This window comes from Osmia lignaria, chromosome 4, assembly GCF_051020975.1.
Source record: "Osmia lignaria lignaria isolate PbOS001 chromosome 4, iyOsmLign1, whole genome shotgun sequence".
Classification (NCBI taxonomy): Eukaryota; Metazoa; Arthropoda; class Insecta; order Hymenoptera; family Megachilidae; genus Osmia; species Osmia lignaria.
The window spans coordinates 11,353,732-11,642,089 of NC_135035.1; the positions used below are offsets into that span (position 1 = coordinate 11,353,732).

At 45.6% G+C, this 288,358-nt stretch overlaps 10 protein-coding genes across 29 annotated transcripts in view; 3 read left to right on the plus strand and 7 right to left on the minus strand.

Annotated features, from left to right (window-relative positions):
• Positions 1-445: 445 nt before the first annotated feature.
• Sp1 (transcription factor Sp8) lies at positions 446-27,480 on the minus strand. Of its 2 annotated transcripts, none has more exons than XM_034322766.2 (3): positions 24,722-27,480; positions 3,864-4,902; positions 446-3,795 (listed from the first exon to the last, which is right to left on the minus strand). In XM_034322766.2, the coding sequence occupies exons 1-3, from the start codon at positions 24,830-24,832 to the stop codon at positions 2,858-2,860; spliced, it is 2,088 nt and encodes a 695-aa protein (XP_034178657.1). In that variant the 5' UTR covers positions 24,833-27,480; the 3' UTR covers positions 446-2,857. The 2 variants fall into 2 exon arrangements, with proteins under 2 accessions (XP_034178657.1, XP_034178658.1); XM_034322767.2 differs by lacking the exon at positions 24,722-27,480 and adding an exon at positions 19,648-20,292 and having other exon boundaries at positions 447-3,795.
• A 41,055-nt stretch (positions 27,481-68,535) lies between these two features.
• On the minus strand, positions 68,536-70,437 carry LOC117603526 (uncharacterized). Its single transcript, XM_034322774.2, has 2 exons — positions 70,112-70,437; positions 68,536-69,895 (listed from the first exon to the last, which is right to left on the minus strand). The coding sequence occupies exons 1-2, from the start codon at positions 70,136-70,138 to the stop codon at positions 68,999-69,001; spliced, it is 924 nt and encodes a 307-aa protein (XP_034178665.2). The 5' UTR covers positions 70,139-70,437; the 3' UTR covers positions 68,536-68,998.
• Positions 70,438-77,584: 7,147 nt separating this feature from the next.
• On the plus strand, positions 77,585-81,940 carry ERp44 (Endoplasmic reticulum protein 44). The gene is made up of 6 exons (XM_034322258.2): positions 77,585-77,744; positions 78,302-78,383; positions 78,464-78,619; positions 78,725-79,025; positions 79,335-79,630; positions 79,702-81,940. Exons 1-6 carry the CDS (start codon positions 77,688-77,690, stop codon positions 80,046-80,048), a joined length of 1,239 nt encoding a protein of 412 aa, XP_034178149.1. The 5' UTR covers positions 77,585-77,687; the 3' UTR covers positions 80,049-81,940.
• LOC117603195 (calmodulin-alpha) lies at positions 81,910-140,409 on the minus strand. 6 transcript variants are annotated; one of them, XR_013062117.1, is made up of 10 exons: positions 120,464-120,497; positions 109,290-110,227; positions 105,868-105,909; positions 95,462-95,704; positions 91,713-91,746; positions 89,838-89,939; positions 89,015-89,150; positions 88,794-88,942; positions 82,154-88,573; positions 81,910-82,036 (listed from the first exon to the last, which is right to left on the minus strand). XR_013062117.1 is itself a non-coding variant. In XM_034322088.2 (9 exons), exons 2-9 carry the CDS (start codon positions 109,374-109,376, stop codon positions 88,542-88,544), a joined length of 825 nt encoding a protein of 274 aa, XP_034177979.1. In that variant the 5' UTR covers positions 109,377-110,227; positions 120,464-120,497; the 3' UTR covers positions 81,910-88,541. The 6 variants fall into 6 exon arrangements, 5 of the variants coding, with proteins under 5 accessions (XP_034177979.1, XP_034177982.1, XP_034177981.1 ...); XM_034322088.2 differs by having other exon boundaries at positions 81,910-88,573; XM_034322091.2 differs by lacking the exons at positions 105,868-105,909; positions 109,290-110,227; positions 120,464-120,497 and adding exons at positions 125,739-125,765; positions 139,800-140,409 and having other exon boundaries at positions 81,910-88,573.
• On the plus strand, positions 98,782-102,102 carry TpnCIIb (troponin C type IIb). Of its 2 annotated transcripts, XM_034322095.1 has the most exons (5): positions 98,782-98,922; positions 99,247-99,265; positions 99,910-100,053; positions 100,961-101,209; positions 101,783-102,102. In XM_034322095.1, exons 1-5 carry the CDS (start codon positions 98,920-98,922, stop codon positions 101,809-101,811), a joined length of 444 nt encoding a protein of 147 aa, XP_034177986.1. In that variant the 5' UTR covers positions 98,782-98,919; the 3' UTR covers positions 101,812-102,102. The 2 variants fall into 2 exon arrangements, with proteins under 2 accessions (XP_034177986.1, XP_034177987.1); XM_034322096.1 differs by lacking the exon at positions 98,782-98,922 and having other exon boundaries at positions 99,247-99,374.
• A 6,936-nt stretch (positions 140,410-147,345) lies between the features above and the next one.
• Positions 147,346-154,313, minus strand: LOC143305252 (madf and zinc finger protein 1-like). The gene is made up of 2 exons (XM_076688046.1): positions 154,176-154,313; positions 147,346-151,916 (listed from the first exon to the last, which is right to left on the minus strand). Exon 2 carries the CDS (start codon positions 151,900-151,902, stop codon positions 151,561-151,563), a length of 342 nt encoding a protein of 113 aa, XP_076544161.1. The 5' UTR covers positions 151,903-151,916; positions 154,176-154,313; the 3' UTR covers positions 147,346-151,560.
• A 9,059-nt stretch (positions 154,314-163,372) lies between these two features.
• LOC117603369 (uncharacterized) lies at positions 163,373-197,839 on the minus strand. 13 transcript variants are annotated; one of them, XM_034322446.2, is made up of 6 exons: positions 195,828-197,830; positions 180,207-180,408; positions 179,778-179,969; positions 178,752-179,337; positions 178,368-178,415; positions 163,373-167,911 (listed from the first exon to the last, which is right to left on the minus strand). In XM_034322446.2, the coding sequence occupies exons 2-6, from the start codon at positions 180,390-180,392 to the stop codon at positions 167,529-167,531; spliced, it is 1,395 nt and encodes a 464-aa protein (XP_034178337.2). In that variant the 5' UTR covers positions 180,393-180,408; positions 195,828-197,830; the 3' UTR covers positions 163,373-167,528. The 13 variants fall into 13 exon arrangements, with proteins under 13 accessions (XP_034178337.2, XP_034178336.2, XP_034178335.2 ...); XM_034322445.2 differs by having other exon boundaries at positions 178,368-178,427; positions 195,828-197,829; XM_034322444.2 differs by lacking the exon at positions 163,373-167,911 and adding an exon at positions 168,674-170,848 and having other exon boundaries at positions 195,828-197,839.
• A 29,824-nt stretch (positions 197,840-227,663) lies between these two features.
• Positions 227,664-272,516, minus strand: LOC117603192 (uncharacterized). Its single transcript, XM_034322086.2, has 7 exons — positions 272,273-272,516; positions 268,870-268,969; positions 266,814-266,976; positions 236,984-237,172; positions 232,295-232,487; positions 231,922-232,214; positions 227,664-231,839 (listed from the first exon to the last, which is right to left on the minus strand). Exons 1-7 carry the CDS (start codon positions 272,514-272,516, stop codon positions 231,294-231,296), a joined length of 1,728 nt encoding a protein of 575 aa, XP_034177977.2. The 3' UTR covers positions 227,664-231,293.
• Positions 268,963-272,274, plus strand: LOC117603193 (uncharacterized). Its single transcript, XM_076688032.1, has 5 exons — positions 268,963-269,437; positions 269,498-270,002; positions 270,488-270,784; positions 270,854-271,075; positions 271,148-272,274. The coding sequence occupies exons 2-4, from the start codon at positions 269,625-269,627 to the stop codon at positions 271,055-271,057; spliced, it is 879 nt and encodes a 292-aa protein (XP_076544147.1). The 5' UTR covers positions 268,963-269,437; positions 269,498-269,624; the 3' UTR covers positions 271,058-271,075; positions 271,148-272,274.
• A 14,474-nt stretch (positions 272,517-286,990) lies between the features above and the next one.
• Positions 286,991-288,358, minus strand: part of LOC117603191 (uncharacterized) — a 13,697-nt gene continuing 12,329 nt past the window's right edge. The window contains exons 13-15 of the mRNA XM_034322083.2: positions 288,090-288,241; positions 287,764-288,023; positions 286,991-287,268 (exon numbers count right to left, since the gene is read on the minus strand). Of these exons, the coding sequence (XP_034177974.2) occupies positions 286,991-287,268; positions 287,764-288,023; positions 288,090-288,241 (690 nt within the window). The remainder of the gene's footprint in view (positions 287,269-287,763; positions 288,024-288,089; positions 288,242-288,358) is intronic.

The window sequence follows — 288,358 nt, forward strand, 5'->3', positions numbered from 1 at the left end:
AACACCTTAGGGAATACGTTGCTTTCCTGCTTCGCTTACAAAAGGAATAGGAAAGGAAGAGAAAGCCGGGTTAGCTTTTGTAAATCCGACACCATGGCGGTTTCGAAGCAGGTCGAGTCGTTAGTTTCATGAGGTTTGTTAACGGGCCTCCAAGGGCCGACAAAGATACTTACCGCGCGGCTTTTGAGCTTTTGTCCAGATTTTGTGTTAGTTGTCGCCGTCGATGGGAATGGTGTGGGATTTCAAAGTGTTCCAAAGTACTTCGTTCTCTCTTCTATGTACCTCTTCTGCGCTCCTCCGATAACGCGTGTCTAAAGGACGGGGTTTTCGGTTAAAAATGGGAAAAAAGATAATGGATATTTTTGGATCATTATAAAATACACTCTTTTATTAGTATTTTCATCTATTTTATTAGTCTGTTTAATATTTGTTTCAGCATATTAAGCAGATGCGTGGCCACTGTGCAGCGAACCGTTCGATGTTTCCTATGACAGAAAAAAGAAATTTACTTTTGAAGAGTGCATCGATGAAATATTGCCGAGAAGAGGACCATCGTTACTATTGTAAATTGAAAGAATTGAAATAAAATCCCTAACCTACCTCTTTCCCATACCCTCGAAGCCTCCAAGATACTTTGCGCAGCTTGGAAATTGATGATGCCTGTAAGCTGTGTTAACGTAGCAAAGGAATGCCTAATGTAGTGGCACGGATAAACAACGTGCTTGGATATGAAAGAAACAGATAAAAGCATGAAAGACAGAAAAAGGATGACAAATAAATGGCAATCGGATCTGAACGAAGGAGGAGAAGAAATAGCTGTCCAAGTTGGAAGCGTACGATGACGATCGTAAAGGCCCGATGATCTGTGGGTAGAGAGGGAGAAAGCAGTGGCTGGTACCAAGGGGATCGCAAATTGAATAACAAACGTTCACCCTCGTTGGTTAAATCACCGAAAAAGCCATCCCCTGGGCTTGTACGGTGCTCGACATTAACCGCACCCCCCACGGATCGTTGCGTTGCGATGCTTCAGACCCTCCGCCGGCTGCTTTGCATAACGATCTTATTTCGTAATCTCTGCCATATTGATCCGATTTAGAGAACGTACTGCTCGCGAGTAGAGATCGTTTATGGCTTGGTTACGGTCTGTCGTTGTCAGATCGCTCAATTTTCTTCTTCACGTCGACCGCTCTCGGCGTAATTGTCGAGCTTGAAATGGAAGAAGAGCAGACGGAATTGTTCGATTCACCGGACATGCATCCTTCTTTAACGACACGCGATTAAAAGGAAATTACGCGGACGTTGTGGAACCAAAGGTAATTAAATTTATCGGAGCTTATAAAGCTGCGTGTCGCGCGTATACGTCATTATTTAGGCATTAGCGAAGGAAGTTTGAGACTCAAGGTGTCCGAATAAGCCGAGTCATCCTCGGTAATAACGTCGAGTGCTCGGATACATCGCGAGCGCTCTCGAGACACCGACAGAAATAGGCCAACAGGAGTGTATCGTCGAGCGAATAAAAAAAACGCATTTCGAGTTAATCGAGCTAAGAAGATGGTTGAGAACCTTGTACATGATTTCGTTCACGAACCGACACAGCAAGAAGAAAAGGTGACGTTAACACAAATCGCGCCTGTTACCTGCTGTGGTGTACAACTGCACAAGGAATTAGAAGTGTGTGTGAATATTAGTGATAAGTGATTTTGAGTGAATTGCGTTAGGATGAGGAGTGGATACGCCTGAAAGACAACTTACTTTTGCGCCAAACATGGTTGATTTGTGTTGGGCGAAGATCCTTTCGGTGTTGTCAGGACGTAAGAGTAAGAGCAAAGTCTGGAGCTGAAACGGCTTCCAGGGATGATGCACGTGGACCTCCGGATTAGCAGCAGCAGGAGCAAGGGCAGAGAGCTAGGAGAGATGAGACGATAGATATTTAGTGGAGAACACGTTCACGAGAAGAGAGAATCATCCAAGCACATTCTGTTACTCACAAAAAGCATCGTTTATTTTCTTTTTATCTCTTTTAAAATGAATTTATAATAATCTTTATAATAATACATCAATAATAATTATTAATAATAATTAATTAATTAATAATAATAATAATAATAATAATAATAATAATAATAATAATTAATCCATAATATTGTGATGTAAAGATCGAAGAGAGTCGTCATCGATCGACACGGAATCATCTTGTCCGAGATTCAAGTTCCAAACGCAATTACACACCAAGGGAAATAATTGAAACGCGACAATGAAAATTCGTTGTTGCGTTCGCTTCGTCCGACGGATTTGTTGCACGACCAACAACGTTTGGAACCTGATCGGAGAGATGTATCTTCCCTGAATCGAAGATCGTACATGCTGCCCGGATTCTCCGTTGCATCCCTCGAGAATAGTGGGAAGCAAGAAGACGAACGCGAGAACGACACGGTATCGTGGACATCTCCTTTCTCATGCATTTGTTGGCTGTGTTGAGTGTTTACGTATATGTGTATGTTTCTACGTAAGTGTCAGTGTATGGTACAGCGCGACAGTGCATTTATATAGAATTTTTACACCACTTAACATTACACCGCATAATATATAATAATATAATATATCTTTCTCACGCGCGCTATTTATAGTATTTACAAGTAACAAAGTCAGTTTGTATGGGGTAGTAAGTGAGTGCCACGAGAGGCCCGAACTGCCGATAAAGAGATGGGAGTGACAGAGGAAAGAGTCGACGGTCAACGACAAGTATACTGAGATTCGATCGAAATGATCGAGAAAGTGAAGAACTTCGTCGGTACCGCCGACAGGAATCAGGAGGAAAAATAGGTACGACGCTAAAAGTGGCAAAAGAAGTGTTAACCTAGAGACTATGTACAGGCGCAGGGGACGAGGGTGAGGGAGTCTGCGCGGTCCCCGGCGTGCCAGGATTTTGTTGCACGGAGTAGGAATTGGTCTGACGCGAGTGCTGTTGCTGCTGATGGTGATGGTGTTGGTGATGGTGATGATGGTGGTGATGGTGATTTTGATGCTGATGATGGGACGTGGTGTTTACAGGATTGGATGTGGCATGATGGTGACCAATGGTTGCGTGATTTTGCACGAGGTTCAGGTTGAGGGGGTAGGATAAGGGGGAGCCCAGGGCCGTTGCGGCAGAGGAACTGCAGGCACCGGCTCCGGGCCCCACCGGGCTCAGTGCATGCTCATCCCCGCGTGCGGATGATGGTGGGCCGCCGCCGCCGCCGGGACGGATGTTGCGTGATGATGCGGATGGTGCATTAGAGGAGGGAGATGGGGGTGGTGGGGATGGTGTGGTGTCAGAGGCGGCGGGGTCATCTGCATTGGGGTCATGGGTGTTGTCGGCTGATGGCCGAGACTGGTGGTGGTGGTGGTCTGGGATGTGGTGTTGTTGGTGTCCTGGCCCGCCGCCACCGCCGCTGCCGCTGCCGCCGCCGCCGCCGCCGCTACCAGCGCCTGCTGTTGCTGTTGCTGCTGCTGGGCCTGACCCGGTTGCGCCGGCTGTTGAGGTGGCTGCTGCTGCTGCTGCTGCGGCGGCGGCGGCGGCTGCGGCTGCGGCGGCACCGAGCTGGAAGTGGGACTCTGCTGACTCCCGTTGTCCTCGCTGTCGGAGCAGGACTCGGCTGACGAGCTCCCCGCTCCCCCCTTGCCCTTGCTGCCGCTGCTGCTGCTGCTGCTGCTGTGGGTCTTGACGTGCTTCGCGAGATGGTCGCTGCGCATGAACCGCTTGTTGCAGACCGGGCAGGCGAATCTCTTTTCGCCGGTGTGGGTTCGAAGGTGCCGCTGCAACTCATCCGAACGTGTGAACCGCTTGCCACAGAAAAGCCAGTTGCAAACAAACGGTCGCTCACCAGTGTGCCACCGTAAGTGGGCCTTCAGATGCGACGTTTTCCCGTAGACCTTACCGCATCCGGGTATGTGACAGCTGTGGATGTTCTTCTTCCTGAGATGTACGCCGGCCGGACCGAGCCTCTCAGCTTCTTGACAATTCGGACAGTCGCAGGTAGCACGGCCGGTATAGCGTCTCTGCGAACGCGGCGAAGGGGCCTGACCGACGCCGCCGGCCCCGACGCCGACGCCACCGCCGCTTCCCTGAGGGCTGCCAGCACCGGCGCCCGAACTCGCCGACGCGGCCGCGTGATGGTGAAGCCCGAAACCCGGCGGGCCACCCGGCAACATCGATTTGTACGTGTCTTGAAGAAGATTATGACCGGCGGTGGTCGCAGTGGTCAACAGATGATTACCCGCGAGTGCTAGGCTGGTGGAGTAATCGGCCGAGTAGTTGGCCATTTGGGCTGCGTGAACACCGACGCCAACCGTACTACCGACATCCAGCCAACCGCCGGCAGTCGCGGCTCCGTGCACGTCCCACCAACCGTCGCTCGCTTTGATTCCGCCGTGTGTCGCGCCAGGCATCGCGTTGAATGGCCACGATTCGTACGGATGCCGACCGTACACCGAGCCCAAGGTTGCACCCTCGACCTTTCCAAGGAGGCTGCTCTGATGATGATGCGGATCCCCGGCCGGTTGGGCACTAGCTGTTCCAGGGAAGTACAGATCACCACCGTACTGGGGCGCGGTTGACGCGCAAGAAGTGACCGGCGCTCTTGCGTAACCACCGGTCGTGCTGCCGGCACTGCTAGTCGCGGTTGGTCTTTGACTGACTCCTGTCGTCGTGCACCCACCTCCTCCTCCGCCTCCTCCTCCACCTCCTCCTCCGCTTCCAGCTGAATGTTGAGGTGAACTACCGCTGCTCTGTGGGCTCTTTTTCCACGGGTGGAAACCTTTGCCCACCGCCGCGTCAGCCAGCGGCGGCGGACTTTTACTACTCAGCTTGTTGCATTGAGCGGCAAGCATCGCCAACGGTGTACCCCGTAAGCCTGGGTGATCCTGAAACAAGAAAAAAGGAACGATCGGATTACAATTTCACTCGATCGAATTTTTCATTATTTCGATCGGTTGGCAGTTCGCGTTGTGTCCTAGCCAAGATTTTATGGTCGAAATACGTTCCCGAGCAGGTGTTACCTGAGAATTACGGCCCAGTCTTTCTATACGATTACACAAGTCGATAATAACGTTTCGATGGGGTTTGCAAATTAGGCGATCGCGTATATCGATTGGCGAAATAGGCCGAGCGATTGAGACGCTTTCTCAAGGTGATGCAGCTCGGAATATCGAAATCCAGCCAGACGCCGTCCATAATCGTCCTTAAATTGATCCAAAAAGGAAACTGTGCCTATTCTCGTCCTAGCGACCATCAAAACCGGATCTTCCCCCGAGGATGTATAATGACACAAAATTACCGGTCCTATCCTAGAAAAGATCAGCGATAGGTCCTAAGCATCAAAATTAGAACTGATTACACTGTTGTGCCCTAGAAAAAAACGAAGTTTATGAGCAGATGCTCGAGTAAACGATATTACACACGACATTCTGGAAGAATCGTGGAGATTTTCTTAAAGTCTGATGGGATTCAAGCGGCTCTCATGCAAATCACTGTAGGGACGAAAGACGAACGCACTAGGTCGGTGGCTACTGAAAGGCTGGAGGCTGAGAAAGGGACCGAAGCGGATTCGGACGTGGAAAGGTAAAGGCAAAGGGTCCGCGGAAGCGGCAGGAAATTAAAGTCTGGCGGGCCGCGCAGCCATTAGCAGCCGGCGCCATCGAGGCGACACGCCCCCACGCGGTTCAACCTTGCACCAACACCGACCAAAGACAACGGGTGCACGCACCCTTCGACGATAGAGGCAAACAGAGGGATAGAGAAAGGGAGCACCCTACCAATCCGCGATAACCCCGTGCTGTAACTTCGAGCAAGATTGCCAAGAGTAATAACCATGGTTGCGGTCATCAATGAACACATAGCACCTTGCTTGCCCCATTCTATGGTAACCCTTGAGGCCATTTTATTCTACTACTTTATCGCTTTGTCTCTGGGATGTGTCAATCGAAGACACGTAAAACAGTTCCCGAACGAGCAACGAACAAGCCGACGAATAGGAAGGTGACGGCGAATTTTGGCGCTTGCTCGCCGTGGCTTCCCTGTAAGGGGAGGAAGACAAAATCGCCTTTGCTAGCCGTCGTGGCTAGGGTGAGAGGTTGCAAAAAGGGGAGAGAAGCTGGAGGAGAGACAGAAAGTACGAAAGGGACAGAGGTGAACTGGTGAGGGAGAGAGAGGGAGAGACAGAGTATCTCTCGGCCGGTGGTGTTCGAGCCACGCCCTCTTTGAGCTTCGTGAGTGCAGGTTGTAGGCAGGCTACGTATTGATCCGCTAGAACGATATGACAGTGGCCCGGTGGAGACAACGACGTCTCTCAATTAGCCTGCTCTGCCTTCGTTTCGAGCCTATATCTTCGGTGGTCGAGCGTACAAACTCGTTCCATTTGATGTCGCGGTATAGGCCTCGAGAAACTAGCGACGTCTGCAAGAATTCAGCACTAGAATCAATACGTATTGTGATATCTAAAAAACACGTATCGCCCCAGTGATTCAAATGGTTGGTTAACGAGAAATCGTGGGGCGCGTTAATAGGGTTATCGATTAGAACGATGGTTCTGGCCGGCCGGTAATTACCTAGCGCGCAACGAAAAACAGTTGTTATTCTATGCTAGCGGAACATAAGCGCGGAGCGGCGCCTTCGAGTCGCCGATATACTTGACTCGACTTGCCTTTACACGTATTTCTGTCCTGTCGATTATCATGATTCTTCGTGGACTGAGCATGTTTTATGTATACTAGGCACGACAGTCTATGTGCCGACCCGCCAGGACGAGATTTCAGCGTGGTTAAACGAAAGGAACGAGCGAATCGAAAGCAGTACGCAAACGAAATCGGTCGTAGATTTCGCGGCCTCCTGTCGGCACGGTTGAAAGAGATCTGTTGTAGGATGGGCATGGTTAGGATCCTTTGTTTTAGCCGCGTGACGTCACGCCCATCCTAGCCAGCTAGGACTAATAACGCCTCTGGCTGTACCGCGCATAAATTAAAACCAAGTCTCCCTTTTTCTTTGCCTTTCGAACGAACTACCTTCCGAGAAAAGTGCGTAACAGCAGCCAAGTGTTCTAAGGGATGGCGTGTCGTCATAAACCTTCTCCAACGAGCGGTCAAATGCAAAGGGTCGTGCTCCTTGCAGAGTTGCCAAAGCGATTCCAAGCGTATCAATTGCGGTAAGATTTCCCGCGCGAATTCTACGTTCGAGCTGAGCGGGGATGCGTATCGAAGTAGGTCGATAGTGTGCCGAATGAGATTCATGACGTGTCCAAGGAGATCCATCTATCGCTAATGCTACCAGCAAAACGTGCACGTTCGTGAGAATAGAGTCATCCCGATGTTTAAAGCATTGCTGAGAAAATGATTTTCTTTTTCTGCTCGAGTTTCCATTACTCGTACACTGAATGAAAGCGACGATGAGCTGGTAAAATGGCACGGAAACTTGTGGGTGTTCGAGTGAGAGCAATAGCCACGCGACAGCTGAATGCGGGGGAGAGAGTTCGAACGGCAACCAGCCGACAGCGAGGGTGCGAACTCGGTAAAGCGGTAGGGTGTCGATTCGGCGCGGCATGCGGCAAACCGCATCCGACATCTACGCGTCAAGCTTCTTTCCCTCCCTATCAACTCAAACAAGACGTCCTCCAGCTTACAAATAGAGTTCTCGTTTCCGATGTGAATCGAAACGATGAAACAAAGGTAGAAACTCGTGTAAAAATCGAATTCCTAGTTAAACGATAGGATCAAGAGGATACCTACAACTCGAAAAGACAATTAAAGCGTGAATCGCGGCAAAAAGCCGAGGGAAGGCCGGGCCCTGTTTTGGCAGGTAATAGAGCTGGACGCGAAATTAGTCGGCGGTCTTTTCTGGTTTCCCTGTAAAAAGCGTTAGTCCTTCCCGAAAGCCATTGACCGCCGCTTCTCCGGCACCTGCCTTCACTCGTTTCTGATTGGATCCACCTGCGTGCCGACCGCGGGTTAGGCAACGAGAATTCGACCGCTCTGTTCGCTCGTTTTTCCAAATCGTGAGATTTCGGGAGTTCCATGGTAATCTAAAGTTATCTTTTCAGGCCGCTGGCTCGATATCCCTCGTAAACCGTGCAGTAAAGGCTTTTCGTTTCCTGTGCGCGCCCGGTATCCATGCTCGGCGTAATGCCTCTGAGAATGAGCTACGCGTAATCTTAATATCGAAAGGCTTCCTAATAAAAGCAACGCAGCACGGGCTGTAAAAATAAGCTCTTCCGTAACGCGACTTGCCGCCGTAATAAAAACGGTCGCAAAGGATTAAATTGCGAAAAAAGAGGAACGTGTAAGCGCAAGATTTTCAGATTTCCTGTTAATCGTTTTTCCTGGCCACCCAAGGGAAAAACAACTTTGCACGGGTACCGTTGTTGGCTCCGTGGCGACCGTGGCTCGCTTCTAATGCTAATTATTTGTTTATCAGTCTTCGCATGCAACTGCGCCAACACGCAGACTTGTCTCGATAAAACGGCGCGATCCCCTTCGAGTACCCTACTTGTCCAACTTATTATTCGTCCGAGATCACGATTACAAAAACATAGTCCTTTTCTTTGGATCAAAATTTTCATGATTATTTGTCTCCATCGACTAGGCAAATCGGAATTAAGGTCGACGCCGATGTTTCGTGGCTATTGGAAACCGAAAGATAGGGAAGTCGGGATAGACACGATAGGGAAGCTTTGGCTGGAGGACGGGATTAATAATTTTATTCATGAATAACCGAGGCTGCACCGCGACTGAGCCTCCGTTAGTTCCCACCAAACGGCAGCGCTACCCGTTATCCTCCCTTCTAAATTATGTTTTTTAATTAAATCCATCGTGAGAGACCGACTCGGCTATCTCTTTTTCGCCCTCTGTCCCCGTGTGGCTTCTCTCGTCTGTCCGGTGCGCGCGGCGCGTTACGAAAGGTCCGATCGTATATCCGAAAAAGTCTACCTCGCTGTAACCGTGGCCCGGGGCCAAAACAGGGAGCTACCCAAATTTATTCGGCTATCGAACGACTGAAGGGAACAGAGGTTTCTCTTCTTCTTCTACTTCTTTTCTACGTTCCCCTCTTTTTGTTCTTCCGCTGTACGCGGCACTGAGTTTTTTGGTCCTCGTAGACCCGATCCCTCGACAAATTTCAAATCGCTCTTGGACCTAATGATTTCCGGGTATAGAACAGGGCACCCACGTAATTGACTGTCTTGAAGCAACGTCCCAAAGGGGAAAACCGAACAACAACGTTTCGATTGTCACGATTCTGTGATTTATAACTAATTATTACGGTTCGATGCCTTAGCTCCGCGTATCACCTCCGGTGTTTTCCGACTCGCCTCGATGATCTAAGACTGTGTTATTTCTAAGAAGAAGATATTCAATATCGAGACGAGTGCATCGAGAATATAAACTCTGTGTGAATCTTCATGCTCGAACATCGTTTTCAGCCTTTCAAAGGCAGCAGCATTAACGAGGAGGTAGCTTGACTAGACGGTGTAGTTTTTGGCAAAAATCGCGACTCGTTTTTCAACCGTTACGTCTTCATTAGGATAATGAGACCGGCGTAAATCTTACGAGAGACCGTTCGGTCGTTTGAGTTGCGCGTGCTTCTGGAACATCAGCACAGCCGGTGAACGGAAGCTACCGCATTTGCATCAAGTAATTTAGTGGTACATAAAATTCTGCAGCCAATTAGCGGTCAAGTGTCCGATCTATCGCTCGGTTAGTCGTTTATATCCTCTCCAAAATACTTTCAGAAAGAAGACCCGGTTTCGATGTCCCTTGCAAGCTTTCTCTTCGAGCGTTCCGGTAATCTTACTCTTTTCCTGACAATTTTTTACGGTCAGAGCCGCCTATCGGCACGGCTATTCGAATCTTGCGTAAGCACCGCGTTTGAATGGTCGTTTCGACGAACAGACATGCAACCAGGCGAGCATAAAATCCAACATTTGCAGAAAAGGTAGCCCCGTTTTGGCAATGCAGTCGATTAAATTAACGTTACGAGGGCAGTAAAAGTCGTGCGCTTGATTGCATTTTTCCTTGTGATCTGGATTCAAGATACGTGTGTTGTGCTGTGCAGATTCCACGAAATTTCTTGGTTTAACAAGCAGAATACGTTCACTCGTTACGGTTCTCCAAATTTATATGCGATACTGCGAAATCAAAACCAAATATCCGTCCAATAAGAATGTGGATGATCGAAATGAGCCCGGTATCGCGACAGAGTAGCTCCGAGAGGAAAGAATAAAATTATAAGAGTTGGTGCTAATTTTTGCCGAACCTACGAAAGGAAGGACCTTTAGGTTAATCGACATCCCGTCTCGTAGACATTGAAACCGTCTATATTTCAAGCAGGGAACCCACTATAACGACAATATTTTCCGCGCCATTTGTCCTACAGGACTGTCGCGGTCGCGTCTCGAAGACGCGCCAGGGGGCGGAGTTGTAAGCGCATCTTTATCGTTCTCCAGGTAGACTAGCACATAGTCTATCGTTCGATATATTATTCGCCTCCTAGATCAACCTACCGTTCTCCAGCACCGTTCCCGTATATTTGACGTTTTATTGCCGGTGCTGCACGGTGGTCCTGGTCGGCGGCTTTCTTTCAATTACGAAAGTTTAAGTAAATAGCGTCGTCGCGAACCCGGGAAACGGAATTGTACGACGATAAATTAAACGGACATTTGCATTTAAATGATTCGACGGTTTACCAGAAATTCGATAAGATCCCCTTCCAGACACGACAGTTAGCGTAACCTGTGAAAAATCGAATCTAGCTAGGAAATATTTGTCGCGCAACATCTGGACTATGTCAATCTCTTCGACACCGATCTACCACTTTGATGGATGAACCTTTTCATGCGTCTATCGTGATTCTCTAAAAAACACACCATTTGTGTTGCCCGTCAACCCAAGCTTGCCCAACTAACCGTCTCGTGGCCCTCGAGCAGTACGAATTGAAGTTTGACAAAAAAATACGCTTTCTGCGTTTTACGACATTCTCCGAATGCAAATGGACATTCGCGAAACGGTCATTTAAAAAAGATAATTGCTAACGACGAATCACTGACCACACACTGGGCTCTCACCTGCGTGCGTTCGATATTATTTATTCGTGGCATTCACCAAACCAGGAAGATTCGTCGGTACGAAAAGAACGTACAGCTAGGGGTTGGGGTGTAATTTAGTCGTGGTAGCGTTTTACGAGACGCAAAAGGGCCGGTCAAGCGACCGGTACTCGACGAAATTCGCCAACAAGCCAACCTGCGAGCCGATAAATTTACACCAAGCGCGGCATACTTCCAACGAGCCAAGTGCTTCTTTTATGACGGAAGCTTACATTGAAACCGAGATACGGCCGATGCGTGTACGCGAGCTCGTTCTTCGTAATTGAGGCAGAAATCCGCCAAAGAGAGACCGAAACCGATTCCACGGTCTGCACCTGCGAATATTTACGTTCAATTAAAAACTCGTAAACACCTAACACCGGCTAAATCTAAATGAACTTCTGGTAGGGTAAAGGGGATCCGCTGGCTCGTTCGTTCACCCTCCAAGCCAGCTACAAGGAAACGCGTCCTCCTTGGAGCAAATGCCTGACCCACATACGAGTGAACGGAACGAGCGTTTTTATTTTTTCACGAAAGAAATAGAGACTGCGTTCCCGTCGTGATCATCGTCGCGTGTCGAGAGACGATACTCGCGGGCACCTGTCCCTTGGCTTTGGTAATTTTGTCCCTTCGCAGCAAAAAGTGTTGCAATTTTTGAAAACGTTTTAACGAGACCGATACTCGGATCAAAGCCAAATTGGTCATATTACAACGATTACATTTTTTGCCAGAGTTTCTCGAATCTCTTGTGAAACGATGTATCACGATTAACTCTTTTGAAACGAAGCTTTCCAAACGCAAACTGTTACGGGGAACAGCTTCAGAATCCATTCTCATCCATGAGTTGTAACGTGGTAAAAAGTCAATTCGATAAAGTAAATAATGGTGTGCGCATAGCCTTGCGTACAGAAAGAAGGCTTATTCATTAATTTTAAGAAAAGTTTCTTATTGAATAAGGATAAATCGAAAAAGCTACGTTCAAAAACATGCGGCAAATACATACAAGGATAACGTACGCTTTCTCCGACTATGAATTATAGGTATTACGTGCATGCGGCGAGCATAAACGAGCGTGGCTGGTTAGAAACCGCTAAAGAGGACCGCGGAGGCCGGTTAATTTCGCTACTTGTCCGTCGCGCGACACGCTCGGTAAGCATGTGCTATCGCATTTCTCTTATCGATCCAACTTATATGATGATTTTTATTTACTTTATCCAATTACCCAACTATTATTTCTGAGGGTTCGTACAGTAATTTACTAAAATTTCACTTCCCAAAAGGATGATAAGTTTCATCCCTTTCCACTACCGCCCTTGCGAAGTCGATCAGTGTCCGCGTTACAAGGTACAACGCTTCGTTTCATAATTACCAAAGCCCGTAGTCGGCGAAAATTGATACACGATGATTTTCTGTCGGGAGAATATCGTCCGGAACGGCGATTATCGACGAAACGATGCGCGTAGCCGGATCGTCTGGCAAATTGGTTCGCGTGTCTTCTGTGAGAGTTCGCGCGCGCGATTTATAGCTTCATCGTGCTTTCGTATCGTAAATTCACGATATACGCAAACGCGTGCGCGAGCACGCGGCCACAACTCGGAGCTTTTCCTTGCTGTATAAATATATGACCGTTACACGTCGTTCTGAGATTATGTAAATCGACGCTTGGTTAACCTGATCGTCAAAGATTATAATAATTTTTCAGCTGTCATGTTTCGTTTGTAATGATCACGATTTCCCGAGCGATAGCGTGCTTCTACGCTGTACGTGCTACACGAAGTTCCAATCCTTTCCAGTTTATAGGAACTTTGCTTTGTTAGCCACCGCGGAAGCACGCAGTCTGCTGCTTCTTGTTTAATCTTGCTCCGACGTCGATTTACTAAAAGCAGCTTATGCGGGATAAAAGAGGCACGAAGGCGTGACAAAACTCCGGAGATCACGTAATCGTTTCGCGATACGATCCGACTTTAAACTTGCCTCGCATATCTGTGTGGAAATATTTACCTCCTTAAACTGAGAACACGTTACAAGAAGACATGTTATCTAATGTCTTTCCTTACAGTATAATTGTAATAATTTAATATTAACCCCTCCGAGCCATTACGGGCAATAGAAACGATCCAGTCACACGCCCAAAATCCTTGAGGCATTGAGAATATTTTCGACCACGAGGGTGTCGATTAGCAGCGAATTGAAAAACGACGATCCGCTTAATTCGATCTACGAAGACGCGTGTACCGCGGGATCAGTTTATCGGATCGTTGCTATTGAATCAGTCCATTAGAAGCGTAGAAAGCTAACCCCTCGACGAGCGTAACCCTTAGAAATGGTTGGTTCGCGCGGATCCACCCTCGTTTACGACGACAACCTTTGCCGGAGAGAGCGCTGCAACAGACTGTGACATATTAGGCTACCCCCTGAGGACATCATCCCCGTATAAGAGGTCCATAAAGAGGGTGACTCCGCTCTCGGATTTATTGTTTCGCGATTTAGTGGCCAAGCAAGCCGTGGGAGCAACTGCGGTTGTTCTCGCTTCGACCCTGTCAGGATATTCACCCCCTGAACTCGTAAATAAATTATCGTCCGTACGATAAACGCAGTGAGATCAAAGAGGATACGCACGAAAGATGATAGTGCGATATAATATCCGAATCGTTAATCGTTGAACAAGAGTTTGCAACGATACAGCTTCAAGAAGAGAAAGATGTTACTTTTTTGCGAGGATGCTCTTTATTTCCATGAAACTCGCTAACCGCTACCCCTCCATAAAAATTCATGACCAAAGTAAAAGCCTCTTCCTGACTTGAGCATGCTCGAATGTCATTTTTTGAAGAGTTTCGTGGAGGAAAAAAGAAACACGAGGGATGTTCAAGGAACAAAACGAACACTTGTACGCTAAACGAGCGACTAGAACGTTGGAAGAAAACGTCAGTGGTACGCAGACCGGATTATTCTTAGGACATTTCTCATAAATTTACTAAGAGCTCTGTTCTTGTTCCGGCTAATGAAGCGTCCAATCTAACGGGACAAACGCGACCGGGTTCGTTATGCAATATGTCGAGAAGATAATTCGTCCCCGGAGGGAAGAAACGTGATAGCGATACGGACGTAAGCACCAAAATGCAAATTATCTGCTCGCTAGAGCAGTTGGAGTGGGCAAAATTTTAAAAATTGAGGTGCAATGGTGATCAAGCTGGACCATTCCGGTTTTAACTCGTTCTTGTGACTACCGCGTTTGGTCCTTGCGCAACCATGATCTGAGATAGGCGTTGCAAACTATGCGTTTGCTATTTATCGCCGAGGAATCGAATCTAAAATGGCCCACATCGATTCCAAGATAATTTCTTGTTCACGACGTACGTGCATATCGTCTGGTTGCAGCTAGATCTATTTATAAGCAGGCAATATGCGAAATCAAACAGTACAAATACATATTTTCGTTTCGATCGATAGAGACAACGATATTCTGACCATCTCGGGAGTAACGTTTCGGTATCGGCTGTATGGCATTCCTTCGCGAACGTCTTTGAAATGCAATTATCCCAGGCATCGTTGAAAACGCACCGGTTCCTCTTTCGCTCACGAGGAACACGCAACGATCGTGGTATCCCAGGGACGAAGAGGCGCGAGAGCGAGCCTCCAGTCGGCCATATGCATCCGCAAAAGGGAAAATCGTGGCTGCATCTTCTCTCGTGCAGAGTATACCGGAAGTTTTTATGAGCCTTGAAAAGGGTCGTTGCTCTGTACTCGTCGCGAGAGGTGATCTCGCTTTCGAAAAGCAAGCTCGTACTCGACGCATAGAACTGGAATTGAAGTTAATTACTCGCCGTGGCAAGTTGACGTGCGTCTCTAGATATAAAAATTAACATCAGCACGGCGGAGCATTTCTGCTGGCATACCAGTTTGCTGTCGGATTCTCGTGAATCGCGGGATTACCGACGTTTAGCGTTTTTCGTCTGCCTATATTTCGACCAGTAACTTTCTTCCACCGCGTGGACGTTATTTAACTTAACACCGTACCAAGCAAACAGGTCAATAATAAATAAGGCGATAATCGCTGGTCGCGCTGAAACAGGTTGCGGTTCTCCAAATGACAGCTAAAGCGTGGAAAATCTTAAGTCCAAGAGAGTGTAGTAAGAACAAGGAGCGAACGATCGTGGACTGTTGCACCGAGTGGAGAAAATTTGCGCTCGATGGGACGTATAATATGCAGTCGATAAATCATCTCGCGCTCTGGCGGACCGGTGAGCCAACGTTTGGTATTTTGGTTCCGACTCTGCGGGGGTTTGGCACCCCTGCGGGGAATCCCTGCTGTTGCCACGCTTCTTTCGACCGAGCGGGGAAGAGATCGACGCGATCCGATCGAGGCCTCGAGGTGTTTGCCACGCGAAATAGAAGCGCGCGGGTTCGCGATGACGCTTGTACGATAATGGACGATGATCGAGAGAGGAGAAAAAAAGGAACCGGGAGAATTCGTATAGAACAGCATCTCATCTCTCTCCCTCTCTCTGCGTATAGAAAGGGAGATCTATCTCTGGTAATGATGGTAAGCGCAGCAACCGATTCGAGCGTGTAATTTTCATTGGTGGAAAAATGTTGTATTGTGTTTAATGGAGAAAAGTAGTCGGGTTAATAGAATCGAGAGTCGTTAATAATCGTCTTCCACTTTGCTCGAGTGGCGCGCGTTAAGGCCTCGAGGTGTTGACCAGATCGAGTATTGTTCGCCTTTCCCATGATGGTCCGGTGAATGACGCTGCCTGCGATGATACGTCACGATAATGGCCGGTAATTCGACGTACCATCTCTTGAGGCTCGTGCGCGCGCTCTACGAGGAATATTGTTTACAACGACGATGCAACGCGCTGAGAAGTCTTGCCTTTTCAATTATCGAACCTTCCAGCGATACGATGATGGTCGCTGGAAGGCGTGCACACAAGTCGTTGCAAGCGGCTGGTAAACCCACACGCACGTCTCTATATCTTTACCAAATGCCAGTCTCAACCGGGCTCTATCGTTATATCGTAAGACTTGCATCGATCGTGAATTGTCCTTTCGTGTTTGAAATACTACCGTGCGAGTATTTTCGAAATTTTCACCTCGTTCTTCACGATCGTCCGCTAAGTTAACTCAAAGCTAGGTGAAAAGTTCAAATACGAAGGGAAATTCCACGTTGCTGTTCGATGAATAATTCCATCGACGATGGTTATACGGGGAAATAATGACCAATAATTCGAGGTACCGACTCTGGCGCGTGCAATAGGAACACGATCTACGCCGCGCTGTTGAAGTTAAGGGGCGGCTAGGGTTTTCAATTATCGAACCTTCCTCGATAACGATGCCAGTGAAACTGCGTACGTGTATTTTCCCTTTGCAAGTACACCCCTAACCGATTCTCGACGAAATTGCATCCTTGGCCGCTTTTAATGAAAATCGAGCGCACATCGTAATGGATATCTCTTACCCATCGTTTCTTTGCGATCCTTCTCAGTGCAGACTCTTAGCTTTATGAGAAGTTTGGCTCGCGAAGGTGGTAAAAAAGCATTTTGCCCAATTCAACGACAAAAGAGCGTTGCAGGGGCCAGCATCCGAGGGTCGCAAAATTGATCGATCATACGCAAAAACGGTTTTTCAAGACGCGCGCATCGAGCAGGCATATAGCGGCCATATTGTCACCCCGAACATCTGCCACTTTCGAACCCTGCGTTTCCAACCAGATACGCGGTACGAACGAGTTTTCGAAAGGGTGTTTACATGTCGGGACTTGCTGTGTACTCGACAAAAATAATTCGTTAAGCCCCTAAGCGCCGACTGTGGTGGGCGTGACAGCAATCGGAAGGGATTTTGTCATCGTACGGTAACGAAGAACGCAAGAGGAGTTTGTGAAACGCGCAAGGAACTCGTGGAAGGTTTTCTATCGAGGGGTGGAGCCTTCTAACGAACGCTTCATTTTTTCAGCGTTACAAACCAAACATTTCCGCTCGTCTATCCACGCACGATAATTTTCCTTCCGCCTGTCGACTCTGTTTCAACGCGTTAAAGTGAAATGAAAGAGTAGACAAACGATGTTGCGCGGGGTTGATTCATGAAAACGGAGCTTCTGATCTTCCAAAAATTTTTTCTCAGAGGGGATAAATTAGGATGACATCCTCGTTGCATCCGGTGCTTCAGGTAAATCCTCTTAGGTCATGTAAAAAGGCCACGTCGTGCTTTCATCCCCTCCAGCGTGACGAAGGTCGCATTTTTGCGACAAACGATGCACGCTGCCGGCCGTTCGCAGTCTATTGTAGTGCTTGAAAATGTCAACGGGGCGTCGCTTAAAAGGACACTTTTACCCTACGAATCGGATTATCGGATTACCAGCATGGAGGTGAAGTGGAGCGAGATTTTCAGAATCTTCGAACGCGTCGATAGAAATTTTCTATTCCGTTTTGGTCAGGGTACCCATTGCTAATTGCACCGTCGCTTCCGCTTGCCTCGTTTTCCATTTGAACATTTCCATTTTTGTGGTAAACAGGCGATACAATGATGTCGCCGGGGAAGTAAAATAATACGAAACACGGTCACAGTCTATAATTGTATGTGCAAGGGTCATAAGCTCATAGTCAGCCAGAAAGGAACATTGCGTTCTCGGTAAAAAGCAACCGGGTGCTATAAATTTCAGCCTATGAATTAATCACGAGAACTCAAACGATATTCTGCGCGTATATGTGTGTGAGTACCTTCGCGATCAATGTAATAAGTGTTGAAATAAAGTGTATCGATCGATGATGTGAAATGAACAACTTAGTCACCGGCCGGATTGCTTATAGCTCAACGTACTTATGTACATACCGTTGTGATGATTAATTAATCAGTGAAACAATCCAAAGTGACTCGGCATTGGTTGGTAAAATCGTTCTAGAAAGGAATAAAAGTTTTCAATTATTCAACATTTACGCGTGAATAAGGCTACAGTTACTGACAGTGTTTGGACATGAAGATTCATAAGAATGAAGTGGGAATGTCTAAAAGAGCAAACGAGAGTACAATGACAAAAGCATGAAAAAGGAAAATTCTTGCATGTCCCCGTCACAAGGATCGAGTGACGAGAGGAAGTAGGTATCGTGTTACCATCCCACGCATCCTGTCAAGTGGATCCTCTTGGTGCACAAAGAGGAGCAGACAAATAATTGGCTGCTTGGGCGCACAGGTAGAGGCCAGTCCCTTTGATCCCTGAGAACCTTGCGTAAGGACTATTATGCCAGGGATACTCGATACATTGGGATCGGATGCTCCGAAGAGGTGAACGGGAGAAAAGAGACGAAGAAAAACAAACTGTTTGTAACATCCTCGACGATGACTGACGTTCGATCTACCAGAAGCACGAATTGAAATTAATTCGCGTGATACTATGGCAGTGCGTTTCGTAAGTCACGACGAACTTGCGAAAATCAACAACGGGGAACGACTAAAAAGCAAAACGAGCAAAAATCGACGCTGAGGTGGTACAGGAAGAGGCCGCCATGGTCGGGGCGCTCAGAGAAGACTTTCCACCGAGATTAATTTTCGGCACGACACACAGACAGAAAACTTTTCTGCTGACTTAATTAATACTCGTACAGCTCTCTTTTTCGACGCCAAGGATTTAATTACTTTTTTACGTCGACTCGTAAATCATCCAGTCGAGGCCACGGCAGCCACGGCGTCCTTCTTGCCGAGTCATAAAATAAAAAGTTCCAAACCCGTGTGCGAGGAGCGAACGAAACACGTGTTGCATAGGGAGAGAAGAAGGCACAAAAGCCGGTCATGATGCTCGGACGTTTCACCCAGCAAAACGATTCGTGGCCAGGGACACCGTCGTTTCTGTCAAAACAGAATAGATCATCCGGGATGATCTGCCTGGATTACGGCCAGCGCAAGCTGATAATGCGACACTCAGGTAGTCTCGAGGATCCTTGTACCTGAACAATGCATCAAGAATGCGGGACTACTCGAAACGATAATGCGGATACGGAAATGACTAGCACTGCCATCCCCTTCTACCGCGTTCCTAGCAAACATCCATTGCTCTGGTAAGTTGCTGTTGTTACTTTAGTATTATATTATATACTATTATCGATCGAGGAAGGGTCACAGCTTAATACGGTCCCGACGGCAATGTCTAAAGCGCTGTTAATTTGCTGGGACCACGGAGACCTTTGATTTTATCGTTGATGCTAGTCGAAAGTTCTCTAGTAAAAGGTGACAAGGCGAACAGTAGCACCTGATCTACGAGATCAGCGATTTCTAGTCTACCTGGCAGGATTAAGATCTCTATCTGGAAGGAGGCTGAGTAATTGACCTTGCCTCGGGGAGATCAGAGGTTGACAGCTACCCTTGCCTCGGAGGGCAGACTCGTACGCTTTAAAGCCCACGATCGCACAATAGACCTGAGCATTAGTTTGCTTCTTACCTGATCATTTTATTCTCAACGAGTGAGTAAATTTTAAAGTGGTCCCGCGGATGTTAGGTCATGAAGTAAAGTTAAGTAGCGCAAACTTGATGAAAGATGGTCGAGAGAACTCACCACATGTCCGTGTACCGGTGACTTAGCGATGGACTGTAACTGTGGATATAGTTGACCAGCCGCGGCCGGTGTCATGTCGGTCAACATCTCGTTGACGGCTCAAAGACTAGGCACGGTGAATCGCGGAATCCTGTCGACTGTTGTTCGGCGATTCTGGGACCAGTTGATTTTCTTGAAGCGACGAGCGGGTTCAAGCGATGTCAAAGTCTTGGTCCGATACACACTTCACTTGCGATCACCAGGAGAATTCGTAACTCGATTTGTGCGACGAAAGTACGAAAGAAAGGCTCGTAACTGCAAGTTGCAGTCGAGCCCGCAGCCGTCGGCTGGGTAAAAATGCGAATGGGTCGGAAACGTAGTAGTGCTTCGGGGAAACCGGTTAACGTGGTTCCCGTTCTTCGCCCCGTGACAGACTGCCGGCTATCCGATCGGCTTTGCCCCGACCAGACAGGGAATGGTAGTAGGGAAGTAACCAGGACTCGGCCCCCGGGCAAAAAAGGGGCAGATCCGATTGGGCGGTACCTAGGGAGAGCCAGTTGCCGCCCCTGACCGCCTCTGTGCCATGCATGCTTCCTCTTTACTTTATTTATCCCCACCAATCTTCTTCCCACTCTCATCTTGTCCCTCTTTTCTCCCCCGTTCTTCTCTCTTTCCTTCGCCAATCGTTCTCTCTTCCTCCTGCCGCCACCGCCGCCGCCTCCACCACCGTCGCCACCACCGCCGATATCTACAACCCTTCCCTTGATAATTTAACTGTGAAATGCGCGCGCACCGCGCCGACTCGAAGAGGAGGCACGCGTACGATACGGCAACTTTGGTGGTGCCCTCTCGACGTTTCAGCTTCGTCCAGAGACTTTCCACGTTTGTCTTCCTCCTCTTCCCTTTTCTCTCGTCTCCTTCTGCTGTTACAGGCCGAGGCTTACGTGACCCAAAGTTGTCGTATTAACTTCGGCCTCGTTGTTTGACGTAACGGTATGCACGCTGTTGGTATTTAAATACCTACACGCCACTATCCGATAGCGGCGAAACGAACAAAGTTCATCGACCGGACCCTGTGTAATTGATATACAAATCGAATCCACGCGTTGTGGATACCGTTCGCCTTGGGAAAGGATTTGGCGTGCGTTCGAAATTTCGTCACTGGCACGTCTGATCGGACACATTTTCTACTCTACTTGGAGATGGGATTGCTGAACCCGAGGAAAAGTAGGCAAGACTTGGTCACTCTTTTTGCTCCTCGTAAAATAGATTATCCTGCAATTTACAACGACATTTGCAACCTCTCGTTCGAGAGGATCCGTTGAATCAGGAGCATTATAATGTTGTTCGAGAGGTCTATGCGAAGGGAGCGCAAGAAGATCACGGGTATACCGTCTTACGAGCGTCTAATGTGATTTTAATCGAGGAGTTTGAATTTCAAATGCTATCGACTTGGCCTAACGTATGCCGAGTAAAATTTCAGCGAACGAGGAAGGGGTCCATTACGACCGTTAAGCTTACAATGGCGTAGTCGCTCGTCTGTTTTAGCAGAAACTTTGTTGGTTACGCAACGTAGATTAATAAAACTGCGAATGAAAATGTAACAGAGTCGAATAGCTACGCCAATGTGTGACGAAGAAACAGACGCGTTTGGGTCGCATTAAGCCCTAATTTTCCATAATGGAGAAGACAGAGGCGCCACTGTGGCGAGGCGACCGTCTAATCTCGGTCCATTCATAACTGCTCTGCTCGTCGAGAAGGCCATCTTCTAAGTCGCGCGATCGACATTTTCGCGGTCAATCTATGTGCGATATCTCACGCTAATATCAACGCTGACCACATCAATTTTGTAATTTTCTCTCGTGACGTCTTGTGTGCGATGGAATGTGTACACTGGCGAATGCGTGCAGTGTGTATACACATATGTACCTACGTCCGGTTGGAATCTTGATTTCTTTATAATGTCGCTCGCAAAAGGAAAACAGCGCAGTTTTTTGTTGTAAATCATTTGCCATTCTATGTAACTCGACGCGCAGGACGCTTGTGGAAATCGATAAAAAGTAGCGGAGCAACGAACACAAATATTTCGCGGAACGCGAGGCATTATCGGTGACCATCCCCCTCACGACTCGAGCAGACGATGATGCGTACATCGCGTGCGATCAGGCCACAAAAGGTGTGATCCACCCCAACTCCTGGAGGTCAGAGGATAACGGCCAGTGTTATGGGAAGCGAGAAAAGGGATGTTTTACAATGAACCGGAGCAGGACCGGGCGTTAACGTCCTTTGAAGGAGCAAACGGCATTGGATTGTACAAATGAGGGTGCGAGTATCTCACCAGGGGCTAGTTGCTTTTTGTCTCGTTGATCGATGCTGTCTTAGCCTCTCCCCGTCCAGCATGTTTTTTAGATTTTTTTGATAAAAATGAGCCATGTTATTTATTGGCACGAATTTGGTCACGCATAGCCGTCGAATACAAGACGAAGACAAGGGATAAACTCGTTGGTTTGACGTAGAGAAGATGGAAAGGAGAAATCGACGATCGGAGGGAAAAAGTTGATCAACGAGCGACGATTGATTTCCTCGGTAACGATCGAGCGATATCGAGGCAACGAAATGACGGATCGCTGATTGGCAGAGACGGGGCTGAACGGGGTTGAAAGGGAAATGGGGCCCACGGGCCTGACGGGGGCGGATAATGACAGGGCGGCCTCGCGAAGCTAAGATGGTCCGCGCTGGGACCAGCTCCGGCTTTTGCCTCTTATACGGCCATGTGGCCATCGGGAGATGCTGATGGACTAATAATTACCAAGGAACCAGCTTCGCATATAGCGGCTGGGACCGTCGAAAATGAAGATTCACCGGAGCAGACTGGAACCAGAGCCGCGTTCGGTATCATCGTAAGAGCTTACCGGTAGGCTGCCCGGGAACGGGAAGGTGTTCTTCCACTTTAATAACCACTATGACCACTATCTGTTTGGTCTATCGCTAATCGGGTTTGATGAAACGGGACGGCCATTATGCCGAGGCGAACGAGTTAAACTTTTGACGCCAATCAGTGTTCGCGATGCGTGCAAAATATGGCGATAGATACTAGATCATTTTTAACGCGCCTCTGAAAATAAGGTGACAAGCACGGATGGAAAAATAATGTGTTTTATCACTAGCGCACAATGTCAACTAACTCCAATACTCGTTTCATAAATCAAACACTCGCGTGAAGTACGTAATGGAAGAGCGTTGATAACGTGCAAACATTCTTTGAACCATATAGACGTACAAATGCTTCGTTTGCTGCACGCGATTGTTAACTCTTTTGTGTCTAACATTTCCACGATTGAAAAGATTTCATCGACGTGTCATTTGTCCGTTGTTACTTACTTATTCGTAATGCCAATATGGTTTTGTAGAGTTGCAAACGCTGAAATCGTTTTCTCAAGCGAGCTATTCTCAGCAGAGAGTACACGAGTCGTGCTGTTCTAATTGTCAAAAAGAATTATAGCGATATACCGACCGCGGTCAAATAAATATTGCTGTGGCTCGTTTTGACCGTTGTGTTGGCGATTCCTCTGCACAAACGGGTGGAAGGAGGCGCGTTGAAGCATCTCTTTGAGGCTTTTAAGATCGAGCATCACGTTTTGCCGTGGAAACAAGGCGAAGAGAAACTTGTCTAGGACTGATTTACGGACTCGTTGGCCGGGCTGAGGCTGGCGTACAACTCGCGGTTCCGTCTACATCGTGGTCCGGAATAGAGAAACGCTCACGGCCAGATTTATGGGGTGTTTCACGGGGAGGAGAGAAGCCGATCCTCCGTAATTCACGTGGCACACGGTTTTCTGTCGGCGCGTAATCCGCAAACTAGGAACTCACCGCCCTTTCTCGAGTAGAAAAACAAGAGGAATACGAAGTTGTATTATGTAATAGCGTATAAAAAACGATCGCGATAAACAGGATCGAAAAAATCAAAGGTGACACAAAAACTATAATTGAGACCATTAAAAATTACGTCTCAAGATAATAGTGCGAGTGGACGTCTGATTCCGCGTCAATGACAACAGATAATACGCGGCAATTAGTATAATTATTGATATCAATGATAATTACAGATCTGTCGTGGAAAACCATCGTAACGATAACGAAAAGTGCTACCACGCATCGCGTTGTCGAGGAGAAGCTGCAGTCGCGTTGTCGCGAATGAAAGCGAAATAATTCGTGGCGGAATAACAAGCGTTTAATACTCGAGGTGTTTGTATCGATAGTGATTTTCTTCCGGAACACGCGCTACTTCGAACAAAAGGAACGAAGAGAGCGTGAAGAATTAGCGCAAAAAGGGGGAAACAATTAGCCTGGCGCAGGACCGCCGACAAATTTGCGCGCATGTTCGCTGGAAGTTGAGATTGCAAAATGACGTGCAAACTGAGGGACGCCCTCGTCCGCCCCCTGGCAATACGGTAATCACTATAATTACGTATCGAGCCCTTATATTAATATCCCCCAGCTACGTCTCTCTTTCTCTCTTTCCTTCTCTTTTCATTTCGCGGCGATTCTTTGGTTCGCCTTAGCCACGCGAAAGGGCTGACTCTTTTCCGCAACCTTTCACGCGAGTTGCTCGACTCCGATTTATATTATTTCGCGGACGTCATTTGCTACGTTAACGAGCGCTTTAAAACGTATGAACATTTTTATTCGTCGACGAATGCACCGCGATTCAGAGACTCGACGATCATCGCAGTTTCTTTACGTTCGAACATGTTTTTCTTGGAGCTTGATCGTGGATCGAGAGACGAAGCTTTGTCAAATTGAATTGGAAGATACGATTGGCAATCGTGCAAATTGGATTCTGTAGCGAGAGCCGATGAATTGGCAACGCGTTAAGGAGAATAGGGGGTGTGTGAGGCCCCGCATTGGCCTCTCTCACTATCGGGAGATGAACAATTAACGAAGGGTGTTTCTGGACCGCCCAGGATGTCGTCGCAGAAGGGAGCAGATGCTGTCGATAGATTTTGTCAAATATTACTGGCAGTTTGACGAAAAGTTCCGACAGTCTCTCGTTCTCCCCTTTTTATCAAATAATCGTAATGACAAGCAAATTTACCTCTAAATACTCGGTATCCGTGGGATGATGAGGTTGTTGGGCAGCCGTGGTCGGTATGGTCATGACGTTCTGCGGATGAGCCGAATACGAATACTGGTACGCGCAATTCATCTTGCTGCACTTTTTAGTCTCAACGATTATGCGTTCGAACTTGACTTTAACGATATCACACAAAATCTGGTCTCTGAGAAGGTGAACGATATTTTCACGAAAGAGGATCAAACGATCGCAGGCACGAATAACGCGTCAGGTGGTTCGAAACGAGCGTCCCGTCGAGTGGAGATATCAATGGACATGTTTCCGTGCTGAATCGATGTCGAGCCGGTTCACGATCGTCTGTTGAAAGGAGGAGAAATCGCAGGCTCCCGTTATAGATCCTTGAAATATCGAGAGAATCCTTAGTGGATGGGTCGTTCGTGCGGCAGAGGCGCTGCTCCTCGGCATCGGTAGTCCGTTCGAAGGTTATTGCCACGTAGCCCCTCGTATATCCTGGTAATCACAGTAATTTCTCTGGCTGTTGGCCACAGAGGAAAGGCAAGAACACGGAGGAGGTCAGTCGACAAGGAGGTCGGTCGAGGACACAGGGCACAGGGCACAGGGCGCAGGATGCAGGACAATTCGCGTGGTCGATGCGTCGACGCGGAAGGAGATTACAATTAAACAGAGGGACAGAAGAGGTGCAGCTCGCGGCGTGCAACAATTATAACTGAGCTTTTTCGTGCCCCACGTAGAAGAGGAGAACACCTCTACGGAGGCGGGTCCTCCTCTCGTTCTCGTTCTCTTTCTCTTTCTCTCTTTTCTCACTCGGTCTCCCTTCTTCTCGGCTTCTCTACTACCACGGCTGGCCTTTTCAGCACGGATACATAGGTGTCCGGATACGCGAGTGCGTGCAGGGAGAGTTTGCGACGAGTGGCAGTGGCCAGGCACGTCCCGCAGAAACTCCACAAGTGTGTTTCCATCCTGGAAGGTGTTGCTGGTGGGGCAGAAGCAGCGCCCGCCCTCGCAACGGTCCTCCTCGTACAACCTCGCGATTGTCTAATCCTCGTGGCAACCCTAACGAACCCTCACCGTCTCCCCTTCTCTCTCTTTTTCGCTCCCTGTCTGTCTTATCCTCCCTCCATCCTACCGCGGACCACACTCCCGACCAATTAAAACGCGTTGCGATCACGTGGTTCACCGCCACGGCCTCTACTTCTTCTTCTTCTTCTTCCTCTTCTTCTTCTACTCTTCTACTTCTTCAGCTTCCTCTCGTACCTTCCATTCTCGTCTTTTTCTACTTTTTCTACTCCTTTCGCTTTTGCCGTTGTTTTTACTTCATGCCCTTCGTCTCCACCCTCGCTGCCTTTCTCCTTCACCATTCTCGAGTTCTTCTTCTTCCTCTGGCGTCGATATTCGTTCGGAGTCGGGCGCGTGGGAGGCAACTGGACAGATAACGACGACCAGGTCCGAGATATTAGTATGTCGTTACAGCAGAGAACAGGTTTTTCGATTTTACGGAGTCAGTATCAGCAGAAAGACGGGGCTGCACGTCTCTGTACCACTCATCTTCAACAGTTCTCATACGAGACGCGGTCGTGCGTTAATGGAATTCCTCGAATAAGTCGGTGGAAAGTAATCGTGGCAATCTCGTTAATGAGGTACAGTCCGTTTAAGGGTAGGAAGTACGCGTTAAGCGTATTCTCGTTTCACAATCAGTCACGGAACGAAAACCGGCAATTAAAATTCAATTATTGAATCGACTGGCCGTGTTCGTCGCCGTGTGTCCGGCGTGGTTAATTCAATTTACTACGTTTAGAAGATAGTTGGTTATCGGTGGTACAAGTTAAACAACTACCCCGATATTATATCTAGTCCTCGTTGAATTATAGCTTCGATTAAAAAGCAGGTGAGAAAGTTTCAGAAAAACCGCGAGCAGCACGTACGCGAGATTAATGCGATAAAGTAACTCGTAGCACGTAATAGCAGGATAGTGTATGCTATCTATCCGTAATGCTCGTAAGTTACGTTACCGCGTCGATGCGTGCCTCTTTTTAGTGTTCGATCCGCGGCACCGTAGCGATATAATGATCCTAGCCTCGGGATCGAGCCCATTATCCTGTGCACGCTAATAATATTGCATACTCTTGCCAACAATTTATCGTAGCACGAGCTCTGCGCTATGCACTCTAGTTTCGATCGTTTCTTCCTATCTTCGCGTAATGTCGCGACTACCTTTTTCATCGATTACTGATCGATCCTCCTATTGTTCCTATTGATCGTTACGCGTAATCGTTGGCAATGAACACAGACGAATTACTTCGAAAAAAAAAATTCAGAAATAACGATGGGGAAACGTCTGAGAATGATTGAACAGACAATTCACAAGCGGTGCACCGTTAAGTATTATAATGCGACATTTAACCTACGATCGTCGATGCCACTTTCTCTATTCGTAGGCACGGCTGGTTAGACGTTCGATTGAGCACGATTATCCCGCTCGATCAAGGATTCCTACGAACGGTTCGCTTCGAGAACGTACAAGGTTTTTTTTCTTCTCCTCCTACGATTCGCTGGAGCAGTTTCCCCCGTTTCAGTGTGAATTACTCGAGAGCTAGTTTAACAGTGGAGAAGAATGAATGAACGAAGGAACGAAGGAGACGGTGGGCAAGAACGCTTGGGTGAACGGATGATTGCCGGTGAATGGATTCGTATTCTCCCTCGGACGCATAATGCCAAAGTGCTTCTTGCTCTTTCTTCGTGCGCGTCTCCCTTAGCCTGTAACTCGATACAGTGGGAACCGCGTGTGATCTCCATTCAAGAGCGGCTAAAACGTTGAGGAAGGACCCAAAGGATTGCTTCGCTGACACCGAAGCTACCTCGCCGACAAAGTCTTCCGTCTCCCTGAGCGGATAGTTCAAGGGATTCGACGCTCTTTAAACGTAGCCCGTGGTCGATTGTCGGGGTTTTATTTTGCGCCTACCATACGCGCACGATACACCCACCCTCGTGTTCTCTTTCAAAGCCATCGGACGTCACGAAGCGTACCGACGCCCCTTCGTCGCAGGGTAACTTTATATTTCCGCGCCAACGTGAGAGAAACAGAGCAAGGGCAACGCTGGAATCGTTTCGGCAAACTTTCAATTGTTCCTCTGTCAGCGTGTTTAAGCTGTGAATTATGTCGAACTAATTAGGGGTGCGATTGATCGAGGTAGTTCGATGATTCCATACGGTGCGGTGGTCCCCTATCTGGTAAACCTTTCCGTTTACGGGGCAACTCGGGGTAAGCGCGTCGACGTTGGGCCAGGTGGCGCCAACGAGCTTTTCCGAGATAAAGTAAACGCCGATCGCATTAAGGGATGATGAATGACGGGCCCGGGGAGGGCACGACGTAGACGGAAAGAGGCGTATCGGTATACACCGCGACGCAGAAGGATGCACGATGAAAAATTGTGCCGCTGGAGACTCGTGCGTTCCCTCGGATATGAAACTGCCAGACGGATGGACGTACGGACGTACCGGACGGACGAAGGAAAGAACGGATGGTCGTTCTTTTCGAGTGCGAGCGGGCCAGCGCTCTGTTATTATATCTTTCTCCCTTTCTCGTTTCTCTTCTCTTTTCTTCGAGTCTTAGAGAAGCGAATCGCCGTTCGGGCCGCGCGTTTCCGACGAGAGAAAGAATAATAGCCTCCCCCTACGGTGGCCGCGGTCTACAATTAAAACTCTCGCGCGTTCCTAAGGGCGGGAAGGGCCCCGTCTCGACTAATCGACTCGTCGAATGTCCAACTCTTGAACCACGCTCTATTCTCTCCTTTTTCGTGATTTTATCCAGGATTCGGGAAGTCTAAGGAAAATTTACGCGACGACGCGGAGTTCTTCCGGAACCCGTCGAACCCTCTTTTTCGCCGACCGGAAAGGGAAACATTCGTTTTGCCGTGAACATCCAAAAAAGTTAGGGACATGACAGAACGAAGGGTGGTCTTGCGTCGTTGGTGAACGTAAAATACATCTTCGGTTCGCAACTGAGATTTCGCTCCAATTAATCGTAAATTAATTGGATACACTTCGACCCCTCTGAAAGAAGAGAAAGTAATCCATAGCTGCGTCAAAGTTGTGCGATGGTAAGAAAGGAAGGTGATCAGTTGCTGTCGGGTTAATAATATAAATTAGCGAGGGAATAGGTATCGTACGCAGTCGAATGGCAAGCATCAAGGGAAGAAAAAGAAATGTAGAAGGCGCATGGCAACGGTGGCAGTTGCTCCGGTGGTTTGGTCCGCATTACGGGTTACGCGGGCGGGGTAATCACGATGATTCCGAGTTCGGGGTCGGTCATCATCTCGTCACCGCGTCACCCGCGGCCACAAAACCGTGGCACGCACGTCCTTAACCCTGTGCACGTTCCCCGGGCATCAACAACTCCGCCACCATCGACAACACCGGACCAAGAGACCAGGACCAACGGAGAAACGGGATGCGCGGAATGCTTTATGGACTTATCAATCATTTGGTAGCTCCATGCAGAGAACTGACCGGTGCCTTAACTTTCTTGCCAATTTATAGCCTGTTATTAGGGAGGATTGAAAGATTCCGGGGTCAGGCGGAATCGGGCTCCATTCACATGAATTTACACCGGCCATCTCCGCGTGGGACGTATCAGCGATTGCTCTTTGTTTCGGTTGATTGCAAACGATCTCTTCGTTTCGATCTGAGCACCAAAATGGCGTAAAGTCGCGTAAAGCGTTACGTGGGTGTAAAGTAAAATGGTGACTAGACGTATCGGACCGTAAGCGATACACCAATTGTTCGTTACGGAAAGCAATACTTGTCGCAGCAGCGAAGCGAATTGGTCCCTCTTTTGTGGGTGGATTGGTCCGAGACGCATCTACGTGTGCTTGCGTATGAATGTACTCGCATTTTGACCGGGCGTATAGGGGGCCAGGGACGGCCGCGGCGGGGCCCGAAACCCGGTAATTAAATAGCTGAACCCTGCAATTAGGGCCACTAAATCGTGGCGGACCCTGGACCTGGCCAGCCAAGGGCCCGCCAGACACAAAAAACAACGTCGAAACGTTGCTTAAGCCAGCGCGAGCGAACCTCGCACACCGATGTACCGAGCGAGACCCGAACGAGACGTGGACGTCGCGGGGGTGGCTTGGTAATATGTGGGAACCTAATCGAGAAAAAAATGCTCTTTTGCCTAGACGCGCTCTGTGTGCATCCACCCTGGTATCCTACTTTGTTCGCACGCTCCCCTCTCTGCCAACTCCTCCATCCTTGTGCGAACAGGGTCAAATCATTACTCTTTTGAAACAAAGTAACATCTTCTTTCTACAACACGTTCAACTTTGTGAATCGTGTATTAGTTTGTCCATAATCGTAGCAGCATTATTCACAGAAACTATAAGCTACCGAGTTCCGAGTCTCATGAATTATAAGGTCGTTCAACACAAAGTTCATGCTCCCGGTGATTGCAGTTGCATCGATATTTGTCGAGAATTTCCTGCTACCATCGAGCAGTGCAATTACTTATATAGGCAGGAACGAAGATAATGGTAACAAACCGTCTTCCTTCCTGTTACAGAACTTCCACCCGCCCTTCACAGCGCACTTTAACGCGGGAGTGCATCGTGATTTCCGTGTATGCAAAATCGAGCATGCACACGCACTAACGGATCTCTCGACGTTAGATGGATGACCGAGCATCACGCTCCCCGTCGTATTAAAATATCAGAGAGTTACCCTGAACGGCGCGCGTCCCTCGCTTCGAGGTTACCCCATGTTCTCCCTTTGCCAGGTTCGCATTAAATCAACCACCCACCAGCCCTCGGGTTATCTTCCGAGCCTATCTGTGGACCGGCTAAGATATCGCCCTAAGAGTCTCCCCGCTTTCGAGCAAGTCTCTTTGCATTTGTAGTAAATCTACCGAGTTTTCTCTCTCCCTTTCTCTTTCGTTTCTTGCACGATAACGCGAAGAAGAGAGCACGGGGCAAAAAATTTCAAGGGATCCTTGCACGAAGATGAAGCTCTGTTCAAACGACAAGAAAGAGAGAACGGCCGTCGATGAAGGTCCGCGATGAAATATAGATTAGCAGGTGCAAGCATCCTTTTACGAAAGATACGGCGCCCGAACCGAGAGCAGACAATTTAATTTTCTAATTATCGTGACGCTCGGTCGATCGGAAAGGTACAGGATCGTTATCTCGATGTACCATCTACGTACGTACTGGTTTGGCCCTCTACGCGTGTATAAAAGCTAATGGATCCTTGGATCCGTGCCTCAATCTCGACTAATATCCGTGCTAGTTGCTGGTGTCAGTCTACACGGATACCCGCTCACAAAGTAAATCTCGAGGTGGAGGAGGAGGGTGAGTCGGTGTGGGATGCCTGCGTACTGCACTGCGGTAAATTAATTGATTACCGCACGTACCCACGTACAACCGTTCTTGCCGAGGAGGAGCAGCATGGCTGGTCGAGAGAACGAACGATTCGGAGGAGGGTGAATGGAGAAGAAGAAACAACGAGAAGTAGGGACGCTATGGAGTCAAAATTGTGTAACTTCTCAGTTATCAGTGCGAAGAGTAGTAAAAGAGGGATTGGTAAAATTGGCACAATTATTATACCGGATGTGCTCTGTATCTGCAGACATAATTGCAAACAAACCTGGGGGTGTCTGGGACCCCCAAAATCATGACCCATCGAGAACAAAGGTATGTCCAGTCTTGTTGGATCTGTAGTCACTGCCGAGACGAAAAGAACAAGCGATCGCCCGCTGGGAGAACACACGCTGCGAAAGATCGCTTCCCGGTCGAACACACCTTGGCGGGCATTGTTGGGCCGCGGGTGGCATCGATCTTTACAAATAGGTTGCTAATGTAACAGGATGTACGGTCATGTAGGCGCTAAGTGGAAAACGAGAAGTAAACTCGGCCGTCGATCGTTGATAGGACGATGTTGCTCGATCAACGCCGGTCAACTCGCACCCCCTGGAACGAAATCTCGATAATATCCGGATTACATTAACGCGCGAACGCGCGTGTAAAGTTCAGTGTGATAGTCGCCTCTGGCGAGAGATGTTCAGCTTCGTCGAGTTAAGCGATCTCTATGTTTTCTTTTTATTGTTCCGTGACGATCGAAAATTCGTAAAGAATGCAAGGGTGCGAGAAAGAGGATAGGTAAGCGATATCTCGTGCCACGGGTTGTTCGAGCGAGACGCGGACCGTGCAATTATCGAAGAAGCATGCAGTCGTTTAAAGTAGCATGGTAAGGTAAGTCGTTGCGACCGCAATCACGGGTTCTAAGTAGCGAAGGCAAAACAGGAATGGAATGGACGAAGCTTACCGAGAGCCCTTACGGTAGTTGCTCGTACGTGTTGGCTCGCGTCGAACCCGCGGGCGCACAGCGAGCGTGCACCGATCCTGCTGGCTCTGCCAGCGGTTAGACCGCGGTTACCGCGTGGTTATCAAGTTAACCTTTTACCTCGACGAGAGGTTTGCGGCCAGACCAGCAGAACGCCAGAACGGAAGGAGAGGAAAAGAACGAACGGGCAAGGTGTGAAACCGCTCCAAAGCAAAGAGGCAAGAAATTGCGCGCGATTATCCTCTGGTAAACGTGGCCAGTCCACGATCACTCGACAGCCCTTTGGTAGACCTTTCGATAACGATTCGACGAAACGTCCCTCCACCGTCGCTTTTCTTTTCCTTCCTCCTCCTCCTTCTTTATTTCTTTTCTGCTGTTTCTGTCCGTGCAGAAATTACGAGCACCGAGCAATCACGTATACATAATGGAAGCCAATAACCGGCAACAGGTACCGCTGAAACGGGCAACGAAAAAAAAAAAAAAAAATGAAGGAAGGGCCGAACGGGGGAAAAAAGCGTAAACGCGTATATGTATTTTATTCATTATCCGGTTTGTAATTCATAACGCGCCATTAGTCATATTATTATAGTATTTACTCGCGACCCAATAGCGGGTGTCCCAGGCGCAACTCGTTATTACACCGTAGCGAGTGCGGTAATTACCGAGTTCCATGTGGAAAGGGAAACTTGGAACTATGTAGGAGCACGTAGGTGCGAACTGTAAACGCCACGGGATACACACGTGTGCGCCTATTAACGTCATCGCTCGTGCCAACCACGAGTGTGACAGTGCTTCTATCCATTTTGTCAATTTCATTCTCACTTGAAAGTAAGAAATAACCTAGAAGAGGAAGAAAAAGAAGAGGATGACGCAGAATGTGTTAACTCGAGTCGAATGAACGGTACCGGGCCAATCATCAAGGGCCAGCGCAGCGTTTCAGTACGTAGACGTTGTTCGATGCACGGAGACGAGGAGTTATGGCCGCATTCGTCTCCATTATCCGGTGAATCATTGAGGGAACGACCTAACCTGGACGTTCGAGCTTGAACAGCGCCAATTCTTGTACGTGGATATCTTTTGCCGACGTACCTCTGCTCAGGTCAGTTATATACCAAGCTGCATTTATTGTTTGCATAAACGCGATCCGTAAATCTCCCCTCGTTCGCGTCGATTTGCAATCCCCATTCGTTCGCATGTACGACCCTTACATAAATGCGCGTACGACACACGCGCGGTGCACATATTTTAAAGCGATTTCTAGGAAACCACCTACTTTCCATCGTCTCGGGGATTATCGTCGCATGAACCTCCTTCTATACCACTCTTACAGAAGGAGTGCTTGCGCGAAGCTTTGAACTTTCAAAGTGGACATAGTTTGAATGCTACGATGCTCAGACGAGCAAACAAGCAGCGTTTTATCGACGAAGCGATTCTACTCGTTAACCCTTAATGCGTCCTGAACGACTCAACGAACGAACGTTTACCCGAGAAAAGGTTAGAGAGAAGCACGCCCGTTCTTGGCGAGTAACAACGCTCGCTCTGTTCGACGAACTCCGTAATAACTCTCATAATTCTTTGCTTCTCCCCTCGACTCGGTTTCCACTCGCTCTTTTACCTCGCCGCAAAACACTTTATCGATTTAACATTTTGTTACATTCCACCAGCGTGGTGGCGATGAATTATTGGTCGCGTATAAAATGCTTTATTTGTCATCTCGATAATAAGCAGGGGGTTGGCCTGATCGGTCAGGCAAGGCCGGTAACGCGATCCAAGATCGTACTACCTTGGCGTAAAGCCTCTGTCCGTGCCTGATGAATAGGCGAAAATAAGCGCAATCTACCTTTCTACCCTCTCCTCATAATCATGCGCATACTTTTAAATTCATCTACATTTCCGACCCGTGATTTATCGCCAACTTTTTTACTCTACTTTTAGACATCTAGCACGTGTCTTTTCTGCCACGAATTCTTTCTCAAAATATTGTAGCGAACAAATTGGCTGCAGCATTTTGTATCATTTTCCAGGCCACGCGTGGTCCTGTGATAAATCATCCGCTTTGGTGGCCAGGCTCGTCGGTGTATTGTCCGTTCAGATTGCACGCGTTCCTGCTCGATCACCGTTCGAGGGTCGTCAATAGATTCGCTGTCGGTAATTCGAGGATAAATTTCCCTCGTTATTTCGTGCCGCGAATTTCAACGTCATATTTTAATAACAAAGGCATGTCCAGTCTTTTTACATCTGTAATCACTGATGCATTTAAATCCATCTGGTGATTATTAACATCTGCACTCTTTCATCAAGAGAGCTCAAACGTTTCTTCCCGTAAATCGAGTTGGTTAGCATCGAGGAAAGTTTTATTGAAAGGGACGTGCGAGAGAAGACCACACAAGTCGTACGGTGCGACTAGTCTTTGCATAATTGCTAGACGATTATGTCTCCACGTTCGACAAATTTCATGGCGCAAGGCTATTCGTTACAGTGTCCCGTTGTATTAACGCGTAATTCTTCTTTTATTTTAACCGGTTAACGTAATTACTAGCCAAGAATCGTCGATACCGAGATCGTGCGAGATGCTAGGATACCCCAACCATGGTTCAACTTCGGTGAATCCGTTGACAAGCTATAATTGCTAATTTTCCATTAACGTCAGTGCATTTTAATTTATTAAAATTCATTTCATTCCTTGCACGCGCGTTGGGTGGTCGCGATAAGCGATCTGTAGGCGGCTCAAAAAACGCAACGCTGCACACAGCTTTCTCACTGCTTTTCCGACCGGATTGGCTTGGCTTCCTCGACGATCATCGACGAGCCATTTCAGAGAGAAAGAGAGTTCGACGTTCGTCTGTTAATCTCAATAATGCTCGCGCCAAGCGGATGCGCGGCCTCGTAAATCGGTACCCCATGCGCGCAACATCCATCCCCTTTCTTACAAAGGATTCGTTTCCCCCTCGATTCGCTTGGAACGTCTCTCGGTACGGTTCATCGTTCCACGACCACGAGAATACCACCGACGTCGACGACGACAAGGATGACGACGACCATCAGATACGATGGTATTCCCTCGGCACAAACCGGCGTAGGTCCAAGCTGCATACATAATTTATACAATTAGCCAAGGTGTCTGTTATGTCTGTTGGAATATGAAACTCGAATCGGCTGACATGACGACGAAAACGAGAATACCCGATGACAGAAGATTATTCTGACGTTGCAGAACGAAAGAAATGTCGACGTATAGAAAAAAACGCGTTTATCGTTGACTTTACTACTTGATAGATACCCGCAACGGATAAGTATTTTGCGAAACTCGTATGTAATAAGACCAACGCGAATTTCGCGATTCGTTTACGGCGCGAGGCGATGCAAAAAATCAACAGAATGATGCCGGTGTTAAAGATCCAGGCAAAGACAATGGAGAAAGGTCCGGAAGATCGGTGATCCCTCGCAACACCTTGCGCGTACACAGTTTGTATGCTGTCTTCCTGGTATGAAAGAAGGCGGTGTACAGCCTGAACGGATCTTGTAATTTCACCAGGGGAAAGAGAGAAAAAGACACGCATAGGTGGAGGAGAGAAAAGCGGATGTCCGCAATACGATCACGTGATCGGGATTTTATGGTCGATGAGTAACAGCGTAATTACGTACAATGGAATAAAATGAAAAAGTCGGTTATCGACGTATCTTGATCGTGTTCGTTTCAACATTTTGTGGGAAATTGAGTCGACTACTAGTGCGATGCATAAATGTATTCGGTACACTCTATTAACTATTAACTATTCTGTCAATCATCATAGGCGCGCAATGTTTAAAGGGTTGAGATCAGGTCTCAAGCAAATCGCAGGATCGTTATCTTTCGAACAACGGTTCCTACTATCAGACGGTTACGGATAAAGAGAAGTAAGTACACTACGCCCTAGGGCCAAGATGTATCGATACATAAACATCGATATCGAGACGCAAATGACGGTTTACGTGGGTGCTTTGGCGCAGTTTCGCGCAGATAGGTGTGTGTACGTAGGTGGATTGGATTCTATCTGGTACTCGCGACGCTTGGGTGCACCAATGTCGCTGAACGAGTCAACGAACGCACCGGACCGACCGACCAGGCTGCCCTGTAATTGCGATTCGCGCACTGCAATAATTATTGCCTTCGCTCTGTCATCAGCGGCGACATCTATATACAAGCAGTGACTACAGATCCAACAAGACTAGACATGCCTTTGTTTTCAAGGGGTTTTGGTGCCTTGAGAACGAACGCCATTTGCTCTATCCTAGTATAAAAATATGAAATACTTTGACAGTCTAACGCACGTTGATAGTAATAGCAGATTGCTTTGATCTCAAAGACTATTCCCCATTACTCATTGTCAGTAAGTGTCTGGGGTTCAATCTTACGATATTACAGCAACAAGAGGAGCAGCAAAGGGAGGGTAATCCAGCCTTTCTCTCAACACTAGATATGACGGCTTGACCACCAAAACCGGTGGGGCCGTCAGGGCCGCTGGCATCTGGAGTGGGGGCTCCAGGCGCCCTTGCACGCGGCCGGCACCGGGTGCTACCCCCGGTGTCGGTCACAGAGTAGTCAACAGGGGAAGGTCTTAGTTTAGACCTCCCCCGAGATGGGCACCTGTGTGCCAGTACTTGGACGGTTCCGGAGCCCTCTTATAGCGGCAGTATCGGGTCAGAAAGGAAAGTGGGTAAATTAAATAATAACTAACAATCAATTGCTTTTTTAAAATGATTAATTTGCCAAAGCGCATGAAGCAAATACAAGTTTGTCAAACAATTATCAAATAATTCCATGAGTTATATTTTGCCAGGCTCCTACTCGTGGTCGTGGATGGCAAGGAAAAGGGGGCCAACGGAAATAACTCACGCATCCGCGCAGCCACGTCGAATAAGGGTGTACGTGAAGCTGGCGCACACAGACGCGAGGGAAAAGTGGCTTCATCAGGGCCATATTGTGAGATGGTTTTATAATCAGCGCCGCTCTCGTTACGGGACTCGTTTCGAGGCGGTCGAACGGGTACGCTTCCCTTTTCAGCCGACACGGGTCAGAATCGAGGGAGCGGAAGGGAAGAATTGCGAGATCGTGGCAATTAAGTTGAGAAAGAAACTCACACGGTACGTGGGTCGGATCGTTTAGTTAGCCAATTTACAAAGTTGTCTATTGGCAGTCTATATTCAAAGATCTTTCTTTCGATCGACGAAATCACGATAGATTTTCATTAAAGTGCGCGTTTATGAGGTGCACTGGCGTAGAAACGAATACACGTGGAGGTTAAGCGGTCTGGAAAGAGACGAACCCTGTGGTATCATGGTCGATGATTTAGTCGACGCGTTAGCAGCTGGTAATATCTCCGTGCGTATCTTACCGTCATCTTTACATCTCGCGTATTTCCATACAAGAGTGGCGGCATTTGAATATCCCCGTGTAGTCCATCGCCTTTTCTCTCTCTCCTCCTCTTTTTATCCTGTTGCTTGAAACCAGACGGGCCTGCACGGCCGAGCGAATTACATAGCCGACATCGGAGCGTGGCGATCTGATATCTCTTCGACCGATGTAACGCTGCTGCGTGAGCCCCGATGACTGGCGAAAATACAACAATTTTGACAGCGCGTCTAATTAACGTGCCATCGAGCCTCCCACTGCACGCCACTCTCTATTGTTTCCTCGACGAATCTATTTATAAAACGTTCGAGACTTTTGCTGCTAATTCCTGTTTGTTTTTAACACCGACGACGTGTCTCGTCAGAGTCTTTTAAATCGAGCCTTTCCGATTGAATGAGCGCCTTTCTACGGGGGCGATCACATTACGGGATTATGAATAGCCGTGGTGGCGATCGTGGGTAAAAGCCCCTAAGCTATCGTACACGAATTCAATCGCGTTATTTCCAATAGAAACGTTTCGAGGCGCGAACATAATCGGTCATCATGAAAATCAGTTCACTGAAACGGCAATTCTCGTTTGCGAGCACGTTTTTCCTTTGAAATTTCGTGATCGCGCGATCTACGACAACGACGATTCACCATCGATTGCGTACGATTGCTCGTTAACGAGAATTTTTTCCTCTGCGATCTGCCCGTTCGATAAGAAGGACATTATCCTTGGTCAAACAATAGATTGCTCGTCGAGGAAACGCTCGGGAACCAAGTCCCTTCAAGACTGAGAAAAAAATCGGTAAAAAGCTGGTTGAACCGTTTTCATTATTTGCCTGGTCGTAGACTTCGTTTTAAGAGGGACGAGCCCGTTTCCTTCTCGCCCTGTTCGCTCCTTGACTAATTACCGGTCGCGGAAACGAGGAATGGTAGTTCATCGATCCTTTTATGTTTTTTATCGATTCCTTTTTTTCCCCTCCTGTCCCTTTGCTTTTAGATAGCATCCGTGTATTCGTAACTATCTATCAGAAGTCTAGATCCAATTTAAACGTCAGATTTTCTCCATTGTTTTGAAGACATAGAAGTTGTCCGAAAAATCGAGCACCATTCATTCTGCAATCGTGATCGTTTGTAATTACAATTGGTGATAATTGTCGCGAATTTCAGACACGATTTTCTTTTCGTCGCGATCGATTCCTGCATCCGAATTGTACCGGCGTTCTCTTTGTTTCTTTCGTTTCTCTTCCTTCTGTCGGAGCGAACCGGAGATGGACCGGTCGAGATAACGCCGCGAGGCCGGTAACTGCGGTAATTGTCGGTGATTAGAGGAGTCATAATTACCGGTCCACGTATAACGTTACCGAGTCCATTCATTCTCCGCTCGATTCCTCCGCTGTCTTTTCCCTCTTCTTCCTTCTCCTATACGCCGTTGAGATTCGTCGATCTTTCGCGAGATACAGCGTACGCTTCGAGATCGTTTGATCAGCGCGATCCTCTCAGCCTCCTGTTCGATCCTCGATCCAAACGAATAAATCTAATCGGGAGATTCGTTCTCGACGTTTCGTTTACGAACACAGCAGCACCAGCATCTCGAGAGATCGTCGAAGATGCATCGAAAGTCGTTTCTCCGAGCTTGAAAAATGTTGCAGCCAGCCTGGGCCGGTTCCCACGTGCAGAACGAGGGAACAATTAAAAGATACTTTAATAACACCTCGTCGAAGTTGCCTATTATGGTGCACGCGAGACGATCGCCCTGGCCCCGAGGGCCGAAAACTCTTCTGTTGGTCGGTCTCGGACGGTCGAGTCTAGCGCAAGATTTTTTAAGTGACGAGGGTGCTCAGTCATATATCTCCCCTCGTGGCTCTACCAGAGTTTCGACGTTTGAACAGCCCACGAAATTATACGTCGCACTCTGACGGTTCGACGTTAGAACGTGCACAAACAGAGCTTGGACTTTAACCACCTACAAATTCGCGAACGTGATGTAACAATCGATGTAGTTTGGACGACAATTGTTCTAAGAACAAGGTTGACGCATATCGAAGTGCGTGTCGGTAGAGAGATGCTCGTCAAGATACGTCGAAAGCCAACGTGTACCTTAATGCCCGGCACGTAATTAGCTCGGTAACAAGTTACGCTTCTTTCAGCGTGAAACGGTCCGAAGATCAAGTCAACACCTACCATGGAAAACCGCAATTACCGTGGTAAATCGTCGGAATATCGGAGACTGGCGCGTGTATCGTACGTGTCAACGATACTGCTCAATTTTCACGATAATTAGAGCGGATACGTGCAAGTGCACGCTAGTTACATACCCACCAGAGTCGACCCAATTAGGTATCGATCATCTCGATAGATATGCTTTCCCATTAACTTCTATAGCTCTTATAACCTTATAAGATGCGGCTCCTTGGATAAAGTGGTCGGCGCGGTGGTTCGAGACGCTTTAGCGTCTCAATTATCGATCTCACGAAGGCGGGTTATCAATCGTCCCAGGGTGTCATTGTGCGAAGAGTGTTTTTGCCTGGCTTGATCGCGAGTCGAGGCTTTCTCGATTACCTGGTAACACGGAATGGCGAGTAGTGGTAAAAGAAAAGGCAAGAGCCGAGGCGGATAGAGATATAATATCGGGAGGGGATCGAGGTAGAAACGGTCACCAGCCGGCTGTAATCGCGGCAAGGGTTAGCCGTACTGGCTGCGTCAGTGATATCGAGCAATTTTCTCGATAATTAGATACGATACAGAGGCAAGAGAGAGAACGTGCCGAGGCTGGCTGATGCAAGCGCCCTACGCGTACATACCTACGTGCATGTATATACATACACGAAGCACGGTCAAGCTCTCGGCTACGAGAACGAGTCGTAATATCGTGGCAAGAGCAATAAGAAGTTCTCTCGAGTTTCCGAGTCGTCTAGTCGGCGAATTACACGATCCACGCTGATGTTAGCAACCGCTGGACGAGATACACTGTCGGCTACGGGATACGGCTCGTTATCGCCGATGGTCAACCGATAATGAGACGGGATAACCCTAGCGGGATGCAGCTGTTTCGACCGATCAGAGTTCACCCTTAAACGCTATCGACCGCTACAGCTGCCGTTTGCAGTCCGCTGCTGCTTCATTCGATTCGTTTCTACGCACGGTAGAGTATTTTCGAGCCAGTAACTTGGCACTACACACGGTCGTTCAACAGGCCGTATTTAGAAACCGAATTTACCAGAGAAGGATAACCCTCAAGATAAAAGACTGTTCGAGTAATAGCGAATCGTTTAAGCGAATTCGCCTGGAGGTGGACGTCGATGGACAGCGGCGGCGAAAGAAGAGAAGACGGCAGGAAAGGCTTGTGACGTCACTGGTACATGCAAGATCGTCCGGTTTACGAGCCGGAGCGGATAGCACGGAAGACGAACAATACCGAGAGAAGAATGGAAAGGAGCGGAGAAAAGAAAAAGAGCAACGAGACGTTGAGCAGAGAAGAGGAGGAGGAGTTAAAAAGCGAAAGGCGCGAGAAGGGGAAACATTATCCTCCCACGCAGCTTGGGACGGACCTCGAAATTCCGCAGATAAAATCGGCGGTTTGTTCGAACGGCCAATATATTCACAATGGCCGCCCTCTCTATTTCCAGCCCGATCTGTGCTTTCGAATTTAAAAGCTGCAAGAAGCTTGAAAACAGTCTGCTGCGAAAAAATATTCGAAATCTACTTTATTTTACTCGAAGATTCGGCGTTTAATGGAGTTCCACGACTGGGATTGTTAACGAACGTGGAAATAAAAGGTAATTAAAGCTTCGCACGGCGCGTTTCCGCGTAGAAGGCGGATAGAAGCGTCGCGATCGAAACGACTGCTGCGCCGCAGCCGCGCGGAGACCTTTCGCAGCCGAAAGGAAAATGGGATCAGATAGCAGCGTGGCCGTTTAGTATGCAGCGATGCATTCATATCAATCGTGGCATGCATATGCAACACCCCGTCCACGTTTTGCCGGCGCGGACTTGACGCGTGTGCGACGTGGCGAAAGAACAAGAGAGAAAGAGAAAAACAGCGACGCATAAATTTCCGCAAGCGTAGGCATGCGTGACCGTGCCTTCGTTAATTGCCGTCGTTCGATTATCGAACGTCGCGAGATTTCCGTTCGCTTCTAGTTAGATTTCATAGAAAATTTGAAACGAATCGAAGAAGAATCGAAAGTTGGTCTGCTGGCAGTTCAGCCTGCCGACTAAAAGTCGAACCTGGCTCGACACGCAATCGCAAACTGCGACATCCTGCATCGCTCGCGGCCGCAATTACGTTCGTAAGTATTTCCGCGAAATGTTGCGTGCTCGACAATTTTCCAACGCGTATTCCTTTACACGATTCCTCGAGTCGACGCTAAGGAGACTGCATAAAACGCGTTGTTGAATATTTTACGCCGATAAATCAGCCGACCGGCTGAAAGACATCCAGGAGGTTCACGGAAACCCTTCTTGCCGGGAACGGAATAAAAACGAAGCATCGCGTTGGAAACGATCGGCAAGCGGATCTCATCTGCTTCTTCTCGATTTCTTTCGCCTCAGTCTTTGCGGATTCTTTCGTCTTTTTATCTGACACGAACAAACGTTCCCGGAAGAGCGGTGATTTTCGCGATAACGAAATTTTGCGAGGCCTCACGGTGGCGTTTATTCGACGAAGCGTGCTATATCATTCGTGCGGGGGCATGAATATTCACGGGCTGCCACGTACGTATAAATACGTGCCGACGTTTTGCATACTTGAATGTCAAATACCGCCACTTTCGTGCCTTGTTGCCCGGAAATCTGATCAACGACCAACGGATTAACTAATTCGCGCGATGAAAAAGTAATTTTCGTGAACAGTGACAGTGAATTTCAAACTTACGTTTAACTAGGCAGAAGTAGGAAGGAAATTGCACTCACCGGCTGAAACAGAAGAAAAAGTAACATAAGTATTGGGAAATGTGAAAGCCACTTGGATGCTGGGAAAAATGCGAAAGCGCTTAGCCGACAAATCAAGAAGCACCGATGATGGTTCGAGTAAGAGACCGTGTTGCGGTATTTTTCACCGCGATTCCTTTTGGAAAGTGTAGCGAAAGCTCGGTTCCCTGTTCGTCGAGGGGACTGGTGGATGGAAGGGCAGAATGTATCGGTGGCTGGACGCGGGGGAGTGAAGCGAAACCGAGGGAGGATGGCAAAGGCGAGTGTACGTGTACATGTACGTAGATGTAGGAGCGTAGGTGCGCGTAAAGTGTACACAGGCGCTGTACGATGCGGCTGGTAAGAGGAAGACGTGATCGATGCCCGTGGGATGCGAGGGCGTTCCTGGTGCGGGAGGCGCACGAGACAAATGGACGTCGCGCGTCTCCCGACCACGCCTTCCCGCGGGAGAAGAAACTCCGTTGCGTGTACCCTTGCCTTTGCCTCGATTCACGATGCCTTTCTCGACCTCGTCTTCGTCTCGTCTCGTTTCGTTTCTGGATGGAAGAGACCCGAATTGCACTAAGGGTAGACGTTGCGCGTTAGATTCTTTTTACAATCAAGGATTAGGTAAGGATTTTGAATGATCGTTAGGGGATGAAGAGGTCCCTTCGCTATCTCAGACGAGTGTCTGCCTGCTGAAGAGCTTTCAAGATGGAGGGTCGTCGAAGAGTTTTCAGGGTAAACGATTTTCGCAAGCTCTTCGAGAAGTACCCTAGAAAACAAGTGGTACGTTTACGCTGGTACGAATCGAAATCTGTCGACTCGTCGTCGTGATAAAAAATGTTCCTACATCAGAACGATTTTATCCCTGATAAGAATTGCGTGTCGAGGCAGATTAGGTATAAACGCTGTAGATGTACAACGCGTATCGCGATATACCATTCTAAATATAGTGAAACCGACGGCTTGTTATTCCTTCGCGAGGTTTTCGCGATTTTTCTTTTAACTTAGCAGCCAAAGCGACAAACGGTACACGCACGACGGGCCTATAAATAATACGAGCTGCAGTACGAGACGAGGGAAAATGGAGGAGAAGACGAAGGCATGAGCGACGCGAAAACCGGCCGATATTTAAATTCAACCGAGCCGCAACGAGCTACAAACAAGAAGAACATCGATAAATATTCAACGGAGCTCGGAAGTGGAGTGAACTCCGATGCTCTTCGTCCCCAGGGCTACGCATGCTCGATTTCGGAATCGAGCGCACCTGCGATGCCCGCACGCGTCAGTTCGCCAAAATCGAATCTCCTTCGAACAAGCTGCATCGATTCGGCAAATAAGGAGATAAGGTGTATCGAGCAGACAGGCCGCCGCAGTAGAAACACCCGTGCGTGGCGCGACACGCGATAATATGGATGGTTATTTAATGAAATTAAATTCATAACGCCGGTCATCGGTGCTAATAAAACGCCATGAACTTGCCAGCACAAAAACAACAAGAGTTTGCTGAATATTTCGCATGTGCGACCTCTCTGACGGTATCGTCGTGACGGTGCTTCCTACACACATGCATGTATAATAATTTGCAAGTATAATATTGTCCGTCTAACAAATTGTTTCTAGAGCAACGATATCGGTCGACCGATAACGCGCGGCATAATTAACACGGACTTGGATGTGAGGATCAATAAGATGAAGGTGTGCGTGCCGTCGTCATGGGGGACGCGACAAGGGAAGGAATTCAGAATCGTCGTTGATATCGATCGTCAATCCCGAGACAGAGGGGCGCTTCGACGGAGGCGAACACCGTTAATTACTTCCGTCCTCGCGAAAACGTGTCGCCATTAAAGCAAAGACCGTCAGCTTCTCCACGTTCTCCAAAGTTTTGGCAGGCTGCCGTAAATACGGGAGGACCTGCAGGCTCACCCTCACGTATTTCAGATAACAACGAATCGTCTTGGCTGAATTAGTTGTCTTCTCCTTTTAATCGAGCGAAGCGAAGCATCGTGAAGCGGAGACGGCGAGAGGTGAAAAAAAGAGAAGAAAGCCGGGCCTGGATTTCGGTTCGTTCGACGCGGGATGAGTCGCAGATCGGTCGACAGCATCGTTTACAATGGATCGCAGAGGAGAACGCGCGAGACCCGTTAAAATTGCGTCCCATCGCGGACAGAGGACCACCCAAAGCGTTGGTCCCGACTATCGAGCATCGACTATCGTCGAGGACGGCTAACGATAGCGAAAACCTGTCCTAACAGCGGGATCCGCGAGATAAGGAGGTGAATGCAGGTGTTTAGTGCACGGCCAGTCATCGCGTTGTCATTACTTACGACTGACACCGAACCCGAGGGAGTGGTACGTCACTGAACTCCGCGGGGGTCGAACACCCTTTCAAACCTAGACACATCGTTCAGGAACAGAACACGTTTACGACGGTAAAGACGTTTGTCCAGTCTCTTCCGTAACTATCGATACCGATTGATTGGTGCTGGAGAAAAAATACTAAGGACAGGACTGAGCAACTTCCGTACTTTCCGTCCTTTGATGCGACGATTTACGTGATTTACGATAGTCACTGCTTCTTTTTTCATGGCCCACGAGCATCTCCAGTTCAACGTGGGACGACAATTTTCCATAATTATTCCGCCAGCAGTGGGCCATGCACGTTAGGGAGTCGGTAACGAGCTCGGCTCACGGAACGAACGAATCGACACTATGCTCTCTTATACCGTTACTACGCAAATTGCTTTTCGTGTCAGTGGGACAATTACTGCAAATACATTCAGAGGCGATCGTCGCGACGATAAATGGGGGGAGAAACCGTGAAGAAGCGTCGTTATTAAGGAAACACACGTGGTGGTTGTCGACGTGTCGAGAAAATGTCCACCGGATCCAAAGGTCTCGTAAATCTCACGTTTTTACTTCTGAAGACGCGATCGGTAATGACGCTTTTTGCATCGACAATGATTGAATTTATTAAGTTGGTCACGCGTCGTCACCTGGACGGTAATTTTTATTAAAGCTTGCCAAGCTTGACTGTAAATCACCGGCCACCGAGTACGCAACGTAAGATGGTCCTGGGTTCGTTTCGTCCCTATATTGCAGCCGTTTGATTATGCAAATCGGCCGAAGGTTTTAGGAAGGAGTTCAACTTCCAAGGGTTCATCCAGGTCTTGGATAAAAGTTAAGGCATAAGATCGAGCAGAATGGAGGAACGTGAGTTGGACGCACGCGCCACGAACGTGTACATATATATATATAAAACCATGTCCCGTGTCCCGTGTCATGCTCGTGGCAGTGTTGGGTCGTGTATACGCGTGCGTGCGCGTGAATAGCGTGTGCTCGATGCGTCACGGTTCTCTGACTGCGGGCCACCACGCCCATCGCGACCGCACTCGCTCGTCCATGACGCGGAGCAAAGACGCCGGTGTCGGTCGTCTTGCATCCCAAACGCGTCCAAAAGGTGGATGCACCCAGCTGCCAAAAATACGCTGGGAGAAAAGTTGCAACGTCGTCGGGAAACATCGGCGGAATGTCGCGCTCCTTTGAACGCGTCTGCTACACCGATTAAGTTTCGTGTTTTTCATTTGGAGGTGGTAACTCGCGTACACGATGCTTTAACGGCTCGATTCCCGAGCTGGTTCTGCGGTTTCGAGTCGTTGAAGATTCTGAAAGCTCGTTAACTTTATTTCGCAATTATTAGAAGCGTTAGACCATGACGATGAACGAGAAGAACCAATCGACCAACAGACAGGTGAAACCGCAATGATTTACCATATGAGAGATCCTTTCCTTTTTTATTCCTTTCTTACATGGAAGATCACACGAAATTGTTGAAAAAACAAACGTTTACAGCTCATTCGATTCCGCTGTTTAAAGACAACTACTGTGAACGCTAAACAACGCTGAAAGCATACACTGTACACAGACATCTCGCGATCGCATCGTGGTTTATCTTCGCTTCATCGACTCGAGGCGGAAAACGAGTGGTACGTAAGATCAAATACCGGGAGCTCCTTCTTATCCGTACGCGCGTGCACGTTATACCGGGGCAGGAAACTCGGAATCAGAGATCCCGTCGGATGGCGATGGGAAATAATTGCGCGTTTGCGCTCGTTGCGGGAGGAGGATTCCACGGCCGCCCCCACGACTCCCGGTAGTAATTATCGAATCTCTCCTCCTCTTCCATCTTCTTCGTCTTCTTCTTCTTCATCACCCTCCTCTTTTGGCCTACCCGCTCGGTACGAATCGCGTTCGCCCCTTATTTCTGCTTCGCCTTGTGTATTATTATTCGGTGTGTGCACCTACCGGCTAGTCAAGCATCGCTGGACTCCAAGGGGTATCCAGCATCGGTACTCTTTGGCCATCGGCCTGGATCAGAAGCCAGTCTGACACGAAGATTACTGGAATTAAGCCTTTAGGTCCGAGATAACGCGACCCGCTCGAACAACCAATCGCTTCGAATTCTTTTTACCCCCGTGCCCTGGCTCCATCGTCTAAGCGAGAAACATTCGCGAAACGTTAGATCTCGATGATACCTTGTTCTAATCGTAGGAATCGGGCAAATTATAAGGCAGAAGCGACGTTCATGGTTTTCAAATTTCTATAAACGATTCACTAGCGTTTCTATGTATGTTATATTATATCGCAACGCCTTAGGTCGTGCATGAATCGCATTCGCCCCCGTAATGATTCCAACGGAGCTGAATATATGACAGTTTAATTGCTTAATTGGCAAGTTCGCACCGTGCTCCATCTTCCCTATCGATTTCACAGCACGAACGAGGAATGAAACTGTCCTCGTCGAGAGAGTACCGATTGAACGGCAGATCGAAATCATCGACAACATCTTAATTCGAAGAAGACCGACGATAATATCGACTTCTCATCCTGTCGCACTATTAAAATTTCTCCCGAAGGTGACAGGTAACATTTTCGTGTCGTCTCTGCTCATTTGTCGGAATTAAAATGCAAATTGAAGTTTCTCGAAGTAGTGGGACACAGCATTGCTCGGTCGACTGGTTTCAAGTGATCTTTCTTTCTGTAATCGAACTCGCGGCCGAAATCGTGATGCGTGGAAATTCACGTCATTCTTAAACTTGATCTACGAGCTCCTTCTAAGATTTAACTTGAAGGGATACTAGCAGGTGCAAGGATGAGCGAAGCGGCACCTTTTTATCTTGCGTCGACCAGGTCCGCACGCGATTTGGGCCTGAAAACCTGATGAGAGGGGCAAACCAGAGGTCCACGCGCCAAAATTTTTGTCTTTGGTCGGATCCCTGTACCGCCACCTCAACCTTTTGTAATTGTCTCGACAGAGATACCGATCTATCGCCCCGAAAAACTTGGAAAAATTTTTACCCCCAAACCACCGTCCAGACCACCGAGGTTGTTTCATGATTCAACTAGGAATCGAATGTTGCAAAATTACATTGACGGATAAATGATTTCATTTCACGATGACAGCGTGGCTTGTCGTGCTCACAACTCATCGCTTTTATTACACGTAAACGCGTGTTACACGGTGTTTCGAACGTCGAGGAAACGCGGTAACGTATGATCAGTGGAGTTGCGACTGATCGAGTAGCCGTCGACAGCCTGTAAATTCGTCACTTTTGTTGTAAATCGTACGGGGATCGAGTTGTAAGAATGGTTTTTAAACGTTCCCTGCAATTTCGCCAGCTCGAACAGCTACAATTTTTCAAAGTAAACTTCGTTCCCGAGCATATATAATATTGATGTCTCCCTGAGATACTTTTCACCAGTTTTTGCAACTGTTAACGGTAAGAACGGGGTGTCGTGCGTGGTTAGTCATTTCGTCTCGAGGACAAAGTGTCGCAACGTATCATCTGCGAAGTGCAATTGGCGATCGCGGCCGGAAGTCACACGCGACGCCATGAATACATTTTTATTTCTTACGCCAACCTGCGTGTATGTCTCGGTTGAACGGGGTATTACGTGGGCGTGTAGATAAAACTGATGACACGTGGGTCGCAAAACTTTTGTGGGTCGTGCTACGGAACCGATTCTATCGCTATTAATATCCCTCCATACTCGGTACTCGTAGCTTGCAACTTTCTTCTACTTTATCAAATTGCTCGTTTCGCTAACACCGTGTCTATCATTTAAATTGAAGGACCCTATCCAGTGGTTGCACCCTCCGCGAAGAAAACCTTCACCCCTGTTACAGATCGATCAATTAACGCGAGGTTTCCTCGATTCGGTAACCGCTGGCTGACAAACCATGACTTTGTTTCGCTCTGTGTGTCGGAAAAGCGACGTTTAACGGCCCCTGAGGGCACATTAGGGTTCCCCGGATCGGGTGCTTGGAAAAGCCATCCCTTGATCGTGATTCGAGTCGATATCGTCGCCGAAATCGGCCTCCATCGGCGCAAATAGAGCGTCTATAAATAACGAGGCCACCCTGTGTGTTGTGATTACATTACCTACGCTAGGGAATCAAACGAACGAAAAGAGAGACGGGGACGAAGCGAAGGATGGAGGAACGACAAGCGACGATGTCGCGACCTTTCTACCACGCCAGATCGTGGCAAACGGGAAGGGGGGATAACCCGGGGGAGTCTGTGTGCTAGATTAAATCTCCGCTGGTTAGCGTTTGATTAAACTTGGGAGTGAGAGCGATGTTAATGCTCAGCCCGTGCTCGATTGCGCGCCAACGAAATTGACAGCGCGAGAACGACACGCGTCGTAAAACAGCCTAGCCGCTGATTTCCCTTTTTTCCAACGAGATTCGATCTTCGCACCCTCTTCAAACTTCATCCACTTCGCGCGGTTTTATCAAGATCAAGCATCGCCTTTATCATCGATGCCGAACAAAGACGTAAACTTCTACTATGTACGTTTCGGTACCACAACGACTCGTTCGTAACGCCTTCGACAGATTTGTTTAATTACTTAATTGCTCGCTCGAGGCTAGCCGATACATTCTGCCGTTACCGCACTGGCAGATGTCGAAACCCTTCGGGTGAACGAAAGAACGAACGACCCATCTTATCTGACGTCCCCTTCGGAAATAAATTTACGCGACGAGTGTTCGTTCAACGATAAGAAAAAATAAAAGAAAGAGGAAGGCTCGAGCAGCCGTTGGACGATCTTCATCCATGACTTCGTGTTCACGAGGAAGAAGAAGAAGAAGAAGAAGAAGAAGAGTAGGACTCGTCTTCCTTTTCCCGATCTGAAATTGAATCGGTCGATATTAACCCCGTCGAGGAATCGCGAGTCGGCCGTGAAAAGAAGAAAAGAAAAAGAGAAGAGAAGAGAGGGAGTGGGAGCGAAGGGCCTCACAATTAGCGCATACATCACTGGCTGAGAGGCCGCGAGGGGCTAAGAGAGGGCCCTGTACTGGCAACCTGTTATTATATACGCGGTCCGAAATACGCATGTATCACTCACGCACACAAGTTCTCGTTGTTGGTGAACACGTACAGCCCGTCGCTGGATTAATTCGCACGCGGCCCGATCGCGAACGACGATGGGAGGTGCGCCACTTCTATCTGTGTACGTTTGTATGTGCGACGAAAGTCGATTTACGACCAGGAATCTTCGTCTTCTTTATCCTGGCGACCTTATCTCCTTCCTTATCGTCACGGGATTATCGATAGATGGGCGAAATACTTACGAAAATATTCCAATTTTAAAGCAACGTCCGCTTCGATGCAGCGTGTTTAATTAATATTTAAATGTATGACTACGAATCTGTGATTTATCGAAGCGGTAACGCGAGTTAATGTACGGCTGTAAAACGAGCCTAGATAAAAATCTGATTAGCGTAGGTTGTGCAAAATCGCGGGAGAAAGAGATATCGCGAAGAAGTATATCGAGTTAGCTAACGTTCGAACGAGGAAGGATCGTAGGATGACTAACGGCCGAATCGTTGGTCGATTAATGGCAGCATTTTCTAAGGATCCAAAGGTAATTGATAGCTTCGAATAATGAACGTTCGCGTGTGCGATAAGACTAAGAGATAGAGGCAAGAATTATTAATGCGACCCTTGTGACATTAATAATCGATGACGCAATTGGAATTTAAGTACGTTACAATGATCGTTTCTGCAAACTGACAATATTTCTTTTACCTATGCTCGATGCAAATTATTAAACGATCAGATTCGACTTGCTTCTTGATCTTTTACCACATAATAATATCTTAATAACTGTAATTTGCACAATCATAGATCTAACGGTGAATGGCCGAAGGAAATCGGAAGGCAAAAGGTCTTGAATGCAGCAGAGCGATCGAACTTTTGGCATGTTTGCGAGGTGGCAGAAATTTAAGAGACTAAAAGTGTCTTTCAATCACCGCAAAAAGCAATTTGACGACAATAAGGATCGTATCGTAAATAATTGATCGACGATCCCCGTATTAATAACAGCTACAGCATCCAAGTACCAGGACCGTGTCAAGGACCACCCGCGGCGAGTTGCCCCGACAATGCCGGGGACAGACGACACGACACAATCAGAGACTCCCTGTTCCGCTAGCAGGCTTGCTAATAAATTATTAAAGGGACACCCTCTGGAAGTGACGTCGGAATATTACGCCGGGAATGACTGTCCTGCTTCTCGATGCACGGTACATACACGCGTACCATCGTCTGTCTTCTCAAAAAAACTTGACTCATTTTGAGGCAACGCATCGTGTCTTTTTTCTCCTTTATTTCCATACTCGGAAAAATGTGCCAACCCTGACATTACGACCCGCGGTTGTCAGCCGGACACAGTGCTACATAAAGCGATCATAATTTTCGCGTTCTGACACGAGCAAGATTAATTGCGGTATTAATTTTGCCCGCGTATATTATTCATTCGAGGTACGCGCTCGTGACAGGTAATTAAACAGCGTTTAAACTCGGCCGAGCGAAAGTGAAAATCGGCAAATCCTGTTCACCACCTATCAATTCGTCGAGAGTGAAAAATTTCCTACGATAGGGAACCAGCTGTCTCCCTTCTAAACTATTAACAAGACAAAATTCGAGACGGTCGATCGGTCGAGACGACGCCCAAATTCGTTTCCTTTGTCTTACCGACCCTGCCAACGTCCCTCTGAAATCTCTCGTTTTCCTTTCCAAACGATTTCCAGCCTTTCGAAACTCAATCCATCCACCACGAGTAGCGTGAACTACGGTAATGAGAATCCAGAACGCGCAAAGACAATGAGGCACCGTCATGCTTCCTAACACCGACAGCAAAATTCTGCTAATTCTTCCTAACAGTGTCTGGGTCAGAAAAAAGGTGCTCTGTAATTCAAATGTTTCTTTGTCTTTACTTTCGAGTAGCACACGCCGTGACGAACCGTGTCTTTCGCAAGACAAATGAACCCTATTGAATTTTTGGCAGTGTAACACCGTACGAGCAGGGTTGTTTGAAAACGATAAATTCAATCGAAATATCCTGGCGACAATTACTGTATTACAGGGTAGCATCGCAACGAGTTGGTCGCGTTAGCTAACGAACGTTAATTACCTTTACGCGAACGGACTGCTAATTTCGCGATAGTGGCACGTGTCGTTATCTAATCCTACTCGAAAGCGTGCGCAATTTACGCGGCACTAATTCAGCAAAGCTTCATTAGGAGCGACCTCGAGGGCCGTACTTAGACGACGCGGGGGGTATAATCATAGTTTAAATTCGGCTCCCATCCATTGAAAATCAGTGGCTCTGACCCGCTTCGCAATCAGGATACCGGTTAGGGAGATAGTGGGTGGGGGCTATCATGGGGCATTTGATCCGCGGCGGGTCATCAATATTGCATGAGGGGACCACGGACGCGCGTACGATCATGCCAAATGCTGGGAATCAAAATAGTGACGGAGTTTATAGTTCGAGAGAGTGAACTGCTACGCGTCATCCCCCTCTGTACGCTATCAAGCACAACCCGGAGTCACGTTGCACACCGAGCATGTACATATCATGCACGTGGAGCATGCACCTTGCACCTTGCACGGAAAAATTTCGCGTTTCGATAAAATTGAATTGAAGCTACTGGTTCGCCTTTTCCAGTAGTTTGAACCGACGAAATTTCTTTTCTATCGAAGACTCGAATATCTTCCCTAATGGAAACGAATCTTGTTAATTCATAACGAAATCTGGATGTAAATACGACCATCGCTGGTCTCTCCTCGAAGGTACAAGATTTTACGAAGAGAAAATCAAAGATAAAAAAGAGAGGGACGGGTCTTGAGAACACGTTCGACTCGTACTTCATATTATCGTGCGCGATACATCTGTGTGTGCATCAGGTCGGCCACCAAGGTGGAAGGCTCGCAAAACGGACCCGTACCAGACGCACCAGAAGAAGGGGGTGAGTGACCACGCAAGAAGAAGCAGAGGAACTGGATTGCAGAGGGAAGAAAATTTGAAACGAGACTTAGAAAAAGTATAACTGTAGGTACTTGTCGTTTTCGCAACGATCTGTACCGAAATGGCACCGAATTTCAAGCTATATCGAACACATACACGTTGTCGAAAGGTATTTCGCAGCGTCGACGCCCACACCAAGAGAATCGACCTGCTTACCCTCCATCTTTTTCGTCGTTCTTCCCTTCCCTCGAGTTCGGTGCAATGGCGCGGCCTGCGTTAGTATCCGTTCCTTCTTAATGGCAAATAAAGCAGGTGGAGTGGATCGGAGAACCGCTCGTGATTGCCGGATTAATTGGCTGTAGCGTGGCTGTAGCAATAACGGAGGATGTACACAGCACGGACGGATTATTATCCGTCCGTTCGACGCAGAGTTATCCTAAACGTTTCTTCCGCGCCTTTTCTTCCTCTCTCCTTCTCTCTCCGTTTCATCGTTCCATCGATGGACGGATGGATCGCTGGAACGGGGCATGGAATGGAAAATCTGCCCTGTACAAGAACGCGAGAAGTTTGCGATCCTGACCAATTATGATTTTTTTTTTTAATAAAGCTGCATCAGACTTGCGCTTTTATCACAACCGACGAACGGAACTCGAAGATTTTCTGGGTAAATTACAGGAAGAACGAGCCTGCCGAGTTCACGGAGGAACGCCTAATTAAAGACCATAACCGAGAGCATAGGTGCGAATTGAAACTGGATTGCGCCAACACTCGGTGGAGATGTTTCCTCACCTTGTATCAATTTCCTGTTAAACTTGCTTCCCTTTTTTTTCCGAATTTCATTGTTAAGAGAAGTAATTCCGAAGAAACTACTCTCGAGGCTGAAACACACTTTGCGCTTCCGTGTCAGCCCCTCGGTACGGCATGAGTGGAGGTGGATAGAAAGAACGAGGGACGAAAACGACGTCGAAGTGCTGACGCGGTAACCATCTTGGTTTCCCTGAGTGGCACTGTCGGTAAATGCTGCGGGATTCGAGGGTGAATGCGGCAGAGGAAAGAGGAACGAGGAAAGAGGTAGAGGCAGCTGGTGGCGGAGGAGGGCTCGATTCGAAACGGGGTCGAGGGAAAACGGGAATGGCACAGAGAGAGAGAGAGAGATGAAACTGTGAGCGACGTGACCGCAAGAATCGATGCGGACATTCCGGAGAATCGCGCGGTGTGTCTGCTGACGCAGTGTTTCCGTAATTCGCAAGTCTTTCGCGCTCCGTTTTATATTATCGTCTTCACTATCGCTTCCGAATCGTTGAGTTCGTTCGAAATACGACTCGCAGAACCGTCCTCTTTCTGGTGCGTTTATTTCAAGGCCGTTCTGCATAGGTAAAAAGGGAAACAAGTGAGCGAAATAACGACTCACAGAAACGGGGAACGTCTTCTTGGTGGCAACTAGCGGGAAAAGATGGAAAACAGAGGGAGGTGTAGGGAAAGGAAGAGCCTGGAAACGGCGGCAATAAATGTCCCTTTTCTCAACGACCAGCGAACAGATTCATTCCGGAGGGGAGCACACGATCGCGACAAGCGAAAAAAAAAAATGAAAATGCACTTGAATCCTCAAGTGATATACGATGGGTCCGGCTTCCGCGCACACGTCTACTTTATCCCCATGAATTTCATTAACCGGGCATTTATCGAGCTCGTATTTTATTCCGAGCGCGTTCCATCGAACCGATCGCAGGCCAAGGAACCAGATAAAACCGGAGTTTTATGTAACTTTTTTGGAAACGTGGCTCCGACCAAGTGACGTAATCTCGCTCGAGAAATCTAGCGAGCGAACGAACGGCTTCCAAGTAAACCGCGAACTTTGCTCGAACAATTTATCATTGTAAATGAGAAGTGCTCGTTCGACCGGCGACTAGCGTGCTTTCGGAAAAACGGTAACGCGAGCAACAACGTTACCTGGGTGGTATCTTGAAATAATGATTTTATTCTCGATTGGAAGGGTAACCGGGTAAATTCTTTAATGATACAGAAACGAAAAGAAATCATTGAAACTGGTTGGAATAAAGTAATAACGAGGTGTTCACAGCGATATGTTACTGAATCGGCACGTATGCGTACGAAATAGAAATATGCCTAGATTCACGCACGATTAATCTGAACGCCTGTCAGCTGAATTTTTTCCCTTCAAGTTCAGGAAAGGTGATTTTAATCTCGTTCGACACGACCACGGATTTTTATGGAAAATCAAGTAAATTGCAGGAGTCTCGTTGAAAAACCGTATCGTTCTCGTCCTTCCATCGTTGTTTTTGCACACCGGTCTTGTGCGTAAGCCAACGGCAAAAAATAAGGCTATCGATAAGAAAAAAACCGGTGATCAGAGAACGGTAGATATTCAAAGGGCACAGGAAGAGGCTAGATGAAAAAAAAAAAAAAAACCGAAGGATCAGGGGATAAAGAGACGTTTCCGTCGTGCAGAGGCCACGTCGAACGTTCTTCAGGATGATCGGCGGGGGTAGGCCGTGACTCAAGGACGTGGCAGCGTGCTAAGAAATCCGTGGATCGCGTGCTAAGCACAAGTTTTCGTTGTTCGACGTGTACGCGAGGCCTTAAGACGCTTAATGACGATGTTTTCTGTCGGCTCCTCGCAAACGGTCACGATTCTATAACGACCGGTAGCTATGTTACGCGGAAGCCTGCCAGCTAAGTATTCCAAAAGGGATGCGACGTCTTCTGTTCCTCGTTTCAGCGTTCTTTCGCGATTACTGTGCTGTTTGAAGATGCTTGAGGCAAGCTTGTGATTGGCTACAGTGACATCGACAAGACACGTTTCCCTGTGACTCGTTCGATCGGTTCACTGCACCAACGTAAAGCACATTAATCAAGAACGAGGTAATCCAGTGCGTTTCGTTACGAGAATCGATTAATCGTGCGCATTCTTGTTTCCACGATGTTAGTTGATCGAAAAAATATTGATGTAAACCAGTTCCTGAACGGCGATGAAACTACGACTCGCTACAGAAATTCATAATTAACTTTTACGCGACTTATCGAAGCCATCCTCTTAACGAACGCTCCCAATTAACCGAGTTCATTTAATGGCAGATCGTCAAGAATTCTACTCACTTAGCGGGACGATTTCCTAATCCTTTCGTGTATTCCTTACCCCGATCCGTTTACGAGCTGCTGTTGCTGTTACCGCCACGAGACGGTTTCTTGCGCAATTGGTTCGCAATGCTTGGACGATCGCGTGACTAAAACGATCGCGTTTTCTTTTGTTTGATCGTACACGCTACGAGACACGTATCACCGTTCACAATAATGCAATGAGAACTGTGGCCGTTCTTGTACTCACTTTTCACTTAACATTCATCGATTCGTTAATAATTATCGAACAAAATTTTCATAATTTGTATTCGAAGCGTTTTAGAAACGTCACTGATAGAAGGTAACATTGTTGCGCTTTCCTTTATCGTCTCGAAGAATTATCGATTCTCCTTATCGTTTGAAAACACTTAAATTTACAAAGATAACTCAGCCAACAAAGTTGCAACAAATTATTCGACGACCGAAAGATATTTGTCGACGCGGACGAATTTGTAATCTTATTTACGAGTATATGTGTGAATTATTTTTTTTTTCTTTTACCTTCGTGCTCTAGTTCGTAAACCAGTTTTTCTCGGAAAAACAAGATGAAAAAGATCTCATTATCCTAATCACGCTGCCGTAAATGTCCCGCATAATTACTCTCGATTAAATTCGATACAGACGTAAGACGTTTCCAGCAAAATATATGAGGTCATCAATTATTTTTCAGCGATCACCCGGTGGTGGGACATCCTGTTGGATGTTCTACGATGATTGCTCGTGATTCGTAGTTTCGATTAGGCGAGCTTCCTTCAACGATTTTGATGCGAAAGGTGTCGGTGCATTTTGCATCGCGATTAAAATCGACAGGAATGAGCCGGGAGCTTGATCCACGACCGATCGATCTTAGAAACGTGAGGAGTATCGAGACGTCAAATCGGTCGAGAATCGCAACAGCTTGATTTACGTAATGACCACCACCAACAATACTTTTAATTTTCTTTTCTTTTTGCTATAATCAACTCGCGATATAGTTGAGACACTTTTTACGTGTTATTCTGGTAAATGAAAAGAACATGTTACGCGTTGCTGTCGTTATGCTACGCGAATCAGCAGCAATACTTTTACGAATATCGTTTTTTTTCGGAACAAGTAGCCCGAGTCAATCATACGCCGGTCAACGGATACTGTAAGGCTGGTTGGATATCTTGTAAACGCGTCGTGCTAGGTCGAACGAGCTAGAGAGGGTGCTCTAGCGTGTTGCACGCTCTGTTCATCATGTCTGTCCATGAAATAATCAGCGGGAGTACGGAAAATTATTTATCAAGAAATTTAGCGGAATAGGAAATAAAGATTTAAGGATGGAAATCGGTGGCCGCGATGCCGTGAAATTACACCGAGTCAGATTCATGGCGGAAGCGGGTACCTGCAACCGTATGCAACTGCCCCGTACAATCACCTCGTTTTCTAACACGTTGCGCGAGGTGAAGAACGTTTTCCAAGCGGATTGACGTTGCCACGAACCAACGGAGTAGCTAATACGCCAGCCTACAACTAACCTCTACGATCTATGCACGCGTGTACGAGCAGCACGCTGGGTATATTAAGTAGCGGTATTTACGAAGCCACAATTATCCCCGTTTTCATGCCGGCGATCTTTTGAACGGCGAACGTTCGGACTACGTGGGAACTTCTGCTTCTCGAAGCTGCCCTATGCGGACTTTGAACTATTACAATTTATGTTCAAACGTTCGCCTTTCGGAAATGCTTCGAATACCAATCGATTACCCTTTTAAGATTCTCTCGAAACCATTTTTCGAAGGTGCTTCCAAAGTCACGGCCTCAATAGGAAATCATTTCTGGATGATTTTCTAAGAAGCAAGCGTTGTTTCGTCATCGACGAAGCTTGGCTGAAAAGATGCTTAAAAGTTCCGTGATAGGTTGGCATAATCGGTGGGATAATTTTTGTATATTGGTAAGCTTCGTAGAAGAAAAAAGCGGATCGAGGAAGTCACACGAAAGGATTTAGAGACCTCTTAGTCGGGTTGATCTGAATTGTTTCAAGGTCGTCGCGCTAGATGAACACGCGATCAGCTAGAGTTTCTTCAGGTAGAACGACGATTCTCGTGCTGGCAAACATTTAAACGGTGCACGCGTTTACCGAATTTGTTGTCCAGGAGCTAAGTCGAACCAGACGAGAAAAATGAAGGTTTCTTCGGGGAAAAAAGAAAGCGATCGTGATCACGAACCTAGATCTTCGTTCGTCGACTCGTCCTAGATTTCTTCGCGAAGAAGGCGGTAAAAACACTTGTTGCCCTATCATCAAATCGTGTTTATGCGTACACTGATCAATCAGCCCTGGCTAATAAAGTTCAAAGAGACGAAGAAGCGATCATCTGGTTATCGCTTCTGTTATCACACCGCCGCAAGTCGTTTGGCTCGTATTTGCATTGGTTCGTGATTAAGAGAGAGGCGAACTGGAAAAGTGGCGAAGTTCTTTTTGCAAGCGGTCAACGCTCCTTCCTGTCTTCCTCTTCTTTCTCCACAGTTTCTCCCGCGTGCCTCGTCACCCCGGGCATCTTGATGTCATTCTACATTCTCCGCGATGCGGCGAGTAATTAAAACGTAGTCAGTGCTATTTCAGATCCCTCGGCGGTGATTAAGGTTTCCTAACTGATGCGCGTACGCTCTGGCTGACGTACTGTCCCGCGTCAGCGTGTTCTCCTTACACTCTACGTCCACCTCGAATAACCAAACTTCGAAGAGAATCCTTTCACGAGAGACTCGATCGCTACTTAACTCTTCCCGTAATTTCCCAAAGGATGGATAATCTCCGACAAGCTTGCAATTCCCTCATCAGTCATCTTGCCACGTTCCTCGAGAGGCGACTACTTCTTTTTTCCCACTCGGGCAGTATTTCCCGCAATTTCATCTGGACTCTTGTTAAAAAGCTTCTTCATACTCTTTGTTTTGCGTTCGCAAACGCGATTACGCGGAAGACACGCCGATCTTTCCCCTTTCGTCAAAAGGCGCCGTGCCACGTCACCGTTTTGTTCAATAAATTCATTGCGTTAAGCAATTAACTCGGAGCGACAACCTCTGAAATTCCAGAAATTCAAAGACTCGGACTCGTTCGTGGCAGGCTCGTCTTCCCGGAACGCATTCTCGTAACAAGACATCAAGCTAATAATAAACGACCGTTTCGGATCCGGGGAAAAGAAAGTAACCGAACTTCGTCCTCGATGCAAAGGTTTGTCACGAATCTTCACCTTGTTCGCTCCCTTTTTCGATCCACCTTCGATAAAGTTTCTTTCAGACAGTGAAATGTAATGTAAGAGCTTCACGTTGAAAGGGTTAATTACAGCTCGCATAAATTTCTTAACAGCGCGGTGGAAGGAAAGAGATAGCTAGGTATTTCGAACACGAGATACGAGGTTTCTTTGAAGCCACGGTTCCCGTACGGCCGATATTCGGCCAGCGTATTTAGAAAATGGCGGATAGCGTGCCTTGGGCCTGACGATTACTCAGGAATGAAGGGATACCGGTATCGCCACGCCAGAAACACGATCCAGCTGTAGCGAAAGAGCTGCTGGCGCCTTCCACACCCACGTTTTACGCGTGTGCGGTGCTCTCCGAACGATTACGGAAGTCGTGTCGCTCTAGCGTTTCGTATCGACAAATTGGATCGAATAGAAAGCGGCAAATTACCGTCGACACGCCAACCGGTCGCTATTTCGATTTTCAACCGTTCTGAATTTCATCAGGGCAAGAAAGAACGACAACAGTGGTGGTCGTCGTCGTCGTCGGCGTCGCGACATAACACGGACGCCTGTTTTCTTCGAAATACATAAATCTATTCCGCGTCGGTGCCGGGAACGAGGTTGCCCTAGGAGAACGCGAACAACTTCACCATTTTATATGCGTTACTGCACACGCAGATACTTTATGCACGTATTACGCGGAGCGTAATGCGAGTTTTATTGCGGTTACGCGTACCGCCACTTTTCTTACACTGCTCGAGGCACACCGCGGACATACACAGCCAAGGTACACCGTGGCACGACTCGAACGAAACGATGATATACTGTACCCCGAACGATATGAAAAATTGGTAAACGCTGATGTACTGCGTGGAAATTATTGTCTCGCGACGGAGCTCGCAAAACTCCTGCGACGATGAAAAATGCACCGTTGCTCGAAACGGACGTAATCGCGTCGAGGTTGACACGCGTTTCTCGCGGTTTACAATTATGCAATTTATTTCAAATTAACTAGCAGGCCCTTTTTACAAAAGAACATAGGTATGGTAAAAGAAAAACTGCGGTAACACGCAAGGTGCTGAGTCAAGACAAGCATAAGAAGAAATATAGCGTTAACACGGTGACTGCCATAGTGAAAATGACCACGTGTACTGCGGCAAATTATAATAATGGTTACTAAGGACCTGACCACGTAATTTTCAATTTGAGTTATCAATTTGCTACCCCCTATTATTGATGTAATATTAATGTCACTCAAAATTTTCTTTCGTTTTTCCTTTCTTTAATTATCCCGTTACGACAAAGATTATCCAGAGAAAAGTGGATCAAATGCTCTGCTGGTTAAAATGATTACTTTGTTAGAGTGTATTCAAGGAAACGGAAAATGGAGATAAACGTTCGAGGAACGAGAAGAGGAAGTCGCGAAAGAGGATGCTTGAAGAAGAGAAAGAAGAGAAAGAAATTCGCGGATCTCGTGTATATCGAGCTTACGTGCCGTTTCCGAGATTTCCGAGAATCCAGCCGGAAATGACAATAAAAATAATCACTTCAACAAACTGAATCCAGACTCTCTTACTCCAGGCCGTATACCCGTTACCGGGATGCGGTAATGACACCTAATTACTTTCCACCGGACTGCACAGAAATGCCACTCGATTTCGAACACTGCCGTCGCTAATTTGCAGCGTGGCGTTGCCTTAATTAATTCAAGGAGATGAGTGCGGATAAAACCAGCACTTGTGATCTCTAACCTTTAGCTTCTTTGATGGCTATTACTTTCAAGAGACACGCAGGCAACTATAACCTTATCAATGCTGGTTGCAATTTTGTTTCATTTTACTCTTTTAATCATTCTCATGAAAGGTGAGGCCAAGCGTTAACATTTTGTTGCAAGTCAGCGCTCAACCTGATCTACATTCCCCTATTCACGTGTCCGAGTACGATTCTATTGCCGGTGGTTGAATTCTACGCGAAACCGCACTAACGACAGGAAGAGGATAATCTTAACCCGTTCGAGCATATAGGTTTGTTGCTGGAAAACGATCGACGTGCTTTCCACTCTTGTCGGTTGAAGGAAGAGAACGATCGATAATTCGAGGAACATTGCGGTCCGATGACACGGATTGATACGAGCTGCGAAATCGTTCGTGCATCCCCAATGTTCCTCTTTACATCGAGGTCGATGATTTGGAGTCTGAGTGAAAATGACATTTATTTTAAGATTTTTCTACGAATTAACATTCGACCCGCTCGTGAAATCGTGCTATTTTTCAGCTAATGCCAAGTGGTGAATACAACTACCTGCAGTAATTCTCAAAGTGGTCGCGAATACTTTTATTTTAACATTTGAAGGTTTAACGTTTTACGAGCTCCATAAAAACTGCGATACCTCTCTCTGATAAGCTTCCTCGGCGTATGCTCAGGAATACGAAACTCGTTAAGCCTTGATTCGTAATGGAGTCGCTTCGTAATGAAATGTCTTTTTTAAATGTACAACCTTCGAATCGTGCAAGTATCCTTAAACAAGCCGAGCTTATTCGATGATCAATTTCACTCAACAGTAACAAGAAAACGACGCGCCAGGTATAATTATTATCAAACAGCCGTTGCTCTCGAGGGACTATAAATTATCAGATATCGTGTTTCACGAACGTTGCGCTATCCTGATATTCCTGTTTCCTTTAGCGGTTTTGATTGTGCGATGCGTCGCGTTCTACATTTATCTTTTCTGCTCGTGAGAGCCATAAGAATCAATAAAACACGAGTTCCATCTTACCTTAAAAATTATTTTTCGTCGAACACCGATCGGATTCTACAGCGAGACCGAGTAAGAAATACGAAACGTTCAACTTGCTACACGACACTGATAAAAAAGGTCGTTCCTTGCACTTTTGTGTTTCAATGACGCAACAATGACTAGGAGAAAGAAAATTAGCTAATAGGTAGAGTGGTATAAGTTGCAACCACGAAGTAGTAAATTCAGGTCTTTCAAGAATTACCTTGACTATCGTCGTGTGTTCGCGATAGAGTTAATCGTACGCATGTTACTTTGTTGAGCTGCTTGGCAACAAGTTAGGTAAAACAAGCCGATAGCGATAACAACGTACTGCATCTATTGCGATAATACAATACCCGGTTGCGTGGAATAATATATGTATACAGTGGTAATTGCATTCCTTTTTATCTTCTTTCAATTGTCGACGTAAGGTGTGTTTAAACTAATATCGCATTAACTCCTTGGAAAATATAAGACTCCCGCGTTACCCAATGATTGATAATGTGTCAACATCTGTGTTAAACTTCGTGTTAGAATTTCGCCCCAATCGCTTCCTGTCGCCTCCTGTCGTCGAGAATGCTGTTAAGCAGGAAAACAGGAACCTCCGGAAAGAAAATTCTCCGGTTCGCGTTCTCCCGGCTGAATACTGGTGCGAACTTTGCAGTCCTGGCAATTATCGCATACTATTGGCGTCCAGTAATTATAATCGGTCGTTTATCCGCATCTTCGTACAGATTATCGCGGTGTTGGCCATTTCACGAGCGGGTAGCAGCATCAACGAAGAAGACTGCCGTGTTTCTCTGGATATTCTCTCGTTTTCCCTTCCTTCTTGTCCATTCCTCTTTGTCCATCGTCTTGATCTTTCTCTTTCTCTTTCCTGGTCTTCTGAAAGGATCTTCGAAGGATCTCGGAAGGCCTCGTGGAGAGTCGGAAACTGTGCTGGCTGGCACACACGAAGTCGAAAGAGGCTTCGCAGGTAATTGCTAGGCCGACGGGTCGATAATGAGCCCTGGCTTCGGGGAACCGATTACACCCGGCCAAAAGCAAAGCCAGAGCGCCAAGGAGAAGCAAAGAAGAGGAGGACGAGGACGATCCAACGAAGGAAGAAAGTCGAGAAGAAGGGAAGGAATGAAAGAAGAAGACAGAAGGCTCGGGTTCCTACGTTCGAGACGTTTTTTGAATCTTCTTCTATAGGGCGCCACGGTTATGGATAATCCTCGAGACTTCGCGTAATCGGCTAACACGTTCCGTCGTAAAATTCGATGAAAAGAACAGCGCATCTTGAACGAGCGAGCGTTTCAAGATGCCGGAATAAAACTGATATACACGGTATGCGCTATCAAAAGGTATAAAGAAACGAACGAGAGTTAATAAATGCTGATAACGGGACGAGTATAACGGTCCAGAAACATGGATCAAGAATAAAGGCGTTACACGAGATGAAGAAGCCAGAACGAAGGAGATCTATTCGAGTGAAGAAACGAGAAGTAGGCGGGAAAAAAAATCGTAACTAATTGCTAAATTATCAACGACAAGCTGCCGATGAGAGGCGAATGACGAGGTGAAACAGGGGGACAAAGAAGAAGAAAGAAGAAGAAGTGACTCTTCCTGTATCGTGCGATGAAACCTGCCTAGATCTCTCGCTACCGGGATGAGGGGTAGGTGATCTAATTTCCCGCGCAGTCGTGCAGAAAATGATCCAGGCCGCGATTACGAAACGGCTTCCAGTCTTCGCCGGGGGCAGCTAAGGCGCCGTTTTTACCGCTCTCTTTTCGTTTCCATGCGCCGTGTGTAATAATCGCGCTGCAAACGTTATCCGTTCCCGTGGAACGCTCGACTCCGTTCCAAGTACGCGGAAAATTATCAGTCGGACCAATGATACGCTTTTCTACGATCGATCGAAGGGAAGCTATTTTTCACCTTTGAAATCGAACCAAGATTCTCGAGGTGTAACAGTGAAAAGAACGGCAATGCACGGCGAGTAGGAGGGTTTGATACGGAGGTGGTGCAACGGTGCCCTTTCGTGGCCTCGAGGGCCGCAGGTCCCACAATTAACATAATGAGGTAGAAAACGTAGATATTAGCGTGAGGTTAGTTAATAGTACACTTATCCGGGGAACGTAAATAGTTCGTGGTCGGTGGGGTTCGTGTACCGCGAGGAAATTTCCTCCTCCCGCGGTCTCCTCGTTCCTCTTCTGTCCTTCCGCTGTCGCTCCCGCATCCTTAACGGGTCGACCGTAAATCAAAAGTGACAGAATCGGACTCTCATCTGCATAATCCGCTTATTTTATTCCGCGCACGCGCTCTCGCCTCGCCGTAAATGTTCGGAGGCTCGTTTGCTCCGTACAAATTATTAATCGTCTACATAAAAGTTAGAAGAGAAGGGGAGGACACACGCTTAATTCACAGCGTTTCCTCCGATTCGTTTCTAATTAAGAATAATAGCTTAATAACACGAGGACCGGATCCGAGAACCTCACGAATCTAACCAGTCCCGTTGAGTATGCAAAATGCTAAAAAGTAAATCGAGCAAGTACGTGTCACCGTGTTTAGTTGCCGCTAGGGGCTCTTATTTTTCAATAACCAGCACCGGAACCACCCTTTTATCCTCACCGTTAAAGAAAAAGACACCGATGTCTTTATTCTCGTCAGAATTGCATAATCTACAACAGCTGCTTGTTCGCGAGTGAAATCGTCCGCATCTGGCGGCGGCCACTCCGATTTCTTAACCAATGAACAACTGGTGTCCTAAACGCGACAAAAGGGACGTCGACATGGAGGATACAGTTGTATGGTGGTCGAACCATGGTGTATCGCGGTAAAGGAAAACTGGGAGGTGGCAATTTGCAGGTGCAAAGTTCACGCGACGCTCGAGGTAAACCGCTAATGAGGGTTCGAGTGGTACGTGTTGTACGAACGCGTGTAGATTTTCTGAGGGGACAGGTTAATTACCTGTCGGTTGGCCGGTAAGGTATTATGGCGTGCTTTTTCGTGTCCGTTCCGTTCTATAATTCCCATCAACTTGACAATGTAACCAACAGTTATGTAGAGCGACGCGATTCTTCTCAAATGTTTCAAAGTCGCACAGAAATTCGTTCTCTTAATTAACGATACTTGCTCGTTGGTTTCGTTAATTTCTATGCGATATAAACGGGTAATTAGCTTCTATTTTTTTGTTTTCCTTTCAACGCCTCTAACGCCAGCCTGTTCGTTTTTCACGGTTGCTACAGTTTTAAACGTTTCCTAGCACGCGACGAGGCAAAAGAGAGAAAAAAAAATCGATGTGCTTTGTCGAAGAAGGTTCGAGAAGGGATTCTAAATCCTTTCCCTGCTCAGAATGTTAGAACCTTTGATTGTGCGAGTCGAAAAGCGAGAAGGTACCACGGTACCTTCTCCTTTGCTCGTTTCTTTTTCCTGTCCGACTTAGCATCCCTAGTGGCGCCTCTCTCAGGATATAAATTAATTAGATTTGTGTGGAGGTGTGTCAGCGAAGTGCCGGCACTGTGTTTCTTGCCTTACGACCGTCTGCTCTGCCGCGTTTCAACCAACGACCCAATGGCCTACTCTCTTCGCTACCTATAGACGGTTTCATAACTTTTCAAATATATTTGTTTCTTGGCTCTTAAAGCCTGTTCGGTTTCTTTTAAATTAGCCATGCTACACCCACGTGAATTTTACTACATGTCCCTAATGGTTCAAATTCGACCTGGCACCACGTCATGAATTACTGAAAAACTCGTGACAAATGCACTACTCGAAATGTATACTTTTGTAAGTACGCGAACAAAGTTGCGTGCAATTTTTGCATCGAGGATTTGTTCAGAACACATGCAACACCTTTGAAAGAGCGTGTACGTCGGCAGGTAGGTCTGCGTATAACGCATGATGTATGGTGGGCGTGAAACGGGCGTAGCAACATAGTAACGTTTACTATATCGGCCAGAACTGGCTAGCAGTTCTCTCGACGAATTCGTGTAACCAAATTACGGTTTCACGATTAACTTTTGCGACCTCGCAAATATCGGTCTTGGTCTTAACGAGTAAATTTTCGACGTTCTAACATAAAACGAAAAAGAACCTAGTGAATGCTTTGATACCTCCGAAATCAACCTACCCTGTTCAACATAATGGATAACATAATATTTAAAAAGCTTGTAGTTGCAATACCAAGTTATAAATAGAGTGAAAATCCCAACTTTTGGGAAGGGTCTTGTAGTAATTTTTGAAAGGGGTAAACGAGAGAAAAATGTAAAAGTGCGGTGTCGTTCTATTGCTCGTTTCACATTCGATAATCTCCTATCATCAAGTAGTAAAATGACCCCTTCATCACGGTAAATTATTAAAAAGTTCTTTCCGTTGACCGTGTAAGAAATACCCATTACATTTGTATTCGTCATAGGTCGCAAATTGACACGACACATCCGTTGGGGTAGCCATAACGAATTGCAATAAAACGAGAAATTCCATTTATTATGCGTAATTTCAGGTAACGAGCGTGATTACACTAAAAGCGGGGAAACGTGCAAGTGCCGTCGATAAACGGAAGATCAATTCACAACTCCGTACAAGTTGCTCACTTTGTAAAATACTTTTCCATTAACTAAACCAATTATTAACAATTTTCTGCCTACTTATAAGTTGCATATTAACTTACTAGGTTTACACAACAGTATATAACTATTAGAAAATAACGATGCAACCCCCTTAGGTGTGCAAATTATGTTGGTACATTTTAAATCATTTACGAAATAAAAAAGAAGGCTAAAAGGATTAATCACGCAACGTATACAAAGTAGGAAAATAAAAACCTACGTTTATGTTGCCAAGATGAGTTGGGGGGCTGATACCCCTGCGGCCTCCGCCGCCACCGACCTCCGCGTCCAGCTTGTCGGCTTACTTGGTCTCGCGAATCTCAAAAATATCGATGAAAAACGATATCTCGAACAGCCCTGTTCGATCCTCAGAACGGTCTGCTCGAATACCACTGTCTACACTGTATGACAGTAAACCACACTTTGACACAACTTTTGATCACTGTTCGATAAACGAGTTTCAAAAGCATTCTATCCTAGATTCGCACTGTATCGTACCACGGCTATAGTACAACTTTAACCGATAAAAGTAGTTTGTCGTGTTTAATTGAATAAACACAGTGAACAATGTATCGAATGTGCACACCGATCGATCATGATACCAAGATATCGATCACAGCCACGTTGCATTCGTTTCGAAGTGGTCACTGTTTGTTCCATGTTCACCGAGGTGTCGCGAACGGAGTAGTGAACGTAGGAAACCACTTGGTAGGGGATGATGAAACGGATAAAAGGGTTAACAATAGTGGCGGGCAACTCGCGTGATTGTAGTTCGTTAAAGAGACATAAGGATCGCGAACGAATCGGTTAAGAATCGAGATCGGTCTCGGGTTGATCGATGACATGCGCGCGCCTACGAACCTGTTAGTGCATTCTTCGCCCTATGGACAGTGTCAGCGCGTGCATTCGTTCGGTAGCGACGTTGAGAATCGAGGGTTCACGGATATTGACAACGAGGAGAACGACGGCGAGTCGGCGTGTTGCGTATCCGCCTTAAGGGCTGTCCGTCGCAGACGCATGCTCGCGGCACGTCGCAGCCTCTTGCACTGACCGCGTGTAACGCGTAAGAGAGAGCTGTGTACTGTGTACTCGACTCACTATCTCTATCTCCCTCTCTCTCCCTCTCTTTTTCCCCTAGAATCAAAGGCTGTCCTCCTTCGTCGCGCTCTCGACGATTCTCGTTCGACTCGCGGGCGCGTTTTTCTTTGGCGACCGGTGACCAGTGATCTCAGCTCGCGGTGGACCGGCGATCGAGAACCGGCAAACAGGAGACACGAGTCTCTCGTCACTCTGAACTCTCTTTGAATCTCTTGCGCACTAACTTCGCGGCTATCCGCGGTACTCCACGGGGAACGTTGAACGCGAGCCTGGAATTGCCGTGGCGCCACCCCTCCTCCCCTCCTACCTTTCCACCCATCCACCTGATCCTCTTCCTCCATGAGTGCCACACCACCGAGGCCTGTGCTGCCTCCTCCGCCTCGTCCCTCCCTATTTTTCCCTATAATTTGCTCCACGGCTGCCTCCTTTTTGTTTTATTCCATTTTCGTACCCCTTTTTCCACCCTTCTCCTCCCCTTAACCTACCACCTTCCACCTCTGTCTCGCTTTTACACCTTCTTCTCGTTTCTTCCACGCTCTCCCTTTCTCCTTTTACCTCCTAGCTTTCCCTCTCTTGCGCTTCTTCTACCTCTATCTCTGCGTCTGCCTCTTTACCTCTACCTCTACGTGCCAGCCATGAATCCTTGCCGGGGCAACGGGGCTATGGGGCTACGGCGCGCCGCCCCCTTAATAGGGCTACGCGGGCTTTTTCCATTCACCGTGCAGCCATCTCTTGGCCGGAATACGAATGAAACGACCCGTTACAGTGCCGTACGCGTTTCATCAATTTCCCCTCGAAAAACTCCTCTTTGAACTACTCCGGAGTTCCTTTAAAAACCTTGCCCTAGTTAGAAAGGGAAGACCGTGGAATCTTGTTCGTCTGTCTCGTGAACAGAAAGAGAAACATTTTTTTCCTCCTAATTTATTGGAAAAAAAAAGAGGAATACGGAGACGATCGGGATATTTAGGGTAGAGTTTCTATGAAATGATATTTTCTATTTATCGAGACACCTGCCAGGTAGGAAATCATCGAAAACTACGAAGAAGGGCTCGATTCTAAAGTATCCGCGTCGTATTGTGCTTCTTGGGCGGGTCTCGTGATGTATCGTATGACAGGAAGATGTCAGAGAGGAACCTGATATACGGCAAGGGGATGATTCGTTATTATGTGAATTTTCACGGTAAATCGAAGCTTTAGTCCGCATAAAATTTACGTTCGTTCTGATCACCCCTATTTCCTACGACAACGCTGCACTAGCATGTTAAAGGAGTATTTAATTTATCGGGTTGGATGGTCAAACATTATTATTAATCATTTTTATTTGTATCGTAACTTAATTAACGTCACCTAAACTTACATATAATTTACAAAAATATACAATTTTCTCTCCATATATGTACAATAATTACAAGAGAAACAAGGAACATTGGTCAACTATTTACAAGGACGGACACTGTGATCCATCAGTCGTGTCAGTTTAGCACAGCGTAAACTATTCTTTCTCGATTCTAATAATTTGGAGACTTTCTAATCCTAAATCATGGTGTACTGTCCGCCGGTCGGTGGATACGAATTCTGGATGGGCGCGGCGATCAACGAATTCTCTTTATTGGATTCCTTCTTAGCCGTGGAACTTTTTCTCTTCTGATTCTCGTGCGTTTTCACGTGTTTCGTTAAATGATCGCTCCTCATGAACCTTTTCCCGCACGTTGGACAAGCGAATCTCTTCTCGCCTGTATGTGTTCGAAGATGACGCTGCAATTCATCGCTCCTGGTGAATCGTTTGCCGCAGAACAACCAGTTGCAAACGAAAGGTCGTTCGCCGGTGTGCCATCTGAGATGCGCCTTCAAATGAGAGGTTTTACCGTACACTTTACCGCATCCAGGCACGTGACACACGTGTTGCCTCTTGCCGTCGATTCCCAACTGAGCTCCGCTATCCGTCTGACAGTTTGGACATCGACATCTCGTGCATTTTCTGCCGGCTTTACCAACCTCGTCCGTGCCAAGCAAATGATGTTCGGCTGGAGGTGTTAACGGCCACTGATACGGGGAAGCGTGATCCTGAGGGCTTGCTGGAAGTTCGGCGGGACTTGGAGGCAAAGAATAATGCTGAATCGCCGAGATCGTTGTTAACTGAGGCTGGCTGAGATGCGTTTGAGTGGACCACGAAGCGGTGCTGCTTGGTACGCTTGGCATCGTGTACGCTGCCGGCGTCAGCGGCTCGGTAATTTGACCGTGACTCGTGGATCCAGGGTACCAGTAGCTGGATTGGCTGGTCTGAAGATGATGACTGCCTAATGCAGGATTGTACGGCTGATAATGGATGCCCGGACTTCCGTAGTCCATAGCCGCGGGTTGATGCATCGGCATTGAGAGGCCAGACATTGGCGTCATGCCTGGCATCGGAGACATTGTCGGCATGCACATCTGCAACACAAATAAAGTTCAGATTATTTTAACATCGATCAACAGTTCTGGCGTTGGAAAATGTATCGTCGCGTGGTCACTATCTCTTTCCTTCTCAAAGCACGATAAATTGATAAAAGAAGTAAATGAAAAATCACTTCCAAACAAACGTATTTCACGAGCAATTACACAAAAATGATGTTCGTGTTGGACACTATTGCTGTATTTATTACAGACCTGTTGATACTGCATCACTTGTGCCATCACTTCACTTCCTGATTCCTCGTGATAGTTTCTTCCACAGATATAATTACTCCTTCGATGAACTCAATCCTTCGACACGTGTTCGCTAGACGGAACAGGAGACAAAGTAATCCCGCGATCTTAATCACTGGTACCGTGGGTAAGCGAAACGAAAACGAAAAGAAAAATGAAAAGAAAAGCGAAGAGAACTGTGCTCGGATCGGAGCGTGCGCGGCTCCGAGCGTTCGCCAGATAATTGCTGGTTGCCGACCGTGTCGCCTCGGTTTTAATAACCGAGTGGACAAGGAACCGACGAAGAAGGGAGGAGGCTGAATGCTCTGCCGGGTTCCTCTATGGAGGTGGGGATAGACCCCAGTGAATCCTGTGGCTTGGTGCGCATGCGCCCTCCCCTCCATCGACTCATAAATCAACCCTGCGTTCCGAGGATAGAGGATCGAGGATCGAGGCTACGCACCTTTTGTGGTCGTCCCTGGGGGCTGCCTCATGCCACCGAGGAAAGTCTTCGTGAATTCTATGCTATTCTCCGGAGAGCATCTATAGTTTTTACAAATCGCCATCTTTTACTAAAAGCACGTACAATTGTTTTTTTCTAATGGCAGAATCCGCTGAAAATCACGAGACGTTTTCTCTGTCTCATTCCATTTTTTGTTCGATGCTTAAGTCGATCAATACTCTCATTTCGTTTCGTCAAGAAGGTTCTTCGAACTCTTTCGTGCCTTTGCAATAATGTTTAAGCTTTCTCTCTTACTAAAATCATCTCTTTCTTGAAAAAATTGTGCAAAGGAGAAAAGATTTTCTGCATTTTCTGAAAGCTCGAGCAGCGTAAGATGCTGGCTGGTAGTTGAAAGGAGTCAAAGTAAAAATTTTCACGGTATTTAAAGGTTCCATGATGGTCGTCAATGGAGACGGACGAATCTTGCAAAGACGTATCAAAGCGTGCAAGAGGCCCGCGATGACCTGTCTATTGCACGGAAGCACGTGATAACGAACGCCAGTTTCCCAAAGGTTCTAGGTGTGCATTGTGGCGTACGTCGTACCATAAATCCATGAAAGATCCTGGTCGTGCTGAACGAGCGCATTCACAATACCTTGTACCAACTGGAACTGAACTGCACAGGCTGCACAAAGTGCCGGTTTATGGTGGCTGTAAAGCGATCATTGGCAGGACGAGGTGACGACACTTTCGCGCTACCGATCATCACCAGATAGGTACTATTACTGGATTCTGTTGAACGAACAATGCCAACAGTAGCCCAATGCAGGTAGTTTGGAAAAAATACTGAGGAGCAGAGAGAAAAATCCAGGACAAGTCGATAACTTTTTCTCTGACTTTCCTTGTCTTTCCTTCTTCTTGTTTATTCAGCTTCAAAGAAACAACTTGTTTCGATAGCATCTTGGCAGCTGACGAAGGCTGTCGTTATCTGTAAAACCAAGTTTGGCTTTGCGAACTAGCGAGAATTCAGCATTTCATCACCAGTCCATAGTTTCTTCGTTATTTTTATACATACTGATATGATCTCGATGAACACGTCACAATAAGTCAGTTCCACTGATACATAACGGCAGACCAACGCGACGAGTCAGCTGCATACCGGAAGAAGATTATCAATTTCCGGCGTGCAGGAAATATCATCCGACGTCACGTGTACGTACACGAAAAGACAGAGCGGACCATCGATCTTCTGGAATATTTGCCGGATGACCACAAGCAAACTCTCAGGGGACTCGTGGTTGTTTGTCAAATTCATCGAAAGCATCGTATTGGCAGAAGTGGGAAAAGCATGGAAATTGGACAGTGCTGGATGACACATGTCCGAACGAGTACCAGTAGCATTGCAAACTGCAGCATCGTCGTAAATCTTGCGACAATGTTGTAGCAGCAGAAGGGTGAAAGGTGGGGGCACGCCCAGAGCAACCCTTTACTTTCCTCTGCTCGAAGCTGGCCATTGTCCCCTAATAAGCCGCTTAACGTCTCCGCTAGGGGTAAATTGCTTCGCTGGTAAACACTACTCCCACGCAGTCGATCGATTCCCCTGGGAGGATGGGAATTTTTCAAAAATTTGTATTTCTTCGTTGCACTGTGTTCCTTTGATCACTTTGCGTAGATAACACTAGCACTTTTTCACCGTATCTTTCACTCTTGCACTTTTTCCACTTTTTTGTCAGATCCATCGATCCCCGAAAAAGTCGGGCATCTAGTGGATCTGTTTGAAAAAAAAAAATCGACTCTTTGACTGGTCATCGACTAAGTAAAAGAGAAACGATGATCCAGACTGCACTTTCGTGCGGTGTGTGTCCAATCGGTAAACGGAGGGAGCCGCGAGGGTGGAAAAGTACGCTTTGTTGTATTCGCCAGGACGTTCGATGTTCCTGCGAAAGCCGTGCATTTTTGGGAGACATTCAGAGGCGGTGGACCGATGCAAATCGAAAGGACGACGCAGGTCAGATCTCGGCTATCCGCAATAAGAAATTGACGGTCCTCGATTTCCAATATATTTCTTAGGCTTATGCGTCTACGTCTTTTATATGAAAAAAAAAGACTTCTACTTTTCGATACATTCGAGTGATCTATCGTACAGAGATTCAGAAATGCTGTACGAATTAACAGAATAGCTAGCGGCGTTACTTTATGGAAAAAGGACACGGGAAGTCTCGTAACATAATTCTTGTAGGCAGTAACAGTCTTTCGGCGCTCTTTTGTAAAGAACCCGTCCATTCCTGGCCGCATAAATATGAGCTATCGCTTACGAGAACTAATATTCTCGAAAAATGAACGCTTTCCTACGGTTTACCGTAACTCACAAACTTTTATAGTTTGCTGGAAATCGGTGTGGTCTTAGGTCTTTGGTTAGAAATTGTCTACTACCTCGAAGTCGAATGCCAATAATTTAACGCTTTCAAATTACATCAAATTGTAATTGCACTTATCTTTTCGATATTTTTTCTGATAAAAAAAAAAAAGAAAATAGAAATATTGAAAAATGGAAAAACATACAGTTTCGTCGAATTTCGAATGGCACCCTTGGATGATGACTCGAAGGCATTTCTCTGATGACGGTTCATTCGTTGAGACGTCATTAAGGGTCGAACCTTTTCATCCTTGCTACGGGTCAATTTTATACGCGATTTACCTGGTCGAAGGAGGCATCATCGGGATCAGCAGGTCACTAGTCTTGACGGGTTTCTTTTAACTTATGCTCGAATCTGGAAGAAAACGTAGAAGACAAGGCATGAGAAGTGTGGAGGAGGAAAAGGAGAAGAGAAAAAACGAGATAGATGATGGTGAAGAAGAAACGAGAGGAAGAAAGAGGCAGAGGCCCACGTTCCTCAACAATGGACCCGACAATGGGACTAGTCTTCGGAGCTAATGGAGCGAGACTTTGCAGTTTTCACACGATGATCGGCGTAACGTGGCCGCTCACGATTCCTCTGTAAGGGAAGAAAGCCTATTTGAAGCCGATCGGATCGCGTACCTTCCTATGGAACAAGATTAGTCAGATCTGCCCCACTAACAGCTACATAGTTGCTAATCGGGTTAGGATTACGAGGGTGTAAATAAGAGATTACAACGTTTACCGAAGATCACTGTTATCTTGTACGTAAACAGGCTAGTTACACCGAAACAGAACTCGAGTTTACTTTTACCTGACCAGTCAAATATTTGGGAAAGTTCCGTAGCTAATGTTAACAACCTAACTATAAGTACCGACCCTATTCTTCTCACCTGATGGGGTTGCTTTTAATTGTCCAACTAAGTACCGAATTCTCGGAAGGTTAATAATGTAATCAAACTTAACTGCTATCGAACCGATTCGAATAACGTTTCACCGTACGATTAGGGCCCTCGTTCTTTGCTCCGACCTGTTCAGCTGTAGACAAATGGACAGCAAACAGTGCTTCGTCATTAATCACTTGCCGAACAGAGAGAGAAAGAAAACGAGTCTTGGTAGCGTATAAGCAGGTTCTCCTAGTCGCGTTACGATATTCATTTATTACACATCGTTTACGGACAAAGACCGGTAGATCGCTAAGGTTGATAATCGATAAGATCGAATTGCGAAAGCCTTCTGTTAGTTCAACGTCATGCACGGAAGTCTTATTACGATGATCAAACTTCTTCGAGCTGTCACGTCTTTTTTTTCCACCAAACGAACTTGTTCTCGAATTATCAAACATGCCGAAGGTAGCCGATCGCGGTGAACGAATTAACGATCCGCAAAAGGTGCGAGAACAAGGGGAAAAGAGGCATGTACCTGCTGTAAAACGTCGGTCCCAAGTCCATAAATTTGTGCTCCGTCGTAACGACGCGATGCAAGGATCGAACCGAAGGGGTCCTCTCTCGCCGATCCCATTCGAAGGGAATGACACCCTCGTCACAATACGACCTGTTGCGTTCGAGATGAAGAAAGAGGAAATAAAGAAAGAAATGCTGGAATAAGAACCAGAATCGACGGGTATCCTCAGGATATCCATTCGAAGCCGTGAGAATATCTACCGTTCAAAGGAAGCCGTCACATTGTACGCGGATTCATTACGCAACTCGACGTTTGTGATCGTGCCGAATTAAAGGTAACAATTGTGCTACCTTTCAAAACTTGGTGTCGGCAAGTTTCCAAGCAATCGCTTTCTGTCGGAGCGTTTCCCGGTAAAACAGGACAATAAGACAGGCAGTAAAGGTTAACGAACACTCTAGGTATATCGCATTAACAAGCCTTTGCAAGGGCTGCTCTAAATATTATGACGCTATATACTGCTAATCCGCAGGTAATTCTCTTTCAAAGGTACCAAGGACGATATTAAATTTTAATCCCATTCGGCAATTGTCTCAAAGGCAATAGCACGGACGTTAACAGTTGGTTTACAATTTCTAAATGAATACCTTGATGAAAAGTAATGACTCTTTAAAAAGAAATGGATGAACGTATATCCTATGTGGGGCCATCATTCACCAATAGATTTTAATTAACAGGGAGCAGGTCATAGTTTCTTTCTATTGTCTCAATCGTGCCGGTTGACCGCTTCTGCGGCAAGAGCATGGGTTCGACGACGATAGTTAAAAGGTAGAACAAGAATTCTAGACCACGGCCGGCTGAATATGATTTGTGTGCCGTACCCCGAGAACGAATCACGAGAAACTGAAACGACCACGGATGGCCGGACTGATCAAACAGTCTAACATATCCGTGTGTATACCCCACGTCAAGTCAACGAGGAATTAAAATGGATAATTGCTTCCTTCCAGAACCATGCCTGGGACCCACGTTGTTCCAGGTAGGGTCGTAAAAGGGCTTTGATATAAAATTAACGACTTCGCGGATATCTCTTGGTTCGCTATACAACTTTTTCCTCTAACTTTATAAATGATGTACCGGAAAAAAAAGTTACCTGGATATTACAACCATTTCTTTTCTCTCATAATTTCAAAGAGAAAATAAGAACGAGAGAAGAACTGGTTACGATCCTGAACACGTATGTTGCTGATGCTTTCCATTGCGAATTTCTCGAGAGATACGATTTTCCTTTTTTGTAAAAGTCAACGCGTTTAGTCGTACAGTAGTAAAAGTCAATGCCGCCCTAGAAGTCGCATCAGAGTTTTTCCTGGAAAGGAAATATTGTAGGATGCAGAGTCCTGTGGCGCATTGTGTGGTTTTATCTTTCAACAGGCTCGTTTGTTCAACTAGTATCCAGCAGTGCACCCGATCCAGTGTCAAAGAATGCCGATGCCCGGGCAAACAAGTGTCACCATAATGCGTTAAAATTAATCATGACTGCTGAGTCAATCCGCGCGAATAAGGGTAGATCGTTCTGATTTAAATGCAGCCGTAAAGAACAGATCAGGAATATTGGATTATCGCGAAAAATCATTCAACACTTGTAATTCACGAACGACCTATCGCTTACGATGACATGCGGCTGGTCCATTCAGATGCAAGATTGACATCGGTACGTTCGAGCGTTCACCCCCTGCGGAGAGGGCTAAAAACGTCGGCAACGGAAAAGCATAAAGGTCCCTACGAACTCAAAGTCATTCCGACTGGCATCCTAACAGAACTATTGGCGGAAACTTATGTCAAGCGAACGCATTAAAAACTGTACAGATGACTGAAGTACCCCTACCGCATATTACGGATCTTGCGTGGAAATTAAAGTGACAGAAAAAAGATTTTTCTCGCGTCATACCACCAGAGTCAAATGTTGGATTTGGTGGTTACATGCTGCGAGGAAAGAAATATTTGAGAAATTCATGAGATTCACCAGACGGACGTAGAATTGGGAAAATTGGATTTTGTTGTAAATTACGGTTAAGCCATGGCTTACGCGACAACGCACCCCGTTCGAGCGTTTCGTTGCAGCCTCGTGTGGCCATAAATTATTGTTAGAGTTCGTGCCTGGAGTCCTCGTACTCGTTCAATAGGGATTATATCGTCGAGGGCCGAGGACTCACCCAGGTGTACCTGAACATTGAAATTTCGTAGGATAGGAAGAAGAGGTTTCTCGAAGTCATGCTTCTGAAGTGTGTCTATACTAGCGATGCTGAATGAACGTTATTGTTATCCTCTATGCAGTCAATAATTCGCTTTTACACGGAGATTACGGATGTATGATTGTTTTATTGCACTTTCCGCGACGCGACCTTTTACAGGTAAGTTTGTTGCGGTCAGAGGGAACGATTGTTCATCTTTCGGAGGTCTTTTGATGGTCAAGGAAGAGACTAAGATGTTAACGAGTGGTGGTTGTTAATAGAAAGATTCTAGCGGGTTTCCAAAGAAATTGTCTTTAAGATCCATGGTCTATTGAATGTTCTTCTGACTTGTAACAGAAAGTACCGATACCTTTCATCCTTTAACCAGCATTTGCCAATCTACCTGATGGTTATGTTTCGCACGAACAATCGCTAGAATTTTCACGGAGATTAAAAGGTGTAATTATTTTATGACACTTCCTGCAGTATGCTCTTTACAAGAATTCGACCTGCGGTTTGGAAAATACGAACCGTAACTTATTTTCTGCATTGAACGGTAAGCCGAACCGTCATAAACTTGGGGGAAACCTAGTTTTCTAGAAATTAGGTTTATTGTTTTATGCGTTTCCTAGAACGGCTTTGAAACGTAAAGTAAAACATAGAGGCAGAGAATACAGAACTCCCGCCTCGGATTCGAATAACCTAGGGAATATCGACCGTCCCGTCGTTATCCGTAAGCGAACGCCATTGGTTAGCTGTTGTGACAGTGTTTTACAGAGAGAAGCCCTAGAAATATAAGTAACTAACTAGCTAGGGAAAACAGAAACGGTAAAGCCAGGTAAGCATTGAAAGAAGACCCAAGAAGAGAGCGCATGAGTTGGACAAAGAAACCCGAGGCAGGTATAACATTGGCATAGAGAATTTATGTGTTACCTGTGCCGACACTGTCACATCTCGATGTCTCGAAAATATTTCTCTAGGTTTCGATTTACTGCAGATTCGTGGCATTTGACACAGAGGCAGCTGCTTACTGATGGTTATTCAAAAAAGTATTGCCTGATTAAATTTGTACTCTAAGATCATAATATGCTGGTCTTCTGTGATATTTTCGATTTCAAAATACTTATATTTGCCTGTTTCTTGGTGAGTACCATTTGAATAAGTGTATTTCATTGTTTTGTCAAAGAAAGCTATACAAAATTTTGAATACCGCCAGTAACATGAAAGTGACACGTATTTAAGAATGTACGAATTCTAGACGCTCCATTTCCCGTTATTATAGCCTATTAATCTTCCGCTCATTTTAATGGTATGGAAATGAATTTTAATACACAAATTAGCGGCATAACCTGTACACGTATACAAAAAAAATAACCTCAAAGACACATTAAACAAACAAAATGTGAGACTAATTTCACTAATTGAGTGTTTTCTGGGCCTAATCCTAATCAGAAGCCGATAGTGAAGAAAGAGATGAAGACAGAATACCTAAGCACTATACCAAAAAATAAAAATATGTTTTTAAATCCTATTTTTTTTTTTAATTTACCCTTCCTAAATAAATTACCTTGTCCATATGTCATGTGTTAAATACCTTGAAAATTGTATGCGTAAACGCTTTGAAACACATTTATAGCTATCTCGAAAATTAGTTATATAAATAATGAATAAGTGGACTGACGAAATATTTTATTTTTTAGGCATTTCTGCCAAACAATTTAGCGAATGATGCGAACGAAGGTGCGGTATCGCTCACTCAACAAAATATTGATATGACGCTCGGTAAGTTGCGATGGAATAAACGAAAGATAAATGACTGTAATCGATTAATAAATCGTTTACTTATTTGCATTTTGTTGTAGCATCAAACGAATTGGTATTTATAAATTTTTACGCACAGTGGTGTCGTTTTAGTAATTTATTAGCCCCTATTTTTGAGGAAGCTGCTACTAAAGTAAGGAATGCATTCCCTGAACCAGGGAAAGTGGTAATGGCAAAAGTAGACTGTGATAGAGAATGTGAGTAAATCACATTTGGACTAAATAAGCACACAAAACTAATGTTGATTTTATTCCAGTGGAGATAAATTGTTAAAAATATTAAATAGGAAAATTATCTTTTAGCCTCTATTGCTTCAAGGTTTCATATTACCAAATATCCAACACTGAAGGTCATAAGAAATGGCCAACCAACTAAAAGGGAATACAGGGGTCAAAGATCAGTAGAAGCTTTTGAAGAATTTATAAGGAAACAATTGGAAGATCCAATTAAAGAGTTCCATGATTTAAGAGAATTAACCAATCTAGATGATAAGAAACGAATGATTATTGGATATTTTGATAGAAAGGATGTTCCTGAATATGAAATGTTTAGAAGAGTTGCTACCAATCTCAAAGATGATTGTCAGTTTCATGTTGGTTTTGGGTAAGTGTTATTGTTCTTATTGGTGTTGCATGTGCTACTAATATGATATTGATATTTGCTAACAAATGAACTAACAATTCTGTAAAGTGTGTGTAACTGTTGTATTGTTTCCTCTAACAAGCACATGCTCAGCTCAAAACTGTGAAATTGGGGAGCATTTTCACTTGCTGTAAGTATGATGTTGTGCATGGTACAAGTGGCATTTATTGTACTTAATGGCATTTATTGCATTTATTGAATAGTTTTCTGATGTGCTAAAATCCTATTCCCTTGAATTTTTATATAAGGATTTATTAAATCTTTTTTTAGGAATGCAAGCTCTGCTATGCATCCCCCAGGACAACCTATTATTGTCTTCCGCTCTGATAAAGCACTTTCTAATGATGAAGATGAAACATACCATGGAAGTTTGAATAATTTTGATGAATTGAATGTTTGGGCACAAGAAAAATGTGTTCCTCTTGTGAGGGAAATCACATTTGAAAATGCAGAGGAATTCACAGAGGAAGGTTTACCCTTTCTTATCTTGTTTCATGCTCCAGATGATACAGAGAGCGTTAAAATATACAAAGATATAGTTACAAGAACATTAATTGATGAAAAACGTAAGTAAACCTCATTTTTCTGTAATTCTAATGTACTGTATAAATAAAAAAATAATATTTTTTTCTTTCAGAAAATGTGAATTTTTTGACAGCAGATGGCTTAAAATTTGCTCATCCTCTTCATCATTTAGGCAAAACTCCAGCAGATTTACCCTTAATTGCAATAGATAGTTTTAAACACATGTACCTGTTTCCAAACTTCAATGATATTCATGTAGAAGGGAAACTAAAGGGTTTCCTAAGAGATTTATATTCGGGAAAGCTACATAGGGAGTTTCATTATGGGCCAGAACCCAGTACTAATGAAGTACCACAAATAGTTGGACAAATCAAGGTGCCTACAACCCCACCAGAATCTACCTTTAAAAAACTTGCACCCAGCAAAAACAGGTACACATTACTCAGGGATGAACTATAATGATAAAGTTGTGTCAAGATATTGACATCTGTATAATTTTGGTTATGCAATTTGTTAGTTATTTACAGATATTTACAGTGATAAAATTCAAATCTATTGTATGATTAGACCGAATTCGATACGCGCGGTTAACATCTTATTTTATTATATTCTACAGTATTCTCGTAATAATTAAACGTTTATTTAACGTATTTTAAAGGGAATGGAATTTCCACGTTCAATTTCGTGTTAATAATTTAAGAGAAAGTATATAATTCCAGCGTAAAGTTTCAAGCCTCAACCAAATGTTACATACGTATGTCTAAACTCTAACCTGTAAAAAATTGATCCACACCGGGTATAGCCGAAACCTTTGTAGAGGTTTCACAACAGGAGATAGTAGATTTTATTCTATTTTTACATAATGTGTGCTTTTTATATTATCTTTCCTTTCATACTGAATATACAAACTAATTCTTAACGAAATTACGAACAGATGCCAGAGACCTTATCTCCCAGTGTCAAGATTCATGTAATAGATGTTATGTCACAACTTGTAATACGATTTATAGAAAAGAGTACTTGGTTGTAGGTAAAAAAACCACTTGTAATATATCGTTTTCTTATAATTAAAGTTTAAGTTTTACAATACCGAATGTGCTGCTGGTACGATGGCTGCGGTACCGGCCTTTGTCCCGCGTCGTTTCCATTCTTTGTAATTAAACGAGATTAATCTTCAAGTTAATCCTCACTTATAGGAGACAATGATAACTCAAAGTTATTCTCAAGAAGGTCACCTTTTGATACTTTTTAATTACTTGTCTCAAACGTTTTTTCTAGCACAACGTAAAATCGCGGTAGACACGCGGTCACTAGTGTGTTTGATGAGAACAATGTGCGGGAATTCGAGCGTCAAACTCGATCGCGTTCGATTTTTCGATAATCGTTTAGCGCGTGAGTGAGTGCGGATTTCAAATTGATTGTTTTTGTTTGAAAAAATACCGCTTCTTGGGTGAAGTATTTTAGACTCGATACATCGACGTATTTCGATATTTCAAATACCCAGTTAAGGATAACAATATTAATGCTTTGTACAATATAGTACTAAGATACTCCTAAGAAGCTAATTTGTATGGATGACGGTATTAATTTTTCTGTTAATAAACAGTTTCTAAGTCAGACATTTACGATCTCTGTTGTACTACTGTACACTCGGTATCCCTTTTTCTTCTTAATCTATTGTATGGTTATCAAGAAATAGATGATTCTTATAGAGAGGAGAATGTCCATTATAAAATGGCTGTATTTAGGGGTAACTTTGATACATGTATTACATTCCAGCAGTACATGCCATCACCATTTTATGATGTATTCTAATCTTACAGTACATAACATTACACGTAACATGGTTTCATACAGCTAACACCATACATACTGCACTCTCGCCTCTCACAATTTCCGATCACCATCGTTTATTTTCCATCTTTTACGATGAAACGTGAATAGAGCAAATCTGACAATGATTAAAATCCTTCAATCGCAGGTACCGTAGATAGAGAACATAATATTTTTCTCACATTACAAAGAAACGTTGTAACAAACAGTTTCTCGTCTTTCTTGTCTCAATCGTTTTCAAATGAGAGACCATAAAATGAAACCTGTTAGTTTTCTGTCATTGATAACTATCGCTCCGCAAGACATTTGAAGTAAAAAATTGCAGTGATATAAATGAAAATTGCAATGTTATTTAACCGTAAGTATTGATATGAAACATGAGTTTCATAAGCAGTAGCTATCAATTCTTTAATTAGTCGTACAACGTAACCACATGTTTTCTGAAACTTACAAAGAGAACTACCCAAGTGTTACTACCAATTATAAGAAAAAAAAAAAAAAAAAAAAAAAAACAATAACCCGGGATTTGAACCGGGGACCTTTAGATTGCGAGTCATGTGTATAACCACGGAGCGGATCCATGACTCGTAAACTAAAGGTCCTCGGTTCAAATCCTTGGTTCCCAAAAAAAATTTTTTTTTTTTTATGATAATTTTTATGTAATAGTTATTCAAAAAGAGACAAATAATCATTAAAAAAAAAAAAAAATGTTGGGAACCAAGGATTTGAACCTTGAATCTCTAGATTACGAGTTGTATGTGTGAGTTTGTCATACTTTTCAATGTAAGTAGTAACTAACTTTAATTATTAATATATTTTAAACAATTAGCTGTCTGCTCACAAAACGGGGTATAGGCGTGTTCAGCTCGACGAGCTCTACAAGCTGACAAAGTTTCATTAATAAGTGAGTGTGACACTTGGGTAGTTCTCCTTGTTAGGCATAAATAATACTTACAGCATAGTTAAATGGTAATGAACACCGCGAGAAACCATTGGTTGTATCGCACGCCCACATTCTTAGTGAACATTCGCCATAAAATTCAGAATATTTTAACAGCAATATCATACATTTATAACACACTATTTAAAAAGAAATTGTCAAAGTAATCGAAGCGAAATGCAAGAATTTAACAAAGACCAAAATGTACAGAGTGTTTGGGTAGGGGTGGTAGCTGGGGTGATTCTAAACAACTTTTCTCTTTATCAAAATGCCCGGTAAGGTATAGTTTTTGAATTATTAATGAAAAACTGAGGAAACAGAGAAACAGAGAAACGCGCAGGTGCGAACACGGGAGTGTCGGCTACGAACCGACGTACTGTAGTAGTTTACTCGCGACTGCGGTTGAGCATGCTTCTCGTAGCCGACACTTCCGTGGTCGAGCCCGCGCGCTGTGATTATTCAGTGTTTTTCATTAATATTTCAAAAACTAAGCCTTAAGGAGTATTTTGGCGAAGGAAGAAATTGTTCAGAATCACCTCAGCCAACCAAGGGATACACCCTCATGGATACCCACACCCCCTAGCCGAATACACAGCATGTACCACATTTACAATAGATCATCACACCTGTTTCTCATTTGAGAGCATATTTCGTCTTAACATAATGATAATTGTTTCGATATATATCTAGAAAAATAACATTATAAACATTCCTTATCGGGTGAGAATTAGATGTTACAAACGTTATTATAACTTTTTTCCTCAAGTAAAAATATAAATATTCTCATTCACAGTGCGATATCTCTGGTGTAACCTCGCTCGACTTAGTGTTTACGCTATTTTCTTAATACACCTCATAGATTATATTCACCCTCGTTATATTTTAACGTGCTTATCCTCGCTTTCATGCCGTATCCCTTAAAATTATTTTGCACCCCACGAAGAACCAAAGACCTATCGAACGGGTCTTCCTTTATCTTGCTCTATATATCGGATATTCACACACGTATAATCGTTTAACTAACACGACTTGTACTCGCGATCGTTTTAATAAAGTAATGAAAGACGTTTTCTTATTACAATAATTATTCGTGATCATTATCGTGTTTGGGTCGTATGTGTTTTAACGACACATTGTATTGCCAACTTGCAAATGCTATTACAATTAGACCGCTTCACTTTAGGCGAACTGAGAACAAAATTTGTGATAGCAATAGTCAGTGTACGAAGGAAGAAAGTACGGATTTTTTTTCCATTCACGAAATTTCTCGAATTTGGTATTCGTTTGAAACGTGAAATGAATGGTGGAAAATTAAAGGATTCGCGACGCGATGATCGAGTATCGTTCGGAAGTCTTTGAAACACCGTTTCCGTCAATTTGATTAATTTTACGTTTGCTCCTTCGCCTTGACCGATTTTAGTACGCAGTCTATTTGATGGCACGTGACGAACTTGGAACCTAGGAAAAGCATAACGCGACCATACTATTCCTTTTAAAAACCCTCTCTTTAATCAACGAATCATAGATCTTCCGGGCTTCAACGATGCAATCTGGTATCTGAACGCTTCCGGTTAGCTGATTGTTGCAAGCAATTCGCTCGTATATGAAATCATTTGTAACTTTCGACGCATTCATTGACCATTCTTAAATCACAATTGCGAAGCGCGGAGACACTTTAAACGTCAACCAACGGATACAAAACGTAGATATATTTGATTATTATTAACAAACAACCGATCCGAGGTCCCGTCTCGTTGCAACGAAAACTGAAATCCTTCGGGCCGGAGAGATCTTCAGTTTTACGAGACTGCCTCGTGATGTTTTCTCAATACAACATAGTTACACTTATTTAACGATTACAATTATGATATATCTATGTTAATCAGGTTTGACTTCCATATCTAGCGATGTATATAATATAATTATTTGATTACCTTTGCATCATTCAACTCGTTTTGATATCGACTAGTTTTCGTTTCCCCTGTTCTTTCGCGCGGTCCTTGATCATTCTTGATGCGAGCTCCGATTTGAGATCGTTCTTAAAAAATCACGAGCACGCGTTCCTCAAGCACAATTCAAAACATATAGAATATTTCTTGACTTCGAATGGATTGTGAACATATCAAACGTTTATGAAAATGTCATGGCTATTGATAGGCTTCGTAGTTTGTCTCTACTTCGGACAAGTAAGCAAAACTATTTATCTAAAACATGGACACAAGTTCGCAACGTACAAGCGTATCTATCTCGAACATCTCGCGTTGCCGCGTCATTCTAAAGCTCTATTAGTACCAGAGGATCGATACGAACGAAACAAGCGAAAACTAACTTTCTACAATTATCTATAAATTGATTTTAATTTTTCTGCAGAAATTCGTTCGAGTTTTCGCCCATTTTCCTGACACGTCGCGATTCTGATCTACAGATTCGCGAGACGATTAAGCGCATTAACGTTTCGATGCTTGGGTTATTAAAAAAATCAAACCCTCGACATATCGATTTGAGCAACAACACGTTTCCGAAACAATAATGCCTAAAACGAAGTGAAGATAAATTGTTTTCGAAGGACACAACGCGATCGCAGCAGGTATGTTGTCAAAATAAAACAGTCATTCTCAAACGTCGAACGGTGCAAATTGAAAGGAAGACTTGCGTACTCCTCACGAGTCTAGCGACGAATGTAAACATTATCAGCTCGTCGTCGTTTAGACACGTATTTACTAGAATGGATAATCTGCCAGCAGAGTAGGACGATACGATACGATATAAGATTTGTACACGCGCGTATACATTCACGTAAATTTAATATAATATATAGAATACAATATAACGCGATGTCGTATGTATCTCAATGTATCGTAGGATTCTGGCACGAAGAGTATTCTATAAAAATACTTTTCGGTTAAGATCGATTGACACTGTTTGCCGGGGGCTGTCTACATCCCGCGTGGAAGAAACATTTTTATCACGATTAAACTCATTTTCCAGATGCTTCAACGTTGAAAGAATGTACCGAGACAGCCCTGAGCGTCTGAGGTTCAATCACGGGGGTTGCATCGTAAGGAATCCGTAGAACGGAACGAATGCATCCTCTGGGAGGGAAAAACAGTAAGTCGTTATGAGGGATTCTATGGCGGGGGAGAGGAGTATATAATTGATTTAATGAAAGGTGCACGTGATCAGAGACCTCGTGGAACCGTATGATGATCTATATTTAGTAAAAGAGGTACCTATGATAAGCGCGCGTGACAAATGTGCGTTGAGTGTCGCGTTGCGAACTGAAAATGCATCCGATTGACGTTCGCTGTTGTTCGATGCAACGATTCCAAGATCTCTGATCAGGTAACGATTCCTTTCGGGATGGATATATACAGGTATTGACGATATCTTGTACTTCGGTGTTTTTTTGTTTTTGTTGCTTTTCTTATACCGAGATAAAGTTCTCGTATCAGACGGAAAGTCTATCTAACGAAAAACTCATGGGGTGCAGTGAAATTTTTCGTGCATGTTATGTGAATCCAAATGAATCGGCCCATCTGTTCGTCGCATCTTCCAAGAACATAGTAAGATTTGAAAAAGGTAGAACGAACGGGAAAGAAAAGTCTACGAGTAAGTGTAACGAAAAGTGCAGTAATTCAGGTGAAACGAAAGCAAATAGATAGACTGTAAAGCAAAATCTGACGATATCTAAAGCTAAACAGCACCTTGTTTTTCTCGTATTTCCTTCACCATATGACTTTTCGATTCTCCTATCTTTTCTCTCTCTCTGCATTCTCGCTCTTCCTTTCACTCTCTTTCTCTCTGACAATCTTTCTACAATCTATCTTGTCGGACACACGTGGCAAAACGTAGGCCTTCTCTCGAGGTAAATCTCGATTAATTCTTTCTTTAATAAAATCGTTAAAGATATTGTCTTCGGGACGTTATACATTACTATTTTGCATCGACGTATCGAGCTCTTTTTTATGTTTTAACTGTCGAAGCGTCTTGCTTTATGTTTGCATGTATATTTGCGCGTTTCTCGTGTATCCTTTTTTCTTCTTTAATCTTAATAGCAGCACAGACCGCGTCACGCCGATGTCAACCGGTCGTAAATCTCATCGATGACGAAAGAAATGACAAAAATCAAAAGCTGATTTAGAAAGTTGTCAATTTCAAGCTTCGGTATATATTTTTGCGACCGCGAGACAGGGGCGCGAAGCGGCTGAAAAGGACGATCGCACTGTAGGGTAGGTACGTCGATTTTGTCAAATTCACATTTGCTCTCATATCTTTTTCATGTATCAATCGTGTTTCGTTACTTTTCACGATCTCGTCGTACATTACCCAGCGATCGATTCGAAACAACGCAATGTAACTACACGCGTGTCACCTAACTAAAGAACAGAATTATTGTCTATCTCTCTATATGTGTGTGTTGTTGTGTACGTTTGCGAAAATCACCGCTTCGTGTGACCAACATTACCAACGATAACGATAGCAATATTCGCGTACCATCCGTCGACGCTCCTTTAGGACGAAACGAATCGTCTCTACACCTTTAAGAGCTCTTCTTATTGTTCTTTTATGTTTCTTTTCTTTTAATCCCGTTTCTCCTTTCCCTCACTGTTGAATGTTTGCTATGTACACGCGCTTTTCTTCCGCGCTTCGACCAACCAATTTCTCTTTTGCTCTCTTTCATTCAGTTTTCTCTCTCTTTCACTCATACATTCTCACACTTTCGCTCTTTGTTTCTTTTGCTCGCTTTCTTTCTCTCTCGCTTTCTGACACTAATACTTGTTCTTGTTCTTGTTGTATTTTTTTTTAAAACCATAAAAATATCAATGCCAGTATACCACCGACGTAGGTCGCTAACGTGTATATGTATATATAATATATATGCATTTATATATATATGAATATTCATAATAACGTTACTTCAAGTACCTTCGGTAGTAACACCATGTATAGGTATATATAATAGGTATGTGTATAATGCATCATTTATTACGTGTACGTATTTCCTTTCTATTGCACTAACTAGCTACCATCTATTCGCGAGCTACGGCTGTGGCTTGTCATCTTAAGGACCTAAGGGTGCAACGACGTAATTAGTACGGGTTGGATTCGTGAATGGGATCGAATGTCGAGGTTTTAGGTGGACGGTGTTCGATACAGAAGGGTTTCGGGACACTGGCGAGAATCCTAATCTCGCCTCGTGTTCGACAAGAACGGGATGGGCGATACGAGATTCTCTGCTACTTCGTACGATACGAATACAAAACGATCGATAACTAAGACCGTACGAACATCGCGTGGTCTGGAGTTGTACGTTGGAAAGGAAAGACCGCTACTGGTTGCTTTGATTCTTACTTTCCAGCAACTGTTCTGGCATGCAGCCACAACGTGCGTCTAAAAATTCTGCCACAAGTATATCGTCGTTAAAGCTAATCTACTTGCCAACGACATTCATCTAAATTTGAAGACAGATCTCGCACGCCAGAATGTTTATGACGGAAATTGGGAGGATTCGTGTTGTTTGCAAGGAAATTCAACAATGCTGAAGGAACAATACCGATCGAACAATGGGAGTGAAAGGGATGAAGAGAGATTGTTTGGTTCCTAACAATATCAATAACGATGTTGTATAGCATTTAATAGAGAGTATAGGTAATAGGTAGGTAAACGCTAAACGAAGCTCAGTTGATTGTTTCGGGAGCGAGCACCTCACTCGTTTTCACGTACAGTGTCGTTTCGCTAGCTTATACTTGTAAAATTATTCGAAGGAGCGAGGTGTGTATGCGTGTATGCGTGTGCAACTGCGAAAGTCCACCCTCCTTTCCCCTCACTCTTCCTTTTTTCCTGTTTCTTGGACATCCTGCTACCCCACCACTCGAGACACCATTTTCACAGTCTTCCGGTACCACTTACCCTCGCGCAAGGAAAATCTTGCACGCCATAAGCCGAATAAACGACGTTTCATCTTCGTTCAACCAAATTTTTCAAAGGTCCTGCGTTTCTATTCTCGTGTTCCGAATCCTATCCTATGGTTCGTTAGGGATATCTTGGATGGTGAGGTTCGCGAAGACGATCGTTTCGCTATGCTTTCGAGCGGAGAGGAACTTTGCGAGTTTGATTCTGTTCTTCGTCGAAGACTTCCGGCAGCTGGATAGCTTCTTGTCCGATCCAGAGCCGCCGAACTAATTCTTTGACGTCAGGATTGTCACGAATTCTAGGCAAACATCGTATCGTTTCAAGTATAAACGGAAATTATTAAATAAGGCAAGCTAAATTTTCACGCTCGAACTTTTACATTTAAGATCGTAATTAGTTTCATTGGTCACATTACGTTTTCTATGTCGAGAAACTTTCCACGGACGACAGAAACTTTTTAAAACACTCGAGAATTATGAGACCGATAATGAACCATTAAATTGAAAGAAACATATTACCTTCATAATTCACCATCCCGTCACCGTCGAGATCCGCTTCCTTGATCATGTCGTCGACTTCCTCTTCCGATAGTTTCTCCCCAAGGTTCGTCATTACGTGTCGTAGTTCCTTCGATGAGATCATTCCGTCGTTGTTCTTGTCGAATACTCTGAGAAAAGCATGAAAAGTGTTATTTTATTTAAAAGAGAGAACAATGACGATGAAGGTGACATGAAAGTACTTGAATGCTTCGCGCAGCTCTTTTTCACCGTCGGCACCCTTCATTTTCTTTGACATCATTTGGAGGAATTCGTTGAACTCGATGGTACCGTTTCCATCTTGATCCACTTCGTTCACCATATCTCGTAGCTCTGTTTCTAAAATCGGAAATTGGCCAGATATGAAGAATTGTTTGCGGACGGTAGAATTAAAAGTTGTCATTCAAACGACGCGACAACGCCTCGTTTCCTTCGTGTTCCCTTTCTGTTAGTTGACGTGCGCGTGTAATTCATGCGCGTACATTCATCGTCGTTTCATGGAAGACATTTAATTTCCCCCGGCAGATCCCTCGGGGCGGGAATAGAAGAACTCGACGCGTAGTTAATTAACCAAGGCCTGCACGTGCGCCTGGCTGTCATAGTTTCTAGCTTAGGACCGGTCGAAAGTTAATTTTCCCTAAGCTCTTGTCCCAGCCTAGTTTTCAGGAATTTACCGTTTTCGAAAGCCCTCGAAACTGTCGACCGAGATATTAATTTAATAAGAAGCGTTCTTGTAAAGTTGACGTTCCGTTTCAAACTTTTGACGATCGAATATCATTTATCAGTCGTGCTATCATTTATTTAGCGTTAGCTGACACATCGTTCTTGTTAAATTGCCGTATTAGTATCCAATAGACAATACGGCGGTTCAGCTAGCTAGTGGTTTAGATTACCGTTATATTTTTTGGTCGCACGTGGAGAGCTTTCGTCAGCTTGTGGCTTGGAGCCAGCTCGCGTCTACCTTGCTACACGTGGACTACACGCGGCCACTTCTTTTCCTATGAAATTACTCAAAGTACCACTTACCAGACGGCCTCTGTCCCAACGATCGCATGACCACCCCAAGTTCCGCCATCGTGATGGTTCCATCTTCGTCTTTGTCGAATAGCATGAACGCCTCCTTGAATTCTGAAACAATAAATTGTCTGCCGTTTCATGGCCGATCCGCTGATCTCTGACTTCCAATGTTTCATTGATCTTCTCGTTTAAAGAGCAACCGAGAATTCAAGCATCGAATTTCGTTTTAGCTAATCGAAACTGATTGAAACGACTCGCGACGCGTTTATACGAGGTACTATCGAGATTGAAACGCGAGAATAATTTCACCGTGATTTCTCTTTCTCTGCTTTCGTTGCAGCCACGGCGTCGTGGTTTCGTTGAAAATTCCAGAGATCGGCCAACCGAACCGTAAATAACAAAAGGGAAAAACTCTGGCGGAAATTTGGCAATAGAACGATATACAACAAACGGTTCTGCTCGGCGTCGCATTGTTGAGAACTCGCGAATTTAGATGTCTATTAATCATGAGCGATCCTGTGCGAGTGTATGCATGCGTGTGCAAATGTGTGGTCAGGCGTTACAAGTCGTGCTAAACTAGTTGAGATCGCGCGAGCGTCGGGCAAGTAGCCAGCCCCGACGGAATCATGAGAGATGCGTCGTTATAAATTCTCAGATCCTCCGACGAACAGGGTGTAGTAAAAATCCGTCCGCAATCGTTTGACAAAAGGAATAGAATTTGTAAATATCAATTCGCCTGGTAATAGTGGCACAAACAATTGCTCTGTTGGGAGAGTAATAAATCACGCGAGGTAACGAATCTGGTGGTAAAGATCCGGCAGATTATAGTATGAAATCACGAAACGCGTCGCGACGGACCTCGGAATACTAGTTTCTAGACATGGTCGTTCGATCTTTATCGTTCGCCTCGTAGATCGAGCTGCATTCACCTTGCGTTTATCATCGCGTAAACACCCGGCGATGCATTAACGTGCACAAACGAGAGGGCAATTTCTCATTCAGCGGTTTCCCGTAGGTACAATCAGCGATCTCTGGTCGCGTGCCATTGCAAAAACTTGCGACGGAACGCAACGTTTGAAAGCTCCACGATGCCGAATAACCGCGGACGCGAGTAAAGCCAATGTTCGCAGTCACGTGAGCTCGAAATAATGTTTTATGAAACATTATTTCACCAAGATATAACGCGATATACCCTTACGTAAAGGTACTCTGGTTAATTGAATGACCTTACACGCGGCTACTCGTTTCGGAAGCACGAATCGTTCATGCCACGATCTCTCGAGTTAATTAATCAAAGCATCAACGAGTAGAAACGAGCGAACGCGAAGCGAGACCAAAGTGCTTTTGTAACACGCTCTTTTCCGAAGGGAAGTAGCTTTAGCACGACGTTCAGTGCAATTAAAAAGAGTTCCCCGCGTATTGCGGCATTGCGGTGAAAATCGCGAACAACTTCTCCGACTGTAATTTGCGAAACGAGGTACATACCTCGAGTACCACTGCCGAGCTAACGTGTCATACGTATGTTCGCGTTCGCGTTCACGTTCGTTCATCGTTGAAAACGCCGAAAAAATTTCGTTCGACGTTCCACTCGTTAGCGTTTTGCCTGTAGACGCTTGAATTCTGGGTCAAAATCTTGACTCGTTACACTAACACGATGTTCGACGAAAGAAAGATGTTTGTTGCTCTCTTTTTCGCGCCGTCAAAGGCAACAGACCTCTTAAAACCGTTCCATCCCGTGCGACGGAAAAACGAGCTGTAATATCGTGAAAATGCGAATAATTGCGGCCGTTCGTAATTTTGCAAATCTGTCTTGGAAGCAGAGTTTTAGCAACGCTGGATGAAATTTCGTACGGACGATGAATGCGTTATTTAAAATCCACTTACCAGCCACCTGATCCTCCGTGAGCCCATATTCAGACTGAAAAAAAGGAAAAGAAAACAGGAAATGAGCCAAATTGGAAGATGCGAGAAACGGTGCAGGATTTAATTAAATCGTTAACGCGTCACGGTTGCATTTCGTCAAAGTTCAACATGCAGCGGAGTTGATGCAAGCTGTGGCAATTTGTTTGAATTTCCAGCGAAATCTCATTAATCCCATTAAATTAACGGTGAATAATTTTCTGTCCGGTAATTACCCTGCCGGTTGATTAACTTTTTTTCCTCGATTCATCGTATGCTTTCGTTCGATTCGGTGAAATAAAACGGTATCCGTTCCGTTAAGGTATTCGAGGAATGCAGCCTCCACTTTGGGGCAAGTTAATTAATGTAACACCGTTCCACCGTTTTCCAGCGAGTGTTTAATCACGTAGACGTATGCACGTACGGTCACGTAGAATTCGCACGATTAACGACCCTGTCCTAACTTGCAAATTGCTCGGGCCACGGTAATACCCGTGCCGGCTTATCCGCCTTCTACACGCGACTGTACTCGACATTGGTAAATCAGCATTAATAGACAGCGGATTAAGGAACATATGCCGGTAGCACGATTACAGCAGCACCGACTTATCAGCAATTCCATAGTCCGCTATTGGCATTTATGCGTACGCCATTGTGCAAATCGCTTTGCTGATACGAAGATCTTTGTGTACTTGGCATCTCTTGACAAGGTTTGCCGGTAGAAAATATTCCCTTTCATCAGCGATGACAAATTAATCTGCTTAACACAATTGGATGAGAAATCGACGACGAGACTCCTTAAGTTTAAGTAGTATGAGTGCGTTATTTACGCGTCAAACGGAGCGCTATGGCTCTGATTTAATTGCCTGGCAATTAAATTGTCTATACGAGTGAGTTTGCCACTCGGTCAATCTTTGGCGGATTGCCTGTTAAGCTCACCCGTGGCTCTGCTCGTTAATGGGAATACCGAGAAGAGTTCCAAGCGTGATTATTAATAATGAGATGTTGCAACTTCGCCGAGCCACTCGATACGGCGTAATCGGGGTCGCGCGTGGAAACAACGAAACTGAAAAAGGTCGTTAGATTATTTCGTTCGGAAATGGTGGGTGGCAAAGGATAATTTGGGACTTGATTGCCTCCTTGGAGAACGTAATCGCCTTAGGAAGTGCTCGAAGTAACCAATTTCCTGGCAGTGTCGTTAATACGAGCGTTTTAGAAATAGTTTCCTAGAAGCTCGCGCTAATGAAGCTCACCATAAGCTAAACGGATTGGTTAACTTTGCTTGTGAGTCAGCCATCGAGTGATCTATGGTTACAGGCGCATCTTGGATGTTGCAATTTATACCGAAATAAACTTGTTGAATTCCAAAATTTATAAATATGATATAGACAACGTCAAGCGTTTCTTCTTTGTCCTTTTCTCGAACGATCACTTTGACTCTTAGTCTGTCACATGGCATTGCATCAATTGCAAGTTAGCCTGTCACGGAAACTCGTTGGTTCGGTAATCCAGAAACATTCGGGGATGTCGCTTCGAAATGACTTTCACGGATTACGTCCATGGATATCCGTGAATGTAACCGTAAGCACTGTGAGAAAGTGACACAAGCCTGTCGGATCTGTCTTAGTCGAAAGCTCTTGGTTCGATGCTTCGAGGCTCTTTGGAGGTAGACAGAGTCGGCGTTCAACTAGGTCACGTCCTTTTCCAGCGTTTCTCAGAGGGACTCGCATAAATTCGCGAAAATTCAGCTCACCGTTTACGAGTATACGCGTCTGCTCCGCATTTATATGATCCCTTTGAATTTCTGTTGCAAACTCAAACACGCGGTCTCGATCGCGTCCATTCAAAGCGAATTAATATGTTCAAAGAATTTTTTAGTCGAATTACTCACGCTTATTTGTCGAATTTGTCCATCTATGGTGCTCGTTAGTCTTCGCAGCCTCCCATAGGCCGACGTATATTTCTTCTCGGCGTCCATCATGTCGAACAATAATGTCACACGCACTAATTTTATCGATTAACAATTTGACAGCGTTAAAGACACTTTCCAAATTCACATTTGATCTCAGCAGTCAGTTGCACCGTTTCATAGACCCTTCATCCTTCTGTTTAATTTCACTCGAATCAATTTCTTTTTTCTTTCAAGTTTATCTTAAAAAAAGTTTTGGGTCCTCCCACACGAAGAGCCTGCCACACGTTAATCGAACTAGCGCGGATACAGGACCGAACACAAATAATATTTATGGACTAGCGTGCGGTAACGTCACCGCTTGTTTGTGGCAGCGAATCGTCCGACTTGACTTCATTCTGATCCTCCCCTCTCGATTCATGCGTAAAACAGTGGTGACGATATTTCCCGGTCAAGACGTACCAGAGATTGTTATGCACGACGACTTTCTACGAACGCGTTATTCAAGCTAAGATGAAGCGAGCTTTCAAACCACCTTCGGCTGTTTTTAACTTGTCAACGCTCCTCGACGATTGGCCCACTATCTTCTTCTCTGTTTGCTTCTCGTTTTCTGTCTTCATCTATCTTTCATTCTGTTTCTGTTAATGGCAACTTGCTCGCACTAGATTTGCCAAACGATACGCGGTAAGCTGCGCGACGGATCCATCTTTCATCTGATTGCGACTGATCGAGTAGATATCTCCTTGAAAACGATTTTCAGTACGCGAGACGCCAACTCATCAGTTGGTCAGCCAAACTGAATCGAGCATGATTTAACCGGACAACGACTGCAATTACGAAGTCTGCCACAAATATTTCGGCCGTTCTAACTTTGGGCGATCTTATTATTGCATACCTTGCTTTCCGTGCGTCAGTCAAGATCGAGTTTCTTGAACTTACAATTGCTGTATGTATTATTCACATCGGAATCGAAAACGAAGAACATTGAAATTGGTCAATATTTTCCTTAGCGAGAGATTCGTTTCAGTAGGACGAAGGTAAAGTCGTCTGCAACTATTTCTGGAGCGTCGCGACGAAAAATCACGGACATGTTGACCCGCTTTGTCGTAGGTGTCGTCTTGTAAATTTCTTGAAATGCATTCCCGCTTGCTATTTTTACAAATATTTGATACCGAGTCAAACAACACTGTTGCCGTACCCTTGAATACAACTTGCATACACAGAGGCAATTTATACGATGGGAAACTCGTTTCGCGTTTTATTGGATCGTGGCTGTCGCGTCATCGGTGAATTGACCTTTGCTTACGACATACCCTAGGGTTAAGTATTGAATTGAATTCGTTTCAAATAAACGACAATTATCGAGATCACCAGTGACCAACCTCGGAACGTGATACAATTGAGTAGCCGAAAGAAAAAAGTAAAAAAGTTCAAGTAGCGTTAATGTTTTAAAATTCAAGGTAGCAAGAAGATTGTGTTTCAAATGATTATTCCTACTGCGACAGTTAACGCGTTAAACTTAGACGGTTTTCAAATTATTCTTGTTCGTGGACCCGTGCTACCATCTAATGGAGGAGGACGGTCTAGATCAGACGGGTCTGCTCACTGCTATCCGTTTCTACTGTGCTCAGTCTGGTCGGTATTAACGTGGATAAAGAACTTTGTATCTTTAGATATGGTCCATCGCTGTATTTCATCGAAAAGCTAGCTTACTCTTGCGCGGTAGTAGTAAAATCGACCGTGTCTGACCAATACCGACCGTTACTACTGCGGGGCGGCGCGGCGGACGAGTAAGCCGCGAAGAGAAAGAAACGATCTTACTCACCAGATTGATGGTGACGATAAGGTCGTACTGCTGCCTCTGTCCCTTCTTCTTGTTCTTGCCGGTCTTAACGGAAGCTGCCTTTGGCGTGACCTTAACCTGCCCTTTCTGAGCAGAGGGCTTCTGTGCCGGTTTCGCGGCACTTTTTGCACCAGGCGCCACCTTTTGCCCGGCTGCAGGTGCTTTTTGACCCGCGGATCCCTTCTGGTTGACATGACCCACTCCATCTGCTGGTTTGTTGCGAGCCTATCGTGCGGAAAATAAAAGAGCATCGTTAGATTCGTTGGCGATCGATAGCGGCCACCGGGCTACCTCTATCGGCGGACGTGTAATCGCGCTTTGCTTCCCACGTGACCGCGGATTAATGGAATTTCGAGGGTGAGTCGAAACCCAGCACCGTTCGAGCTGTTCCTTTTAATTGCAGCCTGATTAAACAAGCGGCAAATGGAACCACGAAATTCGTTTGCAAACTCTTCTTCTTCTTTTTCCCTTCGTCAGCAGCTTCGTTTCTGCAGTTGAACATAGTTTCGTCACCAGATCGTCGAATTTCTCCTTTGTTTCCCTGCTATAATGACTTTTCATCGACTTTCGTCTGAACTGCGGTAGACACGAGGCGACCAAGGTTCGCTTAAAATGAAAGGATCAGCTCATAGAAACGAGGGTACAGTTTAGGGGTTGAAATTGGAGGGACCTTTTAAAAGACGGTCGTTATCTATCGCGTTTTCCCAGGGGAACAGTTTGTATAAATTTGCAAGCTCAATCGAATGCAGACAAAGTGAGCATCAGGAATTGCAAAAATGACGTTGTTTACCGATCCTACGGTTCGCTGTGGCTAAAACGTAAACTAGGCCATCGTCGATTGCAAATTTCTTTTACTCTCGATCGCAAGGTTATCATTTATGTTTTGTATTTTTATAAAACGCTATCAATGCGTTTTGAGCAAGGTTCGAATCGAAGAAGAAAGCGTTAGCGAGAAAGAAATGGCGAAAAAACGAAGGGTTACGCAGCGAGAACAATCAGTGGAAACGAAAATTCGTTTCTCTCAGGGGATAAAAGAAATCTAAGGTCGTAGAACGAACAATACCCTCAATTACGAGTCGAGAATCCGAGCGAGCGTTGAGTTTACATTTCGAGGTCGGGGATGCATCGCGCTGCATTGTTCGCAGATTCATGCTAATGACACATCGTTGAATGATCCACGGTAATTTCTGAGACTTTAGCCATCGCCCGCCACCGAGCCTATTGTTTTATTTTCCTGTTAGCTTTTCCGTGGAAATGAATCGCCTGCCACGATAATCAACACGCTGATATAGCTAAGACCAACTGTTTAATTTGTACCAATTTAAACGGCTACGTGAAATAGCATTTCCAAGTCATAAATATAAAAGAAGCCTTTGATATTCGTTAAAGCGTATGATTCGTTGAATCTCGAAACGAGCAGAATCTATTTTCTGTCTGCGATTCTTGAATTAAACGATCCTCAATGAATCAGCTGCGCCATCGTCCACGTAGCAATCGAAGCGACCAGCAAAGGCCGAAACAGAGCTCTCGAAACGATCCATTCGACGGGGGAGTTCCAATTGACAATCTTTAAAGGCATAAAAGTCTTTAGATAGCTTTAGGTCGATCCTGTAAATCGAATATCCTCGTTATCGCGAAATAAACGGAAGCCTGCGTTCGCCTCTCCTGGCAAACAATCGTGCAGATACGAATCTCTGGAAACGAGTCGGATTCCGACGGCGTTGATGCACATCGGGTGGGAATAAATCGAGTCAGTTGATACAAACTTCCGGCCGATCTGGTATCTGCCGTGGAGGCCAAGAGGAAGAGATTCGATAACACAACGTGGAACGACGAAAACTGGACCGTATATAAAACAATACGATCGTTCGAACTTCGACTTTGAAAATCCAGCCAGCTCTGAAATAAAAGTAAAATTTCCACTATGAGTCATCGTTTTTCGAACTATTTATGCAATCGACGAGAAAAGAGGGTGAACCAAGAAGTTCGTCGACCGTTTGCCCAATTACACGGCAAGGTAGACCCTGATTTAAATATAGAATGACTCGGGTGAGGTACACAATTGGTATTGGACATTCTAAAAATACCATGGAGTTTATTCAAATAATAATTCCACGTAGAGATGGCACGCCTTGCGTGGGAGGAACTGACGAGATAATTATAGCGTTTGCCTTCTACCGCGTTCTTACGAAAAGCACTATATCATCCAACGCAGCCGGACGTAAAAAAAAACGCAGCTAGAGCTGCACTCTGCTGTCGTTTACCAGCTTCGCGACATAACAATAACATTTTTCGTCACGCTGCGATGCGTCAAGTTACGCCGTTATGCAACTATAATCGGCGAGACCCCGTTCCCTTCTGAGAGCTGCCATAAATAATACCAGCGCTCCGCGAAAGAAACAATGAATTTTAACCCTTTACCCTCGAACTCATTTTTAATTAACTTCAATTATCTGGCAATCAGGAATACCAAGATGTTTTTCATGTTTACGGGACTCGATTCAATCAGAATGGTTTAATCAGAATCTGGCAATGGTTCGTGTACAGAGTTTCGATCGATCTCATAAATCGGATATATATGTACTAGATAATTCTTCTACGGGCCAACTCTATTAATCCACGAGTGTCCGAGGATATTAAATTTCTTGGTAACAAATAAAAAGAATCGACAATATATTGCGCGAAGCGATGTGATGGTTGAATGGAAAGCAGTAGTATCATAGTCTGGAATGTTTTGAAATAGCATCGTCCCCACTTCTTTCCCCGTTCTGTTACCGTGTTCCTGTCCGCCTACTCCAAGAACAGTTTCTGCGGTGCAGGAAAATTTTACTGCTTTTCCCTAAAACTTTTTGGCAGGCGGTCCGATCCGTGTCGAAAACAACCACATAGCAGAGTATCTAAGTAATATTCTCTCCCTATAATGTATCGAGATGCTCGCTTTTTTAACGAGCAATCGTTTTGACGCGGCAATTTGTCGTTTCGATGTTGAAAACTCTTAAACCATTTAAGAACTCGATTACGCTGCACTCGAGGAACGTTCTAGTTTCAATTTTACGAGGAATATCCAGTTTCTTGGTAGTTAAGAGCACGGGGACGAACAAAGTTCCTCAAGATTTTCGACCATCAAACGCGCCCGAACATTCCAAGAGTGACAGGTTGACACGTGTCCTTGAGTTGGGCGCGTTTTCGGGACGCGTTAGTCACACGTTTAACACGAAGAACCGTAGCATTATAGCGGCGTGAACTGACGTCGCGACGCCTCACCCGCGCGGAAACCCGTGGATTTCGATAGTTCGCAGGAAGGGGTGAGAGAGAAACTCTTCTCCTCCCCTTCCATGCGTTCTAGCTGAGCTTATAAAAGATATCCAGTGCGGATAAACCATTAGTTCGAAACAACGAAGGGACAGAGCATCGAGTTAATCGCATACAACGCACAGAAGATGGTCAGTTCCATTACGATCGAGTGTCGAACGAGCTTCGGCTGTGTTACGGGTTGTTGCTGTTGTTGCACGCGAACGCATTAATTGGTGGATTCTGTGCGGAAACGATAGAGTACCGGCAGCATTGGCCTGGCGCCAGCAATCTTTCGATCGGATCAGCTTTTTCGTATGGGAAATAATCGACGGACGGTGAATTAAAACGCCGAGTCTCTATCGAAACTCGTTTCGCTTCCCTGCTTTCTCTCCCTCTGTCGTTTCCGCAGAAAAGTGCTGTTACACGTTTCAACAGTTTAATCGTACTGAAACTCGGTTTCTTCTTTGTTTCAGGATGAGGAACAAGTCAAAAGTAAGTACACCTTAACAATGGAACGAGTGGGAATGGGATTTCATTAAATTTAAAAGGTGTATTTCACGTGGGTAGAGGCGGGTCACGATTTTGAAGAAACGAATGAACCGTACGTTCTCTTACTCACGTTAGAATTTCTCTAGACTCGATTACTCTCTCCTAGTGATATCGATTTATCGCAATATTCAACGAATAACTCGATTCCATCACGCTATTTTGCGAACTTTCTCAGAAACGCTATACCTATGCTGCCGCGTCCACCTACGCGTTCCGTCGTTCCACCAGATACGGCACAGGGTAGAGAACGCGTTACGCTTTCGACGTGATTGCGCAATCCCAGCTTCCTATCGCAAAATAAACCGTCGATTGACTTGGCCGCGTTATTTTAATACGCACACACCACTGGCAGAGCGTGTAAATAAATAGGGGCCGGCGTGACGATGCGCCTCGAGTTCGCACAACCGCCTCTCGTCTCGCTCTAGAATTTTCAGAGGAATGCGAAGCGGCTTCTAATTCTGGCGGCTCGTTTCCGAGATACATACATTCGTCGATAAAACAACGAACATCGACGCCGGTTGTTAACCCCTTCCCGTCCTTCCCATTCGGGACACAGAGGAAAATGAAGGACTCGTTGTATTTTACAGTGCTCAAGAGAGCCTTCTCCATGTTCGATTCGACAAAGTCGGGTCGGATCGAGAAGGAAAAAGTAAGAACGATCCTGAACACCCTGGGGCACACTTTCGATGATCACGAGCTGGAAGTGCTATTGAAACAAGAGGATGACGAAGGTACGGATATTTCCGATTTCCTGCAATTCGCTCGTCCAAGAGTCGTAAACAAGCATTTCGTTGCATTCCCGCGAGTATTATAGCAATTTTTGGACCGACGCGACGCGACGCTGGGTGCGCCACCGACCGATGCCTTCGTTCGATCGAATCGGGCCAAATAATTCATGATATAATGGCTGAGACGCGGCAATGCACGTGTATAGAGGTAACGAAAGCTAAACGACGCGGACGCGAAAACTTTCCTACGTCTTTTCCAGCCGAAGGCTCGTTCGATTCGCGTTCAACGCAACGACCAACTTTTTCTAATCGATTGCCACACGCGCGACTATTCTAGTCACCGTTTTCTTGTCGTCGCTTTCAGCTAATTAAACGCGCCACTTCGCGACATTTTACCCTTTCGTTTTAATCGCGGCGTTCGACTCGACGTTCCATCGAGGACAAATTAACCGTGACCGTCGATCGGTGATACCAAGCCGGACAACAGGAATTAGCGTAAGCCCATTGAATTGCCTCGAAATCGAGACAATGCGGCTGGCTAACAACGCATTCCGTGCTTCAGCTTTATCAGCCAGCATTATTATGCAGATATCGTCCTACGTGTCGACCGAATATCCGAGATATTCTCCGATTATTCTCGTTTCGAATCTAATTTTCCGTCGAGACGTCCCTCGCTCGGATCCTCGACGCGGATGCGACCGTTCGACGGACATTATATATCGATGCTCGTTATAAATTTCACATTTATTCCTGGTTCCGCGTAAACGGAGTCGCTTGGAACGCTACCAAGTACATTATCTTGGATATTTTTCCATGGGCATGCTTGTTTACTGTGTCGCGACTACGTCAAACTAAAGATAGTGTGTACGAAGAAGAGAGGGTTTTAATCGACGATTGATCGGCCTTTCAGGCAGCGGCAAATTAAGTTTCGATTCGTTCTACCGGGTGGCCAGCCACTTCCAAGAGGAGGACGACGAGGCTCTGCAAAAGGAACTGAAAGAGGCTTTCAGGCTGTACGATAAGGAAGGCAACGGTTACATTCCCACGAGTTCTTTGCGAGAAATCCTTATGGCTCTGGACGATCAGATAACTCCAGATCAAATGGACGGCATGATCGCTGAAATTGATACCGACGGCTCTGGTACCGTCGACTTTGACGGTGAGTTTTCATTTTTTTAATGGACTAACTGTTTGCGTGTTGTAATTTTCCTCCCCCTTTAAAGAAACCTAGTCACCAGTGACCTCCATGGTAATTAACGTGTTGAGATACCGGTACCTTGTCGATATATCAGCTCGATTACGCATTACGATATTTTTGGCAAAGAAAAGTTTCTCGAACGAGAGAGCAGTTACGATACCGAGCACGCGAACTTTTTTGTTAGCCCGATATCTATAGAATTCGTTATAGTGGCTCGTGCGAGGGCTTGATTAAACCTCGAACGTCTTAATACACCGTTCTTTGAAAGCTTCTTTCAAAAAACTCGGGCCAGGCCTTATAATGGGGCAAGGATACGACCTAGTTACTTTCCAGGGGAAAGATTCGTCTTCTACGACGATCAAATGAAAAGAACTATATCGTAATAATCTCGAGGATTACGCAACGTTTCATCCGATAATAAAAGCTTTGCCATGGAGAATTCGTTGTAAAAGTGACGAGGCCTCTAATAAGGAAGTTTTTCTACGTCTTTGAATGAACGCGTTCGATTAACCTCGTTAATTTTTTCTCTTACAGAGTTCATGGAGATGATGACCGGCGATTAAACGACTCATCGCGAACTCACCGTTTCGCGTGAAAGGAACTCTTGCATTTTCTTTCTACGATACTCCCGTTAATCGTGGGCGAACGAGCGATCCTCTGTCTCTCTTTCTCTTTTTCGAAATTGAAATTCCACCGGAGAGAATAGAGCACGCGTTACTCGTTTGGGCCGAGCTTGGACACAAAGGATTGCAGAGACTTTACTGGATTCTATCTTGCTCGTACCATTTGTTCCCGCGTCATGTATCGGAATCGTTAATTGAACACTCGATTAAACGCTATCTTTCACGATCGCACATCGCTTGATTCTTTTGTTTGTCTGATGAATCGACAACAGTCATGAAGCAAGAGAGCAACCATATTCTTGCCGGAAATCGACCGGTTCCCTGAAATCGTCCCTTTTTCATGGTAAGGAATCAAGGTAACCGATAATCTCGAAAATCAGAAAGTTGTGTGGGATATTAATCACAGATCTTTGACGAATAAATCGGTGAGCGTGCAGGAGGCTCGCGTTCGAATTCCATGAAGGCCACTTATTCGATCAAGTCGGCCATCGACTCGCGACTAGGTTCGAGGTCTTCGTGCTTTATAGGTTCGCGGTGTGCATGTGCGGCCAGGTTATCGAGGTTATACACGATGATACCGCTTGGTTGGTCATTCGATAACAACGAGAATATCCGAGCACTCATCGGGACGTTTGCTTTTCGATTCAATTGCCAGCTCAATTTTGTCTGGATTGCACTTTTTGCCTTGACTCAACGGGTACAAGTTGCATCCTATGGCAAATGAAAACTGACAGTGATAATAAATGAATCTTGTCTTGCTTCATTAATTCGTAACGAGGGAAGTTATCGTGCTCCCTAATGGTTTTCCATTGGAGAGAACGAGGTTGCAAATTTCAACACTCGACAAGGGAGCAATTGCAGACGATCACTCTCGAATCCTGAGAACGATGAGCGCCTTTAAAAGATTCTTTTGGACGGAAAAGAAGGCGAGAAAGTCGGGATCCAGTGAAAACGCCCAGAAACACCCCTCGCCGCCCAACGTCTCCCATGTTCCGCTTTCGGCTTTCGCCCCTCGCTTCTTTCTCCCTCTATCATCCCTTCTCGCCTTCTCTCTTCTAGCTTCTCGCTTCGTCTCTTCAGCCAGGACCACGGCTGCTGGCCTGGCCCCGGCCGTTTCACCCACTCAAGTTTTGTCCGAGTGGTTGCGAGCGAGACCCGGAAGCCGCTTCCGAAGGATCAATAATTGGGGCCGACTGCAACCGCCCTTGAAAAGCTATACCCTCTGGGTGCACGGGTGGTGCTTCGTAAAAATGCATCGACGATTCAAAGGACCGTGTAAATGTGTCCAAGATGAACACACGAGGCTTTGATTACTCGAAATATCGTGATGGGTGTCAGATGAAAAGCTCGTAGATATTTTGGTAAAAAGTGTGTCTGTATACAAAAACGTTTCCACGGGATATCTCGAGTTAATGGTAGTTATTAAAACGCTATGAAACGCTGGTAAGACTTGTTACACGAGGGAAACAAAAGGTAAGGTATAGCCCTGAAGAGCAATTACAATAATTGCGACCTGGATTGTTCGTCTTTATACTCGTGACGTTGTAACGTCGTCGTTTTCTATGCGTTTAATACGAGTTCTCGTGCCGTTGTTCGTCGAGTGACGTAGCGATCTGCGTCGGGAGCCAGGAAACGTTCGCAGCTGAACGAACGCGTGGATAGAACCAGTAGTCGATTAAATCGTGTCGAGAGATCGACGTGACACGAATGACGGATATCCAATACACTCGTCGGAGTAGAAAAGCTCAGCACGGTTACAGCAGGTGCAAGCTTGTGCACGAAAAGATTCTATTCCACCGGTTTAACTTCCGTATCCTCGTTAGCAGCCTAGCTGTACACCCTATACAATTCTCCAGCAGAATCGTAGGGGAAAGTGGAGCAACGCTGGTACAGCACAAAGCGCATTACCGAAAATGCGACTAGAAATTCCGGATTATTCAATCGCACGTTGCCCCAATGCTCGACAACGTCACTCCTAATGATTCTAATAACGTCCGATGGAATTAACGCCATTGAAGATCGCTTGAATATGGTTCGTCAAAGACAACAGGCGGAGAACAAAGGTTTCTACGAGCAGCAGGGCGTGAAAGTGATCAAACAAACATGGAAAATCACGACCCTGGAACGTGTCAGTGCACCTACGACAGAATAGACAGAAACAAGTGAATAAGATTAATAATGAAAGTAATGGCTACGACAACACCAACGAGAAGGGTGCAGTCAGGCTATCGATCGTCGTTCTCAGCCCGAACCATCCTCAACCTGAACCTACTGCCTTCCCCACTACATTCAAAGGCTCTCGCCGTCCTCTCTTATTGCTTTTATATCCGACGACTACTTGTCAGAAGGGTGCTCTGAACGAGGGCCTAAGATGCCATTCACCCGGACTTTCTCCTCTCTTAATCTACGATAGAGGCCGTTTTCGGCCCGTTTGTTTCCGGAAGAGGCTCCTCGTCCCGAAAACGGATCGCCTCGCGCCTCTGTAGTTTGTCTGGCGCGGCAGGAATTCGTTACTCCCTTGCTGCATTCCGGAAGCGATAGATTTCAACGTTCACCAACGAAACAGGACGAGGGGTGAAATATCGATGGCATTTTTTACCCTCTCAAACGATCCACCGATATCCATCGTTATTCTGAACGGACTTACGAGCAATATCAATAATTTTTTGATTAAATTTTAATCATCGACTCGTGATTGATATGGAATTAATTAGCAACATCTTTGGAATTTGCTTAAATGTTGGAAAGAACTTATTACTCGATCAAATATTTTCTCGAACGAAGGCAATAAAGTGTCGGATAACTATTCGATTGAGGACGAAAAGCGCAGCCGTGGCACCACGCCCCGTCGCTCGCATTGCAGTCCAGTGGTTTCAAGATCAAACGGTTCTCGTCTAAATAGCCCACAGAGAGAGCACGATTCGCGGTCCCAGTAATTAATATGCAAAACCACAGAGAAACGCTGCTGGCGAAGGAAACTCGACTGTCGAAAGTCGAGGCAAGAATTAATTATCAGCCTGGGGTTTCTTTGCCTCAGCCTCGATCGAATCAGCATCGCATCATTCGAAAAAAAGCGCTGCTAATTATCGAATCGTGTTTAGATCGAGATCCAGGGTCGATTCGAGCGACTTTCACCGTGAAAAAATTACCGGAGTCCATTTTCGGGATTAGCAGTCCGCGTTATCGTAAATAACGACCTGTCGCGAATAACAAGGTCCGTGTCGCCGATTCGGTTCGTCTGATATCGAGCACGGCGACATTGAGTCTACGAACTTGTGTTACCCTTTTTCTTTTACACAAAATTCTACTCCTCTCACTTCCTATACTTACTTTGCTCCTCGCGCAAGAATCGCCGCGAACTGTGTCGAAGAGAAAAAGTACAGAAGAGAAGAAGAAGAAGAGAGAGGTGAGTGAGTAAGAAAGATTAAGTATGAAGGGATGCACGCGTAGAAGATAATGGACTAAGAGACAAGAGGGTAAAAGACATGCAAGATTCTATGGGTTGGAAGTTTCGTAGGGGGTGTGCGTACAGGTGGCATGCCTCATTCAGCATTCCTATTCTCTGCGTGTGAAAATAGAAAACCATCATCATGCATGTACTATATACACGAACGTGTACTACCATTGAATATTTCTGTCGTATAAAACAGAACTATGTAAACCATGGTCGTAGAGCCTACCATTCCGTATACCGTTTCGCGATAAGCGTTTCATTACGGTCGACTAATCGCGGTGACTTAGGGTCGGTCGTTCGTTGTCTCGTACTCGACGTTAATGGTGTGGCGATCATGAACGTAACAACGCGGTAGAACGTAACTGTGTTAGTTAATCTGCTCTCCGAGAAACAGGAAACGAGAGAAATTCGCGTCCTCTACGCAATCTACGCACGAGCAAATGTTAAATGTCTATACTCTAAGTGTCTAGCTATGTCCAGCTAAAGTAGCTAGTATCACTAATTTCTCAGCTATATGTGGATTATGTCATTTTGGTATGTACCTGGCTCAGGCTTCTAAAGCTACTTGTACTGGCGCTGCGGGCCTGCAAACACAAGTACAGTACAGGTCACCAATCACCACACAACACTGCAGTTGGAAAAGTACAAATACAGATATGGTATAGAATAGATAGATACATGGAATAGAGCTGGTTACAATTTAATACGAGCACGTGGTAGTATCGAGCAGATAGTCTGAGGGACGAGAGTGCATAGTAGTCTGTAAGTTCAAAGAGAGTACACGCATGTATTTAGAGAGAGATTAGATGCAAGGTTGTTAGAAGGAGGAAGAAAATATTGTTGCTAGAAAATTCATCGAGAGGGCCAGCAGGGAAAGTCCCTTATATCGAAAACTGTTCTAATTATTAACCCTTTTGTGCAAAATCATTTCGGCAAACATACGGTGATAGCATTCGAAGTATTCATTTACACAATGCTTGCATTGTTTCAGAGTACTCAAAGGGTTAAGGTCGTCAGAGAATAGTCTCTCCCTAAACTTCTTCAACCCCATCCCACCGAAGCTTACAGATGGTAGTAAGGATATTTTCCAAAGACAGACGTTCCCTGCTGGCGAGGAAAGTACATACACGAACTGATCTCAGGAAATTTGTCATTTTCGTAAACACGGTATGTACATCGTGGTAGTAGAGCGTATTAACAGCAGTGCACACCGAACATAGACGACAGCATAGCGTGAGTTCTCAGTGTTGAACAGTTCAGAGGCAAGTTTTCGTGTCTCTCAGAGTTACGTGTAGCTCATATTTCTGTACAACCAAAGCATTTAGGAGAAGCAAAGAGACAGTATCTCGTGACAAAGTGGAAAGAAAAGGTTCGTGTTGATTCTTCAGCGCGGTAACTTCCATTTTAAGGGTAGATTTTCACAAGAACCCGCGTTGTTCGCATGAATCTCGAAGCTCGTATAAACTGTCGTCGCGCTCGTTTTTTAATTGAGGTTTTCTCGAGGTTCGCGTGTTAATTAATTTCACTCGTGGCAGTTACACTCGTCCAGTAGTACGCCTCCGTATAATTTTCGATTAGTCTGCAACAGTGTTATGAGCGGTGGCAAGGTGTGCACCGTGAACGAATGCGTTTTCACGCTCAATTAACCGCTCGTTATGTTCAGTACGCTTCGCCTGGTTCGTTGCTTTCCGAAGTATTCTCTACGATTAATTCAATCGCGATAGCGTGTCCGACATCGAATTTGCAACGAAAGGCAGTCAAGAAGGAAACGTTAATCGGAAACTTGCAACAAATAGAATTAATTTCCATTGAACGAGGCGATAGAAAGTTCAGCTGGCTGAAAAAGCGTGGGCTACCAAGGGTCATAGATCATTAAAATTCCGGTCAACCGTAAATGTTCGCTAATTGGATGCTCGCCGTGGGAGTAGCGCAATGGACACGTCGAATATTTCTACGGTCGCACGGCCAGTCGAGTGAAAATTTGCGAAACAATTAAGCGACCTGGGAGCAATTTACGCTAGGATACGTGCCACGTTCGACGCGAGTTGTCGCGGATAAATGTATCGTAAATAGTAGAATCTTTGACCACGTACCGTTTTGTTTTCACGTGTTACCTGTCTGTTGAAAATAAACGTGTCAGGTGTTTCCAGCGGGAAAATGCATGTACGATGAGTCGTGTATAGAGTACCTAGTGGTCGATAACAGGAACGACAGTAACATACGGCTTGTGAAACGGCTTGGTTAACGCAAACGAGATGCGATAAAACTGGCTAGCGTCGAGATACACCAGTCTACTTTGCACCGTGTCGAAGGCTATGCTGGCTTATTATTTTCCAGAAATTACGACGCGATGCAGGGGAAACCGTATCGCGTAAATATGATGAGAGCACATACGGTGAAATCTAAAATAGATCTGAAACTGCTTGAACTTTGTCTGCTGAAATCGTTTTGCATGGCGAGGATTCGCCTTTCAAGCAAGTCGATAATTACTTGGCATGTTGCAGCTGCTCGTCGATAGCCTCTTAATTAGCCGCGAGAATGAGCAGCGGAAAAAGGCCGAGTGAGAGGACATTCGAACAATGAAATGGAAAAAATTCATCGTCCGGTAGAAGCGGATTTAATTTCCGCTCCGGTGGTAGGGCACAAGCTGGTAACGAACTTCCTTAATGTTCTTACGGTTGCCTCTTGCCAGTATTTCGTGGTTGTCGTTCTAAGGAAATTATTTGTCATAGTTCTCACAGATGATTCTACATTTTCGAATCGATGAAGATTTATTAAAATTAACCTTGACCCAAAAATTCAAGGTTCTTACACCCTGTTGTCTGAACGATTGACTGAAAACCAACATCTGGTCGGGCCCACGTCCGTGCCAAAGATTACGATGTTCGATAAGTTTTTTATCAATTTTCTTGTAACTTTTCGTTCAATCGAGAAACTGAAGTGTGTCAGATTTTTCTATCATTTATCTCAATCTTTTTCGCACGATTTAGACCGCGTATCGTTTTTAGAAGAAACGAAAAAGGTTGACTCTTTGTCCCAGAAAAGTAGGGGATAGATGGCTCATAGCAAAATAGCTAAGATTCTCTTAATAGAGAAAAAAGGAATCCCTTGGTATACATAAGAGAAGAGTGAGTATAAGGCCACCTGGCACCGTAAAAGCTCTCTAAAAGCTCCCATGAACGGCACAGATTTAACTCACGAAGAATCCTTTTCCGTCTGAGCGTGAAATACTCTTGAACGCTCCTTTTTGCAAAAAGCATAGGAGCATTTTAGTTAATCGCCAATATTTCAACGGAGAATTTAAGTGAAAAGTGTATTAACTAAAATAAAAAGTACACCTTTCCCGATTTTGTACGAGAAAGTAAGAAAGTCGAGGAAACGTTTCCTGACATTATCGTTCTAAACGATGCGCGTTTAGTGTCTTCATTAGTATGCACCCTGTACGTCCAATCCTCTTTCCCAGCCTTGTAGGTGTCTGCGCTACCATTCCGCACGTCGTGAATCGTTTTTACGTAATCTGTTCCACAACGAACGAGACTTGCGAGCAACGAGATTCATGCGAACGTTTATTCAAGTATTTATTTATCGTTGCTTCAGCTTTTCACGATCGTTGCTTTTTAAACTGCGACATTGCGTGGCGATTTTTCGATCGCAAGATTACGTAGAACTTGATATGCTTCTCTGGATATCACACACGAGGATAATAAAAAGTGGCACGTGTCAAGTCTCGATAATATCATTGAGAAGTGTTACAGAAAGATATCTACTGAAACGTGACAGCGGGAAAGAGAGGTGAAAGATGTTCCAGTTAATTCAACCTGATCTATGCAGAAAGAGTTTGTCGATCTTTCAAATCACGAAACAATCTGTGTCGTAGTATCAGCGTGATCAACGTCGTCGGACGCGAATGAGAAAACCGTGTTCGAGTTAGTCGGTTCTGCAAATAAGATCTCGTCGATGTTACCTTGCTCCTATTTCGGGGCGCGAAGTCCTCTTTGCTGGCCTTCCGTCGCTTATCCTTAAGGATCATTCTCGCCGCCGCGAACGCCATTCTGCCGGTGCACTTTCCTTTCTTTTCCCTTCGTTTCTCTTTTTCGCAGCTTCGTCGGGCTCGACGGGAACACACACAATGAACCACAGCCTAGCAGGAAATTGCCGGTGATTCCCGATTCAGGATTCACGAAATTAACTAAGGTAGACTATTATTGCTTCTCGATCACACGGATTATCGTTGAATTACGAACTCGCGATTCTACGATTTGATTGATTGAAATTGATGTAGATTGAAATTCGCGACGCTACTTTTGTACTACGAGATATCTACGATTCTTTCGTTTGCCCCTTTTCGTAATTATCACTTGACTAGAACTAATATTGACGTCGTCTCCTCTGGCCGCCGGCCTTATCGTTGACCTCTTCTACTTGCACCTGCCGTGTTTCACAAGCGCGACCAAAAAGACGAGATCTCTGAACACTATCGATTATGATTTTTTGGATATACACAGCCAATGGTTGCCTGCGGATTGACTAGACTCCGTTTCCTCGTTCCTCGAGTATTCTCTGGAAATTGACACCGTGGACGAGCGACGTTTCACGTCGCCGTTGGTATCTCTTTGTTCCTGTCGCTTCTGGTGTGTAGCTCGATGACGGGCTCTCGCGAAAGCTCGACGAGAACATTTGCCTGTCGCTATGTCACCGTTATTTCCGGTAGATTCTTCGTCCTCGACGTTTCTCGATAAATACAACGTCCCCTCTTATTCTCTCCTCTTTCCTTTTGTTGCGAGCTCGTCCGTTGTTATACGCTCCTTCAAACGACTACATTCCAAGCGATGCGAGCCGCGGCTGATGCTTCTTCATGGCTCGATCGATCGATCATTAGTTGTTGTAACAATGGCCATGAATCTAAAAAGAAAGGGGTTCGTTGATGGGCTGGATGGTCGAACACCTAAGATCGACCCTTCTCAATCAACAGTGGTTTCAGACGAAAAAAAACCGGGATTGTATCAATTATCTTTAAAAAGTAGAGGATCATCTTCTCTCCTTTGATTTGTTGCCAGTACGCGTTGCCTTTTACCTTTCCTTTAGCCGGAGGGTTAAAACTAAGCGAAGATTTTCGCACTTGCGGTGTTGTTCGCTTTTCATGGGAGGGGGGAAAAAACGTTTAAACTGTGATAGGAGGAAGGAAAACGCGAAAACTCGAGGTTTGAAGTGTGCTTTGAAGAGGAGTCGACGAGCCTTGTTGAGGAGGATGAGAAGGAAAGTAGAATGAGCAGCGTTTGCGTCTGGCCAGAACCGCGAAACTTTTTCTAATTAAATTCGCTCGCTCGACGCCTAGATAGATTTTCGCGAAGGAAAACAAATCGACGCGAGGCAAAAGCGAGCCGTTTCCGCCCTGCTACGGTTTAGCGTAGTTTCGCCTAGGAAACGTAATGTTCGAGTGAGAAACGAGCCTCTTGCGTTCCCCTGTTTGAAATAATTCACCGCGACGCCTGCACGGTTTCCGGGTTTCGCGCTTGAAACGTTATTTCGCAATTTACCCGTCCAACGAGTTACAAAATAATTCAATTTGCACGTTAATAGCTCCGCTGCTCTGTATCCTGTTTAATTTAACACCGACTCGAATTTGCCGGATACGAAATGTCATAGAAAAATTGTTCTCGTTCTTCTTTCGCTGTCGACATTTTTCCACGAACAATCAGTTTACACGGACTGAGTTTTTCTAGAAATATCGGGTCAGATGCGTTTTCCTGTAACGAGGCAAAAATCGCGCATTTCGAGCGGAACGTGTCACCTAAATGGAAGAAGTTTAAATCGATGCAGCGAACCGTGTTATTCGTACCTGAAACAGCAACCAACGAACAATAGGTACCGACGAGTAGTTTTCCCTTGAAAAGCGTCGCACTCGAAACTACCCCGTGAAACGACAACATGTCCGGGTGAAATTAAAGTTTTCCTACGCTAGTCTAGTTCAGAGGATATGGTATTGCATGCCCTGACATCGCGCGCTAATAAAGGCTTTAAAAACTGTGTACGATAATACGTCAACTAGCGACAGGGCAGTAAGATCGAATGGCGTTCGGATAACAAACCGGTGTAGCGTTTTACGTTTATAACGAACGATATAACGGGGCGAGAGAGAAGCGTAAAAGCTCCGTTAAAAATGCTATCTGACGGCCGTGTTGTTACAGGTTGCTTTTCGAGGCGTGGCCGCGCACGTACAGCTGGATCTACTTAATCGATTCCGCACAGGAAACCAACTGCGGGAGAAGCTATCAAATTGTTTAAACAGATACTCGAAACGAAATAACTCTAATTTTTTTTGTAGCTTCGCTATATGATTGCATACTCGATTGCTCGCTTAATTAATAGTCTTTCGATTTTCCGAGTTCTCGTGTAACGCTTAAATAAATTACACCCTCTATCGATCGAAATGTTGTAATCTAAAATCAGACACGCGCGAATGTATGTTTCCACGAATCGTATCTGACCTGACTTCTATCGCGGATGACACACCTAGGTGGATAGTATGTACAGTATTTTTTGTGTCGCGTAAAAATTCTAGTAACGTTTTCAATGAACCATTTTCAACTATTCCATGCTAAACTCTTTCCCGTCGTTTCCTTAGCTGAAGAAGAGATTCGATTTTCCTTGATCAGGATAACGATAGTTCGAACGACAGGAGTAATAACGTCGATAAGAGCAGCCCATTGAAACTCGAATGAGATTTCCCGAGAAGCAGTTTCATTGAAAAATTGCAATTTCTGCCCTGTCCAGGGCTAACAGCCTCTCCTCGAGCAAACGATTTAATCGGGCATGCGTGTATCGACCGTCCTGCAATCATTCTCCTCTCGAAATTAAAATATCGGATTTCATCCTCCTACGTTTCGGGGTAATATTTCCTTCCGATCCATTGCCGATTTTTCCTCCCTTTAAATCGTGTCACGAGCCCGCCCCGTTCCGTCGGATCACGTCCACGAAAACGCTACAGTCGAAGCCGGCGAACTCGACACGATAAATGCGGTCGACCAACCGCGAAATCGGATCGTCGATAACGAACTCCTGGAGGAGAAGGTCCTGCGGAAATTCAGGAGATTATGCGGATATCGAGAAGTCTCGTTTTCACCGATGAGAAGTTTGTCCGTGTAAAAGAACGACGCGTTCTAACAGGGAAGATTAATCTAAACTTTGCCCTACTTCGAGGGGAACAAAAGTACCCTGGTTCCTTAAAGGGAGACACCGTTTTAAGGCCAATCACGTGGAGCCTAGTAAACATGATCGACAGGAAGATTTTTCACGCCAAACCATTTGATTTACCGTTTAAAAAGTTTCGAAAATGGGGGATGCCAATGAGGACTTGAAGTTCGGTACGAGTATCGAACATAGGGTGACCGAATGGGATCCTAACGAAAATTTATTTGCGCGTTATCTCGTCACAACGAATTTACAATTACTTGCCACGCCAGTCACGATTCCCTCGTTTCATGCTCGTGTGTTACGTCGCGACGACCGTGGCGTCGGCCTCGCCCTCTGACGCAGCTTAAAATTCGATTAACCCTTTCGATAGTACCACTATACTGGCTTCCCACTAAACGATTATTCGGGACAAAACGCCGCTCTAGCGGCCTTGTATCCGCTGAAGCAGCAGACACTCTAGATGTTGTTCGTACAAATAAAAATCACTTTATGATCGCAACTTACGCATATAGAATAGAATAAAGGATTACAAGAGAATCGATGTAATCTCAGACAGACGAGAAGCCACGGAAGCCAGACTGATGCTTGTGGTTGTAGCATTTAGGAGTTGCTAGAATCTTGGTATTACGAATGATCCTTCTAGTAGCGCTACATTGTGAATGATGGTGGAAACAGTGTGGGTGGATAAACGCTTAACGCGTCAGGTTTGCACGGAAATTCGTCGATGTCCATTATTCAGCATAAAAAGAGAATGAAACGCGACGTTTTAATGGGTGGTGTTCGGTTCGTTACGCGGCCGTCGTTCATGTGTGTCACTCGGTTGCCGATGCAACCGATAAACGCGTATGCACGTTGCTGGTATGCAGAGGAACCGAGTCACTGGGCTATCGATGGTGCGGCCCGTTGTTTAGGTTAACAGCCCCCAGTCACGCATTAGCGAACGGATCCCGCTATATCGCCCACCCTCTGTCCTTTCCTTCGACTCACTCTATTATTCGCTTTCTGCGTGCCTTCTCCGTTACGCCGTGTCCCTGACTTCGATCCGCATTCTCTGCCTCGGGTGAATAAAATTAACAAACACTGTCCTGTTAGCTAGCGAAAATCACTTGGCCCGATAATCTTTCACTTCATCCTCCTTTGGGAGACAAACGAGACGGATTTGCCAGCTCGTTCCAATTCTTTAACGAACCCGATGCTTCAACCACGCGAGCATGTCACGGTTCTTTTAACGTTAGTGCGCTTTTCATTTTTATGTTCCCTTATATCTGATTACGTGACGTTCGTTTGTATAATTAACCCATAAATTCAATGCAAATTCTCTGTTCGGATAATGTAAGGAACGACATTCTTTCTCCGCAACGTCAAACTTTTAGATTTATTCCGCGAGTTTCGTGCAGTAGAGGTTTGCACAATTCAATACCCCATTGGGCAATTATTATTTTGTTACCCTAAACGATCGCAGCTAAACCACGTCTCAAAGAGTATTATCCACGTGAAGGAGCAATAATCACGCGTCGCAACGTAACAAATATTAAACGTCTTGAGTTGAAAAGTGCGAATTGAAACTCTCATCCTTTCTCAGCAACTTGTGCAATGGGACGTAAATGTGCCGAGACAAATTTCTGCCCGTTCGCACGAGCGAATTGCAATTTTCTAGGGAGATCGGGTCTCGTCTGTTCCGTTCGAAACTTCCCGGTAAGCTGGTGATTAATAATGAAAACGACAAATCAGAAACGTACTGCTCTCACTCGACATCGCTTAGCGTTCATATTTCATCGAATCCGCCTTCCGGTTTCTCGGGAATCTCGGATGTAGGCTGAGTTCTCGGTACCTTATCCATAGATACCTTCCATAAAGCTATCTCTGCTTTAGTTCCAAGAACCGAGGTTCCGTACCAAGTCCCATACCATGAATGTTAATTTCATCATTTCCCATTTACATCATCTTGCATTTGATAGCTGCGTAATTTCGTATCAGAGTATCCAAATGTAAAAGGTCATAAACGTCCATAATTTTCGTTCGGAAGGGGATGGCTTTTCGAGAGAAATCTTTCCGAAAATCGTGTCTTCCCCGCGTCCCGTTCCATCTTTGTTACTCCCGCGGGAACTTGGTGTGGAGGTAGTATTGATCACTCCCATGCTGCGCCCACCTCCACCCTCGACGTCCTCCGACCTCTGTTTTCCATCCTCCGTTCTGCATCCTCCGTCCTTTATCCTGCACCCTCTTCAATCCAACGTCCTCCGCTCTTCATCTTTTCAGCCGTATCTTGCAGCCTGCGCCGAGTGTCGTTCGCGATACTGTCAAGTAAGATCTTACGCGATTATCGGCTAACGGCAATCAGTTTTCATGCTAAATTGCCGTTTTGGCAACGAACATCCGTCAGGTCAAAATCGAAGGGAGGAAAATTAACGTGGCGGAAAGGGGTGACGTTAACGGATGCTCGTAAAGAACCGTCGCTCTGATGAAAAAATTTGGTAATCCCGAGCTGAATGGTAGACACCGCAGGCAGAAACCCGTTCGCTTTTCCACGACTCGCGTGCGTCAGGTTTTTGTAAGCCGTCCCTCAGCATTTCATAGCCGACGGCAAGCTCGCGTTAAATCCCTTTTTTTCAACGAAAATTTTTCACGAATTATGGGGCAGGCTTTGTTGCGACCGTAAAGCTAAGCAGTCCTCCATGAATACAAGAACAAGGATTAACGACTTGGAGCCGGCAAGGACTGTTCGCTGTGTAATCGATACACCGCCGGTGGATGATATCGTTCCGCAACCGAGACGCGAGATTTATGAGGCGGATTCGTGGCGAACAAATGCGGAAAGTGTACCGTTTTTCCCTTTAAACGCAGGTCCGCGGTGCTACATTATGCTACGTTGTTTCATCGAGTTGTTAGTTCGAGGACGTAGGAAAATACTCGTGGGGCGGTCGCGACGAACAGTTGATTTATGGAAACCGTCAGCGAGAAAGGATCCGAAGAAGCGTTTCGACGCCGACGATGCTGGAGCGTGGCCAACGATACGACGTAAAATTTCCGCGTTACGTATTACCGTGCTACGTAAACGAATCTTCCGTGTACGCTGGACAGAGATCGACGAGGTTTACGTCGTATGTTTCGTCGACAAATTTTTTGAAACAAGAAGTGTCTGACGTCACGAAGAATGGATGAAGCTTACGCGAGGTGCAACGAAAAAACCGATTCTGGTCGAAGACAGTGTGCACCTGTTGCCATTAACAATAAAATTTCTCGGGAGGCTTAAATTAAACGAAACGACTTCCTAAATGTCGTTCTATTAAAACTACGTTCAATGTACATTTAACAACCCTTTAAATCCATTCGACAGAAATGAATTAACTAACTGAGCAAGTCATTAACTAACTATTTTAATTGTTTGTTTAATAATTTCACCGATTCTGTGGTCCCTCGGGGGACTACCTCCAAACCGATTGCAATCTCTCTTCGAACTATTTACAGAAGGGATTTACGCCGAAAAAGACCCGGTGTACGCGTGTAAAGGTGTGCGTGCGCGTGCGTACCATCCAGGTTCACGTCCTACTTACGATATCGAACTGCAGGAGGGCAGGGCAACTCGTCGAAAACGTTCTGTCGTTCGCTATTTACCCGCGAACGCTCGAATGATCGTTCGTTTTCACGCTTTGACCGCTCGTCAAAGGAACGAGTTGGAAGCGGGGAAAAAAAAGTGCCAAGAACCGTTCGGGGATTCAAGTGGCGGAGAGCAACAGATTACCACGGTCTGAATGAGCGTATTCGAGATTAATTACGATAATGAGCAGGGATCTGCTCCGATCGACGGCCCCGTAGCTTTCATTGTAGGAAAAAAAAGTAATTTCGTAATGCCTCTGGTGGCGGAAAATTACGCTGGAATACGCGGTTCAAGAATAAGGGCCTCGAGAAGAAGTAATCGAAATAATTGCACCAATTAGCGGTAGGCTCATCCCAGTGGCGTAGGTAAAGCTTTTGCCTCGCAAGAATTTCTCATCGACAGAAGTAGAAGAAGTAGATGAAAAAGAAGAAAGGTAGTTGAACGATGGCCAAGTGGAACTGTATGGTCATTCAGGGTACAGAAAAGAACCCTGTAATCGTCTGGAACATAATGCTAAGGGTTGCAACGCAGGATAGCATAGTAACTCTGAAAGAAGCTGATTCCACGAACTCGTCCATTTACGAAATTGGAGCGCTTTCTTTAAGAATATCGTCTCTTTTAGTCATTGGTTCATTGCCGTCTGTTTTCCAATCGAATACCCGACGACGAGCAGCAATAATTTATGAATCGCGATCGTTACAGTCGCGTCACCGTATCGATTTCAATTGCAATGAAAATTCGAGTGTCTGCTCGCGTGACCAGGCGTTCGCAAGAGGTTTCGAGTGATGCGAAAGCGGAAGAATCGGGGGGAGAAACAGTGAGAGGTCCGAAGACAGTGCAGACAACGAACGGAAGGGCAGGCAGGAAGCAAAGAGAAAAACGGGAGGGAGATACATCGCGAGGAAGCACGATTGTCGTGGTTATCGCTTGAATAAATCGAGCCTATTTTGAACCAACTATACTTAATGCTTTTTTCGAAGCATACACGTTGAGAGAAGTTCTCGTTTGTCCTGGCAACCTTTGCATTATCCTCTAACAGCAGCGAAGAAAAAAAAATACCTCTCAAAGTGTACGTCGGGTCTCCTGGGAGTCTCGAAGTTCTTTTAAAAAGAACCTTGCCGCTCGTTTATTTCGCATGTTCCATCGGGCGCCATTAAATCTCGGAAAGCTCGGGTATTGGGAAGAGCGTAACTTTAGAAACGATGGAGGGAGAAATTATTGAAAAAGTCCATTTTGCCTGCATCGATCTCCTATCGAAGACTCTCCATCGCGTCATTTAATTCTTGCAAGGAAATTGTCGTTGAAAATTCAATCTCGTCTCTGCGAAACACTGTTCCTTTTTCCTCTTCCCTTAGAAAAAGCTACGAAGCTGTATCTCTCGATCCCTCAAGCCGAGAGCAAAGTGGAAGCACCCCAAGATCGTTCGGTGAAATATCATCGGGGTTTCTCAAGTAGCCCCTCCTGGTGTATCATTTCTGGCGATATTTCTACGGAAATCGCGTATCGTCAACGTGATAGTTTTACACAGGCATCGTTTGTCACTGTTCCTCTTTTCGTTACTAAACTTCACTCTTGAAATCGTTGACTAGGAATAAAAAGAGATTGAAGAAGAAACGAGAAATATTTTTCAATATCGTGCACGTTTGATGTATCTGAAAGACGTTCAGAAATAATTCCTTATCGTGACACGCGTGGGTAGTTAGACTTCCAAAAACGGACGAGCCGTTGGTAAAAAATTCATTCGTCGACTCACGCGACTGTCAATTTAGCTGGTATTTTCGCATGTTTTGCATTAGGGTCGAGCACCTTAAGGCGCGATCAATGGCCCTCGTATATTTCTCGTGCAGCTATGTTACGGTTTTCAGATACATATCTACCCCTCGGATCTTCACGCTGGATAATTAAAACATGCGGTTACAACGAGCTTCAGATTGCAAACGCGTGTAATCAACTCCCTTGCCCTGTTTTTTTCGATGGGTAAAATCCTTCCAAGGGTAACTAAGAATCCTTCGCGGTTCATTCGCGCTTCTGTTTTCGAAATAATAACTTTAGAAGAGTTATTTCAAGGCTTTGTGCTTTAACAACGCTCGACACGCAATACCCGTATTAATTGCTATAATTTATCGCACCGGCAACAGGTTTGATTAGTGACTGGTCGACATTCTAGACGATTTCCCCGAGATTGAAACGGTGCTCACGATTACGATCTTTGTGCGTGAAAATTTCGAGAATACCGGCAAGCAAATGCGACACGATAAGATCAGTTAATACCCATAGTCGTCTCATAACTTTACGGGCTTCCATAATCTTCTTATCGAATCGGCATGTGAAACGACAGTGTAATATGTGACAGCCAACGCGTTAATATCTTCACTTTGTTCTCAGAAACAAAGTAGCATCAAAGAGAAGATTACGGTAGTGAATCGATTCTCGTGGTATTCAAATCCCGGCCCACGAATTCATTATGCAAAATGTGGACAGAGCAGCGAAACGAAATGAAATTTTCGTACGCTCCGTTTTTCCAGCGCTTAAATGTCCCACTGGCTATTTCAAGTGCCAGGGCAACGAGTAGAAAGCTGAAAAGGTACCGTATCAATCTCGGGCACTCGCGGTTTATCGTGTCTCTGCAGGAACACGTTCGTGTTCTCTTGAATACCGAACGCATAATATCGCGATGCATCCTCCTATTAAATGGACCTCAGGCTTGTTTTAAACTGTCGGTTTCAGCGTCGATTGTCAAACAGCCTTGACGTACTGGCAACAAATCAGCATTAACAGAGAGAAGCTCTCGCCCTCTCGTTCAAACGCGTTTACGATTGAATGTATTTGGTCGAGAGGCAATTACCTGCGCTCTGTAAAACGATGAACGTGCAGAATGCTTAAACATTAAAGGGCTAAATAGACCGCACGAGACATTTAGTGCTTGTCTGGATGGAAATATTGTTAATAAATAGTTAAGTATTTTTCTAACACTTTGGACGGGAAAAGTGGGATAAAAGTTCAATTTCTTCAGTCTTATTTTTTTTCACTGATATTTCTGAACTAAAGGATTCGAGCACCTTCTTGGTTAATTTAAGATAGACGAATACTCGTATTTATCAGCGACTGCAACGCACGTGGTCATTTCCAGCAGCATCCTCGAAGGAGCAGCTTGACCTTACGTAACACTCCACGCGACGTGCAACATGAATATTCTACTGGTCGACGTACATAGCACTAGCGAAAGAACATCTGGGGAATTTCGAAGGTTATTTTCTTAGAAGAGTATTCCAGACATGTAGACACAGAGCAGCGGATTACGAGGTGAAAAATTTCAACCTCAAGGGAGGCTGCTCTAGCCATTACGTGATAGTCCCATAATTAAGGAGTAATTCTTCGCGAGTGAAGAAAGTTTTTTGCTGAATGTGATAAGACTTTTTCAAAGTTCAAGTCGTTACATGCGTATCACGTGTCACGTTTGTAGCAAGGGAAAACAAGAAGCGTAAAATTGTGAAACTCGAGAACTTGGCGAAAAAGTGAAAATTTTCTTGGTAATTATACGTTTCAGTGTGAAACTTTGTGCTTATAGCATGGTTTACGATCACTAGCAAGTATTCAATTATGTTCCATGAAGATTTGCTTAAAAAATCTCACAGAATCCCAATGAAACTCGTTAAGAGCGAAGGAGCAAGTAGTACGAGTCAACGATTCGGGCGACAAGCACAATACCGAACAAACGACACAATGTGGAGGAAAGTGTTCTCGACAGACGATAGGCACAGCATTTTTATCGAGGGTTTCAGTCAAGAAAAAGACGTTCAGTGGAGGAAATCCATTTCCTGTCGAGCGATAAGAGACAGAGAGGACACCTTGCTTCCGAAACGGTGTCTCACTCGCTTGCTAAGAAGGTGACGATTCGTTCCGACCAGAAACGATTCCACTTAAGAGAACTCCAAACACTTGCTTTCTATCCTTGGAAACATTCGGAAGCTGGTGATTTCACGGAATCGCACCACGGTACCCGCCATTTTCGACATAATCACTGAAACTACCGGCGGATGAATCGTTCCCCGTGTCAACCCCATCCCTTTCACACACCTCCTCAAGAATTCAATCCTCTCTTCGATGTACGTCGACCATGTATCAAAGAAAATTATTTAACGAAATCCAAGATCGAGAAATGGACGGCTTGTACCGATGGATGAGATAAGACTGAAGAGGGAACCTCGACAGATAAAGTTGGAAGAAAGCTCGAAAGAAACAGGAAGGTAGAGAGGTAAAAAAGAAGGTGTTAAGAAAAAGGGGGTAAAAGTGGTGAAAGTGGTTTCACAGAAGGGAAGGAAAAAAGTAACCGCTTACGGACTTACGTGTTCGATGGTGGGCAGATGGGCCGTGACTGACACCCCCGGTGCCGCCACGCGCCCCTCGCGCACCGAGTCTGCGATTTCTAGGGCAACGCGCAGGCTTGAAACCCCGCTAGACCGCCACTATCAGAGCTTCTCCGGAGCTTGTTCGGACCCCCGAGAGCATCATCCGTGTCGCTCCACCGAACCAACGACCAATGTGCTCCAACGTTCGTCTCCTACGTTCGCGTACGCCATAATTAGGGTGAATGCCTTTCCGTTAACTTTCCAAATCCACCGATACCAACCACCCCATCTGTTAACCAGCGTCTAGATTTTTATCAAGGGAAGCTTGACCGTTCGATCATTGTATTTTTCATATAATTTAAGTTCTCGAATCGATTAAGCTAAAATGAAACCATTTTCGAAATCAAAATATCAAAAGATTCGATGGGGGGCCATGCATCTGGGAAACAGATGAATGCCACATTCGAAATTCAATGAGATTAGAATTCAATCCCAGAGGTGGGATTTCTTGCGATGCAATCCAAAGACCTTCCTAAGATCCACGGAGGTAAAAACGCACACCGGTGTCTCTGTTCCACAGCCGATCGATCGTTCAAAACCACCGACTGCCATTGTGGTTTTGCCTGGCAATTGTGTTTCACGGGATCGTAGGGACGGTGTACTTGACCGAGCCCTCGTTCCCTGTTCGGTTTCCGCTCGAAATACTAATTTCCCGAAAATACGGCGCTGACAGCAACTTAGACTAGCGTATTACTCGAGGAGCACGCGAGTCACGGATCCTTTGGTATCGTTGAGTGTGCTTTTAAATCGATGAATCATAAATCGATCCATCGTATGAACTTGAAAGCAATTAAAAAGTTGCCAAGGGAATCAAAAGGATAATCCATGGGACTCGAGAACACGTAGCAAGAAGTTCGAAGCTTGGTAACACGAGCGAAAGCCACGGTATTTGTAGCTTTATAATTTCCCCTCGCGCCCTTGCCAAGTTTAATTACTGTTACTAATCAACGACTCGACCCGTCTCCGGGTCTAAATCTTCCACGCAACGGAGGAAGGGGGCGGTGTATGACTAAGTGATCCGACGCTGCAAGAGTTATGGCATCTTAAAATTTCGAGAACGGAGTTTGCGTATTTAACAGACCTTCGTTATAGCTGATAAGCCTACCTTTGCGTGTCTTGTTTTTGATAAAGTATTTAAACGTCCTCTCGTGAAATGCTTTGCTGTAACGTTCAAACGAATCCGTGGCAAGCATTTTTTCTCTCCCCTCTCCGTTTGCTCTCGACGTTCGTCCACAAAGGACACGGTTGGTAATAAAAAAAATGTGTAGGTACAGAATGGTAGAGAAAGGACTGGTTGCGTTAGCGGACACGAACGGTCCTTCTGGTCTGGCGAAGCTTTTGTGCAACTTCCTTTGGAAACTATTGACAGGTGCCACAAGCCCGTTTACTTGACGTGCATTACACAAACAACTTCGAAAAGCCGTGAAGCTTTCCAATGCCATTATTCCTCAACATAGAACGAAATATCTTTCGATATCCTTTTTTCTGCAACGACACGCAGAAGCAAGCCGCGTCACTCGACTTGCTTGAATTTCTAAAGCACACGTTTCCTTTGTTCGTCGAAACGAACGCCAAAGTTTGTAATCTCATTGGTTCACGGATAAAGCTAGAATTTTTCAGACAAAATTTAGCACCAGACCTGGTCACCAATGACCCCTGCAACGTTCAACTCGTTAATCCGCTGAAAACGAGTATCAGGTCGAGTTTTATTTGGAAAATTGAAGGGCAAGGGAGACGGTGAACGTTTCATTTCCTCTAAAACGGCTCGTGCAGCATCTCCTGACCTTGATTAAAGAGAAGTAAAGCAGACAGCTTGGAGAGCATTGCGCTCGGAGATAATCTGACCGGAGTGCTTACTCTCTCCTTTCGAAACGCTTCCCGGAGCGCATATCCAAACACTCGTCGTCTATTTCGTGAGAAACATCGAAGTCTCTTCGACCTTTCATCTCGACTATTAAAAGGGACATTTGCATAGAACGCCATGTTGAAGAAACCTATCGATTTTTCGAGCCAGTCAAATTCTATCTCCACCCTTTTCGAGCAACTTGTCATCGTTTGAATTCGCTAAACGACCGATACTATTCATGTAAATCGTGAGATTGTAATGAAACTTTTATTCGTCGCTTACGAACCGTTCGTCGAGGATGCGCTTATTATATTTTCATAAGGCGTGGCCACAGCTCAGTTAGAAGTTTTGACGACAATTCTCATAAATTAGTCCTGGAATGTCATTAAAAGTTAAGCGTTTACTCGGTTAGGAAAATGCCTTCTGAGAATATTTTTTCGTTCTATTCTTGGAATCCAGGGGGTTTAGGTCGAAATTCTGGCCAGGGGTGTTTTTACGATTTTTCAACAAGATTACCGCGATTCGTGAGAGGTATTAAAATGCCGCACGACAGCGATATCATGAACTCTTTCAATGGATTGAAAAATGGCTGCCGCCCAAAACGACCTCGTTATCGAAGAAAATGAAATTCCAGGCTCCTTCTTCCTACCGAACTTGAGGAAGTAATATAACTTTACCATTGCTGTTTTCGGTTAAAAAATAAAGGGAAAAGACAAACGCAATGTAATACAATATTTCCAACGGCATCTCCTTTGCTTGTAATCGATGCATTAATATTCACCATGGAGCAGCTCTACGAACCCCTCTGTAACTGTATGGGTTGAAAAATGGCCCGTGTCCTCGTTTTCGCCAAGTAGAGCCAAGGGTAATCGGTCCCTCAATCACCTGATGTCAGAACCACTAGCAACCTCCTGTTCGTTAAACGAACGCTCAAAGGTAGCGTCTTCTATAAAACATACCGTCGGATAGAATATAATCAACCCTCATTTACTGCACCATATTTTTCTCGTCCCCGAGACTAACATTTTAAATTACTATTTACACGACTTGTACCCGGCGGTTTGTTCAAAGAACTGGTGGTTAGGGGGTTGATAGCGTGATATATAGGGGAAGGTTCATGACTGATGAAATTCAGGTTATTAACCCAGTATTGACCGGTTTCTAGAGTCGTATAGGAAAGAATAAGCATGATAAAGAAATTTTGGAAACACGGTGTAGAATAGTCTGACAGGAATTCGGTGACTCCACTGCGATAATTCGAGGTGGAGTAAACGGTAGAGATTCCTGGTGAATTCTAATTGGCCGTTCGAACGACACCCTTGGAAATTCTGTGCATGTTGAACGCGCAGCTTTCCAATAACCCCGCTGCCAGCTGCGACGGAATAATAGCTCGTCGTGCTCCTAGGAATGTTCTTTCCGCTGCGGCGAACGACTCGTTGCAAGCCCGACGCTGGATGTAAGTTCGCGATAAGAAAGTAGGAAAAGGATCACCGTCCGTTGATTTATACCCCGGTGACTTTATCTAACGGGGCACGCGAGTCCGTGGCGTTTATCAAAAATTTTTTTTTCAACACCGTTCAAGTCCGTTTACCGACGACCTGACACACTTCGGCCCCCGGTTGCTCGCTTTTTACTTCCTTCCGACTGAATCGTTAACGTAACGTGTATATCTGTTGAATCGCCTACCGAGGCGAGAGACTATCGGTAGATTACGCTAGCAGTCGTCCTTGGCACGGAAACGCTATTTCCTGTACGCAGAAATGATTATTTTATGACGAGCATGAAACAACAGCGACGATAGTGGTATCGGTCCGCGATGGTCAGACGCGATCGGCGTCTGATCACGCACGGGACTAATCTACTTAATTCGCTGCGTCAGAAATTTTCTGCTGTTCCATTGTATCTCGATGAAAAATCTTTTCATTTAAATTGTGGATTCCGACTGAAATGTTTCAAGGTACAAATGAAACTGTGTATCGACTTTCCATGATCGATATGTGATAAAATATCTCTGATTCGCGTTGACAGCTTGATTGTCATTTATATAATGTACCTGTCGACAGCTTGGTGTGTCGAAACTACTAAATTATCCATAGAAAATTTCTGCGAAAGAGATAAATCGCATATCCACGAATTCAGCTTAACGTGACACGAGTGCAGATAAACGCGACGATCTACATCTTTCGTTTAACGATTCAGAGTATTATTCATGATTTTAGTTTAACTGCCTCGTTACCCTTTTCGTTTCCAGATCTGTGATGCTTTAATTCTTGATTTAGAACAGTTTATCATTCGTTTTAAGTGTTGTCAAATAATTTGTTGATGCATCATCGATTAGTATACGTAGAGAGTACTGAACTGAGTGAAACTGCACAAGACTTGTTTTCGAGGGATCATGAATTTGTCTTGAATTAGAAAATAAATTAGATAAGGTTAGCAGCCCCAACCTCGGCTGGGGGTGTCTGAGACCCCTAAAATCATGACCTTCGGAGAACAAAGGCGTGTACTGTCGTTTTGTAGTAGTTACTGACAGGCGATAAGCGCGACGCGGCGCGGCGCAAGTAGTATAGGTCGGGCATAGTACCGACAGTGGAGACGCCCGACCAGCCAGAGCTTTCGCACAGTTCTGCCCTATCGACTATCAGTTCATCGAGCTTTCACGTGACATTACGAAGCTTTTAAAATGAAACAAGCTGACTTACCGACCGGATATCTGCTTCGACGAGCTTGATAGTCACTTACCTACAAAAGAAAAGGGTAAAACGGTTAGATATTCTGGTTTAGCTTCCTTAAACGGATGTTGCATCGCACTAGAAGGGTTAATCGGAGAACTAAGGTGAAACGACAGATAGAAACGCATTGATACACAAAGAAAACATGCGGCCTAGCTGAAAATTTTCATGCTTTTTCAAAATTTTCATGCTGTACGCGAAGAGTTAAATTTGGAATCGATTCGAAGGCACATTGGCGAATCGGAGCAATGTATCGATACAAGAGTACTGATTTCAAAATTGAAACCTTCTAACTTTTTAGGAAACAAAGTTTCGCGTGTCTACTACTATGTAGGTATGTATAATAGTGAAACATTTGAATGAAAAATGTTATGCAACGCAAACGTTTTAGGCATTCAGTGATTTAGCTATCGCTAAGTGTCCGATTAAAGCGATCTATCGTCAAGTATTTTGCTCTAACAATCCCACTCTACTAAGAGCGTTCTGCGACCTACGTGACTAACAATAATTGCTACTGATCCCAATTTGGAATCGTATTCTAATTGGATAAAAAAAGAATAATCTAAACTAAAGACGCCTAAGGTGTCTTTTGTGCACTGAGAGATGTTGGAATTTTGCGTGAAGATTTTTGTACCTGCACGACTGCCGGCCCGCGATGCGCCTGTGCAATAGAAACACAAGAAAGAATGTTATACAGATAGGTAGAGGTAGAATTATAAAAAAAAGAATAGTATGTAAAAATGCGTGGTAGAAACAGGAAAAGACCATGAAACAGGTGAAACGATAGAAAGAAAAAGATAATAACGCCGATAGACCTCGCGTTGCATGCAATGAAATCAAGTTTATCGTTTCAACCCTTTCGCGAATGTAATCCATCATCGGTATCGGATAACTCCAACTCGCGAAGGGGTTCGGATCTCGTTTCAAATAGGGTGTCACTCGTAAACGACACGGTGCGTCCTTGTTCGATTTTCGTTGTTCGTAATTCGGTTGGCAAGCTCGCGAGGGAACATAAAACAAAGGCAATGCGATTTATCGAGCTTCCAGTGCCTCCTGTGCGTCTCGCATTCGCTGTGATCTGGTAAAGCACGATCTTCGTATTGAAAGTTATCGTTGATGGCACGAGTTTCCAGCAGATGTAACGTATACACGTGTTTCGCTCGAAATTAACTTGTACGAGCGATGCTGCATCGTTAGTTAGACGAAACCGCATGCACACGAATACAGTGTTGGCTGACCGCGTCGCGTGGATCATCATAGCGGAGAAAGTACAGGGACTTTAATCACGTGAAGCTCTCGAGAGCGTGTCGGGACGAACAGACAAGATTGCTTGGCTCTTTGTGAACGCGATCCTCTAACAGAAGCGTTATAAAACTTGGCAAATGAGCTGAGTCGTGCATCAAATAGGATCCCTGACAAACATCTTCGTATTCCTCGTTATTCCACTGAAATGGAGAAACTTTTCTGCTGTATGGATTAATTATAGGATCCGTATTGCTCCATCGGTGAATCATTATTTAGGCTCCCGCGCGATTGCCGATGAATGTAGCGATCAACAGGAAAGCCAATTTACTTTCAAAGCGCTCGTTTCGACCTTCGATCCCACCCTCTCCCTTTCAGTCGAGATTAAAATGTAAAATCGTGCTTTTATCTGTCGCGCATACTGTAAACGAGAACTGACTCGTCGATATACATCCACAGGGAAATGAAAAAAAAAGAAAAAGACAAGGTTAGTTGAAAAAAGCGACTTTATTGCTTCGAGAACAAAGGAACCTTGAAATACATAGACAAACGTGGTTAGACCCTGGCTCGATAAATATTCGACGATGGATCTTGATGTCATCGAAGTCGATCGGGAAGAAACTGCACAGTGATTTTGTCACGTGGATTTCGTTGTTCTTCATATCGTAATTACTTCCGCCCGACTACTTGTGTAGCTTGACTTCGTTCCATTGATTTTACGAGCCGCTTCATATCCGGGAATCACCATGGAAACCCGAGACTGAGAGAGACAGGGTGCTGTTTCAATGGAAAACCGAGGCAAGACACGCGAAACCGACGGGCGACCATGAAATTTTCCGCGTGTCGCCTCTCGCCACGAGAACAGGAAATCTCGTTCAACGGGTCAATAGGATGAGAGCTGTGAGAAAGAGAGATAAAATCATTTTTCCCACTTTCTAGCGCACCTTGAAGTCGGTTGCATTTTTAGTTAAAAATTATTTTATTTCACTTTTTAGTGAAACAAGCTAAAAAGTGTTATATAATTTATATTTCATTTATACTAATATTCAACAGCTGCTGATAAAACCTATTTAATGGTTAAATAGTATACTAAATACATTTCAACTTTTTCGGAGGTGGTGCAAAATAAAAAATTTACTGATCGAATTGAGTAACCTCCTTCTTGTCGAAGTCGGTTAAAAACGACACCATGCATTTCCAAGGTAGCTTGCTCTTCGAAAATCGAGTTTTCTTTTATTGAATGACGCTCAAAGGCGTGAAAGAAGCTCGAACGTTTACTCAGAAGGAGTGCTTTTGAATCAAAAGCTGTCAAAGAAAACCCAGTGAAGTTTATGGAAGCCGAGGATATGGGAAGCTCGCTCCCGTATTATCTAGGAGATTTTTGTGCTCGCGACACGTGTACGAAATCGATGGTAAATTGGTCTCGAAACGAGTTCCGCGTTATTACTTTCCGATTATCTTTCCAAGGGTTGCTATGCTCGTTCAGATGTAAAAAAGTGGAAGAACACAGGACGTAGTCGATGGAGAATGAAAATGAATCTGGGTTGGTGGCTGGTTTTGTTTACCGAGCTTCTGGTGTTTCTAGATAAACCGTTCAGGATTAAGCAGAAGCACACTGTTCCTGGTATCCTTCTTCTGCTGCGAGCTGCTTCACGAGGAAACTTCGATCGCTAGTGAGAGGTACTTATTCGTAGAAGCATAAACCGTCGAAGATCACGATCTTCCAGTTATACAACATAAACTTGTACAGTTTATGATAAACTAACGTAAATATAGTGTTAGTGCTTATGTAACTATTGTACAGGTATGATCGAACGCTTGGTAATCGAATTATTAGCATAGGATTGTTAGCAGTTCCGGCGAATCCGACGATCCCCATCGAGTATGGCGTTATATGCTCGTTATTGGATCGCACTATTGTTCAGTGGAAATTGCAAGAACGGAATCATGGGGATCTAGGTCATTAATGTAGGGCAGGTAATGTCAGGGGTCACATGCGAGTTTCAGCTCTTTCTCAGGAAAGATTTTCTATGCCTGTTTTCTCGTTTTCCTGAAGATGTTCGAGGAATTGCGACGGTTCACAGATCCGTGAGGTTTCGCGTGACATTTCTGAGCGTATTCACAATAGAAATATATAATACTTTTGCTTCGATGCATGGAGGAGGAAAGTGTATTCGCCTCGCTAGCGAGGAAATACGATCTCTGAAGATAGGAGAAACGTCGAAATAGAGAATTGGATGAATGCGTCGCATCGGGTACAATTCGAAACGATATCGAATCGATGAGTTCTACTGTTCCCTCAGTGGAAACAATATTCGTCAAGGGAATATAATTAGGATGCAGTTTCAAACTGAATGATTTTAAATAAGTGAAGAAGAAATTAGTGTAAGAAACAAAGTTCCGTTTCCTTTCTATACTTGTATCTTTGTACCTGCAACGATGCCCTTAGTCTATTGAAAAGTAGAACAGCCACTTTATCAATGTCAGGAGGAGCACATAACGTTGCAGCTAGATATTTATCTAGCTTCCAGCCGATAAATGGTCGAACGAGTGCGCCGTTAATATCGTCCACAACGTCCCACTCTTTCTTGCATTATATCGTTCCTCATAACATCACCGTTACTGTTTCCTGCGATAACTTCTCCAACCTGCCTTCACAGTAATGTATAGCCAAAACATGAATTAGAAATTTTACGAAACTGGGATAAAAACGAACTGGGTGTCCAGGCATAGATATCAAGAATCTGTCCGGAAGGTCGGCGACGCGTGGGATTTAGATTCTAGACTCTCTGTTTCCACTAATACGGAGAACTACCCAAGTGTTACATTGTTACAATTTTAGAATTATATAGAAGTTTAGTTATTTAAAAAGAGACAAATTATGATTAAAAAAAAAAAAAAAAAAAAATAGGAACCCAGGATTTGAACCGAGGACCTTTAGATTGCGAGTCATGTGTATAACCACGGAGCGGATCCATGACTCGTAAACTGAAGGTCCTCGGTTCAAATCCTTGGTTCCCAAAATTTTTTTTTTTTTTTTATGATAATTTTTATGTAATAGTTATTCAAAAAGAGACAAATTATCATTAAAAAAGACAAAAAAATGTTGGAAACCAAGGATTTGAACCGTGGATCTCTAGATTGCGAGTTGTACGTGTGAGCTTGTCATACTTTAGAATGTAAGGAGTAACTAACTGTAATTGTTAATATCTTTTAAACAATTAGCCGTCTGCCCGCAAAAGGGGGTATAGGCGGGTTCAGCTCGACGAGCTCTACAAGCTGGCAAAGTTTCATTAATAAGTGAGTGTAACACTTGGGTGTTCCTCTTGTAAGACTTAGATACCCTGCGAAGAATACGAGCGGTGAATGTGGTTATTCCTAGAACGCCTTGGTGCTTGTGCATACACGATTGCTTGGTGAGCTCTAATGCTTCTCAAAATATTCATAATTCAACGAATCCATTGCCTTAACCGCAGCTTCTTCCTTCCCTCTAAGTTTCCTGCATTAGAGAAGATGCCTACACGCCATGAAACATTCTGTGTTGTGTTGAATGCCGACAGGAAGTTTCTTAAGTCCGGTGGGAACGAAGCTCAAGGCAGAAGCCACGAATTTCTGAACCGATGAAAAGCCTGGTCGCGTGTGCATCGTACATTTAATTACACGACATGGGATTTAAGGGATTTTCGCGCCAATTCCCCGGTATTTCCACGTTATTTATGCGCTCACAGTAATACCCCTACCTACAAATTTCAACAGACGTTGATTATTCAGCATTCTACATTACGCAATTGTTCGCTCTTTCAAGCTATTGCAAAACGAATGAAAATAATAGCGTATTTAATGGTCTAGCAGCTAGAATTTTTCACGATGTTACGTGAGAAACGGCTATACGCGTGAGTACAAGGTATTTCATATAATCGAATACGATCACGTAGCTGACACGTGCGACTGGCTCACCCTAGCAACCGCCAGCATCCAGGGTTTCTCGCTATGGATGCTTGATAACTCACGGAAACTTCATTACAAATACGTCGGTAAATGAGATTTAGCTACGTTGCCTTTGCTCGACGGCATGGAAACTTAGAGGCTCACTCGTTGCTTCGTGCCTTTATCTTAATTCTTCTGAACCCTTTTTTACAAGGCATCTGGTAGTTACTAACTCGATAACGTAGTTTGAGTTTCGAGTTTTCTTTAGCAAAGAGACCGTACAATTGATTCAGGTGAAAGGGTTGCTGGAAAATAATTGGCAGCCGAAGATCGATCCTCGCTACTCGCAAATAAGTGGCTTCGTTTGCGATTAAAACTCGAAGCTGGAAGTAAGCATCGTCGTTCAATTAACGACAGTGCAATTAGTCCCTCTAATGATCTTTCCAAACTCTACTGCTTCTTCCAGCTACTTTCGCGAAGTTCCTGTGAAATTGCCTCTTAAACGAAGAAATCGACGAGATCGAAAGAGAATTTATGAGAATTCAAATCTTTCAAAAGTTGACGAACTGCGAGTAGGTATTTGCAATGGCAACGATACGGTCTTCTCGAAACTTGCCGGGAGTAATTTGTGGCGTTTAAAGCGGATTTGATCCCTCTTCGAGTTTTATTTTTCTTTTCGAAGAGACTGCGCTTCGGGCAAAGAAGAGGCTCAGGGGAGGAAAAGCGGAGAGCAAATATCGCGTCCAACTTCGCCAAAGGGGTTAGTATATACTTAATGAGGGTGCACAATACTAAATCTATCAATTTACAACCACTTGAGCGGCAAAACTTGCACAGCCTTGGAGAACATAAATATTTAATTTTCGCTTTACTCAACGATCTGCTAGAACACGACAAATGAACGCGATAATGCTTCCTGTTCCATTGTTCCAATTTTAGCATGAACTAACGGAGAAAAAAAGACGAAAGTAGTTCTAGAATCCTGTGACGCAAGGAAACCAGCACTGCGTGGGTTGAATTACATTTGTGGAAAATGGGATCGAACTGTCTTCTCGAGGTTGAATTAGCCTTTAAAGAAACGAGAGACCTATACCATCTGACAGAAAAAGAAAAGGACTCCTTCGCATTGACTCTAGAATAATAATACTTAAAGCCACTGATCGTATGCAATTTTATTTCAACGAATAAGAAAGCTGAAACCCTTGGCAGTTTTGAAATATCTACTTTTCAGCTGATCTATTCTTACACGTTTTCATTCAGTAATCCTTAGATCGCACTCATTAATCACCGCAGACTCGACAATATTACAACGGGGGATTAATTTTTCTTCGTGTCGCGAGCGTTTCATCGATAAAAGAGGACGACCGATGGATCCGGTAGGATACAAGGAGATCGTTTATCTGGATAATTCGATCGTTTGAGGTCGGAAATAAAGCACGGTGGCCGTTAGCCGTGAAACGCGAAGGATTCGAGTAGGTCGGTGAAAATGTGAGAGATTGGGCGATATAGGCCTAGCAACAGGTGGGCTGCACTTTAGGCCGCTCACACAAGTAACACACAGTCGCAGGATGTCGTGTGTGTCACAGTATTCTTACGGTCGACTGCCAGTGCCTGTTCGTCGTTTCACATTTTCCTGTGTGAGTGCCTGTGAATATTCTGCTCGTTTTTGCGGATGCTTGTAATATCAATGAAGCTTAATTACGAGATTAATTAAGAGATTGTCCTTTTCGCGCCATTGTCCACCTCTGGGAATACGCGATGCTTCTCAATTATCGCCACGAAACTGCATCAGCGGTGAAATTCCGGTTAATTCCCCGACGCGCGGTGATGCAACGTTTCCATTTCATTTGTTTCCTCTTTCACGCCTTGTTTTTCCAACCGTGTTATTTAATAAATCGCTGAAAATTACACATGGGAAAAACAGGTGGGACTCAGCCATGAAATAGTTAGATCGAATTTGGAAAATATGTGCAGAAAAGTGGGTAGTTGGGCGAGTATTCGCGAGAAAGTTATAGTAGATGTCCCTCTGGTGGCAAGTGTGGACGAGAACCACTACAGTTATGTTTTCATCTTTCAATTTGGACAAACTTTGAACGCGCAGCCAAGAGTTTTCTCTCGGGCAAAACGTTGAAAATTGGTTGCTTGCATTCAGAGCTCGAGCAAAGAGAATAAGAATGAAAAGAGGACAAGAAGAAACAAAGATTACGGAAGAGAGAGAAGGCAAAAGGCAACCTTGACATCGTGCCGTAGGCGAACCACGCGAAAAGCTAACGAGCGTAATTGCTGCTCGTACCTGTAGCTTTCAAACGTTGCACCCAACGAGCACTTGCTCTCGTGAATCTCGTTTCTTCGAAAGACGTACCAAGTATCGCATGAATAATTACTGGTTTTGTATATCATCCTGCAGAAGGGTAATTTCTTTTCTTAACAGATTCTTCCATAAATATTAATCCTGAAGCTTCGTCGGGTAGAACCCCTGCACGATCTGATAACAATCTACCTTTAATTATACATCGGTGTAGTATGCAAATACGCTTGCAAACACGCGTACAACGTCAGTTGGTAATAAAATGCGTAATAGTTTAAATAAGGAACATTGGAAGCTGCCGCAATGTAGCTTCTGGGGATTCCAGAATCCATGGGGATGACTAGGACGGAAATTAAACTCGATGGCTGGGAAAATTGATCTCCGACTTGCACAGGAAAGGGGATGAGAGCTACCGTGGAAAAAATAACTATGTATAGATTGCCTTCTTCGCGTTCCTGTCACGAACGTTCTTTGTCAACGTCTCAAACCCTCTATCTAGCGGTCAGCAAGTAGTATAAGTCAACGGAATAGGAGACTGTTCCACTATTCGCATAAAAAGAACATTAATCTACTCTTTCTCTTGATAATTCCTTTGGAAACAAAATTATCGATCGATTGTCACTTGAACGTCGATATCACTATTTGGTACGTGTTATATTTTAGTTGTTTATGTAAATGGGATAGTGAGCGGTCGACTTTAAGGCTCTTGGGAGATGGTCATTGAACGGGAGCCTTGCAACGTCAAGAAGTAATTTCGTTTCTTTTTGTATTCTATGTCTCGTTGGCCCTTTGCACGCTCGTTTAATTCTCTTTGCAAGCTTCACGAGCTACAGTCAAGAAAGACTGTCGTTAGAGGAAAAAGCTTCGTAAGCCGTGGGACGGGCGAAATACGGAAACGGGAATTGTACTTTCATTAATAGTTCTCTTAATGGATTTTATATCTAATTGTTTTTTCAGAAGTAACATATAGGAATCCATAAAAAATAATGTCTGGAAGCACTTTGCTTATAGCCAGTTACTGTTCATTACGATACTTATTGAATACAGAGGTATTGTTTCTACCCTTTTGTTCTTCTTCCATTATAGCTTATTTATCGGTAATTGAAACTAACTACAACTCGTTTGTCTTAAAATTCGATTCACACCACTTTCAAAAGAACAAAAGATGATTTATCGTTCCTTTCTGAAACAACATTGAATGCAAGCAATTCTCCAATATTAATCAAGTCGTCGATTTCCATACAGCCAACGAGATAGTGACGGAAGGACGTGGAGAGAAGCTTAATTAAAAGATTGCTAAAGGTAACGAATGCGAAAGGGCAGCTGGAAACCTTCGTACAGTATTAAAATACGGCGACAGTCGGTCGGTTATTCGACAATTAGGTTAAAAGCCAGCCGTCGCAAGTGGCCAAGAAGTTTGGGAGCCTCTAACTCTAAGCTATCGCTTCGCGCGTTGCTCTTTGTCAACGACGACGCAACGAGCCCGCGGAATTATGCCGCAATTCCGCTGTCCTCTGTCCGCTGGTCGGCTTAATTAAGCTGATGGAAATGCAAGGACTTCGCGCGACAGGATAGTTTGCATGTCGCATGGGACATGCCGACAGACCGCTATTTTAACCTCTACACTATCCGCTGTCGTCTCTCGCCACGCGATCGAACCAAAAACATAATTAATCCCTTTTCTATGGAGATGGTTGTGACACTGCGTCAGTACCACACTCGCATTTCCTTTTTTTTTAAATTTCCTTTCTTGCAACCAAAACGATTCAACTCAATCGTTACAAGTACAGAAGAGAAATGACGTTTCTTCGATCGAAAAGCGAACCGGTTAACAGGTTAAAGGTACACGCGAACTGCACCTAACAAGTCCAGCCTGTATCCCTGGAAGATTTACGAGCCGACGGTCTGGTAATCCTTGAGCCGCAAAAATAAAGCGAGGATTTATCGTTTCCACAGAAGCGGAACGTGCCGCTGAATCGAACACAGGAAATCGTTTCTCGTCGACGAATGGCTGAAAAGTGGACGTTGTTTTCAGTTGTACGCCGCTTTATTGCCGGCACTTGCTTTCATTTAACGTCGTCGCATTATTTCTGATTTATTATTACGATCGAGCCATCAATGGGTAGATTGCGCGACATTTTAATTCGAACCAGTAGCGATTCAAAGAGGATATTTAAGTCGTGATCGCGTTTCAACGAAGAATAAAACGTGGCCGTCGCCATCGATAATATATTCCAGACAGTTGGAGAATAAAGCCGTCCGGGCTCGGTTGTCGCGAAGCAACTCGTCGACGTTAACGAGCAAATCCTATTACCGAGAAAAGGTGAATTACGATGAAAAAGGTGGATGTCGGATTTAAGAGGAGCGATGTACCAGACTGGAAGATAAATTGGATATCAAACAAGCTCATCCGAGCTCGAAACATGCTTAACCAATTAATTGGATTCGTCTCATACATTAACGATCTACTACTATTAGGTGTATGTGAAGAGACAACAGATAAAATCATTAATAATTTTTGCTTTTAATAACGTTCGGAAGGGTTGTTTTTTGTTCGTTAAAAAATCGAGATGAAAGCTGTGCAAGCCGAACGCGTCTAACCGAACTATCGACAGCATCAAATTTTGATTAATTTGTTTTGACCATGGAGGCTGTAGTTGCCTCTCTCTCGTTGCAATTCCATCTCGGTCGACTAACCAATCAAAGAGTAGAAAATTGCATCTGGCGCAAAATCGCTGGATGCCAGTCAATTCGCGTCGAGCTCGCTCCGATTAATCGACGCATTCGCACCCAGTCTATTTCGGATGATCGGCTTTCCAGGCCGCCCCCGATGTTTTGGCGTAAAGTCTACTGCAAAATCCCTGCAACACCTTTCCCAGGGATCGAACTGTGAAAGATCGATTGCCCTTTAAACCTCCTGACCCTTGACCTTACGGTTTCTCGAGGATCTCTTGTGCCACAACGTCGGAACGATTTAATGGTGCCACGGTTAACCAACGATGCAGAGTATCTCTTAATACTCGCGTTTCAGATTCAGTGTGTATTTACGATCTTTCGTCGTAAAGAATCTCGGGTAAAACAAGTCCCGAGCAAGTCGTTATCCGCGACAACATTATGTTCCTCAGACGGAATAGTCTCTCGAGTGTTCAGGAAATAGAGCTCGCACACGGAAACAGACGACAACGACGACGATTGTGTCGTTCCTCAAGAACTAAGAATAGTCTTCGATCGAATCGGAGCTTCCTCGAGAGCTGTACGGCAAACATTAGAAACTCTCTTCATACCCGATCCTTCCTCCTCGCTGTGAGTGATTAAATAAGTGAAAATCAAACAAAATAATTATTTTTTCCACAATATCTAAACCTTAAAACTAACAAATCATAACTTTCGAAACTTTATAGAAGCTCTCGCAGCTTTACTCTTGACTCTCTTTTCAAGAAGGATCACGACTTTCATCGTCTCCACGGCAAGCGGAAAATGCTGAGAATGCTGGATGCGATCGAGCGATCGTGAAAGGAATTTTATATACAACCGACATGTTCCTTTTTAAGATGAGAGCAGAAATTGTCGTTTCAACGGGGACAAGTTCAAAGAAAATGTTGCTTTGTGAATACGATTCTACTCACTCTTGTTCGTTCTGTATTCAGAAAGGAATAATTCGTACAACAGCTGTTTCCTGCAAAATTTGTCGTCGTCCGCAACAGCTTGCGGGTGAATACTATAAACGGATAGCGCGAACCCTTCGTGATCGTAAAAGACACGCAATAAAACGTGCCACCATTTTCTCGATACGTGCTCCACATGATTCCGAGGTAAAGTTTGTCGCGAGGACGCGTTTCAAAGGCAACTCTGGTCACGATTAAGCGACGCGCAATGAAGAACGAACTATTTCAGAGGGGTTGATTTTTCACGTCCATCCATGGTGTACAGCTAGAGTAATCCAGAAGATCGACAGGATCGACAATCGGATTACGTGTCCGCGTGACGGAACGCAGCCGATGAATTCGCAGTTACGATCCGCCTGTGTTCGCTTCTGCATTAACCACCGCCTCTGTTCATCGGAGGATTCAGTTCGAGCGCGAAAACTCGGATCGTATGACGGTCACGTTCCTCCCTGGAAGCTTCCTCGCTTTTAATTGCCGCGGGAACCAAGCTCGACCCGTTTGTCTGCTCCTTTTTCGTTTTATAAAGGCGACGATATTCCCGGGGTTTCCGAAAGAATGGCTTTTCACGTGTCGCTCCAGGAATTCGGTGACACGATCAATTAACCTCTGACTTAATTGCATCGTGTTGCGCCTCAGACGGTCAATATTATCCGTCAGTGGCGGTGAAGCGGTTGAAAGGACGGGGCAAACACACTCTAACTGCGTCGACGCGTTCCTCGTCGAACTACACATGCCTCTCGTTCAGAGAGGAAATCGAATTACCTGAGCCATTTGGAAACTTTTAGCAGTAACACCCAACTTGCGAAATTACTTTCGTTCAGTTCGATCTGGCTGCGATTAAACGCCTGTTTTTAGAAATTGAATCGGACGTACCAGACGACCGTCGATATTAGACACGAAACTTTCAAACCAATTCCCTCGCTTTTATAAATTAGGTAGGGAACGCGTACCGTTAATCGTAGAAAAGAGGAAAACTTGGGGATGGAATAGTTTGATCGTTGGTAGCATCAATTTATCGTATCAGAGCCGCGGGAACAAAGTATGGAAGGACAAACGTAACGGGGACAAGAGAGATTCTTGGAAAATGATGGCTTTCGCCAAGGACGGGTATCATGTTTTCCCGGGAAATGAGAAAACTTGTAGGGTGAGTGGGCCTTCGCCGTCGTTGTCCCGCGAGAGGGGTAAGATCGCGGGAAGAAGGTAAAAGGATATTCGAGACGTTTGTCCGCTTATCGACTATCCAGGAGCACACGTTCCTCCAGAAAATCCTGCCATTTACCATTTTGATCGCCACAGGGAAACGTGAATGTACGATCGCGGAACGTAGGTATTAGTAAAAGGAACCCATAAGCTCAAAGTATTTCCACGAATACAGAGGAAAAATGCTTTTAGGTTAACGTTCAAACTGCTAATGAAATTGACTTGGAACGACAGTTCTCTTTTTCTCTGTTCTTTTCTTAAAGAAAATTCAACTTGTCTAGTTTTGAAGTTCGATAGAGATGTCGCGAGGTTAGCAGAAGAAAAGTACGATTCAATCCACGTAGTGGGTGAGGAGGTTTTTCCGTGCTGGCAGAAGTACGAGGAGCTTTGTGGGATTTGAAATATTCGCGTGAAAAGCGGACGGAAATGGCTCGCGGGGAAACAGCTCCTTTGAATTTGAAACTGTTTGCACCACGGCTCGAAACGCCTCTTTGTATTCTGCTACGTTCAAAGAAGACGGCCAACGAAACGAAGTTATACGGGTCTTCGTAAAGCGAAACCCCTTTGTATTTTCCATGCGTCAGACGAAAATAATGCTCTCTTTTGGAAAATATCTGGATAATACTTCAGTTGGAAGGCTCAGGTGGTCGAACACGAACGAAATTCCGACTCGAACAAGAGGGATGCTTAACGCGTAAATTCTCGAATTTGTCGAGAACAATGGGACGAGTTAAACGAGTTTTCTTCTCTCTTTCCGTTCATGCTTTGTTCCTCGAATGAATTATAACTCACGCAATACAACCGGCCGCCACAAAATTATTAATTAAGAAGTACCGTCGCGAGTACCGTCATTAAAACGAAGATTACGTTTTAATCGCCGTCTTCGAGTTTAGCAAGTTCCAACGTGAATCATGGTTATTAGAATCTAGAGGGTTTAAGGCAAAACGAGAAGTTATTACAAGACGAATTCTAGGTCGTACATTTCAACTTGTCGTATTACGCCGCTGCATTTTCCAATTTAATTGTCTATCACGGGGATGAAGTTTCTCAGGGAGGATCTAAATCCAGCGAAACGAAGGTTCCTCTCAGGGGCAGAATTACGGGGGTGCAATTCGTTCGATGAATCCCTCGGAGACGATCGCTCAGGTTTTATTGCTCGAATTTCGCGAGAAATAATTGAAGGGCAAATTAAATGCTCTCACCCTCGCCAAGCGTCAAGGAAACGCGACAGAATGAAACGGATATACGATTCATGGCATTAGAATGTGCATTTGTTTCCTCTGGTATACAGGCTGATTTATATTATTAGTTCCGACACGAAAACGTCACGTTTGAACAAAGACACTTGTTATTTACATCGTCAATTCGTGTCGAACAGCTGGATCGTGGGACAATGTCAAAAATTTATATTGTTCAATGGTGCTGACAATAACCCTTTCGTGGAATCTACGACTAATCAAACAGTAATTATTTCGTATCTGGATCGATAGTATAAATCTGCGTTATTTAGCGCGTTTCACGTGGGACCAATTCAATTTCACGGCGACCGGTGCATCAATTAACGCGTACAGCGTCGATATTGCGAGCTCCTATTTCGAAATAATATCCCACGCGATATCAGACGTTCCAAGGATGATTGATTGTCAACTACCATTATGTAACTCGTAAAATATACTCGGGTAGCATATGCTGCGAGTAATTTTCCAATTTAAGAGTTTCCCTTCGATTTACGATCAAGTTTTCAGCAATCTTAGTTAGTAACGTTAGTTAGTAATGTTATAAATCAGTTTGCGCGAATATATTCGCGATGCTGGCACGAATTTTTGCCAAGCAAATTATTTATGGTATCATAGTTTAGTGACGTAATATCCTCGTGCTGTCCGGTTTTTGGAAAGGAATGAAACAAAGGGTATTTCTCCCACGCCCCTACGCTCGTACCTCGAGTAAATCCAGCGAACCGTTTCGAAATTGAAAACCGATGCCAAGTTGAAGAGGTAAAGAGCAACCGTTTTATTTCTCATAACTTTTCCGTGGCCCGTATGAGAAATACACAAAATCGAAATTGAGTTTTACTTTAAAGACAGCCGACTACGCTTCCCGCCTTCGACTCTAGACTATACGGAAGGTTTACGGTGTAGTTCCGTCTTTTACGATGCTAGCATGACTTTTATTTTGGTACAAGGATTACGTGGGAGGCTTTCCGAGGCAAGGAAAATCTCAGACAACTCGTTGGTGAACTATCCTGGTCGCAAACCTTTCAGAAACTACCCAAATGATTGTGATCGTTTCCGTCTTCTCGATCGACATACAGAACGTATGAAAGTGATTGGACGGAACATTTATTTTTACTTACCCGTCGCATGACGCGCAGAGAGAACGATGAAGTCTTCATTTTGGTGGTAATCCTGGCAGACTTGCACGATATGCGTCTAGATGTGGTTGCCCTTGGCCTTGGCGGTGCTCGTCGTCGTTCTCCTCGACGATATGGAGTCCAAGCTACGTGTAAGAGAGTTGTTTCGAACTCGATAGACGCGAATGGTCCACGGAAAGTGGGGAGGCTCGTCCGAACAGCCGTTACGGGTGGCTCGGGGCCACAACTACAGGTGGTCGCGCGTTGTTGCTAGACCTTCCCGCCGATGTTTCGCTTCGTGAAACCGCTACGCAGGCTCGTGCACACGGAAAGAGGCGCTGCCGCGCGAAATCACGATCTACCTGACCAAAATCGGTGTTGGGGGAAAAGGAAAATACCGTCGAAGGGGATGTTCCTTTTCTGACAGCCGTGCAGCCTCTCCTGGAGCAGCTGGTGAAACTTTGTTCTCGAAGATTCGATGCCGTCGAAGCGGAACAGTTGAAACAAAAGAGCGAGACGCACAGAAAAAAGAAAGGTAGCAAGATCGAAACGCGACGAAGAGGAAACGTCTTCAGGACGTTTGAAAGATATACACGGAAGGACGTTGACGCGACTCTGGCTCGAGTAGCGTCTGACCGGTTGTCCCGTCTGGCTGGTCTCCGAGCAGCCGAGGTGGAGCGAGAAAACCACCCCGGCGCTTTCTCGCGCACACTCGTCGCGACGCCATAGCGGTGTACCCCAGGGCCGCGCCTACTTTACGGACGCCTAGACCAGAAGTGCCAAGGTCGAAGTACCAAGGCCGTGGAACATGCACTATGTCTTGAGAAAGTATATCCTAGTATAAAAATGTGAAATACTTCGCACTGCAACATCTAACGCACTCAGAACTCTGATACAGAGAACTACCCAAGTGTTACACTCACTTATTAATGAAACTTTGCCAGCTTGTAGAGCTTGTCGAGCTGAATACGCCTATACCCCGTTTTGTGAGCAGACGGCTAATTGTTTAAAAGATATTAATAATTAAAGTTAGTTACTACTTACATTGAGAAGTATGACAAACTCACATATACAACTCGCAATCTAGATATCCACGGTTCAAATCCTTGGTTCCCAACATTTTTTTTTCTTTTTTAGTGATAATTTGTCTCTTTTTGAATAACTATTACATAAAAATTATCATAAAAAAAAAAAAAAAAATTTTTGGGAACCAAGGATTTGAACCGAGGACCTTCGGTTTACGAGTCATGGATCCGCTACGTGGTTATACACATGACTCGCAATCTAAAGGTCCTCGGTTCAAATCCTGGGTTCCCATTTTTCTTTTTTTTTTTTTTTTTTTTTTTTAATGATAATTTTTATATAATCCTTTCTTCGGGGAGGTCCAAACTAAGACTTGAGTTTAGGAGTGCTCATGCACTTCAAACTGTGCCCATGCCTGTACGATGGGTAAAAAAATAGAGCATGGATCAGGTTCTCTTTTACTATCGTTAAAGATTTATTTCATAATATTACACCAACAACTATTATTGAATTTTTATATAATAATAATAATAATAATAATTAATAATCAATAATAATAATTAATAGATAATAATAATCAATAATAATAATAATAAAGACAATAATAATTCTTTTTTTTACTGCATTGAAAAATACGAATGAACGCTTACATACATACATTAATTAATTGCAGTGTCTTACAATTAATGTAATAATAGCCTAAAGACGCGACGCGCGTTAGAAAATATTTCGACATTGTTCGCCATATATATATATAATTTTTTGTATATATATGTATATATTGAACTATATATATATATCATTTCTTTTTCTCTCTCTTCTCTGTTCATCGCTTTTCGATTTGGGTCGTGATCGATCCGTCGAAACTTCGCCTAGTCCCGCGATCGGCAAATTGCTACAGAACTCATATTTCTGTCCCTAAAACACCTCAGTTTATCCTCGATTTTCTATCCGTCGTCGACACGTGGAATGCTCGATTGCGACAAAGTTCGTTGATCGATCTGACGATTCACGGGATCGTAGTCCCACTTTACAAAGCGAAACGATTCACACAGGGAGCGCGGTTACGAGAGAAATCTTTCTTCGCGAAGATTTCGTATATATTATACTATGGTACGTTAAATACACATCAACTTCTTGTATCTTCTTCATCTTCTTCTTTCATTTCCATATCCGTTCCCGTCGCGTTCTTCGCTCTTTTCCTTCAATTTCATCATCTTTTTTTTCTACGCAAGAAAGACAAGAGGTACGTTTGTTACAATGATATTCAGGAAACGAAGGTTTCCCGGGGTTTGCATCCACAGACGGTGAAACAACCGGGCGGAGAGTTCAATCGAATACGTGTGTGTGTGTATATATATATATAATATATCTATTTATTTATATATAGAGAGATAGAGATTTATGAATTACGCGATATATTATAATATCATTAATATGCGGAAGAAAGAAGCTCGTTAATCGTTTACAGAGCACACTGAAGAATTGATTTTTTTTGTTTATTTCATCGATTAATAAACTGCAAATTTATTCGCAATGTTATGTTACACGGATGGTATATAACGGCGATAACGGAACAATATATATATATTTTTTCATTTATATTTATTCATTTATTATTTATATATTTATATACTTTGCATTCTGTAAAATATAATAATACGGCGATTGTTGCACGATCGCGGTACACGTGCGACGTTCCCACGTTTTCCTTATCTTTACTCTTCATCTTCTGCTGTTCCAATTTTTTTTCTTTTTCATTCTGTGTTCATTTCGCCACGGTGTCGGGCTACCAAGAGATCTCTTGCTACTTCCGGTGCTGAAACCGGAAGAAGTTAGCCGCCGCTCGATCGGGGAACGACGCCCGTCACCCTGCTCGCATTAATACCCAGACAATGTAGTGACAAAATAGAAGACAAGTAAGTACAACAACTATTGTAGCTTAGATGAGAATCTGTTATTGCCGGGCCTCAGACGCGGAACGTATTTCCCTTTTTATTTTTTTTTTTTCCAAGAAAGGCTCTTTTCGCGTGAATGCTTTTTGCGTTTGGCAGTGACATCTTTGCTTTGGACCAACGATCCACGATAAATTGATGATGCGTCTCGATTAGAAACGAAGAACTTTTGTACTTCAAGAAGGGACACCTTTTTAAAGCACAAAAGATTCTGACGAGGAAAAGAGGAAACAGAACGAAAAATTAGAAAAATTGCCTTTCTACGATCTGCAGAACGACGGATAGATATGTAAGACGCGTGTTAGAAGGATCGTTTGGGCGCTTTTCGAATGTCTGAGGCCACGACAATTGAGGTATTTCTGAACGAACGCTCGCCGTGTCGGATTTTCTCTGTTTCTAACACGCTCGACGAACAGCGGCGCTTCTTACAACGGAGGCTCGTTTTCTCTTCCATTCTCTACGATTAAACGCTATGTTCTTCTTCTTCATTTTTTTTTTTTTGTAATTATTTTTGTTCTCTTATTTTACTTTCTCTCTCTCTCTCTTTCGTACTTTTGATATCTTAACTACCGGAATCATTTCCATCCATTAAATCGAAGACATGCTTTATGTATTTGTATTCGTTTTGTACTTGTACTGTTCAGCAAGGCAGCGTGTTGCACTTTGTTTACAATTACAATTATAGTCGGGCCGTGATTGTCCACGAAAGATTCCACAACGTCGCGAATGATTCTCTCTTTATAATCTTTCACACAGTTTCTATACTGTGCGCGTGTGTGTATGTACGTGTAACCTGTGTATTTCGTTTCATCTCTTTTATTTTATTTTTATTATTCTCTGGACAATGCTGTCACGATGGAGAACGATCTAAGTTAGATGACAAAGTTAGATTACGAAGAATAGAAAATGCTCGATGAAAATGTAGCTACAAGCCAATAAGGAAGGTCGATCTCGTTCGTGTTAATGCTGAACCCAATCTCGTTCGTTTGTTCGTGAAAAGAAAATCGGAAGCTGTTGAAAAGCTTCGCGATCGACTATGCACATGCTCGCAACACGTGGATCCTTTTGCGTTTGACGACGACCCGGTCTATCTCTTACTAATTTCTGCTTCGTATCGTTAATTACGGGACCTAAAATTAACCATTACAAACGGATGGAAACCATCGACGCTTCGTGATCGTGACAAGGAAGTAAAGAAAAAGAAAAAAGAAAAGAATAAATCGCAAGCAACAAAAACTCGAAAGCGAGAAAACGACGGTGTGTTCACGATGTGTGAGCGATTCGCAACAAGTCTGAAAGTTTAACACGACGCAGAGCACTCGCACACATCGCGATCGATCGATCTCGAAGAAACAAACTATCGTAATCGTGACAGAAACGATAATAATAATAATAATAATAGTAAAAATAATAATAATAATTCTAGTGCTAATAATTATATTATTACAGTAATTGCAATTGTGATAATAATAATAATAATGATGATAATAATAATAATAGCAATAATTGTGATAATGATAATAATAATAATAATAATAAGTATCCAGTAAGTTCTCCTTAACGCGTTTAAACAAAATCACTCTGGAAAAATCGCAGTAACAAATCGAAAGAAAAGAATAAAAATAAAGATTAACATAAAAAATAAAACCAAGGAGAAATCTTACAAAATAGGCCTATATATAATATATATATATATAATATATGTAACTATAATATTATATATATATAGTATTTTATGCGTATCATGTATGTATACGTACATATCTGCATATATATATATTTATGTACATAAAAAGTTAACATAACGTGCCATCGACTCCTCGTCACTATATAATATGTATATCGTACATCTTCGTTCTTTATTTCCTTCCCTCGCGAGACTAACTAATGATTAAACTATCCCTGGTTAATCGATTAATGACAGTAGCACAGTCGTAACCGATGATTAAAACAATTGCTGATAACGTTGAAACAGGCTGAAGAGCCGGAATAGACAAAGTTCATCGTATGATTAATACACTTACGGAGCAGAACGTAAAAGTGATTCCGATGATATCGGGCTGACGGGAGGATCTGTAATCTATAATCTAAGGGATACACTCACAGACGATATGTAGAATCGAATGAAACGATGATATTCGATGCGGTTTAGCGTGCTACCAAAATGAATGAAGACGTAAGTACACGCTCTACTATGAAACGAAAAAAAACAAGGCGCAAAATCAACAGAAAAAGAACAATCTGATATTTGCAAGAGCTTACAATCCCTTTTTTCCAATAAAGAGCGTGTACCTCACTCATGTTTGTTATCTCGCATACACGTGTCATTCTTCTTCTCGCTGAACAATCGACACTCTTATCATCGACCCGTTTCTTTCGTCGTGCTTTTCATACGGGACGGTTGATATCGTTAAACGCTTGCTTCGAACATCAATGAGAAAACTTGCGAATAAATATAAGAGCCAGAAAAATATGTTTCTAAAGAAACGAGTCGACGATCCGTGACAATAGCATTTTATGAAAATTTGGCAAGAACGAAGCGGGGCGGTACTTCGTACGCGGAAGAACGACGGGTGGATAGGTGTGCCTTAACATTTTCTCTTCTATGGGTTGTTCTTTGTCGTGTTCTATTCGGTTTTGAGCGACAGAAGTGAAAAGAGGACGCACGCTAAGTGAATTTGTTAGTGTTACGTGATGAGCGGATGTGATCGACCGTTGTTATTATTTTTAATCCTAGCTTCTCTTGTAAATGCGATATTCACTTAAAAATGACGCAATATTTTTTTTTTTCGCTTAATAACTATCATTACAGTTAATTATTCGATAGACTGTAGAGATATCATTTCTTCTTCGTCTTATCGTTTTTCACAATTTTTTTATGTTTTTGCAATTTTCCCCTTCCGATAAATTTAAAAACTTTCGTAACAATTAATTTATACTTAAGGTTCTGTTAATATTAATTATGGCACAATATAAATATTATATTTAAAGTCTTTTTGAAGACATAATAAAAATAAATCTAAGTAGTCTTTCTCCTATATGCTCGACGTTATTATTTTTTTTCTTTCGTTCATTTCATTTCATTTTTTCCCCTTTTTTTTACCATAATTACACATCCCTAAGCAGCTTTTGTTTCTGTTTTCGATTCGAAGATGCATTTCTTCCTCAACCTCAAGTTTCTTTTTTCCCTTCGTAGTTCCACTTTTGTTTTTTGATCCCCCTTTTTTGAAAACAATGGAAATTTTGCTTTTTTTCGATCGAAACCGAACGATATTCGTATCAAGAATAATTATATTCGCCACATTTTCTCAGACCTTCGCGATACCACAAGAATTTTCTTCTCGAGCCAAAAAATAATAGAACAGTTTTGATACTCGGTCGAGATCAATAAAATAAATAGTATCTTTGTATCTTTCGTGTAAAATTGTATTTTTCTATTCGATTTTCCAAAGGTGGATACCGATCCGAAAGTCCGAGAATTTTTCACAATTTTCCCGATGCTCTTTGGTAAGACAATATCACATGATCAAGAAAGGAAAAAAAAATAGTTTATACCAATCGAAAAAAAAAACAGTCTAATCAGTCCATTTCTCCCTTGTACGCAGGGATTTAAAAAAAAAACAAACAAACAAAAAAAGAGTCTGGAAACTAGTAAAAATAAATTTTAGTCCTTAATTAAACGTGGACACGTTTAAAAATTATAAAAATCAGCCTTCTCGAAAGTAAATTCGCGTATCAAAGTATTTCGTCACAGCGCCAGGAAATTAATTTGAGCACCGCCAGCTGTTAGCTCAACTCATGTGCGATGCAAGTCGTTGATATACATATTTAAAGAAAAAGAAAAATTAAACGAAACCGAGTGACAACTAACATTGTTAACCCTCTACGTACGTTTGCGTGTTAAGACCAACGGCTATAATAATGTTTCAAACGGAAGCTAGAATCTATGAATGTATTCGTTGTCGTGAAAAACTCGTGGAACACGTCGTTTGACAGAATCCTGATCTACAAAACGATCATGATCATGTCCACCATTCGACGAGTTTTCCCTCACAATCGATCCGGTTAGATATTCGACAGTTATCGGTTTGGAGCGGTATAAAAAGGTCTGCTGTGTTGGTTTCGTCGGTGCGATTCACGATCGACAAGAAAAACGAAAGTACGTGAATAGAAATAGCTTATATATCTCGAGACAACAATAAACCACATATCATCGTCCACACAAAGACGCAGAGCCTTTCCAACGTCCAGTGTTCTCACACACAATCGCACCCCAATGCCAAAATACGATATGAACGCCTATGCCGGTCCCAAATTACGATACCTATATCCCTCTCTGCGATACCATCGTCAGAGGTACAGACGTTACTTACTGATATCAATATTTACACGCAAGTAATATTTAGAATGCAAATAAAAATAGATAGTTTAAAATATTTTCTTTCTTTCATTCTCTCGTCCATTCACATTCTCTCCCACATCATCCGCAATCATCCTGTATTCTACCCCTTGCTCTCTGTTCTTTCTTTCTTTCATTCCCATTTAGAACTTCTAACTTGTGTTTTCTTGTATTTTTTTTTTCATTTTTGTTGTTTTAATAGCATACGAGACAAAAATTCATGCATTAAAGTTCGAAAAAGTTCCTCGATAATATTTTGTATAATATTCGCTTTAAATCCTAAAACGATTAGTGGTAGTAATGACGTTGATAATATTCGTTTCTCGATAGAAGATGCGACGCGCCTCTAACTACATTTCCCTTTTCCCCTTTTCTCGTGTAAATAGTAAAAGACCTAAAGTTCCTTGCTTCTCTTCTCTTTTTTTTTTTTTCAAAGTTCGAAGACGTTGGCACATTGGAATAGATTCTGTGTATGTGTGTGTCGTTTTGTGTATGTATAATGTATAATATATAATTTTTTTCATTTTTTTTTCTCTTTTTTGTAATTTTTCGATTCAACACCGTGTCATCGTACAGTGGGTCGAGTACCCTGAAGAGATATGTTATATAATATATCAAAACACTGCGCTTCGTTCCTCGATTCGTGGCGACAGCCGATCGCGAGAAACGTCTAGGAGCGAGTGGTTCGCGCGTCGTCCTCGGGAAAACTCCTTACACGCTTTGGTTTCGCTTAAAGAAGAAAACAAAAAGAGATACTAATTAAAAAAAAAAAGAGAAATAATCGTAGTATAACAGTCAAATCCACTTTGGTATCGTACCGATCGTTAAAATTTCGAGCCTACAAGAGTAGGCTCAACGCGACATCTTTTTTCCACGAGATTTTCCCGGAAAATTTTCCACGACACGCGGTTCAGTTCTTCGCTCGTTGCTCCCATTGAATCGAACACGTGTTCCTTGAATTTTAATGAAAACGGATCAGCGGTCGCCTGGACAATCGCAGAAACTCCGTACAGTATTCGATCTTGAATTTTCTCGGCGTAAAAGTCTCGTCTCGTGTCTCGGTATTTTTCTCTTCTTGTCTCTTTTTTCTTTTTCCGTTCGTTTTAATTTACAATATTAACTTACACAACACCGAACATCGACCTAATTCCGTATACGTGTTTTTGTTTTCTTCGTTATACCTCTAACATTTTCGTTTCTAGTATACCTCAACTGAAGAACATCACAGAATTTCCTCGATATTAATTAACCAATTAGTTTCTTTTTTTTTTTTTCGCTATACAGTACGCAATTTTGCACACACACATGCCGGCAATCATAATGTGGAAAGGTGGTAAATATTTTAGTTTGTTTCTCTTTTATTCCCCGCGCAACCCAACCCTGATTACTTGTTCCCCTTTTTCATTTTGTAGCGCCAAATACATATCTTGATACTAGTCCGACGTTATATCACAGAATTATAAAAGGTTTCCAAAATGACTAGGATAATTTTCACTAACGAATTATATTTACGCTTTTCCCATGTCGAAAAGAAATTTTTTTTTTCGAAAAGCAAACACGTCCGCACGTTGATCTCACCCACCCCTTCCTTTTTAAAATCATTTTCTCCACATTATGCTTTGACCGGCCGCGGAAAAGATAGTTTTTTCTTTTCTTTTTACCCCTACGTAATGTATACGCAATTATTTTAAAAACTCCCGCCATCGGAAGACACCTAAAGCTAAAATCGTATTTCTCGTTCACGGTATACTTCGTGTTTCGAAGATATGTTTTTGGAAAACCTTATCCCTCTCTCTCGTTCTTCGTATTCTCTCTTCTCTTTTCTGTCTGTTTATCTCTGTGCTAACCCCGTCGTTTAAAGCCCGAGAAGACGCATGGGCACGTAAATTCTACTCTTCTCGTGTCGTTAAATATCTTCCCTTTCTTCTTTTTTTTTTTAATCCCTCTCTTCGCTACTAAGAAACCTAAGAATTAAGACGTAGACGTAATTTGTTTTATCATTTTTTCCCTCGATAATTTGTACTTGCTCGTTAGTTATAATGGCATTTCCTTTGTTTTATTATTCTTTTTTCGTTTGTAACCCCCCATCCCTTAATTATGCGATAAAACATCAACTTTATTCTTTTTTCATTTTTCTTCTTTTTATACTGAGTTCTAAACCTGAATATGTTGCACGATGAACATCTTTTTTAGGGTTTCCTCTCGCTTGTACGTTCGTTTACAGCATGGATGCGCATCGAAGATTCGAAAAGAACAGGGCAGTGCTTCGACAGTCTCGCGCGAAATTCTTTTTAGAACCTCTTCTCATCCCCGTGTATCTATGCTTCCTTTTTTCTCTTTGGCCTAATTGGATCCCTCTGTCTTTTTCTACGACCCTTCGAACGACACGAGCACGAAACACGAAGAGAAAACGAAAAAGATCGAGACATGGAACGAAACGTTGGTTGCTGCCGGTTCCACAGGCAGACCAAGGGTCTCCCGAATCCTCTAATTTATCCCCTTACTCGTAATATTGCACATTCGCCAATTGAGACGCGTATAATTGTGACTCGTAAACGCGCGAATCTCGAACGAAACGAAAATGAGAGGAACGCCTGAGCTTTTTTATCACTGCCCTGCTCCGACCGAGGTTCTATCTACGTCGAACTACACTCTGTTTCTCCTTTCTTTCATTCATTCACCCCTTTATAAAACCTGAACAAGAGAATATCATCGTTATCAATATCGTACGAATATAATATATATATATGTATGTATATATATGTACAGCTCAAAATATTCTTATTTTTAAAGAGTTAAAAATATAGTCTGTAATTTACGCGCACGACGGACCTGTACACGTGTAAGAGCCCAATATCTAACTTCTACTTGCACTTTTTTTTTCTACCGCTTCTTCTCTCCCCTTTAACTCCACGCAACGACTCCCTCTAAATCCTTCCCCTTTTTGTTTCTCTTATCCTGCTCTACTTGGCCTATTTAGCTAATTTTCTTACTCGCCCCCTTCGTTTCTCGATTGCCGAAAACGCTGAATCCTTTCTAACCCCTCTCCCTATTCCCGAAATTTGAGCACATATTTTGTAGACTTTGTAATTGAATTTCATTTAGGCCTAAGATACTCGATCTACAATTCCCCCACCCCCCTGACATCCGAGAATACTTATGCGTATCGCGTGTGTGCGCATAAAAAGTTCCAGCGACAGAGACGTACACTCAACACCCACATACGCACACTTTCTTTCTTACTTTACACGCATACCGTACGTACACACATATACGCGTTAACATCTATGTACAACACGATGTTTCGATCATTCCTGATACATATTTTCCTCAATCTTCTTTCCCCAATCGCCACCCTGTCCCTGGTTCTTCGTGGTTTCTCTGCTAAACGATTCGAGATCGCTGCTTCGATCGTTAGCAAGATAATCTTGTAAATTGACATGTGTCGTGGGACTGGCCGAGACTCGTACGACCCAACATGCGAAACAGGCAAGGCCACGCTCGTTTTCCGAGAAGATAAGTACTATTACTTTTGAACGATATCGTAATTATTCCAAAAGGATCCGTAAGGATTCGTAGCTAATTAGAAAGTCGAATTTCGTGATATAGAATTTGTAAAAAAATGGGCGCGTTTGCCTGTAGAAACGTTGCTGACAGTCTCTGTCGAGTCAGTCCCTCGGTAGAACGCGTTAAAGCGACGCGACGGTCACACATTCGAGACCTCGTCGAAACGGTCCGAGCTACTCGCTTCCGGTCAGCGGGACTGGAAGCCAATGCAATGGAATGTATTCTCAGTTCTTGCACGCGCGCACGCGCTACGGCAATCATTTTCTTTGAAACCCAACGAAACGTATCGTGGGAATATTTCGAGATCGCGTGTCTCTCAGTCGATTTCCTTCTTCTTCTTTTTCTTCTTCTTCTTAATCTTCATCTTCTTTGGATTAATCGCAGTCTTGACTCGAGGAGAACTACAAAACGACGACTACAAGGCGTAGGAGGGTGTGAGAAGCGTGACCCTCGGCCGATGGAAGAACATTGACGAGCGAGGGGTGGTAGAGAATCGGCAATGAAGGGCCGATCGATTCGAGATCGATATTCTAACGAACGATCGACGCGTGCCTCGTATAGGATTTGTTCGATCGATATTCAGAGAACGCGCAACGACTCGACGAATCGGAAACGCGTATGTCGTCGCCCTGTGACGCATCCAGACGCATCGCAGCGTACTTTGGTCCAGGAAGAATCGAGGATAACCGATCGTAACGATCCGTGACGATATCGAACGACGAAGAACCGGATGGTGGCAAGGACGTAAACGATGACGATGAGAATACGAGGATGCAGTGAGTCCAGGGGACGGGGAGACTGTAAGACGGTTCCGACATTTTCATTGCGGCTGCTGTTGCATCTGGCCCTGTTGCATGCTGCCTAGAACGTTCTTCAACGTCGTGGTCTTCAACAGCCTCTTGAGCATTACGCTGGAGCCACGATGCTGAAGGCTCTTGTGCGTCGTCAGCGAGTTCTTGGTTCGATACCTGCGGTTGCAGAACTCACATACGTAGAGGGTATCCGATTGCTCGTGCTTATCCTGGAAATGACGCTTCAGGGAGTAGTAGCATGAGAAGTTGCGACGGCAGTACGGGCATTCCTGAGGCTCGTTGATACCACCCGCCGTTGGCGGTGGCATCCGGTACATGGCAGAGGGAGGCGTCGACGGTGCTGGATGCATCCCGTTGCCCGTACCTGAAAATCGTCCGTCTCCGGTCAGAAAATTTGCACCTCGGATCGTAATCCGGTACTGATCGTCGCGCGAGAACAGTTTCGCCAAGGAATATCTTTCGTGGAAAGAGAAATTACAAACAGCGTGAACCGGAGGTGTAAAGGGGTTAAATTTCGACGCTCTTCTAGGATTATAGCTTTCAAGCGTGTAAGCCGTCCAGCTGGACGAGTGGTTAACGCCTGAAAGCTTTGAGGAGCTTTAGTTGGTGCGCGAAATCCTTGTTCGTTCGAATTACGACACTGTTCTCGCGCGAGACTGCGAAATACACGTTATTCCCTTAGGGCTCGATCTTTGTCGAACGTCCGAGGGGAAACGGAAAAGAGATAGGAGAAAGGAGAAAGGAGAAAGATGTTCTCGCGTATCGAGGAGGAACGCGTTAAATCAGTCTGCCAGGAATTTCAACGTTAGAGAGCGTCCAGCGTGATGGTGCCTCTAGTAATTAGCTGGATCCTCGAACGTTCGATGTAGTTCTCGATTAAAGTTTCCCATTCCCTTCTCGAGACGACCTCGGCTCGGTTTTAACTCAACCCTACCAGCTGTCTCGGGATCAATTAAGGATTAGCACAGGTTAACTCACTCCCTTCCCTCTATCTCGTTCTCTCATTTTTGCATCGAGTAGTACTGTTGCCTCGTCGATCGATATATCGGATCAAATCGCGTAACCGATCCATTCTAGGCACTGGAAGTATCGTTAAAAATTGATCGAATTGCAATTAGTTGAGAGTAAGTCGAGATGAAGAGGACCAAAACCACCATGCCAGACGAATCGTGTTCGACATCGGGTTAGAGAAACGCTTAAAAATTACATTCCTCATTGCTCGGTGGTTAAGTGGTCGCGTGAAGAAATAGAAGAAAACAAAAGGATGTTAATTAAACGCATTAGAAGTGTGAGAGGCCACGTAGTCGTGCAATAAATGCGTGAAACAAGCCACGTACTCGTTTTCTTCTTTTCAAACAACGAAAAAAGAATTGTGACGTGCAGAAAAGAAATGCGTTCGTGCTTATGCACGTTAGTTAGTAACTAAAAGATTAATACGCGGTAAAATGAACATACTATGTCTATCGTTAGCAGAAGATGTGACTCGCGCACTGTACTCATGCAGCGATGCAAATAATTTGAGTTTTCGAAAAAGAAAAAAGAAAAGAAAAAATATTGTAACGATCGACGATTCATCGACGATTGATTGACCGCCCTGGAAGCTGGCATTCCGTGTTAGCCGCGTTAAGCTGTGGAACGAGCCATTAAACGACGCTACATATCAGCATGCACACAGAACATCGAACATTGAAAAAGCCACGACAAAAATAAAATTTTATTGAAAGAAAAAAAAAATAGAAGAAAAACAGAATTAAAAAAAGAGGAAAAAATAATGCACGTACATGTAAACAGGGTGACGGTCACACAACGTAACATAAAAAAAAAAAGAAAAAGAGAAAGGAAAGAAAAGAAACATAAAGTAGGCGGAAGGAGTTGAAGGGGTGTTAGTAAGGAAGAACCTGAAGCGTAATTATACCCTGACGTTCGATCGTTTGGCCGACGGAGAGCAAACAAAAATTCGGCCTACTCGTAAATTAAGCGTAACCCCATCGTACGCGATTGGATCGGTCAATCGAAGGATTATTCTATGATCGACGATCGGTTCCCGGTTCGGTTTGGCTCGATTTCTGTCTCCAGCGTGGTTGCAGGCACGCTGAAGGACAAAACTGGACGCATCGATCCCGAGTCACCGACAGGGGGTATAACGGAGCTGAGAATACCGGAAGAATTCGATCGGCGAGTGTACGGTACCGAAGAGAACGAAGGACGACGGGAGACGAGGAAAGAAAAGCAGTTCTGAGGAATGAGGAGGATACGAAGGGAACGACCGATGCTGGGACGAAAGCTCGAACCGTAAGAAGAAGAAGAAGAAGCTGAAGAAGTAGAAGAAGAAGAAGAAGAAGTAAAAGGGTCGTTCCACGTGGGAGTTGAGACCGGTTTCTTTGGCATGCATTTTCAGTGAACAGAAAAGGAAGGGAATAAAGTGTACGCGAAGCCGAGGTCGTAACGAAGCAACCAGGATTACACGATCGTAACCTCCTACGATAAAGTAGGTTAAATCGAAGGGTGAACGATGTTAAGAGTGAAAATCAGAAAAGGGGGGTGGTAGAAGGGATGATGAGAGATTGAAAACGCGAGAAACCTCTGAAAAAGTGTGGTGTGTTGATAGGTACGTGGTCCCTACCTTATCTAAACCTTCAAAAGAACTTAATGTCAATGTCGCCGGGTCTGCTCTTATGATAGGTATATATGTGGGTCATCAGGGAGTTACGCGAGCAGTATACCCGCTCGCAGATGACGCATCTGTACTCCTCCTGTCGCTCGGCGTGCTTGTCGGCAACGTGGCGTTTCAGGGATGCTTTGCTGCATAGCACCTTGCCGCACAGCTGGCAGGTGAACAGCTTCTTCGCTGACTGGGTGTTCAGAGAGTTCAAGGTCAGCCCCGTCATAGAGGTGAGCACTGAAACACAACAATGCACCTCATGCAGCTGCAACCCCCACACTTATACCCTATCCCATATGAAAAAAAGGGTGACGCAAGCGATAAACTTTCTCTCTGTTCACGATTCTCCTCTTTTATCCTTCTTTTTCCTCTTACTCGATCCCTCTGTACCTCTGATTCTCAATGTCTCTCCTTGCTCGTGCTCGTACGTCTCCTGAACTACGCGACAATTCAATAGCAGGTTCGCGTTTTGAAAGGGGATGGTGGTAGGAATCGTTCGTTTCTTTCTCAAGGAACCAGAGGATGCTAAACTCTGTGTCATGGTTACGTTGAATGCGCGATAAATCTCGCAATCCTTTCTTCGAGTCTCGCGGTTTACCGACCCCTTGGCCCCTCTCGTCCCGTTATTCTCGCATTCTTTTAAATTATTCACGAAGCACTAGCCGTCTGGGTAAGAAACGGTCTTTCACAACAATCGACACATCTCGCGACGATCGCGAAGCAATCTACGTTTACTCGCCCCTTCGCCCTCGTCGTACTAACCGTTCATTCGACCGTCGTGGAATTAAACGGGGCTAAGATTTGTCGGAATGAAAAAAAATAATAAAAAATACAGTCGGAAGGAGAGAAAATAGACGCGAAGCAACGGGGCACATTCGATACGGCAGCTCGGTTCTGGATAAAAGAAAAAGGGGACAACGGGCTGGGGTCGGGGGTGTGGAAACTCTTTCGACGACGTTTCAAAATGCCTGGTCGTCTTTCGGGGGAGCGAAGTAAGAACTTTCAATGCCAGTTTTTTTTCTTCGAACCGCTGCAAAACCCACCGCGAAACCAAAGGCTTCTTCAAGAGGGTTAAGACTCGTATTCGCGCGCGCGCACAGAAAACAAGTAGAATGATCCCGTTGGTCTTGTCAGTGCGTCCGTCTGCGCAACTCTATGCATTTACTTGATATGCAATTGAGACAAGAAGATAGAGAACGAACGAACGAACGAACGAACGAACGAGCAAGCGAGTGAGGGGAGGGTTAAGTAGAGAAAAGAGAAAAATAAAGGAAAGGGGTAAGGAGCAAGAGAATACGGCTGAAGAACGAAACGAAGCACGAACACGGAAACGAATTAAGCGTCGATATAAGAAAGGCGCGCAGTTCATTTGTAATGGCCGCGTGTGCTCGTTAATTAAAAAAAAAAAAAAAAAGATCCGGTCAGACGGTACGCGGCTGCTGAACGCGAACGACGTTACTACCTTATACGTGTCAGTATGTGTGTCTGCGTGTATGTGAGGTGTCCGTATAATACGGTATATCTACCCTTTTCTTTTTTTTCTTTCCTTCGCCCTTTAGCCATCGAACGCGAATGAAGGCGAGGCCAACCCCTTCGTTCAATGCCTTTGGCTGGAAAAAAAGCTTTTTATCCAATTTCTCGAGCTGCGTCTCGTTAAACTTCGGCCAAAAGAAATTGTGAACAGCCTCCGCTCTGATGAGGTCGGCCAGAGGATTTCGATGGAAGAGAAAGATCGTGGTCAGACGTATTCGTTTGTACACGTGCACGAGTATACACACAAATACACAGGTGCATACAAACCCGTTGGTACGAGCGAATAGAGGAGAATACTGGGACAATAAAGGGAAGCTTGTGAACGGGCGGATAAACGGAGATCCGGGTTGTGCAAAAATTGCGTGTATTCCTTTCTGTCCGTTTCTAAAGAAAAAATATCTATATAAACACTCCTCCAGTCATTCTACAAGAAAGGCATATGCAATATACATATGTGTATACACGTATGCTTCGTTAGGCGTCACGCGTTTGTGTGAAGCCTGGGGCAAACGTGAGGAACAAATGATAATAATAAAAAAAATGAAAAAAAAAAATTAATAGTAATAAAACGAACGAGAAGAGAAATAAAGGAGACGACGAGAAGGAAACACTGAGCATTCTGGGTGACACTTAAAGCATGCAATTCGAAGTAAACGTAATAATATGCGTGAGCCTGGCGAGCGGCGTGGCGGCTTAATCGTTCTCCGTTTTATTTTTTATTTTTTACTTTTTTATTTGCCATACTACGATTGGCCGTTGTTGAAAATGCGAGTTTTGCCTCGTATCCTTTGGTGCGATGTGCTGGAATATTATTACCAATGATATTTTCTCGTTTGCCGCACACGAAATATCCATTTAAAAAAAAGACTCGTTACTTCTTTTTCGTTTTTTGGAGGTTCAACCCTTTTCTCCTGTCGAAACGCGATCGTTCTTACTTCGATCTCCACACGACCACGCATCGTCGTCGTCGTCGTCGTCTGTGATTTTCCAATGCGACAAAGGGCCGTTTTTACGTGCCACGTGGAAAAGAGGATCGACGACGAGAAATAAGCCCGAACGTGTACGCGCTGGAACACGCGTCGAAAGAAAGCGTGGTCGCGATTTATCGAACGATGATCGTCCGACAACACTTACCTTCCAGCTGAAAGAAAAGATATGTAACACGCGTGGTGTCCGCGTTACTACAATTTTAAAGGGTTCACAGGTTCGCACACCCGTGTGCTAAACTGCTGTGTATTATCATTTTCGAGGATGTAATAGGTGACACTAAGAAGAATTAAAAAAAAAGAAATACAAGCGAATTATTAAACCAAATAGTACATTTCATATTATGTATATATATATATATATATAATATATAAAAAAAAGGTGAAAATATATTAAGATGCATTTGACATTGCTTAAAAATAAAAATAATAATAATAACTATAATTATAATAATATAATATTAATAATAGTCATCAATAAATATATATTATAACCAGAACACCTTGGCAGATAACAAATAATAAGTAAGCACGGTAACGCTCGACATATTTCGCTTAAGAAGAAACAATTTGTACCCGAAACGGAGTCGTTACCGGAAAGAATTCAGCCTTTTTCTATGCTCCCCGGATGTTTCGAGATGTTTCGAGCCGATGGCACCGGTTGTTTCTTTTCTTTTATTTCTCAATACAATTTTTACATATCTGACGAATTTCGAATAAGCTCGTTTTTTTTTCAGTGCTTTTTACTGCTTTCTTTTTTTGCTCTTTTCCTCGTTCTTTCTTTTTCTCTTCCTCTCTCACATACACACTCTCACTCTCTCTCTTTCTCTCTCACATGTTCGCTCGCTTTCTAACTTTCTTTTCTCCGACTTTCTAACTCAGAATTACAAAATTAACTTTTTTTTTTTTATTCGAACGGTTATCGCGATATATCGTTTTCGCACAGGTGATATGGCTTTTTTTTCTGTAATTGTCTGCTCAGAGTATCCGTGGTTGAACGGTAATTGTAACTCTATCGGTACGGTGAATTGAACGGATGATATACGGCTTACTTTATTTATTATAAGGAAGCTGTTGCACGAAACTGCTGCTGCTTGCTTTTCCCGTCTGTACTTGTAATAATAGCTGCTTGCGTTATTAAGACAGTAAAATAGAAAAACTCGAGTAAAATGTGAACAATGTAAGGATCCTATCGTCTCTATGGCGTAAGTCTACGGATTAATAATTACGTGAAACAAGAAGAAAAACAAAACAAAAGGATGTTGTGTTACATGTGTGTATCGTGTGTGTTCGTGCGTGAGTGCGCCTATTACGTAACTATGTATATAAATGTGCCTCGTAACCCATGACCATAATTAAACAGTAGTGGTGTCTGTGCGCTAAAAGCCTATCGTGTATAAAAAAAAAAAAAAGAAAACAAAAAACGAGAAGCGAACGAAGGAAACGTGGATATGTCAGATAGTACGAAAGCGGTAATAAAGAGACTCGTGTTAACGAATACGAACGAATTAAAAAACGCGCCTCGTCTGATGGTGTTATTTGAAACGACACGCGTTACATGTTTCGCTCATTTATTTATTCATTCATTCTCTTTCTTTCTTTGTCACTTTCTCAGTTGATTCGAACTGCTGCGGTGCCCTGCCAATCTGATCGCGTTCATGCTTTCCCTCTAAACTTAGAAATTAGATACTTTTAATTAACATTGTTTGGTAACATCAGTCAAGAAACATTTAAGATCAGTCCAATCTAGGGTCGACTAATTAGAAACGATTAAAAACAAACAAAAGAAAAAAAAAATATAGAAGAAAAAGATAAATCAGTCCAATTCAGTCTGACGCCAAATCGTGTCGCGGATGGCAGTTAATGGCTAACTTACGATGATTGCAATCAGGTACACTCGTCTACGAGCTTCTGTCGTTTGTTTCTTTCGTCTCCTTTTACTTATCTATTTATTTATTTATTTATGTTTTTTCGCAAACGCTCTTTCACTCATCCCCTTTCGACGAAAGGGTACACGAACCATGACTGCCATCCGCGACACGTTCAATTCAACAATTCAGTCTTTCGAAGTTCGAAAACGATTTCGAACTGTTTGTTAATATTTGCATTTTTTTTTTTATATTATTATTATTAATTTGCACTGGCCAATCCGTAAAATTAGTAAGGAAGCACCATCGCTCCTTGTCTTTGCGCGCGTTTCGCAAGGCCAACTACAGAGCGCGAATTCCGAGAATTTATTCCTCAACGGTTGGCTACTATTATACATGCTTCGCGAGCCGTCGGTATAATTATAAATTATTTTTTTTTTTTTAAACCGCGATTGCACACGGTTTCGCAATCTCATAACGCATTTAACGTAGAGCGAAATTAAACGAACGATAAAAAAAAGAAGATGAAGATACTCTCAAATAAATCTCTACTAAATATACAATTTGCAGTTAAATATTCATTCAATTTATATTAATTTCATTAATAATTTATTATTCTCATAATATAACGCCGACCGCGGATCGGAGGGCGAATATATATTTCCGCAATAATATTTGGCCATTTTTTACAGTAGTCACAAATCAATTTCTTTGAATAAATCTACTAGTTTAAATATTATCAATATCAGTTCTTTCTCCAGTCCTGACTACTATAAAATTGTGTTCGTTACTCTCTCGTAAATTTAAAGCTTCGTTCTTCCTCATTTCCTCTTTCCAACCAAACAAAGAAACACCACAACACACTCGTGTCCCGACATCGTTCCTTCTTTCTTTCTTTTCCCCCACTCGTCTATTTGCAATAAGAAAATGTTCTGCGTCGAGCGTACTTTCAAAAGCTAAATTATCATAAAATCTGCTAAATCCCCACCCTTGTTTCTTCCTTTGATTTTTGATTAAAGAAGGATCATTAGGATCGCGAAAACGGAACTCGCGGAGAAACCGCTATCCGAAAATACGCGCGACGCGGACCACTTAACGGAATATAACCTAATTTAAATTATCATAGCCTATCTAACGATGTACAAATGTCCTTGTGTCAACGTGTTCCATGTTCCATCGATAAATATGTGTAAATCGAGCTGTCCGTATTGGTTAGTCTTGTGTACCTGTACGCGTGTATGCGTGTATGTATGCCCGGTTTGTACAATATGTTGCACAGTGGATCGATACGTTGTAAAATATATCGTATGTGTCTATGTGTGCTCTGCGAATTATTTTGCGATCGACCTTCTGCAAATGCCGACGCACGACGGGACCTAGTCTGTCTATATGTTTATCGTTCGGGGACCTTCGAAGTCTTCCTGACGCACGATCAATCGTTTCGTTTCGAATGATTTCCATTTTCTAAAAAGAGAAGGAAATAAAGGAAAACTGTTGCTTTTTCTTCTATGGAAAATTTCAGCTTCACGGTGTACCATCGAAATTTGCCTGTCGCGCGAGAACGAGAAGGAATAAGATATAGCAAGGTAACGTTGAAGAACTGATTTCGCAAGCATCAGGAAGTTCTCGCGAAGGTGGCTTATCAAAGTTCTACTAAAATATAGGTATATGCTATGTAGTCGGTTATATGTATATATGGCTATTATCGTTTAGTATATAAGTAACCTGTCTGTGTTAGTGGACCGTGTTTCCTCATTTCTCATCCCTTCCCCCCATTTTTTCAACTGGCTGAAAACCGATGGATCTTTAAATTCGCGACACGTTTCTGCCGTTTGCAAAAATATCAAATAAAAGAAGAGAAAAACGTTTCCCGGGAAACGATGTCGTCATCGCGGCACCCCATCCTCGTCTTCATCTCTTAGCCCGCGTCTTGCCGCGATTACGTGGAAAAAAGAAAATTCGAAGTTGTAAGTAAGAAGAAAGTAGACGAGGTGGGTAGACGGGGCGGAGAGAGGTGGCAAAGAATGAAGTATGCAAATTAACGTGCCAAGGCCGCGAGGGTGAAACACGCCTTCCATTTCTGCTCTTCTTGCTCCTACTTCCACTCCTCCTCCTCCTCTTTCTCCTTTTGAGTATTGTAAGTGAAATTTTTCGAGAACGATACAAAATATGGTGATCGATATCTCGAATCGGCGGCGGGATGACTCGCGATGTTACGGCAGAAGAAGAAACGAATTAAAACACGAAACAAATAAGAAATAGGTAACGAGTGGTGTTACGACGTTGACGAATAACAACAAACAACGTGGAAAAGGAAAGGAAATAAACGTACGACGATACTAACGACGACGAGATAACGATAATAATAGTAATAGAGTATGTAACTATAATCGTTCGTAGAATAATAAAAAATAATATTAATAAGATAAGGTACTTTAGGTAAAGCCCGGTATATACCTTTGAAATGAATATGTGTCTGTGTGCAAGGTACCCCTCTAAAGCATTTAATATGGAATGAATATATTAAGATAAAATATATGTATATATATATTATATTATATTATATTATATCAATGTATCTTCCCCCCCCCGGTTTTAGGGATCGTCGCGGAACGACAACGAAATCGTCGCGAAGGAAAATGAACGAGTTCCCTCTGCCACGGGTACCCTGACTCTGCGTAACTTTTTTGTAACTTTTTTTTTAAATCTTTTATCTACTTTTTACAACCGTGTCATCATTCGATCGTCATCGATCCGCGACGGACATTTTCCCTTGATTCTTTAACGCGTATTTTTCACCCCCTCCCTCCCTGTTTATTCCGTCACTCTGCAACCCCTCCCTATCAACATTGAAACAATTAAAAATTCTCGAGTCTTCTGGTTAATCAATATTTCGTTTACAGTCTTGTCGAAACGTTTCGGACGTTTCCGCCTAAAGTTAGTTGGACGATGGTGTCTCTGACACCTGGAAGTATTCTTTTTCCCTCCCTCCACTTTCTCCCTCACCTTTCTTTCTTTCATTCGTCGCAATACGTAAATCTACCTACTGTATATAGTCTGCGATTAAGCCGTGTATCGATACGGGAGTCGTCTAGGCGCGTCTCGAAGGCGAAAATTTACTTTTTGGAATCTCTACGATTAAACGAAGCTGCCGGCTTGCGATCACCGTCAACGTACCCCCGAAATGTTCACGATCGCGACAACGATCAACTGTTTCAGATAGTCCGATGCTGTTAGCCTTTCGCACGATTTAATCGAAAATTCTACACCATCGATTCGCGACTCGATTCCACGGTTTGAACGTGTCCCTTCCATCCTACGTGTCGTAGAAAGATCAAGAAAATTACGCGATATAAAAGTAGACGAAAATAACTATGCAATTTATCCTAATTTTGCCCTACTACGCGATTCCCATCGATCGCCCGATTGTCGCGTCAAATCACTGTCGTTTCGATCTGATCTATTCGAGGTGTACGTTGAGAGTGATTCGAGATCGATGATGCCTCGCGACTCCGGACGGGACACGTCCGAAAGATCAATTCCCCTACGGACTTTCGCGACTACTGATGGAAAAGGATGATACGACCCTTTGGCCAAGGAACCGTAACCCTATCGTTTCCAGAGAGAATCGCTACGTTCTACGATTCGTGATAATCTCATTTCGTATCGCTTAGTGCTAACAATTGATAACATTAGTCCGGCTATAAAGACCGAGGCCAAATCGAGGCAAGGTTTTGCAGGGCGCCGCCTTTTTCCCGCTACAAAATCTCGTGCCACGGATTAATTTAATAAGATACACCGTGCAGTGGTTCGACGTCGGAACTCGGTGAAAAATGTCACGAAATCGCCACGTTCATCATCATCATCTTCGGTCTGGAAGCACTGATTTTCTTTCTCTGTAAGCCAGTTCCTTTTTCGAATTTCCAGGACGTTGATTTCTCCTCGTCGCGGACAGCATGTACACGCGCGAAGAACTGCTTTGCCTCAAAATACCTACAACTTTTTTGACACTTTTGCTTCGTCGACTCTCTCTCTCTCTCTCTCTCTCTCTCTCTTTCTTTCTCTCTTCTCTCGATCGAGATTAAGTATCAACGCGCGAGATATCTCGTTACCGCAACTGGTCCCATGTATCGCAAACGTTAACAGAGTGATCTCGCGGAACCAACGAACAACCGATTTGAATAACTAACAGTAACAACGATTCCGTAAACGCGACGAGAAAACGAGACGATAACAAAGGTAACCGTGCGCGTCGCGTAACATTTCATAGAATAGACGAAAAAGGAAAGAAACTGAGAAGATATAATAAAAGATCCGCGATCTTCGAGCGGACATGCTGTCGTTTCTCTCGTGCCGTCCCCTGGTGCCCGTTGTCGTCGTCGCTGTCGTCGTTGTCGTCGTCCATTGGCACAACACTGATGCGTTTCTCTCGCTGTTTTTCTGTCCCTAACTCTTAAGCTCGGTATTACAGTGTTCCTCGACACGATGCGAGCAAACGCGACGATAACCGGCTCTATTTCTGCCTACGATGGTAGATGCTCTTGTGATTGTTCAGACTGTTGAGCGTCCTGAACACCTTGTGGCAGAGAGCGCAGACCGCGCTGTTCAGGGGCTGAAAATGTTGCTGCTCTTTGTGCCGTTTCAGGGTGAGCTTCGTGGAAAGGGTTTTACCGCAAACGTCGCAGGTATAGCAGACCCCTTGTGGCAGCAAGCTACCATGAAAAGGGTGCGATAATCTCATAGCGAGAATCGCCGACGGTGGACCTGCTAGTTTTTATTCATTTTTTTTTTTTTTTTTTCGTTTTTCCGTTCGGTTCGAAATGACGATAGTTTTTTAATCATTAAAAGACGATTTTAAGGTTAGACAGACAGAGAAAAAGAAATGAAAATGAAATAGTACGTGAAGTAGCGTAAAACGAGAGACAGAGTTAGGTGTAAGAAATGTTTGAAGCAGAAAAAAAAAATAGAATAAAAGTGAGACATAGAAACAGTAAATAAAATAGATTTATGAAGAGTTTACGGAGAATTAGAGAGAAAAATAGAGAGAGAGAGAGAGAGAGAGACCAAGCACCAATGTCCGTTATAAATATCGACACCCAATTAAAAAGAAAAGATATTTTTCCGTTACGAACCAATATTTGTGGCGTAGGAGGAGGCACACGGAGAGCCACGTGTGTGGATGGACCCCCAGCGCAAATCCGTGTTCGTGAAGGTAGCGGGTAGGTACACACAGAACAATGACGAACCAGAGCCGAACGTATAGCCGAGCGAGCGGGACCGGGAACAAACAAGAACAAAGATACGACTGCCATTAATATCACTGGACAAGATTAGTGTACGCTGATGGTATTCTTCAATGCGCAGGGCCGGGGGTTGTTTTGGGGCGGTGGGGTTGTAAGGCAAATCATGGATTGCGTTGGTACATCGTACGAGGTGTGACAGGGTTTAACAGAGGAAACAAACAAGGTGGTATAGGAGGCAAGAAGATTGTGAACATGGGGGCTGCATAAAGGGTAACAAATTTCGGGATAAACGATAAGGAATTTCGAAATGTATCGAGGGGCCGCTGATGGCCGTGGTGTGTTTCGTTCAACCCCCGGCCACAAGAACGCAATGCGGCCGCTCAAAATATTTGCGCGTCTACTATTTCTCTTTCTTTCTTTTCTTTTTCCTTTTTTCCTTTTTTCTGTTTTACCCGTTTGATCGTTCTGATCGCAGAGAGAAAGGTGGCTCGGGGCTCTGGTTTGTCATTGACCGTTGGGTAAGGCAACGATCGAAGGATCGTCAGCACCGGAAGCCGGGCTGATTCTCAAGGAATCACGAGGCACGGTTATCGATGCGCGTGCACGTTCTTGCGCGGCCCTGAGCCGTGGATTGAGTCGAGGTCTCCGCTGCATTCTCCGTAGCGATTTTTTCTTACAAGTTCTGTACGTACGTTAAGGTAACGTTCCTTTCCTGTGTATACGCTCCAAGGTAATGCGAAACACGAAACACGAAACACAATTGAGAGAACAGCTTTAGCCGAGGAATGCAACGGAGAGCTCGCGGTCGTTGCGAGGTGAAAGCGAAACAAGTGGGTCCCGAAGACGGGTTCAGCCGCTTTCGTCCGAACCTGAGGGACGCGGAAACTTGCCTCTTTCTTGCTCTTTCATTCCCTCGTAAGAAAGGAATGCTTCCCTTCGAAGGAGAAAAAGAGAAAGAAAGAAAGAAGATGTATAGAGAGCGAGGCGAGACGGTATGGTGCGCGTCCTGCAGGCTGATATAACGGCGTATTCACGAGAGTCTGACCCTCGGTGCTGTGGAGCGTGAACACGCGTACCCATTGACTCGGGGAACGACGGACACGGGAGAGGCACCTCGGTCGAATATACGTGTCACGGGGTCTGGGGCTTTACAACAACACGACGTATATCACGGCGGGGTGTGTATTCGTGTATGTGGGTCGGCCGGAAGCGCACGCAGGGCAACGAGGTGTAACGCGGCCAAAGAGGAATAGAAAAGAAAATGCAAAACGTCCGAGGTTGCATAACAAGCTACTGCGAAGGTTAACGAGCGGCACGACGTTACCCGCGTGCACCTTTCTCCGATACGTGAAAAATAAGAGGGGCCGCTCTCTCTCAGCGTACAAAAGAAACATTTTATTTCATAAATTATTATGGTAAATTGCGATAATAATAATAATAATATAATAATAATATAATAATAATAATAATAATAACATAATAATAATAATAGTAATGTAATAAGAATTATAAAGAGACGATTGTCACCGATAATTAATTCACTCGACAATCTGATTAATAGTAATGAAATAAGAAAACAAGGATACGATAAGCGTATACGTGCGTGAGTACTATTGGACATACGCTATCCCCAAAAGCCCGATAAGAGCAATTAAAAAAAAAAAAAGAAAAAAAAAGAAAAGAAACAACGATATTGGAGATAAAAGAAACAAAGTATGTACTAAGTATGTGCGTGTGTGTACGTATTCATAAATTTGTATGTACTTAGGTAGTTACGATTCGTATCGATAATAAATTTAGATATAAAAGATATTCTCATTAACACGAGTACGTACGCACGCACGCGCGCTCTACGGCGTCTAGTATTTTATTATACTACTCTTTTCTTTTTATTCGATCGAACAGATTTTATTTACATACTAAGCAATAGGAGACGCTGCTCTTCGTCGTGAACATTCTACGCTCGAAGCCTCAATATTTTCGCGCGAGCCTCAAATCGATTGTATCATAGAACGTTCCAGTGTATCAAATTTCTTTGAGAGAAAAATCACGGCAGTTATCACATTATGTTTTTCCGGTTTTCTCGCGGTTCTGATTGCAAGAGAACAAAGAGAAATATAGGAAATGAAACGCGTCTCGAACGTAGAGTAAATTCGAATTAACGCTAAACCGTGTAGCGCGAATGATGCCATCGTTGAACCACCAATCGGAATCTCGGTCGAACCGAATGTAACCGCTAATTTAGCAATCGACGTTGATTGTCTCGAATGAAATTATTCTCCGGGGTCGATAACGCGGTCGCGTATACACGGAACGACGCTACAGACCCATCGTTCTCGTTACTATTTCCGGTATCGCTAACGATTCCCCAAAATTCCGATTCTCGCGCGTGTTCTAAGCGAGAAGGAACGAAAGTATTTTTTTTTCTTTCTTTCTTTTTTGTTTTGTTTTCGGTATTTTCATTGCACCGTTTCCCGCAAGAACAGGTATCAGGTAATTTCCTTTGGCTGCACCTTAAGGTACCTACGCGCGTTCTAATGCTCTCGTTACTCGTCGCTCTGAATGGACAGGTATGAGAATGGTACGTGTGCAGCGAGAAAACGAGCATGATAGAGATGTGAGCGTATTCTCGAGACCAGTCCCATATTCTCGTACGAGTCTGGACGGGAAAAAGGAAGAGAAAAGACAGGAACAGGATGTGAAAAGGACGTGCGAGCGAGCGCGTCCAGTACCTCGTCGATAAGGAGAGCATCGCGATTATTATTAACTTAGGTACGCTAACTTATACTTTAATTTGACGTTTGTACTGCGACTTGCTTTTCAGTAAAGAGCGACTACCACCGATTCACACCACCGTTCGCGAACAAATAGTAAGTAAATAGAAAAATAACAAAGGAACGTTGCTCTATTTCTTTCTGCACGAGAGCTAAAGTTGAAAGAAAACGTCTCTCTGAGCGAGGAGTTTAATCTCGACGTTCCTAATTATTTACACCCAACGCAACGTATTTATACCTATATAAGTGTGTGTATGTATATATATATATCTCTCTCTTTTTTGTAACTTTAGTAGAAAAATTAACTTTCCGCGCGACACCAGCGCAATTCGAGCTCTAGCTTTCCCTCTTTCGCTTTGCCATTCGTACAATATACCCTTGTTAAATCCGCTCGACGGTAAACTTGGAAAACTATAATAATAACAGTATCGCCTACTATCACATGGTCTTCCCCGCGATTCGAACTCAAAGACAGCACTATACCCGTAGCCCAGTCTCTCGTCGTGGAGGGGTGAAATGCTAAAGCGAATGATCCGCGGTAACGCAGCCTATCCTTCTCGATCAGATGAATCTCGAGCGACAGAATATCGATGCCGTACGAAACCGATTGATTCGAGTAGCGTATTTTAAAATAGAGATTCTTCTAACGGGGTTCGCGTACACGAAACGACGTAGACGTAAACGTAAGCGATTCTCGCGGTTCGAGCGAAAAGTATACGCGAAACACCGACCTCGCGTCTCGTCCAGAGATATGTACACGCGTCGATGATTATCTGCGAATGGTCTGTCCGCTTGTAAACGTCACGGCCAACGTTCGATCGATCCCTCGTCCTCGAAATATCAACGAGGATTCGAGGACCGAGAGATGATTTCACGGATACTCGGCACCCCTGGTCGATCTTACGGGGGTTTATCCTAATCGCGACTGTGATTGTTGTTGGTCCTGGGGTGGTTGTTGTTGTTGTTGTTGTTGTTGTTGTTGCTGTTGTTGTTGCTGCTGAGAGTTTACTCTCTCAGAGTGTTCTCTCTGCTCTCTCTCCCGTTCGCGCATCTGTTCCATCTCCTTGCGTTGCTGCTCGTTCTTGCTGTGTTGGCGATGATAGATGCTCTTGTGGTTGCGGAGGCTGTTCAGGCTCGAGTAAACCCGCTTGCAGATGTTACAGATCGGTTCCTTGCTGGGCCTGGTGTGCACGTTCTGTATGTGCCGCCTCAACCGTGTTAGGGAGGTGAGGATTTTGTTGCAAGGCTCGCATCGAAACTCATCGGACGCGCCGCCGCTGCCGGCCAACTGACCTGGCGGCAGAACCAGAGACACACAGGGGTTACTTTTGGTTTTGTGCTCGAACGTCCAGAGATCTCGGACGTATCGTAGGTCGGACACACGCTCTTTTAACGCGGAACGAGGAAAGCGTCGTGTGTTCCCCTCCGCTCACAATAGAGTCTTGTCTCTCTCTCTAGCCACGCAATATCGCGTGTGTCCTCGTTATTGTTCTCTCATTCTTACACCACCATCTACCACCATTTTTTTATCCGAGCCGAGAGGGAGAGAGAGAGAAAAATTTCGTGCGCCCTCCTCTCGATTAGTCGCGCACGTTGCACCGTCACCCGACCAAGCCGTGCTCAAACTGTCTTTTTTTTTTTGCGTTACTTTGGAACCACGTAATTAATATGCTTGCAGGTGCTACCAGACACACAGCATCTTCATCGTATGCCCATTTTACTTTTCATTGTGTGCGTGTATGTGTTTTTTTTTTTTTTTTTTGTTACAACACGATACGACGTCCGTGCTTTCCGAGGAAAGTACCTTCTGCGAGTCGTCGTCTCACCATTGTCACCATTTTCTACTTAATCTCGATCGATCCACGCAGCTCTGCGAAGCAGCGCGTCTTCGTTTTGTCTCTAGAACTCTAACCACTAGAAAGAAACATTTACAAATTCTCCTCAATGCGTTTGCAATATGCATCCGTAAAGGTGGAGTCGAAACGCAATGACAATGGCTCGCGACTGTGTTGCAGAAGGCTCTTCCTTGTCGAAAGGCAACGTGTGCCGTACACCTTTCTTTTTTTTTTTTTTTCACGATTCATCGTTGTGCTCTTTTTGGTTTTATTTTAGCATATTACGATAGTAGAGTGCAAGCAATTCCAAGATTCCAGTGAACGATCGTGAGCGATGACGTTAGTGTTTTCAGAGCACCAGAGATGTATCCATGTTGATGCATATTATTTACAGCAAGACAGAGCAGAGTAGATCTTGTAGGTAATTCGTGTGTGGATATATATATATATACAAGAGTATGTGATTTTTGGTCTAACGGAATGATGCGATGAAACGAACAGTTGGTTTCTTGGTCATTGTTTCACGGTCGGGTCATTGTGATTCGCACAGCAATCTCGACGCGCATGACGAGAAGAAACGCAGCTAAATGGGAGAGGAGCATCTCGCGACGTTTCCCGACAACTCTATCCCACCGCCCAGGGTTACTGGTGTTTAGCAGTGAAACAACACAATTTCCATTCCTTCGAAGCGTGTTTTATTATCTTTTTAACTGATCTCTAAACGACATTTTTCACGATAATACGGTTCTAAGCATCGTCCTTTTACTGTTAAACAAAGAAACGGGCCAGAAACGATCGTCGCCCTGGCATGAGAAAGGCGAAGAAGGATCGCAAGGTGAAGCGGACGGAACGACGAGAAAAGAAAGGAGAGCTCATTTTTCGAGGCTCGACAGATAGATGGGTCACATTTGAAAACGCTCCGTCGGCAAGAGCTTCCGGTTCGACTGTTGGCTCGAACGAGGCGGAAGCCACCAGCAGCGCTGGTGCAATCGACGGGAAAAGCTACAGGGTTGAGACTTTATCGTGGTCGGTTACGCGGGGTGAACTACCTCTGGCTAGTAAACTCGGGGGTAGATGAAGAAGAGCACAGTCGTACCGAAGGAGAAAACTATCGATTTTGCTATGAAAAGACAGTCGTTCGAACTTGGCATGGTATAGTCCAGATGGCGGAATGTATTTCCGGTTTGCAAGGGATGGTACTGCACCTTCCTCGTGCAATCTCATCGACTAGCTTACGGCGAAGCAGAGAATCTTGTAAAGGAAACGCGCGTGTTAACAACATCTAACCGTTCTCTTTGGCGTGCATCGAGGTAACTCGTTTCAAGATTAAGGGGACTAGCTTTAATCACGGTAACGCGATCGTTTCTCGCGAACGAAATGGCAAAACAACGTCCAACGGACGAAGCTACTGGCGGATATACTATATGAAAATCTCAAATTAATACTTAATCCAACGATTTATACGAAAAGCATCGAACGGGACGTTTTCGAACGCGAATGGAAAACTGTCTGCTTCCTTTCTCATGCCGGGAATCGCGAACGTGGACAGTTTCGAAACAGTGCACGTTTTCCCTCGTGCTTTTGCTCCTCCGTTTCGCACGGTCCGCTTCGTATGGATCTGATGGCTCGGGGCGGAAGACGGAACCTCGGCGCAGAGAATTCGGTCACTAAACCATGGACGCTGGTAAATACGTGACCTCGCACTGTTCCTCGTGCTCCTTGCGCTCTTTCTTCGCGTGGTACTGGCTCTTGTGACTGACCAGACTGTTCCTGGACTTGTAACTCCTGCCGCATTGGTCGCAGGACAACGATTGCGGCACGTAAAAATGCGTGTCCGCCAGATGCCTTTGAAGGGACCACGCGCGGGAAAAGGTCTTCTGACAAAAGCTGCAGTACGTGCCACTGATCGAACGACTCGAATGCGAATGCTTCGATTCTTGGTCGATGCTCGTCCGTGAAACTTCGCGCAGCTTTGGCATCGATTGATGATTACCGTTCTGCGTGAGCCAGCGTAGATCGGCAAAAGATATGGTTTCGTTCGACGCCGTTCTGGCTTGTTGTTGGTGTGGCCTGTTGGTACTCTGTTGACGAGTCTGCTGACTGTTAGCCACGTTGGCTGAACTTCGATCCGACTGCAGATCGATCTGCTCCGTGAGCAAACAAGACTCGAGTTCTTCGATCTTCGGCGACAGAGGTTCCGACTTGAGCACGATCTGCATCTGATCGTTAATGTCGTCTAAGAGATCACTAATGGGCAGTTCCTGGTGTTGCTGGTGTCCCTGCACCATCTCGCATTGACTAGTTCCTGTACTTTGGCTCGACTGGCCGGTTTGCCGTTGACCGTCTCCGTTGGTAGCGGACTGCCAACCCCCGTCCTCCTCGGCGACCTCCCGGTCTGCAACCAAAGAGGAGGGGGCTGAGTCCACCGAGATGTCAACCGAGATTCGCGCTGATCAATTAAAGTACCGACGATTCTGACGACCCTCGTTTCGTTTCGCGCCGAAAGGCTCGCGGTCGCGATAGAAGAAGGGGTGGCAGCGCGTTCGAGACAAAAGAAGAGAAGATGACGAAGAAGAAGAAGAAGAAGAAGGAAACAACAGAAATGCGGCTCGCTTTACGACTAAACGGATACGGATGTTGTTAATCGTCCAGCGGTTAAAAGGAATCGTGAACACCGAGAAGACGAGGAACGAAGAGAGAAAGGAAGGGTAGAAGGAGGGTTGTAAAAGGTGGGATAGGGGAGCTCAGGAAGGTAGGGCGAGTGTACATTCATCGTCTCATAAAAGCCAGTATAACGTCCGTGAGGATGAGATGTCGATACAACGAGAGAGCAACGGTAGTAACAGGAGTAAGAGCAAGAGCAAGAGCAACAGCAAGAGCAGGAACATAACGGCGATGCTTCTTCTTTGCGGGATTTTACCCAGCCGGTTACCCTAGCAACGCAACCCCCCACGACCTTCCCCCGTTTTTCCGTGGTGCCGGGAAGGGGATATATACCTAGGATGCGTATTATTCTTAATAACCCCCGTATGCCGTTGCGCTGTATTATGACTGATGTTGACTCTAAGCGCGGAGAGCCACGGCGATCGATAGCTCGCTACCACCGCGACTACGAAACCGAGAGAGCGCAACGACCAAGGGAGGGCCAAGGGGTTGCAAAGAGGAGAACACGAAAGTGTGAGAGAGAGAAAGAGAGAGAGGTAGAGGATAGGGCCAAGGGATCGGCGGGGAGAGAAAAATCTAAGTAGCTTCCGGATTGGTTACGCTAGTCTTACGAACTTTTGAAAGAGTTACGTGGACAGTAGTGGGGGGAGGAGGAGGAGGAGGAAGATGGGGAGTCGCGAAGCAAGGAGGAGGACGACGTCAGGAAGAACTACCTTCTCCTTCGACCGCGGTCGTCTTTCTATCCGGATGCGGTTGCGCGTTTCGCGAAATCACTGCGATCAAACGATAAGTCTTCTCGGATATTGAAAATCGTATTTATGCGTACTCGTTAAAGGGTATTACTACCGCCTTGGAGGAAAATCCGTGCAATAAGTAGATGCAGCTCGGTAAAATTACGTAAAGTACGGATGAAATACGGGACGGATAAAAGAACGAGAACAGAGCGGGTCAGTTTCTTTGAGAGGAACGTGCTCGTACACTGATGGGAGTAGCGACGAGGCTCGAAACTAAAGTGCCTCAATGAATTAAGCACCGCAACCAAGTAGACCTTCACCTTGTCTCGAACCGTATACGCCTCTCTCAGAGAGATCCCGATCCACCCGATACGTAAACAAGCCTCGTTGAATTCTCGAAGCCGTCGCGAACAATCCCGGAACGAGGAGGATTCGCGACGACGCTTCGAGCCGCGCGGTGATCGACGATCGATCGCCGCGAGTTCTTTTGCCTCTCGGCTCTCTTACGTAACTCGCGCGAATTTGCGAAAAAAAAAAAAAAAAAAAAAAAATAAAAAATGTTGCGTCGACTCGATCGACAGGTTACACGATTTTAGTTATTCTCGATCATCCGATGGACTCAGCGACCAGAAAGCAATTCTTCGATGGAAACGTATCAGCCGTTTTGGAAAGTATTGCAAAAAAAAAAGATCGAGCCATGACAGCAAATGATATAGAGCGAAAGTGTAAACGCCCCCCTCCTTTCTCTCTCTCTCTTCTTGCTCTCCTGCCCCTCCCTGACCCGTCGTTCCTAGGCCCCCCTCTCTCTCTCCCGCCCCCGATTCTCATTCTCTCTCGTTCTGTCACGCTCCACCCGTCTCTGTCACACCCACGCTCACTGTTGCGCAGTTTTCGAGGTCACCTCAAGTTCATCATCGATAATAGCACAAGGCGAAAACAAGCAGCTAGACCTGGGCGTCCCCGATAAGTACATACTACAGATAAAAAATTCCGTCGGATTTGGTTCAGAACGAACTTTCGTTTGGCCTTGGCGGGCGCCGCGTTCGCGTCCGCGCCCGCAACCCGAAAGTAAATTGACAACTTGCTAGACGGATGGTTGGCTACCGAAACGACCAACGACAAATGGCTGAATGTGCGAGTACGTGGTGTGCGGCGAGTGCAAGAGAATAAGACAGTTTAAAAAACGAAAAAAAAAAAAAAAAAAAGAAACAAAAAACAAAAAAAAAGAGACAGAGACACGAACAAGTATCGAGTAAATAGACGTATGCAAGGAGGACTTCGCGGACGTCACGTAAGCAAGAGAAGGCAGAGGAGAGGTTTTTGCACACCATCGGAATCGCCAACGTCGCCAGATGGCAGCATGAATTCCACGTTTCGCAAACAGGCCATTAGCAAACGTTACGTAACCCGAAATTTCTTTTCAAACTAGTTTCCTCCAGTCTTTCGATATAACGTCGCCGTCCCCTTCATCCCTTTTCACCCCACGCGCGCACCTATTGTTTGCCGGAACAAGTTTGTCCAGCGTATCGAACGATACGGCTGTTACCGATCCTTTCCTCCCTTCTTAAGGCTCGTTTTCGCGGAAATGTATGAAGAAAATGGCGTGGAAAGTCCTGAAGGTGGATCGCACGATGGGGAAACAAGAGACGTGGCGTAGAGATAGCCACAGATTCGAGGAATTTGCTCGATTGTTGCGAAGTCAAAGGAAAACTAGTAGAATAGGTCGAGCGTGCGGAACATGTCCGGTACCAGGAACGTCCCGTGAAATAAATATTTGCTCGATGCGCTGCAACGCGCCCTCTTCTGATACAAAGAGACGGAGAAAGAGGATAAAGTGATCCTCGACTCCAGAGCCCGGCACCCGCTATTTTTATGCAGCCTGGCTGACTTTTACAACAGGTTACCGCGCGGTTCGCAGGCGTTCGCGGAAAAGAGCAGAAAAAACGAACAAGAGAAAATAAAGGAAAATAAAGGGAAATAGCGGAAAAGAGAGGAGAAGGTCGAAGAAAAGGGAAGGAACGGGATGGTGGCGGGTGCCGTTACTAGCGACGCATCGAATCCGGCTCTATTTAAACAATTTTAGTGCTCAGCGGGATACAAGCTAAGAATATCTAGGCCCGGGGAAAGAATTTCTCCTCTCTTTGCGATAATGACATCGAAACCAACGAGAAACGCGGACATAGAGGCGCGGAGAGAGAAAAGAGCAGAATGAATAGATTTAAAATTAGACCGCGATAAACGCATCTTTCTGCGGAGCGTGTCGGCTGCTCTATGCAAAACTGCTCTTGGCCGCGCTCAATAAACGCGACCTCGCTGGCTGCGAAAGAAATACGCGTAAAATATGCCGTGGTCGATGATCGTCGATCGTGGGGCCGCGCGCGAAAGTCTGCCGTACAATTTTATTTTAATTTCAAATGTTCCGTACGAAATTGACGACGTTTCGGGAAAGAGAAGAGACGAAAACAACAAACGTAGTCCGAGTGCGAAAGGTTAACTGGCTCGATCGTATAATTTCCATTGTTTCGAGCGATTTCCTCTCGCTGATCTATAAAAATTGTGCATAACGGAGCAACGAATACCATCGATTACCGGCTCGAAAACACACCTCCAACCCGAGGTGGCCAGAAAGAAACGAAGAAAGAAAGTAGGAAGGTTGAAAAACGAAGAGCAGATTTTTCGTCGAGCAAAACTAATGTTGGCTAGAAAACATACACGGGCAACAGACACACTCTTTTGCCATATGCTCGCAGCCGCCTGGCTGTTGGAATAAAAAGACGTTAAACGAAGCGAGCAAAAGTGTCAGAGGAACAAAGAAGCTTGCTCACGCGCGCTGTTCTAAGGCTGATCGCGCGACAAGTGGTCGTACGTTGTACTTTCTATCTGGCACACGATTGTTTTTTACGTAACCAGACCATTACGAATTGAAGACGATTAAAACGGTGGACCGAAACACGCGATTCACTGACGCGAATAAAATTTCACTTTATCGCTCGTTGCCGGCCCGATAACGGTCTTTCCAAAATTGATCTACGAAACTTCTAGACCCTTGCTCCTTTCTTTCGATTACGTCTGATAAGTATCGCCGTTTTTACTGCTACTACTACTATTACCACTATCACTATTACTTTTATCGTTCGAGATCGTTTATCTGGTCGAGAAACAAGCATCGCGGAATACGGCAGATTGGAGTCACATTGAAAATCGAAGCCGCTGTCAGCATTTAATTTTAACACAAACTTAGTATGTATGTCTGTGTGTACGTAAGAGAGAAAGAGAATGATCGTTCGACGTTATTGTCGTTAACGAACACGGAGTAGGTGGAAAGTTTCGCGGGACCGACGACCCTGCAACTATCTCGCGCGTTCATTCGGCTGAAACGTTGCCAAAATCACGGAGCTGCAACTGGCTCGATTCGATCTGAAAAATATATCTGTCGGTACAGAAACTGTACTAAGATTCGAATGCATACAACGCGGCCGTGATCTCAGCCTTAGCGAGATAAAATTACGAAAAAAAAAGAAAAGAAAAAACAAACTTGAACGTAGAAATCGCTGCGAGTGACCGATTAGAGATGCCTGCATTTTAGAATTTCAATTTGAAAAGAGTGAAATTTTTGCGAAACGGGAAAAAGAATGACGCGGGATATCGTTTTTAACGAATCGTCCAAACAACCCGTCTATTTTTGCATCGAAATACCGCAACGACCTCTACGCTCGTTCGCTGCGTTTTGTTGTCTGCTGAACAGAGAAAACTGACAGATAAAGAGAGTGAAAGAGCGAGATAGAGATGATTTTTGGAAAAAAGAAGAGAGAAAAGGTCGCGAGAGGATCGAACGGGTTAAGACTACGGGTCAAAGTCAACCTCGCGAAACCAGCCACGTATAATTTAATGTGTCTAATGATTCGCTGTTCGCCGAAAGAACGTGAGTGGCGTACCAAGGTCGTCGTATTTTTAGTTAGGCCAATGTTTAGTTCGCCACGTCCGTCGGAGATAGAGGGACCTTGAATTTCGCGGATAACATCTGCGGCCTTATCGACGGCCCCTGATAACTTTTTCAGTACTAACCTAGTATAAGCCAGTCGTTCAAATATTAATCGAGAAGGCGGCGAGAGGCCACACCTGAATTTACTTAATGACACGCTGTCAGAATGCATTTATTAAAAACCTCCTCCTTCCCGTTTCTTCTCCTTGCGAACGCGATCGCCTCAAGGCGCGCAGAACAATCTATCCAATTTCTTGACGAAACTTTCCTAGATACAGAGACACGGCAATGTCGTAATGCCGTGAAAATTATTCTTAATTTGTCTCGCGAATAACGAAGAAAGAGAAAAAGAAGCAAAAAGCTATTTTTTTTTTTTTTTTTTTTCACTTGGTCTATCATCAGGATATTTCCTCTTACTATGGAAACGAGGACACCTGGCCCTTTCCCGATAAAATTCGCACGTTTATCATTATTAACTGTGTCTAACGTTTAACCCCCAACCCTGGAGAACGACACCCTAACGCGTAGACCGCGTCGCGAGCTACGATAGATTGGGCAAATTTCTTCGGTCGATGCAAATTCAAACGGGGAAGAAAAAAACAGAAAATAGAGATCGCCAATAAGTCGAAAGATGTACAATAACGCGACCATATGGTACGCACGTCGGGGTCAAATGTCGCTCGAATAATATAAAAGAGTGTGACAAACTTGGTCGACCTATCACATCCTCTTTCGTAATTGGAAACGAGCAGCAAGCTGCAAAGTGTTCTCTCCTGACGAAGCGTTTCACAATTATAATTACGTACAATTACGGGTGTAACTGTAAACTTTCGGATTAGTACGTACGATAACGTCTGTAAAATACATATAATAAAAAGAAACGTGTATAATATATAAATATGATATATATATATATAGATATAGATAAAAATATGTAACCAAAATACGTATGTATACATGTATACAGAAAAAAGATATAAATATATGTACATAATATTTGCAAATATATAATAATAATAATAATATTGTAAGCAATGTCATAATGCTGTCGTATCGGCGATATCGCGGTAGCGGCTTGTATTCCGTTACCAAACGTTCATAATAATGGGACAACACTGATACAAAACTTGACGACGAATTGGACAATACGAGCACGGCACGTGTATAATAAATAATAATGCGAACGATCATCAGTCATCGATAAACGACGCTTGACGCGAAAACTCACGATACTCGAAAAAAAAAAGCATTTTCGTATGATAGTATCGGATAGTATCTACTTTTACTACTCGTTATACAAAGAGAACAGTCTGTCGCTGCATCGTTAATCGTCTCAACTTCTTCTGTGCTTATCATTTTTTATTCTTTTTTTTTTTTTTCATTTAAGAGGGGACAGGGATATATTTCGTTGCATTTCTTTTTTTTTATGGTTGTTTACTTATGCTTTTCATTAGACATTATATATGGTAGCGATTGCGGCGGATACTTTGTACAGTGATGCCAAACAATGATGGTATATTTTTTTTTGTTCATCGGAATTTGGTGCCAATTAAAATGATCGCAGCGAATTCGACGACTTGACTCGAGCGAATGTATCTGCTGCTTGCTGTTTCATAAGGGAAGGAAAAAGAAGAAGAAGAAGAAGAAGATCCTCTTCTCGTTCGCGATTGTCTATGAATCGTATCGATCGTGTACGTGTTTTCGTTTCGTTTTACGAGAGGTACAAAGAGCAAACGTCGTAAACAATTTAAACAGATTTGTTGTCGTTATATGCCGAAATATGATAAATAGTGTTACGTCTGTAAAAGTCCGGCCAGATTTATCTGGTGCTCAACGGGTACCACGAAGTTTGAGGAAGAGAGCGAAGGGGAACCAAACCGATAGCGACACACGAAACGGATAGGTCAGCAGATAAATTCCTTCTAACGTCGCGCGAATTCGTTGATAATCGCGCGGGCGAGAGAAAGAAAAAAAATATAAGTGAAGTTATGACATCATGAAATGCAAATGCAAGGCGATTCGTAAGTATGTACCGTATAAGGAATGATGATATCAATGATTTTTGTAACGCATGCCAATTAGAAGAAGTTTTAATCGTCCAAGCAGACAGTAGTGCTCTTTCACCGCAACCAAATAAATAATATACATATTTATATATGTATAATGTATATATATATATAAAATTCATTCTTGTAATTCGTGATTTTGTTAGTGTTTGATATAACTGCACAAGTCTTTTTTTAGTTACTTTTTTTATTAGAGTGAACCGCTACACCGCAGACAATTGCGGCCACGATGTATCGACTGTCGGTGGAAAATAAATGGAACAGCATAGAGAAAATGCCCAACGGAAAATCAAAAGAAATCAATGCCACGAGAGAATCTACTCGGATGTGATTTACACAACGATCGACACACAGGGACAGGATAATTGCAGCAAGGGGGGAAAAGCTCTTTCTCTCGGTCCAGAGCGTTCTCCGGTGGCATGATTCTAATGATTTTTCAGGACAGAGCTAATAGTAAAACGTTCTTACCTTGCGAAGTTCCTGCCAAGTCCGGCGATTGAAACCCGTGGCCCAATCCTGGAAATTTCACTATCGTCACACGTAGCAACGAACATTCTTTCGGTGTTAGAGATCAAACAACGGCCTGTACGCAGCATCGCAATTACTCCAACGAAAGAATCGTCTGCGATCGTGAAACGTGAGGAACGAATGAAAACGAAAATGGATAACAAATAAAAAAAAAAGAGTGATGAATGTTTGGAATGAAATGAAATGAAATGAATCGAAACAAAAGTTGAATGAATGGAAAAAAAAATTAAAAAAAAGAATAATGAAATGATATGGAAAACGCAGATGACAAATAAAATTGGTCAATGCGTACAGGCCCAAGGGAAACGCAATCTGCTTACGTACCTGACAATGGCGTGTGCTCAGGAGCGAGCGCTGCCATACTGAAATTAAAGCCTCCAGGCGTGGGCGGGAAAATTTTCGTTTCTGACAGAAAATTCGAGGAGGGTGTGTGCTCGGATTCGACCTCGTGCTCGTTACTGCTGGCAGAGGCCGGTGGTCGATCCGACGCCGCTGCTCCAGAGTCGGACGAGTCCTCGTTGTTACCACCGTTACCGCTGTTACCACCGGTCAGCTCCAGTGGCTCACACTTGATGTTGTCTTCGAGGGGGCTGTTCTCTTCGTGTACACCGTTACCCTCGACCTTGCTCGACAGATGATTATTCTTCACCATCGAGAAATCCGTGGGCGTCGCGTCGTTGTTGTTCAGCGGCGGCGACGGCACCCTCGGCTTCTTCGCCGATTCATCGTGAGGATCCGGCGTTCGTCTCTCGTTCCTGCGTATCTGTGCTCTGCGTAGAAGTTGTTGCACGGTGGTTGGCGTCGAGGTAACCGGCGTGGGTGGCGAACCACCCCGTGGAAAGCTCTCTTCCAATTTCTCGTGGAAGGGAAGATGATTACCACCGGCAGCTAACGCGCGGACATGGGACAGCTGGAAACAGAACGAAAAAGAAGAGGGAAGAAGCGATGGTAGATGGAAATTTCGTCCGCTTTCGGATGAAAGAAAGCGTCTCTTGCAAGAAAATAATTCAATATACGACAATTTCTTTACATACGCGCATGCTCCCGGGAACACGATTACGATTGCTCGCTTTCTATTTGTAACGAACAGCCGGTTATCTTTGTTTGCTTGACCTATGACAATTATGGATTGGAATCAAGATGGATACACATTGTGCAGCGAGATAAGGCGCTCTTTAGTTAAAAGTCGCGTCTCTATCGCAGAGATAACATGCAAAGCATAATCAATTTACGAGGTACGGGCCTCGATATTACACGGATGGCTGATATTATGGTGTATTCGAGGAACTATGAACGAAGAGGAAGAGAAGGAGTAGGAGTAAAGAGGAGGAGACTGGAATGCTCTCTTACCTCATCCCTGTCTGTTTGGTCCGTCTGTTGCGTAAGCCCTGATACCCTGAGGACTTCGGCGGTCTTCAAAAAACTGCTAAGGGAACGTTGGTGCACGTTCACTTCCCCGTGATAGATGAACTCCACCAACGCGTGCAAGTCACTGAACGCTACATCCTGAAGTACTATCACCGGGTGTTTACACGGTGTGCTCTGCAAAAGGGGATGCAGGGAAGAAAAAAAAGAGACATTTTCTCGCATTAGTTAAACATTGACGTTGCACTCGATAGATCGAGTCGAAAACGATAAGGGGGTTGAAACGAGGGTACACGTATATGGAGCGATGGAAGAAGGGAAGAAACGGAGAGAAAAGAACGGACCAGAGGAAAAATAAAAGAAACTCGGGATAATAAAACAGAGGGCGATGGAAACGAAAGGGGTTTATCTTACCTTGAGCAATTCTCTAAAGTAGGGACTGCAAGCGGAAAGTACGACGCGATGCGCTTTGAGGCTTTTGCCATCGCAGGCCAGTGTGACGTCCACGAAATCCTCATCATCCCTCAAGTTTTCGAACGCAGACGTTATACTGCTTTGGTAATTATTCCATCGCAGACAAAAGTGTTGCGTATCTACCATCGTTATGTTTATTCACCTATAATCAGAGAGAAATAATGTACGCTATTTAAACCCAGTCGAGCTTATCTTATCGTCGAATAAAACTGTTATGTTTCGCCCGGCGAATGAATCAAGGAACGCATTAACGGACGGTTCTAGGATCGGCTTGTTCGACAGGAATCGAAATCTACCGGTCTCTTAAAACTTTCTAGTCCCGATAAGCCCTCTGATAAAATCTGAAACACCGATAAACGTCGATAGCCGTCGATTTGAAATAAAAAAAAAGAGGAAAACACTGTTGCAACACGCATGCAGCGTGACCGAGCATCGGTGACCTCGACCTTTCCGCGTTAGAGATGAAATAAAAAGTACAAACTAAAAAAAAAGGGGGGGGGGAAAAACGCGAAAATTTGTACGTTCGATAAACGAGGATCATGGATTATATAATATTTCGGCATCGCACGGTATTTAACCAGCATGTTTACCGTAGGTGTGGCATTAGAACAGATGTTAATTTTCTTTACACTCTCGGAGAGTCACGAAAACTTATGTAACTCGCGAATTAATGCGGTGGCGATTCGCTTAGCCGAGAGGAAAGGGTTAGAGTGGTGGACCAAAGGTGTCGTACAACGGAACATATATCGTTCGCTCCGGCGGAATATAAAAACACGAATAGAAAAAGCGCGGTCTCCTTTTCGCTAGTGCGGATATTATGGAACAACACTTGATCGAGATTTTGCTCTATTTTTGCACGGAAATTCGTGATACACGAACGCGTCCACGTATAAAAATTTGAAACGATCTGTACGAGAAGTTTGCGAATCTCGCGGTGTAAGCCGCGATTCGACGCGCTGGTTACACTAACGAAATATGGATGCGAATTAGAAAAAAGAAAAGAGAAGAAATGTCGAACCGAACGACGTCGAGCGTAGACGAAGAATACGAATCGAAAGAGTGCATGATGGCGTAAAAATAGAAGTGAAGCGATGGATTACACTACTTTTTATTTGCACCATACAAGAAGAAAAAAATTAGGTCGGCAGGCTGGAGCGAAGCCAGAACATACGATTAAATAATTCTCTCAGCCACTTATAAAAGCGCAAGCATTAAATGTATGCTGATAGTGTTATCTTAGCGAAATGATAAAAAAAAGGAAAGATCTTAAAACAAATTTACAGTGCTCGTTGCTAGCGTCGTTTTGTAGTGGTGTGTGTCATGACAAAAGCTTCGATATAGAATGGAATTAATGATCGCCGATTATTGTTTCTTTTTACATTTTTCTTCTTGTTTTTGTTTCCTTTAATATTCTATAACGCGTTATTAACGATAAAAGACAGCACGGATACCCCGTCTACTATTTTATAAGGTTTCCGTTGATATCGTATCGCTGATTCGTTAGGTATTTTTGCGTTGGTCAACTTGTCGCTTCGAAGAAATAGTTATTAAAGTAAGTACGGTCAGGGGCCAAGAGAGCAGACGCAACCAATGCCCATAGCACATATGTACATACATACTTGCTAGCAATATTTTGGATACGTACATAGGTCCATTATCAGAGCGCGGGAGAAGGGGAAATGAAAAAAAAAGTTTTTTCCACGATCGTTTATCATAAACCGGGTTGCGATTCGGAAACTGTTTTCAGACTTTTTAAATTCGCTATCGCGTACTTCTAAATTTATGTGTGACGAATTCGAGATAAGTTTCACAGTCTCATGAAAATCCTGAGCAACGCTTTGATAATAGAAACTCTGTCGACGATCTAGAGGACAACGAAGAAAGAAAGTTATTTACCATACTCGCTGCTAAATATATTTCTTCCGAGTGACGCGACAGCCGAAAAAAAGTGCATCGTTACTCTTTCTCTTTCTTGGATTACTTTTCTTCCTTGGATTTCGAATAGAATGATTCGCGAAAATAGGCAAAAAGTTACGAGAAAAAACCCAAAAAAATATGTCACTATGAAACTCGCCTGGTGGAAGAACACAGGAGATCGGCAACGATCGAAAGAGAGTAAGAAGAGATCGGTCTCGTTATACGGTACCTGTTTCTCGGCGATCGCGGCTAAACACGGCTCTTAAGGTTTTCGTATCTCTAAGGCACATTCACAACACTATCCAGAAAGGAATCACAGTTCGAAGAAAGTAGATGCGTTATCGTGAAAGCACACCTATCACTCGTCATGCCGCGTAAGCTAATGACCGAAACAATGAACCGAATTGAAACGCTCTGCGTTTTATCTGCACAACGCCACCTCGCAAAAAAGTGCGCACTTCACAAGTTGGCGAAAAAGTCCCCTACACTCGGCCAGTAGTGCTGCTTCGTGCCGGAAAGTCATTCTCGACGGACCGATCCGGATCGAGACGTCGCGTCGGTCCTTCCTGTCCCGTTCGATCTTCCACAAATCTGTGCTCGGATCGTATATCGATCGATCGGAACGTGCCGAATGAAATACGGTCACGTTGACAAGACGGTCGCGCGGCGAATGGTCCGGGGAACGTGCAATTTCATCGGTCAAGAATGCAGGAAGGAAATGAAGGATCAAAGGGAGAAAGGAAGGAAGGAAAGAGGAAAGAAAAAGAAGAAGAAAGTAGGGAAAACGGAGCAACCGCGTGCGGTTTCACGTGTGGTTCGACGCGTACACCGAGACGACAGAGGGAAAGGGTGATAAGTGCGTCGTTGGTTTCCCGCTTTTCCGTAGGAACACAGGCTGGTAATTCGTCGACGTCGATCAAGAGAGAGAATCGCGAAGGATCACATGTCACGCGGCACCAAAGGAGTAAGAGATACAGATAGAGAGAGAGAGAAGAAGTAACGAACGAGGTGAATCGCGTTTAAGGGAGAAGGAGAGAAACACGAGGTATTCGAAAACCGGAAACGCACACGACGATCCTCGAAGGAGCACGTTGGAGCAGCAGTGTCCACCGGTGGCCTCTTTTCTCCGTCACATACCGTGCGAACTAACCCCCGAAACGTCACGTCACGACTGTGCAGCTGTGTGCCTCCGTCGACGCGGGCGTACGTCGTCGCGGCGCGGCAGCGAGGCCGCACGAAAACGTACGAAAAGCCGGCGATCGCCGGTACGACGAACGAGAACGCGACCGACAGGAACGAGAAAGAGCCACCGTCTGACGGAGAAAGACACCGACAAAGACACGTATACACACCGACGGAGCTGGAGTAGTAGACACAGACACAGGCGACGGACGGACGCGGACAGTGACACGGGTCGAGAGGAAGGAAGATGCGGGAGGAAAAAAGAGAGCGGCAGGATGGAGATGAACAAGCAGATTTTTCAAAGAAACGTAGAAGGATACGAAGATGGATCTGCACCCTTGCGACGAAGGAAACGTTCTGCTCCGAAGCGGAAGATCACGGGGGTGGTTTACCTTGCGGCACTTGTCGTGTCGGACACTGCTCACGTGCGCGTACCGTTCCTTCTGCTCCCTCGTTCGCGCGATTCAGAAGCGCATCCTTCGAGCGCAGGCGGCGCCGCTTTTACGCGCGTTCCCTCGCAACCTACCATTCGAATAGTAGACGAGAAACAACTACATACGCGATCCGTTGGGTACATGCGTTCGCGAGTCTGTTATCTTGCGGCGAAACCGACCAACCAACGGAACGGAATGAGCAACGACAGTTGTGGTCGCGCGCGTTGCCTAAAAACCAGCCACACACTCTTTATACTCTTTTTCGCTATTCGCGTCTCGCTCGTACGCGTCGCGAAACTCGCACGCATACACGATTGTGCGCGCGCGCTCGTTCTCGCGTTCGATCTGAACGAAGACAAGAGGAGAGAAGAGGGTTGCCGCGAGAGGATAGGCCTTGAGGCATCCGAGACACGAGGGGAGAAGTTTGAGACTCTGGTCGACGATACAACGCCCAAGCGGCATACGGTCCGCTCCTCCTCGTTGTCGTCGACACAGAAGCAAAGAAGTAAAGAGAGTGGGAGAGAAAAAAGATTGAAAGGGAAAGCGAGAAAGAATAGAGAGAGAGAGAGAGAGAGAGAGAGAGAGAGAGCGAAGAGAAGAGCTTTCGCGTGTTTTAATTCGTCATCCTTCCCCTCTGTTCGTTTATTCACGGTCGCGGTGTTAGTGTTCCCGCGAAATACGAAAACAGCGCACCGGGGCGGGCAGGCAACGCGCGGTCAACAGGCAGGGATTCGCGGGAACACGCGGGAATTTCAAACCGGTCTCTCGCACGCACGACCCACCTAGCCACGTGTTTCTCTCTGTTCGGGATGCAAGCAGCCACCGTGACGCAAATTGTCGCGCGCTCCACTCCGGAATGCGAAGGCTCTCTCACCGCTACTTTTCACTGAGAGACGACACCACCACCACCGCCACCACCGCCACCGCCACCACTATAACCACCACCACTACCGGAGCCAGAGTATCGCGCGTGGGCTCGATCGCGTACCAGAGACAAACCAGCCGTTGACACGTCGAGGAACAAAGTCACTGTCACGGCGACGCAACACGTTCCGCAAGTGCGTTCCACGGAGAGGGAGGTGGAGCCCTCGTGGCGAGGGTGGAGAAAAAAAGGGGAAAAAAAACGTGAACGCGTGTGTGTAGGTGCGTAAGCTTGATTGGAGTAAGTAGGTGCTAGTAACGTAACGTACGGTGTCGTATCGTTTCGTGTCGTGTCACGGCGACACCACGAACCGAGAAGCACCGAGAGTACGGGTTGCAGCTCCCGAGCCTGGTTAGGACTAGCACGCGGGGGGAAGCGGAGCCCGCCGGCCGCCGTTATTCTTTATCGGAGCATGAGACATCTGTCGTAATAAGTGCGGACTAAAAAATAGTGCGTACGCAGAGAGAGAGAAAGAGAGAGGGGGGAGGGAGAGGAGAGAGCAAAGGAGAAAAGAGAAGCAAAGCCGAGTTGGTGGGGAGCTTTATGCCTGTGGCCGCATCGGCCGTGCCTCCCCTTTTACCCCGCACCATCCCGCCCTGCCCACCTCTTTTCTCTTCTCTCTCCTTCGCAATCCTCCCTCTCTCTCCATCTGTCATTCTCTCGCCCTCGGTTCTCTCCTCTCCTACTATGAGCCTCCCATCCCCCCACTTCACCCCTTAGCCCGCGAGACGAAAATGCGCAAAGCTAACGACTTCCAATTAAAAGTGCTGGAGCTGGAATTTTAAAGGCGCCACCACTGCCTACTACTCCTAAAGACGATTCCCGCGACTCCTGTGCTCGAGGATTATCGAGAACAGAGACCGCCGTCCCGACCATCCACGGTTCCGTACTGGACCGTTACTATACCCCGGTAGACGAACGACTTAAGGGTCGCGTAAGTCTCGCGAAAACGAAATTCCCGCCACACCGTTTCTACTCCGTGTTTCACTTACGATGATGATCGCGCACGCCTCCCGTACCCGATACCTCCGAGATTCCCATGTAATACGTTCGAACGTACCCAGTCTCTCGACTGGCTAGAATCTAACCATCCATCTATTCGGCAGCCGGCGGCCTGTCTCGTGGAACCCTCCTGCCGTCCTGCTCCTGCCTAAGCTCGCGCCCGCAGCTACTACTACCCCCTCTGCCGGTGCTGTAGGCGACCCCACTCGATTCGCCCCTCAAAAAATCATTACGCCCTTCCGCGGGCTGCGCATGAACGCGGTTTTAATTCGCTACTAGAAAAGTAAAATGTAAACGCCGCTGGATGAGAGGGACAAGGGAGGGTGTGGAGGGTGGGTCGAATGGGTGGTTGGTGCGGAGCTTAGGAAGGGCGAGGGAACGAGAGAGCAAGGAAACGGGCGAAACGAGCGAAAAGGGCGGCGGGGAAGTTTTAGAGGGAACGAAAAAGGGGAAGAGAGAGAAAGAGAGAGAGAGAAAGAGAGAAAAAGAAGAGCTTGAAGCGAGGGAAAAACCGAATAAGAGAAGAAGAAAGAAAGATAGGTGAGAGAGAGAGAGAGAGAGAGAAAGAAGCAAAGTTTCGCGGACGTAGTCGAGGACGAGGAGGACGAGGAACGCGACGACTGTGAGAGCGCGACGTAGGACAGATCCTTTTTCCACCGACGCGACAGAAAGAGGAGTAGCAGCTGAGAGAGAGAGAAAGACGGAAGACGACATGGAGATGGAGGGAGCCGGGTGAGAGGAGGATACGCTCCCCTACTTCTCTAGGGGTTCCATTGTAATATTTATTGATTGGATTCCTAGGAGCCAAAGCTGAGGGCTGTGGCACCTATACTTCGACTAGATTGCCTAGAAATGTTTCCGTGCACCGTCGAGGAAACCGTTTTCCCGATCCTCGCGTTTTCTTCGACGGGGCCAGAGGATCGGAGAAACGTTCCACTGACCTTGGTCGAATAATTCACGGTAAATAGCCGTCAGCCAGGGTGCAAAGCTTTACACCGACCAACTAGTCGCGAAATAAATTCCACGTGAAAAATGTTTGAAACACTCTCTCGAACGTTGATGCCTCGAAAATTAAAAAAAAAAAAAAAAACAAAGAGCGAGGGAAAGAGAGAGAGAGAGAAGAGACAGAGAGCGTAAAACGTTAATCCTTTTATATCGAAATCGGTTCGACGATAAAGCGTATCGAAATAAAACGCGTTTATCCCATCACGCGCAATTGTGTTTGAAAAAGAAAAATCGACCGTTTGAGCGATGAATCACGGTTGGTGGTTCGCGCTCTATTTCCCTGTTAAAAGTAACTGCGCAAAAACTCGTAATTGCGAGCTATTTTATTTTTCTTTAAACGCCAATTGAACGGGCCAAGCCGACCAGTCGGCAACAGAGTGTCGAATAACGAGCGAACGATTTAGAAAAGGATAGATCCCTCAACTACGCCGTCGACGTTCTTGTCGTTGTCGTTGTTGCTATTCTCATTCAACGATGCGCCATTGAGACAGCAGAAACGGCACGACGTCTTTTTCATCCCCTCCACTATCTATCGGTGGACGATACATTGAACGTGTCGTTTCCTATGGAATACGCCATCGGAGTCTATGAGTCAGTTGCCCTTGAACGTGCATATTCAGGATGCCGTGCGTTGTGCACGTCTCCTTCGCCTCTCCTACGTACACCTCCGCGTTTGCAGAATCGAGGCTACAGTTGAAAAATTAATGGACTGCCGCAGGGGAGGAAGGAGACGTAAGGAAGCCCCGTAAGTAACGGCGGCGTGAGATCGTTGGCGCGTTAAACGTGGAATTGTAGTAAAACACGGCCTAAGGATAATGCATAATAACGAGAAACGTAAACGAGGGCGCACGCGTACACGTACGATGCATGTAGCTCGGGCCGAAAACACGTGTAGGGAAAATGCAGATGTTTCGACCGGTCCTTCGTAGCGGCGTACACAGTTTCGTAGTGTCCCACCTGCGTTAGATTCGATCGCGTGATACACGATCCTCTCCTTGTTTCGCTAGCGAACGCTTCTGTCCGTGCGTAATTTTGCAGCTGCGTGAATTTTCGAAGCGGTTTCTAGACCATTCATCCGCGGTGAACGAGCAATTTTTCAAGATAACCGACGATCGAATCTCTACATTACTTATTAACCCATTTTTGTTCTCCCATTAAACGTCATCAAATATGTAAAAGCAATATTTTCAGCCGAAATCGTCGTCCCGTTTCGATAATTGGGTCGAAAGTCTCGACCTCGTGAAAGGAAGCTCGAGAACGAAGCAGCGGATAGTTGAATCCCGATTGGTTTTTCGCCAATTCAGAACGGAGAACGTGTATCACCTGGTACATATATCACTTGGTGATGTATGCCGTTGTACCGAGTTCAAGGCTACCTATCGCGGTACGCTGGACCGACAAGACATTCCAACCCCTTAACCACCCCTACCGTGACCACGTTTCCTTTCCTACCAGTTCACTCACACGCATTCGCCAACTCCCCTCCTCCATTACCCTTTACGTCATGCGTTTATTCCTCCATCGACTATCCCTTTCTGTCACCGCACCCTGGTCTTCTTACCATTTAAGTAACGAGCTGCGCGAAATCATAATACCATTCGTGCACTAGCTATCGTTCGATGAAAAAAATATTCGTTTTTCATCAAAGAGAATTCTTTATCTCGCGTGTTTTTCACTATCCAAAGAGCTTCCAGAACGTCTAATCCTTTGTACGCGATGAAAGCTACGCGACTAAATATTTATCTCTGTACTTGTTCGGAATTCTTTTCAATATCTGCGTTGATAAGAGAAAAGGTCTCGAGAAAGAGAGAGTCAGTTAAGCGAATAGCTTTGACGATTCTGCATAGTCTGGAGACACAGAGATCTCGATATTCCATGATCAATTATCCCGAGTATATCGGGTTGGTCCAATTAACGAATAGAAAAGGAAAAAAAAAATGGAAAAATCGTTTGCTCGTGCTCACGGTGCCTGGCACAACGAAGAAGCCTCGAAAAGCGTCCTTTTCGGCAGTTTTGAACCCCCGATCCGCTCATTAACTCGGCCCACCTGCCAGTTAACGCGCTCGCCAACACAACCACCGCATGAATTCGTCCCAATAGACAGAAACTGCAGCGATAAAGAATATCATCCTCTTTAGGCACGGCCGTACATGCGTCCTAAATGCACTCTACACACGCGAGCTTTTCGTGGGGGGTGAGGTTAGGTAGATAGGTAGGTAGGTAGACAGGAGGGCAAGAATATGCGGGGTCTGTAGTCTCTCTATGTGGATGCATCGTACGTGCCCTCTCTCTCCACCTCTTCCTTTCTCTCCTGCCCCCCTTCCTCCTCCGCCTCTTTCACGGTTCGACGTCACCTCCCTCGTTCCTCATCCCTCGTCTCTTACCAGCGCGTTTCGTTCGAACCGGTACCCTTTCCTTTTCCCTCCCTCCCTCCCTCCCTCCCTCCTATTGCATTCGCAAACATTTGATGGCCATTGACCTCAAACGGGCTAATCCGCCGGCAGCCAAACAACCAATTATTTCTTTTCATCGGTATAGTCGTGGCCGACCGATACACCGTGAAACGTGGGAATGTGTTAGGAGAACCCGACCATGCCACCGTCCCGCGCGTCAGGTGAGAATTGCTCGGGTCAATTTCCTGTGATGCCGTGTTTCGCACTCATCCTCGACCAACGTCCGCTAACTTACAAGCCACGTACCAGTAGATTAGCAAAATTACACAGAGACTTTACATTCCTTTCAAATGACGCAAAGAATCGAATGACTGAAAATTAAATACAAGAATGATACGATTGAAAATGATAGAGAAATTGACAAAAAAAAACGAGAAAGATCGGATAAGAATAGCGCAAACGGCGAACGCGCGAAAGGGCCTAGCGAGACTTTCACTGTCTGCCTAGTAATAGACATACTCTACTTGCACCGCGGCCTAGTGCGTGTCTATTCCAATACCGTCCTGTTCCACTGCAACTACGGTTAACTAGCGCTGCGCTCGCACTACTGCCGGCCGTGTCTGATTACTGCGTCTGGCTGTCTGGATCTACTGCCGCTTCGCCGCGTCCGACCGGTGCATACCTACTCTCCTCTAGCAATCTCAACGTGATTTTTGCACAATAGACATTTAAAACGACTGCGTCCCGTTGCGTATATTTGTTCTTGTTCTATAATCGAGTAATTAAAATACCAAAAGAGAATGAACAGAAAGAAATAGTCGATTAAAAGCGCTCGGACAAAAATACGCTGTGGTAGATCGAACCAGGCCAGTTGTCGATTAAATTCTCGAGCCAACCAAGGATAGCTAGTGAATTGGTAGAAATTTGCTGTTAAATTGTCTTGCTTTACACAAGCAATGTGTCCCCGAATCTCGCGCGACCCACTTTTCCATCGGTGGTTCGCGCGATTAATCGAGGAGACACGATGATCCACCACGACGATTATTTCTGTCGCCGGTTAAAAATACTGAAAATAGGTCATCGACTGTATTTTTAATTGGGCCGCAGACGCCTACGTAGACGGCGATGCATCCGTCAGCGCATCGCGATGCTCGTTAATCGAACTGAACGAAACAAAAAAAAAAGAAAAAATACAAAAAGAGAAAACAAAACCGTTCATCGACGAGTCCAATTCGATTAGAGTGATTCGCAAAAACGCGAGATCGGTTTCCACGGAATCCCGGAAGAAACACCATCGACTTGGAGCCAGTGGAGGAGAATGAGAGAAGCGGAGTTTCGGGTCGAGTCGTTCTTGCACCTTCGACGGGACCGTTATTCTTCGAGGCGTCGACCATCGGCGCTCGCTCAACAGGGACAAGGGAGTCAGAGTTTTTCTCTGGTCGATCTTTAAACGGCACTGGCGAAACACAGACGGTCGTAGATGGGCCAACAGCGGATATTTTTTTTTTTTATCGACGCGGTCGTGGGTGCTCGCTTGTGCACATGTGCGTGTAACGCACGAGACGAAACAAAGAAGCAACCAACGACTCTCTCTATAGTTCTGGTATATCCTCGTCGACGTAACTCGGTTGCCGAGCAAGCGGAACAGGACCGTGATTCGTCATGATCAGCTGTGGCAACGGAATTTTAAGGTGTGCGAAAAACGGCGGGGCCCATTGTTTCCCTCTAATTCGGCGGCGGTCAGTTATAATACGCGATGGATACTGTTACCTTGATGATATGCACGCGTTGCTAATTAATTGGGATTCCATGCGACATCCGGCCGCCTTTACGCGGAAAGAATTTCGACCAGTGAAAACGTACAACGAACAATTCGCCGTGCAATGATTCGCGGGGCCGCAGATCAACCTTGAAGTGCACTTCTCGGATCTTTTTCTTTGTCAAACTTTTCCGTGACGTTCTCCTCTTCGTACCTACGATTTTGTCACTATCTACTTTTTGAATCTACAAAGGTTTGCCATGGTCTTAATATTTGACTCTTCTTAAATCCCAGAAACTTTCTAAATTTTCTTCATACTGGCAAAAGTACTTGCACAAAGAAGAATCGAGCCGTTCTTTCTTCCCTAATCGTTCGTTTCGACGGTATAAAGTTCGTTCTCGCCAACGCCGGTCGCCGGATCAACGCGTACATTCAAATGCATGTATATTCGCGAACGTCTCGCCAGTGCTTCTCATAATGGCCAGTGTTTCTCTGTAACGTACGTGCTAGGAGACCGTGGACAGCAAAGACTCGTGATGAATTTCAATGAACGGCCACGCGAAATGCATATTTGCCTAGCAGCAGAATCTGGCAGCTGCGATAAGATACCGTGCTCCGATCGCAAATTTTCAATCGACACGACGAACAAATTCGTTATTCGCGAGTTAAACGATGAAAAGAAATCTTGTTCTAACGAGTAGAATAAAAAGGAACGAAAGAGTATCGTGGATTCGCAAATATACGATAAATCTTAACATAAAAGTTATCGGTGAATCGCGTGGCTAGAGAGCGAGTGTTAAATCCTCGCAAAGGTTATTCTAGCATCCGGTTCGCCTAAATAACGTATTCAAGCCGGGTTCTAATTTCACAGATAACGCTCGCGTCGCGTAATCTAGTTACTAAGCGTCTAATCTAATCGGTCGATTCGAATTGTGTGCATGCATACCTGCGCGTAGAACGGTGTGCGTGCGAATACTATCGAGGCGAAAAATTCGACTAGCCGCGGTTCGAGGGAAGCGTGACTCGTAGAATGGTTCGCGACGACGAGCAGCCGCGGCGCTCATTAAATTTAATTAGACCCCCCTTCCTTCTTTTATTTAAAAAAAAAAAACGCTTGCGAACTGGGTTGATCTTGTAGCAAGCCCGGTTGTTTTCGTCAGCGTGCACGACTGCTCCGATTATACGCGACTTTTGCGCGCGATCTTGCTCGTTTTCCTTGTACGACCAATTATTTAAATATTTATCTTATCTTGGTAAATATATTTCGACACGTAACGCTTGCTATTTTTTCGCTGTAATTCATCGTCGATGTTACATCGTCGCGAAACGCGATCACAAAACATTTCCTCCATTTTCTTCGTTTATCCGACGATTGTTTACTCTCCGATTACGATCGATTTCGAATCGCTAACCGCATCAATATAGGTCGGGAATTGCGTCGTCGACGTCGTCGTTAAAAGACGAGACGAGAGGGAACGGAATTGTTGCGGCGACGAAGGGAGACGACGATGCACGCGACGATGTCCAGGCGATATACAGTTCCGCGGGAACTCGAGGCGAGAGGAAACACGAGCGAAGCGGAGAAGAGAAAGGGAGAAATAACGGGTGCGAGAAGCACTGCCCTCCGCCGTTCAAGGAGAACAAACCGTTATCGCAGGAGACTCTGTATACCCCTTTTCCAGGTGCGCACGCTAAAGGAGAATCGAGATCGCGTCAATGTCGCAGATCGGCTGGACACATCGACAAAGACATTGTATAATTTCATTGGGAACTAAATACGTTCGACGACGACTATTGTCTCTGTCGAGGATCTGAAAACGCGGTAGAATGCACGAGTACGGAATAAAGAAGGGACGTTGAAGCAACAGATGCCTCGGGTAACTCCGATCGAATACCGGTTCTCCGGTTCTACTTTGAAACGACGCGACGTTATCCTGGCGCGAAGCGAAAACGAGGCCAATTGCAAATTGCGGGTGCAAGTAGAAACGTTGCGCGGCATTTTGCAACGACAGATTGCTTTCTCGATGCGTTATTGTTTTACAAACACGCCAAGTGGGCATCAAGTAGATTATTCGATTCGTCAAAAGTGTGTCGTTAGATCGGCGAAAATAAACTCGTCGAAGCGGGGAAGGTTGTTTCGAAACGTTTCGAAGTGGTTCATGGTAAATTAAGCGTTTTGCCGACTCATCGAACCACTATCGTTTCCACGGCGCGTTGCTTAAAAATGCCACTTGTTCCCGCGAAAATTCGATGCTCGTTTACGGAACGAACGACTACTGTCGTTAAAAAGGCGGTTTGTCGATGAGTCGACGCGACAGAAGGCAGTAACAACGTGGGTCCTTTCTCCGCTTCTCTTTTGCGTCGTGCCAGTTTGTACATAGCCGAATGAGTATGTGCGTGGCGAAGAGCGTGTATGTACTCAGGCAAGCAAGCAAGCAGGTAAGTAAGCAAGGTAAGGCAAGGTAAGGCAAGGCAAGAGGAGCACCTGGGCATCTATGCGTCATTGTGGAGGATAAAAAAAGCCGTAAGGCTGACAGAATGCAAGGAGAACGTCGACAAAACAGCGGCACGGTGCGACTAGTAAAGCTGGTTTGTCTTTTCCCTCTTTTCTAAGAGCCGCTCTCGGTAGTACGGCTCAATAGCGATCATCGACGACTCCGTTCTTTCTTTACTCCGTTTCGCACGTTCTTCTTCGAAGACAATGCCACGCTATCCCGAAAGTATTTTAAGAGTCTAACGCGTAAACAGTCCCGTGCAGCGACATCCGTACCTGTTTCGAAAATATGTTGACGAGCAAAAGTACCCGGTTCCAGAGAAAGATCCAGAGGTGAACGCAGCGCATTACCGGCGAGATGGTGGTGGTGATGTAAAAATCGGCGTGCTATCGATCGGATCTAAAGAACGGTATACGGAAAAAGAATGAAAAAGAAAAGGAAAATGTAAAAGAAAAAGAAAAAGAAAAGACGGGTATCCTTCTTGCGAGGACAGATTGGACGAGCTCGTAGGCGAGAGTCGAAGCCTCAAGGCTCCTTGATCGCGCTTCCAAACTCTCGCGCGTTCAAGGATCGACTTTGTACGGAGGAATTTTTATTGGGACACCGCTCCGCTCCATTCCGCGACGTGGCAAGCGAGTACCGTCTGACGCGTGCATAATATACGCGTGCAAGCGGCTCCGGCCGAATTTTTTCAGAAGCCCAGCGCATCGTCATCGAAACAGACATCGAGAGAGCACCAGGGAACGTGCGATTTTTATTTTTTACCGCTTCTACCCCCTCCTCTCCGATTTTCTTCTTTCGTCCATATCGTTCCCTTTCCTCTCGCCCTTGCAATTTCTCTCCCTCCCCCTTCTCATCGCTCTCGTCACCCTCGCTTTTGCATCTTCTTTCCCCGCCGGACCTTCTGTATCGCGAGATCTATTTATACCTAGTCGGTCGGTGTTTTCAACTTGCAGCGGCATCGTGTAACAAACGCGCGTCGCTCGTAAAAATAGGGGATCTGCACGATACGTTGCACGTCCCGGAGAGAACGGAAGGGAGTGAGGGGAGCGGAAAAGAGCGAGAGGAGAGAGAATTCGTAAAGCGTCCGGACGTAGGGTCGAAAACAACGCATCGTGAGAGGAAATTTCGTAAAGGGTTTCCTCTACGGAAAGGTAGGATTCGAAAGGATCGAGGAAAAGGCGCGAGATTCGAATTTCGCGCGATTGCGCCGCTAGATCGGAGGCGCGTGACCTTGTCGTAAAACGAACGATTTCCTGGTACGGGCTATTTTTATCTGTTCTTCCTAATACATCTGAATAAAAACAAGCGGCTGGTAGCGCGCAGTATAAAAGAATCATCGCCATGGCGATTGCGACGAAGCTACTTTAATTGAATCTCGTCGCAACGGACACGGCTCCACCGTTCCCATTTCCGTTCCCGCTCACAGCCAGAGGGCGTCGTCGTTTCACGGAGACGCGGAATTTTTCGTGAATGAACGGCCGGAGAAAAAGAGAGGAAGGAAAACGAGCAACCAGCAGCAGCAGTAGTAGCGGCAGGAACGAGAGGGCAGGGGTTGTAGAAACAAGAGAGAGAAAGAGAGAAAAGACGCGGTACGCAGGAGCGACTAGGAAAACCGGGCAAAAAACACGGGAGAAAACGAGAGTGAACGAGAAGCCGAGAGGTGCAGGGTCGAGCTTAACGTACGTACGTACGTACGTACGTACACACGGTACTCGTAACACGCGGCCTGGAGCAGCGCGCGCGACAAAAGGATCGGGCACTCGCAGACGGATTACGTCATTTCCCAGGCAACCTCTAACGTCTGGCATTATATGTTCGTCTAGCGGTCGTCTAGTCACGGCAATCCCTTCTCGGACAAACACACCAGCCAGTACCAGTATCAGAGTATGAGTACCCGCCGCGTGGCTACCTTTCACGGTCGCGGTCTTTACGCGCCTCTACCTACTCTACCGCGACGCGTTAACTAGCCGCTCGTAGACGCGGTGTCCGTGAACACAGACGAAATCGTGCGCGTTAACGATACCTCTTCTTTACTCCGGTTCACACCATCAAACGCGTGTCGCTGTGAGCGGCCCGTTCCTACGTATGTTCGTGCAAATATGCACACGCGTATAGCCACGAGTGCAACCACGAGAAACGCACGGTGCAGCACACAACGCGACACGCGTCTACGCATACAATATACTCACAGACACTCTTTTCATTTCTCTCGCTCATACGAACATGCGATATGTCGTTACCTTTCTGTCCATACATACACACGTACTCTCTATCTTTCTCTGTCCGAGTATGTCTGTTTAATCGTCTCGCTTTCTCGCGTTCTCGCCTTCTCCATTCGCTCTTTCTTTCTCGGTTTGAAGCGCGCGCGTTCGCGTACTCTCTATCGGTCGTCTCTCGCTTTAGAAACCGACAGGCGGCCGAAGGCCACCATTCTCAGCTGTGGACGTACCTTGATCGTCGAGTGCGAAGTAAAGTGTGGGGCTCCTTTGCCCGGTGTCCTTGTCGTCGGTGCTAAACCCACCGTTTGACTGTCGGATGCGACGATCGCGACGACGAGCAAGCCTTCTTTTCTCTTCTTTCAGCCGGCTCTCTCGATTTCTGTCTGTCCCCGACTTCGTCTTCCTCTTGGTCTTCGTCTCCACTGTCGCCTCGCCCCCCGATTATTCACACCGGAGCTATCTGGATCCGCTTGAGATTCCCTAAACCACGCCAGTCTCGTGCGTTCCGCAGGATCTCGAGGACACTCGTAGGTCCATCCTCGTGAAACACGATGCACGACCAACGTATCGACGACAAACGAGTCTCGTCTTGACAACGTGATTTCCTCTCGCGAACTCGACGAAGAACGCGCCCAAACGATCGCTCCGTTCGATCGACACGAATCCACTATCGTCGATCCTCCAGAAACGCGACAAACTTTCCTACGTAGTCGACGACGTAAAAAAAAAAAAAAAATACGATCACACTTTTCTTTTTCTTTTCCTGTTATACAGCCTATTTATCGTTGATTTTCACTGTTCGTCCTGTTGCTCACCAATTTTGAAGAGGTCTGGTTGAAAGGGCCCGGATCGCGTATCTCGGTACACGCGGCTGTCACACGCGCCTCGAAGGACGAAAAGGACGAAGGATACGCGTGTCCGTGAAGGAACGATCGTCGTAGTTGTTAATGCAGCGTAACAACAGCGTGCGTACACGAAGAAGGACAAATATCCCTTTGCCAAGGATCTTCCCTTCTCTCTTTGCTCGATCTTCGTAAAATGCAACGCGGAGCGATGCGATGCGATGCGATACGACGCGATGCAACTGGATCACCGTGAATCGGTTGCCGCAACGATTCCCATACGTTTGCACGCGTGGTTATCACTATGTTTCGTTGCTTGTCTTTCTTCTTCCGTGTTGACGGCGACGACGGGTGCGTGTGTCTGATGCAACGGGAACAAAGAAATAAAAGAGGAACAAACGCACTCCCGTGTGATCCGGAGAACTCCGAAACTGATTGTGAGGATCGCGTGAGCGACGATCGAAATTCGCAAGAGATCTGTTAAAACGTAGTCGGCGAACGTAGCGTAGGATCTCTATACGAAGGATCCCGCGGTAAAGTATCCAATATTATCTTGCGGGACGACACCATCGAGCAAAGGACCAGCTTCCTGCCGCTTCTTTGGGACACACCGGGGGACTACCTAGTCGTAGAGTGATTGGGAACGCGACTGGCCAAAGCACTTGATTCGCGCGCGGTTCGGTTTGCCCGTTGCTGCGCCTCTCCCGTGCAGTTTTTTCGGCGGTCTCGTGGTATGCGTGCATGCGCGTGCATGTATGCGTGAGCCCGCGCGCTCCTCTGTGTGTCCCTCGGACTTTTTCTCTCTCTCTCCTTCCTCCTCCTTCTTCCTGTCCCTCTCTCGCTCTCCTCGCTGTTACACACAACCGTGTTTCTCTCTCTGAACGCGCGTATGTACCGGCTTAGCTGGCCCGCTTGTATTCCCTCGTACAGACGGCTGAATTTTCGTCGCTACGCGTGTGTGAGTTCCTCTACGCGTCCGTGAGCGCCTTTAAGCGATCCCTCGTCGTAGTCGTCGTCGCGTCGTCGTATCGTCGTCGCCGTCGTCTTCGTCCTCGTCCTCGTCCTCGTCGCCGCAACCGTGTATCTACGCGTGTCCGTCCCGATCCGCGTTCGTCGTTCTATACGTGCGTGCGCGCCCCGGGTAGGCGAGGGTATAGTTACCGAAATGTTAACCTCGTGGAACCACTTTTTATTGAGTGTCGCAAAATTCATAGGAACCTCCGGTAAGGAGGAGAGGGGCAGTGGCCCCGTCTCTCTCTCTCTCTTTTCTCTTTTCTCCTACGTCTATCTCTTTTTCTCTTTCACGATTCTCTACACGTTGGCGGGGTTAACGCGTGAGAGGGGCGGCAACCCCCACCTAGCCTCATTCTCTGGCCCCGCACTACCCCTCTGTACACTCGACTACCCTCCTCCTCCACCGCCACCTTCCTTCTCCTCCTCCTGCTGCTGCTCCGAGCAGCCTGGTCCTCGCCAATTCTTTGGCCCCACCACTTCCTCGCTAGTGGTCCCCCAACCCTCACTTTTGTCCCTCTCTGTTCCTCTTGCCCTCCGTGCCACGTCCATGCAACTCTTCGTCCGTTCGTTCGTTCGTTCGTTCGTTCGTTCGTTCGTTCGTTCGTTCGTCCGTCGTTTGTTCCGTTCGTTCGTTCGTTCCGTTCGTTCGTTCCCCTTGCCCGTCTCGAGTCTCGACCGTTCGCTTGCCCTCTTGTTCTGCCACGTTTCGTCTCTTCTTTACTCTCTTCGTCACCCCACACTCCGAACCTCGACCCCTGGCCCGCGTCTCTCTATCCGTACTCGCTTCCTCCGTCTTCTTCTCGCAACTACCTTTCGCGTACTCTTCCCTCGGTACTCGCCACTACTTGCACCCTTCCTAACCCTCTCTCTGTTCCGTTCCGTTCCATTCCATTCCATTCCGTTCCGTTTCGTTCCTTCTTCATCCTCCCTTACCCTCTGCTCCCTACTCTTCGTTGCACACCCTTCTCTTTGCTTCCTTCTCCTTTCGAACCCCTTCTCCGTCTCTGTTTCTCTTTTCGTTTCGTCTCGTATGCGCTCTCTTACTCCTTCTTCTCTCTGTCGCTTGCACCCTTCCGTCTTTTCTTGCCCCTTGCTCCACTTCAGACCCTACCGCGGCATTTAGCCGTGCATAGCCGAACTTATGTACAGTTAGTTGCGCATCGAATAGTCCTGTCGATTCTTCGCTCGACACCGCGTCGACGATCTTGCCAATGTCCCCTTTACGGATCGATTCTAACGTCGATTTTTCAGCTGAAACAACCCTTCCCTTTTCCCTCGCTTCTACCGGAGAACGTGCTTGCTCGTTCGAGCGAGATTTTCGTCGTCGATACTTCCGATAGTAGGTACACCGTCGTTTTACCGCCTCGATGGTAAGCCAATAAAACGATCGATCGTTTTCGCAGATGCGTTTTCTGGTCGCGTTACTTCTGCTTTCGTGGCGCGTCTGGTTTAATCTACAAAGAGAATATCCTTCGACGTTGCCTGACAATTCCGATGCATCTGTGTCAATAAGCTGCAAGGTGTTTACCTTTCCATGATCCCAGGAACACGCGTCTAGATTGGAACGATAACGCGCGAATACGGATTCGTGTCCTTCGCCAATTCGATCGACGATCTAATTGCCGCGTCGATCGCGGACGAACAAATATTTCCACGCCTCGGAATTAGACGAGTCCCGATTACCCGCGAAAGCATTCTGAATTTCCAAGAAAACCGCGCTAAAACTCGACCATCGTCGACCTCGATTACGAGCTCGTTTGCGAATACAGCGAGGTCAATCGAGACAGCTGTTTTTTAAAACGCTGCCTCAACGATCGACTCCATTCGATGCAGCCTCAATGATGATTCGATTCCGCTAGACTTTCAACAAATTTTTGGCGGTGAGAAACCGCTTCGAAGTCTTTGCTGAATTCCCAATGAAGACGTTTCCTAATGTCGTGGCTCTCTTTGTCCCGGCGAGAGCGTGGACAGGATTGCCGGCAGGTGTTCCACGCGAGACCACGACTATCTCGAATTTCGTTTATTGGTCGATCCGCCTTCGAAACCGCGTCCAGTCGAGACCCAAGGGCCAATTAATATCTTGCGGGGTCATTAGCGAACTCCCGTTCGTTCGCCCTTAATTGACCGTCTTCTTCGATGCAGCCGTACACACCGCTAGCGGCACGTACTTGAGAATCTAATTGGCGGGTAAGACGAGTACGTTTGACTTCGTGGTCGAACGTAACCCGTGCACCCGTTCAGCGATAACAGGCTTCCTTTTATTTTTCTGCCCGTTCGCGAATGAACATCGATTCTACGTTGTCGCGAAATTTTTCTAAATGTTTGCAACACCTCGTATCCGTCATGGTTATCGCTGTTTTCTACGCATCGACAAGAAAACAGAGAAAAAAATGAAGGAATGCGTCGGTCGTCGGTGTTTGCGCATGTGGCTGCGACCTGAAAAAGAAACGCTCGTCGTCGATAAAAAGTTACCTCTGCATCGGGTAGATATGTATGCCATTTCTAAAAATACCATTTCTGAAACAGCGTTTTCGTACGCTTGCGGTCGTACGCGTTCGCAGAAATCGTACGGTGTGCATCGTACCTACCGCTGCGTAGTCCGATCTAACCGCGAATTTATCGTCAGCTACGAGCAACTAGACGACGACGAAAGAATGCGCCGAGCAAGGATTTCCAATGAATCGAAAGTTCAACGGTGGTCGCGTCCACCTATGCACATATTACTTGGAGGAATCTTGGAATGGTCGGATCGCGGTGCCGACGAACTTCTAATCCACGCGACTCTGTTCCACGTTCCGGCTTATCGACTTTCGACCACGGCACGAATCTTTGCAGCCGTCGACTTTCTTGCGGTCTCGAAAGGTAAATCGAGCCGGATCCGTGGCCAACAACGAGTTTTCGAGCGGACGCTCTGCCGAGTTTCGTATTACCTGTGACCGAAATTCGCTGGCTGAAAAAGATTCGCAACATCCGAACGAGGATCCAGAATTCGATTTGTACGATTTCCACCTGAGACCCTGGCGAATGAACCGTCTTCTTGCCCCCTTACTCTTCCCTTGCCGTCCCCCTCCACCCATCGTCACGATTAATCAGCCTTTCTAGAAGTCACCTATTATCGCGACGATGCAGAATTAAACCTATCGCTTTCCTGTGTATGTACGCACGTATTTATAGTGTGACTAATGCGAGCGTCAGATAAGATTATAATTTCACACTCGACGAGATCTCTCGGTTGCCTAATGCCTGCTCGACGAGGTTAGAGTATAATATTTTTATTACTACAGGAAAAATAACGTTCGCCGATCGTTTTTCCCACAGGCGTTCGGGAAAAATGATAAATTCTTTGCCATTTTTTCTCTTGTCTCGTGAGCAGAGAAACTGACGAAATTGTGTTTACGTGGACGAAGGGAAACATAAAATTCGATGGGAAGATCATTCCACGAATCATCGATCTCTGCTCGAACGATCTCGGCAGGGATCCTTGACCTGACTCACCCGATCAGGCAAAGTGAAACGAACTTCTTCTTGCGAGCGTTTCGCGTATAAGCTACCGTTGTCCCGACGTGAATGAATTATAAATTATAACGAGACTGGCCCGGTGTATCGCACCGTTTCATGGCAAATAAATCTCCGAGCAAAACGGAACGACGGAATAGGATATCGTCTGGAGTGCAAGCAACGGGACGGAGGTAGAATTTGGCTCGCGTACCTACGCGTAAAACTCGAAAACTGGTTCCTCTTTTCGGCTTGCTCCGACCGATTGATCCTCCTTACTTTCTCGTCTTTTCGCTTTTCGCTTTTCACCTCGCCGAATGATTCCGCTTCGCTCTGTATCTCGTGGCAGAAAAAGAGAAAGAAGAAAGGAAACAAATGAATCGGCAAGGAAGGCGTTAATCGAAACGGATAGCAACCTGTGAAAGCTGGACGAACGAACCACTGCGTTATTCTAGTTTCTTGAAAGAATCGTGAACGCGGTCGGTTCGGCGAACGGAAGGGGAACATTTTTCAACCGCTGCATCCTAGATGTGCATTTCTCGGCGTCCTTGGAGGCGAAGCATCTAGCCCGAAGGAGCTTATTCGTGCAGGATCGCTTCGCACGGGACTAGCAGATTGGGCAGGATGGCTTCCTGCGAGTTTGCTAGTCGAGAGAGGGCCATGAACCCCGAACAGGTTGCCCCCTTGGACGTTCACCTCCTGTACCGCCTCGACACCCGTTCCCCTGGCCCTTCTTCTTGCTCTATCTCGCTCCGAAGGGTCCGTTCGCCTCGGCTCCCCTCTCTCAGCTACCTCGTTCTACCACCATTTTTCTGGCCAGCTTCAAAAGCTAGCCACCCTGGCCCCAGGGACCTGCGTTTCCCCTCTCCTCGTCCTCCTACCGTTCCTTCTTCTCTTCGCCCTTTCGCCCCTCCTTTCCTTCTTTCCTCGATCCTCTCTCGCTTCTTTTGCCTTATACACTACCTCTGAATCTACGCTGTATTCACGCGCCACTTCGCCGCTGTTAGATAATCTCTCGCGTTAAAAATCTCGCTGGGCCCCGGGGCCCTCTGCAAAAATTCCTCCTGTTCCCCGACCCAGAGTATCCGTCCTGTTTGGAATAGGTGCTATGCGATTCGGATTCCGGTTCGACCCCCTCTCCAAAGATTACACCTTTTTCTCGCGATTTTTATTCTCTTCTCTTGCTTTTAACTCTTTTCCCTTTCTTTTTTTTTTTCTTCGTCCATCCGCTGTGTGAACGAAACGTCTAAATTCGGAGCGATACATAATGACGTAAATTTACACGGAACCCGCATTCACGGAAATTAGCGAATACATGTGTACAAAACCGGAACTCGAAGAGAACTCGGTGATGTTTCTTTTCCTCGTGTCCCGTCGCATCGACGGTCAGTCGCGACGGAATAGGAATTTTCGAAATTTCTCAATCGCAGCGATTTTCGCAACCGTGCGATTACGACAGTTCGCGATCGAAAATTGCAAACGCGTTCGCGGTATGCGTTCGTGGGGCAACAGTGAATAGGACAGCGAGCAGGTTCGTTGAAAACGACGGTTCCCAAAAGGTCGAGAATCGAGAACGGAGTCGATTGTGTATCACGAGCCACGGTTGATTCGCAGTCTCGAATGCACGGTTGCTCGTATTTCTTCGTCGATGCGTCTAACGTTACCGCGATCGATCGCACGCGACCATCGTTCAATCCGTGAATCAGTCTATTAGCGAGTCGAGTTTCTCGTTTCTCGATCGATTTAATCGAGGGTAAAACGGTCGACGAAACGTTTGCGAACCGCTGGACTAGAATGCGACTAGAATGAACTGTTAGGCAATCGCGAGCGAGCCTTTCCTAGAGCTTCAATTACGCTGACCGTTCGCGATTTCGCTGACTAGCCGGATAGGAAGACGTTACAAAGGAATATCACGGTCGTGCGATATAAATTATTTGCATGGGGTTCGCGCGAACGCCTACCACGCTGCGACGTTTGAAAGTGCAACGTCGTTGCTCGTCGATGAGAATGGGAAATGTTCAATGAAGAAATAGGCGTTCGGGGAACCGTGGAGAACCGAATCACTGGTGTCGCCGTTTTAAAAGGTTTATTACCAGCTCATCGGATTTGGCAATCGAGTTCGGCCGAACAATGCATCACTGTCACTGTCACTGTCACTTCGCCTCAATCCACTCGTTTCCTCGCGCCGCGCACTCGTTACCGTCCGTCCAACTCCTCCGGTTGCTGTTTCGTCCAGCAACTTCTTGCTTCCTGACCCTTGGCCATTCAGCGTAGTCGCGCGCCGGTCGTTGAACTTCGCCGGAGTATTTGGGACGAGCCCTTGCCGAAGATCTCGCGTATCGATATTAAAAATAAATCCTTCCTGTCTTTCCTGGACCGGCGAACGTTACTCTGCTCCCTCTCATTTTTCTTTTACCCCGATATATTTCACTGATCGAGCAATAGAAAATAGGCATGTTTTCTTGTTATTTCTTTAAGCTTTGTGCTTCGCTTATATCTTGAATATCGCTTAGCCACTGAAATTCTTGCGGTAGAGAATAATGTCGGGAATCGGGTTTCTGAAAGATTAGAATCTACGCTCAATTATCTCTAGGTCGTTCTAGGACACGTGCGATTAACCCGTGACCACTACAAACATTTTTGCAAAGGAAGGCTTATGCTTCGAAAAGCATAAATGCCTTTCGTTTCCATGCCGAAGATCGTTCGTGCACTGCCTCTCGGCTGTATGCGGATTGCGGTATCGAGGCAAAAAGCGATGTCACGCGGTAAAAGGACGCATCAAAGAGGCAGAGTTGACGCGAGAAAGCAGGAAGCGCTTCTGACGTTCGTGCAATTTTGCTTGGCGCAAAAAAAAAAAAGAAAAAACGAGGATACCAGGGGCCCTAATTCACCACGCGGCACCCCAATTACACGCGTGTGCATTCTAACGCATAATGAAGAACCGGAAGTGACTTCCCCCTTGCTTCGTGATTCGAGCGAATTTTTGTGCAACCGATGGACGTGCCCCGTCGCTTAAACGCGGACGTTGGAATTAATACATAAATGAAATTTTACGGACGTAATTAGTGCCGGATCGGCGTAAGCGCAATAATGTCGGTAATCGTGGGGGTGAATGGAAAGCTTCGATCGAACGTGTTCGTTGGCTGAATTTGAACATTTTTTTAAAAATTCCAATCACAGCGAGAGAAGCTGTAACGTGAGTTGGTAAGATTTCGGCCAGGTGATACGGTTGGCTGAACGTATTCGCAAAGGTGCAAAAAGTTCTGTAGACGCAGCGCACCTTGACGCAGCAGCACGACGTTTCTACGAGCACATATCGTGCGTATCAAGCCTGATTGGCTGAGCACAGCCGGCGCGCGATATTAAGCACAACCTTATGCACTACAAAACGGGTAATGGAGCAACACAATCGTGCAAACATACATCGGACAGGTATGAACGTTCGGCTCGAAGCCGGTGACGCAAGACTGGTTATGAAATCGCTGAAACGAGGCCCCATAGAGGCGCGCGATTTTTAGACTCGCTTGCAGATTTCGCGACACCGTTGCATAAATTACATACATAACCGTGCTGATCGTCGTAAATTTGAACGATGTCTAACTCCTGTTTCCACGCCAGGGACACGTATAACGTTTGTCCGGGTACGACAGCCTTTACGCGAATGAAACAGGTTCGTGAATTTATCGAGCGATTCATTGATATCTCGACTTTCACCGAAAAAAAGGGAAAAAGGAAGCAGGAGCATCTTCGTCTCAGTCCTTTTATTTTCCTGGCGTTGGACGTGGATGAATTTACCACCTGTCGCGTATGATCCAATCGGTTCTTCCGTTAAATAAATTTTCGATACAATGTTGCATCGTTCGAGAGTGAAAATTTACGAAAATTGCCATGCGCGCCAAGATGGCCCGTTGCCTCGGAGGCAGCCCAAAAGGAGTTCCCAACATCATTTTTCTTCGTCCGCGTTCTTTTCATTTTGGTTTTTTTTTTTTATTTCGTTGGACAGAAAGAGAACGTGGCTGGGAGGGAAAAAAATAAGTGGAATGGGAAAACGAGTAACGCGGCACAGCGTAAGTCACAGCTTGGTCAAATCACGCGTACACGGCTTGTTAAATTCGCGAACGCTGAAAATCTGCTTTCCTCTATCGCGTATAAAAATCGATGTTCACGGTTAAACGTTTTAAATTCGTTTCACGCCCGACGCGGCTTTTAATCCGACCGAGTTTTCGCGGTCGAGTTTTTATTTTCGCGTCACGAAGGATCATTTTCGTTCGACGGGGGGTTTTTTTTTCTCGTTTTTCCTTCATTCCATTTCATTCACCAGCGAGCGCCAGTGAAATCCGACGAGGAACATTTTCCACGGGACGATTCCCGCTACGGGAGTCGAATATTTTTTCGATCGATCGTCAAACGAGTGCGATTATGCGATTGGACAGTGCGTGGGAACCCCTCTTCCCGGACGTAAGCGACTGCATAATGGACGATTATTATGCGCATCCTTACAAATTTCGTCAGAAACGTTTTCTGAACTCAGCCCGCGCAAACAAACTGACGGATACCTTTTGGCTTAATAATACGATACGGTAGATGTAAGATAGTCGTAATTAGGTGTGTACTCGGTCTAGCAAACGCGCACCGGCTTACCCATGTGAACTTCCTTCTCGCAGTTTTCGGCCGTGCCGAAACGTAAGGCCTTTGTTACGACTAATATCCCTCGTCAAAACCCGCTACAACCGTTTTCCTCTTCGTTTCTGTTACTTCGGCAAAAATTGTTTCCCCCAGAAACGTCATCCGCGCCGTCGAAACGATTATTCACCTCGGCGATTCTTCAAATCGCGAACGCGCCATGGGACGTAAAATTTTTATGAAAATATTCCAACAACTCGCTCTACGTTGGTAAAAATGTACTCTGCGGTGAGGGTGGGTGTGTTTGGGCGACGTTCACCGTCGGCCAGGATAATTCAACTTTAACCCGGAGAATAAAATATAAGCAACGAGTTCCCGGGCGGGAAATTCAAATGAGTAGAACCGCTAGGTTGCACCTGTAAGAATGCTGGTGCTGTGTCACGGTAAGTGTCACGGATGCATGGAATTTTTCAATAGACGCAAAGGGAAATTCTATGCATCCGCGAGTGACTGCCTCCGGACGGAAGGGATCCTGAAATTTCCCATGTGTCGTCGACGCGCGTCTTCTAGCTCGCAAGGACAATTAACTCTTTGTGTTTTAACTTGCGCGCAGCTAAATTCATCGGGAAATCCCGCGAGGAATCTTGTTTTCGATAAATTTAATCTAATACCGTGGACTCGATTCGCGAGAAAACGCAGTGTAAATGATTTTCATTTACAATTGGATAAGTAAAATCGTTCCCACTAAAACGGGTAATAGTTGGTCCCTGCGGGACTTTATGCGTCACCGAAATACAGGTGACACGGCACTCAAAGCGTTAATTACCCCATGACCGGTGCGTAAAGGCGATTAACGCGGTCGTTTTCGAGCGTCCCCTCGCGCGATTCCTTGCGAGGGCGCTTTCCATTTTCACGGTGAAACCCGAACGATACCGAAGGAAAAAACATAATTTTATCCTGAACCTGGCGCTATTTTAGTCAGACCGGTATCGCAATTAAATTCTCAATGCGATACACGTCGTTCGGTTAGGTCTGCCGGTGGGTTGAACGGGGGGGGGGCGGCAGCAGGCGGCATCGGTCAAGGTAAACAGGGGCGTTTTATTATTTGCGTGGCTACTTTGTTTGCGAAAATTACGTATTCGCGCGACGATCATTGTACCTCGGTTACGTAGTGCCTCGTGGGGGATGGCGGATGCAAGCTAGATGGGGGTGAGAGAAGGCGGGGTTAACGGGGCAAGAGATGGTAGTCGAGTCGCGGGAAACAGGGTGGTTCGTTGGCGAACACGCGAGCGCGAGAGATCTCTGTTATTTTAACGTTTTTGCGAGGTCGAACGGACAGGTAGCGTGCTAACCGATTCGTTTGCCGGCAACGTTATAGTTTTGTTCGAATGGGGCGGATGGGGCGGGGGCAGATCGAAGTGTTATTAATGCTGGTGCGCGCGGCGGGAGGCAAACAAAAATAATTAATATTTATCATTCACGATTTCCGCGTGCACGTCCAATCGGAACGCAATATTCCCTGGAGCGGACGCGCTAATGCAAACGCGCCGCGGCACCATCGAAAATTTCGTTCCGTAGACCATCCGCGCTAATTCGATAATGCTGATCACGCTCGACGGCGGATGGCTCGCACATTTATTTCGACGCTCGAACCCCCGCCTCACCCCGTTCGCCCGCCTCTTTTTTGATAAAATTGCAAAAATATAATGCGCCCGGCTCGTCGATAACGCGCCACCCGCCGAAACGAGATACAGATCTGCCCACCCTTCCTCCCTCAACCCCCTTCGCAACGTTCCGCTTCGCTGATCCTATAATCACCTACCGATTTAAGCGATTGGCTTTTTGAAAAATTAAAAAAAAAAAAAAGGAAAAAAACAACACCTTTTACACCCATGTAGGGACTTCATCTGCCGATGACTCGCTATCGTTTCCAATGTTTCCCCTTTTCGTACTTGCTTTTCCTTCTTCCTTCGAAAAAGACGTTCTTCGCAAACTCGTAGTCATAGATACGTATCGCAGAAAACACGAGGCGTCGGTTTCATTCCCAAAGTTTGTGGGAGAATGCGAGCCGGCAGGATGCAGCGAAACAATCGTTCACCGGAAGAATGGATAAAATGTTTAGCGGGCTCACGAGTCCGTGACCGGGCCACAGCCAAAATTCACGGCTCGAGAATCGATCCTTTCTTTCACTCGTCCTTCCATCGCAAGGAATTGACGAGCCTCTCGGTTTCCGATGCGAAAATATCTTCTTCGAAGTTCGTTCTACGCGCAAAGAACCTGCGTTTTCTCGTAACGCAAGTGTCCTATTTTTAACGGGCCTCCGTGTAAACTTCGAAACCGAGCGGGCGGTCGCGGCGCGAAGTTTTCCGCTGCAACGGACTCCGCTCTATTAATACACTAGCGATGCAAGTAGCATCAGTCGGTCTCGCTACTATATTTCTTTCTTTTCTTGTACGTGTTTCTTTTTTTCTTTTCTTTTCTTTTCTTTTCTTTTCTTCTTTTCACCATCGAAGAGCAAGAAGACCCGTTAAATTCGGCGTAGTTTACAGGCTGTGCGAAAGGCTTTCCCGGCTGGCCGGGTCACGGCTATTTCTTTCTCAAATCAAACATTCTGGAAATAAAGTTTGGCCATTCTGCGAGCGGACCTGGTTGTTGCACACGCGACGCGCGTGTATATGCCGGCGCGAACACGCAAACTCTTCGGTCCGTCGCGTGCACGTGCACGTACACGCATGCAGCACGCCTACACGCGCAGGCACGGTATAGTCACGCACGCTGCAGGGAGTTCGGCCCTAGAGAGATTAAGGCCGTTGCACCGGAACCCTCGAAACACTCGACTTGCACGACTGCGCTACCTACTGGCTACTGGTTATCGGCCTGCCTGACCATTCGATGCTCTCCACTCGATTTTCTTCGATAATTCGATTTTAGATCCCCGATAGAGCTCGTCAAAATAGTCGAAAAGTCGAATCCTTCCCTAATTTCTCCCTTGCGGGAGATGAATTCCGATCTCGAATCTAATCGCTTACACGGAATCCTAGTTGCTCGGTAATTTGTCTAACGAGTTAGGGGATCGCTGGAGGCTACTCCTCTCTGGGACGTGGAATCGCAAAAAGAGCCACCGAGATAATTGACGTGCGAGCAATCGAGGAGATTCATAATAGATTATTATGTCCCGTTGTCGTGTAAAAGGCGATACAGCGTCGCTTCTAAGTGACTAAGTCAAGTGAAGTGAAGCGAACACCGAAGGACGAGGGCAATGCACCAGAGTCGATGCACGCAGGGCGGGTCTTTCGCGGGCAGGTGGTCCCCGGCTCAAAGAACTTTTGTCGGGGCGTTGATCTTCCCGAGCACGGGCTAAGCAGTCTCTCCTTCTCTTTCCCAGCAAAGACACCTCTACGCGAGGACGTTAGCGCGTGGATGAGCAAGCTTCCCCGTTCGCAGATTTGAAAAGCAAACGCCATCGAGAAAAGGGGGAAAGAAGGAAGAAAGGTTCCTACCAACGTCGCGAACGTTCCTACGCGTCCAGGATTCGGGTTCCGTCAAAATCGGTCGATTTTCGCGTGAAATTCGAAAGCGTGTAGCGAACCGGCCCCGGAAGGTTCTTCGTTCCCCGAGGGGGCGTTTTATCGAACGAAAGTTGCACAGTTGCAACGAAAAGGAGGGGAATGAGGCATCTCGCAGCGATCTCTTGTGTAACGTTGTTACGCCTTCTCCTTTCGAGACAAGATAGAACCAGCTTGGCTGCTTTCCGTCTGTCGAAATCAACGGAATAAATCCATCCGGTCGGCTGGTCCGACGACGTCGACGTCATCGCGATCAACGTCAAATCTTAATGATATTCATCGAAGCTGGCAAACTTGTATGCTGTAACCGAGTTGATAGATTCGACTCTGTTTATAAAGATCTCGATTCGACGGGGCGGATTCCATTGCCACTTGCGGCGGTCCACCCGTAGCACACCTCTCGCTTCCTGTACGGGAAGAGGTTTAGGTTGTTCGCCGGGTCATTTAAATTCCATGCTCTCGGACAGCGTTGATCTGCGAGAAGAATGCGAAGTCGGTGTTCAAAGGCTGTGGGTTCTCAGGAGAAATCGGGGACGGCGTCGAAGCCGAGGAAGGCGAAGAGGACGAGGCAAGGGCTTCGTGCTAGCCGTAGTACACGAAGGGCATCGTATTGCATGCAGGACTCGCTGCTAGTAAGCCGAGACGATTGCACGGAAGGGAAGAAAAAGAAGAGGAGAGAGAGAAGCAGAGTGAACGGATGGAAGCGGAACGTTTTCTGAGGGAGGGGCACGTGTAACGCTGCCAAAAACCGACTAGCGATTGCATTAAATAGAAGAAGCACGATGATTCCTCGAGCGGTTGCTCGAGGAACGTCTGAACTGCTCGTGGACGCGTAGAGAGCACGAGGGGCCAGAGGGTAACGACGATGAGGGAACAAGGGGTACGGCGCGGGGGTATAGCGAGGATGAAAACGAGGATGAAGGTGGTGGTGGTGGAGGAGGAGACGAAGCAAAACGGACGGGTGAAGAGAGAGAGGAGCCTCTAGAAATTAGGTTGTTGCACCGGGCTACGGGTGGGAGAAGCCCAAGGCCCTTGTTACCTTCCCCTACGTGAATTTAGGCCGTTGCACTTTTCGGTCCGCTATGGTGGGGGGCCCAAATAGGAGGAATGCGTTTGGTGGGGCAACGAGGCGCAACAACGAACCACGGAGGGATAGTGCATTTAGGTGCAGCCTCGATTCGGAGAGGGGACTCTAGCAAAGAGACAGGGCCGCATCTGGCTTGCAATTTTTTTATCCCGTCCATTTCTTGCCGACCCTCCGTCTCCTTTCTTCCCAACTTGCCGGTTTTCCATCGAAATTCTCACAGCTTTCGAAGCTGTCACAAACATTTTAAGAGTTCTTCTAGTTATAACGTCAGAAACTCATGCATCCCGCTTCTTTAGAATTTGCTGACACTATCCAGAAGCATTAGTCCTGATTCAATTTAGTGTCTTTGGAACGTGTCAGAAATGTGTGTGAAAAATACTTTCCTAGGAGTTTTAGAGTCGCTGTTTCATTAAGTATGTGTTGGATAAGCGCCACGATGTCCCTAATGGGTTCTTCGTTTCAAAAGGCATTGTTATTTCCGAATATTTATGTATACTTTTAAGCACAAAGTGACAGCTATGAGTTTCCAAATCGGTAAACCATCACCCTTTAGCCATAAAAGTTTCGAAAGGTCAAGTACCTTCTGCCTAAACGCTCGAACAAAACATTGTCTCGTTTCTCGCAGCTAAAATAGTACTTGAAACGCTTCTAAACAGCCAGTTTGAATGAGCCACACACAACGTGGGCGTCTGGAAATTTTCACGCAACGAGTGGCCATGATGTGCCTCTGCATTCCATTAGACTTTAGTTGTTTCGCGCAGAAAAAGCGCTTCAATCGTTTCATCCTCGAGAAATCAGACCGGTCAAAGTGGCAACGTATTTCTCCGCCAACGTGTTATCTGTCGGACGATGCCCGATGTCAGTCGAAACTGATATCAAAGTTTCTTTCCAACTACCCGACGAAGCCGGGATAACTCGAAGTAAGTGTTTACTGTATTTTAACCGACGTTTCTTGCAATTACTTTTCTTCGAGTACAAACACAAGCTCTATTAATAATTCAAGAAATCTATACAGCCTGTTTGAACGTTATTGCTACGTTGGCTTCTACCTAGTAGAAACACGTCAGAAACAAACAAGGATTATCGATCGAATGGTTCTTTGTTGCCATGTTCCGGAAAAAATTCTTACTCTCCGACCCTCCCCGTTTCTCTGTAATCCCTCTTCTATTCCTCCGTCGTCGAGCGGAAGATAAAATTCATATCGTCGCGAAAGATGCGAGGCAATCGCATCACTGGTTCAAGATTCTAACAGATAATAACAGAATCATTAGATAGGTAACGCAGACTGTAAAAACTGAGATGGTGAAAAAGGTGGAAGACATGAAACATCGACGGTAGCAGAAGCGAGCAAACGGGGTCCGGGCCAGAGAAACGTAGCCTGAGGAACAACTTGCATTTAGGCCGTTGCACCTAAGGTGGGGTTTGCCCACGCCGCTCCTCCGGTACCAGCGATCCTGCAACTGGGTATAACTTATGTATATACCTACGTGCCTATTCGCGAAGAAAGCGGGCAAGTGGACCTAGCAACTAGAGGGGAGTGCTCGGTGAAGGCTGGAGAACTGCATTACGAGGGAAGGAAGGGTAAAGGGAGAGAGGGCCAAGCAGCAGCAGCAGCAGCAGCAGCAGTAGCAGCGCAAAAGTTAAAGCGGTAGAGAAGGTGATCGTGGCGATGATCGTATTGGTGGTGATGATGTCGGTAGTGGTGGTTCACCACGTAAGAGAGTAGTAGTATAGAAGCCGTTGCACTTGGGCCTCTCCGTCTCGGTTGCTCGTATCGGCGCGGGCGGTTAGAGGGACGAGGAACGGGGCACCGATGCATTTTGGGACTATTTGGCAGCGGAGAGAGCTTAGGTACGCTGTGCAGATCGAGGGGACAGGGGTTGCTTTGGAGTAGGGGTAGCGATGGCCGTTCGATTCCTCGTTCCTCTCTCTTGCGAGTTTTTCAAGCGACTCGTTCGCGCGATGGCTAACGTCGCTGCAAATGTTATGCAAATTTAGAAATCATTGCTTCCTCTTAGAATTCTTTGTATTCCCTTCTAAACTTTACAAGAATACATCAAAATATCTTTGATGCCAATTAGAACCTTGAGACTACCACGGTTTTTCTTTCATATTAACATCACGGTTTACTGTATTGCAATTTAATCAGCGAGTGAAGGATCCTCCGCTCTTGCTACATCGCGAAGATTGATGATGGAAAAATGGAGAGGGGCTGGGTGTTCAAATAATATTTGAAACGATTCGAAAGCTCTGGGCCGATGGGTTCGAAAGGTATTGAGCCCATCGCTAGGTAGGGGACCGATCGTCAGAGGGAAAGGAGGTTCGAGTGCACGGGGCCGTGGCAACCAGAGGAAGATGCCTAGCAACGCTTTGGTGGGGAGAATTTTTGGTGGGCGGGGGCGCGAGCCTGAGGGGAAAGCCTAGCATGCATTTTAGGTGCACGCTCTGGCCCGGCCATCGAGGAGTGGGCCCAACGAAACGAAAGAAAGGAGCCTGCACCGATGGTGGGGGGTACGTAGGGTTCACGGGAGGTTTTCGACTTCTTTGGCCGCAAGAACGCCAACTAGTTTCCTCAGTGGTTCGCAAATTTTAGTCTTGGACCGTTTTGCGTTTCCTTCCCTTCAGATGCATTCAAACATAATCTCAGCCACATTTTCCTTTTTCCTAAAATGATTTACTTTGGACGGTGTAGTCGAACATGCTGTTCTAACGCGCATGACGTTCACAATCTCTCTCCCTTGTAGGTACACGATAAAACGACGACAGTTACGCGATTTTTGTGAGTCTGTCAGTGCAGCTGTCGCATCATGCGTTGAGAACGACGCGCGGGAAAAAAGAAGAGAAAGCCCACTTTTATATACTTCATACCCTTTCGTTCATACATCCTGAACGTTTCTTACCCCAGATTATATCAGTCTATTTCGACCGCCACGTTATCACACGAAAAGATGACGAATTTCGGTTGCCTGTAACCGTGTCTACATAAAATATGTAACTGCTCGCGACATCGTGCGAGAAAGCGTTTCGACGTGAATTTAAAATAGGAGCCTACCGTTGAATATCAAACAAGATTCTAAAGCGGCGCATCGAATATTTCCGTTTCCGACGAAAGATTTACCGGCTTGTGACAGCAAAGAAGTAGGCTCCGATAAAGCAACGCGGTCGAGCATCGAAGGATCGGTGTGCATCGAGCAGTGGTGCGCTAATTGCCGCACACACGCTACCAAGAACGCGCGTGGACGAGTTGAAAACCAGCCTGTACACGCGAGCCAAGCGTTATCCGAGATTGTACCATGGATATAAACGCTGATAAGCCAGTGTCGCGAGACTATGAAAACGATTCGACCGGTCAAACATTTGGCACCTCGATTGCAATTCGTGCTATTTTCAATTTTTTCAAGTTCTTTCGACGACTTTGTATTCGTTTGATGTGAAAAAAAAAAAAATTCCAATGTTCGCGAGATCTTGACGCAAAGTTAAAATGTTTCACTATCGAGGGGCCTCGAAACAAACATCAGGAGTATCGCGGGTGACTTTGATGCAGAGCAGAGAAGCAAACGATACGTCTGTGCAATTACGCTTGCCACTCGGTATCGACCAAGTGCAGAGAAAGTGCTCTTTTCGAGGGCGGATAAAGCACACCCTCAACTCTGCGAGATCCTTTCGTGTTCCGATGACAAGCTTGGAAGAAGGATCGATCACGGACAAGGAATCGAGTTCTTCGATAAATATCCATGCCGTGTGACGGACAAACTCCTCCTCTTGCTTTTTCCTTTTGTCCGTTTGCTGTTCGAAACGGCGGCTTTCTCATTTCCTCTGTCCGGCATTCCCGTCTTCTCGTTCTATCGAGTAACTCGTTCGATTGTACGTCACCGCTCGTGTTTGCTGTATCGTCGAGCAAGCTACCCCTACAACCACACTTCTACCCCGTTCTCTCTTTCTCTTCTCTCTGGCTTTGCTCGGAGAACCGATACTGACGTAGGTGTTTCGTTTGCCGCTCGAGCCACAAGTGGTGCACCTTGTTGCTCGCAATCGGAATAATAGCGACTCGCCTTTACCGCTGCCAACGGGACGCCAGAGACCGTTGTCTACCATCGAACAATACTAGCCCGGATTATTTCTGGAATAACTACGCCTTGCTTAACCCCTTCGCTGTAAATGACGTATATGTACATGTCATTAAAAGCTGATTATTAATTGCAAGTTATTGACGTCTTCATTGTTGCTAGCATCGCCGGTGAAAAAATGATGACAAGAAGGGTATTTGGGATGCTACTAAAATAACGAGAATCGACGATCTCATTCAATGGCTTAATAATTAGCAAGATCGTTGAAGGTAATTCTGTAACGCCATCAGGGAATATAGCCTGCAGGTTCGTTCTAGGCTAGATAGCCGCGCAAACTTGCTCCTCTTTATCTTTGTTCCTTCCCTATATTCCCGTCGCAGCCGCTCCTTAGCCCAAGAACGCGAGTACAGACTCCTTCGTAAGGAGGCCATATTTCATAAGACTCGCTGCTTTCCTCCGGCTGCTTTCCTTTCCTCCTCCTTCTTCTTTGTCGCCTCCTCCTTTTCCTCGTCTGTGCTGGTGCTGCTGGTACTGCTGGTGGTGCCGCCGCCGCCGACGTCGCCGCGGCTGCTGCCACCGCTGTTCCAGCTCCTCCGGTTCTTCTTTCCCTTTCCTTTTTCCTCTTTCGATGGTCGAACGGCCGAGCCAGCAGAGCCCCGTGCCGCTGTCAGAGTTTCTAGCAACGCTTGCGCGACCCATTCCCATCTCGTTTTCCCCATCCAATCCCATGGCCCCTGCCAAGCTCAGTACTGCCAGCCGCCGATGTAATGTTTCTTTTATTGATTTTGCGGCGACCCGCGGAAATTATACGGCCCATGGATGTATGCACGCCCTGGCTCACCTCGTCTCGTCTCGTCTCCCGTCTCGTTTCGTCTCGTTCCGTCTCTTTTCGTCTCCCCTACATCTCCTTTACTCTTTCCTCGACTCCTGACTTCGCGCACTGGATGACTGACGTGGTGGCTTGGCAAGTACGCCATCATCTTTGATAACGATAACGACAACGTCGTCTCCTGAACGCTTCTTCAGCTACGCCCCTCTCGGTGCTTCCGGTGCGACGAGACGCGTGGATACCCGCGTGATCTCGAGACTCCCGAATCTACAGACGTCATGGAAATTACAAGCTTTCCCCTCGTCTCTCCGCTATATAGACCTCGTTCGAAAGCACGTTTAGAATATACGGAATCGATCCGTGGTATCGACTCCTTCTCAGACTTCTTCGTCTGAAATTCAACAGTAAGGTAGTCCGCTTTAATCGATAGGATGTTTCGATCGAAATGTCGTAAACGAGGGAGAGGAGACACCTTGCAACGGGCGACGTCGCGCGTCGACGTCGATAGGTCAAGGACGCTCTCACGGTTCTCGAGGTCAGGTCGACAAATCACCCTTTCCGGGCCGAACGTCCGTGAAAAAAAAGAGACGAGGAGAGAACGGGGAGCGAGGAGGAGAGAATCCGACACCCTTCGGGTTTCTCGTCCATTGCCGCTCCCCTTTGACCCCAAAAAAAAAAGAGAATTACAAATCTCGCGACCAATCCCAGGACACCCTCCGTCGTTCGCCTGATCGGCCACGAAATTACGTGACTCGCCTTCAACGCTCGGATAAACGCTCGAAACATATGCTGGAAACGATCCGCGCGTCGTTACGCCTACAACCACCATCGAACAACGCTGGTCCCTCCATTTTCGAGCGCACGTTTTCGACTGGCGAAAAGTTCGATGGACCAGACTTGATTTCGTTTTAATTAATTGAAACATATTTATTGGACCGATCACTTACACGAATTGCCAGGAACGACGACAATTAATGATTTTCGCTCGGCATCCCGTGCCTCTCGAATCAACGACGACCCATTGAAATTGATAAAATGTGTCTGGTTACTCGACTCTATGTCGGATCGAACGATAAAAAAAAAAAAAAAAAAAAAAAACAAACAAAACACAAAATGATAAGAGTCAATTTCGATCGTTAATTGTCCGATAACGTATGGACTTCGGCGGTTGTCGTTGACCTCCGCGTTTAGAAGATTTACGCGCAATCCTATCTCATCGGTTCGGACATATTAAATCGAGCGTGTTTCTCTTTCGTCTTCTTCCGCTTTCACCGAGCATGGGCCGTGTTCGCGTGTGTTGACCGATTTTCACGCTCGACCGCGATGCACCGACAGAGCGATCCGCTTAACGAGGCAAAAGGATTCGTTGGGGAAAAAACGGGTGAACAGAAAATTCTTTTTGCATCGAGTACGTTACGGGTATCGGATCGTTTGCAAAACTGAATCGAACACGAATCGTAACAACGTAGGGTGTTAACGGTACGAACGACGGAAAATGATTCGCGCGAACGGGTTAATAGAGAGACGGGTTAGAGAAACGAGCGGCTGGGTTGCGAGACGAGAGAAAGAGGGTGGAAAGGTGAGAGGTTGGCCGACCACGTGTGTCGGTGCGTGATGCTACCGGCGTCGGTACTCCGGAGCGTACGTGACTCTCGTTTTCGCCGGGTGCCGTATAGAAAGCGAAAACGGGCTTCTACCTACATTTCGCCCATTCACGCAGAGAGGCCGAGAACTGGAGGCTGGAGGGTAGCTGAGGGAAGGGTGGCGAGGATGGCTGGCAACGGACGGTGAGGGGTGTAGGGTGTAGGAAAAAAAAGAAGGAAGAAGAGAGAAAGGAAAATAAAAAGAAGAAGGAGGAAAGGAAAAAAAAGCGTGGAAAAAAAAGGGAAAAAAGCAGGACGCCCGGTGGCAGGCAGGCAGCGGTGCCACTATCGGCAGCGACGCGGCGAAAAAGGGTGTTTTGCGGAGAGACACCGAGAGTACGGTGAACGAGAGTACGTACTTACACACTAATAGCAAAGCGTACGGATACGCGACGAGCACGTTGTGCGTAGGCCACGTTTGCAAACGGATACGCGTCCGCTCGAGGGGGTGGTCGAGGGAGGGGAATCGCGAAAAAGGGTGTAGGTTCGTCGCGGATGGGTTGTAGGACAAGGGACGGTGGGGTGGTGGTACGCGACGACCGAGGAAGCGAGAGGGACAACGAGGAGGAACGGAGAAGGGACAGAGAGTTGAACGTAGCGAGAGAGGCAAAGGGGAACGCTAGAGTGGCGAGAGGAGAGGAAAGAGAAACGGGGGCGAGAGAAAGAGAAGTAGCGAAAGAGTGCGCGACAGAGAAAGAAAGTCGAGAAAAGAGAGAAAGAGAGAAGTTGAACGCGGGGTAAAAAGGGTGGCTAGGGGGCTGGAACGAGCGGGAACGGGATGGGTTCGTTGCCAGGGATGAAGTACGTAGGTATTGATCTATTTAAAGCCTAGAGTTCCAAACGAGGTCCTTATTAAAAAGCGGAATGAAACAAGGGGTGCTTCGTACCCCGCCAAACCCCGCGCCACTCGCTCTCTCTTCGTCGCACCGCCGCGGCACGCCTTTAACCTTCTTCCTCCTACTTTCTTCTCGCGTTCTCCACGCTCGATGCTCTAGGGTCGGCTTGCCAACAAGGGAGAAAAGTTGCGTAGCGAGCGACTGGTAGACATTCGGCGGCCCTTTGGACCTCTGCTCGAGTGCCCACCCACGCTAGTCGAGGATCCATGCGAATCCAGCTGTTTTTTTATCCTTACCAGATCCTTCGATCCTTTCTTTCCTTTTCCTTCTTTCTTTTTTCTATCCTCGATAAATGAAATAGAACGGTCGTGACCAAAAATTAATCTCTGAACGTTCGAACAACCCCATCAATTCTCTGCGGAGCCATCAACAACGAACGAAACGCGAAACGGAATGAGTAAACACAGAAACGAGAGGATCACGAAAGCGACATCCGGCAGAGAATCCAAGCGGGATAACAAATTTACCGGGGGAAAAAAAAAATGTTCAAGGGTGGTTTTAGTTCGAGCGAGTCCTCGAAAATCGTAGATCTTGACGGAGGAAGAGTGATCGCGAGGGTTGCTTCGATCCCTCGTCTAAGCACGGAGAAGACATCGGTTGTCCTTGAACGGAATCAGGAAAGGCGAGTAGAGAGCGGGTGGAGGCGCGTTAGGAGGCCGAGAGAACTCGTTGGTCGGATATAAAATTCAGGAGTTTAAAGCATTTTAGTATCGATCCTCGTTTTTAGTACTAGACGCGAAACTCCCTCATCGGCGGTCGGCTGGTGGGGATGTACCTGGACCGCGATGGTGGGAGATTCAACATCCCTCTGGCAGCCAGCCCCTGTCGCGGGTTGGCTTGCCAGAGAGCGATGCGTAGTTACACTGGCTGTATAAGTGTGTAAATGCATAATAAAACTCACGCGTTGAGCATCAGAGGGACGTAATTCCTGCGCCCCTGATTTTACTAAAGCGGCAAAAAACATGCATTTCCATTTGACGCGTTTCACCCCCCTGACTGCCTATCGCGCTAGTTCCAACCACCCGACCCAACCCGGCCCAACCCACCGCCGACCACCCACCACCCACCACCCCTTAACCCTCTGGCGTTCGCGTAATTCGATGAATTTCGTTTATAAATTAACATGACCATTTATAATAATTAGTCGCATTACCGTAGAAAGTATATACCTATTGTTATTTTCCCCGTAGCAACAACGAATGCATTTCATAATTATCTCGACAGTTAAACAAACACGAAAGAGAGCTCTTTCTGTTTCTATGATAATTGCGTTCCCACCCATGCGACCGTCCCACCCTGTTCTGCCGGTGGTCGGTTGCCAGGCTCCTCGTAAATATTCGATTAATAAATTAAACGAAGGAAAACGACTATCAATTGCGTTCGTCCGGTATCGACGCAATATTTACGCGATAAAACGGCAGCCAGGATATCGTCGAGTTCTCGGCTTAATCCTTGTATACTCGTTGAACGGTTCGGTCGATCGTTTCATTGCAGTAATCTTGAACGTTACGAAGGGAATCTTTGAACGCATCTACGTGAAAACTACCCGCTTTCGCTAGTAATTATCGATGATCTGGCAGAAGTTTCGCGTGGGACCCGAGGGAAAGGTCGTCCGACCAATGGACGCGGTAGCAAGGGATTTCCGCGTTCCCGGAGTCGATGACACCGTCGACGAGAAAGATTTTCGCGCGTTTCGTTCCCACAGTCGAGATACACGCACGGCTGAGCAACCCTTCTCCCGATATCGCGCACCGTTTTCTACCCTTCCTTTCTTGCACGCACCGTTGACCGTCGAGCGTTGCGTCCTCCCCTGGCCTGGTTTCCTCTATTAATAGCGGAACCTCGAGTTTTCCTTTGCTGTGCGTGCAAAGTAGATACGCGTAATTCGCTGAACGATCGCCTAGAAAATAAAAAAATTACACCGCCAGCTCGAACGGTCGCTACCGAGTTGTCGCAGCTTTCGTAAATCGCTCGGATGCCTGGAAGGGCGGCAACCTGCGCTTCCGTTTGTTAACCTTCCGCAAAACGGTCGGGATAAAACGCGAACCACTCGAGCGGAGAAGAGGCTATTTCCGTGAGATTCTAAGCCGCGCGAGGACAGCAGCGTTCTCCACAAATTAGTTAGGGAAACGTTTGAAAGAAAAAAAAAAGAGGAAAGAAAAATGCATTACTCGAGACTGCTACGGTGGATAGGACGACGAAAGGGTGGTAGGACGTAGGCGACGACGTTGCCAAGGGTAGCTAACAGGCGTCAACTTTTTTTTTTTTCAACCGGCACCGCGTACGTATATGTATATGCGTTGCTTGCTCATACCGGTGCCGCTTTCCCTCTGCGATTTTCAAAGGCACGCGTCCCGACGCGCGTCGAGGAATCCACGAGTGGCTCGTCCTCTCTCTTTCGTCGTCGATCTTACCGTGATCTACGCCGGAAACGTGTGTCCCCCCTTTGAATCAAAGGACGCGAATAATTCATCATTGGGAAACGGTATGGTGAAAAAAAAAAAAAAAAAAAAAATTGACACGACTGTAACTACGATTTCGATCGTTTTGCGATAACAGATTGACGGGGGGTGGCAGTCGTTGATAACGAACGACGAAATACTGTTGCGCGTATGATTGGCGACGCGTGTGCGTATAAAATATACACGGATATGATATCAAAATACACGGAAGAGCGCAGGGAATGGATGTGAAAATACCGAAGAGTGGCGTTTGTAAAAAAAAGCATCGAAAAATATAAAGTAAACGAACAAATCCAGAGAATCCACAGTCGGTGTTGATCGAGCTTCGTGGTTTCCGTTTCAAACAATCGCATGCACGTACTGCAAAGGGTGTATTCCACCGGTTGGATGCGGTTGTTCGACAAGTGTGATCTTTTCAACATCGGCGAGGCGAATCTAGCGAATATTTACCGCGAGCGTTGATTCGCGATGACATATCGAGCAAACGTTTATTTTTATTTCTAGTTCTTCTCTCTTTGCTCATTTTCGTGACTATTAGGCGCAGTTGGTGACGGTGGAAGCCTTGTTTCCGCTGGTCCTGTACGCGTACACGTTAGCTACCGTGTACACGATATTTATGTACGCAGGGAGGAAATTATGCGCATAGGGAGGAAAAGAGAAGGGCAGCAGCTCACGGCATCTCCGGTGTGCTCATGCATAATTCAATCAGAGTTAGACTAGAAACGTCAATACAGCTCGCAGATTATTTCTTTTCCCGGGCTGCTGCGCTCTCCCGCCTAGTCTTGTTCTTTCTCTTTCTCTCCGTTGCGTTCAACTCTCACCCCGCTCTACGGCAGGTTCGCGGAGGAGCGAAGAGGAGCAAAAGCGAGAGGGGAAAAGAGATTTCTCCTTCTGGCGCCTATCCGCCACCCTTCCCGCCGCACCGCGCCACCGCGCCCCAACCGAACCATCCACCATCCCCACCGCTCTTCTTTTATATTTTAATCAACTAATTCTGCGCAATGCGTACATTTATTGCGCCCTTTCGGTCGACGGTATCCGCCTACCCCTTCCCCGCTTAACAGCCACGGCTCTCCTCCACCCTCCGTCACCCTCCGTCCGTGGTATACTATGCCGCGTTTTAATTGCAAATCTCACCTCGTCCGCTGATTCGATGGGATTTTTTCGCTGCCGGCCAATGAGAACGATCACGACCGATGCCGGCTTTTGGCAAAGTCAATTTTTTGTCGCTCTTCTTTCCCGTCCCTCTACTCCTCTCCTACCTCTCGACACGCCGCTTATACAGCCGGGCCCCCATTTCCCACCCCCCCTCGATCATCATACCTGACTCGACTATCGCATGGGAAAAACACACCGTTGTTTCTCTTTATATCCCCTTACCGTTCCCTCCCTCGCCCGTCCCTCCGTTCACCACCCGCCCACCCCTCGATTCGTAATATTGTTAATTAAATGTCGTAACTCCGCTCTTTGTGTTTCGCAGGGCATAATAATATTAATTATCCATCGTCGCGACTCGTTCGTTCGAACGAGTTCCGATGCGTAACGCCATTATTGAATCGGATATTAATAAAATAGTCGGCGGAGAGAAAAATCTGTCGATGGAGAGACGCGTGTACGGCTACTAAAAACGATTCTGACACGCTCGTCCGGTAGCTAGGTACGCTTACGTACTTACGTACATAACTCCGTAACCGCGTACATATTCCTCCTCGTTTCTCCTCGAAAGAGCGTCGTTGCTTCCAGAGAAATCTTGCTTGCGGGGTGGGAAAAAATATTGCATTACCTTCTACGCTAATAGTTTCCTTTGACGGCCCATCAGCGTCTGCCTTTAATCTAGGCGGCCACAAAGGAACTCATCCTTCACCCTCTCGCGCGCTCACCTTCCATCCCTTTCTGCCTTCGTCTCACTCTCGCTTTCTCGTGCCTCGACGTGGAAGCGCGTGTACGCGTATGCACCCGTAAAGCATGCGTTTGTCCGTGATCCGCGGCGTGCCACGCGCACGCGGTCGTTACTAGAGGAAAACAGGAAAAAAAAGGTGAAAAAAAGAAAGGCAAAAAAAAAAATGAGAAAAGGAAGGAAGAAAGAAAAGTGGCGCGAGGGCCACGACCAGCGCGCGGCGAGAATTATCGGGGAGGTCGTCCTCGGTTACCGACGAATACATCCACGTGCGGCGAAAGGGGTACACGGGTATACCGAGAAGATTCGCGGATAGGACTGGGGTAGATCCCGAAGAAGGGGTTGAGATAGAGCGAGGGAGAGAGAGAAAGGGAAAGAGAAGCAGAGAAGCCGTTTTTTAAACGCGAACTCGCTTCGGCACCGCGAACCTCTGTGTTTTACACAGTCGAGGGTATGTTCTCCTCTTTTTCGCGAGCCCTGCCCCGTCCCACCCTCTCATTCAATAGTACCACCCTCCTTTTAGCCTCGGCTTCTCTTTTTCCAACCGATTCCAAGTGTCTTTCTTCGCCACTCTACATCCCGCTTTTTCTCTCCATCGCGCTCTAACCCTCTCATCCTACCTTGATACGATTTCACCCTCTCGCCATGCTTTGCCTTGCCTTGCCTTGCCTTGCCTTGCCATGCCTTGCCTTGCCTTGCCTTCTCGTGCCTTTCCTTGCCTTCCCTCGGGCAACGGGATCCCTCCCACCCTCGTTGCGACTACCTTTGCCTTCGGCTAAAGAGGGAAATGAAAGCGAAACTGTTCAGAGCGGTGCTCTCACCCGATTTCACCTCTCTCTCTCTTTCTCTCGCGATCTCTTTCCGTCTCTCACGCGGACTCGCGTTTCTCTTCTACCGTTCCGTGCTCGTTCTCGTCTCTTCTTCGTTCTCTCCCTCGGCTCGTTGTATCTCTCTCACCGTTTCCCTTTACCTTCCTACCGCGTGTCAGCCCTCCTCGTGCCACCCTTCTAATTTTTCCACCTCTTTCACTAAAATTAAAATCAATAGTAGCACCACGTGCCCGGGGACCCTGCCAGGAACACCGCCACCCTCATCAGCCACCGCGTCCCTCGAACCCTGAAAAGTGCTTGGAAATAGTGCCGGTATCGATACACTTTCTCTCGATGGCCGCGTGATTTTCGCGATTCAACGGGAATCCCTCTCTCTGTCTCGCTTATTCCACTCGTTGATCGTCTCTTTTTTTTCCCACCGCGCGTTGCTGCTCCTTTTTTCCCCGCGTGTTCTCTTTTTTTTTCCATGATTGAGTTTCGTTCAAATTCGTTCGACTGGTTGGAGAGCGGCAGATTTAATCCGAGCGCCAGTCGTGGCGCGAATAACGCGAAATATTATTGCATATACACGATCGAAACGAGAACAAGCCGCCACGATTCCGGTGCCGCGAAACGGTCCCGGAACCACGGAAGGATAATCGGTGTGTACCTGTTGTGTTGCCGCGTAACTGCAAGCCATTCGTTAAATCGAACCGTTTCCCCCCTGGCACGCCAGTGATCCGATTTGTTAGTCAAATTATTTCTCCCGATCTGGCGAAACTTTTCCTCGATTTCACACTTTCGCTCTTCCTTCTCCTACGTAAATCGTTCCTCTAATCTCGAATAACCCTTCTATCAAATTTCGAAGATAGATCGTTTATCATCGATCGAAACGAGATTCTAGTTTCATCGCGAAACTTAGCCGGACGAAACGAGGGAAAGGAATCGAACCGAGGAAAGAATAATCGGGAAAAGTGGTGTCTTTAACCGGAAACGGAAATCCCCGGTTGAGGGCCTCGGGCCGACTACCTCGGTGCGCCGGACGAGTAACAGGTAAGGTTCGATCCACGGTTAAAGCATACAGGTGGCCGAGCACGCTTTCATCATCCTTTCCACGTGCGACCGTGTGTGTTCGAGTAGAGTCGTGTATGTGGTTGTCCGTGCTCGAGGCTCGTGCTGGCTGGCTCACGGGCATATGTTTACCGGCACGAAGACGAACAGAGGGAGTCGTATCGGATAAGAAGCTGCGAGAGGACGTCGACGAACGATGGGGCTGCCACCGTCGGTGGTTACGTATCGGAAAACCCACCCCCGGCCGACACATCCGGCGAGCAGTCTGTTTCGTTGCACCCTTCCACAACCACCGAGCCGAAGGTATTTGGCCGAAGGGTGGAGAGGGACGCCGAGTGAACGACAGCCATTCCGTTCCCTCAAGATCGGCGACCTTGCGTGTCCTGTTTGTAAACAAGGGGATAAACGACGAGAAGGGGTGGGAAACGACATCAAGGGTTTCGCTCGATTCCAATCAGGTGTCGTCTTCTCGATGTGTGTCACATCGAATTTTGTCTTCGAGTTAATTTCAAAATAGCATTTTTTTTTTTTTTTTAAATGCCAAACCGTGGTTAAACGCGAGAGATTCTAATCAACGTAATTAACCTAGTAGACGAAACGCCTGACAGGGCTCGTCAGTTTCGTCGTGGTAATCGGCAACGATAATGTGTTTAGCAAATAATATGTCCGTTTTGTGACCATTGTCCGGTTCTACATAATGGTTGCGCTTAATTAGCAAAACCAATTAAAATAATTAACGTAAACTCTAATTTCGCGTCGCGTATAAATTGGCCGGTCGCTGATGCATTAAAACGGTTACGAAGGCTACGTACATCGGAAATCGCGACATCGATATTATTGAAAATAAATATTCCTCTCCGCCAATTTGTTCCCGTTTACCCGTGCACTGTGCGGAGAGCAACCTTCGTCGTTCTGGTTGTTTTTTGTTTTTTTTTGTTTCATTTTTGTTTCATTTTATTTCCTCTTTTTTCACTTTTTTTCACTTTTTTCCGCGCTCTATGTTTTAATAATCCCCCGATACTTTCTCTGTCGCGCATCGATCAAAATTCAGCTGACCGGATTAATCGATTCGAACGGCGTGACTCTCGTCCCAATTTGTATACGGTTCGAATCGAACCCAGTTCCGATTCCGATGGAAAATACGAGCGCAAAGTCGTTTGTTCTCGTTTCGCTGGTGGGCAGGTTGGCGTCTGGCGAAAAAAGGGGGATAACGGTGGTGCGTCGTCGGTGGGCAAAAAACGACGATTAACAACGAAGCGTCCCGCGGCATCGAGACGCTTGCAAAGCGTCGACGAGGACGGATCGCGTTGTCAAAAGCCATTCTCGCGGCAAGTGAAACGCGTCGTTCTTGTTACGAGGCTGAGCAACGGCGTAACCGGTGATCATACTTTTCACCCGGCTGAATCGTTTCTCCGCCACCCTCGTGGCCACCTCCTGCCACCGTCACCCCCCACAGCCTATCCTATCCTTTTATGACACCCCTTTTGCTCCTCCGCCGATTCCCGTGTGGCAGCGCCACCGACCTTTTCCTCTTCCTCTTCCTCTTCCTCTTCCTCTTTCTCTTTCTCTTTTTCCTTTTCTTTCTCTTGCTCTCTTTCCCTCTTCTCCTGTATTCCGGGATGCGAGCGTGCCGCCCCCACCAGAGCACTCCCCACAATGCGATGGTGGTATTGATTTAAAAGTACATTCGTGTTTTCATAATGCCGTATCTGTACCGACGCTCGAGCGCACCCTTCTCTGTCCCGCGTCACCCCTCTTTCTCTTCTTTCTCTTTTGCTTTTTCTTTCTCTGCCTATCTCAGCGATCCACCGTCTGTCTCTCTCTCTTTCCCGCTCACCCTTAACCTCCTATTTAGCCTCGCTCTCTTGTCACCCACGCGTAGGTATGACGCTACCGCCCTTTGCCACCCCTTTTTCCATCTTCTATTCTCTCTATCACCGGGTTTCTTTCCCTCCACGTACGTTCTCGATCCGCGCTCCCGTTTCCCCCGGCCCCGCTTCCTTCGTCGTCGATCCGCGGAAGGACGACACGAGTGGCGCGATTAAATCCGCGTTAATCGCCGCGCCCGATAATTCGATTCCACGGGTAAAAATAATTGGCCAAGAGCGCGGGTGGGCAGTCCCGTTTCCCTCGATTCGCGGCCAGCTAGCGTGTCAGCGTTCGTGGATGGTGGGACGTCGACGTGAAAGTTCGTCGATCGAGCGAATCGTTTCGGTTGCTCGTTTACGGGCCGATTTTTTTCTCCAGCACACGCCCGTTGACGCGACGCGACGCTACGCGATGCCAGATTGACGAGGAGAAACGGAAGCTGAAGCTGCCGTACACGGTCGACGGTTCACCGCGAAGCGTGCCGCCGCCTCTCGAGAAGCCACCTTAGCGAAAACGAAATTGCAAAGAGGCAAGGAAATTAGCGCGAGGGCTCTGGCCGGGTTACAATAAAACCGCTGAGAACTCTTGTAGATAGAGGTACAGGGTTTTCGAGAGTTTAACAACGGGCCTCTCTCGTTCTCTCTGTCCGGAGCACCTGCCCCGTTTTTGCAATCGTCTTTAATATACAGTAATTACGGTGGTGCACGCGCTTGCCCGACCGGCCTGTGCGTGCCTGCCACTACGAGCCACTTGCGTCCACCACCGTTTCGCGTCTTTCACGAGCTAATTGGCTTTAGCTTGGAAAAATGTCGATGTATCGTTCTCCGATACTCTCGATATCCTTTGAATTTATATTTAACACGATTGCTCGCCGTTTGACTCGATTGCATTTCAATTACGCATCGATACGCAGTGAGTTTTTTTTTTTTTTTTATAAATCCTCAATTAATTCAATGTATGGATGCGTTATAAAAAAAGAAAAAAAAAATAGAATCTCACCTTCGTAAAAGTCCGTTGATCGACCGCGAAAATACAGAGTTGTCATTTCGTGGCTCCACCCACGCGCGATCATCAAGGGTTGTCGGCAGTCGGGCATTGGTGAATCTCAAATAGCGGAAAAATGGAGGGGATGTATTAGCGGTTTTTACTATTGATTACCGAATTAAAAACGCGCATGTATAATTCGGTGATATTTCGTGTTTCTCCCGATTCACCGTTGGCGCCGCCAGCCTCGCGGTTCAACCCCCTTGTGCTTCATCCCCTGGCGGGGTTGTATCAGTCGAGCCATACGGCACCAATCCTCCGGTTCTCGTTTCCAGATGGCGGGCAATATCGAGGGTGAATAAGGCAGTTCAACCCTTTGTCGCGAAACTACTGATTCGATCGATGGTTCTTCCGTTCCTGGGGTGTGCACCCTCGGAATCGCCTTACCGACAGGACGTTATCTTCCGTAGTTAATCGCACGATATCGTACCCTGAAAAAGCAATTAAAGTAAACTTTTAAAAACGTATTCAATAAAGGAAAACGAAGCGACTTAGAGTTCGTGTCCAATGGTTTATTTTGCAAAATAAATTGACATATACAACATGGTACTTTAGCGAAAATGAATGTCTACACGTTCGTTCTAGGACGACTTACACGTGTCGACTCCAGCGTACAACTATGCAGCACGATGGACAAAGTTACTTTCGGACTTTGATTCGTTTCGATCCGCTCCGAATTCCCTACCTCGTGGCAGGAGGGAGCGAGAGGACAAACGTAAGGGAGGGCCGTGCTGAAACTTAGCCGAACGAGTGAAAACGTAATCCGTGATCGAAAGCGCAATATCGTCCAAGCCCAAGTTTAACCGACACTGCTCTCTGTCCGTCGTTCGCTTAAATTACTACGATTCGATTTTTTTCTTTTTCTTTTTCTTTTTCTTTTTAATTGATCATATGGAACGGTTGTGTGCCGGGATCGCGGAGATCCGCGTCTCGCTTAATCGTTAATTCGTGTCTTACTTCGACCAGTTTCTACGAGTAATTATCTCTAAAGTGTCCTTACGAGTTGGCGATGCGCGATGCGATAGAATATCAGAGCGTTTACGTGAAAGAAACTTGAATGGTTTTCCTCTTACAAAGCGTGACTCGGCCTCGCGCCGATCTTGAGCGTTTCCTTGACGAGAGGATACTTCTCGTTACACGAACCGTGCGTTTCAAAGTGCTCGAGATCGACTCGAAGACGACCTAAATAGTCGTCGATCGATCGACCGCTACACGGCCAGCTACTTTGCTGAGAATATTTCTAGAAATACGCGAGACATTCAGGTCTTATAGAAAATTTATACTTGTCCACAGTTAGACCTCTAACACCAGCTAGTAACAGCCACACGAGAATCGCTAAACCTGGAAACTAGACTTACTCGTTAGCAATGTAAAAGCGGGAGATGATACTCGAGCGTCGAGGAGAGATACGCACGAGTCGGTAAATGAATCGAGCCTGTTATTTCTTCTTCTTCTTCTTCTTTTTTTTTTTCTCTTAAGGGATCGAGATTACGGCTAAAAGATTCTTACGTACGGGGTGTACTTAGTCTCTAAATGCGCTATAATCTATCATCTTACGTAGACGGTGAATACTTTTCGATGAGTGTGTGTACGTGTTTCGTAGTGATCGCTTTCATCGGCTCGGGCTCGATAATGGCTTTACACGAGATGCGAACTTTTCGAGTCTAACAATTAGTTGCTTGCGAGCGACGTCGTTCTAATTGGTAGCTATTAAAGTGGATGATTTTGAACGTTCAGCTATCGTGACGCGTAAAAATTCTGACGTATTGTTGTTCCCAGTCGGTCGAATCACAGTATTTATTATAGGATTGGGTGTCCCAGAGTTAAAAAAGGAGTTGCAAAAGTGGACAGGGGTTTTTCATGGATTTTTACAATGTCTAAATGGAAAGAGCGTCGCTCGAAGCAACCGAAAGGCTCGTCTCCAAAGTACAATCAGAAGGACGTTGATTCTTACCGAATTTGTTGTGTGAAAGCCAAATGAGGCGCGACGAACGAAGAAACGAGAACGTGGAAGCCGAGAACAGCTCCTCGTCCCGTGGATTCATACGCAGTAGCACCATAACAACAACAAACGTTTGCACTATTCAACGGAAGCGTATAAAATCTGAAATATTGGTAACGCAGTATCTGGCACGAAACGTACATACACGTAATATAAGATCGTCGAGTAATAGTCGTTCGGCAATACGTTCGTCGAGTTGCTCTCGAGAAACCTTAAGGAACTATTTTGGCACTAGAATCCACGTTAACTTTTAAGCCTCTGTTGTTGTTTTTGTCCGACTTCCTCGAGTCGCGAACCTCGTGCTTAACGTACTGTTCACTTGATACGGTAAGCTGGTATAAGAGCGCGCAGTCGATTAGTCGATCAGTCGATCAGTCGATCCGCTGTAGCTTCGAGTGAAATTGGTTACATATCGAAGCTGAGTTCAATCATATCATTACCGGTGTACAGTGCAAGTGTTCGCGCCAAAAATAGATAAAAAGTGTTTAGAAGTTATAAAACCAGGTAAGTCTGAAGTTTTTCTTACATGTTATTTCTTATGTTTGACATTTGCGAAGTATATTTACGTTGTAATGCGATGTAACACTTTCAAAAAATAAGTATTCGTTTTTATTGGTTATGAATCGTATTCCGTATGTATAACAATACACAAATAACATTGTGTGATTTTCTATTAATTATTTCAATAATGTTTATAACTGTTGATTGTTACTTGAAATGTAACAAGTTTTGATCAATGAATCGCATTACTCTGTTTTCTACAATATTTTAGAGGTTAAGTGCGTACTCCTATACCGTCTTACCGTACTTTATATACCTAAGATCGTTTGCTGGTTCCGATTAATCTCTGGCTCGAGCTGCAGAGGTCAAAAGCGTTTTGTCGATGTTTTCTGTGTTTAACAAAATGCTTTTGGATACGATGATCGAACGTAAAGTTCATAATCCACGATCGAAATCTTACGTCCTACCGATCCGGACACTTAATAGCGTTCCAATTACGACGCTTAATTATCTATTTCGTACCTACGTGTTTGGACAATAGAAAATTCTTAGTAAATCTGGTTCGTCGTTTGTAAAACTGCATTAGTCGAATGGAACCTGTCGCTACGATTCCTAGAACCACTTACAAAATTCGACGTGCGTGTCCCCACATCTTTAACGTGCATGCTTATAAAAGATTACGGAATCCGCTCGAAGACTCTGTCGATCGGTCCCTTTAAACGCGTGTTTCTCGCTGAAACGGATCGTCGTGCAAAACGCGAGTCACGAGATCGTTTCTCAGCCTCGAAAGTTACATACATGGTGAAACGAGTTTTCCTTCGCGAAACTCGCAGCGAGGAGAAAGCCCAGCGTGATCGAAGGAGGAGACAAGCGGCGGAAAAGAGGGAAGGAAGAAAGTGACACGCGTTTATGTTTCTTTCCCTATAGACGAAACTTTGCCAGTTTAGTTTCCAAATGCTTGCTCGTGTATCTTGCGATATCGACGACCTGGACGGCTTTTTATTTTCAAAATATTTTCCAGTTTTTTTCCTCGAGGAGCACAGTCCGTTTCGCTGATCGAAATTCCACAATTTTTCTCTTTTCTATTAAATCCTCGAATTTTGAACACATACACGATCGCAACCCCTCTCGGCAAACAATTCCGCGCAACGCTTGATTCGAGTGCTCGTTGCGGACAATTGCGGTGCTCTCTTCGCGTGGTTGCGGTTGCTCCACGCACAAAACCACGGCCGCGAAATTCGCGGCACCGTGTTCAGTTCGTTAGCCAACGATTGTTCTCCGTGGGAGAAAAGGGCGAGGCTGGAAAGAGAAGGAAGGTAGAGATAACGGCGTGAAAGGGGGTGAGAGTTAAGGGTTGGGAACCGTGGTTAGTCATTAGGATAACGCAGTTTCCTCTGGATACGAGCATTTTCTCTGGTCACTGCCAGCTTCTACCGTTCGCATCGATCCGCCGTGATTTTCTCCCTCGATGATTTTATCGTAGGCAAACTCGGACGTGACCTCTTTTTATCGCTCTTCTTCTCACCAGTCCTCTTCCGCCGCGCCGCTTGAGTTCTTCGAGCGAAACCGCTACGGTTAATGCAGGACACCTGATGGAACTGCTGTTTCTCTGATATTGCCAAAGTTCCTGGGAAAGCTTCGGAATTTCCGGGAGTTTCTGGGAACGCTTCAGGAGGATGGAGTCGCTCGTTAGCGTTGATGAGATATCTACAATGAGTTTGGACTTTTTCGTGAAATAAAAACTGTTAATGGCGCAGATGAAAACCGGTGGTCGTTTTTCTTTTGATTTGGCTCCCGTGTGAATATTCAGGGAAGGGACATTCCCTCTCTGGACTTTCGAGGTTTCGTAGCAAGATCGTCCTAACGATGAACCGTATTTATCCAAAACCCACGTAAAAGCGTCTCTGTCTGTCGAATCGGATCGTTCGATGTCGGATTTTCATCTGAGACGAGTCACGAAGGACAACGAGCCATTTCCATTAACTCTCCTTTTCCTCGATGGGACTCACTTCGTTCTGAAGTAGCTCAAACTTTGTGCTCAGTCCTGGTAGGATGCTTTTAGTACTGGTTTTAATTTGACTGTAAATGTCCAACGACTTCTTCCGGTCTAACTCGAGGGTCTCTTCGATCAATCGCGGCGGGATGCTACCGGAACGCTTGTGACTCGGCACAAAGGTGCTGCCTTCCGGTTTCTGGTCCTTTGCCCTGTCCTCCTTGTGCTCCGGCGTGAGGGTTCCATTACCCAGCTTTCGTTGCTGTTCCTGAAAAGTGTCCTCCTGAACGTCGTCTTTCAACAACGCCCCGGTGATCACTGGTTTATTGGTTTCAGATTTGCCGAAATCGTTGCTCAGCGCTTTTTGTTCCATGATTTCCAGCTTGTTCGGGGTGGCGCCGTTCACCTGGAGATTGGGGTTCGATCGCACCGTGTCCGTGGAGATACTGGCGTCCGTCGAATCTTGCTGATCCATCGATCCACCGGATCCCTGCGACGCGTCCAAGTTGTTCTGTTTCCCTTGCATCGACGGCTGAACAGAAGAACATTGATCTTTGTCGAGATGAAATTTATTTCGAACACGCGTTGCTCGATTTCTGATGGGGATTACTCACACTTTCCTCGCCGTCTTTCTCGATACTGGACGTGTTGGACACGTTCAGCAACGTCTTCTCGGTATCCGGAGACTTGTCGAATTCCACCCATTTGGATCCTCCCTCGAGTTTCCGGGACAGGGTATCGGACTCGTAACTACCACCGTACATCGGGTAACCCAGATGACCCGCATCGTACTCCACTTGATTTCCATAACGATAGCTGGGATTAACCGAGCCCTGGCTAGAGATCGAGAGATCCGACTGCGATAGACCCGTGTTCGTGCTTCCAAATAGTTTTGCTTTCTCGAAACCTGCGACAGAACAGAATACAGTTTCTATTGAACATAGAATCCTCGTTTCGAACGGGATCGTTACAATCTTCGATATATACCCGGCGATCGATCTTCTGCAATCTCTTCTCTGTGAACTAGAGCTTGTTGATCGGTCACAGCAGCGGTTACGTCGTCAGAGGAACCTCCTTTATTACCCTCGGTCTCTTCGTTCTGGTAGTTAGGTTGCACCTCCACCACGAACGAGCATCCGTTATCTTGGTATCTACGATTTTTATTATCCTCCATCGTCACCTGTAACACGAAACAAACTTCGTTAACTTCTTCTCAGGACTTTTTATTTTTCATTAACCGACGCATACTCCATTATCACGACGATAAAATGCGTTTATTGCTCGTGCTGTAAAAAGATATCTATCCATGGTACGTATTAATCGTCGTTGAAATTTTATATGGATATAAAGGATAATCCAACAAAACGATATCTGTTCTTTCGTAGCCGACACGTCGAAACTAGAAAATTAATTTCCGCCCTAGTGGATTTCCCGGCCGATGTTTCTAGTTTAGAGGCAGACCTAGCCGCGAGGCGTATATAAATGCAGCTGGAAGTTAGCCGACTCGACCGCGGAATTAGTTCCTCACTATTGTTCGTTCTGTTGCAATTCCAACACGTTTCTCGCAAACTGGACCTGAACGAGCAACATTTTCCTGCGGGCCATGTCGCTCTCGCGTTACGGAGTATCGAGAACGTCGATGAAGAAACGTATTCACAAAACGACGGCTGAAAACTCGACCAGTCTCCCGACGGTTGCCAAACGGTCGTAAACAAAAGTATCATCGTGTCGCTGGAACGACGTATCTTTTATGATTCATAAATCGCGCTGGAACGAACCTCTAGTCTCGCAAGCTTTATTTCTATTTCAGCTATATTCTCGACGCTGTTTCGGTGGATCGATAAGCTCCCTCGATAGGGGTGCGTCGGTCTATGAAATTTTCCATTTTCTGAATTTTAATTGAACATAGTAGAGCGACAGCCAAAAATGTAGTCCATCGATCACTATCTGTTAGAAATTTCCACCAATATCGTAGACTTTTCAAAGGAAAAGCGGTTCCATTGATCCATAAAGACCTTTTAGCGAGGAATCACGTCGCGTTCACCACGGGATCGTTCTTCAAGAAACTTCCCCGAGTGCTCGTGGTTAGTAGTTCAACAAGGGGAAACGGAATCTGTCGAACCGATAGCACCTTTGTCGTTCCTCCAAGTCTGAAGGACAAAGAGGCGTCATCAGGCGTTAAGAGAAAAAGAAGAAAAAGCAAAGTGACTTCTATTTCACGATTTCTCTTAGAAAGTAACTCCCGGAGGTGTTGACTCGCGAGTCTCGCAGTTTTTCACCACCCCCATCGAAGTGTCCACTCACATTCCTACGATGGATCAAATCGACGAATCGTCCACTGGAGACGGTCCGTAGAATCCTGATGACGCGTGACACGAGAAACCGTAAGAATCTACCGAGTGAGAAAATAGGAAAAAGTATATCTCTAGGGGATTGTAGTAGGAAGAAAAAGAGGGTGTTTGTCCAGGCGAAAAGGAAAATTGGACGGTGTCGCCATTCGTTCCACTTTGGAAGTCTAGCTCGAAATCTCAGCTAGGTACGAAGAAAGTCGTAGTAACCGGGACCATTTTCGAAAAGCCGAGTCTCTGGAAACAGCCATAATTCAAAGACTCGGGACGCTTCCGCTTTCGAGTGGCTTACGAACGCGAGCAAAGGGGAAGCCCACGATGAGTTGCTTCGCGTTCACCTTTTGCACCCGTTGTTACTCTCCCACTTTCTCCGCCTTTACCTGGCACGCGATTATTAAAGATCGCACTTTATGTTTCAGCGACGAGCTGCGCGAAATTGCTGTTTATTCGGAAAGTGGACGGAGAACATGGACCACAAATTGAATGCGAATACCTTGGTGAAAATTCGGGAAGAAGCTGGCGATAGCTGGGTGGAGCAGATTAAAAGCAAATACATAGGTGAGCAGTATACCCTAAGAGATGCAACGCAAAGGTAGGTCTATTTTGCTAGAAAACTGTTTTATATAAAATTATCTCGTTTGAGATTATGCTACCGATTTTGAGACAACCTGTATACTGTCTACGATATGATCGCATTACGATATTATATGTATAAATATGTTTGCTTATCGAGATCATAAGGGGAACGGTTCGCCGAGAATTCAATCTTCCACGTAATAAATTAATCGATGCATAATAGGGTGCGAGATTACCGATCACGCGTTACTGATCCCGGATGCTCTACTAAACGGTTGACGCGCAGTTCGTGCCCCCTTCTAGCCGTTATTTATACCGGCTGCTAGTTAATAACCTTTTATAACCCAAATTATTTCTTTTGTTTTTATAATCTCTCGAGCCGCTGACGTTGAAACCAATCGAAAACTGGTTATTTTTATTTGATTCGGGTGAATAAAAATAATGATAAAAAAATCGATGGAAAAATTTACCCAGATCAGGACCGGGAATTCTTGATTTCCCGCTGTTCTCGGCGATCGGATAAAGTTTTTCAAAGAAGGGAAAATATCGAAGCCTCGGAGGGTCGATTGCTCCCTTCGATTTGATTCGACGTAGAAGAAACGGATGCGATAGATTTGAACGGAGAATAGTCTTCAACGAAGCACGCTTCATTCGAAAGAAACACTTCTAGCCTGGATAGTGTGAGTGTTTCTCGAATTCTGAGGGTATTCCACGCGACCAAGGGTGAATACCGCGTCTTGGCGCCAAGCCAAGTATTACGTCCAAGCATCCCGGGCATCCACCCCTTAAGACCCCTTTCGTTCCTTGTTCTTTTTTATTTGTCCTCTTGCTATCGTGCGATTTTTACATTCCTTCAAGGAGGAAGCATTGTAAAACGTTTGTATTCCAAATACTTGTAGTCCAGCAACAACAGATTTATTTATTTTTATTTTGCTCGCGTTTCCAATCGAAACAATTCAACAACTCGAATTTTCCACGGTGACAAGTTTCTCTGATGATAATCTTCTTCTTTCGGACGATATCAGCAGATCGCATCGGTTTATCACCGCGGAAGCACGGACATTCAACTTCCATGTACGCGTCCCGAGCCGAGGCAAGTTGGTTCTGCTTATCTGTCGATTAACGGACTTGCTTACTCCTCGTACTCGGGCTACGCGAAGACTTACCTCGGATTTAGGGACTCGTTTTGGGGATCCACGCCCTTTCGTTGTTCGATCGCGTCCCACGGTTTAGAGTGCGCGTAGCTTGATCGTGTACTCGTGTCAGCCAGGGGTAAAAAGAAGAAGGGACAAAGTTTCGATCGAAGGTCCTCGACTGATGCTTGTCTTTGAACATTCGGCTCGTTCCTCGGGGGATTCTTCTACCTGTTAGTTGTCGTCCTGTTTACGTGGCTGGGTAAATAGAACCCGTGAGAATAAGATTACTCTAACAAAGTTATCGAAGCTGGACCAAGTTTCACGAGTTTAGATGTATTTTCTGCTGAATTCGCTGAGAAATTACTAATTCCAAGGGTATTAATTCAGTCGCTTTGACACGATTAAGATTACTTTTGACGAATTCGAGCAGTTGCTTTTAATAAACATCCACTTTCGTATTTACTTTCAAAGCATTCCTTCAATGAAATTTTGCCGTAATCCATACGAGAGGAGAAGGAAGTAACGTAGCGGGTTTCGAGGATCCCCGGCAAGATGAGTTTCCACGGATAAGCCTGAGCCCGTAAGTAGGACGATAGGCGGAGGCGAAATTGCCTGGTAACCTTCGACCTTACAGGGCCGTACGAGTCCTGATAATTGCGAACCTGTTATCCCTGTCAAAGGGGAACCAGTGGCTGACCCAGCTGCACGAATCTCCGAGCGAAGGATCGATTTCACGGATGCCCTTGTCGACACGCTCGAACAAAAGCAGGTATTAATCTCGCCTGGTCTTCGCCTAGTCCCTTTTCAGCGTGAACACGCGATGGGAGATCCTAGGTAACGGTGAAAAAGTGTTACACTGGTACAATAATAACGTAAGAAGTTCCCAATAGAAACAAATGTTGCGTGTAACGATCAGGTTAATTGGTTACAAGCAGCAAGCTATCGCCCCATTTTCTCCACCCGATTTGTCGATTCGTCGACCTTACCGCACCTGTTGCACCCTTATTGTACCTTGGATGCCGATTATTCCGTGTCGCGACTTACGCGACGCAACCAGTAGAGGAGCCAGGAACCTTTGTTTCCTCGTATCTCGGTGAGTCGAGGGTGCTGGGACACCTGGTTGGATAAAGGACCGATCGATGTTCGGTTAAACCCACCTTTTCCTTTCGAGACGAGCTTGAATTTCCACCCTTTTGAACGATCGATTTTCCGAAATTAATCGCGACTCCCTTTTTTCAAAGCTAATCAATAATTCTTCTCCTCCGTGCCTTGAACCAGCCTCGTTTTTCGAGCGAATTAACCGACATTTCGGTTATTACACGCTGCACGAAATGTTTTCACCCGTTTTCCACGTCCCAATCCCCTTCGCAATCCATAGCACGCGAACCACTAATGAACCTGGCGTCCAATTATCGACGAGTTCCATTTAATTGGATTCATGGAAGAAGTCCTTTGTCCGACAACAAAATCGAGTATTCACCCCCTTGGCGAATCGACCGTAAAAATAGTTCGCGTCTGTGCCGAATATCGACGTCGGATCGATCTACAAGAATACTGTTCCTCCGCGTTGACTTTTGCTCGTGGATAATTCCCAACCTGGTGTTTAATATACTCACTGCTCGTTCCTCGGTCTCTACGATGAGATGGTTGTTCTTGAGGGTAAGCGTAATGATGTTCCCGTTGGAGTTTTTATTGGTATGATTCCCTGGGGGAGTGTATTCCACGGGGGTGGCGTTAGCTACGTTTACCTCCTCCATGACCTCGGTCTCGCAAATGTACCTGGGTCCATCGAGGCCGTTCACCAGCTAAAAGCAGAATAAAACAGCTGAATCGTAAGAATTTAGCGTAATTGGTATAATTTATTTCTATCTACTGCGATCGTTCTTAAAATTTTACGAAACGACTCTAAAGGAAAAGGTGGCGTTACTTTGGTCTAAAGACGGAACGTTTCGAAGCGGAGAACCGGTCATCCACACCTTGAACGGACACGTAATCGCGTGGGCCGGCTGTTACGAAGTTGCAAGGTCCAGGATCTGGCGTTCTCTGCGGCCAGTCTCGGCCACGATTAAAAGTTTTTAATCCGAGAATTTACAGCGGCGCGAGAATTCCGAGTAATTCAACGGAATTCGCGGTAGATTTACGAGCTGGGTCGCGTGGATAAACGCGCCGGGACATGGTATTTCTACTTTTAAACCGCGCCAATTCGATTCCTTCGAGCGAGAACTTTTCTCCTACGGCGTGTTACGAAGTGGAAAAAACTGGGTCAACGGCTGCGAGATACTATCGGTTTATAGGCCCGTAGCTACGTTTCTAACCCTTCTTGATGGATGCACACGGCCAGCCTCCGCCCCGATATCCTCGAGCCACAGTTCCCGGTGTGATCCTGAATAACGGAAGAGGGGTTATCTGTCAAGGAAATTGACAGCGAAACGGAACATCCCGCCCCCGTTACGCGACTTCGTTTCCTCGGCTATCGCTCGAAACAGAAATTCATCGTTCCCTTTCTCGCTTAGTTGAGCGCTGATCGAGCGGAATTTAATTCATTTTCTTCCAATTTCACGGATTTACTACCCTTTATAAGAACGTAACAAATAGGATACAAGGATATTAATTGATGTAAGAGTTTTAATTCTTGTGAGTGGATTTAGACTCTAGAAGGAATAAAATTTACGAGGCAAAGGTTTTATTCCCTTGCGAATCAAGCGAGCCTGTTCGACAGGACTTTCGGATAATGAACAACGAATGACGCGGCAAGTACGATGTCCGATAAGAACAGATAACGGTACAATAAAATATCAAGAGGCACGCGAGATGTATAGTAACTTCGTCGCAAGACCGTCGGTCACCTTATCGGTAGATGAAGCATAACGAGAAACTCTTATCTCGTCTAATCTTTCTGCAAAGGACACGTATCATAAGGTTTCGCGTTTAACACGACGAATATCTCGTTGGAAATTCTATGATATTGTCATCGTCGTTTTCTTTCCTCCCTTTCGTTTTTTTGGGACGAACACTTTGTGCCCGACAAATAACCACGTCTACGCTCAGCAGATTTCTTCGAGGTCTGAAATAGGATCTAGAGGTGCAAGGAGATCTCTAAAGCAGTGCAACGCAATCATTTATATTCCCTTTACGAACATCTTGACTCCCGTCGTCGGTCTTCATTTTCCTGTAGGTTTTCACCTGGCGCCGTTGACGTTTCATCTCGTTATAAAGGAGTCGTTTCACCCTCTTCGACGCTCCCCTAGGGAGGGTGTGATATCGAAAATGGGACGGAAACAGCATCGATAAAAATTTAATATTAATCCTAAGACGGTTCTTCTTTCACAAACTTGACGTGAAACGTGTTACTCCTTTCATTATTTCCGAATCATCTGACTAAATTAAATTCCCCAGTAATCTCATAGTCTGAGTTATCAACAATGCGTTATCTCGCGAGGGCGGTGGTCCCCGCGAGCGTCGCGCAACGAAGGGGTGCGACCTCGTTTTCCGAACCCTGTCGATCGAAGATCTGATTGGTTCGTTGCCTCCTTCGATTCTCAACGATCGTCCCTGATTCAGAAAGGGTGAACGCGGGGCACGTCGTTCGAGAGCGTTCGTTAAAGGGGCGACATCGAGAGGTAGATAATTTCCGGCCTCTCGGTTCGTCCTTAACGACTCTCCTTTTATTTCGATTACGAGGAGACTCGCGATCGACGAAACTGGGCTAGCTGTTGAAACGTTGGCTCGGTATCCCGACGAAATTACCGACTCGGTATCGAGCAGTTCCGGTGAAACAGAAAATACATGCTTCCCTATGGGGAAACGAGAAAAGCAAACGTACAGTTTCCAGTTTCTAGAACAACCGTCGCTCTATCGGAAACGAAGAAATCGCCAATTTAAGCGAGTCGGCGAACGTCTGTAACTAATGTTACATTTCGAACGACCGATATACGTTTCCCTTCTTCCTGGCAATTCTTATCTCTATCCTTTATCGGTCCTTGCACGAGTTTCTTGGAGCACGTAGAGCACAGTCTATGCAATACAGAACATTTCTCGTGGCTCGATACAAACCGGTCGATCGGGGACACTGTCGAGTTCGAAAGCTAGCGTATCCATAGAAGAGAAGTCTTTTGATTTAAATAATTGCTGGTTCGAGCACGCTGTAAGAGGCTGCTTCGTGCAACTTTGTATTCAAAGGTACAATACATTCCGGTATCCTCGAAACAGCATCGCTGTTAATGCTTTGACGAGATCGCGTGTTTCATGGGATCATTTAACCCTCTCGATTCAACGCTTTCCACCGGTAGACTAAAGTCTCTTTGCATGCAAATTGTTATAGTTTTCAGTACGTAGAATTTTGTTTCGAGAAGATTACATTTTTTTTTTTTGGGGGGGATCTAACGAACGATGGTAGACAGAATCATGGGGCATCAGATCGATTACAATCTTCTGGGTGCTGGTAGGAGATTAATGCGATTTCTCAAAGATCGAAAAGACGAGAGGGGATCCAATTGCTACCTTCCTAATTACCCGGCTGGAACCGGGCCATCGGACTGGCAGTTAGCGTAAGAAAGTTAGCGCCTATGAACCGGACACACCGCGGCAATTACGAAGAAACTCCTCGTGCAAGAAAGTAACCCAGCAACCGGCAATTTACTGGAAATTCTTGCCACAATTTTATCGACACGCGCAACGATTTCTGCCCATTATACAACCCTTATTCGCGGGATTCGCGAATTCGATGACCAAAAATGAAACTCTCCGAACTCGATGCTCGCTCGAAAGAGTCACGTACCGTGTTAATTACCGCTGTGAATACAGCTTCCTCTTTATCTCGTTCTTACATAAAACTTTGGAGGAATATTGACATAAATTGAAATGAAATTCGTGTAAAGAAGTTAGAGGATACTCAAGGCTCAACATATTTGCCACGAGTGATAAAATAGAAAAGTATTGGGAGAAATTGGCATCTATACATATTCTTGGAATGGCCGATGAACGCTTGCCAAAACTAGCTTTTCGCTATAAACCGGCTGGAAGAAGGAGCGTTGGACATCCAAAGAGATGGATCGACGAATCGGAACAAGCCAAAAAGTCTACTTCGTGAAAAAAGTTACAACTTGAAAAGTCCCATTCTGTGTTTGATATTCTGTTTATGTATAAAGCACCGCGTAATACCATCGCGTGTTCTGACATTTCAATGCTCTTAAAATTCATCATAAAGATTTCAAGCATCATACGCTTTTGAATTGAGTCTTCTTTCTCTAAGCGTTCAACCATTTCGCCGCGGGCTATTAGTTGCATAGAATACAAAATTTTCCTAAGAGCCTTAATTTCCAGCTATTACCCAAAAAGCTCTTTTCTGAATTAAGAAATTACTCGCTGAATAGACACAAACTAATTGGAGGTCGAATTAGTGGTGTTACCTTTTGAACATTCGACTCCTTCAAGACGGCTAAAGAATACACGAACCAGGAATACTTTCACGGTCATAGAAACCGACGGTGCGACCTCGAGAAGAACGATAGAAACTGCGATAGTCCATAGTCATGCTCGGCTTGGCTAGACACAGGCTAGACGTAGATTCCTAGACTCGACGACCAAGGTTGTCCGAGTCCATGCAGGTGAATGGTACCTGCTCGTCTAGCCGGTCTTTGAATCGTGATAGACCCAGTCAAAGGGACCGACCAACGACCGACAAGAAACGGTAATCCAGAACAGAGCTGCGTTACCATTATAATTTCAGATCGCGTCCGAGCTACAGCTGGCCGAATGAGAAACGAAACCTAGTCGCGCACTTCTTTGCATAACAAGATCTCTTTCGCTTGCCCGTTCGCTCGATCGACCTTTCAAGTAGAACGATTCATAACGACGTTGATCCTCGTAGACGAACAGATGCTTGACAAAATTATTCCTTTAAATTCGTCAATTATATGATTGCGTTACATCTGTGGCGCCAGTTATCGCTAACCCCCAAGGCATTAAACGAGTTTAAATGAAAACTGTTAACATGCGAACGTACTTTCTTATTCTGGGTCCTTATTTAGCGAGAGCGAACAAAATTGCGAGATACTTTAAGAGTAATAGTAGTCAGGTGTGCTATAAGAGTTCTGAAAATTAATTTTCTCGAAAGGGAAACTTGGTAGGATCAAAAGTTTATTGATTTTTTTACCAGCCATTACATAACAGTCTGTCTGAAACGATGGAACCTGTTCTGATTAACAATAGTCACGAGGATACTCGTTCCTAACAACTAATACCGATGATCGCCAAAAATCCCGAGGTGCACGCAGGTGTGCGTGTTTCGTCGCGAGTCGAGGCCTCGTGTGTGCGTGTTTCGCGTGCGTGGCTGTGGTTCGAGTGGCTTGTGCCAAAGGGTACTGACCCTGACCCAAGGGGCATTGCTCCTACGGTGCGTTTCTCCGTTCCTTTTCTGTTAGATCGCTCACATCGGCGTAGCGACGGCTTAGTAACGATGTTCGGGCATCATCGAGAATCTTTTTTGCATGGATGCTAAACGGTTCGGTTTGGAAACTAGTAATCGGCACTGGTCCCAGCGAATCAGCTTCGCCGGGGACCAGCTGAACGAGGAAGCGAAGCGATTCACTGCCATTCTCTTCGGCACGGATCGTTTCGATTAGAATGCACGCTAAATGTTCCCCGACGCCTTCCGGCAAAACTTGCTGGCCAATGGAAATACGAGTTTGGATGATTCTAATTAACCGAGGAATCTTCAACGGAATTTCTTGTCCTCGTTCTGTTAGAATGTTTGGACACCGGTGGCTACGTTTGTTTTTCCTATGATGCAATTAGAGTGTAATTGTAAAATATTTTCGTCGAACGAGAAATACCCATCGTTGTTAGAGTACTGGAAGGGGTAAGTGGAAAAAAGAGCATAGTCGAGCGATTCGCGTTCCGATTTCTCGCTGGTCGTTCGCCTTCCCCATAAAAGGTTCGGCTAAGATCGCTCCCCGTGCCCCACGTCCCGTCAGCCGACCCCTTCCAATACGTCCTGTAGACGTACCATCAAGAAAAGGATACCACGTAGACGAGTTTTGGCCAGCCGGTGTCCCATATACCAGGCCTTTCACCTTTCGCGCGAGCTGATCTCCCGCCGTTTCTTGCCAAACAGTTTCGCGAAGAAATTGCCAAGGTACTGGTACCAGCCGGAAATCGCAAGAAAACATATTTTTTGTCCCTCCATAGACGGAGAGGAAGAAAGGATGATTGGACTACGCGTTTCCAGGATCCGAGAGCCACCTCGTCGATTCTGGTTGGCGACTGAATTCCAGGGAATCGAATCGTTCTGAAATGTTGCACTTGGACTGCTCGCGATTTCTTTTAATGCCCCTCTCGCCAGACCACCCAGGCTATTTCGTGTCCCGGGCGTATGCACGCTCGCTGCGTTTTACACAACGTCAGTTCGAAGAATGAAAATAGTCGAGCAGAGGCATTCGACGAGTGAATGAAGTCACGCGATAAACACGATCGCGTAGGCTGTAAACAGCGTGCTTTCGAGTATTCAGAAATCCTGCGGTTTCTCGTTACGCAACCGTATCGATCGATCGATCCATCGATCAGGCGGCACCGAAATCGTCACGGTGATTGCGGCTCTATCGCCTCGTATATACGATACACTTCGATACAATTTTCTACCTGTTCTTCGAAATATCGCTTTGATAGTTCAATCGAGCCACCAGCAAACAGATCTGAAAACAGATGTTTCCGAGAGCTTTCTATTTGCTGTTCGACCTTTTGCACTTCAACTGCCAATCTAACTGCTCTTCAGACTTTTAAAGTTCCATATGTTCGCACAGTAATAATAAATAAGAAAATTGTAAAGTTAAATGACTCGTACTGCATTTAACAGAACGTTCAATGTTAAGCAAACATCTGCGGAGCGCAAGGGATTAAAATATCGTTGCAATAGAATCTTGGGCGACGTCAACGGCAGACTATACTCGTTCACTCTAATTCGGCCTTGAGTCTAATCCTCGTCGTTGACCGCTGGTCACAGACCCCGGCTAACGTCCGTTGCGAATCATTCTCGTTCGAGTCGGCTGAAAAATTCGAGCCGTGCCAAACTCTGCTTGGAAACTACGGTGTACCGCGACCAGAATTCTAATAGTCCAACTTAAATGAAGAAATTTTTGAAGGATCTTTCTTGAAACGAGACTTGGTGCCGACCGAAAAATATTTCATACCACTTCGATCCTAGAAAAATGTTCTTTTCGCGAAAGTATGATTGCAACTCGAGATCAGACGATAGAAATATTTCGGGCTAGCATTCCAGCGGGTAAATTCTAACAGCTTGCTGCTTCTATTCATAGGGCGAGCATGGTCTCAAGGTTAACGAGGCTAATTCAAGGCTAGCAGATATCAAACGGAAGTCTGAATTCTCTGGTGCGTTTGGGAATACGTAGGGAATGAACGGGTTGCCGAAAAGCGTTCTTCCAGCGGACGGGAACGAATTAGACGGGCGTCTGGTTGGCCACTCACGCGGTAACATAGGTTAGTGACACTGCGAAGGTCAGGCTAGTGTGCCTAGCACCAGCCAGACCATGTTAACAAATGAATCAAACATAGACCGTGCGAGATTGAGTCATAGGGGTGGTGACGCGATCTAATGGTATTTACGCCATCCGCTTAAAAATATGCATTCGGTCAGCTTATAATTTCGCGCTTACACGCCAGCCACGGCTCGGAATAGATGTTAACAGGCAGAATCTGCCGCTGTTTGTTTTGAATTTTGTTGAACGAACAAACGACCATGTTGTTTGAACAATTTCAACGCTTGCCTAGCGGATTAAAAGTTTCTAGAAGAGTTTCGCCTTGGATAACGTATAGGTAGACAGATGGGTGGGAGGAGTCTCGGCTGTTTTCGCGAAAGTGGATTAAATGGAATTTTCCAACGGCTGATCAAGCAAATTTAAGCGTTTAGGTATGCAGTGTGCTAACCATTTCACAGTCCTGTGTATATACATTTTGTCCTGTTACACGGTCATCCAAAGTTAAACAAATAATTAATCCTATTAAAAAGTTTCGCAAGGCAGCTTAACGATCTAGAATCGTTTCGTAATCTCGTGCATTAAGCAAGGTATTATCAAGCATTAAATCGGGACACGTGATTTTATTGTAGAACACAAATCAAACGACCTGGATTCGTCCGATCGCTGCTTTAAGTGGCTTAATTTCTCGCATGTTTGATACAGACTGGCTCAAACAATGAGTCAATTGAAGCTACGAGGAAAATATAGATTGAGTCACATTCGTCGTGACTCACGGACCACGGATTGCTATACTTAGATCTCGAACTTCGCATTATGCGCTATGATGGCGGGACTTTGAATAGTTTGAATCGACCGCGTCGCGTCGACGCTTGAAGAAGTTGGTCTACGCTGGTCGTCAGTTATCTCGTTTCGCGACTAGAACCTCTCGTTTCCGGGAAAGGCGGAAACGGCATTGCGATAAAGTTCCCTCGAAGCTGCGCATAAACGATGGCTTTACGAGCGTGCAGACCGAGAACTCGCAAGTGGCCGCAAGATTAGACGCGTCGCAGCTCCGACTGCTTAGTCTACGGACAAGTGTTTACGTTACACGCCCACAAAAAAACGGCTTGCAGTTCGTCACCATTCCCGACTGCCCACCAACGCAACGCTCTGACCATGACAGTCCGTACCCATCATTCCAAACTTCTCCTTTCCTAACGTCGTTCGCCAATTTTTTAGCAAATATTTGGTTTCCACGAATTCGCGCCGCTAAAAAACGTTACCGTCGAGATAGAGTATTTTACAGAGAAATTTCGTCTATTCGAAGATCGTAGATGTTGCGTGGGTGTACGCGTTCCTGGCAAACTCTCTCATGGTTCGTTCTATCACGATCCCATTAGCTGGCCCGTCGACAGTCTTGTCTCCCTTTCAACAACAACAGCAGTGTGCTAGACACTCAAGGATAAGGATCTTTATTTAACGACTAGTTTTTTCCTTACACCGTTAGAGGTTGCAGACGGTCAAGCAACTTTGAAGGACACTTACAATTAGACGGAAACGTTCTAACCGTCGAGACTTCAGGGACATCCTGCTTCACGGACGTGAATCCTTAGAGTCGAGAAAAGATCTCAAGGATATCACTATTTCTAATGCTAATTATTCATACGAACGTTTTAAATGTTTTCAAGGATTTTATATTGGGGACCAACAAAATTTGCTGTTTTTTCTCAGCAAGAAGTATAGATTTAGCAGTGGGTGGTCTGGTTTTTGTATCGATACCGTTAGAGGATCCAGACGGTCAAATCGGATCTAGCTTTCAGATCGTAACAGGCCTTGGTTACGTCAGCCACAGGCCATGAAGAAATGCTTCGATGCTTCCTAATTTCTAATTGGATCCATAAACGCATCATCGGCTGTTAAATAATAATCTGTCGTCGAAATGAATTCAAATCGATCTTGATGCACCAGCGAGGTCAGGGTTATCAATTGGGTCACCTATTGATTCGAGAATTGCATCGATGGAACGCGTAGTCAACGAGCTCGATAATCATTTCCCCTTAGTAAAATTCCACGTTTCCTTCAAATCTCGCGTTTTATCGCGTCCTCTAGAGAGAAGAGTCCTCTCGCGACATTAGCTTGTATAGCTAGTTCACGGTAATAGACTGAAGCAGAGAAGAAAAAATAAGAATGAAGGCTGCCGTCTCGGGAGGAAATAATCTTGATTGACTAGAATGAGCCGGCAGCTTTAACTTTTGCTTTCTAATGGCAGGGTCGCAGACGGTCGCTCCGAGGTAGGCTCGTTAGAACGATCAAGGATCATTATTATTCCGGCTTAGTTGCGCAACTTTGCCGTAACGCTAGCTCGCACACCGGTTTCTGAACGTTACGTAAGTGTCTAAGTGAGCCTAACCGTCTGCAAATGTGGCTCCGCAATGGCGAACTTTAAATGCCAACTAGATTCCCCGACTGGCAAGAATACCAAAACCGAATAGCACACTCGAACACACGGTCCACGTTTTCTTTTATTTCTTCCCCCTTTAGCGATTCGTTCATTTCTTCGAGCGGAAATCCATTGTGACTCCGTGGTCGATTTAGTCGAGCCCTACGTTCGTTCGTTTCTTATTTCAGAGTAAATATAGAAAGTGTTTCCCTCATCTTGGAAAATATCAACGAGGTGTCTTGTTCTATCGGTCTACCTTTCATTCTTCTCACCCTCGCCTCAGCATCCCGAGTGCCGCTCACGTTTCGTTCCGTCTTCGTGACGCACGAAATATGGAGGATCCATTCTTTCGTGCATTCACCAGCGTCCCGCTATTTCTTTTCATCAAACGGCGAAGAAAGAGCTGCTGGTCTGAATGCACGAAATCCTCTCGACGATACGCTCGATTACCAACACTGATTAATTAATCCAACCTCTCTTCCTCGATATCTCGTATTAACGTACGCCTACGGATCCCATTGTGTTCTTCACGGAGGCTGTTTCAAAAAAGACGGGCATTCTTTGTGCCAAGAGGAACGGAAATCATCCTTATCCATTTCTTTGAAATCCGAAGCATCGTTGAAAATCGGTGCCCTACTTTCCTAATAAGCACAATCGAAGTTTCGTGATATGCATCTTTTTTTTGAAATAGCCTGTAAATGCTCTAACATACTACTCTTCCTCGACAAATTTGACTGGAGAATGTATTCGATGAATAAAGGAAGTCGACCAGGAACCAATAACGCAGTCGGTTAACACACTTTCCGACAGCCAAGGTCGGGACAACGTTCAGCGATTTCCGGTCTGGCTTCAATCATCAATTCCGGCCTTTCTTCTATGTTGACGTTTCTCCCGGCTCGATTCCCCGTCAAGTTTCCCTCGAATGTGCCATTGTTTTGAAAATTTACGAGATCCTTCCGTCGCGACAGTACCGATACGGCTACGAAGCTGAACGCACGAAGTGGCTAGATAACCCACAGAGGAACAAAAGACCCGCGAGCCGGGTCTGGTTTTGAATTTTAAAACGCGGAGAAACGTCCGGCCGACCTGTTTGCAGTCAGAAATAAAGAGGTAAACAAACGGACGGAAATAGCGGGCCAGGTTGTTCCCATTACCATTATTGTGAGAACGTAATTATTCATTTGGACATTTCAAAGGCCGACTTATCACCGCGCGCGAAAATAAAAATCGGTTTCAGGTAGAACACGTGATTTTATTCGGGTCTCAACCGACGATCATACATGCATATACAATTCACGCTAATTTAGCGCAATAAATTGCACAGTATCGACGAGACTCTGTTCTTGTTCAAACAACGCCGCGAGTAATACTACAATTTATTGCGGTATTTTGGTCTAAATGTTTTGCCACCTCGATTCAATTATTCGAAATGAAACAATCGGAACGAAGAAATATTTATTCGACGAGCACAGCTCGGCAACCGGTTTCTCGATAAGCCAGAAAAATATTTCTTGCCGCGTTAAAAACAATTACTTTTTACGGCAAAAAATAGGGTAGCAGGGGTTAAGAGGAAAAAAGGGACCATCGCCAATCGAACGGATGCAAATTTTGTTTCAACAAGCGTGGAACTAGACGTTCCGGTGCCTGGAATTTCACTGTCGAATCGTTGCGTCGCGAAATTCCTGTGTCGTGAGACACGTTTTTCACGGAAACAAGTCGGAAGCTGGTAAGCAGGAAGTTAAACGATGCTGTCTGACGTCAACGAATCGCGAACACTCGTCCTTTCGTTGATCTTGGCCGACTTTTCCAACCACGCAACTACTGTCCATTCCGTTCTATTCCGGTTCTAAGACGCGTCGGTGTTAGAAATGCGTAGATCGAGGCCAAGGCTCGAACTTGACCAAATTTTCAATGCCGTGTTCGCCAACAGCCAAGGACGTCTAATGCTTGTACGTATGTCGAGGTCGCTTTCTAATGGCACGCCATGCAAATGATGGATTCATTACCAAGGTCTGAACCGAGACAGTGACCTCGTGACGGGAACGCTTTGTCGTTTAACCTAAATTCCACGAGATCTCGGAATTCTGAAGATGCGGCTTCCACGCATTTCTTGATCGGAAGGCTGCTTATTTCTAGCGAAAGACCTTCGATATACGTGACATTGCTATGACTTTAAAGTAGGTTTCCTGGGAATCGAATACGCTTGCCTCAACCACCGGAGGTACGAGCTTAATCCTTCGAGAGGTTTTTCTTTCTCCTCCCTCCAAACGAAAGCTGAGGATTAGAGGAGCTAAGAGAAACGAATCAGGCTGCTTGAAATTCCAGCAGTGTTTTCGTCGCTAAAATATATTCCAGGAAACTGGATCGCGAACGACTTATTTGTCCATATAGCGATCGGTAACATCTACGCACTTCTTGCCACAGAATCGGCAATGTTTTTGATTCCAATTTGACGAAAGCTGGATGCAAAGTAGACTGCGCAGAAATTCTCTACTTTCTCTTCCCTCCGCTTTATCCTTGACTAACCCAAACGTAGCTAGGCTATGGGAAAACACGAACCAGTAAATTTGCCCGATGATACGGTATCTGTGCAAATACACGAGATACTGCTCGTTTAGTTATCATAATTGATATCAAACAGATGATTGCCCCGATAGACCGTTCTACTGGCCCAAGTTTACGTGCATTTATGCGTTTACTAAACTGCTACACGACAAGTCTCATTGATATTCGATCGAGCTTCGTATCTTTCCATAGATTCTGTGCGTTCAAATTTGCTGGTCGAACGAGACAGCGCATCGCTAACGCCAATTCAACATTCGTCGATAAAATATGGCGAGGCGAGAGTGAATAATTAAGCTGTGACCTCGTGCCGGAATTGTCCATGAGTGATTCTGCGTAATGTCCCGTTTTTTCTCTCTTCTTTCTTTTTAACAACATATCAAATCGCCAGGCTGCTTTCTCGAGGCCTCGTTAGTAGAACCGGCTAGCTTTGGCTAGAGAGGAAGTTAGTTCTCTCTTAGTGGGCCGCCATAAACCAGTCGCCCGTTATGCGGCTGTACACGGTGTTCCGTGTGTATATACCGTTAGTATACAGAATAGTGGTAGCCACGGCCAACGGCCAGGTAGCGCGAGTATTATGCCCACGTCTCTCGTATAATACCCAAAAGCAATCTGCGTCGGAGAGGTCACAGAGACAAAGAGCAAAGATGGCCCGTCGCGATACTCTCTGCCGCCAGCTTTGCACCGTCCACGCCATTATATCCGACTCCTGATCGCCGAATCTCCGATTTCTGTCCAGGGAGAACGTTGTTAACCTCGACCCCCTCGGGCTATCCTGCATCCCCTTTGACGTCTTCCTTATTGTCTCCCCCTATCGATGTCTTCCTCTTCTACAAATAACGTCCTCAGAAGTCTACTCTGGCACGGTACCACCTAACGGAAAGCCATGGGAGAACGGAACTCGCCACTTCCGATCATATTTTGTTCGTTTATCGCCGTACTTGGTCAAACGATAGCGAAGGCTTGCTAATTGGGTGGGAAGAAGAAAATGGTTGGCAGATCAAGGCGATAACCCTGCTGAAATTTATGTGGAAACTAATGGAAATTAAAGTAGAGACCAAAGGAGGAGGAAGAGAGGCGGTACATATTCGAGAGTCGCAGCTTCCTAGGCGTGGCTCGTTATTGCATCGAAATGAGTTTTTAAATTAAATTTTCAAACATTGTCCCAGCGACTGTTTGCCTTCTCAGCGGCTTTAATTAAACGAGGCTGGTCGGGCTGCAAGTCGGATGTCGTGTTGAATTTTTTCACCCATTTTTATTGCTTCTGGTCCACTGTGACTGGTAGTGACAATTTATAGAGAGACTTGCAAAAACGATAGTTTGCCAACTATAGTTTCGTAACCGGTCGGACAGGACCACCGTTCGAAAATAGTTCCAATTGTTGAAACTAACGCCTGAGGCTCGAATAGACAATTTCGCGGTAGAAATACGAGAGGCCGAGTGAATTGCGTCGATGATGCACTCAGACATGGGTGCAAAAGTGGAAAAATTGAAATTCCATGACAACACGGTGTTCCCGTCAGCGGACAAAGATACGCAGAAACGCGAGGAAACAACGATTCCACTCTTTTCGAACGAGTTTGTTCCTGACAGAGGATCGTGTTTACTCTCTCAAAAGATTGCGTGCTCGGCTTGGTCGATTATAATTCGGCAAAATATCCGTTGGAGAACACTCGATGCTTTTCCACGCGCCTCCCAGCGAGTGGTGCTCGTACAGGCTCAACAGCGTTCGATTGATATTCATCGAGAGTTGTTGAAAACGTGTTAAGCTAGTCGGCCGATCGTTCGAATCTAACCGAGCCGTGGGATTTCGCGTGGAAAGGAACTAAAATACGTGGAAACCGAACCTGTTACCACGCGTTCAGTTCTGAATCGAAATGCATGGATCAAATCGAGTATCGAAGCTTGTAATTAAATTAAACGAATTTGTCGGTCGAGTCGAGTGGACCAGTGCCAGGAGCAGAGATCGTTGTACTAGCGAAAAATGATCGACCGAAGGAAAGGCCGCGTGGGTAGATGAAATCGTATCATTTTATGGGGAGAAACTTTCTACGATCGCGTGAAAAGGAAAGACATCGCGAAATCAGCATCTTCATCCGAGCACGAAGAGAGTCAAACGATAATGAGCGGAGCTCGCTGAATCCGCTACTAGATTTATTTCGGGCCGCTTTTATTATAAAGGTCAAGCGAATTCGCTCACGGCGAATCGGCGAATCTCTCAGTCGTTTTTCCTCGTACCACCGCCTCCCATAAATGTTGCATGAGTGCCCAAAGCAACTGGCATTAATAATTTAAGTTTCACGAGGAAAGGAACGCGGACACGGTCGTTTGAAGCGTCGCGACGAGCGGTCGTGAATGAAGCTACCTCTGGTTCGTTGGACCATCGAGAGCTCGGTTTTCCACCCGCTCCCGCGATTTTACCCCGGACAAATTATTTCATCCATTCGCTATCATCCATCCACCCCTCTTTGACCATGTGAATGCAACGAAATAAATTTCGACCACCCTTCGCGATACCCTGTTTCGTATTCTACCATCGCGCAAGCAAATAGACCGTGATTAATGTCGCATGGATTTCCGGCCGATCCTAGCCCCCGAAATATAATTCGTACGTGTTCCTATAGAAATGTACGATTTCGAGAGACAGCATTACATATTACTCGCAGCTAGACGAATTCATATTTTTTTCGTTAAAAAGAGAAAAGATTTGCCTCGTAGACGTATTTCTAGCATTCGGCAAAAACGCACGTTGAGACGCGATTTCGCAGTACCATGGCGGTGTTTGCACGACGTCGGTCACAGAAATAATATTGACATAGTACACTGGCGAACGGACAGAGACTTCCTTGTGGCTCGTAGTCGAGATAACTTTAATCTCTATCATAGTCTGGAACGCCTGGCGAGCTCACGGCAAACAAATATCCTTATCGCGGGCTATCGTGGTTGCTACGTCAGCCGATAACAAGAACCGCGCCATTTCGTGCTGAAAATCTAAATCCGCGAGCGAATAGTTTCCTGCGAACCGTACCAACTGCGATTGGTTCAGCGCCGAATCGATAACTGCCTTTGCCGTTTTCCGCCCGCAGGAAGAATTATTGTTCCTCGGGCTTGGCCGCTCGTATTTTCACCGATCGGGAAATCGCACGCCCCAGCCGGGACAAATTAGTCGCGTAGTCGAGGCGACAGGCTGTATAGGCACGATCCACGATCGATTTCACCAGCTAGAAGATCAAACTAGAGCAGCTAGCCAGCCAGCTACTAGATTCGGTCTTCCGTGTTTCAACGCGTTTCGTGTATCGCGGTTCGGCAGCAGCGCGTGAAACGGGAATCGCAGGAGGGCAGAGAGCCGAACAACGCGGCAATAAAATACGAGAGGGCTATAATCACGATCGCACGAAGATACCTAGCCGGTCGCAACTCCTTCGAGCCTCGACTCTCGCGCGTGTACATCGCTTCGCCAAAACTTTTTCTTCCCCTTTCCTCCGCCTGCCTCTCCTCCTCTTTGCTGTTCGCTCTGTTGGCCCCCCTTCGACCAAGCAGATTTCTTCTTCCTTCTCTCCTTTTCATTCTATGCGCTTCTTCCTTTCTCTTCCTCCCCTGCGGAGAGGATTTTTTGTCTTGGCCAGCTTTCGTGCCACCGCTGCACGACCGAGCCGCTGCATTTCCGTCATGCACGCTTCGTGAATCCCGTCGAAACAGCGTGATTTCCTTGGGCCTCTTTTACCCTTCCCCCCCGTCCCGCCCCGCCTCATTCTCTTTGCCCCTTTTTAAGAAGGCATTGACTCCTTGCCTACCGAGTGCATCGCCAAGCCGGACGAACCACCAGCTAGAACTCGTTGCATCTACCAACCGCGCCGATGCACTTTGATTCGTTCCTCTTTCTTTCGGTCGTAACTACCGCGTTGCGAGGGTAAATTAATCCAGCAACCACGACAAATTCGATCTCGTCTAACGGCCTGCCACAGAGTATACGAAACACGAAATTGAGAGACAGAGAGAAGAAACTATCAGTAAAACAGCGAAATTCCGAGCGAAGAATCATAATTTCGTCGAGATTGCGCGACGAGATAGGCGAATCGTATACGATACTTATCGCGAGTCCCCTGTCAAAGGCAAAAAGGAGAGAAGAAAAAGAGGATTCCTCGTTCTTCGAGGATCGGTGCCAGGCATCGGTGGAAGCAGCAGCACCAGCAGCAGCAACGGCAGCAACATCACCGGCATTACCAGCCCTCATCCTCCTCGCTGCAAGCATCCCTCCCTCTTTATTTCTCCTTCTACTCTGGTCTATCCGTCTGTCTCTTCTTCTCGTTGCACACCGAACGGTCAACCCGTTCTATCGTGACTCTCAGCCCTCGGTTGGGCCGAGCAAAGAAGTTGTCTCTCGGTTCCCAAGTCGAGTTATGCCTACAAGAGAGGGAACAACTACCGCGAAATAACCGACTATCCGAAAGAGCCGACGGTAAATAACTATAATTTCTTTTGGAGCCCGCTACGTTAGGGGGTTGAGTAGGTTGGCCAACACACGTGTACACACGCCGATAGAAGGATACCACAGAGAGAGGATGGAAGAAGAGGAAGAAGAAAGCTAGGAAGAACGGGCCGAAGAAGACGGAGAGGAGAAGAAAGAAAGAAAGAAAGAAAGAAATTGTGAGGAAGAGCGAGGAAGAAAAAGAGTGGGAGAGGAGAAGGAAAGGACGGAGGAGAAGAAGAGCGGTTAGGTCCGCGAGGCTGACCAGAAGAAGCAGAGGTGTGGAGGGGATGAAAGCGGGCCCATCTGAGTGCAACGACCCCTTCTGTTAGGTCAGCTACCCCACGAAACGAAGCAACGCGAACGGACCGGACGAACGGACAGACGGACTGGGCTGGTGGTGGTCGGCCGGACATACGGATGGACAGATGTACAGACGAATGGACAGTCGGATGGACGAACTTGGAGAATCGTGTAATCGCACGGAGAGAGTAACCGCGACGCGATGCGATCCGATGCGATCCGATGCCATACGTTCTCTCGCCAACACCGTGACTCGATTCGATACTCCAGGCTGAACCTGCCTCCTCCGATTCTACGAACCGATCCTCGAACCTTTGATGCAGCAGTAGCGTCCAGCCACGTAGCCCTTGCTATCCAGGAGAGATCGATTTATGTAACTTGCCTCGAATCTGGGTTAGGTCCATTCTACGAATCGATTGTCCTCCCAACGTAGCAACGATTTATGTAAATTCCAATAAATTTCCTCCCCGGTAAAAGCATAAAATTACGGCTTTTACCAACTACACCATACCGTGGCACTATCGTAAAATGTTTCCAAATTCACTTCCGAATTGCTTTTCCCCTGCTTTTATCAGAAAACAACGTTCGGCCAGCGGGAGTACAAACACTCTGCCGAACCTTTGGAAAAGCCTGGTATCGAGTTACATGTTTTTCCGAATCTACGTTTCGAGATCGAAACGAAATATCGACGTGTAAGGTGGAACAAAGGAAATCGACGAGAGTTTCCATTCGAGGGAAGTCGAAGGCACAAAGCTCGGGCTATGATATTGGAAACGAAGGTGAAACTTACCGAGAATAGGAAACACAATACAGTATCGAGAACCGCGGCCGCAACACGATCTAAAGATCGATTGCCTCGCATTTAGCTACGTTTTACCAGCCAAGTAGAATCGAGGCGCGGTCTGACCACCTACGTACTCACGGCATAATCTACTTACGAGCCATCGTTCCTTCCACGCGATTCCAAGCCAAATTAACGCTTTAATAGATAACGATTTAACAAATAAACATTCGCATTCGCGTTGGCAATAATAAAAGATTTATTCTTAACATTGTAACTGGCCTGCACAAAACGTATTCTAATTGCTGATTGCGAACAATGGGCAAACTGTACAGAATTTTGACCGGGTCCGCATAACTTTCCTCGTGAATCACGAGGACCGTTTCATAGCCGCGTGCCTTGAAAGATGCAAGCCACTTTCATCGCAACAATACGCGTAGAAGTGTGTCGTATAATTTAACGAACCTATAAATAAAGTAGCTTTATGCAACAGCAGAATGTATGATTACAAAACGTATGGACGATCGAGGATATATCGAAAAGCGGTATTGATTCTTTCAAGGAATAGCCGCTCCTTAAGAGACGTGGCTCTTGACACGCGATATACGCCACGTTAAATCCTTTTAATATCGACGCAGTCGCGCGCCGCACCCATGTAAACAGGTGTACGGAACGACGCGACGGCAGCTCGAACGAGTTGCATCCTTGCGAAAGAGAAGAGTGCAACGTACACGGCAATTTGCACGGGTTCAGCTTGCAACGGACCAAACGCATCTCGCGTGCATCGACCTATGCAGCCAGAAAACTACTTCTCGTAATATCGACACGGTTCTCTGTATTATTGTTACGAATACCGTCCATGAAACACGTTACAGTGAGGTGTTCCTTTATCGAGAGAAGCAATTTGTCGATGTATTCTCCCGCAGGGTATAGTTTTTTCAAACTATTTTATACAGCGACGCAACGATGGAACGCGAATGCAACGCTGGTACCGATCAACGTGCTGTGCAGTTGCAACGAGAAGCGGCTATGAAAAGAGAAAAAGAAAGGAAGAAAGAGAGAGGGGAGGAACCGATGGCAAGGCGCCAGATAAGAGAACTCGCCGGATGAAAAAGTTATAAATAAGCGTTGCGTTCGACGACGTGTTGGTTGCTAATACAAATACAGAGATCGTTTTCTTGACACCGATCGTGGACCAATTAACGCGTCACGCTGTCTTCGAATCCTCCGGGACATGGAAATCCCGGCTCGCGTTTGGAAATCAAATCGACCGTTCGCTGATTGGTCCCGCAGAGACACAGTCGATCGATGTTCTCCTTTCCTTCCTACAGTTTCACGCGTCTCGCGAGGGAGGCGAGCGGGAACACGACGATGCCCCGTGTCTACGTCCGCGTAGCGATGCTGCAGTTTTATTTTTGGGAAAGTTTATGCGCTGCTCGAGGATTTTAATAATAGGCAGCGTTTCTACGGGCGGGGCCATGCGGATAGTGCATGGTCCGCCTGTAAAACGAGCTCGCAAGCGTTCCTTGCTCGAAATAGTGATGCGAACCGCGTAGATGAGCGAAACGCAGCCGATGTAACGTTATCAAAGATCAAACACGTGCCTGCTATCCACGTTCTCTGATAATGGAAACGGTTCTAACGCGGAATGGAAAGTTTCGCTCAACTAGACACCCGTCTACCTGCAATAGTTTTAAACTTTATTTTTTTTTTTTTCCATCTAACCCCACGGTCTGTAACCTTCTGTCGCGAATAGCATCGAGGAGCGGGCGTATAAAAATTTTACGAGCGTCGCTCCATTGTTCTCGACGCGAATACATTGACGCGCAACAACTCGTGTACCAGCGACGCAGCGACCAGTCGAAAAACACCGCAAAATTCCACAAATCCTGGTGGTGCACTTTGAAAGATCGACAAAACAATAATAACGAACGAATGAGCCCACAGGGATTCGGTAACGGAAATAGCTTTCCCGTATTCGATTCGAAAACAATTCCTACGAATTCTATTTCCGTCGTGGAAGCAACGTTTGCTTATCAATCGAGACCGCTGCTATCCTCCTTTGCTATTTGGCCGAGCGAGATCGGCTAGCCAAATATTTCTCGTGCAACGTTCAAACAACCGAACGTCTATGGTAAATAAAATGACCCGACGATGTCAAGAGGAGATGGAAAAATGGAACGGAGAAGAGATAGAACTGATGGACGAAGAGAAATCGGGACACTTAGGCTGTAAGCAGCCGATTAAGGTCTAAGGCAATTGCAGCGGTGCATCGCGGTGCATGGTGGTGCATCGAAAGGCGAAAGGCGAAAGGCAAGGCAAAGCGAGAAGAGTCGGTGCTGGAGCTGAAGACGAAGTTGCCTAGCAGGGGCTAAGCGGGCAGGGCGAGGGGGGCAAGAAACTGTCGGTGGGCGGCGTGGAAGCGGGCGACGTCGACTGGCAGGGCTGCCGAGGGGCGAGAGGAAACCACCAATGACGGCGGTATAGGGGCAATGGAGGGCAACGCACCCAGTCAGCCTTGGCATGAATTGAGTCTAGCAATGCGAAAGTAAGGTTAGCAAGCGCATTAGCGCCGCGTCCAGCTAGCTGCCTCTCCCCGCACGCTTGCAGCCCGAGTGCATCTCTGTTCCCTCTCGCAGGCTTGCCAGCTCCTCGTCTCCGGCCAGGATTTTATCGTACCTCCGATCCTCGAATCGTCGCCTTCTTCAACGCCTCTGACGAATTATCCGACCCCGGTCCCCTAATGTCGAGTCCATGGAATTTCGGGGCAAAATGAGCTGACGTTGGCACGCAATGTACTCGTGACTATCGCGTAACACGCGACAATTTGGCAAATGATTTCCTTAGCTGAAACTTATTTCTTCGGGGAGATTTTGAAGCATGTTAAAGGAGAAGATTAAAATCGATTAATTACCGTGTAATTTTTGCACGATCATCGTCGAGCAACGTCCAGCAAATATTCGTGTATTCGAAAACCGTTCGCGTGACTCCTGCACGGAAGTGTACCTGGTAGCGGAAATAATTACCCCTATTTATCTTACAGTTAACCGAGTGCAAGCGTGCCCTGCAGCAACTGCATCCTCCGGCACACTTTGCTAAAATGACAAAGCGAAATGGCCACGAACTTCCCTAAAACTTCTCCAGGGAAAAAGTACCGATGCCTTAGCCCGGCTCGGAGAGTTCGCGAATATCAAGTTCTCCGCTTTCGTACAGATTTCGTGGTATAGGTAGCCTTGAGGAGCGATGGTTAAAACGCGTTTGCAACGGGGACAGAAATTGATCGCTAACTCTTGCGACATCTTCCCCATCGTGGGTAACGCATAAATTATTCATGCTCGTAAAATAAGAAAACTAAAGAAAAAAAAAGAAGAAGAAAAGAAAAAGCTCAGCCCCGCGATCATTCGCGAAATCCGTGCCACCGATAACCAGCCGACTCCCATCGTAAATTTCCGCAAAAATACCCGAAAGGCCGTTCTCTTTGAATACAGGTCATGGAAATTCGATCCGATAGAAAAAGATGAAATGTGTTGCGTCCGAGTAAAAGTCGAAATTCGTGCGAAACTGCATAGCCGAGCTGGTGCAGCCGATGCAGGCGATCGCGTCGGGAAAAGAGCTAGTGGCATGCGAGTAAAGCGGCGTGGCGACGAGTGTGGAAGAGAGGCATGGGGAGCAGAGGAAGAACGTCAGCCTCGAGAGGCGGTGGAACGGAGAAAGAGGAAGTCGGAGAGAGATAAGAGATGATAAACAGAGAGGAACGAATCGCGAAACGAGCGAATGCAGCGGTGCAACCGAGACGGCTAGAATGCAACTCGAACGAGGAACAAAGTGCAACGTCCTGTGGTGGGGGCAGTAGTTGGCGAGAGTGGGGATCGGCGCGCTGCTTTTGAAAAAACCGCAAAGCTTTAAGAAGGCGCGCGGCACCCCCCACCCTCGAGTACTACGCGAGCAACTAGCGGCCGACATAGACAAGCCTCGCGCTTACTATTACTGGAAAATAGTTCGAGCTCCGTGGCTCGTCGCGGGAAATCGTCGCGGAAAATTGTCGAGGATATTTATCGATCGGTGAAAAAGTGTTCGGCGATCCTAAGCCGGTTGGTTCTAGGAGAAACGTTTTCGCTATTCGGAAAAATCGCTTGGTAGAAGATGAAATTCCGAGGCAACAGCTAGCTTCCATTTGCCGTCGGAAAAACGGAGAACGATCGGTGTATCTCGAGAATTTGTCGATGGAAAATACGATCCGTGAAAATCGCTCTTCCAAGAGGGGTGAAAACTTAAATCGGCCTGGCACCATTTGGCTAAACGGAATTTGGGGAATCATCGAAATCGATATAACTTTTAGAGCGTTGCATTGCTGTTTGAAAAATTCGCTCTTTGCTGAACTATTCAGCGTCGACTTTTCCAACAATCGGGATGGATTTATCCCGTAAAACACGATTGAAATCGACCTGGCTCCACCCTTTGTAATCCTCGCTTGCTGCTACGAGCGATCGAATTTCGTGGAAATTCAATTACCATCTTTGGAATGGAACACGCATCACACTGGCGCTTGAAAAACGGCAAGAAGCTCGTCCTTTTATGGCTAGTCACCAAAAAGGAATCGAATTTACCGTATCTTTAGGACTACTCGTGGATTTTTGCAAAGGAATGACGGTGATACGCAGGAGCAACTGTGCTTCGAATGATAAAGTGCGCGTTCGTGGGTACCGTCGATAATTTACAACCTCGATTAATACGCGAAAACGTTTTATCGATCGGCATAGCATTTTTTCGAGCACTTTGGGATTCGCGATTTATTAGATTGGGCGAAGAAATTTTGCGCATATCGGTCGAAGCAGGAAGATTTACTGCCTGCTGTTGTGCGCACGGCAATCGTTTAGCAACACGCTGTATGATTTATAGCGCGGGCTTCGCCTCCGTATTATAATTTTAGGGGTTGAAAGGGGAGGCCGGCATTCGATTGACGGCTAATTTATTACGCGCCCGAACTTCCTGCTTTTACAATGTTCATACTTTGTTAGAAGCGTTCAGAAAATGTTTCTCTTTACGAGGAAGACTTGCATTCACTTTGAACAACGTTGTTCAACTTCTCGTCCGTCTTTGTAACTCGAGAGTTCCTTTTACTTTCTTACCTCGACAATTACATCATCGTAACTATGTTGTCGGCATAATAGCAATATTATTCAAAATTCCGTCCTTCTTCTGTAACGTTAATTAATAATCGCCATAAGATAGCCGTCGATTTTCGAGCACGCGAAGCTTTCCGCTCAGCTTTATTCGGTCGACGACTGTTCGAACGATCGCGAAATTATTCAACGACCTGTGTCGGTGCACCGCGTGATCCGCAATTGCATTTAGACAGGTGGCTAGGCTATGGACACGCCGTGCCCGTAAACCGCTTATACCGCCTGACGATACACTCTCCGGGAGCACGTGGAAAATTGGAATCGCGAACGAACGTATGCGCGCATTGTTAACATAACTCGCACGTGTGTCACGCGTCTCGCGTATGTTGCGCACGTATCTCGCACGTACGCTTCGTTCGAAGGCATATCATCCGTCGGATGCTGTTTGGTGCATAGCTGACACGCTTTTCCGTCAATTCATTTCCATGAATTTCCGTGAAACTCATATTTTCTGTCTGACAAAAACCTAATATTACCGTCTACGTTCAGCTATCCGAACCGGCGACAAGTAAAACGATAGAAATATCTTGAGAGCAAACGGTAAAGTTCTAGGATAGCTAGTAGCCGTTCGTCTGGACAGGTGTTCTCGTCGTTTGCATTGTTCCACGTTTCAGAGTTTCAATTTCGTGCCGATCTAGCTACGTTCCACGCTTCTTCTATTTCCTCCGGAATTCAATTCGGCCGAACAGTATTTCAAGATCGACGCTTCGGTTCCCTTGGACTCTGAAGGAATCGTTTCAATGGCAAAAGCAAATGCAGCCCGGATAAACAAGCCGGAGGATTCCAAGATCCTGGGCCAGCAACGGCGGTATTCTTTAGCCCGAATCTTGCAACAGCGGGGGGGCTAGCAAGAGCCTTCCTCGCATCATTTGCGAGATTAAAGTGCAGTCACGAGCACCTACCACGTTGAGCCGAACCTCTTCGCTTCTGCTCGAGCTTGTGCACGTACGAGAGATCTAATCTTTTATCGTGGCACGTACTGAAATCTCGGTAATCGCACCGACACCCTACCGCGCTTGGGAAACAAGAAATGGCACAATCTTGCCGCCTGAATTCGAGTGCTCGCACGGGAATGTTCAAGTGAGAAATTGAAAGTAACGCTGTTTATTCATTTTCACGCTACGCTAGTTGAAACGCGCATCCATCCTAGGATTCACTTTGATTAAAATGTAGCAACGGATTATATAGATGATCTGAAACTTTTGATCTGTAGTGTATCGCTTAATGACAGCATTCTAGGAACAGTGAATTGAGTGAAATTAAGGGGATCATAAAAAGTGTATAAACGCGTGTAATGAAATAGTGTAGAAGTGATGTAGTTCAACTTCGAAAACCTCTCATAAAAATCACAAGGAGGACATCCCTGATTCTCCCATCAATTATTCCACAATATACAGCCCATCCTTGGAGTAATCTTTCCTAAGTGGTCGTTATCGCCCTGTGTAGTATGTGTGAGGGAAAATGTTTAGGTGAGAATTTGTCGGGCTAGTATGCTTGTTGCGACGAGTAGTGAACGAAAGTTTCACTAGACGAGTTTCGCTATTGCGGAAATTTATCGGTATTTTCAAGCGAATTTGTAGGAAAGTTACTACGGAGAGTGGCTAATGTACACCACGAAACTAGACAGTCCTAGGTGATTGCTGCAAATACGGTCCACCATGCAAATTGCAATAAGTTGAATTAGGAAACTATTTTATCCCTGATTGTTTACTGAAAGGAACCTGTACGATATGATAGTTTGATGTATGCATGTAAAATATTCATGGTAACCACTATTCACTAAAGCACCCCTTCAGGGATCTTTTTAAGCTCCGCGTGCTGCATATAGGATCCCTCTATGCATCGAAAATCCACTAGATTACCCTTTATCGACTGAAATATGGACAGAGTCGAGTCACTGCAGGGGAGCAGAATCTTTAGGGATGAAAGATAATGATGGTACGAACGTAAACTGCATCATCGATTAGTCTTAGAAGTTTGCAAGATCTACGTTGCGAATTGACGTTTGAAATGTTCGAATAATTCGATCGAAGAAGAACGAGGTAGGGCCAACCGTGATTAAACTATCAATGGCTTCCATGCATCAACTGAGATATTCTCTGAGCTAGATACATTACCCTAGAACAATCTGATCTCTTCGATTTATCGCGAGTTCACCGGTTTGGCCGCGTTAATGCGAGCATGAATTTGTTATGGCAATCCTTTGAAATCCTTCCACTCTGATAATGGTAGCATTTATTCTGCAAACGAGCGCGCTACTTTCACTTTACAATTACTCGAAAGTTCTAGTTTGAGTTAGAGGCTGGTTAACTTCTCACCGACAGCAAAGAATCCTTTGCAAGTAGGCTTCAGTGATGTTAACCACGATTAGATCGATCCTCGAATTGCGAGTCTAAATCGTACCAGTCTGTCTATCTGACGTATTCGAGGAAATCAATGCACCGCGACCTATAAATGCAGCGTCTATCCGTCGAATTGCATCCGTAACTATTCATAGCTTCAAGTTTCAACTGCTGGTTGTAATTGTTGCGCGTTCAATAGAACAGGGTTGAATAATTAACGAAGGATACCACGAGATCTCTACGACGCGAACAGAGCTAACCAAGTTCCACTGATGCTCTTTCATACTTAATGACCCGATATTTAGAAAAGTATAACAATTAAAATAAGATTTGAACGACTTATAGCATCGCATTCAGCGGAGGAATAGTTCTCGCATAGTGGCAGAATGCGACGAAATCCGTGTTTAAATCCGCGTTTAACAAGCATTTACCGGCATTAAAACGGTCGCAGGGATTATCAGGGTGTATGGTGCACGGGCAATTATACGTTGCGCCGCGACGGATGAAATGCAGCGGGCAAAGGCCGGACGAATTAGTCAGGCCAACGGAACAGGCTTATGCAATTTAGCAAGGCGTCGTTGTTTAACACACGGTGCACGGTGCGGCTCGATCGTAGGGTACACCCTTTCGCATGCGATCTTCTGCGGTGTCTAACCTCAGGACCAGCCTCGAGTTACAAAAAAGCTGGGATAGATAATGAGCGTACAAGCTGGCTACTTAGTAACTCGAGAGCACTCGAGGCCGATGCACCGCATGAAAAGGTGCGCGTTGCCATCTGGCAGGCATTGTCCGCGATCCTCTGCAAATCACTGTGCGTCGCGGTACACTTTCTGCAAAGCGTCGTCTCGCTGTTTTCTTGAATACCGCTCGTTACGGATTTGCGGTCACAACCCCGTTTTCGCTCCTCTCTTTATTCTGCCGGTACACCGTTTTCATTTTTTTCAGTCACCGTATCATTCACGGAACAGGGTGCGGTTTGTACTTTGCTCTCTTTCTTTCCACCTGAGGTTTAGACACAGCAAATTCGGATCGTTTATCATAATGTTATTGGCATGCACCGGTGAAGAGCAACTGCGAACGACGTCAATGGTAACTGGTGCCCTAATGCCCTACGGACCTTCTGCTGGGCGGGAAAACGGTGGCAAAAGGGGCGGATAAACTACTTCGCAGCCACTGAGCTTTTATGCTTCGTCGTGACGCCATAAAAATTGAAGACGATATCCTTTCGTTTTACGGTTGCCGTTTGAGGGTTTTACAACCCCATTTCCAGAAAATTATTTTTCCAAATGTAACGTCTTTTGTTTCAGCTTCGATTCCATCTCTCAATCTTTACACGCTTTCTTCTATTATAAAGCTGGATAAAAAAAAATTTATTGGTCCCTCGATTGTGACAGAACGTCGAAAAGGCGAACCGGTGATAGAGTTATGACGGTAATAAAGTCGTGACGATCCCCGGTCCGGTTTCTTAATTATCCGACTGCTTTCGTGTACGCTCGATCGACCGACCGACTTGTTCGCGACCGCTCTTCAAACGCGTCAAACTTTCAGATGGCGGACTGTAAGATACCCTGTCGAAAGTAATCGACGATAAAATGTTGTCGAAATTTTAACGTGTGAGCGCCGCTGTCAGAATCGTTTAAAACACACGAAAAGTCTGCAGGTAATAAAACGTCAAAAAGTGTAACTAATAAGAGATAAAAGGGCGGAAAAGAAGTAGAAAAAGAAGGGTCGAAAAATGGCAGCGCTCTATTTAACTAATAACTCGTATTTCGCGTTCTCTGGCCCACCTTGGTCGCTTGAAGTAATTTTATTTCCTTCAAAACCCTCCCTCGTCGTTTAAACGAGACGCCTCTCACGTGGAGAACCCTCGCTCTTTTTCTTTAGTAGCCCGCGGCATCGTTCCCGTTGTTCGTCCAGGTGTGCCAGTATAAACGGAGGGACGCGGAGGAGGAGAAGACTGACGCTGCGAAAAAGCGGCGCCAAGCGGGCAATTCCCATTTCAGCCGGTGCACCGCATTTTCCTTGACCCCGACTACGTAATGTCGCGCGTTCACGTTCTCTATAGTGAAAGCAACGTGAAAAACCAGGCGTTTCAAGCGTTTGCTTGCTTGCCCAGTGCCTCGTTAGATCCTACCGTCCCCTTTTTCTAACCTTTGCTTATCCTGCTGCTCGAAAATATTATCATATTCACGAGGAATCTACTATCTTACACGTACGACGAATTCCCTTAATAGCCGTACAACGATAAAAACGATATTATAACCATGAAATTCGAGGAGAAAGAACGATACTTGGTAAAAATTTCCATCGTTCTATTTTCGTGTGATTTCGAACGAACAACGTTGTTCAGTTCGCGTAGTCTCGCAATTTCCCCGCGAGAAAGAGAAATCTTTGAACCGGATCGAGCACAGCGCTGCGAAAAACGAAGAGTCGTTTTAGATTCCGGTCTGCGAGCGGCGTGATTAAAGCATGGCAAACGTTTCGAGGGAAGCAAAGGGTGGAGAGGTAAGCGAAACAACACAGCGGGGCAGGAAAGGTGCACTCGGGGAACTCGTCTAAGCGCCGCGCCGGTGAGTGCTATTGAGCACGCGTGAAATTAAAATCAGGTCACTGCCGCCAGAACGATCGCTCTTGATATTTTCAGCTCGACTCAAACTATCGCGTTCCGTGTACGTGTGTGATCGTTCATGGTGCACTTGTAGTTGGACGATCGATAGAATCAACCCGTTAACATGTTGACTCTAATTTACAACTAGTCAGGTATAAGGAAAGTTAAAAAGATCAGACGCCCTACTATCATGCGTCTTACTACGCCCGGCTGGATCTACTGCGGCAATCTACTATGCAGGCCCGTCAAGTGTACCCGACTGACATATTAAGTACATCGACTCGGTAATTTCTCCGATCGAACAACGTGAATGTCAAGCATCGTTCAGCTTCTAACTCACGTTGAACCCGTTAGATAACCCGAATGCAGAGTGCACGTTTCAGCGGTGCTATTCGAGGCGCGAATCGTGTCAGAGAAAAAATGCATGGGCCGAGCGTTCTATATAGGCATGAATGTTTGAAGCGGTAGAAAGAAGATGGTTGTAAGCACGAAAAGTCATTGCAAAGGGCGAGAGGGAAGAAGAAGAGGACGCGGTCGTAAAGTTGAACCACGCTGGCTGCGAGTCATTTGACCTACATTGTTCGTTTGGCTTAAAGTCGTCGAGCGAGCGAGCGGGCGGTTGGCAAAGCGGTTTTGCAGCCGTTTGCAACGAAGCAACACGTTCGTCGTTAAAAAGGCGAGCGTGCAGCGTGGTCGTAGGTCTGTAGATTTCTGGTCCGATCAGGCACCGCTTTTGCATATTCGATCGATGTCCGATAGGAGCTCGACTCATTCGGAACGAACGCCGGTCGTGTCAGCTGCAGTCGATAGATGGTGGCGCGTTGCACTCTCTCGTTGCACGCGCCATCGATTCACAGATATCACCGCCAACGATACGCGCACTTAACGCCACTTACCAAATTTCAATCGAACGTATTTCTCCAAAGATATTGGCTTACGCTTCGTTTTATCGTTCCTAAGGCTCCTTCGAATTCACGAGGACACTTCTTGCCCGAGTATCGATAAGTGCATCGACGCCTGAGCAACGAGAACCAAGCGGGCGAGGCGACAAGAATGAACGATCAAAGCTGGGCGCGGTTAAGAATAGAATTACCACTGCTTGTCAGTGGTATTTAATGTATCCAACAAATAGTAGAATTTATCGGAATTCTCGCGAACGAAGAAGACTGAGTTGCCACCTTTAAGGAGGATTTACTCTGGCCAAGAACCAATGCTTTCTCTGCGAGCGAGTGTTTCCTTAGAGATACCAGGCCGCAGGCTAAATCGAGGATAATTGCGTAGCCGCGCAAACTTCTGGCATAATCGCGACGCTTCCTCTGCTACTTTGCGCGCGTTTACCCGTCGTATAATGGGGACCAAACCGGAAGAGATTCCGGCAAACCGTGCAAACGTTCCCCGAACATTTCGGGGATGATTAATGGAAGGGTAGAAGCGAAAAAAAAGAGATTTGTTTCCCTGGTTGGCGAAAATTCATTCGCGCCCGGGTGAAGCGTCTCGATGCAAATAGAAAAAAAATTTTGTGGATGCTGTTGATGCCGCATAATGGAAAAACAGTGTACGCTTGCATCGTTGTACGCTGTCACGTTCATCCCATTGGATAACCGATTCGAGGGACTGTCCATTATCTTTTTTCCTTTCCATTCGTTCTCCACCTATCTCTCGACACCCCTCTTCGTTACTTCCAGCCCAAAATATTTGCTGAAACGCCCAATGAACTTTAGTTATATTCCGATCGAGTAGCAGCGAATAAGAGCATTTTCGACGAGTAAGATTACCCTCCATTTGTATAATGTCAACGGTGTAGTCGTCAGAACGTCGACCATGAAAACCCGGGGACGCGAAAGATTTATCGGTTCGTTCCTGTCCAAAGTCACGAGGTAGACTAGTTCGCGGTCCGTAACAATTGGGGCATAAGAATCATGTTTTCCATGCTCGAGAGCACGGCACGATTTTCGAGCGAATCGAGCATTTTATTTATTCACGACTCTGGGCAAAATTAGCATCGACCATTACCAAATTATCGACGGGAAATCGATTTCCGAACGCGTCAGGGACACTTCTCGGTCAACCATGTGTTCAGTGACCTAAACCCTGACGACCCATGGAAGAACTGCCTGGAAAATTCTTTTTCGACCTAACGAAGACCCATGTGACTTATATGTAGAAATTTATATAATCACTTAGCACTCAAAGATAAAATACCTGCTGTTGAAAGTCATTTTAAAATAAACTCTCAGGTCACGAACGAACGAAGGGGGGAGAATTTGGCTAGCGAAACGTATACTCACGTCTTGGGCAGAGAGAATCCTCGTTGCAGACTGAATGGTTGTGTTTCCCGAGTGAGGTCGATGATGCAAGGATTCGGCGGTATTGTCTCGAGAGCAGACACTTCTGTACCAGGGCAATCCACTCGAGCTGTCTCGTCTGTTCCGATATTTCCTCCACACGTGCCTGCAAAACGAAACAAGACAAAACGCTCATTCTCTCTTCGACGCATTTAATTTCAACGGTTTTGTTCCGTCCGTCGACAATGGAACTTTTAGCCGATTCGAAAGTCGTGTTTTTTCAAGCTTTAAAAGCAACAAGTAACTTTCGATCCACCTGGTATATAGCCTTTTAGAAGTAATTTCAATCGCGAAAAGAAAACACGGAATGTAACGAGGAGAAATTTTTTCCAACCACAAAGAATAATTCTTCATAATTGGTCTTTGAACGGATCTAGCGACCGGAAAATTGAAATAGTTATAAATGAATCACCCTTCTGAGCGTGGGTTGGGTTTTAATAAATCAGTAACACGTGGTCGTTTTAATTAGCAAACTACGTATAGTTTCGCACGTCTGTAGCAATTATTTCGACAGGAGAATCTCGAAACTGTGACTATAATTTTCTAGCAAACTAGATGATTCTGTGCGAGCATAGAAAATAATTTGAATACATCCGCGAGTAGTTGAACAGCCATCGAATAAACTGTTCTCCTATGAACCCGGCACAATCCTCTTCTCGTTGCCACAATTTCAGCAATAACATCGGCTTAGTTGGTTCTCTTTGGTTAGGTTGGAAATCTGCGAGTTTCCGGCAACTAACGAATCCATGGAATCGGTTCTTATTGTTAGAACGGCGTTAACGGAACGGGAACTTAAGGCTAGAGTTAATTTTTCGGGATCAAAGGCTTCGGGAATATTTGAATTTTATGTGTTCGATGGCGATTCCACCAAGGGTAGAAAAAAACTTGCGTTTAAAACCCTTATGAGAAAAGGTGAAAAGTAAAGAGTCACCGGCGAAAGGGTTGAAACTATATATCTTGTCTTCCAAACAAAAGGAAAGAAGATGAAAACATTCCACTGGATTATTTGCAGAGAATTCAATTTCCCAAGAGAACGGTGCGAGGATTGCGTGATTCGACCAGCATAGTTTACGTTTCCAAGGTCGAGACAACCCCTATTCACCGACACCACCCTCCCTTATCGTCGTCGCGTAGGTGTCAGAATCGCAAGGGTTTAGGTGCCTGTACGTTGCAAAGGATTAGAGATTAGGATACAACAAAGACGACAATCGATCAGGCCTCTTTCCTGCAACGATGGTGGTTGTTAATCGTGAGTCGGTTCGACAGTGATCGAGTCGCGTGCGACGCACAAGCTGACTAAGTCTTTAATTGCTCCATTAATCAACGTCGAGGGGTTTCGCTTTCGCAAGACAGCCTGGTGGCGAGTGTGTCGTCTTATTCGCAGTTATAACGCGACTGTCGCTGTACCGTTAACTTATTCGCCGACTTAACGGTTTCCTGAGTTCCTCTTTGTGCAGTTAGATCCTGAATCCCGTTTCCGTGTCCCTTCGCTGGGAATTCATCTACTCGCTATGTTCACGATTCACTTTTACCAAGTGAGTTGATATGCAAACACAATGTTAAGTTACATCCCATGTTGGAGGTGAAAAGGGTTGAAGGGTTTGAATACCCTACGTCATTTATTCACGACTCGAGGGGTGATTCGGTCGACACTTCGACTGCCACCCTCGAAAGTTCATTCAATTAGTCATTTTACTGTCAATCAACCTCGTCTATTATTTGCACGATATTTAGCAGAATTATTTAGTCAAAGCGATGGCATACTCAGCCCTCACGATCAAAGTTTATACGGAACAAAGTTGCAAGCAAAGTTCTTCAAGTTCGTATAAATAATAAAATAGAACATCAGCGGATCGTAAGCTGCTTCTTCTTTCTTTTTGCTTCTAAAGAAGAGTATGCTTGTTGGCAGAATATAAAATCTCCGGCGATAAGTATGCTGTCGGAGAAAAGAAGTTTGCAACAGTTTTCTAGGCACACGTTGGAAGACAACTAGTCTTACCTGACGCCGAAGGCGATTCCCAGCGCGACGATCAACGGCAGCAGCGTGGAAATACAGGCCAGGAAAACCGTCTGTATGTCTGAGAAACCCGCCAGTATACCTGCAACAAATGCACACGTTAATTTTTTTAATATGACGATTCAATTTCTTACGAAAGTGCTCTGTAAAAACTCAACTAATCTATAAAAGCATGTTGGATGCACAAAGAAACCCTTTGATCAAACTTTAAGCTCTAAGTTGATGCGCAATGAATGTAATTTAAAGCTACTTCGAAATCGACCATTCGAAGTGCAACAACCTAATATAATGGTTTATGAAATAGTAGCATCTTAATGAATCGTAAAAATGAAGTTATTAAAGTTCAGTGATGCACTGGAATCCCGCTCAGTGCGTGGTCATGGCCACTTCGATTTCACCAATTAAAACGTACGAGCAATGCAAACGAGTGTAATGAACGAGCGAGCATGTTGCCAACAGGGCGTTCGACGCACATGTTTCCCCTAATTTCGGCATGAAAATGGCATCGATTTAAATTACTCGACGGTCGTATATTCGTTCTAAATTCCTGGTAAAACTTCTCCACGATTCTTCCATCGAAGAGTAAAGAAAAATTCATTTAACCTTTCAGTTCTTAACGCAACTGAACCCAACCTCCAACATCCATCACCATTAACGATGAGTCCCGGAAGGATGAATCCATCAACGATCTCGTTCAACTCAGAAACTATAACAAACGGATAGCCTCGAATGGTAGGATGAACGAGTGTTTCGCGAGACTGTCACGAAGGCGAGTCGAGCAAGAGGAATGGATGAACTGTTATTTCCGGAAGCTGGCTTCCCTGTACAGAAAGTCACCGTGCCTATGGAAGAAAGACACACGGTATTATCTCGATGGCGGGCACAGGCATCGAGCTTACGCCCGTATTCACCGAGCCATGGACGTGCCGGGGCTGACTTTCGTCGAGATCATCTTGAAAATTCGTGAAATGCGACGGCACTACGTGAACGAACTGAAAAGATTGCTACGAGCAAAGTCTAATGGCCATTGCTACCGGATCACGGTTCCCTGGTTCTACGATTTGCATCGATTCCTTTATCCCTACCTGGATTACGACGAGGCGGTCGAGTTACACGTTCGTATCGATAAACTCGTTATGCTATTAGCTCGTTGGTGGTCGACGGTTTTCGTCGATAACTTTGCTGTAGCTCCTCGTTACGAGGGCTTCAACGAAGCGACGCGATGTCTGCTGTGAAGCGTTTTTAATTTCTCCATTACAACGATACTCGACGTTAAACGAAACTGATGCTCGTCGTTTAGCTTCGACTACGATAATGGGACGGTCCATTTTTTTTTGCAATCCTTTTAAATTATCTCGACTCGTAAAATAAGCCCGAGCACGAGATCAGAAAATTTTCGAAACTAACAGACGAGCATCGAAATGGGCAAACATTACAGAAGTTGTTGGCGCAGAGCCCCGTGCATAGAAGGCCCCTCTAGAAAACGACAGTCATAAATACTTAAAAATGGATTCCTATTCCAGCCGCAATATCCGTGCTATTATCCTGCGGCACGGAATTTACTATTCCACCCTTAAATCCGATTTCCTGTGGTCCGCAGAACGCAGACCAAACTGTCGCCGAACTGAGGGAAACTAACGAACACGATGGAAATCCTTCAAACTGCAGTTGCGTCGATTGCCCGTTGTTAGACAGGAACGATCGGATCGTGAATTTCTTGCCGTGTACTCGAGGTTCCTGCACCCTGAACTCGATCAGTTCCCCCGTTGTTTCGTTGCCAGAGGTCAAGACTCGCTCCCGAAGTTGCTCTCGTTCCTGCAGCAAAATCAATGACACGAGCAAACAGCTGAATTGTCCGTATAAAAAGCTGGAACATCACGGAGACTCGATGGAACAGGTTGATCGATGATGCAACCGTGGTTAACCCTTTAAATTTTATATCTAAACGATTGTTATTAACGAACAGGAGGAGTACCACGAATTTACCATTTGCGGATTACGTAGCGAATCATCGAGCGATCATTCTTACGAGACTGATTCCGATCAGATAGATGATTATTCGAAAACCATTTCTTGTTACTTGAGAAAGCTAGACAAGCCGGTCGCACTTGAATCGAGGGAAAACACCTCAATGTTTCCATCTTCTATGAAAAGAGTTTGTTGGAAGTAAAGAAAATCTCTGAGGCAGGTAAAACCGTGCTAAATAGTTTAGGAACTCTCGATTGAAAGAAAAAAGAGAATGATCGCTTGAATTTTTCAGATCCATCGTCGAATGTGAAGAAGAAAAAGTTAGGGTTCGTTTGGCAGCTTCATGCGTAGCAGGTAACTCTCATAAATATTGCAAAAAACGTGGCGGCGTGAGTAGCTCGCGATTCGCATGAATATCTAACAGCAAAAAGCTTCGATCGAAGACTGAATTCCGTCGTATATCATGGTTGTTGCGCGCGGATGGTATCGATCCGGCTTTGGTAGACCGCAGCGTTACGATTAGTATTCAGCCGGTGTCGCAGTCGGCCGGTCGGACAAGGACGAGGCTGGCAAGATTTGCTCTGGCAAAACGGAGGATGCGTGCCACGCAGCCTGTAATACTGATAACGGATTATCCTTTGATCAAACCTTATCTTAGAAAAAAACCACACGCTCTGAACATTGTCGAAATTGAAACGCCATTAGACAAACTTTGTATCGATTCCTTGAAAATTTCTAAATCGATCGATCAACGCCAAGTACCGAGACAAGAAACTTTTCCAATCAGAAAACGAGTTTAGCAATAAATTCAGGAAAAGACAGAGGGTGAGGCGTCGTCGATAACAATTTTGCAGGACGCCAGGGAGGAAAACAAGGGGAAAACTAGAAAATCGGCAACAGAAAACGTTTAGAGCAATTCCCAAAATCCCCTCGATGCCCGATGGAACGGGGTTCGAGTGCGTCGAAAGAGGTCAGTAAATCGAGTCGAAAACGAATCCTCTACGCGAATATCCACCACTCTGACCGTGTTTCGTGAGAAAAATCGTTAGGGATGAAGGTAGCCTCTCTGATGAGGCCACTAGTAGGCTTTAAACGAATCACGTTCCACTGTTCCATAACGCACCCTTGGACGATGTACCGTTTGCTAGATTTCTCAAAGGAAATCCCCCAAGTTTCCAAGAATCCTCGTAGCAATGGAAATCCGTCTTTGTCCATTCTAATGGTATAGCCAATCCCGGGTAAAGTTACGCTACAACCGGCATGAAACATGCCTGAAATCAAGAAGAAGCCGAAAGAAATAAAACTGATAGAGCAATAGAAGCAGTTGGCGAGCGTCGTTTTCGGACGATGGAGAAGCAAGGCAATATCGTTAGCCTGCCCTTTGACCGTATGTACTTAACGTCCTGTTATTACTTACTGTGATCGAGCTCGTCGTGCTCCGCAAGGTAGCTGGTCACGTTGTACATGTGATGGTCGGGTTTAGCCGTGCTGGTGACCACAGCTCCACCCGTTACTGTCGTGGACGGATTAGTTGGAATTGCCGTGCCGGCGCTAATCGCGGCTGCAACCGCGCTAGGTGGCGACGAGGAGGATATCGTTGATACGAGATTCATCGTGCTGGTCGAGTTCTCGACCTTTGTCGCGTTCAACTCGCTCGTCATTGTCGCGGTGAAATTGTCCCTGAGCGCTATAGCATATCACTTTCGTCGAAGATCCGCGACTCGAACAACCGGAAGCGCTGTTATTAGCAGCGGGCTTATCGGACGGTGCTGGTCGCTGTTCGTCGATCCGATCGATCCTCGAACAGTCTTGTCATTCGATGGATACGTTCCAACGTCCGATTTGCAATTACTATTCAATTTAGAGGGTAGCTGTACCGATCAGATTAGTTCATAGTAGGGCAATCCCTCCGTTTGGGATACAAATGATCTTTGATCGTGTCGACGCAGCTAAAATCGAGTTCCTTGCGATCGAGAGACAAACACGAATCCGATGCTCTGCGTTTCGCATCTCTTCCCAAAGGCTAAACCAACGAAAGCCGAAACACTGGCCGATTGGAACGCAATTAGCTGGAGCAGACCGACTTAAGCCGGCTTCCTTAAAGACGTCCAGTTAATTGGATCCACCGGCATCCTATCGATCAATTAACGAACACGATAACGAGTACACAGAAACGGGTAAGAAACTTTTCCTACAACGCGGCTCTATCGGTTTACTTTGAACGCGATTTACCGATCCCTTCCCGAGAGACGTGGTTTCTGCTCGCTGTGCAGGCGACAGGGATGAACCAGCCTTGCCAGTTTAGATCAGCGTGCTTGTCGAAGCTAGTTCTCAGACGAAACGAACGAATCCTTCATAATTCCTGAACGGCAGCCCGGTGGTTTCTCACCCTCGCCTTGCGAGTGGATTAACCCAGCCAGAATGGAAGAAATCCTTGCCGAGGGGGTGAGAATCTCGTTTGCCCTTGTACGTCTCGCAAACTTTTTCTCAGTAACCAGCACGCAAAACTTTTCTCGGCTCAATTTCACCGACGCAAAGGACGATCCTGTTGGTGTTTGTTAGCGGCCAACCGAGTATCGTTCATTCTTGCCGTTGCCCTTCTCGGGAGAATCGCTTCTGAAACAGAAAAAAAGCAAGCCCGTGTTCTGAATTGTCCGTGTAATTTCATTTCCTGTCGGAGAATTCATGAAGCGTTATAAGAACGCTCGGTGTTGCAGTTAGGAGGACGTTAAGGGTCGCGTTTGGAGGAATCTTGCGATTCGTCGCGCGATTCTTGAAAGCGTCTCGGCTCACGGTTTACGCGTCTCGGTCGCGGCAGCTTGCTCGGTCATTACCGTCTTTAAGCGCGCAATACTCGAGAGAGAAATCTTTTTCAAGGTCATTTCACGTCGGTTCATCATCTACCTACATCGTCTTCCACCCTTCCTTTTTACGCTCGTAAAACTTTGCCCAAGCCGTTCTACGTCATTTCCAACCCCTTCTTCTCATTTATCCCCTTTGCCTGCTGTTGCTTTCTGCGACAAATTTCCGACACGCCGCAACTCCGAATAATCCCGGACTCTTTTCACAATTTATCAAGAACTTTCACATGATAGCACGCGATAAGATACACGCGTCGATCTCGATCTCCCTGTTTCACTTTCGAAAGCTGTCGATAAATTCAACACCTTCCTGTATATTTCATCTCTGCCCTGGGTCACCCTCTCAAATTTGTCTTTGTCCCCTTGACCGTATCTTCGAGTCTCTGCGACCCTTCGTTCACCCCGTAACGCGTGCGAAGCTATCGTGAACCGAGTCGGATGTCGAAACTGATTTTCATCTATTCGTGCGGTTGACAACGATTAGCGATAGATCTAGCCGAAATTCAAAGCAGCCACGGGCTACCAATTATGGAGCAGACCGGCCCGCAGTCACAACGGTGGTTTACAAAGCGAACGTGCACTCGATAATTAAACTTGGCCGATAGTTAGCGCGGCATTGTTCCGCTAACAGTTTTCCGGCGGTCCAGTAATTATTCATAAGCGTAAGTTCGTAATAAACGTGTACACGCGCGTTGCGCGGAGATGGCTTGAAATTCGGCCACCGTTGCCTAGAGCTCGGTGACCTCGTGCTTTCCAATTTTCCACCAACGAAACGTTCTCTCCTCTATCCTCGTTTTCGACTGCTCTCTACGTACGTAAATTTTCACTAAAAACGTTACAACCCCTCGTTAAACAGAACTTTCGAAACGTAAAGAACTAGTTGCCTGGCTACTCTGTGGCAACAGCAATAGAGCTAAAGTATTTCATTAAAACCTGCGAAAAAATGTGGAAAAGCGTGTAGAAGATACAAGTCGTGGGGTTTTTATTAGAGAAACGATATCATAAATCGTGTCTGTTAAAAATTGGAAAATTGCGAGAAATATTTCGTAATAACGTTATGATTTTGGTGGACGTTTAATGTCGGTAATTGGCAGTCGATTGCCGTGTCGGAACATTGTTAACACGAGACATCGGTAGTTCGAACACGACTTCGCATTAATTGGCAGGGCGCATTGAAATTGTAACTGCACTGCGGTTGCCTCCAGGATACTCCTGCGATCGTGGCAGCATCGTCGCAGGATGCATACCACCCTTACTGCACACGGCTCGTCTCGTATAATGAACTCGAACTCGACGGCGACGTAACAAGCGGCACGAAACGAAATTATTAATCGGATTGAAAAGCGATTACGGTGAGTTTCAATGAGACACGTCGGGGAAGGAGCTTCTTTTGTGACGGCTGAATGCCTGAAACGCGGTCCCTGCTTAATTTATTAGACTTCTGCCACGGAAGTTCACCGACTCCACGGGAACAAGAGAGGTAACACCGTACTCTTTTGCGACCTCTTTTATCGCCATCTTTCATTTTCTTCATAGCACTGAAACTACCGAGAATATCTAATGAACTTGACGTCTTCGACCTGAAAATTATTTCTCAAGAGTCTCTAGATACTTTTGGCAAAATTCCTCTACGTGTTTTGTTTGAGGAAATTTTCAAATTGATTCAGGCTAGCTATGTTATTTCTCTGATTCAACGCAAGTAAATTTCCAGATTGATAAAAGGGAAGCAAAACAATCTGTTTGTTGGAAAGCGTGAAAGACAAAGATTCCCCGAGTTGGTGCAATCAACGAAACGCCTGTTGGTCGTAATCAGGCGTGGAAATCGCGAGACCACAGGAACGTAGATACCGGTGGGTCGAGATTTTAATGAAAATTTACATTCTCAGTGGCGCCGGGGTTCTCTCTGTATCTGTCAAGCATCTTGGTACGTCATGCATCTTTGGAGAATATATCAGCTTAACTTGACTGCCGTGTAGGACGAGGACGACTCGCGACGTGGTCGTTTTATAAGCGGATAAAAGAAGGGACGGCTTCGAAGTTGCTTCTTTCGGTTCGTAGAACATCCGACCGTTATGGTTTTCGGTAATTCTTACGTAACGCTATTTCACGAGGATCTCTACGGCCCGATTTGCATAATCGAACTTGACTTCGGTCTTTCGAGCCGCTAACTGCTGCGCCAGCTAAACGCGATCGCGGCATCTGCCGCGTTTAATAAGAAACTTTCTCGACATTAATTCCGTTAGGTTCGTTAAACCGGTGCTGTAGTAACGACATTCGTGGTTGTCTGTTCTAATAACGAAATTGAAAACGCGAGTAAATAACGAGGCTGATACTGATGCATTTTAACGAGGAAACCTAAATTTTAACACATTTAAATTCTGATTTTTTCGGTTTGTCTAAATCGGAGAGAATCCTCCGGAACAGAAGGAAATACACGAGGTCACTGGCCTCCCATTGCTAGTTAATTAAATCGTAGATTAATTTGGCCGATGCTCGGCAAACCTGTCGACCATTCCACGGAATAAATTTCGTGAGTGCACCGGATGCATCCACTTTGATCTTCGATACTGCTTTATAATTAACTTTTCCGAGCGCCCCTTTCGCGTCTCGACTTTCTGCCACGCTTTTCAGCGGCCAGCAAACTGCACTGACCCTGATCAACCGTTTCCTTCTCGATATCGATTGATGCGTTTTCAAAGAAGAAAAATAGCGAAGAGTTGTTCGAAATTTTCAATCGATTAGAATTTATATCAAACGATTTCTGTTCATTCGCTAGGCAAAAGTGCGCGAACCACTGGTCGAATGACCAATTAAATTACGTAAAATTTAATAGCGCTAATTACAAACTTAACGGACTCATTGTGCCATACCTTGAATAATGTGAATTACGTTCGAGATAAAAGCGAACTACGCTCGTAAATTTCACGTAACGTACGCTGCATAATTGTAGCCATTTGCAAAAACCCACACACGAGGTATAGAGATCGCTCGACTGAAAATAATCAATTTCGATGGCGTTTTATATTCCGTGCGAGCACAGAGCTATACGTTACGGTTAACGAACCGAATACACCGTTAAAGCAGCAAAGAACACTCTTAGGATTAATTCGAACACAAACGAGCCGATTCTTTTCCAAGGTAAAAAGAGATATTTCCGTACGACGCCTCTGAGAAAGTATCATGGTGTTTGATCCTCTCCACGACTACTCGACGAATCACCGGAGTATGCAACTTCACCATGGATACACTTTATACTTGCATAACGTGAAAATCTGAATAGACGATGCATCCAACCTGTCTACCAGCTTGAATACTGCTTTTCACTTGGTATTATCCTGAAAGAACGTCGACGACGAAGAAGAATCCGGATCCGAGAGGATCTAGAAAGTCACTGGCGAACAAAGGACCCGTCATCTGTACCAGTGACATTATTTCCTCCTAGAACCAACTTCCATTTTCGTTCAAGTCAACGAGAAAATGTTCCAAGTGTCGTAGATTCGAATATGATTTGCCTGCAAGTAATTTGACGGTTTCTCGTAGGCTTCATTTACGTAACAACACGTAAATTCGCGTGCAAATTAGTCGCATCAAAGGAACAATGGTCAGCAACCGAGTGAACGTGACAGACTGGCTTCTATCACGACCGCAATTCCTCTACCCCTATCTCTCCTGCACCGTCTTGCAACAATTCGTGTCCCATCCTGCGACAGATCGATCCAACTCCATCCGCTGTTATAGCGTGAAGTTTAATCTCTATGTTGGAATATTGCCGCTGTACACATTGAAAATCATAATCCTTTAAGCTAAACTGACAAATTAATTAAAACTAAAGCACACTGTTGCTGATAAATTTGGTTGTCGTCAACTTTTGCTGACTCAATCCTTCCAGTCTTACCGACATGTACACAGGCTTCATACTTTCGTAACAATCACCTGTACTTCAATCCATATTGTGAATACACTAGGATTCAGGAGATTAATCGAACATAATTTCTATCCAAATATCGTATTGGTTCTGTTACAGGGAATTCAACCAATTAAACTTGGTTTCCTGCTGATAACCGTAATTCGATATGCTACTGGATCTCATTAGATCCGTATAATTGGGTCTCATCACGCGACGAAATTTGTTTAGCTTGACTGAGACCTGATTGCTTCAGAAACGTTTTGCGAGATCTGTACTTGAGCTTCCGCCGATTGAATCATTGAAAGAGCCGATCGATAATAACACGTTCACCCTGTAACACCAAATAGGGGACGTGTTAACCCGTAACGTTCAATTGATCGATCTTATAAACGCACTGATTTGCAAGGTACAACTCGCACGACGACTTTGGCCAAGCCCTTCAGGGTTGAACGGGTAGATCGCACAGGGAGAGAAGTACGTGAAGCAGAAAGTCGGGCCAGCAAGTGGATTTGAAAAAGGGTCGACCACGTGTCCCTTTTCTGCGCGCTGCTCGTTAGACCGTGTTTAATTGCAGACCGAACAGAGCGTGGAAATATCTCACGATACGCGATTTAATTAAATTATTCTGCGACTCTGACTGTGTTCGACTCGACTGTGGCGGTCGAAGAAATTTGCTGGCTGACGATGAATTTAGCCCCGCTGCGATCTTCCTGGATCGCAGTGATCGATATCTTTTGCATTTCGATTTGCCATGGGTAACTTTCCAGGCACTTTCGCATCTGCTCGTGTGCGTTTCACACCTTCACTGTTTTGCCTGTTCCCCGCCTCTTTCGTGTGTTAGGAAAACATAGAGGCACCCAGGGAAATGGGAGAGTTGCGTTTGTACAGGCTGCAGAAAAACCTTGGAATCTCATTTTCTCGCGAAAAATGCTATCAGATACGTCCGTTCCCTCTGGTTCCCTTCGTTCTTTGCTCTTCTGTCGTTACACGACTCCTCCATAAAACGTTTATTGTCGTTCTATGGAAGAACATTACGGCATTGTTACGCTGCCGACATGGAATTCGAAAGGCGATCTAACCAGTTCCAATGGCTCAAGAATTTTCAACTCCCCTTCAGCTGGCCCGTTCGAACCTTCTGAAAAGACGAAGGAAATTTTCTCAAACGTTCTTTGTTCGAAATTTTTCCATTCACCTGTGAAACTATTTTTCCTTTTCACAAGCGGAAAGAAAAATGTTTCTTCCACTTATCAAGCTAATTACTGTCTTTAATGATTAATGTAGAGATCCTTCGTTTCCAATTTCTTCCTTTCCGACAATGGATGGTGAAAAGGAAAGGAGGGGTCAACCGTAACGATAACAAGTTTCTATCGCGTTCGCAAGCACCCTGGTTTTAGTAGCACGGTTACATAAATTTTCCACCAGGTAAACAGTTGGTTTGCCCTTTAACCGAACACGTTCATGAATCACGAGGCCCCGATTCGACAGGATTCTGCAGCCTCGAGCGACCGCGATCTAGTCTGGCGAAACATCCTGCCAGAATATTACCCTCGAGAATTTTCCGCCGTTGTAAACGTCGGTCGCGACATTTTTGGCGAATATACCTTGAGTATATGCGTTTCGCGTATGATGCACGGTATGCTCAGACAAATCCTTGCAAAGTAGACGTCGCGATCGATCGACTTCGATAGACGTTGTCGTTTGAACGAGCAGAGAAACTTTACGAAGAGAAGTTTCACCAGCTCGAGCACGCGTTAAACGTGTCGTGTTTTCATGGTAATCGAGGCAAGTTTCATCCTTTAACAATTTTGTCGCTAAAACTCGACTTACGTATTATTTATTTCACTCGGAATCCCGTTGCTCTGAAATCGTTTGGTTAAACCGTCAGCTAGAACAACGATACGAACACTTAATTTTCAAACTTAAAAATATCCAAAGGATATTCTTCCCGCAAAGCTCGATAAGTGACTTATCGATTATTTATTTTAAAAGTATCCAGAAACTGGAACGCGAGAGCCACTGATTAGCCTGCGACCTCTCGCGAACTTGCGATCAATAAAACCCGCAATTTTATCCTTTCAAAATAACTACGATCCTGTCGCTCGGATGTGCAGGAAAGTTTGCAGAATCTGCTGAGGAATTCGGAGGAAATTCCTCTAGGAACATTACCAAGCTTTGTAGAGGTTTAAAGATGCTCCTGTACGCCTAATGAAATGAAAGACAGCGCGCTTTGTGTTCGACAGACGTTTTGCGAGGAGCTCGCGATTCGATTGGAACTGGAATAGAGTTTCCGCTTCCGATTCCGAAAATGACGGGTTACCCGTGCCTTGTACGCCATCCTGAATCTCTCTGTTGGGAAATTCGCCAAGGTTCGTTAGTCCGCTCGATTTCGACGGGGACCTTTCGAAGGCGTAGTCGTTGCCGACGCTCGTTACAATAGCTCTTTGTACAGAGATCGTATCGTAAACCTGGCGAATTCACGGTTAACCCTAAGCAACCACGGTTCATGGTTGAAAAGGAAAAAAAAACGCTGTGTAACGTGGGAGGCAAACGAAGCTATCGAGATAAGTGAGAAACGCAGAAGAGAAAACGTTTCGCCGCTATCTTAGAGTTCGCAACGCTAATAGAATTCTGAAAGCTGTTAGAGTCCCTATTCAAGAAGTTGATGGGCTCCCATTGAAGGGTAACTTCTTTAAAAACCTTGCAACACCGTCCGCCTTCCAGCATCCGTTAAGATCTACCGGCTAATCAAATTCACGCGATAGTTTTTCAACTGTTGTCCCCTTAAACGAAATGTAATTACGTATTGTCGCTAGTAAACTCGCTTCCTTGGCTGGTCAAACAGTTTACCTTCCTCTCTCTCTCTATCTTGGAAACAATAGCGCGGTGAACAACGCGAATTCGGCTTCAAAGCAAACCACCCTGGAGAACGGAGCGTCTGACACAGTGTGTTAACACGTGTATCGCTTACCAAACACGGTGACGGAGTTTGTCGGTGTACACGCAGCCCGCAAACTGCATGCGGTTCTATGCAGACTGCAGTGCAACGTCTTGGCTAAGACTTTAGGAAAGTGCATCTGATATTTCCAACAGAAATGTTTATGCGAATATTAAAGAAATTGTGCTGTCATAGGAAAATTAATAATTGACTGTATTAAGGAGTAATCCGTGTAATGAAATTGCTGTAATCCCCGTATAATAAGATGGAAGCGTAGGAACGGATAAACGTATTAATTAAATTAATAACGAGAGCTAAAGGAAGGACGAGAAGCCGAGCTCCTCGCGATTCGTTTGTTTCACTTCCAATTCAGTAATATTTTCCGGAAATCGTCGATCCTCGACAGAGTTTAAGACGTTTCCCCGTCCCGGGCGCGAGAGTTTTCATTAATTACTCGAGCCGGTTAATTACGGAATTCCTTTCCGGTGTACATCGGCGCGGAAGCATCTCTGGCTCGTCGTATCCGGCCAGAATGGCTCCACCGAGATTTCCAGGAGAGTAAATTTTTCCCGTGCGCTGACACCATTAAACACCGTGAAAATAAATCAGCCCGGCCCGTAAATTTCCAGATTTATCCTGTTCCTTTTTTCAACCGCCCTATTAAAACACCGACTCGCCATTTCTTTTCGCCGTTATCTTTTTATTTATTTCACAACAGAACGCCGACGTGGCCACGCCTTCGAAAAATCTTCACGAACCTGGTGTTACCAACCAAAGAAGAAGATGAATATTCCTCGAACACGACTACGACAACGCGAACAGTGCGCCTTATGATTCTGCGAAGACAAATCGATAGACTTTGTCTTATAACTTGCCCTGTCGAGAAAACAAGGGGAGAAGACAAATACTATTGTAACGTTCGTTCATAACGGTGGAAAGCCTTTCCTCGTGCTTCAGCTCGATCGTGTATTTTCTCGGGACGAAGCTCGCTGGGGCCGAGGCGAGGGTGCCGAAAAGAAACTGACGAGAGAACGTTAAACACCGGACGACCACTCTGGAACGATCATACAGAGGGAAAGTGGTGTTAGAAAGGGTCAAGGGGTACTCTGCACCATTTGTTCCAGTTAAGCCAAACTGCTGACTACGCCGGGTGACGATCCGACAGATGCTTCTGAACGTCAAAGGCTCTTCTTCCTAAGCCATCGTTGCCCGCGAAATTCGCAGCTTCCCTGTCATTCGTTATCTCAAAAATCTGTCTTTGGTAATTCTCGATCGAACGAGTGACACGAGAACTGTTTAAGAACTGCAAACGTTCTACTACACTTTCCAAGTGGCGAATGATAATGAAGAAGAGGTGCGGGTCGAGAAGTACTTTGCTCGAGTACAATGTACAACAAGGGAACCTCCTGTTCGGTCCTCGCCTGGCCATCGACGCAAAGTTCCCGTAATTAATTCATTGACCGGCGTTTATTTGTTCCGGGTCTTGCTCGACGACACAGAAATTAGCGATACCCAATCTTATACCGTCGTTATTCTCAGTTAATCCGTTCGTTAATTTTGCTGACTACCATTTTGGGGTTTCAACGTTTCCCAGCGCGAAGTAGAAAAAAATTGTAATTGATTTCGCTAATCCAAGGAAGGGAATAAATCTGAAAACCAGAGAGAGTGAGAGAGGAGGGGAAGGCAGGAATAGGATAAAAAGAAGAGGAAGAAAGACAGACAAGATAAAGCTCGTCAGTCTCTTCTGGAGACAGGAACAAAATTTCTGGCGAACAGTTTCTCGCACATTGTAGCAACCAAATGGAAGCCGACACCTCACGCGTAAATCCATTATTGTTATTACCATTGGCGTTGTTGTTCCATTTTATTCTATTATATCGGCTCTGTCGTGTTTGAAGGAGCGTAAAACGAGTTTGGACGGTGAATAAATTCCGGCGTAAATCTCCGACTGGCCTTACAATTGGGAAAACGTCGTTCGTGTAGAGGAACAGCCGAATAATTCGTGGCTCCGATCGTGCTGGAAAATCAGTTGAGACCGATTCAGCACGAGTCACGTTCCCTATTCGGGTCGCCCTGGTTCGCCTGGCAAATGAATGGCTGAAATATTCAAAGGTAATTGCCACGCGTGTGCCTACCGCTTGCTATTAACACGAGAAACATTTATCGCGATCCTGCTTCAAGCTCGATCCGTTTTCTCTGCGCGGATGATCCTCACGAAAATGCAGACAATCGTTAGTATTCAAAGCGTCGAGCAAAGAAGGCCGCTGTTTACCAGCGTACGAAGACAAATGCCCGTTTGTATACCGTGGAAAATTTCATTTTCCAAGAGTCATTAGACCCGGGGATATTGGCACGGCCTGCTGGGTAACTGGTTCGCAATTTTCCTCGAGTACAAGTTATAAATAAAGCGAACGTATCGCGTGGAGAAACCGATCGATCAACGAGATTGTTCATCGGCTTCTACAGATGAAAATTATTATATATTCCTTCGTGAAACGATGTTTAACTCTTTATTTGTTAAATTAGTGTACGATTGATCGTTTCATCGGCATAAAATGATTTTCTCCGTAACTAGAATCGAATTAAATACAAGAAAGAAGGTCATATTGTGTCAAAGGAGCAAAGTAGAATAGCGAACGCTTACATTCGCGTTTATTTGAACGCTGACTCAGCGAGTTTGCCGTTTCGAATTCGTCGTCGCGTAGAGAAATTATTCGCTTATTAAGTTGCACGCCTTTGGTCTCTGCTTGTGCCCCACTTTCCACAGAAATTGCATTGAAATTCGCGAATACACGGTCCTGTGCCCGACCGTGCGAATTCGATTGTCTTTCATCGGCCATTGCGGTAATTGCGAGCGCAGCTGGATCGGCTGGAACATCAAGCGGACGTGTACGATTATTTGAAGCGACTGATGGAGAATTCGACGCGACATCAAGCATTCATCTATGCATCGTTCAATGGAACGATCGTGATACGCGGCTGCGTTTGCTCCGGTTCAATTTCACGGAAAATATACCGCAGACTCGATAAAATAATCGCGACTACCCTCGTTTATGTAATAAGAAACACACAAACGTTCCCTTTAGCCGAACCACGAGGATTAATTATCCGCAGTTAATAGGGAATTCGTCCGAATTCTCTTTTCTCTTTTGCCAATATTTATTCCAAATATAATCCAGGAACGTGGCGGAATCCGGAAGAACGGCTCTCGTATATCGGGAAATAAACGTGAAACTAGAGCTTCGACCAGAAATATAAAGGTCCCGAGAAGGCTGGCCATAAATCAATCGCATCGATATTGGCATTCGTTTAATAAATGATCCTAGAGAGCGGATCAAGGGGAACACAGTTCGTTTGCCTGCACCTCCAGCGTACATAGGGTACGATATAAACGATGCACATGAAAAATCAGTTATCGGGGGTGTTGCTCGTCCAACGAGCATCGTCGAAATATTTGACATCGCGTTAAAACGTAAACCGTCCAGAATCGTTTTGAATCGCTTTCCGCCTGGATGATCGTAAACAAAAAAGGAGAGAATTGTTCGCGGATGGCTGAGACATCCGTGACACGAACTACTGAAAATTCTTCGACAAGGGGAAGGAAAAAGGCAGTCACTGAATAGCAAAGTAGTTGTTGGGTGACGAGAAAACTCGTTGAAAACTCGTAAAATGATTTCGAGATCTAAGTTTGATACAATTTGCATATGCAATACGTTTCGATGCCGTAACGTGCTCCCACCTTTATCTCCGGCACAATACGAATCCCACCCCCTCCGGGCTACATCTCGACTTCCGCTTTCAACTCGTACCGCCTCTGCCGGTTTCTACGGCGACCGATTTTCCGACGATTAACTACATTATACGTAATGACGAAGCAAGGGTTCAAAGGGTACTTTATCGTCCGAAACCGGCGCGGCCAGAACCAGAGAATGCGGTATTCTCTCGGGAGTACAATCGACAAAGCGGTTCTCGCGGAATTTACTGCTCCATCTCGTTGAACCGACCGACAACTAACAACTAGCCGCTTTGTTCGGTGGAAAAATCGATGATTAATTCGTATATTAAACACGATCCAAGGGAACATCGGTAGTAGCATGGAAAAGAATGACGTTCTCTTACCAAGTTACACGCGTCGGAACCACCGCATCGCGCACCATTGCGTCCTGCAACTCGCTCGCTGGATCACCTACCGCACGTTAACATACTAGAACGAGGACGTTACGTGTCCGTGAAACGAAAACGTTCACTTGTCCTCGCGATCTTCTAATCGTAACTTTCTTCGTCTCGATCGAAGGATCTTCGAAAGATATCGCTAATAATTAAAAGACATCCGATCCCGTTCGGGAAACAGAGAGACTAATGTTTGTACGAACAAGAAGACAGAACACGAACTAGAGAAAAACGCGACGGATGAAACGACACACCTCTGTATCAGCGACAGCAGCGTTGATGCGGACCGCGAAAGGGAGGCTGCGAAACTGAGATGAAACCACGGCGCAACCCCTGTGCGCGCGCGCACAAAACCACCCCCGGAATACACGGAAGCAGCCCGGCCAACCGAACGCTACCCCTCGTCCCTCCCTACTTACCTTCTCAACAGGACCACCGTGCGACGAGCACGACGATGTGCTCCCGCTTCCATTTTTCCTCTCTTCCCTGTTCCATTGTCCTTCTTTCTGCCTTCTTCCTGCTGGCCGACCGCGAAATTCTCTACGAATCGAAACCTCGGGGCCTTTCGCGGCTACCAGCTTCTATCTCTATTAATCAATGCTTCCTGGTGTAACCTCCGAAACGTTTCTTCGTTTCGTTAGCGCATTCTTGATTGATTGCTGCACTGATTCGGAAGATGTGTAGGCGAAATGAAAACAGTGATCGGGATTCTAGTTAAGGACGATACTCACCTTTCGCAGGGGATGTTGGAAAACCAGAAAAAGGTAAAGAGTCAGACGTATTGCGATTACAATTTATTACGTGTGTTGAATAGTACAAGAGAAAAAAATAATACAACAAATGGAAGAGGTTTAGCGGGCCACTAGAATTCATTCGATCAGAGCTCGCGTGGCTGAAGCTCAATGACTCATTGATAGAGGTCGAACAATGTTGCTCATTCCGAGGACTTTAATTGCCAATTACCAGGGCATTGGTAAACTCGGGCTTTTTTAAATTCGGTCAATCGAATCGCGCGCTCGTGGAGTGTCTCCGCTGCCTGCTTCCAATTACTCCCCGGTCCTCGCGTTTCCCGGATTCGCGTTAAATCGTTAACCAGTCGCTATCGAACTGACTTTCCCGTATGTCCACGCGAGAAAGCAATTGGAAACTTTCTACCATCTACCAGCTGGGACTTTAATCGTCCATGAACTTGACCCATACGCGTTATTACATAATTGAAAATCTGTTTTATCTCAAAGAAAATTTAGCTGTTTCCAACAATTTCTTTTCGTTCTCTTCGTCACTCGGCAATTTCACCTTCGAATTCACTCTTCGATCGTGCGACAGCCGACTCGACTCTTGAGGAAAGTTTCCAAGCATTTTATTGACAAGCGCATCGTTCGCGGTAAATTGAAAGGGGAACGTGTACGAAATTTCCCTTGGCAAATTTCATTTTTCATTTCGTGTCTCATACAAAACGTTGTACAATCAAATAACCCTGGCCGATAAAGTAACGTTACATCTTTTCGCAATTTAAGGCGCTCCGGAAGTTTCGACGTTACGTGGAAGCCGAGGAAGAGTCCGAGTATACACAGGAAGGCTTCTTCGAGAAAAGCTCAGCGTGCCGAGGGATCCTTAATAAAAACCTACGATCACGGAGTAGCCGTAGGTGGTAGAGATTGATGGGAGGTTGTAAACAAGTTTTACCTTCGTCGAATTTATCAAAATCGGTCGACCTACTAGTCTTATGCGCAAAATTACAAGCAGCCTTTGTCATCGTCATTAATTAACGACGGGTCAAAATAGGAAGCTTGCGAGGTCTGAACGAATATCCTCCTTGCTTTCGAGTGTAGATTAAAATTTAAGACGAGGATCCAGCCACTTGTCCAACTTTGTCGAGCTTTACGACAGCCACCTTGTAACTATTATATACCTACTTAAGAACCAACGAGAACGCTCTCGAAGTTGCCGGTTCTATCTACGAGAAATAAGTTTCCTCAACTTTCATCGACGGTCTGAGCAAGCGACGAAACTCGATGGCTGCTAAATATCTTTCAAGGAAAATATTTATTTGGCGTTTTCGAAAGTGCGCGTTAAATCGACGAGTCGAAGACGTCGAGCAAACATGAAAATCGATGCAAGTGTATCTTGAAAGAACTGCATCAAACATATCTCTGACATACTGAAACACGAAGATGTATTCAGGAACAATTTTCACGACGAATTCGTCTCGAGATGAAAAATTCATTTTCTTCGATGCAGCTACTCCTTCGAGAGGATCTCTCACGTTGCATCATCGCGTGCTTTCCCTCCAATACTTTCATCTGTTTCCAAGGATCCTGGCAGGGCGTTGCCGTAATTACACAGCCTTCTATTCAGAGTCGCCTCGAGCGTGTCCCAAGATGGCAATTCGTCTCCATTCTTCGACTCTGTGTCGTCCAACTTCCGTCGAGAGTCGAGCGTGTTCCAGGTAGGTGACTCCTCTCGGCTGATCATCTCTTCGGACGTATTTTTCGCTATATTACGATCCGAGCGGGGGCTGACCCGTGCCGGTGTGCTTCCTGAAATTGAAAAATCAATTGCCGTATTGTTTGTGCACCGTTACCGGCGTTCGTTGGCGAAAAAAAATAAATCCCCTATCTGCTACGAGTAAATTGTTGCCACGCTCGTATTAAACGATTGAATGCCTCGAACCGAGAGAAATGCAAATAAAGCGGAACACGGACCGGAATAAAATAATTGACTTCGAGAAACGATCTACACTGTCGCTCGAATTTCATTCGTTAAAACGTTCCAAGAGATATTTCTGTAAATATTTTCACTCGTTCTGTTTTGACGGAAATTATTCCGCATTTATTCGACAGCATTTTCAGCCGGTATATTTGGAGAGCGAAGAGGTCGGTGAACGCAAACTATTGCCAGTGAATGTAGATTTGCTTTTTTTTTTTTAACACGTTCACTGATCACTATAGAAAAGATGTACGTTCACCAGTTATAGTTCATTGACCTTATAGTTCGGTGACACTGTAACACGAATACGAATAAAAGCAACCTACCTTTGATGGCGTCCCATATAGGAGCACGATATTTTCTGAGCGTTATTGTTCCCGCGAAAGAATCGATCGAGGAGCTCCAAGACGATACCGAATAGGAATCCCAGACGCAGAGACGCTGTCTCGTGAGCGCGTTGCGCCTCAAAGTATCGTGCATTTCTTGCATTTCCTTTTCCAGCTGCTTCTGATGTTCCGCGACGATGCGACGTTCCCCAACGCCTGGCGATAATCGTGCGGGTGAATCCAATAGATCCGATTCCGACCTGCAACGGATAAAGATGACTCTATTATCTATCCAGCATCGAGGTCATTATTTACTTAATCTGCACCTCGGTCTGTAAATTTGCCTCGGTGCATCCGTTTCATCCACGCAGATGAACTTGCTCGAACGACGAGAGGATTCCCTGGCGACCCGTTGTATCGTATCCAACATGACCGCTTGCTGTTTTCGAGGCAAAAGAGCTGCTAGCTCCTGCAAAACCTACGAAACAAAAAGTTTCTCGTCTCTAGATTCGTCTTGTAAAGCCAGCCTGTAAGAATGTTAGCCCCAAACACCGGAAGGATTTAAGGATAGAGTGTAACCGGTGTGCTAGTTTCA

Bases quoted from the DNA above. Each gene is read 5' to 3' on its own strand.
- Sp1 (XM_034322766.2), bottom strand. From the start codon at position 24,832: ATGAATTGCGCGTACCAGTATTCGTATTCGGCTCATCCGCAGAACGTC. The intron at 4,903-24,721 runs GTAAATTTGCTT...TTCTTGTTTCAG, and splicing joins CGGATACCGAGTATTTAGAG to GATCACCCAGGCTTACGGGG. The intron at 3,796-3,863 runs GTGAGCGACCGT...GATGAGTTGCAG, and splicing joins CCACTTACGGTGGCACACTG to CGGCACCTTCGAACCCACAC.
- LOC117603526 (XM_034322774.2), bottom strand. From the start codon at position 70,138: ATGGCACAAGTGATGCAGTATCAACAG. The intron at 69,896-70,111 runs GTCTGTAATAAA...TTTGTGTTGCAG, and splicing joins AAGTGATGCAGTATCAACAG to ATGTGCATGCCGACAATGTC.
- ERp44 (XM_034322258.2), top strand. From the start codon at position 77,688: ATGCTGGTCTTCTGTGATATTTTCGATTTCAAAATACTTATATTTGCC. The intron at 78,384-78,463 runs GTAAGTTGCGAT...ATTTTGTTGTAG, and splicing joins AAATATTGATATGACGCTCG to CATCAAACGAATTGGTATTT. The intron at 79,026-79,334 runs GTAAGTGTTATT...ATCTTTTTTTAG, and splicing joins CAGTTTCATGTTGGTTTTGG to GAATGCAAGCTCTGCTATGC.
- TpnCIIb (XM_034322095.1), top strand. The intron at 100,054-100,960 runs GTACGGATATTT...TCGGCCTTTCAG, and splicing joins GAAACAAGAGGATGACGAAG to GCAGCGGCAAATTAAGTTTC. The intron at 101,210-101,782 runs GTGAGTTTTCAT...TTTCTCTTACAG, and splicing joins TGGTACCGTCGACTTTGACG to AGTTCATGGAGATGATGACC.
- LOC117603195 (XM_034322088.2), bottom strand. From the start codon at position 109,376: ATGGCGTTCGCGGCGGCGAGAATGATCCTTAAGGATAAGCGACGGAAG. The intron at 105,910-109,289 runs GTAACATCGACG...TTGTGTTTGCAG, and splicing joins CGCCCCGAAATAGGAGCAAG to GCCCGCAGCGCCAGTACAAG. The intron at 88,574-88,793 runs GTAATATGTTTC...ATGTTTGCCTAG, and splicing joins CGGGATGGTGAATTATGAAG to AATTCGTGACAATCCTGACG.
- LOC143305252 (XM_076688046.1), bottom strand. From the start codon at position 151,902: ATGCATCCAGCACCGTCGACGCCTCCCTCTGCCATGTACCGGATGCCA.
- LOC117603369 (XM_034322432.2), bottom strand. From the start codon at position 180,392: ATGGTAGATACGCAACACTTTTGTCTGCGATGGAATAATTACCAAAGC. The intron at 178,428-178,751 runs GTACGTAAGCAG...GTGTGACGATAG, and splicing joins TGAGCACACGCCATTGTCAG to TGAAATTTCCAGGATTGGGC. The intron at 170,849-178,367 runs GTAAGAACGTTT...CTTTGGTTGCAG, and splicing joins CTTGGCAGGAACTTCGCAAG to ACCGGGAGGTCGCCGAGGAG.
- LOC117603193 (XM_076688032.1), top strand. From the start codon at position 269,625: ATGAACGAGTGTTTCGCGAGACTGTCACGAAGGCGAGTCGAGCAAGAG. The intron at 270,003-270,487 runs GTTCGTATCGAT...TGTGGTCCGCAG, and splicing joins ACGAGGCGGTCGAGTTACAC to AACGCAGACCAAACTGTCGC. The intron at 270,785-270,853 runs GTTGATCGATGA...ATTAACGAACAG, and splicing joins ACGGAGACTCGATGGAACAG to GAGGAGTACCACGAATTTAC.
- LOC117603192 (XM_034322086.2), bottom strand. From the start codon at position 272,516: ATGACGAGCGAGTTGAACGCGACAAAGGTCGAGAACTCGACCAGCACG. The intron at 268,970-272,272 runs GTAAGTAATAAC...CATTTGTTGCAG, and splicing joins GCACGACGAGCTCGATCACA to GTATACTGGCGGGTTTCTCA. The intron at 237,173-266,813 runs GTGAGTATACGT...TTCTGCTTTTAG, and splicing joins GGATTCTCTCTGCCCAAGAC to CTGGTGAACGGCCTCGATGG.